At 46.6% G+C, this 288,358-nt stretch overlaps 4 protein-coding genes and 1 long non-coding RNA gene across 7 annotated transcripts; 3 read left to right on the top strand and 2 right to left on the bottom strand.

Moving 5' to 3' along the window:
* Positions 1-54,666: 54,666 nt before the first annotated feature.
* Positions 54,667-68,463, bottom strand: LOC144946269 (uncharacterized). The gene is made up of 3 exons (XR_013639790.1): positions 68,412-68,463; positions 56,485-56,653; positions 54,667-54,852 (listed from the first exon to the last, which is right to left on the bottom strand). It is a non-coding gene; the product is annotated as an uncharacterized LOC144946269 (long non-coding RNA).
* A 20,053-nt stretch (positions 68,464-88,516) lies between these two features.
* Positions 88,517-110,615, bottom strand: TRNT1 (tRNA nucleotidyl transferase 1). Its single transcript, XM_078874872.1, has 9 exons — positions 110,505-110,615; positions 109,737-109,925; positions 106,676-106,873; positions 102,071-102,264; positions 100,630-100,768; positions 95,377-95,503; positions 92,099-92,292; positions 90,128-90,381; positions 88,517-89,270 (listed from the first exon to the last, which is right to left on the bottom strand). The coding sequence occupies exons 3-9, from the start codon at positions 106,809-106,811 to the stop codon at positions 89,004-89,006; spliced, it is 1,311 nt and encodes a 436-aa protein (XP_078730998.1). The 5' UTR covers positions 106,812-106,873; positions 109,737-109,925; positions 110,505-110,615; the 3' UTR covers positions 88,517-89,003.
* Positions 110,616-115,565: 4,950 nt separating this feature from the next.
* Positions 115,566-125,496, top strand: SUSD3 (sushi domain containing 3). Its single transcript, XM_078875162.1, has 4 exons — positions 115,566-115,747; positions 117,389-117,460; positions 122,485-122,665; positions 124,979-125,496. Exons 1-4 carry the CDS (start codon positions 115,741-115,743, stop codon positions 125,079-125,081), a joined length of 363 nt encoding a protein of 120 aa, XP_078731288.1. The 5' UTR covers positions 115,566-115,740; the 3' UTR covers positions 125,082-125,496.
* Positions 125,497-147,893: 22,397 nt separating this feature from the next.
* Positions 147,894-225,068, top strand: LOC144946117 (uncharacterized). Its single transcript, XM_078874871.1, has 31 exons — positions 147,894-148,109; positions 151,612-153,015; positions 163,198-163,370; positions 166,083-166,303; positions 167,511-167,668; positions 171,864-171,952; positions 173,969-174,188; positions 174,925-175,026; positions 175,850-176,009; positions 176,727-180,571; positions 191,038-191,142; positions 192,470-192,505; positions 194,412-194,597; positions 197,848-198,141; positions 199,235-199,498; positions 200,403-200,479; positions 201,259-201,415; positions 202,352-202,468; positions 202,859-203,035; positions 203,265-203,301; positions 204,344-204,505; positions 205,116-206,395; positions 209,175-209,247; positions 209,870-209,982; positions 211,524-212,155; positions 213,537-213,790; positions 215,345-215,578; positions 216,365-216,694; positions 218,027-218,068; positions 220,078-220,316; positions 221,346-225,068. Exons 2-31 carry the CDS (start codon positions 152,179-152,181, stop codon positions 221,763-221,765), a joined length of 11,034 nt encoding a protein of 3,677 aa, XP_078730997.1. The 5' UTR covers positions 147,894-148,109; positions 151,612-152,178; the 3' UTR covers positions 221,766-225,068.
* A 5,711-nt stretch (positions 225,069-230,779) lies between these two features.
* LOC144946116 (fibulin-2-like) lies at positions 230,780-280,513 on the top strand. 3 transcript variants are annotated; one of them, XM_078874869.1, is made up of 18 exons: positions 230,781-231,360; positions 233,949-235,470; positions 245,179-245,293; positions 247,433-247,562; positions 248,212-248,437; positions 253,391-253,492; positions 255,707-255,775; positions 257,205-257,303; positions 258,554-258,694; positions 260,984-261,121; positions 261,944-262,081; positions 263,628-263,771; positions 265,181-265,309; positions 266,258-266,383; positions 269,027-269,152; positions 272,902-273,036; positions 274,849-274,972; positions 277,145-280,513. In XM_078874869.1, exons 1-18 carry the CDS (start codon positions 231,073-231,075, stop codon positions 277,632-277,634), a joined length of 4,242 nt encoding a protein of 1,413 aa, XP_078730995.1. In that variant the 5' UTR covers positions 230,781-231,072; the 3' UTR covers positions 277,635-280,513. The 3 variants fall into 3 exon arrangements, with proteins under 3 accessions (XP_078730996.1, XP_078730995.1, XP_078730994.1); XM_078874868.1 differs by having other exon boundaries at positions 255,704-255,775; XM_078874870.1 differs by lacking the exon at positions 263,628-263,771 and having other exon boundaries at positions 230,780-231,360; positions 255,704-255,775.
* The last annotated feature ends 7,845 nt before the right edge of the window (positions 280,514-288,358 follow it).

Here is a 288,358-nt window from a genome sequence, read left to right as displayed (position 1 = left end):
TCAACAGTGCTGGTTGTTGCTGGCTTTTGACCGTCTGGGCCTGTGGCCCGTCGACGTTGGTGCAAATGTTCATGAGGACAAACCTAATTCCTGAGCAGTAGGAGGGTCTTTTCCTCCTTCGTCGTCTCTCTTGTCCAACCGGTATTTAGCCTTGTCCCAATATTCCGTGCAGGAACATTGGGTCCCAATATTCCGTGCAGGACCACCGCTTCTGGCTTTGGCATTGCCACATGTTCGGGCGTGCGTCGTGGTGGCTGCAGGGCATCGCAAGAGATGAGATCCACTCTTTGCTTCTCCTGACGAGCAACATTGGTGGGTTTGTGTCGAAGCCCCAGTAGGTGAGTAAAACCACTTCAGTAAATCCACCCTTGCTTGCCACCTACCCAGTACCGGATCAATAATAAAGGTACCCTAAATAAAATAAAACACATAAATATCTAAACACACTTTTTTTACTTGCATAGTAAATTAAATGTATTTTTTCATTTGCTATACAGCCAGATAATACGACAAATCGCTAACCTTAAACACCCAGTCGTTCATAAAAGTTTAAGGCAGTCTATTACTATAGAAATAGAGCAAGTGCTGAATCACTGAACCGAAACTGATAGCTTGAAAACGTCTAAAGTGCGGGGCCCCTAGCATTTGCTACTGTGATTATCCGTCACTGCACCCACCCACCCACCTTGCCAGTTCACAAATCCGACGGCGTTATAGCGGGCGGGTAGAGGCTGGATTTAATGGATAAGCGTTCACTTTGCCTCGCCTCTCGAGTTGCCACGGATTTGGTGGTGGGTTGTTGTTTTTTTAGTAACGACAAATGCGTCATGGCGCACGGTGCTCCCGTGTCGGATATTGGGGCCGTGTTGGGTTTTTTTTCATTCTATGATCTAACATGCTGTCGTGTTGGTTTTTCAGCGTGTGTGAGAGCGGTGTGAATGTGTGTGTTCATTTTCCAGCGCCTCACTCCTCCGGGAGAAGAGAAGATGGGTGACTTTGATCATCCGCATGTTTGTATGTACGAGGGTTTTTTTTTACCTATATTTGTGATGTATTGTGTGTGTGTGTTTGCATGTACTGCAGCATACATATTGAATAAAAAATAGATCAACACATTGATGAAGATGTTCACAGCTCTATAAGGTGTGCATCATTATTGTAAAAAGGGTATGTTTTAGGATGTATTTAGTTTTTTTATAGGCATACACCATATCGTAAAGTACAGCATGGTAACTAGGCATGTAGCAAATCACCCACCTCGTGATTCAGTGAACTATTACAATTCAATAGCACAATTAGATTAAAATTTATAGATACATGGAGAATATCGAATCCTCCAATGGCTGCAAAGTACAGCCACGAAAAATATATAAAATAATAATATTAATTTACAGCCCTTTTTTTTCTTCTTGGTTCTTTCGGTAAAGTCACGTAGAAGGGAAAAAATAAAATAATAAAAATAAAACATAATAAAATACAATTCTCACGACGTTTCGGCCACAATGCAAGCGGCCGTCCTCAGGTGAAGAACAGGTCTGTCGGAAAGACAGCCATAAATCGATTGCTAATTGCTCATGGGAAATATTATTGGGCGGACTTTTTCCATCGATATTACTTTTTGTGACTAGACAAGCCCCACCCCTCGTTTAGATATAGTGCTCTTGACAGTAACATATAGGCAGCCAGGCAGAATTTGATCAGCAAATCTGACTGCTGATGAGACTCAGAAGGTTGAAACCTGTAGTGAGTTTGCTTTGATTGCGTCAACAAATGCCGCTTGATAATACTTGTCTGGAAAGTCAGCAGGACGATGGCTTACAACATATATATTTTTTTATGTATCCTGTCCTCTATGCGAACACACGCACATTGAGTTTTGCGAACATTTTCTCATTTGCGTCAATGCACTCCGAAGGAACATTTGAGATGCTGTCCTGTATTTTATTTTTACAAATATTTTATGAAACAACCCAGGAGCCGTGTACTTCAGAGCTGCGCAGTAAGATACTACATTTAAATAATTCACTTGCACCGCGGTGATGTGATTATTTTACTCGTGCACGTGAGCGAGTTTGCTCCTGATTTATGTACCGTACATGAAATGCCACAAGTTTAATTGACTCACCGAACGTGCAAATGAATGCGGAGTTATTAGAAAAGAGAAAATGCTAACTTACGTTGGGAAATCCAGCTCGATTATGAAGTTGAATTCTACGTGATTATGTTTTTTTTTGTATTCTGATGCACCCGTTATGGATAGTTTATTGACATGAAATACATTTGTGGAATGTACAAAATATAAAAATATAACTTTAATGCACTCTTCTGCATAACAAAATCCAGAAAAAATGCAACCTTTGAGTAACCCATAATAATGACACGTGGCAATGGAACTTATTTATTTATTCACCTGCAGACAGGAACAATTCATGAAAACAATGACATGTCACGCGTCTTTTTTTCCCCACTAAACATTTTAACACGTAGGCTTTCACGACCAATATTATTCATGATGAAGGTTTTTTTGGTTAGAGTGTGTAAGTTTCAATGTTTCATAACCCTCCGACGCAGCCTGTAGGGTTTTTCACGTCAACAAAACGTGCCAATTTAGTTACTGCTTCAGCCCACCAATTTGTATTCAACACACAACCGGTGTGCTGAAGTGGTGACTCATGGGCACGTTTTGTTTACGTGAGAAACCTGACTGGCTGTGTCGGGTGGTGGACGGGTTACGACACAACATTTATACTTATCGATTTCAAGCTTTCGTGACTGCAGGGATTCATCTTCTTGGTTCTTTCGGTAAAGTCACGTAGAAGGGAAATAATAAAATGATAAAAATAAAACAATAAAATACAATTCTCACGACGTTTCGGCCACAATGCAAGCGACCGTCCTCAGGCGTTGTGGCCGAAACGTCGTGAGAATTGTATTTTATTTTGTTTCATTTTTATAATTGTATTATTTCCCTTCTACGTCACTTTACCGAAAGAACCAAGAAGATTTATACTTATGTGGAGGAGTAGTGAGTGACGTCGCGGGGAGTGACGTCAGTCAGATCTTGGGGGAGGGTGACGTCATGTCCCAAGGGGGTATTTAGGGGGAAGCCCGTGACGTAAGGGGGTCGCCCTGGTAGCTGGGAACGGGAGAGTTTGACGGTTGGGACCCGGGGTAGTGGATCCTCACACGAGGCTAAGGGTGGCTACTTCACCCGACCGTCCGAAGCTGGTTGAGCCCTCGGCCGGTGCAGGGAGAAGAGCCGAGTTAGCCGGGGTGGTAGGATCCCCAGAACCCTGTACCCTTGTTAGGCATAAGTCTGTAACCTGGTTAGGCGTAAGCCCGTAATAAACTTGGCGTGAGCCCCCTACAACTCACCCGACTCTGCGTCGTAGTTTGTACCACAACATTTACACGAACCAAATTTTAAAATCCTTTATCATAAATGCATATTTTAAATTCAGCCAAAACTTTATTTCTAAACATTAAGAGGGAAGTCGTTGTCGATGCTGTTGATACTGCCACTACATCTTGCCATCGCTCCTTTCCTTCTGCCAAAACCCTCGCAGTCGCAAAATCAACATACACCCTCCAATCTCCTACCACCGGAGCACAGGTAATTTTGTATTCTCAACCATGTTCAACCCACTGCTAGATGATGGCCTCCCCCAAGCCGTCACCACCTCTTGCGGATCCTACGATGCAATAATTCCACCCAAGACCCACGCACAAACGGATTTAATTCTCATGTTCGCGTGAGCAAAAAACACAAAGCCTTCAAATTGGTCAAATTGCTCCGAACAATTCCTTCTTGAAACACCTCAACGTTTACACTAATACACATAATGACAGCAATCTTTCTAACGACCACAATGACCATAATAACGGGAGCATAATTACTAAATTAACCACAAGAGCTAAGTAGTTAACAAAAAACGACAACATAAATAACAGCAATAATTGTCAGGATGCCAAAACTATTCATACATAAGCAATACTCGTGTGGTAAAGTATTTCGTGAAATTGACGTTTGGTCTCACTCGTAACACGCGGTTAGTGTATATCTCCGTCATTGATTTTCAGGGGAGTGGTGGAAATTCCACGTTCCCGTCATGTGAGCAAAGCTACTGGACGACCGCTGTTAACCTTCTTGCACTTAGCGGCGCGCGACAAATTGACACCGGATACGCAAAAATCTCATCTGAGCACAGAAGCTAAGCAGAGATTTATTGAGCCTGGCAAGGGCTTGGATGGGAGACTGCATGGGGGCAGCAGGTGTTACAGGCGTGGGCTGCAAGGTGGCCAAGCGGTGGCAGTTCAACAACGTGTCTTGTTCTGTGTGTTCTCGACAAATAATGAAGGTGGTTTTGTGGAAATCCGTGTTTGTGCACCGATGCCGACGCGATATACTTTTTCTCAAATATGTCCGTGCGGAGCGTTATATAGATTCATCGCCAGGCACTCCGGCGTGACAACGACACGGACATGGAATTTGCAAAACATCTCAATTGTAGGACCTGAAAAGGAGTCTTAAAATGTAGTGAGACTTTTTTTGAATGAACCAACAATTTCAATACATTCGTCAATAGCACTGCCCTAAAAAAAATACATATATATGATATAGGTGTTATTACGTGTATTATTGACAAATGATAGGGGTTTTCTGCTTGTTTCCCACTGCCAATACAATATCGTTGTAAATAAACCAAGAACATTTAGCCTTACTGTGCAGTGCTCGTTTTTATAAACCCCCCAGAGTGGTGATGGGATGTTTATGTCGTTTATTGTGAAAATTCGGTCACAGATCCTATGATCACTGTTACATTGCTTTTATGGCTTTATTTTGGTGATTTCGAATGCGTTTTTTTGATTTGGCCATGTTTGTTTGTTGTAGTACGGAGTTAGACTGATGGCCTTAATCTAAGTTGTCTTGTGGTTGTTGTTGTTTGACTTGCATCCCACTGGGATTTTTGCACAGCGTTGGTGTACAATGCTTTTTCTGCAATATTTTGCTGTCTTTTCGTAGATTTTCTGTTTGCACATAGTCACATAGTCACTTTAAGATGTTTTCTTGTTGATGTTTTTGTTTTTTTGTTTGTTGCGGTTGCACCCGATTCAAGAGCCGAATAGCTCACAGGGCTACACCAAATAAATGAAAAAATTAAACTAAAACTGAGTCAACCCTGGCCGGGCATTGAACTCATGGTTCTTGGCTGGAAGGCTTTCTGTGCTAGCAATTGCTCCGCATGCCCCCAACGTGTACGACCGATGGTCATAATAACCGTACAGTACTTTAAAAGAAACCCACACAAAATGGAGTTATGTTTTGTTGACATGTCCACAGACTGCTTTCTACGTGAAAGCGGCACAGATACACGTCCCAGCAGCTGCTGCTTCTGATTTGCACATCAACTCACTTCGCCCATAAACAAATGCATTGATTGCACTTGGCGGGACATTCGTGACGAACGGAGAATGCGTCCTTATCCTGGCTGAGTAAGCCTATTAATTTGTGCAATTTGCTCGTTATTCAACTGAGTTGTGAATTCAGACCGCGCATGCGAGAAATTAGGTTGAGTCTACGCGGCGAGCAATGATTTTAACACGTGACAAATCTACACGATAATAAGCTTAAGTTTGTCCAACTTCGAGTCAAGCTCGTGAGTCATGGTTACTCTCTTAACTAATGTGTGTCACGTGCGCATGGTCAAGTACAGCATAACCCCTCCTATTGAATCAGAATCAGAAAGGGTTTTATTCGCCATGAAAGTTCGCACAGACAAGGAATTTACTTTGGCCGGAAGGTGCATACATTCAACATTTAGGAATCTTAAATCTTAAATAAGTGGTTTACAAGTATAACTATACTAAAGGTACAAGTCTAACTAATACTAAGGAGCTAAAATATGTAAAAATTTAATAAATTAATATCTAAAATATACAATAGCTATAATATATCAATATTAAATTACAAAAATGCAAATCGACGGCGATTGGATCCACGAAGCCGGTCAAGTGATTTGGTCGTTAAGCGAATTTCGGAAATACACCTTAAAGGCTTAATTCGTTCCGAGAGCATCGAAAATTTAAATTTATCACCCACAAAACGTACTTTAGAATATTTAAACAATGCATGTTGATGAATAAAGATAATAACAACATGATAATTAAAATAACACTCAACATTAAACTAAACATTTTCTTGGTTCTTTCGGTAAAGTCACGTAGATATGAAACAAAAATGTAAATTAAAATAAAAAAAACCCACGACGTTTCGATCGCAACACACGCGGCCTTCTTCAGGTGGAGAGAGAAGATGACCGCTTGTGTTGCGATCGAAACGTCGTGGATTTTTTGCTTTAATTTTGATGTTTGTTTTCTATCTACGTGACTTTACCGAAAAAAACAATAATGTGAATTCCTTGCAGTCACGAAAGTTTTAAGTCTAAATTAAAATTAACGTGGTTAATCAATGAATTAATTAATATTTACTGTACCTACAACGGCCCGTCATTAACAGGGGAATGGTCGGTAAGCGAACACATTGGGCTCTATGGAGGCACTACACTACTATACACTACACTATACACTACACTATACACTACACTACTATACACTACACTATACACTACACTATACACTACACTACTATACACTACACATAGGGCTCTATGGAGGCCTGTCGTTAAGCGATGCGTCGTTAATCGGGGTAGTCGTTAAGAGGGGTTCTAATGTATGGTCCAGCACCAACCCTCCATCACTGACATAGCCACGGCCCCCAGTTGCCAGCAGCACTGGATGCACCATCCCTGGCATCACGTGGGATGGTGACGGAACCGGGGGTGCGGATGATCACCGGGTATGAACGCAGCACCTTCCATGATTGAACGCGTGTGTGCACGTCTATGTTAAACTTATTTCGCACCGTACGTAGCCAACCATACTAATCGGAGGAGGTCCAGGGGAGAGGACAACAAACTAAACGCACGCACAAAATTCCATCGCTACGCACAACACATGGACTGGTACACACCAAGGCCTGACTAAAACAAATTGCATTTAGAAATAATAAATTAAATAAATATTTACAACAACTGAACAGCCACACTATGATTTGACTGGGCGGCTGTCTGGATTCGAACCCAGGATCACAGTGGTGTCAGCTCAGCGCTCTTGACCTCCGAGCCACGCGGACACCTATAGCTTTACAAAAAAAGCTTTCAATTTATAAAACAATTCACCCCATCGATAGGATGAACTGGTACCGGCACCGATATAGATATTTTTTTTCCACACCAGCCCACCATGTGTAATACTGCTCTTAATAGTCGACAGTAATTGTCCCCATTTGGCGTTCTGTGAATGTGTTTGTTTGCACAATTGGCAGGTCAATCTTCCATTCACCATTGTAACTTAACCCGCAAGATTTGGGTCTCGGCTCTGACCCAACACTAGTGAGCCTTCACCATTTCACATTAATTTAAAGTCCACCTAGCTTGGCATAGGTTCTGTGTCGAGATCACTGAATGGGAGTGTTTGTGCATGTGTATGTATGTGCACGTTTCTCTCACGCAGTTCCGTTGAGGGTGTCATTGTGGTGATGTTGATGGCGTCCGGTATTTAAAGCCTGCTGTGCATTTGCTTCCAAAGCAATTTTGCACTTACTGTCGACAAAATAAAACATCTTTTCCGATGCTCGACACATCTTGCTCACACCTCGCTATGCCAAACAAACGGTGATAATTACACACGCCCACACGGCTATTGGTGTGAGACTTGAGAGACTGCTAATTGGCGTGAAAGCAGGTTTTGCCATATTATTTTATATTTTAACAAAAATAACAAAAAATAAGATTTTTTTTTTCATAATCCAGAAAGGCTTCATTAAGTTTGAAGAATCAATTTCATGAGGGTTCTGCTGGGAATTGTTTTACATTTTTTTTTTATCCGACTTTGTACAACGTGTACAAATGTAGTATGAAGGTGCAGCCCTGCAATTCCTTGCTCGCATTACCGCCGGCGAAAGGGCCTCGACATCAGGGGAGGAGGGGTTCTAGAGAGGCCCTCTAGAGGGTATTTTGCATACTTGTCCAAGCTGAACAGAGGTCTGCAAGTACCCACGTTTTACCCCACCATATCCATATGCGACCTGCCTCATCGCGAACTGCGGTGTGTCTATTGATACTGCTGGGGGGACAGAGGCACGATTATTCCACGTGCCAGGCCGGGAGATCAAATGGAACCGGTGACCTCTGGTTTGTAAGTCCAATGTGCGAACTATAACAACTACATTAAGACAACTATCTCGAAATGTGGCTTTTTTACATGCACACTATTTCTCTCTATATATATGTTTTACTTTAAACTATTTAAAGTATGAACAATTTTTTTTATTTTCCTAGGTAAGACCCACTAAGCTATATAGCTATTTCAGAAGCGACCTGGCCACAAATGATAGCTCACCGAAGTTGCTTATCATCATGTAGAAATGTATAGCAATCAATTACTGTAAACGCATGTTTCTAAATGTTGAGGGGGAAAACAATCCACGCGACCGCGGGAAGAACATGCAAACTTCAAATATACAAGCGTCAGGGTCGGGATCAAACTCATGAACTCCTGCATACGAGGCGAGGTAGTTAAAATCTCACCACCGTGGCGCCCGCGAGCGTATATACATTCTCGTACATAGCACCGCTGAGATCCTGTGCTCAAACTCTGCATCGCGTGATGGGATTTCGTAGCAAGGAAAGTCCTCGTGTGTGGCCAGTCTGAGAGGGTTTTCTCTCGACCGATCGTCACTAAACCTCACAACAAACAAAATTGCAAACGTTGCGTTTCAAACTTTAATGCAGTCGTGTCGCGGGGCCTCTGAGAGTGACCTTTCTCCCCGCACGCCACTCAATGTGGCTCGGACAGAAGATGCGACCGCCTAATTGGTATCGAATTGTTAAGGGGGGAGGGGAGGAGGATGGGGGGGGGGGAATCACACGCAGTGTCTTCACCGAGACGAAGCTGCTGGTGGCTGATCCGAGGGCACCTTCACAACACCCGCCCCCAATCCCTCCCTCGCTACATTCCTAACGAGACGCATTGGCTGCCACACAATGCCCCGTTTCGCCCACCCGCGAGAGCAATTCTCCGTCCAATTGTTCCCCTCTCACCTGCTCTTGCCCTCCGCAAAGGACGGAGCAGAGGGGCGCGTCTCTACGATCACCGCTCTCCGCTTAGTTGCGTCCGTCACCTCCTGCAGGCGCGCCGCGAACTCGATCCCTTGTTGGCTTCACAATGGGCGAGAGCGCCTTGCAAATTGAAGCTGGGCCACCCGAAGTTTATCTGTTCAACAGGAAACGCTCGCAGTTGGAATGTTCCAGTAGCGATATTATCAGTTCAGGGGGTGCGTCAATTGGTGAGATGGGGCCCCGACTATTTGATGTGTTTCAAACGGTCGTACCGAGGCTATTAAACGGGGTGCTTCAAAAACATGTTAACACTTCCGGGAATTTGCAACAATACCACGAGAAATGTGGCTCCGGGCTCTGGAGACCACCTGGAGAAGATTCCAGGCACGTGTTGACAAGTGGGGGCTCTTTGACTTGTTGAAGCTATTAACAAACATTTGTCATCATGTTACAGTATCCGTTCATATGAGTCTCATATAAGTGTTAACATTTTTTCGAAGCATCCTGTATCTCGCGGACTCCTCTTGCCTAATCACATTCTTAAGTATTTTAATTTTGAAAAAAGAAAATTACCGCGTTTTTAAATCAGTGTTTGGTCTTTTAACACTGTTGTTAAAAGCAAATATCATAGTGGTTGTCAAGGGGGGCCCCCAACGCGTAGCTTTGGCCACAAGGGGGGGGGGGGGCAAGACACACCTTGTCCCGACGCCAGTTACGCTTCTGACATGTGACCTTTAAGTAACACACCATTCCCAGCCACGGCTAACATCAGGATCGAGTGATATCTGAACCAGTCCTGGTCTTCCCCCCCCTGACCCCACCCCTCCCCAACAGTGGGTCGTCGACAAGAGAATGGACGTCTCTGAAAAAAGAGCTACGCAGCTTATCGGATTCCTCCAATGCAAATGAAGATTCTGACTTTGAAATGCTCACGTACAACGAGTGAGTCGGCTGGTCAGTGCGGTGTGCTGTGAACCCCGTTGTCCCGAGTTCGATTCCCTGCCATGGCAAACGTCGGTGTCAATAAATCCCGATGGCTAAAAGGGCTGAAAGGTCGTGGTGTCCTTCATCCGGCAGCGGATCGACAGAGAGAGCTGCACAATTCGCAAGCGAGTGTCGGGTCAAATCGCGTAAGCAACACGTGTGTCGTACACCCTCCTCCACTCGACACCGCTCACTGAGAAATGTGTTACGTGAGCAAACGTACCAATGTATTACTGCTACAGCACACCACCTGTGTGTGTGTTGGAGAGAAAGCCACAAAGCTCTTGAATTTGCTCTCCAACGCGCCCATAACATTGCTCTTGAAATCCTTCTTGTTAATGAGTCGTCCTTTGTAAATGGTGCAATGCTCCGTAAAGTTCACCTTGCTGTGATCGTTCTCTGCTATCTTAATGTTTTTTGTCTTTTTTTTGTCGCAGCTACTGCCGCTGCTGCTGCTCGCATGCCACGGATCTCCCGCTTAGTCAGTTTCCCGACTAAGCGGGACCATCGTCCGTGTAGCGAATCAAATCAACGCGACACTCAAATGTGTCATCGATCAGCGGGGTGGTCGCCTCCAGGTCACCAGCCACACGGAGAGCAACTCTGCCGCGTCCATTGGCGGCTCGGAGAAAGCCACCGCTGTATCTGCAGTTGTCTGGGCTTGTGTCACCGCCTCGCGTCGACTTTTTGTGTCATCGTCGCTCGCCTGCGCTGTGGGCGGTGAGAAGCGACGGCGCAGCTTAAATTGTACCTGCTGTCAAGACGTAAAAGTACCTCTTGTCTAGACTAACCTTTAACTTTTTATTTTATTTTTCCATGTTAAGGCCCACTAAGCCACATGGCTCTTTTTCAGAAGCGACCTGGTCACAGCTGATAACTCGACTAAGTGGCGTATCGTGCGGAAATGTGTAGCAGCCAAATACTCAAAACGCGTGACGGTGATTCTAAATGTGGAGGATAAACCAGCGGACCCAGAGAAAAATCGTCGTTATAACGGGAAGAGAGACATTCAAACGCCAGGTATGCAGACGTCAAAGTCGGGATGGAACCCACGACCTCCTGCATACCAGGCGACGGAGGTAACATCTCGCCACAAGGCGTGTGGGGAAATCTTGTATGTATGTATGTAGAACTTCTTTCGCACCGTACGTGGCCAACTGTGCTGATCGGAGGTGCGGTGGAGCGACAAAAAACTACAGTGAGGGGAAAAAGTATTTGATCCCCTGCTGATTCTGTACGTTTGCCCCTACATTAAATGCAAATCAATTTATAAAATTTTTGACATGCGTTTTTCTGGATTTTGTTGTTATTCTGTCTCTCACTGTTCAAGTAAACCTACCATTAAAATTATAGACTGATCATTTCTTTGTCAGTGGGCAAACGTACAAAATCAGCAGGGGATCAAATATTTTTTCCCTCACTGTAGGCATGAAAATAAGTTTTAAAGAAATTAATTTTTAATCTAGATTTAAAAGCGCATAGCTTCCAGTGGATCCCTAATATCGGGAGGAAGAGCGTTCCAGACGGCCGCAGAAGCACCGTAGGTTTTCACCGGGCAATGAAATATGTTTATTTCTTGTTTTATATTCATCTTCAAAGCGAAGAGATAATCGTGAGACACGGAAGCCTCGTGAGCAAGGCGAGTGTCGTTCATTACGAACAGCGGAGGAGAATCCGCGGCCCCTTGTCCACTTGTTGGTGGATGGTTGAGTCGGCACAACGTATGCGTGTGTCACGGAGAGTCAAGTCACTAGTGTACCGTGGACCCTCGCGCCCATCAACGCGTGCCCAGAGTTTGGTGCTGCCACTCAATGCACGAATCCGGATCAGCCAACTTCTCCAGTGGTTTATCCGCCAAGCAGAGCGGCAGCCAATTTTAGACGTTCACCTACAATTGTATTTTACTCATAGAGAGGGAGTCAAGCCACAAGCGATGGCGTGAATTGCAAACAATTTTTTTAAGTAATAAAGGTTTTTTTTGTGGAGTTGTACCGCGTGAATATAAATGTGAGTCAAACGCGCCAATTAGTTAAAATTGTAAATGCCGTGGGTTTACTCACCAAAGCACCGGTGTGCTGAAGTAAGTAGTAACTATTTGGCCCGGTTTATTTTTACGTGAAAAATTAGCTGTGTCGGGTGGTGGTGGGTTAAGTGTACATATTTACGCGATCTAACCCAAAAACAACTTTTTACGAAGAATATTCGTCGCGCGAAATCCTACGCGTTAAAATTCAGTTTTTTTTTTATAAACAAAAGTATTTTGCCATTAGTTCAGTCACCGGTGGCTGAGCTTAGTCCGCAAAATAAATACAAGTCTCTCCGATCTCTTTCAAACATAGATTTTGTGCTAGGTATTTATTTATTGTCTATTTTATTTGTGCACCAGCTGAGAAAGATTATGGAACTTGCCCGCACAGGAACTTTAAAATTGGTGTCGGGTTATGGAGCCTCAACTCCGTCTCGTCACTTCTTGGTGGACACGATGGACACGATTGAATAAATACGCAAGTCTTGTGCGGACAGTTGTCCACCAGCAACAGTTGTCCACCAGCACCAGATGCTACTTTGCTTTGCTGGAATTCAAGTTTCAAGTTTCATTTATTCGGTGTAGCCCTGTGAGCCATGCGGCTCTTGAGTCGGTTGCAACCGCAACAAACAAAATATGAACAGAGAACTTCTTAAAGCGACGACGCGCAACAGAAGCATCCTGGATAAACCAGCAAATATTCCAGAAAAAACACCGTATTACAACGCTGTGTGCAAAAATCCCAGTGTGATGTAAGTCAAACAATAACAACCATAAGACAATTTAGATTAAAATTATCACGCCACGACACGCAATTATTAGTATCATATCAACCATAATCAGCACGTGCCCGTATTTGTGGTACCTATTCTCTCTCTCTCCATCATGGCATTTCAATGATTTTTCACACAGGTTGCGATTTGTTCTTAAGCACTAGTTATTGTTTTATACCGCGAGCAGTGGGCTTTACGATCTTGATTTGAAGCTTTCGTGACTGCAGGAATCCATACTCTTTGGTTCTTTCGGTAAAGTCACGTAAGGTAAAAAATAATAGATCACGACGTTTCGATCGCAACACAAGCAATCGTCATCAGGTGGGACAACCACAGCAGCTTCTTTCTTGCTGTGGTTGTCCCACCTGATGAGGATTGCTTGTGTTGCGATCGAAACGTCGTGATCTATTATTTTTCTAGCTACGTGACTTTTCCGAAAGGCTTTACGATGTTTCGTGTAAATAATGTTTGTCTTTACTCGTTTTAGTTTGCATATTCACACCCCTGCGATGTTCGATAGCTTTCCGCCACTGCCAACGATCTGGAGCTGTGGTCATCTTTGTGAAGAGGAGACCTGCCCTGGTGAAGAAGGATCTTTATTTCCAAGGCACCACACATCCACTCGTCATGAAAACCAACCCCGAACCCTCCAACTCTTTTCCCTTTACACCATTGGAACCTCATTTTCCAGTAGCAAAATATGATAATTGGTTTTCTACCCTTTTATCAATGGTGTAAATGCTTACCCCGAGCTCTCATACTCTGATGGTGCATTGTCTTTGAGTTGTGCGCCTTTTGGCGTCATCTGGTCCAACACCATGTGAGACTAGGCTCTAAAGAAAGCTGTCTCGGATGTGGACCAATCAATTCCAAGGACAGTGCATACATTATCAGAGTTATGTTTTTTGTTTGCATTCCGACTGCAGGTATTGTGGTCAATGCAAACATGACTCCTTGTAAAAAAAGGTGTCAGTTTTGTTGCCAGATAAAAGGGTAAAACACCAATTATCCTTTCCCCTTAATAGCCCCTCTCCTTCCTTTTCCGCCAATCCCCTTCTCGGGGTTTTCCGCCCTTTGTTAATCCTTCTCGCACCAATCAGAGTGTCCTCCACTCAATAATCGGATTGCGCGTCGTGCACGGCAGCGCTCCCGTGACCCCTGACCCTTAACCCGTGGTTGTGTGGTGTTTGTGTGTGAGGAAGTCCCGAACATCCTCTACATCTGGAACAGAGCTGCTCATAGCTCAGTGGACCTTACGGGCTGAAATATCGTCTGAGTCTGAAGGGCAATTGGCACAACATTGCAGCTGTTTGTTGTGCCTGGCAATCCACCCGGTGGCATCAGGAGTTGCTTGACGTACAGCGTCCAATACGTCCTGTGTAACGTGCAATAGGGCAGTGGTCGGTCATGTGACCAAACAGATCCAACTTCATTAAAAAACTAATTTCTCTAGAACAGCTTTCTTGTGTTTAGTTTGTTGTCCTTCCCCGGCACCTCCGATTAGCACGGTTGGCTACACATGGTGCGAAAGAAGTTCAACATACATACAGACGTACATTCACATTATAACGACTTATTGGGCCTAAAATAAGTGGCAATCAGTCGTAGCCTAACGAACATAATAATACTTTATACTTCTGTAATGCGGGTGTAAGCGACCTTCCGGAGGTGACGTCACGGGGGGTGGAGTCATGTGACGTGGGGGTAAGGTTCGGGGCTTTAAGCGGGTAAACCGGAAGGGGAAGGTAGTCGGGGTGTGAGCGGAAAAGAGTGAGGCCACGCGGGCAAGTGTGGAGAGGGGGGGCGCCGACGGCGATCGGGAGCCAACCCCGAAGATAAGAGGAAGCTGCGGAGTGGTGTGCAGCTGGGGAGGAGACAGCCAGGAGGGCTGCGTGTTAGAGGCAGCGGTGTGGCTGCCAGGAGGAGCTGCGGAGAGAGAGAGAGAGGGGGCTGCTTGTTAGAGGCAGCGGTGTGGCTGCCAGGAGGAGCTGCGGAGAGAGAGAGAGAGAGAGCAAGAAGCTGTGAGAGCTGCGGAGGGAGAAGAGCAGCAGAGAGTACAGCCAAGGGGGGCTGTGTGAGAGAAACAGCAGCGGAGCTGCTGTTGTGGATCGGGCCGACATTGGAGTCAGCACCGTGGAGAAGCTACAGAGTAAAGACAGCCGTGTGGGTGTACAGCACGAACCGAATAATAAAGGACACTGAGCCAGACATCGTGGTCCAGTCGTTTATTACACTGGTGTCGGAAGTGCAACGGCATGTCGAAACAAGTGAGGAAGAAAGTTAATCCGGCGCCTGCATCGGCTTCTTCGTCCGACGACGACGAACTCCCTCCAACCGCGGATCCTGTTGGGGTGGTGGAGGAGAGCCCGGCTGAGGAGACCACGGGAACGGGAGTGGAGGATGTTGGCGCGGTGGCGGGTCCGTCGACATCATCAGACGCGGATCAACGATGGCAAGCGATGGCGGTACAACTGGAGGCACTTAAGGACGTCCTGGCGCATCTATGCCATCTCGTCGCGCCAGGGACGATGGATGATGCAAGTGGTGCTCCGCGGGCCGCCACGTTGCCTGTCCTGCCGCCGCCATTGCCCACGCGGCAAGAGGCCGCCATTTTGCGCGCTCCGTGGCGCCAAACCGCCATCTTGGCCACGCCGCGGGCCGACGCCATTTTGAATTTGCCATCACAACCACCACCATTGGAAGACGGCGGGAAGAGGAGTCGGAGTCGCCACCTTACAACAGTTAAAGAATTTTCCGTCGGTGGGGACTGGAGCGCGTTCGCCTGCCGCTTCTTGGCGGCGGTACGCACAGCAAGATGGACCGATGCGGAGGCTTTGGAGGTGTTGCCGACTCTCCTGGACGACGAATCTGTCCGATTCTTCCGTTCCATAGCGACCGATAAGAAGGCAACTTTATGTGGTGTTTTTCAAGAAATGGCCGATGCTTATGAGCCACCAGATGATGCGCATCGGCGATTCGCTCAACGACAACGAGCACCAGAGGAGTCGCCCGTGGCGTTCAGGGGTGCGGTGCTGGAGCTGGCCATGGCAGCTTATCCTGAGACGCCACAGGACCTGCTGGAGCCTCTCATATTAGGGAAAATGTTGGAGCTGTCTCGGGATCTAGGGATCCCCATGCCTGTGTGTGGGCATGAGAAGCTAACTTCCCGGATGGCTGCTAAGTGTCTCGATGCACAATTCAACCTCCGTCGCTGGAAACAAGTGACGGCGTGGACGGGGGAGCCCGTCAAAGAAGAGGAGGCGCTGGGGTGGAACCCTGCGCAGGCCGTCTATGTTCCAGATGACCGGGGCCCTCAACAACTGACGGCCGCCTCCGCTCCATGGACGGGACGCGGCGGGCCGAGACCGCGCGCGGTGCTACCAGAACGGGGCCGTCAGGAGGCGAGGCCTGCGCTTCGGCGCAACGAGGCCGAATGTTTCCGCTGCGGGCGTAGGGGCCACTACGCCAGAGACTGCTGGGCCCGCTTCCCGGCTCCGCCGCAGCAGGAGGCCTCGGCACCGGTCAAGTCGGCTAAAGATCCTCCGAAACAGGCATGTCGGCACGCACCAGACACTCGGCAAGGCTTTCCACCTCACCCACCACCTGTGTTGCGCGATCCTATTGTTGTTGTTAAAGAAAGGCCCTCGACGGGGCCTTGTCATTCAGTTACGCAGTGGCGCAAATTGGCACGGAGAGTTGTCGCGGCCGCTACGGGTTCGTCCACTGTACCGGGGTCCATACAAGGTGTGGACGTGCGCATTTTGGTCGACTCGGGCGCGTCTGCGACTATTATATCGGATGTCATTTTCCATCTGTTGGGCATTCCGTCGCGGGCTGTGCGTCCGGTTTATGGGTCGTGCGTCGCTGCGAACGGGGGTAGCATGGGTATCGTGGGTCAGGTGGATGCTAAGATATCTATTGGGGATGTGTCGGCCTCGGGTGTTGTGTTGATATCGAGATCTTTGGCGGTTCCTTGTTTGTTAGGCACCGATTTTTTGGCTAAGATGCCCATTTTGATCAAAATCAATGAGAATTGTATTGAACTGCCGGGGGGCCGTCAAATCTCGTTTCTGCCGTCGCCCTGGGGGCGACCTGCTTCGGCCGTACAAGTGCAGGCGCTGTCCGTCGCATCTGTGGACATCCCACCTGGTACACAGATGCTTATACCCTTGCGGTATCGGAAGCCCCTGCCTGATCGGCTAGGAGCAGTAGGGGTCTTGTTGTCACCGTCCGCCACGATAACAACCGGGTTGGCGTTAGTGGGGGCACAGACCATCGTCCGGCCGGATCAATTACCGTTTTTACAGGTGCTTAATGCGGGGGGAGAAAACGTCCGTGTCCCGGCCGGTACGGTTGTGGCACATGCCACTACGGCGTTTGCGACCCATGATTGTCCACATAGCCGGGGAGTTGTTGCTGGGGTTTCCGAGCCAAGGAGTTCGGATGATCGTTGGGTTGCTCAATTATGTGACGAAAATTCTTCCCTGTCCATGGAGCAACGTGGTGCGCTGCGTAAATTGTTGTTGACATATTCCGACGTGTTCAGCTCCGATGATTTGGATTTGGGCCGCACTTCCTTGCTTTACCATCACATTGAGACGGGCGATGCTGCCCCTATTCGATTAAATTCGCATCGGATGAGTCCTGCGGAGCGAGAACACGTACGGGGGGCAGTGGAAGACATGTTGGCTGCGGACATTATATCGCCATCTAACAGCCCATGGGGCGCTCCAGTCGTCTTGGTTAAGAAGAAGGATGGCAAATTGCGATTTTGTGTTGATTTCCGCAAATTGAATAAGATATCGGTGGCAGATGCGTACCCCCTGCCGCGTATGGATGACTCCCTCGACGCATTGTCGGGGGCTAAGTTCTTTTCCACACTGGACCTCTCTTCGGGATTTTGGCAGCTTCCCCTTGACGAGTCCTCACGGGAGAAAACCGCATTCCGTACGCCGCAGGGGTTATTTCAATTCAACTGTCTCCCGATGGGATTGAATGCGGCCCCTGCTACATTTCAAAGATTGATGGAGCTCGTTTTGACGGGGTTGCAGTGGGAGACATGTCTTATATATTTGGACGATATCATTGTCTTCAGCCGCACATTCGATGAACATTTGACGCGGCTGGAGACAGTGTTCACGAGGATGCGTTCTGCCAAATTGAAATTCAAACCAAAGAAATGTCACCTACTGCAACGGTCCGTCCGCTATTTGGGGCACATCGTGAGCGCTGAGGGAGTGTCCACGGATCCGGAAAAGACGGCGTGCGTCCGGGATTGGCCGACTCCGGCCACCGTGGGGGATGTTCGGCGGTTTTTGGGATTTGCCTCGTATTACCGAAGATTCGTGCCGGGTTTTGCGACGATTGCGAGGCCTTTGCATCTCCTTACGGGTAAAGGACGGAAGTTTGTTTGGGGACAGCCGGAGGAGGCGGCCTTTCGGAGTCTGCGTGATCTATTGGCCACGGCCCCAACATTGGATTATCCCGATTTCGATCACCCATTCATTCTTGATACGGACGCGAGTGACACAGGTATTGGGGCGGTGTTATCACAGTCTAAAGGGGGTGTAGAGCGTGTCGTGGCGTATGGTAGCCGAGTCTTGTCTCCTGCGGAAACCCGCTACTGTGTCACTCGCAGAGAACTATTGGCGGTTGTTTTTTTCCTACGGCAATTTCGACCATACCTCTACGGTCGTTCTTTTATTGTGCGTACGGATCATGCGGCCTTGCAATATGCCCTTAAAATTGACCAGCCATCCGGACAGTTGGCACGTTGGTTGGACACGCTACAGGAATTTTCCTTCCAAATTCAACATCGGAAGGGAGTGCGCCATGCGAACGCTGACGCACTTTCCAGATTACCGCGGCGCGCCCCTTGTAAATGTGAGTCGGGGACGCATAGGTGTTCGCCGATTCCAAACCCCCCTCAGCCGCTCACGTTGGCCGTCGAGAAGTCGGACACTCCGATGGAACCGGGACCGGCTGACGGGGTTTTGAATCTGCCGCGGTCTGTCTGGATCCGGGAACAGATGATGGATGAGTCATTGGTGTCCTTGCGGAAGCGGTCTGCTAAGGACAATGGGAGTCCGAGTACGGCTGTGGGGCCGCAAACCGCTCTCCGAGATGGTCTGCTTATGTGGCGGGAGGGGTTCCAGGAACGTTGGCGCCTGGTGGTACCAACGTCCTTGCGGTTCGAGTTGATTAGAACCCTCCATTGTGACACTCTCTTACATTTAGGGGTGCAGAAGACCTTGTTGACGTTGCAACGTCATTATTTTTGGCACGGCATGGCGACAGATGTCGTAGGGCACGTGCGCGCGTGCCCTGCGTGTGCACAACGTAAGCCGCCGAAACATCCTTACGTGCCGCCTCTCCAGTCGATTCAGGTGTCTCGAGTCAATGAATTGGTGGCGCTGGACATATTGGGACCTTTTCCACCATCGGCGAGGGGTAATAAATATTTGCTGGTAGGGGTTGAGTACCTCTCCCGTTGGCCGATGGCCTGGCCGTTGCCCGATCAGTCGGCCGCGGCCATTACCGACGCCTTTTTGTTTGGGTATATTATGGATAAGGGGGCGCCTGAGAGACTCCTCACGGACCAGGGCAGGAATTTCTCTTCTAAATTATTGGCGGAAGTGTGCGCGGGCCTTGGGACTAAGAAAGTACGGACATCCCCATACCATCCGCAGACGGATGGTATGGTTGAACGGCTGAACAGGACGTTGTCTGCCATGCTTTGCCATACCGTGAGTGAACAACAATCAGATTGGGATCTGCACATCCCCGGGGTGCTTTCGGCGTACAGGATGACGCCTCATGCGGCTACAGGATATTCGCCGTTTTACCTTATGTATGGTCGGGAAAACGTGCCGCCGGTGGATGTGCAATTGGGAACTGGGGTGAAGGGACCTCGTAAACCACTTCCTGAATACATTCAGGACACGGTTCGCCGAGTCACGGAGGCGCGGGAGAATGCCCGCGTGGCTACGGCCAAAGCCCAGGCCCGGAACGAGCGATATGCGCGACGGTCTGAGGGGGAGTGCCCTTGGAAGGTTGGGGACCTAGCCTGGCTTCATTGTCCACAGGTACGTCCGGGGACCTCGCCGAAATTGCACAAACCCTGGCATGGTCCCGTACGCCTCATTGCGGTTCCCAACCCACAGACAGCACGCGTCCAGATTGGGTCTCGTCGCTGGGTTGTGCATACGTCGCGCTTGAAACCATATGTTGCTCCCTTACATGATGCGTCATCCCCCAATGTTGCCTTGCCGGGGTCTGTTGCTGCTGACTCTCCCCTGCCTGCGTCCATTGATCTCGCTGGAGCGCCTGTCGTACCTGTTCCAGACAGGCCGGCCGTGACATTGCGGGGGACGAGGGGCCCTGCTCGGAGGACGCCTGCCAGGTCTGCGGGACCTTCGAGCCCTGCAGCCCTTCCGACCCAGCTGCGGGCACGGTCACAGGACAAGCCCAAGACTAACTCTTTAGGGACACGGGACGTCGGTGGACTTCCAGCTGCGACAGGGGGATTACCCCCTGTCATTCCTCGACTTTCATCGCGTTCCCGTTCTGCGAGTGGGCCGCCGACCGTCCGGGACGGGCCGGCGACCCGCACACGTTCCAAATCGCTTACGTTTCGTTGATTGTTGCTGTCTTGTTATTTTTTTCTTACAGTTGTATTTATTGCATGCTTTTGTACGATCGTTGATGTTCATTGCGTTGTTGTTGTTCTTGTTGTTACATTATATGCTTAGTGTCCTTTAGGGGGGGAAGCTCGGTTCGCCGCATTACGATTTGCTATTGGTCAGCCGAGGTCGGCTGGGATTTTTCTACGGGGGAGGGTGGTGTAATGCGGGCGTAAGCGACCTTCCGGAGGTGACGTCACGGGGGGTGGAGTCATGTGACGTGGGGGTAAGGTTCGGGGCTTTAAGCGGGTAAACCGGAAGGGGAAGGTAGTCGGGGTGTGAGCGGAAAAGAGTGAGGCCACGCGGGCAAGTGTGGAGAGGGGGGGCGCCGACGGCGATCGGGAGCCAACCCCGAAGATAAGAGGAAGCTGCGGAGTGGTGTGCAGCTGGGGAGGAGACAGCCAGGAGGGCTGCGTGTTAGAGGCAGCGGTGTGGCTGCCAGGAGGAGCTGCGGAGAGAGAGAGAGAGGGGGCTGCTTGTTAGAGGCAGCGGTGTGGCTGCCAGGAGGAGCTGCGGAGAGAGAGAGAGAGAGAGCAAGAAGCTGTGAGAGCTGCGGAGGGAGAAGAGCAGCAGAGAGTACAGCCAAGGGGGGCTGTGTGAGAGAAACAGCAGCGGAGCTGCTGTTGTGGATCGGGCCGACATTGGAGTCAGCACCGTGGAGAAGCTACAGAGTAAAGACAGCCGTGTGGGTGTACAGCACGAACCGAATAATAAAGGACACTGAGCCAGACATCGTGGTCCAGTCGTTTATTACACTTCTAAGCGCTTTTCACCCGGAGGTCACAAGGCACTGGACAGAGCCAGACATAAAAACCGTCTTACACCAATCAAATGCGAACCCCAAAACGAATTATTCAAGAAGTAGAAAAAAGCCCCTTGCTGCGTTAGTTCAATGAGCACCTCAGAATTTTGTGAGACGATTGTTAACTTGTCCCTCGTGGCTTTTGTTTCCCACCGCCTTCGTGAAAACTCCCCTCGGAAGTCCCTGACGGGAAAAAAACTAAATCTATAAATAACGTATCAACAACATCGAGGGCTTTTGATTAAATTACCCGTAATTTTAATTCTAAGAAACAACCACTTCAGTCTCTCGGGCGGCATTTCGTATACTGAGCACAAATAGGCAAAGATAATTGTCTCCTGTCATCTTGTTCTTTGGCCATTCGGGTTTGGAGTGCTGCCCCGGGGAACAATAGTCCATTACTGGTCACAGTGTTTGAATGTCATGTCAATGTGTTGCCGTGTCACGAAATGAGTGATTAAGTGCAGGAGGCGGCCATAACAAAGCACAAAATTACGTGTGGACCCAAACAAAAACACCGATGTGGCCAATGGCATTGCGTCATCGAAAAGTGAATGAACGAAGAGCAGTTTGTACAGGGCAATTGTACCGCACAGGGCAATTTTAACCCGCGCGGTTGAGTGATCTTCAACAGCGCACGCCAAAAGCATGCGATGCGAGCACGTGCGAGACACATGCGAACAATTGGGGCTCTTTTGAAATCTCGAGGCGACGTGTATCACCATCGCCATGGTCAACAGGTGTGGCGTCATCATCGTCATCAGCATGAGCAACGTTGAGTCATACAGATGTTCACTTTGTATTAAAAGTTGAACATATTGGTAGTGGGGGTAGTGGTGGGGAGCGGTGGCGTAGCAGTTAACGTTTTGCGCTATGAACGCGGCCATTCGAGTTAGATTCCCGCTCACGGCCAACACCAATGACGATTATCGGTACCGGTCCAGAGCCTCCACTAGATCGATTCAAGTAAGTACCTGGTGCGATCCATAAACATCGCCACTAGGGAGACTGTTACTTTGATAGTGGTGGTGGTGGTGGCTGCTTACTAGTGAAACACCAGGGCATTGGCCGCATATAATTTCACGAAATGTTGTAGTCGCCTTCCAAACCTGTGGATTCGTGCGATTTCAGAAGTAAAAAAAGGAAATGCCCGGCGGTAAATGCGCATTGCGATGAACTTGAAAATGGCTCTGATTCTTTTGGGGGCCTCGTGTTGGCTGAAACCCCAAGGCAACAGCGGGAATAGCGGTGCCCGATCGACTGTGGCCACGGGCAGCCCCGCCATGTCGCCGGGAAAGCGCGTTCGCGAAGGTTCTTGCGAAGGCGGATTTGCGAATGCGCCGCGCGTCCTGGCGTGTGCTCCTGTGCTCTGTGGGCTCCTGGGAGAGCTCTGCATTAACATGTAAGCCACTAACAAGAGCTATCTGCTGCTGCCCAAGGCATGGCCTAACAAGTCTCGCCAGGGGTGGCCCCAGGTGGCACCCTGGGCTTCCCTAATGGGGTTGGCCATGCGATGCACGGTGTGCAACCGCGCGCGTGTGTGTGTGCGCGTGTGTGAGTATATGGGGAGCGGTGGTGCAGCGGTTAGCGCTACGCTGCGCGAACGAACCCGGCGACCCGGGTTTGATTCCCGCTCACGGCCAATACCAGTGACGATTATCTGAACCGGTCCTGGGCCTCCCCTAGGTCGACTCAGCCTCAAATGAGTACCTAGTACGATGTGTAAACATCGCTACTGGGGAGACAAAGGCGGCCGGGCGTGGTGTTGGCCACCCACCCTCTTGTGTGCCATGCTGGCCCTCATAGGTGCTCGCTAAAAGCACTTGCCACAACAGTCTGTTAAGGCTATACGGGAGATCGTTGTCTTTTTGTGCCTGTGTGTGTGTGTAGTGCTGCGTGTGTGTGCAAGCCAGCATCAGGAGTCATGGTAAAAGTGAAAATAAAACCGATAACTTTTTCTATTCATGTTACTTTCTTTTACGTTTTATTTATTATACAGTTTTTTACAGTGTTTCATGCAAATGTACAATATTTCTTCTTATTCATGAGCTTAACAAAGCTTCCCTTTTTTGTTGAACCATAACACATTTCATAACACTGACCATATGGGCATTTTTGTGTTCCGATTTACGAACGAAGCCCAAGAACGAATTGTGTTCGTAAGTCGAGCATTGTCCCTACGTTGAAACTCTTTCGCACAATACCTTGCCAACCGTGTCAATCGGAGGTGTGGTGAAATGGCAACAAACTAAACACAAAAAACAGTTCTCAATAAATTACTTTCCATTCGAGATTCCAAAGTGCATCACTCCAGTGGCTTCCTAATATCGAAAGGAAGAGCGTTCCAGACGGCCTCAGAAGCGCACCTGAAAGTGCACGATGCAGTGCCCGTCATTGTTCGACGGCCAGCCAAAAGCCGCTGTGAGGGTGACCGGAGTTCGCGTGATGGTGGTTCGTTTGTGGCAAGGACTTTGTGTATAAAAAGTGCCACCTTATAACATTTAAAACGGAGGGATGGTGGGTTGCACTGACCACTGACTAGGATTTAACTCTTAAGATTGTCGGATGGTGAAGTGGTGGAATGGTTGAACTTCCAATCCAGAGATCGTCAGTAAGATCTCCCGGCCTGGCCATGGGCAGGTTTCTAAAACCCTCACAGTCCACCCAGCAGTCCAATAGCAGGACACGTGATGGGGTTAAATATTGGTTCTACTACCTCTCACAATCTGTCTGGCCAGCATGGATTATTAGGCCAAAGTGCCCTCCACAGAGAATATCTCGAGAGTTCTCTCTGGTGAAGGTCCCTTCTGGCAACAGCGGCGTGAGCAGGCAATTGCAGGGCTGCACCTTACCGTCACCGCGTCCTTCTCTTCGGCGAACTGAATGCAATGTTCTTCGCGAGCATTTATGATTTTAGATTTGAAGCTTTCGTGACTGCAAGGATTCATATTCTTAGGTTTTTTCATTAAAGTCACGTAGGTTAAATTTTTTAATTCATAATATTAATTTACATGTTTTACCTACGTGACTTTACCGAGTCACGTAGGTAAAAAAATTTCATTAATAATATTAATTTTAATTTTTTACCTACGTGACTTTACCGAAAAAACCTAAGAATATAGCATTTGATGCCTACGTTTGGCACTGGTGTGTGTGTGTGTGATATACGAGCATTACACATGCAAATGAATGAATACATATGGATGGAGAAACCGCATGCATATTTATGAGTTTTCACACTGAGTGACACGTTCCAAGACTTGTCGATCACAATGCCCAGGCTGCGCGGACTTGCCCGCTGTCACATTCGCAGCTGATTCGACTGGCAAACGAGCAATCTGTCCTGCAAATGTGTGACGCTGGGGACATGCAGGCGTAACGAGATTCCAATGTGTTTCACAATAAATAAATAACACTATGTTTGTGTATACTCCATACGTAAACACATATGCATCAACAAAGATAAAGGTTTTTTCTGTGCAGTTTCACAGACTGTTGGGGTAAGTGCTGTTAGTAACTAATGAGGCTGGCCTACAGCGCGCAAAGGGGTCGTGAAGTCACCATCACTCCCAACTCTGCTGATGTCACACACCGCAAGAGGCACTAATTTAAGGTTGAGTTAACCTAGAGGAGCCTGATGGCATATTCTTCTCTCATTTGCCACTGATGTTAACTGTGGCTGGGAGTCAAACTCATGTGGCTGGGTTCATAGTGCAGTGTGCTAACTAACCACTGTGCAACCCCTTGCCACGAACAAACACATACATATACATACACACATACAATCAAAGTCAACAAGGGATATGATAAAACAAGCATAGGATACTAGTAATTGCTTTGACTTTCACCTCTCAACCAGTGGTGGAAATTCCACATTCATGTAACAAAGCCAGGCGGTTCGTAAGACAAGCATTGTTTACCCTGATGGAATGATGAACTGAGTTGATTATAGTCAGGATTTGAATTTGAAACCATTTGATTATGAACTAAGCACTGCCAGAATGATGCCATCTTGCCAGATAACATTGTGCAACTGAAGATATTTGTCATTCTGATTACCGTAAAATTGAAGAACCAAATTGATTCCAGAGATGAGCAATACACCAAAACAAATCTGCAACAAATGTGAAAACAATTTCAAAGGTGTATGGGTTTAATGCTTTTCTTTCAGAGGGCATGACCTGTCCTTGAAAACTGGGAATTTTTTTTCTTCCCATGTTTTCTTGTGATTACTCGACAGAGACATCTCACTTGCAGATGGCTGAATTGCAATGTTTTTTTTTCGAATCGTCGTCCATCACCGTAACAATTACATTGCTTGAAAAATGTGTCACCATCCGCCGTTCCAATTTTAACTCGGGAACCAAAACCATTCCAAGCCCGGGCACCTGCGGTTCACGGCAGCCATCCGTTGTGGATGGCCGCAGTTCAGCGAGGGAGCGCCACAGGTAATACTGTGATACTCGTGGCAAGATCGTTGAGATTCAACCGTGATCAATTGCTTTTGAGATCACGGTTATCCCGTCATCACCCAAACCCACGGTTCGCTAACCGGCGCCTCTGGAACCGCATGGCGGCTCTTTTAAGGACTGCTTCGTGACATTGTTCGTGAAGGACCACTATACCGTATTCACATGCATTGCGGCTCTCGAATGATTGATGTGTTGTTTTTTTACCGAATTCTAAAAACAAGGGCACATCTTGTTATTTTGGTTACCGACCCCTGACACAACCCCCTTTAACTCCAATGATCTCCCTCCAACCTCGCCAAAATCTCCCCTCTCCAATGGCACACGCTAATCTGTTCTGTATGGTTTTGGATAACGCCACACCTCAGCGGCATCATTAATAGTAGAGCGCACAAGCAACACGGCTACCAGTTGTTGCTTTTGTATTTTACGAGGTAAGGCCCACTGAGCTATATAGCTCTTTTTCAAAAGCGACCTGACCACAAATTATAGCTCAACAAAGGGGCTTATCACGTGAGAATGTATAGCAGCCAAATACTCTAAACGCACGTTTCTACATGTGGAGGAAAAAAACTAGAGGACCCGGAGAAAAATCCTTGCGACCACAGAGAGAACATGAAAACTCAAAATATACAGCAGGTGTCAGGTCAGGATGGAACCCACGACCTCCTGCATACCAGGCGAGGTAGTTAACATCTCTCCACCATGGCACACCAGTAATCTTACTTATCGGTGTTACGTTCCGTTATTTTCAAGTTTGTCTGCCACATCGACTACGGATAAAAATGAGCTTTTCTACAATAAGTATCACCACAAATACCTACATCTGCTGTACACCCGTGGATACATAATGAGCGGTGGTGCTGTGGTTAGCATGCTGTTAACTGTCACATTGAAACGGTTTACAATCGTGGAATGATGGCAATAAGAAATTAAACAAGACCTGTCCTTTCCCTAGGTCGACTCAGCCTAAAATGGTTAACTCGTGCAGGATGGTTTTCAACATCAGCACTTGGCGGGGGGGGGGGGTACAAATGTGGCTAAGGGTCTATCGTACTGACTACACTGCCCTCTTCTGACTAATGCTGGCCTGAGTGGTTACTCCGAACCAGTTGACTCTTGAAAATGCAACTCAGCCTGGTCTCTTGAATTCTCAACTGGTTATAAACTTGTCCCGTCTGTGCAGCTACAAGGAGTAACTTTGTGTATCGCTTACACGTGTGCACACGGTCAATAAACAAGTCTTGATTTTCAGGGTTTTTTTAAGGGTGGTTTAAAAAAAAAAATCTGCCGATTTATTTACCCGCTCACTCTATTCTCAAATTGCACATTTGTCTGTGTTTGTAGCGGTTAACGCGCTGCGTTACGGACCCAGCCACCCGAGTTCGATTCCCGTTCACGTGACGATCATCTGAACCGTAACCAGGGCCTCCCCTAGGTCGACGCAACCTCAAATGAGTATCTAGTGCGGTGTGCAAATATCGCGGCCGGGAGTGGATGCTGGCCACTCACCGCCTCGTGTGCCGTTCCGGCCTTCATAGGTGCTCGCTAACAGCACTTGCCCCAAAAGTCGGTTCAGGCTCTACGGGGAATCTGTGTCTTTATGTGTACGCACACACAACATCCATTACTCTTCCACGGCGATTCAATCCCATGCATTAGTAAGTCAATACAGAGTGACGGGCATAACTTGCATTTAGATAGTTTACATTTAGATTGGGATTATACGATGCCAGCACGAGCCGTATCCCGACTTTCGCTTGCTGCGCACAACTTCCAAGAAAAAAAGAATATCGCACATTGGCAGGCATTGGCAACGATATCATTCAGGTTTTTTTTGCCAAACATTTTGAAAGTCGTGGGAGAGAAATCTGCACGCAGGTCACTGACGGAATGCAGAAAAGCCACGATGCTGTGTGTTTTAGCAAACGCGATGTAAGCCACAGCTGCTGAATGAGCTCAGTTCCCAAAGACCCCACAGCACACAGCGGCCGGCAACAAACAGCACTGTCGAGCAAACGCTGAAAGAGCTGGGAGTCGGTGGGAAAGAGACTATCGGAGGGAATCTCATAGGGGGGCAGTGCGAGCGATGCAGCGGAAAGAGAAGCGTTCTGACCTGCAGTGTGGTGAGTGAGTGTGTGAGCGAGTGGCTGGTGAGTGAGTGTGTGAGCGAGTGGCTGGGTGAGTGAGTGTGTGAGCGAGTGGCTGGGTTAGTGGGTGGGTGAGTGAGTGTGTGAGCGAGTGAGTGGGTTAGTGAGTGAGTGAGTGTGTGAGCGAGTGGCTGGGTTAGTGAGTGAGTGTGTGAGCGAGTGGGTGAGTGTGTGAGCGAGTGGCTGGATTAGTGGGTAAGTGAATTGGCGAGTGAGTGGGTGAGTGAGTGAGTGAGTGGGTCAGTGAGTGGGTGAGTGAGTGGGTGAGTGAGTGGGTGAGTGAGTGAGTTGGTGAGTGAGTGGGTGAGTGAGTGAGTTGGTGAGTGAGTGGGTGAGTGAGTGGGTGAGTGAGTGAGCGTGTGAGCGAGTGGCTGGGTTAGTGAGTGAGTGAGTGGGTGAGTTGGCGAGTGAGTGGGTGAGTGAGTGAGTGGGTGAGTGAGTGAGTGCCCAAAACCCAAGATGTGACAATGTTCCAACTTTGTCGGGTATTGACCATGGCGTCGGGTTGCACATGGAAAACTTCTCGTTGACTCATTCAGCATCTGCACGGTTTCCCTTTCCTCCAGCAATGATGGGTCCTCAGGCTAAAGCCTAAAACAAAAGAAACACGGCTCTGCGTCACTGGGTGGCCATGGGTTTAAATGAACATCTCCTGAATTATGAGGTGCGAGCCATTTCGACGAGCACGTTCCTGCTGAGACACAAGGAGGACAGGATGAAATAAAGCCAAAATTGGGGGAGAAAGACGCCGTGTAGTGCCTGCCCGCTGTGCAAAACTCGAGATGGATGTAATTTAGGGTCTGGGGTACGGGGAGACATGACTAACTACGTGAATAAACTCGAATTGGTACTTTGCTGTAAGAATGCATTAGACCTTGTCTGTGAAATATCACCGTTCAAGTCCCACCAAATGTGTGCGTGTTGTTCAGTGGAGACAGGCAGACTGGTCTAACACTGCGAGGAAGTTTGCAGCTGTCGTCACTGGTGGTTGAACATCGCTGTTGACAACGGTTGGAACCACACAAACTAATTTTCGTCAATGATGGAGCTCATGATGATGATGATGATTTAACAACATGTCTTACTTGCCTTAATATGAGAATGGTACCGTTTAGGCCGCGTTACTGATTCACACGTCCAAGCTTTCTATGTGCACCTAACCACATCTACCCCCCAGCCATACTCTGTGCCCGTCAATCAGCTCAACCATCCGGCCACCAGACCTCTCTGCCCCTACCACCCTCCAGCTACCCTCACCCATGCCCATTTCACCACTTCACGCTCGTGCCACATACCCCCACCGCCTCTCATCCACGTTGCATCCATCAGACACCCTCACTCGCCATCACGTTCCACCTTATTCTGCCTTACCTACGCCAGCAACATCAGCTCCATTGCCAGCCCCTGTCCCTCCGTCCATTCCGTCTCCTCCCTCGCTGAACGCCGTCGGCTTGTATTGTAAAGCGCCCTGGAAAGAGGCGCTTTATAAATCTGAAATATAATCGAAAACGTTGTTCTCCAGGCACGATTGTCGTGCTCTTTTTCCGTATTTACAAGTGTCCCTGCCTCCCACTCTTGTCAAAGAGTAAATGTAAACATTGAACAAATAACTTAAAAGCGCAACCAAATGATATGGAGAAATGCGCACGTGGTATTAACCCCTCGCAGGAACAATAACACGTGGATCAAAGCACATCTCCTATTCAGACATCGTATTGACTCATGGGACATTTTTGCCAGTATCAAAGTATGAACAATAAAAGTAGGTTGTACCATTTATTGGTCAATCAATCAATTAGCTGATCGATTAATTAATTAGTTTTAGCATGTATTAATGTATTTCTTTATAAAGGGGTAAAACCTTTCTGGTAATTGCCAGAAGGGGTAAAACCTATTCTCAGATTTTTAATATCATGTTGACTGTTAAGAAACATGAGTGGGTAGGACACGTCTATCTTCTTGGTTCTTTCGGTAAAGTCACGTAGAAGGGAAATAATAAAATAATAAAAATAACAACATAATTTTTATGTTTTATTTTTTTAATGTTTTACTATTTTTTATTATTTTATTACTTCCCTTCTACGTGACTTTACCGAAAGAACCAAGCAGATGAATCCCTGCAGTCACGAAAGCTTTAAATCGAAAGGACAAGGGGGTCGATCTTCTTCTTCGCGTCTCCTGTCCAACCTGGACGGGCCTTTCCCCAATATTCTGCAATAGTTCCACCGTTTCCCGGTGTTGGCATCACCAACACCGGTTACAACCCCGAGTCGAGGTGCACCGATTGTTCTCTTTTAGCCCCGCCCACCCCCCCAACACGTTCCATTCCCTGGCTACCACGTTCAGATAAGCCCCCCCCTCCCCTTTAACTTGTATTTAAGAGCTTGTCTCTTGGAATTTTGCCTCACTTGATACAGTAAATTTAGCTGTGACGGTCACACCTGATGACGGAGACTTGTGTTGCCTCCGAAACGTCGTGATTTATTATTTTATTTCTATTATTATTTCTATTATTTCTATAATTTATTTTTACCTACGTGACTTTACCGAAACAACCTAAGAGCATCACCAACATCTTGAAGAAGTAGCATCGTGGTGCAGCAGGGGCTCAGCTTGGCCTCGTGTGAGTTTGAAGGTTCCGATGATCGAGGGGGACAGACTCGTTATGGAATGTTATAACCAAAGACCAAGAAGTGCCTGGAAGACGCTGCATTTAACATCATCAGCTCGTGTCCGGGAGTGAGATGGATAATTGTGTCTCTTGGATTTTTTTTTATACCAATATTAAAAATAAGAATGTGTGTATTGCCCTTTCTGGCAAAAACACGTATTTGTTTTGCCCACTTCAGCAATTGTTTCTCACTGTGGCTGTCCCACCTGATGACGGACGCTTGTGTTGCGCCCGAAACGTCGTGATTTAATTTATTGTATTTCATACCTACGTGACTTTACGGAAAGAACCAAAGAGTAAATAAAGGGGTGTTATAGATGTTCATACACTGCTCAGCCCGCGTTATAAATCCTCTGCTACTTGCATTGTATGTGTGCTGTTCGCCTTTTGGCGTTCTCTCGTCTAACACCGGTGAGACAAGGCCTTAAAGAAGGCTGACTCTGGTATATTCCAATCCGTTTTAAAGGCAAAGCATATATTATAATCAGAGCACGCTTGCTCGCTTGTTTTGCCACAAGTACGTGTGGTTAATGCAGACGTGATGCCTTGCAAAGGGTTTATATTTGGTGTGTGAACATTTCAACACCTATTTTATTACCAGAAAGGGATAATCCTATTCTTAAATATAATTGTGGCGACGCCAAAACATAAGGGGATGGTGATGGTATGGAAAGAGACCTGCAACGGTGGATAGAGAATGGCTGGCGATGATTAAAAGGCGAGTTTATGCCCCTGGAGTATTTTTGGCATTTGAAAACTTGCGATTTTAATTTGTGTGGAACAACGTGTGCCCAAATGCGAAACGAAACACGTAAATCCAGACGTGTAAAAATTATTAATGGACTGGTCAGAATTTATTTTAATTAAACATGCACGTGAAATAAAACATTTACAACAGACAAGGGAATGTTTTTTTTTTTAAATGTCGAATCCGTTGAATGTCATAATAGCCTTAATTAATTTACAAACTTTAATAAACGTGGAAACTCTACTACAGTTATGGTTAAGAGACAGATAACACCCGTGTAATTATATATTAAAATTCCATCCTGTTCCATGTGATCCAGTACCTTGTCCAGGATGTATAATGACAGTCTCATTGCCATCTGGCAATTGCAAATGTGGCATGAGCCTCTTGAAGCCTCCAGCCAGCATGGGAATTACAACCACAATTTGTGCCCCATACCACTGAACTTGTATTATGTATGTATGTAGAACTTCTTTCGCGCCGTACGTAGGCAGCCGTGCTAATCGAATGTTGTGGGGGAATGAAAACAAACTAAACATAAAAAGCAGTTCTAAATAAATGAGATTTCAAAGTGCATAGCTCCAGTGGCTTCCTAATATCGGAGGGAAGAGCGTTCCAGACGGCCGCAGAAGCGCGTCTGAAAGCGCGCGATGCGGTGGCCGTCTTTGTTCGACGGTTTGCCAAAAGCCTCTACGAGGACGACCGGAGTTTGCGTGATGCTTCTTGACGAGACCAGCAAGGTATTGTGGTTCCTTTTGTGGCAAGCAAAATGTTCCCAGCTGAATTATGTGGCATAGGAATAGATATATTTTTTTTTCTATCAGGAAAGCACACCGATTGAGCAGAAAATGAAAAGCATGAGCCAATAAGTAGCACGAATTGATGCTCCCATAATTCATTCGGAGCAGTTCAACATAACTCTGTGGGTTCGGCCCAAACGTTGTACCTGTCATTGGACAAAAAGCGAGCCCGATCAATTGAACAAAAGCCTTGCATGCGCCTAGTTCTTGATGATAATATCCATTATCTTTCGTGAGGTGGGCACACACTCAGAACTTAAGTAATGCCCCCAAATGATGCACAATATTGGGGCCGAAACTCGTGAGAGTCAAAACACTCGCAAACACACCCTGGCACGCGATGCTACTGGGTGTGCACAACAAAGGTTTTAAAGCATCAACCACAGGGCATTGTGGACCAATCATTTTTTCCTGCTGCGTTTTGTAGCAGGCAAAGTTTGGACCGGTTTCAATTCTCTGTGCCTCATAAGCAGGGGCCAGATGAATCTGCAAGGACTCAGAAATTGTGCAACTCGACGAATTCTGCTAAAGAGACACTGGGAGTTGAACGCATTCCAGGGTTTGCCTGATTAAACAAATTCTGCTGGAAAAGATCACTGCACGGGTCCCATAGGCGGATGGAATATTTTTTTTTTCACGGTGAATCAGACCCTTAACTCTTTAAAAAAAATGTTTTAATAACATTAATACCCACAATACATGACAATAATACTGAACACGTTTGATATGCATCGTTATTTAGCGATTTAAAAAAACCCACATGGACGTCAGTGGAAGGTAATGCAACCCTTCAAGAATATAAAAAATTACGGACTATATTTATAACAGTAATTGTCATACATGAGCTTGTAAGATATTTCAGCTGGAGACTCCCTTGAGACGGAGTGTGTCGCTTGCGAGGTTTTCTCGGTTGCAAATGACACATCGCAAGCACGCGACTACACACGCGCAAACATTTAAAAAGGTAACTTCATACAGTTTCATACCGAGCCAGTAAATGACTTTCAGCTATTAACGACACATAGGTAGTCAATTTGAGTGTTAATAAACCATGATGTGCGTGCACTGCATTGGGAATACATCATTTTAATGCGGAGTTGTTTTTTTTATCCTCTCGTCAAAACACTGTGCATCACATTAATTTGTTGGTGTATTGGTTAGCACACTGCCCTTGCAAATCCAGATGATACGGAGAGAGATCTCCAGGCGCTGCAGTTGAAACAATGATGAAATTTCTTGAATCTCCCTGCCCTGCCCGTGTCCACCCACAGTGATTCTTTGGTTCTTTCGGTAAAGTCACGTATAAAGATAAAATAATAAATTAAATAATAGCATACTACGACGTTTCGATTGCAACACAAGCAATCGTCATCAGGTATAAAAGAAATAGCAACAAAAATCTAAGCAGAAAACTATAGACAGACATATAAGCAGACAGACATCACAAAGACACACAGAGAGAGAACACGTATCGGCACAAAGAGAAAGATCGTCTCTGTGACGAGGCCTTAAATATAGAGAGGGGGCGGGGGCGGAGAGAGGGAGGGGGCAGAGAAAAAATTAGCATGTCAATGAATGACTTTACCGAAAGAACCAAAGAATAATTCCTGCAGTCACGAAAGTTCCAAAATTAAGATTCACCCACAGTGAGTCAATCAGCAGGTCACGTGTGACGAGGTATGTGTTGGCACTCCAAACTCTTCCAAGACGTCCGGCCAGAGTGGAAGAGTAGACCAAAATACCCTGCAAGAGGGTCTCTGGAGCTTCCTCTAGTGGAGGGCTGTCTGCCAGCATTGACATGAGCCAACAATTCCAGCCCTGCACATTCACCTTTTTTCACTTTACCTGGTAGCGCTACAGTAACGAGATGTCAACTACCACGCCGGGTATGCAGGAGGTCGTGGATTCGATCCTGACCGTGACGCCTGCTGCAGTATATTTGTACTCTTAGGTTTTTTCGGTAAAGTCACGTAGGTAAAAAAATTAATAATAATAAAAAATTACCTACGTGACTTTACCGAAAAAACCTAAGAGTATGAATCCTTGCAGTCACGAAAGCTTAAAATCTAGAATGTATATTTGTAGTTTGCGTGTTTTTCTCTCCCCGTGGCCACGTATGATTTTTTTCCGGGCCCTCTGTATTTCCCCTCCACGTTTAGAATCAATGTGCGCTTAGAGTATTTGGCTGCTATAAATGTCCACGTCATAAGCCACTTCGTTGAGCTGTCATTTGGGGCCAGGTCGCTTCTGAAAAAAAGCTATATATCTCAGTGGGCCGCAGCTGGTAAAACAAAAAAATGATAGTGCACAGTTTATTGTTATCCATCCAGGTGGCATTGTGGTTATAGCACGTGACTGGCAATGACAAGGCTGTGTGTTTAATTCTCACTCAGTTAATTGTACCACGGCCTTGAATTGCTTTTGGACCAAATAACAGTGCCCACTTTGTGGGGAGTCAGAAGTGGTTGTTCATTGGAATTATCCACATCGTGCCATGCGAATGTGGAATTTGAATTATTCAACGGGAGATGGAGTACCTACCCGTGCTCATGAAGACGCCGCTTTTGGCTTTCGGGAATTGATGTCGTTCTATACCCCACCACATCAAAACCTTCCCAAGCACGAACTTTGCGCCCAGCAACCAGCAATCACCCGCACCTCTGTTGAGCACGTTTGGCTACGTACGGTGCGAAAGAAGTGTCAACATACTATTTGGTTCTTTCGGTAAAGTCACGTAGGTATAAAATAAAAAATTTATTCTAAAATAAACAATTTATTACATTTTATACCTACGTGACTTTACCGAAAGAACCAAAGAGTATGGATTCCTGCAGTCACGAAAGCTTCAAATCAAGTGTCAACATACACAAGCTCTTGCAAGACCCTTTTGGTGGCTGGGTGGCAGACATGAATGGTTCATCCCACTGGCATTTCGGCAAATCGTCACTATCCCAAAAAAAGGATAAATTTGTTTGCATCATTTTAGAGTTTTTTTTTCTGTCTCATTTGTTACAACATTGTTCGCTGTGTTAGCCTTCCACTCCGACGATGACTACTTTTTTTTAAACGTGCTTACACTCTGTGAACTGCAAGATCTGGCAGAGGACGGACATGCTTTGCGAGTTGCGACGGCATCGACAAGCTTTGGCCGTGGTGACGTCTTCATTTTGAGGGTTAATTATGAGCTGTGCATCGTTGCCTCGGTCACAACAAACCCCCGTTTATGAATCTTAAATTTCAGTGTAAAAATATTCCAAAAAAGGGGGCTCCAAAAGCAAAACTAAAGCCAACGTGATGGCAAGAAGCATCCCAGCTCTTGCCAAGAGCTTCTCTCATTTCACGCGGGGAGTTTTTATTATGTTTGCCATATTATTTCAGCAGGAGATCGTATCACCGCGAGTCACACACAGGTCGCTGTAACTGATGTCACTTTACGGCGAAAGTAAATGTACGCAAGGTGTTCTGTGCTATATATGGCCGCGGTAGAAAAATGAGCCTCACTGAAAGCCCGTGAACACCGCTGGAGTTAAACCAATAAAGAAATACATAAATAAGAATTCGCATCATTTACGGGGTACATTTTTGATGTATCTTTTCATGCTTTATGGAAATGAATAATGCTCTGCACAGCTTCTATAAATGTGGGGTGGGAGGGTTAGGTATTAATCTTTCTTAAGTTCAGGTTATTCTTGACGTTGGATAGGGGATATGTGTGGTGGGGGTGGTGCCGATTCACCCAAAATACACAGATGTTTTTGCGCCCACATAGCCAGCACAATACACATGCGCGCACGAAAGCCAGCGCTGGCCCACCAACACCTACCAACGGCGAAATCGCTAATTAATTATAAAGCAAACGGCACGTTTTGACAGCTTTCAGCGAGTAAATATTAAATATTCAGTAAACAGGAGTGTTGCGTGCGAGTCTATGGTCTTCTGCTCTTCCTTGGGGGCCGGAGGCCAGAAGCGGGGGGCGAGTCGGGGTTGTGGCAGGGAAACCGACACATATGCGGCGCCCCAGTCATTTTAAAATTTAATTGCAAATGTAATTCATTTGACGGCTCGCTTGCCAACGGTTTTATGCGTGTGCAGCACGGCGCTCTCGGGGTTGTGTGTTTATACCTCGGTCCGATGGGGGAGGGATAACGCCAACGCGTGCAGCACCAGCAGCAGGAGGATGGGGAGGGGTGGAGGTTAGGCTGTGCTTTAATAAATAACACGGAAGGCGGGCGGGTTCCGTGGGAAGAGGCTCAAACATGTGGAGGGAGGTGAAGAGATGTGGAGGGGGGTGTGAAGGAGGGTGGCCTCTGGAAAGCTGTACTGCCGACAGAGTCCAAAGCAAAGTGGACAAAACCTACAACCACTTGTTCCATACAGGGTCATGATCAGGGTTAGGGATACACGCAGCAGGCACACCACGGGGCGTTTCAATATTGTATGGCTTGCCACAAATTATTGTGTGGATGTGAGCACATTGCGAGGTCCGGCGTCGTGATATTTTATTCTCGGCCACAGCTCACATCCGTGGCGGGTGATATTTGAGTCAGTCCTGGACCTACCGTCCCTACATCGCCTTCGCCGCGTGCCCAAAACCCATTTGGCAGTTCTAAAGGACCAGCGTGGTGAATTATGGCCAAGACAACAATAACAACCTTATTCTTAGGTTTTTTTCGGTAAAGTCACGTTGGTAAAGCATTAAAATTAATAAAAGTAAAATAAAATAAAAATCACTACGTTTCGGAGGCAACACAAGCTTCCGTCTTCAGGTGGAACCGTCACAGCCACGACAGCTGTATCAAGTAAATGAGAGATTGCAGGAGCTACCACTCCGTATATATAATGATTGGAGAGGGGGGAAGGGCCAAGTACAGCACACTTTTTATTCATATGGTAAGGTGAGGCTTAAGAGGGTGAGCCTTTGTTATGGAGAGGTACGGTTTGTGACTCAACCTGGCCTACCTAACAATAGTGTGAAAAGGAAAAAACAACTAAACATGGTATAACAACCTTGACTAACACAGCATGGGAAGGTCTTTGTCGAACAACAGTGGATTGGCAAAGAGCAGCAGATGTCAATAATGTTTATATCAAACGGCATTTCATCATTGATTTTATATATACAGATCATCGTTGGAATTATGCAGTCTCACGCTTCCCCACTACAATCCCACGACGATTAAACAAAGTCGCAATTTGTTTAAATTATTTTTTGTTTTAACATTGCAATGAATGCTAGCACTTCGAGTGGATGCAGGAGTGATGTGAATCCATACGAATGAATAAACAACGGTCAGTATCCATGCCGTTAAATGTACGTGTTGTGAACTTAAGAATGAATATGGATTGATGAATCAACGCTTCACGAAACTCACACTGATAATTCAGTATTGCAAGATTAAATGCAATATCAGTTAGATTACCCTACATTCTCCGCTGTCATCTTGATTTTTTTTATTTGAACTCCAATTGTTGACGCCTGCTTTTAACACTATCCACGTTTTTTTAATTTTCTCACTGAGCCCATCATCGCATCGGGGTGGTTAAAATTGAGTACCACATATGCGGTCACGTGGCTCAGGTGTCAGAGCACTGACGCCAGCCAGACATTCTAGATTCGTTTTAGCCGCTTGCAAATAAATTGGGTTCTAAAGTGGAGAGAGTTTATGTTCTCAGTTTATGGCCTAAGCAATGGACAACAGTGGCTGGCACACAAACAAACAAAAAACATAGCGTTTTCAGCTTAACTTCGCCAAACTGCAGCTATGAGATGGACACATTCCGTTCGATTGACATTACGGTGAACGTGGCAGAGAAACGTTCTGTCCCCAGAGTAGACACATTCCCATAACTTAAGGAATAGTTCAACGCTGGCATCATCGGTGGAAATTCGTTAGACATTGACGCGGGGTGATGCCCTCCTTTTCTTCAGAGGCCCGAAATGCAAAATTGCCTTAATCTCGCGACTGTTACAGTGACAGCGCAATGCAGAGGTCGCAAACGGGTTTTGATTCCTTACCCGTACCCGGCCGCACCAGGGTCGCAAACGGGTACCCATACCCGGCCGTACCCGTACCCGTACCCTACCCGTACCCAGCCGGGTACGGGTAGGGTACCGGGTACCTGATTGCGACCTCTGGGATGAAGCCATGTTGCAGGCGCGGGTGGGTTGATTCTAGGAACTTGAAGTGTGAGAAGAGACAAGACGTTGGGAAATGAGTAACAAACGGTTACTCACCAGTGACTCACGGTCTACCCGTACCCGTACCCGGCCGCACCAGGGTCGCAAACGGCTACCCGTACCCGGCCGGGTACGGGTAGCCGGGTATTGGGTAGGGTACGGGTATCGGGTACCCGGTTACGACCTCTGGCGCAATGCGAATAAATAAATATATGTCAGATCAGGAAAAAAGAGTTCCACTTTGTGGTAGATGAGAGGGTGCTTTGCAACCAATGAAAAACTGACCCCACCAACACTGCCCCTTGCCAAATCATTCTGGATTGTACCTCCAATGAAAGCGAGCAACATCGACTGACGTTGACTTGAGCTATGGGGACACTTGTGCCCGGTTTTTGCGTTCTCATATCTTTGCGTTCTCAAAGATATGATAATTTACATGTGCACACCAGAGCGTCCCCAACACCCCCCACCAGCCCGGGCAAATTCAATCACAAGTTAAGTCGTAAATTGAGTCTTGGTATTTCCATAAAGTTACGTGCATTTTAATAAGTGACATTTTCATTATTTCCCAACATTCAATGACGGCGTTAATCTATTTTCGACCCGGGGGCTCCGGCCGCCGAAATTACCAAAGGCAAACAATGCCAACCCTGAACGTTGCTGGTTCAGGGTGTGAATTATGCGACGGTCGTTATTCCGCGCAGTGCCGGATCAAGCTCGTGCGGGGCCTGTTAGAACACGTTACAAACGGGCCGCAAATAAATGAATAAACACGTAAATATTAAAACACACATTTATTTTTTTACTTGCATAGTAAAGCAATTTAAAAATTGTATTTGCTACACAGAGAGATAATACGACAAGCAGCTAACCATAAACACCCAGTCATTCATAAAAAGTTGAAGGCGATATAGTACTATAGTAATAGAGCAAGTGCAGAATCACTGAACCAGAATTGATAGCTTGAAAGCATTTAGCGCGGGGCCCTTGAAAGTGCGGTGCCCGTAGCATACGTAGCTATCTTCTTGGTTCTTTCGGTAAAGTCACGTAGAATGGAAATAATAATATAATTAAAGTGTAACATATTTTATTATGTTTTATTTGAATCCCTGCAGTCACGAAAGCTTTAAATCGAAACATTTGTAGCTACTTTTGCTATTGGGATAATCCGGTACTGGTTCCGTGGCCTCACGCTCAAATTCATATGAACCACTTTCAACCGACATTAGTGGCAGACTATATCCTAGCGGGATAGATTTACAGCAACAGCAACAACATCGACACCCGCCCCACGTTTTCCACGCGAATGTGACGCGATGAAAGATTTTCGCCGCAGTTTACGAAACACTTTGGCGATTCCTCGAGACGGAAGGGAATCTGTCAGGCGAGGCGCCCTGGCAGCGAATCGCCGCGGGTAGAATGTGATCACTTAAATTAACAAACTTTATATCGACCTTGACTGCTCTGCCCCACAGCGTTATGAACGAACGGTTGTACACAGTGCATTATAAATCACACCGGATAGCGCTGCGCCTCCAAAGGTGATATATTTTTTTTGAACGCATCTGTGCTCCCAAGGTAGCTGCCGATACGTTTACAAGGCGTTACTTTGTAGCGCATTATTCATCTTGTAATTCTTAGGTGGCAGGGTGGCACTGTGAACACCCACCGTGCCTTACAACAACACGTCCCTGGGTACCATTCCTGACTCGGGTGCTTTTCCACGTCGAGTTTTTGTATGATCTCCCGCCATGCCCTCTGTGTTCTCTGGTTCCCTCCCGAATACATAAAGGCTCTAATGAACATACAATTTAACTGTTATGGGCCAAAAATCCCAATGTTAAAATAAATACCTGCAAATCACTCAATTGGGTTTATTGTAGATAAAAAGAAAAAAATCACCCCCTTACTGCAAAAACTTGACTGGATCCTCCTGAAAAAGAGTATTGAAACTCGGAGAGGACTTTCCTGGTGGCCAAGCGAAATAACAATACTAATGAATGTGCTGCTTAATACAGCACCGATGTAAAACATATATATATATATTCACAATTAAGTCTCCAGCAAGCTACAAATTGTTTTTTAGACAGGTCCTAATTTGGAAGATGCATTTTCTTCTCCCCCCCCCCCACAATTTTTCGAAGTCATTCGTGCTTTGATTGAAGACGTCAAGCTGCTAAGCAACGAGATGCATCACTGTGGGGACACGGTTCAATTAGAGGAGGGAGGTAAAATTGTCTCATTCGGTAAAAAAATGTGCATTTTAGAAATTCTGATGACATTTATAATTGCATGTTGCCACCAGCAGCCTGGCTGAAATGAAAATCTTGACCCGCGATGTACAAACTCCTCTTGCGCTAATGCAGCAAGGGATGCGTAACAGCAGCAATAAACCTGCACAGACAAATCCAGACCTGGGCTCTGCGTGTAGGGTTAGTTGTTTTGACATTCCCAGGCGCAGAGAGTGTAGGGTTTGTGCTAAAGCGCTCCGTGTTGCGTGCGTTTGTGCGTGAGTGCGGAGAGCGGTGGGCGTAGTGGCTAGCACACTGCGCTTCGAAAACCAGCAGCCGATGTTAATTCCTCGCTCACGATCAATACAACTGCGAATACATGAATTGGTCCTGGGTTGCTCTTAGGTTGCCTCGGCCGTAAATGAGTACATGGTACAGTGTGCACACATCAGCACTGGAGAGACAATGGCAGCCGGGAATGGTGCTAGTCACCCACACGCTCGTGTGCCGTGCCATCCTTCATAGCCGCTCGCTAACAGCACTTGCCCCAGGAGTCTGCTAAGGCTATAATGGGGGGATCTTTGTCTTTGCAGTGGCAGGACCACATGAGTGGCAAATATCTGAACCTGTCCTGGGTCTCACCTCCCCCCCCCCCACCGAGTTCGATTGGGCCAGCCTTAAAATGACCGCCCGCTGCAGTGTGCCGACAACACGCCCTCACGTCTCCGTGCCGGCGTTAATGGGCCCTCGCTAACGGCGCTCGCCTCGACAGCCCGTGTCCCAATCCGTGTCGAGGCGGCGCTTGATCCCAATCCGTGCACGTGGCGCTTCCAGCTTTTCGTGAATCCGTGGCCGAGCGCTCGGACGCCGGCGGCGATAGAGCGCCACGCGGGCGGGCTGGTTGGCCCCGGGATCGCGTGCCACGCACCAGGACGAGTAACCCGCCCACGGTTTTTGTGAACATCGGGGGGAGGGGGGGGGGGAGACAACGACGGCGTTCCGGTTGTTTTTTTCTTCTTCTTTCTTTTCTTTTGAACACGGCAACTGTTGGAACGTCTCTAGTCGGAAGGGAATAACGCGCAGCTCATGGAGACGAAACGCGTCGACGAAGTTTGAATTCGCTTTACTGAATTAGAAGAACCAAGTGGGCCAATTACATTCAAGAAGGGTGGCTATTAATAGAGGTTCCTTCCCACCCCCCTCCCAACACACACACACCGTGCCCCCCAGAGGTATTTTAGTCAACGTACAGGCTATAGAACCAAGGGGTTAATGGTAATGGGCCAGCTGTGTTCGTAGCTGTAATGAGAAGCGGTTAGATGCGGTGCTCCTGAGGTTAGGGTGACGTGAGCCCACAGCCTCCCCTCCTCCTGCTCCTCCTACGCGGAATATCTATCGCACCGCTTACAAACATATCCCTGTGGACGTGCGGATACGCGCGCGCCATATGAATGGACATTTTTATTTTTTTCACGCAGGAAGCTGTGAGTTTTAAATTCTCACGGTGTCTTCCCCGTTCCTCTTGCAAAAAGGTGGCTTTTTAGTATCACTGTGGGACCTCGTCCGACTCGCAGATGAAGGTTGAACTTGCTGGGTTAATAATGAGTCGGGTAATAGCTTGTGTGTATTTAGAATCTGCTTCGTCACCCTCCCTCCCTCCCTGCAAAACGTTGTGTTTATTTTACGTGGCAATTATGTCATCGGTTGTTTTAAAACACGATTCCCCTCGATGACTAAATGCCTTTGCTTTCACTTTGCTGTTTGATGAAAAGGCCCTGAAAAGATCGTAACGTGCTCACGTGTATCATCCCATTGCCCGCATTAGTTTCTGAACTCGTATTCGTTTAACGTCTCGCTTGGTGCACGACTGAAGCATCGCCTTTTGTCGTACCGTCTCTTACAGCCGCCTCGCTATCACGGTGGCTGCGTGTCTCTCACGCGCAAATCTCAATGTAATCCACCAACCCCTTGACTTATTGCAACCTGAATGAAGCTGTGACCAAAACACAACGACGAGCTCTTCATTTCCTTCCAGTGGTGCTGTTGTTGTTGATGCTGCTGCTGCTGCTGCTGTGCTTGTGCTATTATAACGGCGTCTTCGTTAGGCAATTCATTTTGTGGTAAAAAAAAAAAGTTATTCCGAAATGGCATCATTCGTCGAGGTCGCTTGCCTAACGCAGTGGATTTCTCCGTGAAAACAAGCGTGCGTGTGTACGGGCCATGAGCCCGCCTGTCGCTGTACCTCGCATGCCGTTCCCCTCCGGCACCTGGGGACGTGCTCCCTAATTGTTCTTCCCATTTATTTGTCGGATAACCCTCCCGCACCGCGACTCACGGCAGCTGCATCGCCTTCCCCAAGCAGTGCGCGTCTGCCTCAGTAGCTCTCCATCAGACCCGATGCCGAACTGGGGCTGGAGCAACAGTATATCAATGTTGATCTAATAACCACCCTGTGGGCTTGTGGTTTCTCTCTGTTGCGTCTCTCTAATGTAATGAATCGGTTAGACCTTCAGCACGTTGAACATACCGAGTACTCAGTACGTAGCAACGGAGTACTCCGTATGATAACGAGTGGTGCAAGGAGACATCTGCCAGGGTGGCGGAGCAATAACATCAGTTTTTTTTTTATGAACTATTGTATGTTGAACTTCTTTCGCACCGTATGTAACCAACTGTGCTAATCGGAGGTGCAGTGGAAGGACGACAGACTAAATACAAAAAGGGCAGCTCTGAATAAATGAGTTTTTCAACGTAGATTTAAAAGTGCATGGCTCCAGTGGCTTCCTAATATCGGAAGGAAGAGCGTTCCAGACGGCCGCGCGAATGTGACGCGATGCAGCGAAAGGTGGATCATTATATCGTAGGATCGTGAGAGTTGTCGGCGAATCGGCAAGTCCTTCATCCAGCAGTAGATTGACCATGTCTGAGTGCGATGATGGTGATGCACAGTATGTTCAGAAGAAACCGCTGATTGCATGTTTTATTTTGTACATCTTGTATTGAAATGTACCCTTCATGGCATGGCTGATTTTGATGGGAAGCAACAACTCTCATTTAACATTGAAGTGGTTGAGCCCAGATGATTGCGTGGGGAGTAGCGAAGTGTTTCGTCATGCAATCATGTTTGCATTGTACAACAACAAACAAACGTTCTAATGCCCCGAACATTAATTAACAATCTGCGTGTTGTTTTGCCCCAGTCTGGTCACAACCGTATCGAGTACAATAACTAATGTCGTGACACTTTGATTCCACAGTCATCAGAAACTTTCTAATCATAGCAGTTCGTGTCGCAAGGTCAGCCACAGTGTTTGGGGGAAAACAGCATCGTCTATTTTTCATCGCCGACAACATGTTTCCTTCATATATCCCTATCCCCACAGAAATAAAATATATTTATTCCATGACCCGTAGGCTGCATGGCCCTCTGGGCGCCCACAATTTCAGCAGCATTTATTTCAAGACAAGCGATGGACCAGCTTCGACATACGGCGTATCATGAGCAGACTCAGCCTTGCTGAAAGTCTGCGATGAGACACCGCGTGTCGAAACCGGTGGGGAGTTTTTCACTTTGTGTTTGCTTCTCTTGAAATGAATGCTGCTGCGATTACGCGCTCCCAGAAGGCCGTGCGGCTGACGGGTTGCGAAAGAATGTTTTTGATAATTTTATTTGAATTTAGCTTTTTTATTTTCTCCACGATGACACCAACGATCACGGGGTAAGGTATCGTGGCAAGTGTAACTCTTTAATTTGGACATGAACCACGAGTGTCGTGGAGGATACGTCATGAACAAACTTTAGCCACGGCCCTGCACGCATGTCCGCCCGTCTCGCTCGACGCTCACCCAAATGCTTAACCGCGTGACCCTCATTTGCCCGCCGAAGATCGATTCCCTGCTACCCTATTACGTGACGCATTGCGACGCGTAATACGAGTTGCTTTCCACAATAGTTCAGTGGACCTGTGCCAAACACATTGGGTGGCAGTGGTTTAGCAGTGCTGTGCTGCGCTGATGTTTCGTAATAATGGGCAAGCCGGACACAGGCTGTGTGACCTGGCCAGGTGTCTCAGCGGGAGAGCGAGCGCCCCACGATTTGAAGGATCTTGGTTGGGATTGACTCAACCCATCCATCGTTCCTCCGGGGTCAGAAAAAAATTGAGCCTCGATCCTTGCCATAGGAACGTAGAATTTCCACCACTGACTCCGGGCTGTCAAGAAGAGATGAGCACCGTCCGATTGCTCAATTGAGCAGGAAATCATTGTGTTTTGGTTCTAGCCATACTAGCAACGCTCTCAAAAGCCCCACCATAACATGGCCTACTTCAGCCTTTTAACAATAAAAATGATGTTTAGTTGTATATGTAGCATCCTTCATGGAAATTGCATCTCACCACACCGAGGAAGCAGCGACAAGCTGGAAGGCAACCAGGCAGTGAACCAGCACCAACAATCTTCCAAGCTCTGCAGTCTTTTATATACTAAAACAAAAATTTCAGCCAATGAACGAGTGGGTTTTTATTTTTTTTCAACTGTGCTCTCATAAGCAACGGGCGTATTTTTTGGATTACGTAACAATTAGGTGAGGTTTTAAAGTGGTCTGAGAACTTCGTCCACAATCGGAAAGTCGTAAGTTTAAATCCGTGCTGAAGGTTGACTCAATCTTTCAAGGTAAACAATTTTTTGAGGATGTCAGCAGTTATTGTCTCGTGGCCAGACTGGCACTCGCAAATCGGAATGCGGAATTCCAAACATTTGTTTGAGTCCGGCAGTGGAGGAGATGATCATAAGCGCATTGCTCATTCAACAGAAAATGAACACATTCCGTCATTACCACCGCCCTAATGTTAACATGAGTTAGAATATGATCATTGTTTTTTTTACCCTTTTATCTGGCAACAAAACTGACACCTTTTTTACGAGGAGTCATGTTTGCATAGACCAGAATTCCTGCAGTCATAATGCAAAAAAAAACACAACTCTGATAATGTATGCACTGTCCTTGAAGTTGATTGGTCCACACCCGAGACAGCTTTCCTTAGAGCCTAGTCTAACATGGTGTTGGACAAGATGACGCTAAAAGGCGCACTATTATGACTACAAGTATTGTGGTCTATGCAAACGTGACTCCTTATAAAAAAAAGGTGTCAGTTTTGTTGCCAGATAAAAGGGTAAAAACCAATAATCATATTTTTTACTGGCAAATGAGGTTCCAATGATGAGTTCCAATAAGCGACGTTTCGGGCAACAGCCCTTCTTCCACAGCACGCACGTCGCATAGATCAGTCGCTCGCGGGGGCATATGGAAGCGTGGCATTTCACGGGCCGTTCTCGTTCCGCTGCTGGATGACAATGCACAGCAACATGAGATGGACATCGATAGGGAATGCGAATAGCAGCCGCCGTGCTCCTCCGCGTGGAGTGAAGGGAGCGCGTGCACGCGTTGTGTCCTTGCGGCTGCGATGCACGATGCGTCATGCGGGGTAATGGTGATGTGTGGCGGCTGTCTCCGTGAAGCTCCGTGCACCCACACATCAGTCAGCCTTCCCTACAAAGGGCCTTCTTTTTTACCCCTGCCACCTTATCTTCATTAAGTTCGTTTTGGCTCTACATACATCTGGGCAGAGTCGATGTGTTGTTGTGCGCGCGTGTCTCTCTCTCTCTCTCTCGCTGAGCCGTAGTGTGTGTGTGTCTCCATCTGAGTCGTGGTGAGTGTGTCTCCATCTGAGTCGTGGTGTGTGTGTCTCCATCTGAGTCGTGGTGTGTATGTCTCCATCTGAGTCGTGGTGTGTGTGTCTCCATCTGAGTCGTGGTGTGTGTGTCTCCATCTGAGTCGTGGTGTGTGTGTCTCCATCTGAGTCGTGGTGTGTGTGTCTCTATCTGAGTCGTGGTGTGTGTGTCTCCATCTGAGTCGTGGTGTGTGTGTCTCTATCTGAGTCGTGGTGTGTGTGTCTCCATCTGAGTCGTGGTGTGTGTGTCTCCATCTGAGTCGTGGTGTGTGTGTCTCCATCTGAGTCGTGGTGTGTGTGTCTCCATCTGAGTCGTGGTGTGTGTGTCTCCATCTGAGTCGTGGTGTGTGTGTCTCTATCTGAGTCGTGGTGTGTGTGTCTCCATCTGAGTCGTGGTGTGTATGTCTCCATCTGAGTCATGGTGTGTGTTTCTCCATCTGAGTCGTGGTGTGTGTGTCTCCATCTGAGTCGTGGTGTGTATGTCTCCATCTGAGTCGTGGTGTGTGTGTCTCTATCTGAGTCGTGGTGTGTGTGTCTCCATCTGAGTCGTGGTGTGTGTGTCTCCATCTTAGTCGTGGTGTGTGTGTCTCCATCTGAGTCGTGGTGTGTGTGTCTCTATCTGAGTCGTGGTGTGTGTGTCTCCATCTGAGTCGTGGTGTGTGTGTCTCCATCTGAGTCGTGGTGTGTGTGTCTCTATCTGAGTCGTGGTGTGTGTGTCTCCATCTGAGTCGTAGTGTGTGTGTCTCCATCTGAGTCGTGGTGGCATCAGCACCTTCCGGGGTCCACCAGTGGCTCCCACTTGACGTTGTTCCTCCCCACAGAGAACTCGGACCGCTGTGGCCAGTCCCGCCTGTGGTAGTGCGCCTTGGGTGTCTAAATCTTTTGTAGTAATTTTAGTATTAATTTAGTATAAATACATGTTAATTTTGATTCATCTTGTTTTTTTTTACTTTATGTGAACGAAAAGACGCAAATTCGCCCGTTTTCTCATTGAAAGTAGGTAAATATCAAAATATCACTGTCCCGGTCACAAAAGCAAAGTTTGTGGGGAATAATAGCCATTTTCTGTACTTTTGAGGCAGAAGGAAATAACACTTACTACCCAGGAACAAAATAAATTGTTACACAGTATATCTGAACGGGTGCTGGGCGTAGATCGACTCAGCCTAAAAAACCGAGTACTTAGTGACGTCCTTGAAAACATCGCCACTGGGGACACAAAGGCGGTCGGGCGTGGTGCTGGCCACCCACCCCCTCGTGTGCCGTGGAAAACCCCTTGGAGAGGCATGGAAATCTGCGTGTTCGGGATTGCACTGAGAAATGGCTAGAAAGATGCGTAGATCAAAGAACACAGTTGACTTAAGACACTTAATGTTGCCTATTGGGTAAAGCACAGAGGCTCTAAGCAGGACGCATGGCCACAAGGGACGATGGACGGCGGGCAAGTACTTTTAGAACGACAGCCAAAGAAGGGAAACGTGCCCGAGGAAGACGTCCCCCGCAGAGATGGAGCGACGTGGAGCGGCTCGCGCGCGGGAGCATAGATTGATCGTCGTAATCACGAGACGGCGGGGAGATGGCAACAGTTCATGGGGGGCCTTCATCCAGCGGCAGATCGATCATAGATCGTGGCTTATGATGGTGTAACGCGTGCAATGGTTTTCAGCATTACACATTCAACAGCGCACCGGTGTTGCTGTGTACTAGTAACGGATTGGCACGTTTCGTTAACGTGGCCATACCTTCACTAATTGGCTGCGTCGGGTGGTGGCGGGTTTCACGACGCATTTATATTTACGCGATCTACCACAAAAAAATTATATTACACTGATCAAGAAAAAAAAAACGTTTTTTTTTTCTGGCCTGGACTTTTGCAGCTGTTCTAGACTAATATCAGGGTGCTGATTCCAAATCTTTATCACATCTCATTTTATTGCTATCGGCATAACCCATTTTCATTGATTTTACCCGAAATTAACTCTGTCACTTATGATTGCAAGTTGTTGCGAGTTAGTGACTGCTTTAGTGTTAAAATATGCTGCTGTATTTTTAGGATAGTGTGTTTATAATATCATTTTATGTAGATACCCACATTTATTTAATATTTTTCTTCTGCAGTTTTTATTGAAAATGCAATATTTGATATCTCAAAAACCTGATGTGATAGACACAAACTGATGCCAGATTTGGAATCAGCACCCCAAAATTACCTTAAAACTGTTGGAATACCTTATGCCAGAAAAAGTGAGTTGACTAGTGTTATCGATCATATTGGCCGCGAAATCCCTGCTACGACTCCGTGTTAAACACGAAGCTGTTGAGCTCAACTATCCCTGCTCGGCGTGCGTTCTGCCTCGAGGACAATCGCTGAAACGGTGAATGGTCACCCTGCTCATGAGAGATCATAAACTATTTGCAAAGGCACCACACATACTTAACTTCGCTTTCACCGTCGCGAGGAGCAAATGATCATATTTCACGGCGGGCGCAAACGAGTGAAGGCTCGCAGCGATGAAGCCGTGAAATCGCTTATTTTGTTGGGGGGGGGGGGGTGGGAGAAGATACAAACAAAATTGCCGCTCCGGTTGATGTGCTGTGCTGCGGCGTGAGTTATGCACGCCGTGCGTGAACACTTGACCTGATTGCTCCCTTAAACTCATCGTCTAAATCTGTAAAGTGACTGCACTACGTCAGGAATGCCAAGCAGATTCGCCCGCCGCTCTCTTTTCACTTCGTTTTTATTGAAATAGATGGGGCGCAGTGAATTTTGAGTCGGGGCACATGGGTGCAATTCAGAAAATTGCGCAGGCTAGGGAACACACAGATATGCAAATGAGCAAAGACAATGGTTCTAGATTTGAAGCTTTCGTGACTACAAGGATTCATACTCTCAGTTTTTTCGGTAAAGTCACGTAGGTAAAAAAATAAAATTAAAATGAATAAAAATTTAAATAATAAAAATCACGACGTTTCGGAGGCAACACAAGTCTCCATCATCAGGTGGGACCGTCACAGCCAGATTTGCTGTATCAAGTGAGGCAGGGATTCCAAGATCCAAGTTCTTAAATACAAGTTAAGGGGGAGGAGAGGGGGGGAGCTTATCAGAATGTGGTAGCCAATGGTTACCTATATCATCAGCTGTGCTGCATCATCAGCTGTGCTGTACGTATGTACGTTGAACTTCGTTCGTACCGTACGTAGCCAATCTCGCCAATCGGAGGTGCGTGTTCGTTCTGTCCTATGCTGGAGGAAGGCCTCCTTGTTCCACCTCGCCCCACCACCGTTGTGCCGGTGGCCGTCTTGGCCGTGTTCTCTCTTGAGCCGCCGTTCCATCACCAGTCGCACCCATCGACAATTGTCACTCAATGCCAGAGGTCAGCAACCGAAATAACAAGAAGAGCTTTTTTTTTTTTTCAAAATTTGGTAAAAAAATATATATCGATATCAATATTGCAAGAGCCACAATGCAATGCGGATACGAGCCAGTGGCCCATCATAAATGACGTCACGAAGCAATCCTTATAGAGCCGGACCATGCTGCAGAGCCACAGGTTGTCAACTCCTGCCCATGCTAAGCTGGACTCCCATGGTGAACTGGACTCCCATGGAGAACTGGACTTCCATGGTAAACTGGACTCCAATGGTAAACTGGACTCCCATGGTAAACTGGACTCCAATGGTAAACTGGACTCCCATGGTAAACTGGACTCCAATGGTAAACTGAACTCCCACGGTAACTGGACTCCCACGGTAAACTGGACTCCCATGGTAAACTGGATTCCCACAGTAAACTGGACGCCGACGGTAAACTGAAGTCAGGGTTTAGCAACCGAAAATAACAATAAGAGTATTTTTTTTTTGCAATTCGACAAAATATATATTTCAAGAGGCATAATGCAGTCCTTAAAGAGCCGCAGGTAGCCCCTGCTCTATGCGATGTTTCCTGCCCAATGAAATCAGTGCAGGCACTCGGTGGATTATTATATTTCTGGCCCATGAGAAATGACCGCAGCTTAAGGAAACCTGCAGTTGATTGACCATAGCTGACGACGATGATGATGATGATGACTTTGTACTTTGTACCATAGACACAAACATCTATAAGGTAAATATGAATGCAGATATTGATCTGACTATGTTTAGAGATTTTTTTTGGTTTAAATGTGCTTAAATTTTAACGTGATTACAAGTTCGAATCCCTATGACCATGCTTCACGACCATAGCAAGTTCGAGTTGGTAAAGGGAGAGTTCAGAACCAGTTAAGATGTGACTCGCAAAATGATGTTAGCTGTTTGCAACGAATTGAACTATAGTCATATTACCCCGGTGGTTCTTAACCTTTGCTGCAGCCTTGCAACCTTTTCGTTATCAATCGTTAAACAAATGTAGAATGTTAATAAAGACACACAGGGGTTTGATGCAACAAAGTAGTTGCACTCACGTGCAAGTGCTCAATTTGTGTTTTCGATTATTTACCTTCTAAACAAATCTGGCCGCGTCTCGTACCCCCAGAAAGGGCATCTCGCTCCCTCGGGGGGGGGGTGCAGCGTGCCCCCCAGGTGAAGAACCACTGTTTGACACAGCGCACCAACCACTCCCCCCCACGTTAACATATTATTCTAATATTATCGTGTAAAATGTTACGTAATAATAAGTATTTTTCATATCATCGCATTAGTAATTTCAAGTAGATTTGAATGCATATCCATATTTACACACACCAACACACACAATAATTCATCATTGTGTGCATGACTTCCAAAACCATCCTATGGTTTAATTTAAACAGCAAATACAAATATACGCGTGCAACATGAATAATTAAACTATCAATTTCATCAATTGCCCTTCTACCACATTGCAAACAGCACCATGCATTGCTGCTGTTTGCACAGCTACGCCTATTTAATTTTGCGTATTATATTTGGTGTGTGTATATATGTGTATATAGTCGGGGTAGTGTAACGGTTAGCGCCCTGCGCTACGGACCGGTCAACCCGAATTCGAGTTCCGCTCACGACCAATAAGTCGCGAATATTTGAACCGGTCCTGGGCCTCGCCTAGGTCGACTCAGCCTCAAATGAGTACCTGGTGTGGTGTGTAGTAAACATCGCCACACGGGAGACAAAGCCAGCATCTCGTGGTGCTGGCCATCCACTCCCTTCGTGTGCAATTCCGGCCTTCAAAGTTGCTACTCGCCAACAGCACTTGCCTCAACAGTGTGTTAAGGCTATACGGGGGGATATTATATATATGCACACCACGCGTGATGTGTATACTGTATTATTTTCTGTTACACCACTGGCCTGGCTAATTGGAAAGATTGCTTCTGTGTGAGCCATAGAAGCCGGGAGCACCAGGGTCACAGAATTAAGAATCCTGGCCGTGACATGAATGTGTCGAGGAGGGTTAGTGGGGGGGGTTCTGCGTTGTACGCTCCGTGAGATGACTGTGGTCCCGATGGATCAACACAACACCCAGGCACGCCCAGCTCAGCCAGGGCTGAACCACTTCAGCCGAGACCGCACCTACAAATTCGAGCCCAATCTAGTCTCGTGTTTTTTTTCTTCATTTGAACGCATTCATGAATGCCAAAATGCTCGTGGATAATAAGCCACGGATAAAGGCGACAATGCCTCGTTGCTCATATCATTTGAAGGGCCCAATCCAGGTGTTGTAAATTCGACATTACTGTGGACAGACCAGAATATCCATTGGACATCAGCTGTTGGAAGTTCATACCACATCAATGAACGTGGCCACTGCTCATCTTATGTACCTCTGAATATAATTGTCGTCAGCCTTGGTTAAATCTACTGTTGGATGGAGACCTTCTCAAGCGTGGCGTCAAAGTAATAACCTGGCTCAGCACTACTTAGCTCTGAGATCTGACAAGATCTGGTGCAACCGACATTAATTAGTCATCAGGCTTTGAGAAAAGTGTTTAAAAAATCTCATTCCGTGTGCCAATATTTTTAATCTGCAATGCTTCAGTCTCCATCCCTTTCTGTGTCGATACAAAGTAAACGAGCTTGTGCAGCCACTCAATATGAATATGTTATTATTATTATTTAATGCTCAGGTACTCCTTACCGTCTTGAGCTTCTTGTCTTTCAATGACGACTGACTAACGAAACAGGAAGACTTTTCCACAAATCTGGCTGTCGCCTGATGAAGCTGGTTTTAATTACGTGGTACTCAGTTTGTAAATGTTGTGGCTTGGCTCTCCAACACACAACGGTGTGCTGTACTAGTGACGATTTGGCCACGTTCTGTTTACGTGACAACCCTTACTAGTTGGCTGTGTCGGGTGATGGCGGGTTTAACGTCACATTTATATATTTACGCGATCTAACCCCAAAAAAATCTCTACTATGCCCGACTGACTGTTCTGCTTGGATGATCATTCAGCGTGTGCAACGACGCATCAACGAATCGATTCGAACAATTTTTTTATACACCCAGGGCAATGCATTAAACGGTGCATGTGAGAACAGATTAGATCCTCACAACAGCGAGCGGAGCGCCGGGCGGCTAAAACACAGCGGGTTGGCACAGTAGGGGGGCAGAGGTGGTGCATCGGCCAGTCGTCTCCGTCAGTCAACCCGTGACACCTGGGACTGTTCCGTGACCTCCGGCCAGCGGGCGCTCGACACTTCACGTGGCACTATAAGTGCACCTAGCCTGGCACAAGCGCCGTGGGGACGTCCAGTGGCGAATGGCGCTTGTTGTTGTTGACCCTCACGCGCTGTAGGTAATCGGTTCACGCAAATCCAACAGCCACTCGAGGTGCATTTCTCCGCTTGCTTGCAACGGTTGTTGCGCGTTACGTCCACGCGGAAAACGCGTCAACTTTGCACAGGTTGATGAGCAACAACGGAGAGTCTTGCAGTCGCAATATGCTGTGATCGAAGGCTGCTGGAGAGACTTGCGTGACGACAGCCGATGGGGAGGGAAACAAGATCAAATCAAGAAACGAATTTTTGTACTAAATATTTTGGTCAATAGAAATACATTGGAAATCCCCAAACAATATATATTAGTATCATGGGACCTCCTTTGCCAGTGTCAAAATATAAGAATACATTTTCCCCTTTTTTCTGGCAACAAAACACTGTTTGAGACTAGGCTCTAAAGAAAGGTGTCTCTGGTGTGGACCAATCAGTTTCAAAGACAATACATATATTATCAGAGCATGGTTTTTTTTCACCAAAATTATCTGTGGTTAATGCAGGCATGATTCCTTGCAAAAGATTTAAGTTTGGTGTTTTAACAACTTAACACCTGTGTTGTTGCCAGAAAAAAGGGGAAAGCCTATTCTAATATGTATTAGTGACAGGGGTGAACTTGTGTTAACGGTATAAAGCATTAACACCATCCATGAAAGCGTGTGCACGTATCCATGCTTTATTGAAGCTGCAATGAAACGCCATGCATTTATATATTTTCCTTTGTGCTACAGGTCAAACTCATTTTGTGGGGTTTTATTAGCAGCGTGCCACTATTGATTTCGACCATGATGGCAACCATCAAATAAATATTTTCGAATCGACTCACGACCATCCCCCCCCCAGCACCTAATCGTGACTATTCGTCGAATCATTAACGGAGGGCAGATCGATGCAAGCCAAACAGTAGTAGTGGTAGTGATGGTGATCCAATTAATTGGATAGCGGGAGGGTCTAATCATACATTGTGTGATTTTTTAAAGGGGGTGCCTTTTCGGTTCGCAAAACTGCGAGCGAGCTGGCAGAGGAGGTTCTCGACAAGACACACCGATGCAGTCACATGAGAGAATTGTGGACACGAAAGCGGTGTAATGAATCTTCTTGGTTCTTTCGGTAAAGTCACGTAGAAGGGAAGTAATAAAATAATAAAAAATAAAACATCATAAAATAATTCTCACGACGTTTCGGCCACAATGCAAGCAGCCGTCCGTTGTGGCCGAAACGTCGTGAGAATTATTTTATTATGTTTTATTTTTATTATTTTATTACTTCCCTTCTACGTGACTTTACCGAAAGAACCAAGAAGATGAATCTCTGCAGTCACGAAAGCTTTAAATCTAAATTTTACGGTGTAATGATGTGAGAGAAGGGAGATGCCACCGGGACAGATTTGTCGTGGGGATGAGAGAGATGTAGACAAGCGGTGGAGATGTACTGTATGTACAGCATGCATGTTGAACTTCTTTTGCACCGTACGTAGCCAACCGTGCTAATCGGAGGTGCGAGATGAACATAGCTCCAGACAATTTGGAGGGAATTCATTACGTAGCTTATGTTCGTTAGCATCTAATTTGCAGCCGATATTTGAGGCATTCCTCGGTAATCATGAACCCGGGACTCCTTGAGCTGCTAGGGGCCTTCGCTCCGTGTGCTTTTCGCCTCCAAACGCCACCGCTGCTGCCTGAGAGTGAACTCCCACCCCTGCAGGTGCAAGTTCAAGTTCATTTATTAGGTATAGCCCTGTGAGCCATTCGGCTCTTGAATCGGGTGCAACCACAACAAACAAAAAAACTAAAACATTAACAAAAAATATCTTAAAGTGAATATGTGACTGAGTGCAAACAGAAAATCCAAGAAAAGACAGCAAAACATTGCAGAAAAAGCACCGTACACCAACGCTGTGTGCAAAAATCCCAGTGGGATGCAAGTCAAACAACAACAACAACAACCACAAGACAACTTAGACTAAGGCCATCAGTCTAACTCTGTACTACAACAAACAAACATGGCCAAACCAAAAAACTTTTCGAAAATCACCAAAATAAAGCCAGGTCGCAGCACTTTGAGCGCGGCAGGGCAATCGCACCGCGCGGAGGAGAGTTCACGCGCGCGTGCCCCGAGAGGTCGCTCAAACTCGCACACGGGCGCATCACGAAGCCACGTTTCTGCGCTGCCTCCGTGGGCCCAGCGGGAGCGCTCTTTTGTCGAGGTTGATCTCACGCTTCAATTCCATCGAAACCCCCCTCCCCCAGACTCCGGTGATCTCTGCGGTGTACGTATTAACCCAACCAAAAGAAAACAAATGATAATCTTGACTTAAAGCTTTCGTGACTGCAGGAATTCATACTCTTTGGGTCTGTCGGTAAAGTCACGTAGATTGAAAAAATAAAAAATAAATCACGACGTTTCGATCAACCTGAAGGCGATTGCTTGTGTTGCGATCGAAACGTCGTGAATTTTTTTTCTCTACGTGACTTTACCGAAAAACCCAAAGAGTATAAATAATAATTGTTAAAAACTACGTGCCGTACCGCTTCACAGCGCACGTTAAAGATCACGTGCGCCTGCGTCGCGGTCCAAATTTGCCAAACATTTGAAAAATCATGGGACCTCTCTTGCCAGTGTAGCGACATCGCGGATGTCGCTGTGTGGTACCCGCTCTAGCAAGGCACGGCGTGCGATGCACTCACATCGCGGACACCCCGTAGGTGGGTGTAGTACCAGCCCTAGTGGGGCTTGGTGAGCGCTGGGATAGCGCTCAGTGGCACCACGCGTGGCGTGCAGTGCTGACCCCTACAGGAGGGAGTGTGAGAGTGTCAGTCATGGGATGAGGTTACCCTCGGCCATTAGGACGCGTTCATTAGGATGCTGTCTTTCCGACAGCCCTGTTCTTCACCTGAGGACGGCTGCTTGCGTTGTGGCCGAAAGGTCGTGAGAATTGTATCTTATTATGTTTTATTTTTATTATTTTATTATTTCCCTTCTACGTGACTTTTCTCGAAAGAATCAAGAAGATAGATCCATGCAGTCACGAAAGCTTTAAATCGAAACAAAAAACATGCTCTGCTAATACGATTCCTTGCAAAAGGTTTCTGCGTGGTGTTTTAACATCTTAACGCCTGTTTCATTTACCGAAAGAACCAAAGAGTATGGATTTCTGCAGTCACGAAAGTTTCAAATCAAGATAGAAAGGGTTCAAACTTATTCTTACATTTGAAAAATGACGCCGCACTTTGCTCAAGTGGAATGTGCGCGCGAGACGTCGCACCCCCGCCTCCAACTGCCAGCAAAGACTTCGCAGGACGACCCTGAACAATAATAATAATAATTTACCTTATCGACAGCCGTCCAGGGGGAGGTACTTGCTGACCGCATCTCCTCTGGCTCCACCCAGCCCGGCCTCTCTCATCTTCTGGGTCCGTGAGAGCCTTCGGAGCCTCGTCCCCGGGACAGGGCCCTGGAACGCTCCTCCTTCCGACGTTAGGCAGCCACTGGAGCTCTGCTATTTTAAATCCAGATTGAAAATGTACTTTTTAATAACCGCTTTTTTATTCTATTCCGCTTGTTGCCCTTCCATCCGCACCTCCGATTGGCACGCTTGGCTACGTACGGCGCGAAAGAAATTCAAACATACATAAACACGTGTGACCCAAGCCATGAACATATTGCTGGAAATGTTGTGGTGGCAAAATAAATGAAACAGCTCTTGGCACCGGGTCAATTGCTGCGGTTCGGTCTCCGACTCAATCGCACGGCCAGAGCAGCAGAGGTCTTGCTAAGAATACAAAGAGCTCAGTTGCAAAAGATTTCCACCCATTGATTACAATGCCAATTTACAACCAATTCAGATTAACTGGTGCCATTTGCCACGGAACCCGGCGCTTAAATCAAGCTGAAGAGCGTGAGCTGCACAGTGAAAAGTTTTTAAGGAGGGAAACGTAATTTTAGCGTGTGCTCATTTATTTACTTGTGAGTGCAGCGAGTCTACGGCATTGAACCCAGATGTACCCGGATTTTGCATTTGCAGGCTTGGACGCAGCACAAGTATAACTCACGAGTTAATAACTTGAGTCATGCTCGCACGCTCGCAGGCATACGATGTTCACACAAACGCAGACCCACGGGGCACCGCCGTTGCAATGCCTGGGTGTGAGTTCTTGTTGACAGCCGGCGTGCACCGATCAGAGGGACGCGACAGTGGAGCGATGTTAACTACCTCGCCTGGAATGCAGGAGATCGTGGGTTCGATCCCTGACGCCTACTGCTGTATATATTGAGTTTGCGTGTCTCTCTCCCCGTGGTTGTGTGGCTTTTTTTCTCCGTATCCTCCGGGTTTTTTTTCCATCCACATTTCGAATCAACGTCACGCGTTTAGAGTATTTGGATGCTATATATTTCCACGCGATAAGCCACTTCGTTGAGCTATCATTTGCGATAGCCGAGTCGCTTCTAAAAAATAGCTACATAGTTCAGTGGAGTTTTACCTGCTAAAATAAATAAGTAACATTTAAAAAAAAAATGTAAACACGCTTTAATGAAATGTACCGTACTCGTAATGGCAAAACTCCACGACTCAAGGAAGTGGCCCCGAAGCTTGTCATAGCGTAAGCGACCGTGGTGATTTACAGCCAAGGCGAAACATAACATATAAAAAAGATGGTTTAAAAATATATATTTTTATTTTTAATGATAGAATATAGTATTGTCACAAGTATGACATACGTATACCAAGTTTGCAGTCGATACAACATTGGGAAGTGGGTTAAAATTAAGTTACAAGATTTGAGGATACGACAGCAGACAGAGTTTATCAAAAGCGTGCTAAAGAATGTTTAAAAATGTGTTTTTGATTTTTTTTTATGATAGAATATAGTCTTGTCATCAATATGACATAAGTATACCACGTTTGCAGTCGATACCACATTGGGAAGTGGGTAAAAATTGAGTTACAATATTTTTTGAGGATACGACAACAGACAGAGTGAGTTAAATAAAAGCGTGTAAATAATTAAAAATAGTTTAGTTTTTGAGCAGCACAGGCAGACAGATCGGCAGCAGCGAGACCTGCACCACCTGGTCGCTTTTGCCCCCCCCCCGCCCCACCAGCACCAGCTACGACTCATCCCGGTAACAATCAACAACAATCAACTCACGTTGTGTATTCATTGATGTGTAATTCACAACACAAGATTCGATGGGCAACCTTCAAAGCATTTGCACATTATAATGATCTCGAGGGGTAGTGTTGGGGGTAATATTGAGATGAATAAATGCATCAATTAAAATTCTATTGTCACGCTCACAACACATGCATCGAAGCACGTGCGTGTGTGTGTGAGAGAGAGAGAGAATTGATTGCAATCTTTTATGCAAATTATATGCAAATTGCACACTTGCGTTTATGTTGAAGGCAATGGAGCGAGGATGAACGGGACGAATGAGATGGAACGATACAACTGAGACGGTAACAATCGGACAAAACTTTAATAAAAGTCATACAATTTTAAATGATATTGTAACACCCCCCCCCCCCCACCTAAATCATGACAATTTATGAAATCGCCAGTGGAGGGGCCAGATACATTTCTACAACCAGACGATCGGCTATATTCTGGTGCAACCGCAGTCAGTGAAAGCCACCAGAATGGGTACCCAATGTCAGACACGCGCAATGGCAAAGATATTCCCCCTGCATAACATTATGGATTGTTGTGGCCACTTCCATTGACGGGCACCTATTAGGGCCTGCTTGGGGGACAGCGGTGTGGCGTGACAGGCCTAACGCCCGCTGCTTTTGTCTCCGACGCTTCTAAAGTTGTACACAGCGCATTCGTTTCACGGCCGAGTTGTTCGAGGGGATGCCCAGATCATGCTTGAGATAACACATTGTCCTGCGGAGGGAGCTGGAAGGAACGTTGGGTTGCTCGGTCAATGGCCAGGGTCAACGGCGGCCTGGTGTATTCCGCAAATATGGCCGACTGTGAGGGCGGGCACAAGCCAGCGTGAGTAGGTTAAACGTTGAGTTTTATAAGGGCACCACGGGGTGACCAGCCCCTCCCCACTCAGCCCCACCCCTCCCACCCCCCACTCAGCCCCACCCCTCCCACCCCCCACCCAGCCCCACCCTCCCCACCCAGCCCCTCCCCACCCTCCCCTCCCCACCCTCCCCTCCCCACCCTCCCCTCTCCACACCACCCCTCCCATTTTTGGATGCACCACGGACAGACGGACACAATAATCCCCTGTAGGCTGGTGTAACCAGGAGGTTCCTACCAGTATCACTCGCCACTGATGTTTAGCCATCGCGGGGAATTGAACCCGGAGGCGTGGGGTCCCGTCGCGCTGCGCCCTCACGACTACACCGCCGCTTGTTCCCGAAATCTCGGTGTTGCTTTTGGAAGTTGTTGGACTTTTCCATCTCTCTTTCTTTGTCACACATCTCCATCCGCGGAACAAATGTGGCGTTGCTCGGTGGCGACCCTCGCTTCTCTCTGTCCGACGCCCAGAATCCGGTTCACGCCTCTGCGTCATCCAGAATTCACGGCTTCAATGTGTTACTTGGTGGTGTCACTATGAGTTGTAATGAACGGATTACACGTTGTGTGCAGAAAGCCACTGCTCAGAGATTAACAAAAAGCTCAACAACGACAACAACAAAAATCAATCTTATGCTCATATAACTCCTGGCATATTCGCGTTGGTTTCGTGTACAAATGTCGGATTGGTTGTAAGATCGTGTTGCTATCAGAATTGCAAAGCTTCATTTATCCACGAGAAATCCGATGAGCTATGAAGCTCTTTGTCACCAACGTCCAGTGACAGTACTAACATACAAGGCCCTTGAATGATCAGGCTCTGTTATACCCAGGAGATCTCCTTTGCTGGCCTCCACTCGCAGGTGACCTTTGGTCTGCAAACTCTGGACTTTATATTCTTAGGTTTTTTCGGTAAAGTCACGTAGGTAAACATTTTTTTTCTAAAAGTAAAATAAAAAATAAAATAAAAATCACGACGTTTCGGAGGCAACACAGGCTTCCGTCTTCAGGTGGAACCGTCACAGCACGATAGCTGTATCAAGTGAGAGAAATTCCAAGAAACAGTATTTGTATATATGTAGGACTCGTACAAGGGTTGTCTTTCTCTCCTCTTTATTTTCCTCTTAGAGCCCACCTTCGCCGCGCCACCACTCCGCGTCTCGGCGCGGCCTCGCTCCGCTCCGCGTCTCTCTGCTACGCCACCGTTCCGCGTCTCTCCGTGCCCACACCCTGCTCCACGTCGCTCCGCGTCGCTCCACGTCTCTCTACCTCACTATCGCTACGCTTGTCGTCTCTTCGGTTTCTCCTACTCTGCATCCTTTCGATGCATGGCTACCCTGGTTGCTCACTGCGTTCTCGCTACCACTGTCTCTCTACGCTTTACTCTACTATCACTTGCTCTGCGACTCCCGTTGCTGCAGCTCCATCCACGACGCCAACTCGTACAGGACTCCCTTCTCTCCGTTGCGCTCTGGCTTATATCCCCACACCAATTAATCTCCCTAATTATCTCTACCCCCCGCTTATCGCTCGCCCCCTGGCCCCCCGTGTCACGTGGCCTTGTTTTTGCCGCCGGAGCGACGCCAGCTAATGCCCAATTACCTTTCCAGCCAATCACTGGCCTGTGTCCTCCCGGCTACCCTGACACCTGTTTCAACCCTTAACAACCCACTTCGCCTAAAGCCACAACAACAACCATTACCTCACATCACCCCACTGTACTGTGCTTGCTTGCATAGCAACAGAGGCGGGGGATGCGTGGCGCGCTATACTCAAGCCCTACATCTATACTGGTTGAGGGTGGGAGGAGCCAAGGTAGGTCCTGAATATTATTTTTGTGAGGTTCGGTGCGGCTGAAGCACGCTGTTAGGAATGAGCCTTTCTTGTGTAAACTAGGTGCGGACTCCAGCCGGTCTCCAGCACGAATCTTTCCTCCGTGGGCCACAACGCATTCTGCTCCTCTGCTCTGAGACTGAGGAATTATTTGCCCACGGCCGTCAGACACTTGGATTGCACGGGTAAAAAAACATTTTAAACGTATCTTTTAAACTCATTTTTATTCACTGGCCCTGTTGAAATGATTGAGTTTGGGGGTTTTGTTGCAGTAGTTATTGTTTTTTTGTTTGTCATTTTATTCTGGTTTTGAACGTACTGTACTTTGGCATATCGAGTATTTCTCTGTGAAATGTGCAATACAAAACTAAATTTTATTGTACAAAAAGGTCCCCCATATAGCCTTGAGCAGACTGTTGGGGCAATTGCAGTTTGCGAGCACCGATTGATAAGGCCAGCACCGCGCACGAAGGAGTGGTGTGGTTAGGACCACGTCCGGCCACCTTTGTCTCCCCAGTTTTGAGTTTTACACGTTTCACCAGTCACTCACTTAAGGCTGCATCGACATAGGCGAGTCCAGGAACTGATTCACATATGCATCACAGATGTTGGCCGTGAGCATGAATCGAACTTGGGTGGCCGGCTTCGGATTGCAGTGCACTCACCGCTACACTAGCAGGTTTGAAACTTTTTTTTAAGAACTTCAGCACACACACCAGCATGCAAGCACATATAGGCACGTACAATTGCACCTCATTTGTAATCATAATTGATAGCCAAGGTGGTCTCCTCAGAGCCACCCTCTGGCATAAGTGAAACACATTAATACCAGTTTAATGGATAAAACTTTGGAAGACAATATTCAATAATGGAGCATTTCATCAGCAAGCTGTGCACAACCTAATTGAGATTTTTCAGTCTAACAATAATTCATGATACAATTATGGTCTCCTTTGAAACTCCGTAGACATATCACATGCTGGCAAGAAAAGATGCTCGGCCAAAACTAAAACAAATACTTCAAGCAGAGCTCCACTGAAAACAAAATATCTGCAGGCTCATTTAAGTTTTCCCAAGCGATCACATTGATTTTTTTAGTTATTTGGGGAACGAAGGACCATTGTCACAAAATGTTACTAATTTTATATTTTCCCCTATTATTGACGAATGTCTGAAATTTATAATAATTCGATCATTATTATTACCATCCCCTTGCAATTATTATTCTGAACATTTTCCTAAAACGGTTAACACGAAAGTGGTCATAATAAATCTTCTTGGTTCTTTCGGTAAAGTCACGTAGAATGGAAATAATAAAATAATAATAATACAAATTTCTATTTTTATATTACATTTCTTTATTATGTTTTATTTTTATTATTTTATTATTTCCATTGTACGTGACTTTACCGAAAGAACCAAGAAGATGAATCCCTGCAGTCACGAAAGCTTTAAATCGAAATATGGTCATAATAAAGTTTATTTTGGGGTTAGAGCGCGTAAATATAAATGTGTGATTAAACCTACCACCACCCGACACAGCCAATTAGTAAGGTTTGTCACGTAAACAGAACGTACCAATTCGTTACTAGTTCAGCACACTGGTGTGTTGGAAAGCAAAGCCACAACATTTACAATCTGAGTACGACGTTTCGCCAGTAATTACAACTAGCTTCATCAGGCGACAGCCAGAGTTGTACGAGAGTTTTGAGTCAAGCGTCCTGAGCTATTTGGATTTATTATATATATTTATACAGTGAGAATATTACAATATTTGCTTCAAAACTCAAACATAATATACCTGTTAATTGTGAGTAAGGTTTGAGGTGCATGACGTTGAATTATATGTTAAACGTGTACAGTTTTGTATTATATTTCATTTTATCTAACACATTCCTGCGGAGGGAGCTGGTAGAAACGTTGGGTTGCACGGTCAATGGCCAGGGTCAACGGCGGCGTGGTCTATTCCGCAAATATGGCCGACTGTGAGGGCGGGCACAAGCCGGCGTGAGTAGGTTAAACGTTGAGTTTTATAAGGGCACCACGGGGTGACCAGCCCCTCCCCACCCAGCCCCACCCCTCCCACCCCCTACCCAGCCCCACCCTCCCCACCCAGCCCCTCCCCACCCTCCCCACCCAGCCCCACCCTCCCTCCCCACCCAGCCCCTCCCCACCCTCCCCTCCCCACCCAGCCCCTCCCTCCCCGCCCAGCCCCTCCCTGCACGACGGACGGACGGACACAATAATTCCCTGTGGGCTGGTGGAACCAGTGGGTTCCTACCGTTTTAACACCCCTTCAAACCTGGTATATTCCACCACTAGTTACGAATGCGTCTTTATCCTCATAGAGTCGGCTTTGGTGCTCACAATGAGACAACGGTGATAGTGGAATGTTCCATTATTTATAGGAAATTAAACCCAAAGTTATCCTATATTAGAACTAGAAAATATATTATAATTTACAGAATCTAAGTGCAATACTTTTTTTCTTGAGCAGCGAATATACTCGTCTTCTTTTTATCATTCCGACTTATTCGCCTCGGGAGTATTTTGCCATAGATTTATATTTTTTTCATATCAGAGAACAATGTTGTTCACGCTGGGATTTCCCCGCAGGGGCTCCGAGAAAATAGCGGCAGAACTTTGCTCAAGCCACTCGCCAAGACAGGATCTATTATCGCAACCCATCCGTTAATTTTCACCCCGAAAGCAACGCTCGCGGTCAAAATGAATATTAATTGCTTCGTTGCTTTCTGATTCCTCCCTCTAGTGAGCAGACTCCCCGCGGCCGATGGGCAATTGGAGGCGGGGTGGGAGTAGCGAAGTGCGTGGCCTGGGCCTCTTTCCCACAGTGAACACAATGTCGTCCCAACGTCTCACTCTAACCGGCTCATCGAGAGCAATTTTGCCCGACGGATTTGACGCAAGTTCCTTTTGACGTTGCGTGGTGAGGCCCTGCCAAGTTAATTTAGCCGCTTGCTCCACGTGATGGCTTTATGTGCTTCGTCTGTTGTCCCCCCCCCACCCCCCGCCGCACTTCCGATTAGCATGGTTGGCTAAGTACGGCGCGAAAGAAGTTCAACGTATTCACGTAGAGCAAGCCGTCTGCATCTGCCAAAGATGTACTCAAAAGTGTGGACGATTGTCCACAATTGAGATGAGCATTTTCGGAGGCCTGCACATGAGACTGCACGTTACCCTGCAGCACGGCAAGGGGATGGGATTGGGGGGGGGGGTAAAGGGATAGCAGGAGAATAGAAATAACACGCAACGGTGTGCTGCACACAAACAGCCGTCGTGCCCTTTGAGTGCAATGCCCTTGTTCGTTCAACGCTCTCAGGCCCTGCGCTGTTACTGGTGCAGCGTTGGACTTGAAGGCATCTCACCACCATGTCCACCCGGTGCTCGCTGAGCTGTATTGGCTTCCAGTTGCCGAACGAATGCATTGCGAGGTCGCTCTCGTGCACACAAAGTGGTTGCCACAAAGGATCCGGAATAACTTATCTCGTGAAGCAGCATAAACCATCACGCGCGCTCCAGTCATTCTCGCAACGGCTTTTGGCTGGCCATTGAACAAAGACGGGCACCGCATCGCTCGCTGGAACGCTTTTCCTTCCGATATTAGGAAGTCACTGGAGCTGTGCACTTTTAAATAATCTAGATTGAAAACTAATTTCTTTAGAAATGCTTTTCTGTGTTTAGTTTGTTGCGCCCCCCCCCTCCCCCCGCAACTTCGGTCGGTGTGGTTGGCTACGTACGGTGCGAAAGAAGTGCAACACGCAACACGTGCATCTGAATGCACCCATGTGTTGTTTCAACGTGCAAATCGGCCTGTTGATGGATTTATGGGAGTCTACTGCAGAGGATGTTTGCTCCATTGGAAATCCAGTGAAAGGCTGTGCATAGCCCACCTAAATGATTGAAATTAGTTAAGAAGATGAATAACGATAATGTAGATTCATATTTTTGCCTTTTTTTCTATTTTTGTTTTCAAATTGCGCTGTGATTTCCCCCACGTTATGCTTTTTCGAGATCTCCATAGCAACACGATCAAACCAACAATTTGAATTCCAGGGCAGCACCGCTGCATTCGTCTGATTCAAGTTCACGTTTGTTGTGTGGGGCCAGGGAGGGGACTCCAGAGACCAGGGTGAGTTTCGGTTTGCAAGCGAAACCTGCGGTCACCAATTTGACAACAGCAAAAACAAACAACAATAACAAACAAAGTACCCCCAGTGAAGCGAACACAAATCACGACTGTCTCAGATATTATGAACATTGGCAAAAACATAAACATTCACGTGAAATCACAGTGAAATGTCATACTCTTAGGTTTATTTCGGGAAAATCACGGAAGGTAAAAATTAAAATAAATAATAGAAATAATAGAAATTAAACATTATGATAATTTTATTTATATTATTATTACGTGACTTTACCGAAAAAACCTAAGAGTATGAATCCTTGCAGTCACGAAAGCTTCAAATCTAGAATAAATATGTCACTCCCCGAAGTGCAATTTGCGCGAGTGTGAAATTCCATAAATAAGCCGTGCGCAGCCATCGCATAGCTTTTCCGATTGTTTTTGGGTGCAGCGACTTTCCCCGACGTGTCTAGGCCCTGCAGGCTCTGTTTTCAGCGTGTGCCCCTCATTCTAGAAGGTCCCAGGACACCCCGAAAGCAGCCACGGCATAAGTCGAACGCGACTGTAATTGCAGCTGTTCTTTTCGCACTTTCAGAACTTTCATTATTATAAAACAAATTCGCGTCTCGTTTTAATTGTCAGGCGGAAAGGTCGCGCGGGATTTAGAGGGTGGATGTTGTTCTGGTGCCTATGCTAATGACTGCTCTTGATCAAATATTACGTTCAGATTTGTTTTATTGTTTCTACACCGACTTGTATTACTCCTATTAAAGAGACACATTCTGCAACACATTGGGTCAAATTTCGATTTAACGCTTTCGTGACTGCAGGGATTCATCTTCTTGGTTCTTTCGGTAAAGTCACGTAGAAGGGATATGATAAAATAATAAAAATAAAACATAATAAAATCATTCTCACGACGTTTCGGCCACAACGCAAGCAGCCGTCCTCAGGTGAAGAACAGGTCTGTAATTCAGACGCTGTCTCCCCGACAGACCTGGTCTTCACCTGAGGCCGGCTGCTTGCGTTGTGGCCGAAACGTCGTGAGAATGATTTTATCATGTTTTATTTTTATTATTTTATTATTTCCCTTCTACGTGACTTTACCGATAGAACCAAGAAGATGGTGATGATGTTGATGGCGGGGGGGGGGGTGTTTTTTCATCTTTGTGTGTTGTCAGGTAGCCGCACATCAGGGGTCACATTAAAGGTCACCAGAGGCCACCAGTGGCCCACCGGGCATGGCATCGAAGACCACCACCTTAGTGGTTCCAATGTCCGCACGTGGCCAACAGTGGTGAATTACGTGGCGCCAAGAATCTTCCACTCTCGTTCGCCGGGCAAAATACAGTGGGCACCACAAACTAAAGTCGCTGCCGACTCGGGCAGCACCGATGTCTGCTCGGGCCCACGGACTGACTGCGACCTGGGCAGGTGGACTGGGGGGGACCACGGGTCTCGCGTGTCCCCCAAGCCCCAGCAGAAGCAGAGTCGGCGCCGTGATATGTTACGAGATGTGCAAATTATAGACGGGCGGAGGAAGCCAGCGGACAGCGTGAAGCAGCTGCCTGCCTCCGTGTCCGCCCTCCCGCAAACCCCGCCACCCCCGTGCTGTCGAAGTCAGAAGCCGCATTCGATCTGAATGCAACGACGGTCATATTACTTCCTGTGCGGGGAAACTAAATGTGCCGAGCGAGGGGTAAAGTCACGACTTGGCACGACCCTGGAAAGCTGTTTGCCTGCGTGGCACTGCGAATGCACCCAACTGACGACAATGAATCACTTCAATTCTAGATTCGAAGCTTTCGTGACTGCAAGGGTTCATATTCTTAGGTTGTTTCGGTAAAGTCACGTAGATAAAAAATTAAAAGTAATAAAAGTAAAATAAAAATAAAATAAAAATCACGACGTTTCGGAGGCAACACAAGCTTCCGTCTTCAGGTGGAACCGTCACAGCTGTATTACTTGATACAGCAATCGTGCTGTGACGGTTCCACCTGAAGACGGAAGCTTGTGTTGCCTCCGAAACGTCGTGATTTTTATTTTATTTTTATTTTACTTTTATTAATTTACATTTTTTATCTACGTGACTTTACCGAAAAAAACCTAAGAATATGAATCACTTCAACTTGCACCGCGGCGACACCACCGCCTCCGCACGGCGTTCGCTCCCTCTCGAGGAAGAGAGAGGGAGCGAGCGAGGGGAACGAAGGGCGAAGGAAGATCGTCCGCCCCTCGACCGCCGGTGGCCGCGTCAAGACGATGTCTTGGTAATCGTCGCCATCGTTGTCGATCGGTGGCAGTCGTGGGGTGAAGGCTGTCGCCACTTCTCGCCGCATCGGTGATGCAAAAATCCATCCACCTGAGCTGATCCTTCCATCTGCATTGGTGGGAGTCCTCTCGCGTTAGGGTTCTCACTGCCTTTCTTCAGGTGGGGCGGTCCTGAAATTTCTAGTTTAAGGCCTTAAATGTATTTTTATCAGGAGAAGGGGGCGGTCTCAATAGGCGGGAATGGGGAGGTAGGGGGTGGGTGATTGCACCAAATCACCCACCCTACCACTCCCCTCTTAAATGTACCTGTGTACGTGCGTTGAACTTCTTTCGCGCCGTACGTAGCCAACTGTGCTAATCGGAGGTGTAGGAGGGAAGGACAACAAACCAAACACAGAAAGCAGTTCGAAAAAGAAATGAGTTTTACATTTTAGATGATTTAAAAGCTTATAGCTCCCAGTGGCCTCCTAATATCAGAAGGAAGAGCGTTCCAGACGGCCGCAAAAGCGCACCCGAAAGCGCCACGCGATGCAGGTGACCGCCGTTTTCGTTCGATGGCCAGCCAAAAGATCCGCCACCGCTTTGTCACTCGGCATATCGACAAATAACGGCGCGCCACAAAAACCGCGTGGCTCATCAGCGCACGGGCGATGAGCGGCAGGGCGCGCACCGGGATTTCATTCACTCCTCGCACAGACGCGTCCCGCGCCTGCGATAACCGTTGTTGCCAAATGGCAGTGACTCTCCGTTCAACGGGGCCGGCGCGCGAGTAGAGAAGCGAACCGGCGCGTTTATTAAACGCGACGATGCGTCGCTGGCGACGGCAGTAAGGGTGCTTTCAATAAAAACTTTTTTTATATTGAAACAAAAAAAGTCGCCGTGCCAAGGCGGCAGCCATTACCACCGCCGGGAAATAATGAACGGCGGAGTAATGTCACGATGCCCGGTCCCTTAATCTCTACGCCACTCGCACCCACCGAAGATCCGACGTTCCGTGGCTGCCCCCGTGCAACATCTGTCAAGCGCGTGGACAACCCTGTCTTCATGTGGCAAGCATCTAATGAGAGAGGAATGACTCTTGCCGTTGTTATGCCTCTGCTCACGACGGGACGTACGCGCGTCACGCATCACATGGGCGAGTGCGAATTCTATAAACAAACAAAACAAGCATTTTTATTTTATTTTACCACGTAAGGACCACTGAGCTTTCGATTTAAAGCTTTCGTGACTGCAGGGATTCATCTTGTTGGTTCTTTCGGTAAAGTCATGTAGAAGGGAAATAATAAAATAATAATAACACATAATAAAATACAATTCTCACGACGTTTCGGCCAAAACGCAAGCAGCCGTTCTCAGGTGAAGAACAGGGCTGTCGGAAAGACAGCGTCCGAATGAACACCTGGATGAACACCAGGACGGCTGCTGGCGTTGTGGCCAAAACGTCGTGAGAATTGTATTTTATTATGTTTTATTTGTATTATTTTATTATTTCCCTTCTCCGTGACTTTACCGGAAGAACCAAGAAGATGGACCACTCAGCTATGTAGCTCTTTTCCAGAAGCGACCTGGCTATCGCGAATGATAGCTCAACAAATTGGCTCATCACCACGTGGGAATTTCTAGTTGCTGGAGCATTCCACGTCAATAGCTGGGAAGTGCAAGCGGTCAATGGGTGTTCGCGTGATAGGGGGGAGCAGAGGTGTAAACCAACGTTGGGGTTTGTTCTCCCTCGCTGCAGAAAACATGAATTATGAAACGCGCCCGATTCGTTCGACCGAATGTTGTCAAATTATGGGTATTCCAAGGCGAGATGAAGGCCTCGATTCTAGATGTGAAGCTTTCGTGACTGCAAATGTACTGTATCAAGTGAACTTGATACATAAAGTGAACTTGATACAGTAAATTTGGTTCTGACGGTCCCACCTGAAGACGAAGACTTGTGTTGCCTCCGAAACGTCGTGGTTTAATTTAGTTATTTTCATTTATTATTAATTTTTTACCTACGTGACTTTTCCAAAAAAACCTCAGAGTATGAAGGCCTCGGTTGGCAGGTGTGGAAGTAGCCACACTATAACCCCACCACGCTATACTCTTCCCGATCGACTAAAGTTGCGGTTAACTCTTGCAAGATCGACAGAGGCTGGCGGGGAAATTTGAGAAACTCGCCCCATAGTTTCAACTACCGCGCCGGGATACGGAATTGAACTGGCGACATCCAGATTTAAAGTCCACCGTGCTAACTGTTAGATCCCAGTGGCAGCTGCAGTCAAACGCAGTGCGATAAAAAAACAATATCATGCATATGTATACAGAGATACAAACAACTTTCTCAATGGCACTTTTGAAATGGCCAGCTCTCCCTGGAGGAAAACATATCGAGGGGGGGAAAAAAAGCTGTCAAAAAACGTTTCAATGTTTAAATGCTCCACTTAAAAACATCGCCGACCATATGGTCGGGCAATGCACCTGCATGCGAATGCAGGCATGCACGCAGACACATGCCGAAATCACCCACGGCACGCTCCGTGTAAACGCTTTATAGGGAAGAGGGTGGTCAGCTGGTGCAGAGGTCACGTGGCGGAGACGTCGCGTGGCGCAGAGGTCAGTCGCGTGGCGCAAAGGTCGCGTGGCGCACAGCGGCGGTTAAATCCCTCGGAGCGCGATGATCGCGTGCGCAATTGATCCGCGGGGGGGGGGGAGCGGCATGCGTCATGGCATTGGCTCGCGAGAGCAGGCGTATCATAACGCGGAATGAAAATTGATTTGCCGTCGATGGCTCCTTGGCAACGAGGCGGAGAGCTTTTGTAGTGCGCGGCGCGCGTGAATGGTAACGGCATTTCGAGGCTCACGTGCGTTTGTGTGTGAGAGAGAGAGAGAGGTTGTCAAAGTTTTTGAGAATGTTTTTTTGTTTGTTTCATCTCCGATGCTAAGCAGATGCCCAATGGATTATAACGCAAAGCATTCGCCAGTTAAGAGCACTGATGATAGCGTGCGGTTACGAATCAACTCGCGTCTTGAATCGAGAAAGGTTACAGGAGCGTGGGGGTATCGAAGGAATCCCAAATCCAGAAACTAAGAGCATGGCACAGCAAGTTTCGCGTTCACCACTTGTGTTACAGACGTTTCCCCTTTGGTCCAGCTACCTGCGAATACTTATTTACCTCATTAATATGCAAATCAATTTATAACATTTTTGACATGCGTTTTTCAGGATTTTTTTGTTGTTATTCTGTCTCTCACTGTTCAAATAAACCTACCATTAAAATTATAGACTGATCATTTCTTTGTCAGTGGGCAAACGTACAAAATCAGCAGGGGATCAAATATGTTTTTCCCTCACTGTATATTTCTCCACAAATAACCTGCGTGGAATGAAGTAGATATGGGATAAAACTGTTTAGTACCTGGAGATAAGGGAAATAACACTTAAAGTTCCGCACAGATGGATTCGATTTATCGCTGTACTGTCATCTGGCCACCTTAATCCGTGTACTAAACAGGCTCAGGCCTGCTTAGCTTCTGAGATTCAGACACGTTGGGGGTGCATTCAGAGTGCTACTGGTAGGAACCACCTGGTTCCACCGGCCCACAGGGGATTATTGTGTCCGTCCGTCCGTCGTGCATCCAAAAATGGGAGGGGTGGGGGCTGGGTGGAGAGGGGAGGGTGGGGAGGGTGGGGAGGGGCTGGGTGGGGAGGGGCTGGGTGGGGAGGGGCTGGGTGGGGAGGGTGGGGCTGGTTGGGGGTGGGAAGGGTGGGGCTGGGTGGGGAGGGGAGGGGCTGGTCACCCCGTGGTGCCCTTATAAAACTCAACGTTTAGCCTACTCACGCCGGCTTGTGCCCGCCCTCACAGTCGGGCATATTTGCGGAATACACCACGCCGCCGTTGACTCCGGCCATTGACCGAGCAACCCAACGATCCTACCAGCTCCCTCCGCAGGAATGTGTTTTTACCGTGGTGGACGTAGTAATCACAGCTGTGCCTCTCCTTATGAAGTATAAAGAGCTCATCGAGACAATGAGTCGGTCTTACAAGAGATGTGGTAAAACTCGAGGAGGAAAAAAAATAGACAAAACAGTTATTTATTGCTACAGAAAAACCAGCGCCCAGACCAATACAAACAAGCAAACACAAATCGCAACCAATTTCAGAAACTTTCTTGTGAATGTTTGAAGGATATTTTGGTTGTTTAACCATGAATTTTCATATTACTTTGTTTGCGTAACGCCCTGAATCAAGATTGACGAATCGCACTTTTTGTTGTTGTTGTTGTTTATTACAGACACAAATCAAGAGCTCGCGAATCTCGTCATGACAGCAACCCATTCACGAGCAGGCCCGCGCCACATGGCACGACACCGACCACCGTAACGCTCCCTTAAACCAACATTTACTGCTGGGACCTCCGTACCAGCAGCGGAGGCACTTGCCCCTGGCTGCCGCCTGATGATGCTGGTTGTATTTAACGGACGAAACGTCGTACTCGAAATGTCCGTCCGTTTGTCCGTTCGTTTGTTTCTCAGACCGCTTTGTCCTGGTGAGGGTCGTGTCGGAAGCGTGTTGAGTGGTTGCGGTCCACAGACTCTGCCTTCTCGACTTCTGCCTTTTCTCTGCCTTCTCGACGGAGAGAAGGCAGAGTCTGACTCTGTCGAGAAGACAGTCAGACTCTGCCTTCACGACAGACCTGTTCTCCACCTGAGGACGGCTGCTTGCGTTGTGGCCGAAACGTCGTGAGAATTATTTGATAATGTTTTAATTTTATTATTTTATTATTTCCATTCTACGTGCCTTTACCGAAAGTACCAAGAAGACCTTTACAATACTTACTTGTTCATTGTGAAGCTTATCCTGACAACTGCTTACACTCACCACCTCTAAATGCCAAACCTTCCTTGTCCTTCACACCCAGGGAGCTTTAGGTAAAGGTGCAGACATGTGATTGTGTTGTCACGCCACTGGCGTAGAAAAGGGCCTTCACTCGGAAGACCTCTCGAGAGAGCCATCTCACTGGGTGGTGTTTTTGTTATCTAGACGACCGAGATTTTTATGGGCAAAATGCACACACATTATCGTCGTGACGTCTGCGATCGGGTTTGTTCAGACTCTTCGTAAAAAAATGTTTCATACGTTTTAAAACAAAGCTCCTCCCCCCCATAAAAAACCTCCCCTGTCGCACCTGCAATTTTTTTTATAATACCCCTAACAACAACAACAAATGCATTCTCGCTTGCAAGATGATATGTCCCATATCGTTGCCCAAGACTACAAGTATTCACACAATGGAACATCTGCAGAAAAGAAGAAAAAACAACATCGAGTGCCGCGTTGATTGCAGTGCTCGGTAGTAATCGTCATCCCGTTGTGTCGACAATTTCCATGGAAATTGCAGAAAAGTGGACACGAAACAGATCATTATTGACAACAACAACAAAAAACCCAATCGGTCTTACACTTTTACTTTAACCATATGAAAAATCTGTATTTTGGAATCAAAATGTATAATTTTAAAAAATGCATCAGTCAAATTTAGAAACAAAAAAAAGCCACCCAGTACTTTTTGAGTGTGCTTGCATATTTGTCTGCAACCTGCAACCCTACTGCATTGTCATCTGGTGCAAAAGTTCACAGTATCTGGTTCATATTCGTGAGGTTCTCGTTGAGGAGTTCGAATCGCTGCTTGGGGTAGGTAAAATTGAGTAACTCGATTTCATGGGTCAACAGTGGCTCTCCGCTTGTCACCATCACGTGAATGTATCAGCGAGGGAGGTGACGGAATGAACGGAGGAACAGGGGCTGATGTTGCTGGCGTAGGTAAGGCAGAATAAGGTGGAACGTGATGGCGAGTGAGCGTGTCTGATGAGTGCAACGTGGATGAGAGGCGGTGGGGGTATGTGGCACGAGCGTGAAGTGGTGAAATGGACATGGGTGAGGGTAGGGCGGTAGGGGCAGAGGTCTGAGTGGCCGAGTGGCTGAGCTGGGATGTTGGCAGGCCGGAGCGAGGCGGCGCGTGACGACGTCAAGGCAATTCTGGGCCCGGACGGACCTGGCTGAAGCTAAGCCCTGTTCACGATCCCACGATGCAGCGATCCACACGGGACCTAACCTCTCACGCCGACCTCTTAGCTCCGTCTCCCACTAGGGGTGGCCGTGCTTTTTGGCTGCGTTTCTCCAACTTCGGTTGCCACTCGGTTGTTCGTCTCGCCCCTGCCCTACCCCCCTTCATTTCTTCTTGCGCATGTCTCGCCCAAGCCCACTTATCCAACAATGTCTCTAACCAGCGTTTGTTATCTGATGTGTTTATTCCTCTCTCTCTCTCTCGAGTACAATCCCAAGCGTGCATGCTTAGTTGCTTCGTTTTTACGTTCTCATCGTGTGTTATCGCGGGTTCTCCGGAAACATGATCTTGCTAAGTATCGTTTTGCGATGAGGCCGTGCGGATGGCATTACAACCTGAAAATAGATGTACGTGTGCATGCGCAAGCGAAACAATTTATCCAACGTACAATATTTACTGCCTTCTGTAGCAGTTGGTTCCAAAGTAATTATGTTAGGCACAGCACGTAATTGTGAACCTTAATCAGCTTTGTTCTTTACACAGTGTGAATTGTGTACGTGTAATCAGTGCGCGTGTATGCATGGGGAGCGGTGGTGCGGCGGTTGGCGCACTACGCTGTGAATTCGGAGAACTCAGTTCAATTCCAGCCTGATCGACCCAACACTTAAAATATTATCTCACGTGGTGCAGCGTACGAACATCGGCACTGGGGAGACAAAGACGGCCTTGCGTGGTGCAGGCCACGCTGCTCGCTCACGCACCCTGGCCGTCATTAACAGGTGCTCGCTAACAGCACTTGCCCAAACAGTCTGCAAAGGCTATAAGGGCGGGGGGGGGGGAGTCTTTATCTGTGTAAGTGCTCAGCGGGGAGTGCTAGTGTGTAAAGGGATAAATGGGGGATCTTTGTCTTTGTGTGCACTCGGAGAGTTATATAAGCTGCCTTTTTTTCATTCGCCCCCATTTCTTCACATCCAGCAACGCGTGCGAGACCACGCCGTTGCGAGCCATTCATTTGCAGTCCGCGACACAACATTACGGAGACTGCCTCTCTCCTGCGTGGCCTCTGCAACCTCCCGTGTCCCATCCCGCCAGCAGCACTCACGACGTCGAACCCTTGTGCCCTTTTCTCTCCAGTGGCAGCAGCAGCGGCAGCAGCAATTTTAAATAAAAACAAAAACATTTGCTTTCACATGGCATTTGCTTAAAAGCCTTTGGGGAAGCTCAAAAAAGCGCCTTACGTCACATCTCATCTCAAATATTCAGAGGGAATAATCCCTCCTCCCCCCTGCCTCCCCCCTCCCCCCGCTAGTGGCAGCTGTCCCAGTGCGGCTCGGTGTGACCGGCCTACGAGCCGAGTGATTCCCGTGCGATATTTTACTTTTTTTAAATCACTGGCGATGGCGCCTAACACACGGACAACCCAAACTCTTTTTGAATGACATCGTGGGATCGTTCAAAGTCCACTGCAGCCTACGCATATTCTACGGTCAATACGCCCGCAGCATTAACCAGGGCGGCCAGCGGGAATCGAGCCGCGAACTACCGCAACAAGCAGTGAACGCGTTACCGCTGGGCAATGTCATTGCTCCAACATTTTTTTTGTGCAAATTACTTTGTCGCGTTGGGCCGCTGAGGGGCCTGACCGTCTTCACTTACCCCTGGATATCTCCGTGCAGCACTCCGTATGTACGTTGAACTTCTTTCGCACCGTACGTAGCCAAACCGTGCTGATCTTGTCCGCTTCTCTCCGTCCGCCGCTGTATTTTTCTTCAAATGAGTCGTGTTCCATCCCGCCCGTTGTTCGAGGTCACATTCGAGTCAGATGTTGGTCTTTCCCGTAGCCCCTTCGAGTTTTCCCTCCAGCGATAGAACACGTGCAATGGTTGCTGCCACTATGTTGAACGACGGACAGCTGAACGGCCAATACCGTTGCAGTCTCGTGGCTGCGACCACAACCATTGTACACGTGTAATGTGAGGATATATCCGGGTCGTTGACGGATCACAACTCTTCACGATGATTGGCTCTGCCGGTCCTGGTCCATAGCCAATGGGGGGAAGCTTAGGGGCGTGGCCCTGACGTAATGGAAAGGTGACAGCTGTAAGTAGGGGATTGGTTCTGCTGGCTTTAGCCACAGCCAATGGGGAGACGAGTCAGGGGCGTGGTCCCGGGAGCCTACGGTGAAGTCTGGAAGATTCCATAGAGGCTAACCAGGATTGGTGGAAACGTACCACGTGACCTAGGTATTAAATAGGGGTGGAGACGAACAACACGTGGTCAGAACTGGAACGAACGAAGGGAAGGGGCCACGCGAGAGCGGGGGTCCAGGCTGCCACGTGGTCCAGGCTGCCACGTGGCTGCGCACGTCTCTCTCTCTCTGTCCCTCTCACGCTGTCTCTCTCACGCTGTCTCTCTCACGCTGTCTCTCTCACGCTGTCTGTCAGCAGCGTGGAGGAGTGTTGTGATGAAAGACGAATAAAGACCGGATTCCAGGAGTCGCTTCAACGACCTTTATTACACACGTGTACATATGTATAGGATGTTGCTGTGGTGTCAATGTTTAGCATCCAGAGGTCAATCTCCGACCGTGACAGTTGAATCAATGGGAACATTGTATGTTTCACCCCCTCCCCGATTGTATTTATCTCGAAATATAAATGTGTACATCCCAGTTAGTCGATCGGCAGGTCGTGTGTGGCAAAGCATGGGTACATCCAACTCCAAGATGTCTGGCCGGTGAGGAAGAGTAGACCAAAAATATCTCCCCGAGAGCTCCCTTCAGTCGAAGGCCCTCACGACAGCAGTGGGGTGAGCGAGCAGTTGCGAAGGTGCATCTCCACGTGCATGTCGATATTGGGGCAACCTCGATTAAAAGTCGTCTTCGTAGTTCAAAACCCCACCGAGAAAATGTCAAATGAGAGCTACGGCATCTGATTTGGCGTCTGAGCAGAAACATTTCAATGTCGCCTCTTTGTCAAAAGCAAAGAAAATACTCAAACTCCTCAGGGTAATTGCCCGCCGTGATTCCAATGCTACATCTGCCAAGAACGAATTGCCCATTTTGCAAGCCACTCATGCCAAAATTAATGTTCTGTTTTCAATTGTAAAAAATATATATTCTGTTTCGACTCGACCAACTTTGGCCCTGTGGCAACAACAGGTCTCTGGGTACATCTTCTTGGTTCTTTCGGTTAAAGTCACGTAGAAGGGAAATAAAAAAATAATAAGAATAAAACATAACAGAATGAAATTCTCACAGGTGTTCATTCGGACGCTGTCTTTCCGACAGCCCTGTTCTTTACCTTATAATAATTATTTTATTTTTATTAATTTTTATTTCATTTTTTTACCTACGTGACTTTACCGAAAAACTAAGATCACGTAGATATATAGGTTCAAAGAAAATAACAAAATTAACAAAAAACTACGACATTTCGATTCGTGACCTCACCGAAAGACCCAAAGAATATGAATTCCTGCAGTCACGAAAGCTTGAAGTCAAGACTCCCTTTGAAGTCGAGGCTCTCTCAACCGGCAGTGGTGTTGAGCAAGAAATTGCAGGGCTCTGCGCCTTTCATCTCTAACCTGTTTGAAGTGAATTTAACGCGTAGGCTTTCGCGACCAATATCATCCATTGGCTCTCCAACACACCGGTGTGCTGTACTTGTGACGAATTGGCATGTCATGTTTACGTGACAAACCTTACTAATTGACTTTGTCGGGTGGTGGTGGGTTTTAACGACACATATATTTACGCGATCTAACTAAAAAAAACCCCTCTATTATGGATTTAAGTGGATTGTTTATAGATCGTTGTTTTTTCGTAATCTTATGCCAATGTGAAGTTTTGGCAAGAGCACACCCTTCTCATTGAACGGATCCATCGCACCGAGGGTAACAGCATGTGCAATGCTAAATGTACCTGGCCGTCGTCCGACAATCAAGCGAATTTGCTCATGCAATGGCTCTGTGATGACGTTGTTTGCTGTAAAGAATGTTCCAGTGGTCAGCTGTCAGCTGTCAAGGCAGTGACTTTAGCAATGCAATTAAAATCATTTTAATCAGCAAAATGAGTTCGTAATAACACCGCTCGGCCGTTACGTCTGTCGCTTGAAAGACATTTTAAAATTAATAAATTAGCATTGGCCGAAACTGACACGGATAATCCCGGGAAGGCTGATTTTGCTAATTGAGTGGAATGTAATTGATTTACTGAGAACCTCAAATCTTTACCAAACCGTGCACTCTCCACCGAGAGATGCTGTTTTCGATTAACCTGTTTATTATATATTTTTATTGTAAAAAAGTGTGCGTAGCTAATACGCACGTATTATTGTTAGCATTAAGACAATTTAATCTTCATTGAATCCCGGCCCATGGGAATGTTAACATTGCATGGTTGGGGGAGGCTAAAGAGGGTTGTGGGAAAAAAAAATCTCTTTCTGCCCCTCCAGCGACTCCCAACTAAACGGTACCTATTTGATCAACCCTGGAAAAAATGGTGGTGATAAGTGGACCCTCTCCCTCCCCTCTCCTCCCCACTAAATAGAATTTTAACTGTGCAACCTTCACACTGGGAGTGGGATGTTACATCCGCAGCTCCATCCGGCCCGGTTAACGATTTTGAGCAAATTCATATGGCAAGCGGCGAGTAAACACTATGTGATCCGGCCAAGAGAAAGCGATTCCCAGGTAGGAAGGAGGCAGGGAACGGAAGTAATCACAGCCCCGGCTACGGACATCCCTGCAGTGTGCAGCCAGCGTGCTTTGAGCCAGTGCTAATGAAAGTGCTTATCTGTCACTGCAGGGACAGACATTTCCATAACCGCACAATTGTTCTCACTGCTCGTTCATTTGCGGTGCGCTGGCTGCGCCCCGTAGTTAGTTTTCAAGGTGCATTACAGTCGCATATATATTTATTTTACTTGCTTGTCTAACCACCCTCCGCTTTAGGAAGTAGCAGATTCTGTTATTACAACGATACCAATCAAATTTCGCTCGTGTGTTTTTTAAATTACATTTTCCTTTGAAGCTTGCCGAGCTGAATGTTTTGCCTGGTTTTTTTGTAACGAATGGTCGTTATTGCTAATACGAAAAAAAAACATGTTGACGATTTCAAATTTGAAACAACGCAATGGGGAACGCAGTGCCGAGTTAAGCTCGTGCGGGCCTGTAGCATATGTTATAAAGTGCAGTCCCTAAATAAAATAACAAAAACACAATAAATATTAAAACACACATTTTTAACTTGCATAGTAAAGTAATTTTTTTTTATTTGCTATACAGCCAGATAATACGACAAGTAGCTAACCTTAAACACCCAGTCATTCATAAAAGTTGAAGGCGGTATAGTACTATAGTAATAGAGCAAGTGCAGAATCACTGAACAGGAATTGATGGCTTGAAAGCATTTATCGCGGGGCCCTTGAAATTGCGGAGTCGTAGCATATGTAGCTACTTTTGCTACGAGGATAATCCGGCTACTGGGGGAACGTATTGTAAAGTGCCTTGTTGTGTACGCGTAGCCTACAGCTTGCCTTACACCACTGCATCAGGAGTGCCATTCGCCATCAGGGTGACATCATAAGGTGACCAAAGGCCTCCCAAGTGCACTTATTCGAAATGTTCACGAAACCTTTTTTTGCCTTGGAGGTGCTTCATTATATTTCTCAAGGGCAAGTAGCCTTTGGATTGCGTTCAAACGTGGGATGTGCTCCCGCTTTTGGGGTTAAAGCCGCAATATATAGTGCGAAAATTGGGCCTACGTACGACAGTTCGGATTGACCCGAAGTTTGATCGGAAAGTTTGGCCGTCACGTGAACGGCGTCACGTATTGCATCGCTTCAGTGTCCTTTCCTGCGATAAGTGGCATCAAACGTCCAATGAAAATACAAAATATAAATATCCTTAAATGGTTCTTAAAAATCAGAAAATTCTAAAATACGATATGTTTAGATGTGACACTCACCCCCAACACGGGCATTCAGACAATTGTGGCAAATGCTGTTAACAGTTGCATCTTGTAAGGGACATTGGGTTGGTGCCCCATCTAGTGCACATAAAAGCAAAAATTCTACAAAACGATAAAGACATGTAAAAAGTTAAAATAAAATGTATTTAAATTAGATTAGGAAACAATTGGATTCAAACAAAATGGAAATACGGGCAGCTAGGTCTCACTGCCCCAGTGATAGGGATATTTCGGCATCTCATTGGCTGATTGAAACGACTCCTCCGGATCGCCAGCACGTACTGCACGCTGAACTTCTTTCGCACTGTACGTAGCCAGCCGTCCTAATCGGAGGCAATAAGGCTCAAACAATTCACCCGTTTGCATAGGGGCCAACGACGAGGGATGGCGAAGGCTTGGGAAGGCCTCATCCAGCAGTGGATAGATCCTGGCTGACGATGACTACAATCTCCTTGCTGCAGTCGCAACAGTGCACGTGTTTATTATAAGGCTGGGTGACAAGCCCCAAATTAAGCACACACACACAAAACGACAAGCTATTTTTGTTTTAGCCGGTAAGACCCTACTGTGTATAACTCTTTTGCAGAAGCGACCTGGCCACAAATGATAGCTCAACGAAGTGGCTTATCACGTGGGAAATTATAGTAGCCAAATACTCGATGCGCATATGTAGAAATAAAATAAAATTTAAATAAATAAAATAAAATTTAAATAAATAAAATAGAATTAAAACCAATGAGTATAATTTCTGCAGTCACGAAAGCTTCAATTCTAGATTACTCTATGCGCATGTTTTCGTGTTTTAAATGTGGAGGGGAAAACGGAGGACCGGAGAAAAATCCGCGCGACCACAGGGATTGAGCCACGGTATCCCTGTATACCAGGCGAGGTAGTTAACATCTCACCACCGTAGCGCCCCCAAATTCACCTGTACACATTCCCAGCAACCCTATAAAGGTAGTCAATGGTCCACAAACCACCAGCAGTATTCGACAGGCATCAAATCAGCTACCACATTGCAATGGAGGGGAAAACGGAGGACCGGAGAAAAATCCGCGCGACCACAGGGATTGAGCCACGGCATCCCTGTATACCTGGCGAGGTAGTTAACATCTCACCACCGTAGCGCCCCCAAATTCACCTGTACACATTCCCAGCAACCCTATAAAGGTAGTCAATGGTCCACAAACCACCAGCAGTATTCGACAGGCACCAAATCAGCTACCACATTGCAATGTCACCTTCGAGGGGGGGCAAATAAGCCTCCAAAATAGCCAGGTTTGGTTGAACAGTGATGCCGGTCACACACACACACATCTAAAGCCCTGTTGCATTCACTGACGGTTACTCACACCGACGCTAATTTCAGAGGACCACCTAACACACCCGTACAACATATATTTCACTTTTCGGTAATCAAGATGTTCATTCTTGCTTTGTATGCATGTATCGATTGGCGCGTGAAGGATATATGGTCCGAGCGGTTAGGTGAATATTGAACGGGACAGATTTTTGAAAAAAGACTTTTGCTTTGCATTTTTTTTTGTCAAGTGCGCCGTTTCTACTTGTCAGCGTGACAAAGCCTCGCGAGTAATTTATTGTTCATCAAATACGAGCGGGCTTGGTGAATTGAGAGGGTGAGGGGGGGGTTTGGAGGACAGGGTGGGGAGTATGGGGGTGGAAGGGGAGCTAGAGGGGACTAGAAATAAATAATTTTATTCCCACTAATTACATTGCACTGACAATTACTCACGCTGACAGTTACCACCACATCTGCCAAATTTCACGTGGTGGAGGGAGGGCTCTAGCCCGCAACTTAGCGAACCAAATACACGTCCACAGCCCCATCTGCTGACTCGACTGCACTGGCAACTCCTGGGCAAACACTTAAAATCCAACACTCTCTGCAAAAAAATAAACCACGAGAACACCCCGATCACGACAAAAAGAATGCGTGCAGGTAGGAAACTTTCCGATTGAATAACGCACAAAGTTGCGCTGCTCACAAATAGCAGGGAAGGGGGGGGCACACCCCCAAACACGCCTTGCATTCGTGTCACGTGACCACCGCATTCCTTACGCAATGCTGTCGGCCTTGTTTAGACCACCAACTCAAAAGGAGCTGAACGTGTGGCCATCGACTAGGACAACCGCATTTTTAAAACGCTTAATTGCATTGGTTGCCTACGCAACAACAAAAAAATATGCCCACACGTGCAGGTCTTTTGAGATGGTGGTCTAGACAAGGCTGATCGTGCTGTGCATGCCATCTCTCAATTGTCGTGACCTCTAGAGACTGGGAGGGTCACAGGAACACATCACTGTGCATGCAACCAACACATACGAATCGAACAAATCGATTCTTATGCACATATGCGTGCATTTGCAACTTCAGAATCAATGTTAATTGATGCATCGATGCCCATCCTCCTCATATCCCCCACCCCCACCCCGAGATACGACCAGGCAAACTCCAACCCATACTCTTAGGTTTTTTCGGTAAAGTCACGTAGGTAAAAAAATTAAATTAATAAAAGTAAAATAAACAAATTAAAAAAGTCAAGACGTTTCGGAAACAACACAAGCCTCCGTCTTCAGGTGGAACCGACACAGCCACGACAGCTGTATCAAGTAAATGGCGTAAAACGCTTCGGAATTACTTGATACAGCTGTCGTGGCTGTGACGGTTCCACCTGAAGACGGAGGCTTGTGTTGCTTCCGAAACGTCGTGAATTTTTTAATTTGTTTTATTTTACTTTTATTAATTTAAATTTTTTACCTACGTGACTTTACCGAAAAAACCTAAGAGTATACATCAATTAAATCACGAAGTTTCGGAGGCAACACAAGCTTCCTTCATCAGGTGTAAAAAGGCACAGCAAAATAACTTCAAATCTAGAAACTCCAACCCCTCCTTCGACCTCTCCTGGCCGTTCTCCTGTCACCAGAACTACACCACCGCTTTCAATATCTCAACCACGGACAATTTTATAATTGGCGTAAAACGCTTCGGAATTAGGCGATACATAAATCGTGCACGAGATGGAGGAAACGTCGAAGGGCGTCGCGCTCTTAACACGCTTTTATTTAACTCACTCATCTTGTGGTCGTATCCTTAAAAAATATTGTAACTCAATTTTTAACACACTTCAAATCAAGATCGTTTGAATTCTATTGGCCAGCCAAACACGTGCTGTGGGTCGGACTGACGAGCTGATTGGCTGACCGCTGAGCATACGCCCTTCTGATTGGCTGGGCGCACGAAATTGCGTTTCAACCACATTTGGTCGAGAGAATTTAAAGGGCGAGAGCGCCCTTTAAATTCAAAGACGAAAGCGTGGCGAGTTGAAGACTACCCCCCCCCCCTTTTAGGATTCACGGGGGCGTGCGATTGGTTGAAGAATACGTCAGGCCCAGTGACGAAAAGCCTGAGAAGGACTCGGGGTGGGGGGGCATCATCGTGTCTGCTGCCTTCGAACGCGCGTGTTCTGTGTGCACAAACCATCACGTCCCACGATCGTAAAACACCACGCGAACTCCCCCGGTCATCCTCGCAGCAGCAGCAGCAGCGGTGGCTTTTGTCTGGCGAACGAACAAAGAATGGAGCAATGCACTTTTATATTAAGATTGAAAACTAATTTCTTTAGAACTGCCGTTTGTGTTTTGTGTGTTGTCTTTCCCCTGGTACCTTCGATGGGCACGGTTGGCTACGTAGGGTGCGAAAGAAGTTCAACATACATACATGTGGTATGTATGCATGCCGAATACACATTTAAAGTGAATAAACCGCTTGCAAGTGTGATGAAAAAAATAACTCTTATCCACTATGGGAACCTCATTTGCCAGTAAAAATATGATAATTGGTTCTTTACCCTTCTATCTGGCAACAAAACTGACACCTTTTTTACAAGGAGTCATGTTTGCATAGACCGCAATACCTGCAGTCATAATACAAACAAAAGAACATAACTCTGATAATGTGCACTGTCCTTAAAATTGATTGATCCACACCCGAGACAGCTTTCCTTAGAGCCTAGTCTCATATGGGTTGGACCAGATGACGCCAAAAGGCGCACAACTCAAAGACAACGCACCATCAGAGTATGAGAGCTCGGGGCAAGCATCTACACTATGGGAACCTCATTTGCCAGTAAAAATATGATAATTGGTTCTTTACCCTTCTATCTGGCAACAAAACTGACACCTTTTTACAAGGAGTCATGTTTGCATAGACTGCAATACCTGCAGTCATAATACAAACAAAAGAACATAACTCTGATAATGTGCACTGTCCACTCGCTTCTGAAACTATTGAGGATTGGAGACAAATCTAGCATCATCCAGCAGTGGATTGAGAATGACTAACTAATCCAAGTGGACTGTCACACATGCGGATTTAGCTGGGCTCACCAACACCGTTCAGCTTGGTCTGTGGCCAGAATGATGGCTTTGTGCGGCTCTGCTTAGCAGACTTTGCGCTTGCGAGGGCTTGCCAGAGCGTATAAGCTGTTTTAGGAGGCGGGGGATGAAAATGGGCATCAAGGAACAATATATTTATTTTAAAACGTGAATATACGCGCAAAGTATTAGGTTTGTGCAGACATCGGTGTATGTATAACAGTGCGCGGGGCCATGGTGCAATGCAGACATCGTTAATCATTTTTAGCACCGGGCATGGAAGGGCTGCGGCCAGGGAGTTGGGGGAAAAGTGACTGCCGAGGTTGCTGGTTCAAATCCCGCAGCGGACTTATTTTTTTAAGATTTAAAATGCACTTAAGGCTGCAGCATAAATGCCGTGGGCTCATGCAGCCAAAGCGAGTTGCCCGTGCACGAGAAAACAGGGTGGCTCAGAGCGGTCCACTCTCGCCAACACTTCCCTCCATACGGTGCGAGATGTCATGCAGCGGGTGGAGTGATGTTAACTCCCTCGCCTGGTCTGCAGGAGGCCGTGGGTTCAATCCCGACCCGACGCTTTTAACATTTGGAGTTTGCATGGCTCTCTCCCCGTGGTCGCGTGGATTTTTCTCCGGGTCCTCCGGCTTTCCCTTCCTCCACATTTAGAAACATGCGTTGAGAGTAATTGGCTGCTGTAAATGTCCGCGTTTAACAATACTTTCTTTTTTATTTTGATTATCAGCTAACACCGGCCACAACCCCGAGTCGATGCGCACCACGCACCAATTGCTTTCTTTTAGCCCCCCCCCACCATTCCTGGCAACCACATTCAGATAAGCCCCTCCCCTTTAACTTGTATTTAAGAGCTTGTCTCTTGGATTTTTTCCTCACTTGATACAGTACATTTATCTGTGACGGTCCCGCCTGATGACGGAGACTTGTGTTGCCTCCGAAACGTCGTGATTTATCATTTAATTTCCATTATTATTTCAATTATTTATTTTTTACCTACGTGACTTTACCGAAAAAACCTAAGCGTATGAATCCTTGCAGTCACGAAAGCTTAAAATCTAGAATGTCCACATAAGCCACTTTGTCGAGCTATCACTTGTGGCCAGGTTACTTCTGAAAAAAAGCTGTATAACTCAGTGGGCCTGACCTGGTAAAATAAAACAAAACGTTCATCGTTTCGTAGTTTATATGTGTAATGTTTGTATTCCCCTGTAAGATTATCTGAACTTACTACTGGCATAGCAATTAGCAACGAACTGGACTTGCAAGCCAGAGATCACCAGTTCGATTCGATCCCATCCCGTGTGGCTATCGAAACGATGACGCAGTTAAGAGGAGCCAACGGCTCCGTCCACACAGCGGTAAAAATGGTGGGAACACCGCAACTAGTCGATCGCAAGCTCCAAAGTGGTGTGGTAAATTGTGGGTACTTAACACCGCTTCGAGCAAGTCTGCCAGCGTGGAAATAGTAGGCCAAATACCATGCGAGAAGAAGTGGCTCTGACATACCCTGCAACAAGGCAGCAGACATCGCAACTATCGCGATTTTCACCTGAAGACGAACGCTTGTGTTGCGTTCGAAACGTCGTGATTTATTTTATTTTATTTCTACCTACGCGACTTTACCGAAAGAACCAAAGAGTAAGAAGGGGCTTTGGCAAATACCCTGCAAGATCTGCCAGCAGTGGCATGAGCAAGAAATTGCATGACTCAATCTTTTATGATTATTGAAGTTCAATATGAAAATATTAAGCCAATCTCTTACTCAGGTGATTGCGTTAATGACTCGATTACACAGGACTGTTAAAGAGTACATGTCTTTGACCAAATGACCCGGATTGCACCGACTTTGATGGGATTTCCGAACACAAGCAGAGTTGAGCCTGGATAGCTCCCGGATGGGTGACTGCCACACAGCATGGTGAATTATGGTCACATAATTCCCATGACCAGCAATATCTTACGGGACAGGCAGAAAATCCTCGTCTATAAACATCGAGCAGTTCACCAGCACTGGTTCAAGTAAACCCGACTGCTGATGAGAGAGTCAAAACTGGTCAAGAATTATCTTTTTCTGAAGCAATACTGCTACGATGCACCCCCAAAAGACTGTGTATGGTTTGTGTAAAACAATACTTTAAATTATTCATATGATCCTTATGGAGGAATAATACAAACTGGCCGAGGCAATTCAATATTTTATTTCTTGGACACTATTTTTTCCCAGGGGTGGACTTAACTCCACGACTGGGGTACCAATCAATCCGAAATCAGTGCCACACTCCGCGATGTCGAAACGCAGCGAGGACGATTGCGCCGAAACCCTGAACGCTCGTACGCACCGTAGTGGTGCATCGTGTACAGCTCGTCGAGATGAGTCGATTGCCGCATCACGGACATTATGCGAGAGCCGGAATGCCATGGTACCCCAGGGTACCACCATAAGGTTCATATAGAGAGACAAATATGGTAAGGGGGTAGTATTTATTTATTGTTAACATTATCCACAACGATGCTTAATGGTTACATTTAATTTGGGGAGGTGCATTTGTACGCTTGGCGAGAGAATCCAAATTATATGGAATGCTGCCAAATGTTGACAGAGTTTAATGCCTGAAGGCTCGTGTAAAATAAAACATGGTTTGGTAAACAGTGCACACCATTGGAACCTCATTTGGCAGTAAAAAATATGATAATTGGTTTTTAACCTTTTATCTGGCAACAAAACTGAAAAGAGGAATTTTGGCGTCATCTGGTCCAACACCATGTGAGACTAGGCTCTAAGGAAAGCTGTCTCGGGTGTGGACCAATCAACTTCAAGGACAGTGCATACATTATCAGAGTTATGTTTTTGTTTGCATTATGACTGCAGGAATTCTGGTCTATGCAAACATGACTCCTCGTAAAAAAGGTGTCAGTTTTGTTGCCAGATAAAAGGGTAAAAAAACAATTATCAGAGTGCACACTGTTATACAGATTCCACACCAGTCAATGCATGTTCAAATTGGTTTCTTTCAACTTAGTCGTAACACACTCGGAACTCCGAATCCTTTACTTGCTTAGCTGCCACAGGCTCCTGTTTATAGTGTCATAAAGAATACATCACGAAAATGAATAAAATGTTAAGCACTGGCGATAGATACACTTAACCCACACTGGCACCGATCTCGCAAGAAGCCGCGAATGTGATTGGGCAATGTTTGATGAGGTTTTTTATTTTATTTTTTATTTCAAACATCTCAAGTACAGCCCCGGATGAATTACGCATCAGAATAGTCTCAGGATGAATACAAAAAAAAAGACACGTGAAACACTCCTGACAATTACCCAACAATCGTATATTCACACCGTCACCATGCACGGTGCAACGCTCTCTGTGACCGACACGGCGCGGAGTGGACTTCATCCGGCAGTGGATTGACAAAGGGGCTTTCTGTACATTAGTTTCACACGTAAAATACAACAAAAACCCACAAAGATGTACCGCACAACAGAACCCACATCATAATTACAGTAGCCACTATAATCTATCCCAAGTATGGCAAACTATATACACACAATCTTCAACACGTGTTGTTATGCAGACGTAAACTCTAAGTACCGGCGACTGAACGCCACACGCCTTACTGGACCGTGGATGGTTTCCGATGCAATCCTATCGTGTTTGGTTCACTCTCGGTGTGCAGACAGCAGCCCTAATATTTACATGAGCTTACTGATGGGTAAATATTGGTCAAGGCACATTGGCTCAGGAGGGATGACTGACCTGTGTGAGAGACTTAAGCATTCGCTCGACCCACACACCCCAGCAATGCCCCCCCCTCTCTCATCCACCTCCCAGAAGCTCGGCACAGTACCGTGACGGTACACATCTCCCCCCACGACAGGTTAAGAGGAAGCAAACACGCATCATAATGATGATGTGTGCAGCCCCGTCGTCAGCTTACTGCTGGATGAAGGCCTCCCTCCCCACGTCATATCTGCTTTGTCTTTAGTTTGTTGTCCTTCCCCCCCCCACGCCTCCGATTAGCACGGTCGGCTACTTACGGTGGTGCGAAATACGTCCAACACGCATCCCAACATATATGTATCGCTATCTTCTTCTTTCTCTGGTACACGAATGAGACGTCATCGGGCACGGTGGCTATCCAACCGTACTTCTCCACACTCGTCAGTGTGGCTCGGTGGAGCGGAGGGACCCAGCAGGACTGGTTCGTATGTTACTCGCAGCGAGGCGACAGAATATACAAGAGATAGAGACGACAGACAATAGAGATACAGATGAGACAGCTGTGATGGAACGAGCTGTAGATCAGACAAAGAATATGTCAAATGAAAGATGAGACAAATTAACTTTTGATGTTCATTGAAATATATTTTTCTGACTTTGCTTTGTCCCTATAGTTTTCATAAACCCAGGGCCCACTGCACTACTTGGGGCCATCAACTTTTGCTGAATTTGCCCGCGTCTAGCGCCAACGCCGATTATTCCACAACGGGAATCGAACTCGAGTTGCCCTGTGCGTGGGGACATGCATTACTGCTCACCGGTTTCCCAGGGCGCCAAATGCCCGCCAGTAATTGTCAACGCTGTATTTTACTCGCTGCTTTTACACTTCTCTTATATCCCACCCCACCCTGCCCCTCAGCAAAATTTGCGTCACAAAGTAAATTAACGCATTTGTGAGACAGGCAGCCACCGTTTACAAGAAGATAAATGGTTTGTTAAAGCCGATAACTGACCCGCAAGGAGTTGTGTGTGTGTCCTGGTTTGCGTCCTTTTAAAATGTTAACTTGAACAAAAAACACCCGAAAACTTACTTCTTAACAGCAGCACATCGATTTTGCCCCGTAAAACACGCCGCGATTTAAAGCGCCACCCACAGCAACCCCGCCGATAAGTTTGTTTTGCCGCTAATAATTTAGATCAATCCACTACGGGGTCCAATCCACTCCTCGGTGAATGTGGTTTGCCAAAAAAATGATCATTTCCGCAAAAACAGCATTTCTGACCGTTCCGAGGGGAAACTGAGCACCGACACCAAACGACCAATGACCGAGAGATGACAAACGAGCGGACGAACTAACCGACAAACACAACGAGCGCAGTCGAAAAGCTTCCGACCCGAAGCGACCGTCACGACTTCGACTTCTGGCCCTGCCGGACGGTGGCCAGCAGAGCGTCCTTGTCAGCACGGTAGCCCGAGCGCTGCCAGACAGCGCGCAGGCGCTGCAGCTCCGTGCCGATCTCCTTGCCGGACGTGAGGCCCAGCCGGCGGAGGTCGTGGCCGCTCACGGGGAAGGCCGGCGGCCTCCAACCGTCCAGCTCGCCGGCGGGCCCCGCCTCGCCCAGGTAGCGCAGCAGCTCGCTCGCGCGAGCCTTCGCCTCACCGTGCGGACGTGCCTGCGCGCGACAACGATCGGGCACATGGGTCGGTGAGCGCCTGCTAAGGGTGCAGGCGGTACACTGGGACGAGGGTGTCGTGACCGGCAAATCTGTGCTGCCTTGTCTACCTGTTGCCGATGTTTATACTTTGCACTCATTATGCGCGTAAGTGCTTGCCGCAAATGAGCCACGATGTCGCGCTGATCTCGTTAAGGAGCGTAAACGGTCACGCAAACTTGGGTCATCCTCGCAGTGGCGGCTTTTGGCGAGCCCATCGAACAAAGACGGTCACCGTATCGCGCGCTTTCAGATGCGCTTCTGCGGCCGTCTGGAACGCTCTTTCTTCCTTTATTAGGAAGCCACTGGAGCTATGCACGTTTAAATCTAGATCGAAAAATTAATTTATTTTAAAAATGCTTCTTGTGTTTAGTTTGGTTGCCCTTCCTCCCCATACCTCCGATTAGCACGGTTGGCTATGTACGGTATGGAAGGTCTACATAATACTTTATCATTCCATTCAAGCGTCGTAGCCGCATTAATCGAGTGCTGTAGCGTTTCCACTTTTCGCGAGCTCAGTCACTTCTGTCACCGCGAGCACCTTTTTATATTCCTGGTCGACACGTACGTTACAGTTGGATAACGCCAAGGTGCAACATACACCCACGCTACGGAAATGTTACGAAAGCAAATATATTCGATGACTACATCGTTATTGTAACCACTGTGACACCACGAGGTTCGGCGCTCACGTCGGTGACGAAGGCCTTGATGGAGCCAAGCGACATAGCGCCACGCTTCGGAACTGTCACGAATGCAAAATGCCTTTGATTGCACCGTTGTCACTACTGTAAACGCGGTGACGGCACGGCTCTTACGTCGGTGACGAAGGCCTTGATGGAGCCGAGCGGGTCGTCTCCGTCCGCGTCGGGCCGCAGCTCCCCGCGGTGCTTGACGACGAACGCCGCCAGGTTGCGCTCGTCCTTGGAGAGGCGGAGACGCGCGTCCAGCTGCCCCACGTCGTCGGCGCAGCGCAGGAGCGCCGACAGGAGCGTGATGGGGCGCGGGGGGGAGGCGCGCGAGCGCTCCCACACGCGCTGCAGCTCGCCCACGTTCCCGTCGCATGGCAGCCCTGCGCGCGTGGGGGTGGGCGCGGCGTGCGGGTTATGAGAGCCGCGTGATGACGCAGCCAAATTGAACAGGTTGAATCGGTGGGCGATGTTGCGGCTGCCACGTTGACAGTGGTGCACGAATGCACGATTGACAACAAAAATCAACACATTCGTCAATAACATTGCGTGGTGTTGGTATAAAAAGACCAAAGTAGGAGACGTTTCTTCTTAATAGCATGTGAAGAAGTGCCAAATTCATGTCGTGAAGACTCTCCCACCACCCCATTCGGCCAAACAAATGAACGTGTCATCTGTGCAAGCATCGAACGAGCCGCCGCTTATGATTGGGCCTCTACGAGAGAGCTCCAGAGAGTCCCTCTCACGAGATATTTGGGGTACTCTTCCCACGCTGGTCGTACATATTCTCACAGAAATGAGTACCCACCCCAACCGCACACAACCCTGCCATCTGACTGCGGTGCACCCATTCACACAGTGTGACAACGTTGGCAGAGACAACGACTAAAATTCAGCTCTCCCTCTTTCGTATGGATTGATAGCAGTAGATTAAAGATGTAATTTTAGATGTTGTTATCCACGCAATTGTCTGTTCAGACGCAGAGTGGATTTCGTCCATTCCTCCTTTAAAGCAGTGAAAGCAGCACCAGTGTTTGGGATGCGGCCGATGGTTTGGGATTCGTGGCCGGACACTCGCAGGGCTGCCCTGAATTTTTTGACGCGCCATTTGTGCGTCAGGTGGCCGCATCGGCCACGCGGCTCAGTCCTGATTCGGTTGATGGTCGGCCATTGGCAGCATGGAAGGTTGAAACCGGAAAATTCGACGGGAGGGTCCTGTATGAGATGTTTACATTTGACATCGGCCGCAGTCCAGACTCTCGCTTCCATCCCTCGCCTTCGTTTATATTTGTTGAGTGAAGTGAGGCCGCTGGGATCCAGACGGGGTGGCGTGATTTTATGCTAACAGGCGCCACCAGGTTTATGTCCCGATGTAAAATTCAGGTGCAGCCCTTCAATCGCTTGTTTACAATGCTGCTCGCAGAACGGCCTGCCCACTCGTTCTCGAGAGCCCCTCTATGGAGAGTACATTGGCCATCTCTCCTAGCCATCGACACGACCTGCTGATTGACTGTGGTGTACCCACTTATATGGCTGGGCGAACAGCGGCAGTGGGAGGGGATGGGGATGTAATAAGCTCACCCGTTGCTTCAACTGGAGATTGAATTGAACCGGCGTCTTCCGGATTGCAAGTCGAGTGTGCCTAACCATTACACCGCCGCGGCAGCATCTCGGCTATCATTATAACCATATGTACACTGAACTTCTTTCGCACCGTACGGAGCCAACCGTGCTCATGAGAGGTGCGGGGGAAGGACAACAAACTATGTACAAAAAGCAGTTCTAAACAAATGAGCTTTCAATCTAGATTTCAAAGTGCATAGCTCCAGTGGCTTCCTAAGATTGGAAGAGCGTTCCAGATGGCCCCAGAAGCGCATCTGAAAGTGCGTGATGCGGTGACCGTCTTTGGTCGATGGTTAGGCAAAAGCCGCCACGGCTAGGATCACGTGGTGAGGGTTTATGCTCCTTGAGGAGACCAGCAAGCTATTCTGGTTCATTTGTGGCAAGCACTTTGTCTGCACTGAGTGCGACCTTACAATGCATTCCAGGAAGCCAATGCTTCTGGTCAAATACCGGATTTATTATATTAACACGCCGTGCCTATGTGTGGTGCCACGCCGAGCTTGTAGAGGAGAGCGAAGAGGTGGCTCGCATGGTTTCCCATGAGCGTCTTCTTCAGCTCCACCCAGATGCGCTCGCCCGCGATGCCGGCCAGCCCGCCCGCGTTGCGCTCGATCGCCACCAGCGTCTGCGGCTCGTGCGCGTCCGCGTGCTCGGCCACGGATCCATAAAACCTGGAAGCGCCACGTACACGGATTGAGATCAAGCGTCTACTCGACACGGGCTGTCGAGGCAAGCGCCGTTAGCAAGGGCACATTCACGCCGGCACGGGGACGTGAGGTCGGGGGGGGGGAATCGCCAGCACTGGGCCCGGCCGACTTTGTCTCCCGAGCGCCGAGCGAGTTGTCGGCACACTGGAGTGGGCGGTCACTTTAAAGCTGGCCAAATCGAACTCGGGGGGGAGGGGGCGCCCAGGACAGGTTCAGCTAATTGCCACTCATGTGCGCTAAGGTTTGGAATCAAAACTCAGGTGGCTAGATTTGTTCCGCAATGCACTAACCACTGTCCTGCCACTGCAAAGACAAATATCCCCCGTATAGCCTTAACATACCATTGGGCAAGTGATGCTAGCGAGTAGCACCAACGAAGGCCGGAATGGAACATGAGGGGGTGGGTGGCCAGCACCACGAGACGCCACCTTTGTCTCCCTACTGTCGATGTTTACACACCGCACCAGGTACACAAGTGAGGCCGAGTCGTCCTAAGGGGAGGCCCAGAACTCGTTCAGATAATCATCACTGGTGTTGGCCGTGAGCGGGAATCAAACCCGGTTGGCCGTGATCATAGCACAGTGCGCTGACCGCTACACTATCGCTCCCCCTGCCACGCACACACAAGCCACCCTCCAAGAAGCAATGGCTCAGCACTGCAGCTCAAAAGTCAACAGGTCAAAGTGTCTCCCGACTCAATGAGCATCAATGGGGGGGCAGCCGCTCATCTCCACTGGTGGCTCCCAAACAGTCGTAGCAATTCCACAGGCCAGTCTCTCCAATACGCAACCACTGTTGACGTCCCACCAAGCGGCAGAGGTCGCAATCGGGTACCCGATACCCGGCTACCCGTACCCGGCCAGGTACGGGTAGCCGTTTGCGACCCTGGTGCGGCCGGGTACGGGTAGGCCGTGAGTCACTGGTGAGTAACCGTTTGTCACTCATTTCGGGTAGGGTACGGGTACGAGTAGGGAACGGGTACCCGTACCCGGCTGGGTACGGGTACCCATTTGTAACCCTGGTGCGGCCGGGTACGGGTAAGGAATCAAAACCCGTTTGCGACCTCTGCCAAGCGGTAGATATTTAACCGCCCTGGAGAAAACGATGGGCCGAGCGAATCTCTTGACCGCGGTACGAACTTGCAACTTTCCAAACGCGAGACCAAGCATGCCATGCACACAGCCACCCGGCCAGAAAGCATTAACGTCTACGCGCTCAGCACTTCATCAAATAGATGTTCAGGTCTTGGGTATTTTATCACCAATTGTCACCCGAAATGCGCGAGGAAAAAAAGAGGTCCTTTTGGAATGGTCATTTCACAAGGGCATCGCCTTCCACATCAGGGAATAAAGGTGAAAAATGACACCATAGTGCTTGTTCTGTAGCCACTTTGGAATATTTGGCTGTTGCTACACTTGTAAATCTGGCTTAAAGCAGGCGTGGCTGCCCGAGCATCAATGCAGCCAGCAGCGATGCCTCAGTGGTCAAACATGATGCGAGTCATCTGGCCACCTAACGAGCATTGTATTCAGGTTGTGACTTTAATTTGATCCTTTCTCATTCATCACAATCTTTTTTTTATTGCACCGAAAAACTATTTATATGGTTTTCAAGTCACCGACACACACACAAACAAAAAAACCGAAAAACAGACATCCCGTCCGTCTATTTTACGAGACGCAGAATAGGTGGCGTTGAAGAAATATATATCCTCCACGAGACTGCACCTCCCGCAAAAATCAATGAATGTAAAGACTACTTATACGCAAGTGCACAGCGGCTTGATTGCTCTCGCAGACACCCATTGTGTTATTTCTCTAGACTGATTCATAATATTGATTTTCAAAAGAAAAGTAAAGCCAGACTTGTACGTCCAAGTTCAGCAGACGGGGGGATTATTTTTTTTCTCTCTACATAAATGATTTATTACAAATTGTTTCACAATATTAGCAAGAGTCTGGTTCTTATAATAAAGCACCATTTCGTTAAATCAATCGCGTAAAGTGCTGAGCCATTAATCCTGATGTAGGAGTGGTAAATGGTTTAAAAGTGAGCCAAAATAATTTTGGGAAACTTATTCGAGTCCCAAGGCTCGGTTACACGTACGGTATTTGAAGGTATGTACAAGTGCCAAGTTTTGAAAATGAGTTTAACACGTAGGCTTTCGTGACCAACATTATTCATAATAAGGTGTTTGGGTTAGAACGCGTAAATATTAATGTGTCGTTAACCCACCACCACTCGATACAGCCAATTAGTGAGGTTTGTCACGTGAACAAATCGTGCCAATTAGTTACTACTTGAGCACACCGGCGTGTTGGGAGAGTAAACCCACAACATTCACAATTGTGAAAAATGTGGGTTAACGACACATTAATATTTACGCGATCTCACCCAAAAAAACCTTTATTTTGAAAACTACTTGTAAATTACTTAATTGTGGAACACCGTGCAATCCTCCTGTCGTATGGGGGAAAAGACCTTCACGCACTGCTCTCTCGATCTGAGCAATACACACAGGCAACCACAAATCAGCGTCGTCAACTGGCTCCGGACATCAACCCTGTGGTACGTTCGCTAAGAAGTTACGCTAATAGCAATCCAGCAATCGTCACCCCTACCCTCTTCTTCTTTCGTATGGTGTGGGAGGGGGGGAGAGAGTAAGTGTGTATCGATGTCATAGTTGAATGTTAAGATCCTTCAACTGATCCAAGGCGGCAGTAGACGCTGTATGGATTGCAGCGATCCTGCCAGGCTGTGTGTGGATGGTGCACTCGACAGTGATGCGTTTGATGTTTTGGGTTTTACCACAGTCGCAGTTTGGCGATTCTTTGAATTACCTATACTCTGAAAACACATTACAAGACCCTCCTGGAGAAAGGGGGGGGGGGGGGGGAGGCGTGGAGGGCGTGCAGGACAGGACAGATTCAGATATCACACATCAATTATGTTAGCCAGGGTCAGAACTGAAACTCAGGTTTGCAGGTTCATAGGTGCAGTCTGCGAACCACTGCGCCACTGTTCCGGACAGATGAAAGGAGTATGCACCTGAAATATCGCAGGATGCGGAGATAATCTTCCTGGATCCTTTTCTCTGGGTCTCCTACGAAGCGCACCTTCTTATTTTTCAGGTCCTCCATCCCGTTGAAGTAGTCGTAAAGTGTCCCATCGAGACCTGGCGACGCACGACAAAGGGCGTCACTGCACGATGCCTCGTAGCCGTAGGCATCGATCGTACAGTCGCGCCTGCTATGTGTAGTGCATGCTATGATAGTGTATGGAACTTAATAATGCCATATTTGGAATGTGTTAATTTACAAATGAAATGCAATTGTAATTCATGGCGTGCATGAATGCCATTTGAGATGCCATTTTCGAGTTCCTCTCACTAATGTCATGCACGTCACTTTGGATTGCTAGCTAGATTAGTCATGTTTATTAACTCTTCCTGCTTTTGTACTTCACAACCCTTGTGCGTGCTAATGAATCGGCCGTTTTGGCCGGGTATCCGTTGGAAAAGAGCTTATTAGCTCAATGAGCCTCACGCGAAATAAACCGACCGACCGCTTCATCGTATAATTACACATTGTGCATAACGGAGACATGACAATGACACTTTAGGCTTCGTGTAGCAAGATGCGATATTTGTAACACCGCGTTCTGCAGATTATAGGATGCTGTTTCCCCGCTGTAGTTTAAAGCAAAAGTTGGGAGTGTATCAAATAATCTGGTTGTGGTATGTGTGTAACTATATTTTTACAAAATGATTGACACAGGGCACAAAAATTTTGGGTTTGTCTTATTTTCCCGAGTGTCTTATAATCAGGGGAATGCGGTAGATGTAGGCTTTCAAGTTATTGATTCAGTAGAAATATTCATTAAATAAATGGGTTAATTTAATTACTAACTAAAAGTTTAATGTTACCAGGTAAGGCCCACTGAGCTATACAGATTTTTTTCAGAGGTGACCCAGCCACAAAGGATAGCTCAATGAAGTGGCTTATCACGTGGACATTTAGAGCGGCCAAAAACTCTAAACGCGTGATGTTGATTCTAAATATGGAGTGAAAAACCAGAGGACCCGGAGAAAAATCCACACGACAGCGGGGAGAACATGCAAACTGCAAATATGCAGGCGCCATGGTCGTGATCGAACCCACGACCTCCTCCTGTACACGAGGCGACGGAGTTAACATCTCGACACCGTGATCACCGAGACGAAGGAGGATTTAACGAACATCAGTCGGCCAAAACATTGGAATTTTCCTTTGCTCTTACAGTAAAAACACAGCCTGTAGTTGTATTTAATTGACCTGTTATGTGTGTATATTATACCATTTGGCACGTATTGTGGCTGAAAGTACTGAAAATTACAATCATCATCATGGCAGAAAAAAATGAATATTAACAACTTCAGCATCCTTATTATCAACACAAGGAGTCATCATCCCACACCATTATCACAAAAAACATGTATTGCATATTTTTTTTATGTGATGCAGTTTGTTCTAAAACTTAAATTTTAGTGAGTATAAAATACATTAAATCTTGACGTAAAGCTTTCGTGACTGCAATAATTCATATTCTTGGGTCTTTCGGTAAAGTCACGTAGATAGGTTCAAGGAATATTTTTTGTTTATTTTCTTTGAACCTATCTACGCGACTTTACCGAAAGACCCAGGAATATAAATACATTGCCAATTAATAGAAAAAAACGCTGGAAATAAGCAACATTTATGTTAAGGGGAAAGTTTCTTAAATCCCCAAGTTTCCACGAAGCAGCATACAAGGGTCCACAAGTCAGTAGAATGGCAGGTTGAGTGTTGGGGTAAAGTGTGGGAAACTCGCGCCCTCTTTCAAGACGGTGTGGCCAGTGAGGAAGAGCAGGCCAAAAACACCACCTAGAGTGGATCTCCAAAGCTCCCACTAATGGAACGGTGTGGCATGAACCACAAATTTCAGGGCTACACATTTGCCTAAAGTTACGCGAAATAGCTCTCACCAATAAATAAGGGCATGGTTATGCCCAATGCGTTAAAATCACAACACAATTTGTATTCACAAGATGTCCACATTTCAAATATGCAAAGGCTTTTCATGACGAAGAAAATGAAGATCCAGGAGTTGATTAAATATGTAAATCAGACATCCACGTCTGCATTCTCCGCTCTAAAAGTGCAACGTGTCGGCTTATATTAAATGTCACTACTACGAGGCACACACCCACAAGTCAACATCTGACTTTAGTACGGAGGCCTTCCGTGTCTCAGCACAAATTAGGCTCAGCGTATACACACGGGCTGCGTTGATTCACTTAGAATGATGCATCGACTGCATTGGAAGGCGTAATTTGTATTTATGCATTTCGGAATTTATGTTTTAATAATGTGCACAAAGAGTGTTGACAGCCATTATTCTACTGCACAAGAAGCAGTGTTAACATAAATGGCCAAATAAGACATCTCAAATAACTTGACACCCTTTAACATATTTAACAATGACACTTAAATTACTAGGTGTGACGTATTTATTACTGTAATGTAGCATGTATAATTTATAAGTGTGGAAATGTTCCCCTTTAAAGCATTGTCTGTTTAAATAACAAATGCCCCTAGAAAGAAAAATAAATAACCGCCTTAATTTAAAATTGCCCAAGTTGCTGATAAAATAGCTGAACACAGTCCCAGAATAAACGGTTCATGATGATAATGTTTGGACCGGGCTCAGAGATTAAACTTCATTTAGATAAGGTGGACTGAAACAGTTCTTTTTTAAGAATTCACATTTTCCAGCAAATTGGTAAATCATGCAATGGGCCATCGAGTTTGGAGAAGGCTGTTGCAGAGTAAACAAAGAAAATGTTTGGACACAGGTATTAAGCGTTTAAACAAAAGTCACAGCAATGTCCTCTCCCTTTTATTACCCCCCTGTGTTGTGGCTCTAACAATCAGATAGACCACAAATGACCAAAATAAATATCGGGCCCCAAGCTATTTGGTCTGAAAAAGGGAGATAGAGACGCAGGAATAAATAGAAAAATCTCTCCCCCCACAAAAGCCGGTCCCAGACCATCCATCTATCTTCTTTAGAGTGGACAGTTTTGCACGCCGCTGAAAGAAATTCAGTACAACTCGGAGTCTCTCCCACAGATTCGTGTCGCCTCGGCCAAGCGGACCGTGACTGCAGATCCTACCCTCTGTACACTGGAAGTTTCTTTTTTTTCTTTCCCCAAAGTAAACTACTGCAGTGCGGGCTCGTAAATGAGTGTGTCATGTGAGGACACTTTTTTTCTGGGTTTTATTGGCTGCCCAATCGTTTGCAATGTCCAGCACTGCAAGCGATCTGTATCACTGGAGGAAGGTCCCACAGGACTAAGGGGCCTGGTCAATGAGGAATAGAGTTGTAACTCCGTAGAGTCCCGACGGATGTAATAATGCGTGCTCCTGTGAGGCTGCGCTCGTATTAGAGTTTTACTACAGCACCATTATGGGTGTAATATTATTATTGCCGCCGATGTATCACCAATCCACGCCTATAACCAAATCACTCAACATGTAACCCGATCTCAAAAGACCGCAGAAGCTAAGCATAACTAAGCCTGGCGAGTACTTGGATAGTTGCCCACCATGCATGGATGCTATGGGGTTATGTTTCGGGCGGCAGACAGCAGTGCGGAGAAAATCTATTATTTTATTCCCAGATTTATGCTCCCTTCCATCACATAGCCACTGCTTGTCTCCGAAACTGGGTGCAGATGGCTTAAAGCAGGGTTATTGCTTTCCTTCAGTAATATTTCCAGAATGGACTCACAGTATCAGCCACTGATAAGCCAAATATTAAAAACATTAAAATCTGAGATTGGCAGAGTGGTTAGCGCACTGTGCCAACCACTGCCGCACTCACTCGTGTGGTGCGGTATAGCCAAACGACTTCCATGCCCAGGATGACATGGGAAGGCTTTCATCCAGCGGAAGATTTACATGTGCATCACTAATCAAGATATGCAGCAGCCCCGACTGACAGCAGGATTCAATCTTGAGCCAGTCGAAGGAATTAAATTCCTGTGGCAGGAACTATTTCCCGCACTGGAATCCCACTTCCGACCTCATGTTGAGTGACACTAACCAGGTGGTGCTTATTTTGGAGACCCTGGAGGGACAACGAGCTGAGTTGATCTAGTCCAGCATTTTAACCTTCAATTGAGAGCTCCATGCCATCCAAACACTTCTATATCCCAGCTCTAAAACTGTGGCGTCACATGCACATATCTTGGCAATTGCGTGCTTCGTTCTCCAAGCTAATACCACGCGTTCATTATAAAGATGCAATGTGGAATCAGCAAATCACTCCTTAGAAAACCAACTTGTGCGGCACACATTCACCAAAATGTAGCCAATTTTAAAGTGGCAATGGGTAAAAGGCGGCCCGAAAGTTGTGAAACAACCTACATCTGTAACGTGCCGAAAATATAACAAACGTCTCAGAGCAATGAAATACTTGGAGGGAATGGGAGGGGCACTAGCAGGCAATGAGAGAAGGCGCTCATTAAGTGGGTGTGAAGGCATGGACTGATGATGATTGCTTGTGTTGCAATCGAAACGTCGTGAGAATTTTATTGTTTTATATTTTTATTATTTTATTGTTTCCCTTCTACATGACTTTACCGAAAGAACCAAGAACATAGTCGTCAAAGTGTTGAGGTAGTAGTGATGTAGTCTGCACTGCACAGGGCTGCAGACACGAGTCTCGGCATGCTCGGCCCACTGTTCGTTCCAGCAGTGGATAGGGCATGCACAACACAGAGTGGGCTTTTTCACCTAGTTTTGTGAGCACAGGCCCAAAGGCCCACAATGTCAAATGGCAACCAACAAAACATCACCATCGAAAATGTAATGGATGAAAGTTAACATTTTTCTTGAATGGAGCAAGGTAATTGGAAGGGCTTGCGGGGGGGGGGAGAAACACGAAGAGGGAATTCCCTCGCTGAGCAGTGCGAGGAATGAATCAGAATGAGATGTATCGTGACCTGCAGTGGTGATTCTCGAACGCAATGGGGATTGAATGACACAATCAATCGAGGTAGACCGAGTCCTCAACATGGGTGGAGGAATCAATGAGTGACAAGTTCACCGAACCAATAACCATGGCGGCAGCAACGATAGAATATTGGTAACGAGCTGGTAGACCGTCAGTGAGCGAGTGACTGGAGTGATAACGCGAGAGCTGGATCGTCAAAACGGAGCGTGCGTGATCACGGTGCAAAATCCCCTTCGGGGGGGGGGGGGGGGGGTGGGCACCTGCCTAGGAACATGGAGTTGATGGTGAGGTCACGCCGCTCAGAGTCCGTCTGCCAGTCGGTGGTGAACTCCACCTCGGCGTGGCGGCCGTCCGTCGTCACGTCCACTCGCAGCGTCGTGATCTCAAAGTTCTGCTCGTGCACCTGCAGACAAGGGGGCATGCCGAGGGAAGCGAGCGGGTTCGAGCGCGCAAGAGAACGCGCCCGGTTGGTAAGCCGAGGCTTCGGCCCGCCGAACGAGCTTGCCGATGGAACGCACCCGCGGCTCGAGCGGTAGACTAATGCGAGAGATAATAGAAGGGGACGTTGTTTGGTTTTATATACCGGAGCGAACAGGCGACGTAGCACTGCCCGCTCCCCTCCCTAGGGGATTCCGGCCGAATGCATTTGCAGTGGGCGTCAATTACAGGACGAAATGCATCGTCTTGCAGCAGCAGCTTTGGCCCAAAAGGATGCTCTGCTTGCCTTAGCTTGGAGGCTTTCTGCTCTAACAAGCATTCATGGAGCAACAAATGGGTAATTTAACAATCGTGGGCAACCTTCCAGGTTTAGGCCATGACCCTAGCTCATCATGGTCTACTCTTGTCAATAATGCCATGGATGCATTTCACAGCCACATAAATCAGCATATGGCACGCAGTTTGATACCATTCCCCGCGGTGCTTTATTGGCGGACCTACGTTGGATACGAGCCGACCAACCCTGGGAAAAACCATAAGCGGGTCACGAGTGGCATGCTAGCTGCTGAGCAAACCAGGTTTTTGATCCTTGGGCCAAAGTAAAGCGGTGTAAAATATTATGAATATATGTATAGTCTTGGTTCTTTCGGTAAAGTCACGTAAAAGGGAAATAATAAAATAATATAAATATTATACAATAAAAAATTCTCACCTTATTATTTCCCTTCTACGTAACTTTACCGAAAGAACCAAGAATATGAATCCCTGCAGTCACGAAAGCTTTAAATCAAAATATATGTATAGCTGAGCGCTGGCGGTGCACGACTGTAAAATTGCGAGGGATGTGAGAACCATACAAATTCGTGAAGCTTCCTACCGGGCAAGTTTCGCCATCTTCTGGCTCACCGGAGGAATGGCAGTACAGCAAAAGTATCTCCAACTGGTCAGGAATGGGAGCGTTACCTCCCCCCGCCGACACATACATGAGCTTTCTCCGGCCACTCTGATTTCCTCTGGTTTCCTCCCGCATGCATACAGATTCATCAATGCATTTCATCAAACATCCAAATGTAGGACCACAGAGCTTGGGCAACCGGTTCTGGCTGACTTCTCTCTCGCCTGCGGTGTCCCTGAATCAGTCTCTCGTTCTCCGCTCTCCGACAGCGAGAGGGAAAAAACTGTGCGATGGACAGTTACAACATCGTTAATGGTTTGCACGACGGAGATTATCGTGGTGGTGGTGGTGGTGGGACGACGAAGGGCGCACCCTTGCGGTGATGGTCCCATGCTTCTCGCCGAGCGTGTTGATGGTGCGGACACCGGCCGCTGAGAACATCTCCTTCATCTGTGCCGGGGTGGCGGACGTGGCGAAGTCGATGTCCTGAGGTTGTTTGCCGCTCAGCAAGTCCCGCACGGCGCCACCCGCAATCCGCAGCTCGTGCCCGTGCTCCGCAAACAGCGCTGTTGCGAACGCGATTGGCGGGAGGAATAATAATAAGAAGAAAACAACATAATTCTGCAACTTGGCTACAATGCCAGTATTTGTATATGGTGTAAGCTGTCAATTTCTATAGACCTTCAGGGCCATCCACAGCAAGGGCCTGGGGCAAATCCCACCGTGTGGGCTCCCCTGTCAAGTGAGGATTTGATGAAGCTGGAAGATCAATAAGCTGAGGAAGAGGCCGATGAAACGATACCTCCACCATCACCACCACCGCCACCACCACGAATGTTCACTTCAAAAGGATTGTCAGAGGTTGTTATTCATTGGGAAGCAGCAATAGACATTTTCAGAGAGGATAATCCAAAAATAAAAATCAGCTCTAGAGCTAAAAGGACATGAACCGATGGCATTCACTGCTCTGAGGAGCTGTACCAGGTCCGAGGAAGAGCCCGGAAGAGACGCAGCTTCCTCTGGTGAACAATCCTGTGGCTCCAGCTTTCATCGTCAAGATCAAGAGGCAGGTCATCCTGCCCCTTCGTCTGCATCACTCCACCACTGCTCACTCCAAGAGGCGTCCGTCAGTAGACTCTTCAACCATCTCTGATAAGGTTTATATAATTATCTGTTTTCATCGTTTGTTGAAATGTACGTCCAATTATAATCACATTTTTGTACACACATTTTTTTTCCAGAAATGTCGACTCGGAACTCGACCCCTGATTTTAACATTATGTCTACGGGAAATTAGAGTTCGCTTTAAGTAATTTCAACTTATGTAACATTTCCCAAGAATGCATTCCTTATGCATAGCGGGGGATTCCTGTATTTAGTTAATCATGTATTTTTTATTGTGTCATTGTTGATCATATTTCTTCCCTAAAATAATCTCTTTCCATAACCAATTTCTTTTTGTTAAATTTTATGCAATCATTGTGCCAGTGTCTTGCTTAGTAAGTGCCAATTTGTTTGAAAATAATAATTTATCACAGCCTTTTAAAGATTTAATTCACACTTATTGGGATAAAATTCTGAAGCCCATTCATGAAGCGTAAATGAAGTCATGCTTTTCTCACCCCAATTCATCAACATTGATATAATATCTTAAGAAAATGTGATAAGCTATTCAAGTAAAAATGGACAAAGAAAATGTCCCCACGTGACGTCAAACAAATTAACACGTTGGCTTTCGCGAAAATCTGTCTGTCCGCCTGATGATGCTAGTTGTAATTACTGGCAAAACGTCGTACTCAGATTGTAAATGTTGGGGATTTGCTCTCCAACACACCAGTGTACTGTACTTCTAACAAATTGACATTTTCTGTTTATGTGACAAACCTTACTAATTGGCTGTGTCGGGTGATGGTGGATTTAACAACACATATTTTCGCAATCCAACCCACAAAACCTATATTATGGATTCATACTCTTAGTTCTTTTGGTAAAGTCACGTAGGTAAAAAATAAAATTAATAAAAAATCAAATAATAAAATCACGACATTTCGGAGGCAACACAAGTCTCCGTCATCAGGTGGGACTGTCACAGCCAGATTTGCTGCATCAAGTGATGGATGTTAAACAATCTAAGGTGCTCCGAACCGTGGATGGCAGTTCATGCGACTTTGTCCTTGTGAACTATCAGTGTAATGCATCTAGTTATTAAATTAATTACAAGCAATGATCAATGACAAATCGATCACAACCTGAAAGTAATTATAGAGGAGTTCATTTGAGCCAAAGACATTCGACGTGGCAGCAATGTGACAGGTAAAATTAAACATATAACCAGAAACAAACAAATATATCCCGTACATATGTACCAGGACCGAATGCCCTAGGATGCCCAATGCAAGCTTGAAGCTGAGTTAATAACACGAGCAACTTACATATCAAATGCACATACAGGCAGTCCCCGGGTTACGGAAATACGACTTTACGGAAATGCTCCCATAAATCATGTTAAAAAATTATGCTGTATGCGTAAATGTTTGCATTAGTTAACCAAGCGCAAATAGTGCAGCGCGGTGAGCTTGCAGATTAATCCAGCGGAGCGAGGCGTAAAGTGGGGCCGCATATTCCCCAAGGCGGCGGTGTAATGTGTCGCACTCCGAGTCACGCTGTTACATTGTTACCGTGAGCATACTGTACCCGCCACATCGTGTCGTAACTTTCAGTGCAGTACTACCCTTAATTGCATTGGAATAATGCCTGGAAAGCGACCAAGTGCTTGCAAGAGTGCAGGACCTGCTCGCAAGCGTAAAGTGGTTGATTTAGAGCATAAAAGCCACGTTCACCACCAAAACGCCGCCTTCACCGGGCCCCGCTAGGACTAAGGTAAATGGATTTTATTTGTAGCGTTGGGTAATTATTTTCCTTTTGCAGCATTACGTCATTGTTTTGTTTGCCTATGCTTCGGGGTATTCATTAACAATTGGACACAGTACAGTATATGTTGCGTTAGTTTAAGTATGGGTAGTGTTAGGGATGATATTTGATCAAATGAAAGGGTCCTAGGAAGTGCATAGCGTATGTAGAAAGATGCAATACGGTTAGCGATAACAAATCGGACGACAACGCGATACGGTACTGAGAGAAAACGGTAGAGGAGGCACAACTATTTCCGGCTAAGGGATTTTATCTTGAATTTGGGGGAAAATTGTTCAGTTTCCGACATGGAAAATTCGGGTTACGGATATTTCTCGGGAACCTAACCATTCAGTAACACGGGGACTGCATGTATACGTTATGAGTACAGAATTACAGACAACATTGCCCCCTACTGAGAAAACGTGGCAGGAACCTGCTGAAAGTCTTGGAATTCAGTGCGGCTTTCCTGGACAACCAAGTGTAATAATGAATCTAAAATAAACGAATGAGACAATGGGAGGAATCCATCAAGGGAAGGAGTGAAAAGATGCAATTAATGATTGCGAAGGCACAGGGCTGAAGAGAAAGGTGTTGTGGAGAGACGTTGAAAGCAGAGAGAGACATAGGATCAGGCTCACTCCCATACTCTCTTAATGAGTCACTGCAGTCTCGTCACTGGGGCGGCATGGTGGTGGCTCTAACGAAAATCTATATTGTTTTATTACACGCTTTTATTTAACTCACTCTGTCTGTTGTTATATCCTCAAATTTTAACCCACTTCCCAATGTGGTATCGACTGCAAACTTGGTATACTAATGTCATACTGATGACAACACTATATTCTATCATAACAAATGTATTTTATATAAACATTCTTTTTTATATGTTATATTTCGGCTTGGGTCTAATTGTCCACGCTCAACTGATGTTGGCTGTAATTGGCCACGGTCCCCTTACGTTATGGCAAGCTTCGGGCCACTTCCTGGAGTCGTGGAGTTCTTCCATTACTAGTACGGTACATTTTATTAAAGCGTGTTTTAAAAAAAGTTTTTTTAAATATTACTTATTATATTGTTCACATTGACCATTGTGCAGGACGGCTCAGGATGCAGTGGCAGTCCCTATCTACAAAGTTTCAATCAGTTGACGGAGAGTTTAACTTTCAACCCCAGGGAAACATAGCGTTCCAACCTACGTTTAATATACGTCTGTTTAAACTTACAATACTATTTAGTGTCAAATATTTAGGCAGGTCAACTAAGCTGCACATCACCGATAGTTAAAAGCATTATGAGCGTGACAGGAACGCACAAGAAATCCCTGCTTGGTCTGCTGCAGGGATTTGACGTAAGTTTTCTAAAGGCTGCCCATATGGCTTAAACAAAGACAAAGATCCTCCAAATAGCCTCGTCAGGCTGCTGGGACAAGACACTATGAAGGGCAGCACAGGACACAAAGCGGTGGTGTGGCCAGCACCATGCATTGCGGCCGCATTTGTCTCCCCAGTTCCTCTGTTTACATGCAACACCAGGTACTACTCTTATGAGGCCAAGTCAATCTAAAGTTCAGATATTCACCATTGATGTTGGTCGTGAACGGGAATAGAACTCGAGTCGCCGGGTTCGTAGGGCGCTCTGCTACCGCTCCACCTTCTCTACGCTACAGCTATGGCTTGCGAACACACAAAGGCAAAGACAAATATCCCCCGTATAGCCTGAGCGGACTGTTGGGGCAAGTGCTGTTAGCGAGTACCTCTGAAGGCCGGCAATGGCACACGAGGGGGTGGGTGGCCAGCACCACGCCCGGCCAACATTTGTCTCCCCAGTGGCGATGTTTACACATCGCACAAGGTACTCATTTGAGTCCGATTCGACCTAGGATAGGCCCAGGCCCGGTTCAGATAATAGTCACTGGTGTTGGCCGTGAGCGGGAATCAAACTCGGGGCGCCGGTTTCACAGCCCAGCGCACTAACCGCTACACTACTGCTCCCCATATAAAGGCACACACACATACAGCCCCATGAAGGGGGTGAGGGGGGGGCAGTGGTGAAGCTAGGCAGTACCGGCAATGGCTTTGAGGCCATCAGTGAAGAGGCACTGGAACTCGCTGGTGCCCAGCCTCATGGTGCGTCCCTCCACCCGGGAATGCAGCGTCCTGAAGGCAGGCAGCACGAGTCGGCTCCACAACATCCGCTGCATGCGGTGGCGGCCGGGTCCAGTGAACTTACTCCACCCCAGGGTCACTAGCGCCGCTATGCAACCTTAAGGGAAAAAAACAAGAGCAATAATAATCGAGAATTATATGGCACATTTGGTATTCGTGATATTAGGGTGCAAAGATATCACCAAGGCGCTGTTACACAGAGCAGTAGATTCTGCTAGTAAGGCGATGCAGCTGTGTCAATATCCACAATTAGGGGTGCCACGGTGGTGAGATGTTAACTACCTCGCCTGGTATACAGGTCGTGGGTTTGATCCCAAACCTGACGTCTGTATATTTGGAGGTTGTATGTTCTCCCCGTGGTCGCGTGGATTTTTCTCCGGGTCCTCTGGTTTTTTCCTCCACATTTATGAAACGTGCGCTCAGAGTGTTTGGCTGCAAAACATTTCCACGTGATAAGCCACTTCATTGAGCTATCACTTGCGGCCAGGTCGCTTCTGAAAGAGAACTATATAGCGCAGTGGACCTTACTAGGTACAATAAAAAGTTTTAAAAATACGGAATTCACGGGACATCCTTTTTACGTGGTAAACTTGGACCATGATGCCAGGATACGGGGGCCACTATTTTCTGAACGCTGTCACAGGAACTTTAATGTTCCACATGAAGCAGATGCTGTGTATTTATGGGCTATATACAGGAGAATTAGCCGAGGCGGCCGATGGGCTTGAATTCTGACAATCTTAACAAGCGGAAAACGTACCATCTCTTGGTCACGTCACAGCCAAGCGTGTCGCGTTGTTAGTGTTATAAATAGATGTATAAACTATCCTGTGTTCGTATGTTATGCGTGACAGTGTGAATGTTAAACCTGAGAAGCAAATAAAAAGTGATAAGGCGCCTCGGCTAAGTACCAGAGTTGGAGTTATATGTTCAGTGGGAAAAACTATTACTTGTTGCTTGTTCACGAGATGGTTTGAGTTAAGGGTAGACCTAAGCGTTACTGTCTGGTTGGTTGGTTATACGTTGCGGTAGGGCCAGCATTGTGTTGGCTAATGTGCTCCACCGGGAAGACAAAGGTGGCCAGGCATGGTGCTGGCAACATTACCCCCTCGCTCGCTTCTTGCCGGCCTAAAATAGGTGCTCACTAAGAGCTCACTCGCCCAGTCTACACAGCTTGCACGGAGTGTAATATGTAAATACTGCCCTTGAGCTGTGTGTGGACACTGGCCTATCTTCTCTGGAACAACAAGGGTCAAAAGATTCCCTCCAACAGTCGAGGGGAATTTCCACCACTTAACACCACAACTTTGCTTCAAATGAATTTTCATTAAATTTAGTTCAAATCCACGGGTGAGTCGGCCAATCATCCCTTCCAGGGGCAAGCCAACCTCCAGAGACACCCACAACACGTTCGTCAACCACACCGTCCAAAGGTTATATAAATATAATAAGCGACGTTCCAGGCAATATACTTTTCTTCATCTCCTCTGCAATAAGGCGATAAAAGCCACTGCTCTTCTTAATTGCATTGGCCGAACGTCCGTAATTACATCGTGTCCCTTATAGAACAGGGTATTGCCTCTAATGTGTTGTGGAGTTTGTGTCATTAGTGCTCGTGTGCCACTGCCAACGTAGAATGACCATACCTGGCATGCCCTTATCAGTGCCCTACCTTATTACAAACCAATTCAGACCGTATTGGTCACCCCGTGCCCTTATAAATCTCAACGCTCATACTACAAAGTCCCATCACAAGGAGAAAAACACAAAGACAGATTTGTGTTGCTGCCCGTATTGAAACGGCTGTACGCCGTATGGACCCGAAAACTCAATGTCCCTGTACAAGAATATGGGGTAACTTATGTGGGTTGACAGGACTGAATTAAATATGATGTGATCATGAACTGCAAAACTGTACGGGGCAGTTCAGCGAGATAATACTGGTAGGAACCTCCTAGTTACACCAGTCCACAGGGGATTATTGTGTCTGTCCGTCCTGCATCCAAAAATGGGAGGGGTGGGGCTGGGTGGAGAGGGGAGGGTGGGGAGGGGCTGGGTAGGGAGGGTGGGGCTGGGTGGGGAGGGGCTGGGTGGGGAGGGGCTGGGTGGAGGGTGGGAGGGGTGGGGCTGGGTAGGGAGGGGAGGGGCTGGGAGGGGCTGGGTGGGGAGGGTGGGGCTGGGTGGGGCTGGGTGGGGAGGGGCTGGTCACCCCGTGGTGCCCTTATAAAACTCAACGTTTCACCTACTCACGCCGGCTTGTGCCCGCCCTCACAGTCGGGCATATTTGCGGAATACACCACGCCGCCGTTGACCCTGGCCATTGACCAAGCAACCCAACGTTCCTACCAGCTCCCTCCGCAGGAATGTGTTCACTGATACAACTGTGCCCCCTAGCGGATTAATAACCACACACAACATGTAATGAGCGAGCTTGCGACGGACACAGCACAAATATAAAAAGAAAACATTCCTGCATTTCACCCTCCACGTTATCAGCCGTATAATAAACTACACGATTGTCGGTCGGGGTGCTGTTGGTAACCAAAGTTTAACAACAACAAGTCGGGAAGTCTGCTGAACGGTTCACAATGTCAACATTCGGTCTGTTGTAACGATTAAAATCGGTAAAGAGTTTGACAGATTTGATTACCGGCTCCGATATACGCGCCGATCGGTGAGGATAGATTACCCCCCGGGGTTTGTTTCAACAGGCCGAGAGCTGGGATCGAACCGTCGAACCCCGAGTTCGACCACCATCGCCACGACGATGGCAGCGACACGTTCCAATGCTGCATTCCCAGACATTTCTACATACGCGCGGCAAAAGCAGTAACCGGTTTTATCCACCGGTTTTCATTCGGTTACCGTTCGCGTGAATCAAAAACTCTCGAAACTGCGATGGGGTTTTTTGTTTTGGTGGGGGGTGGGGGGTCCTTTGCGCTAAGGAGGCCGTCACTCGCCTTTAAAACTCCCGACAGCTGGCGACGAAAGGCCCTTCGAAGGCGTCTTAGCGTACGGGCCGACGTCCTAAAGGTTTCTTGTCAGAAGCATTCCGCCTGGAAGCGCGAACGCCGATGAAGTCGTCGTCGTCGTGGGTCGCCGGCCCCGGGAGTCGCCACGCTGGAGCCGCTCGCAGGGCCGGAGCAAAACTACGGCGAGCCGCGTGTGCAACGCACGCGCACACAAAAAAAAAACGCGAAAAAACGCGATTTGTTTTTTTGTGTGTTCTCATTTCGGACAGACAAATGTAATCCCCATCACTATTCTTTGGTTCTTACGATAAAGTCACGTAGATAGAAACTATTTTTTTAAATACAAATGTTATTTAAAAATGTAAAATAAAATTTTGTTTACATTTTTTTTTCTATATACGTGACTTAACCGAAGGTACCAAAAGAATATGAATTCCTGCAGTCACGAAAGTGTTAAGTCAAAATCCCCATCCCACTCCCCCCCCAACTCACGTATAACCCAACCGGCGATGGATATACCCAATGTCATTTATATGCATTCATTAATCTACCCCCCAAACCCCGCCACCACCACCACCACCACCAAAGCTTCAAATCAAGATTCACCACCACCACCAACTTCGCACGTGAAGGGCTCACGGGTGATGCCATCGGCATCTCCCCCTCGATTTAAGGAACGCGAACAGGAGGTTGTTCTCCACAAATCTGTGCTGTCGCCTCATGAGGCGAGTTGTAATTACTGGCGAAACGTCGTACCCGGTTTAAACACGTAGGCTTTCGCGACCAATAGTATTGATAGTAATGGTTTTAAAGGTGAGATCGCTTAAGTATAAAACAGTTCGCCTTTAGTGGCTTCCTCCCTTTTAATTTTTATTACACGCTTTTTATTTAAAGTTCCGCATTTTCATGTGACGTCACATTTCTCAAACCCCCACCCCCCTCGTCACACATCGTCACAAATGTCTGACACCCCCCCCCCTAGGTGCGTGACGTCATTTATGGACGGCCCCTTACTTTATTACTTTTTTGAACCTACTACGTGACTTTACCGAAAGACCCAAACAATACAAATGTGTCGTTGATTTCGCTGTGGAAATCCTGTGGAAATCGCTGTGGATTTCACACCTGATGATGATTGTTTGTGTTGCAGTCGAAACGTCGTGAGAATTTGTATTGTTTTATATTCATATTATTTTATTATTTCCCTTCTACGTGACTTTACCGAAAGAACCAAGAATATGAATCCCTGCAGTCACGAAAGCTTTAAATCAAAATTTATATGAATGTATGTCAAACTTCATTCGCACCGTACGTATCCAACCGTGCTAATCGGAGGTTGCGGAGGATGGACAATAAACTTAACAGTAAATAGGACCAATAATTTAGTTTGAACAACTGTTCCCACTTCCTTGATGGTGACATACAGTTTTACCATCTGGTCGAGGCTTCGCTTTTTCATACTGAGAAGGGCAGCGTTTACTTCCTCAAGTGTGACGTTGAGCTCACTCACTCTGCTTCATCTGAAATGTGGTTTGATTCCTGACCTTTATTTTCTATTTTTCCATTTGAAAATATTGTATAATTAACCCGGTAACTTTTAGCCCAAAAAAGACGTTTTACTCCCACTGTACTCCAATTATCAAACTATTTAATGTTTCCGTGCTCCCATTGCTTGCCGTGACATCGTCTATTATTTAGGGTTGAATACTGTTTTCATAATCACGGTTTGTACAACAAATTTGCAAAACAATTGCAGATATTTGTTAAAGCCCACAACTGAAAAACATCTCAGAGCATGCATATCCAGGGCAGTTCTTGATGGTGGACCAAGATGGAATTAATCTAGTGGTGGACAAGAGCAGGTGCATATTATCAAGAGCATTTGGCTACTATAAATGTCCACATGATAAGCCACTTCGTTGAGCTATGCTTTGTGGTCAGGTCGCTTCTGAAAAACAGCTATGTAGCTTAGTGGGCCTTACCTGGTAAAATAAAAATAATGTAGGTGATTAGTTTGGAACAATATCTCAAAATCATCTTGGTTCTTTCGGTAAAGGCACGTAGAATGGAAATAATAAAATAATAAAAATAAAACATAATAAAATCATTCTCACGACGTTTCGGCCACAACGCAAGCAGCCGTCCTCAGGTGGAGAACAGGTCTGTCGAGAAGACAGAGTCTGAATGACACACCCCAGGCTTGGAGCGTCTATTTAAGCTGGGATGGAGGGGGGAAGAGCGCCTTGACAAAATAATTTGCATATCAAGAGGAATTTAGCATATTTATGGGAAATGCAGATATGCGATTAGTACTACTTGTGAAATGCGTAGGAGTAACCAAGAAGATGAATCCCTGCAGTCACGAAAGCTTTAAATGGAAATATCTCAAAAGTCTTCAAAGAGGTATGGAGAGTTTGCATGCGTGAAATTACACTGAGTTAAATTCATATAAAAGTGAGTGCTTTTTGGTAGGAGACATCACGAGGAGAACGATGAAATGATGGTCTTTTGAGATTAACAATGGAGTAAGCAAATCAGTTGGTGTGCAGGAACTAAGTGGATTGGCGCGTCGCTAAGACCGTTAGATATCCCAGTTGCTTGTAAGAGGCCTTCATCCAGCAGTTGATAGATCATGGCTGGCGCTTTATGCTGAAGAGTCAAGCTCTTGGCACTATAGCTGCACACCAAAATAACTTGAGCCGTTGCTTATATATGACACATGTCCGGGATTATTAGGGAGCCTTTGACCTACTGAAGTTTAACCCATAATAATTATTTTAATCCACGCAGACCGCCAGACTCATGTGCAGAGCAAGATAATCGCAGGGAATTAAATAAACTACCAGACGCCGAGCCAGCGGCATTGGTTATCTGCAATGTGGTGTGAACTTTTCAACCAAAACATGTTTCTGCACATTCGAGAAAGCAGACGTTGATACCGCCACGACATTTTTGGTAACTTTGATTCAAATACTTATTCAAATACTGATTTTAATCAATGTTTTTTTTTTACCTGTGTCTACATTGAGGTTATTAAATGAACAGTAAGATGTTTCATTTTCGTTATTTATGTGAGTCCAAAAAAGGTGAAAGTCCACATTTAATTGTTGTATTACGTCATAGCGACTCCATGCCCAGACAAACAATAGGGCAGCACTCAACGTTGCCCATGGTCTTGAGAAAGTGTTGGAAATTCCACGTTCCTGTGGCAAGAACCACTAATATTACCGAGGTCGAGATGTTTGTTTGCTGCGCTGAGTGCTGTTCAACACGATGTCCGACGTTTCGCTCCACGTGCTGGGTGCTTTTCCAGGAAATTAATTAAGTTCCTTTTTTTTCTTCCAACAAAACAAGAGCTCTTGGAGAAGGCACAGACCGCACGCAACAAGGGGGTGGGGGCGGTGGTTACAAAAACTCGGCAGACTGAAGCCCGGCCTCAATCATTCTGGGTCCAGAGATGGGGCAGGAGATTTGGGTCACTACCCAGCACACGCACACACGTGGCGACTGCGGGCGACTGCGGCCGGGAGCGTCGGTTATTATAAATTCAGTTCCTTTTTAATTTCTCGCAGGACATGGAGCGAAAAGTCGTCCTGCCAAAACAACGCCGCCTCTTAAACGTGAAAGCAGACTTTTGTTGCTCAACACGCTCGCAAGCACTTGTAGGAAACCCACAGCATCACGTCACACAACGCGCAATACAACGATATCAGGAAGCCACTGGGCTATGGCACTTTTAAATCCAGATTGAAAATCATTTCTTTAGAGGTGCTTTTTGTGCTTAGGGGCCGTCCATAAATGGCGTCACGCGATTTTGGACTATTTTTGACCCCCCCCCCCTCGTCACACGACGTCACAAAAGGTCAGACCCCCCTCTCAAATATGACGTCACAAAGCTCTGCCCCCCCCCCAAAAAAAAAACACATGCTTCAAATCGCTTTAAACTATTGTCATTGTAGTGCGTATTTAATGTGGCGCTGCACTCTGATGTTGTAGGAGAAAACATTTATTAAAAAGTCAATTTTATTAAGTAGAACGTGTTGTCTTTCTTTACTTAAAGTTGCGCATTTTAATGTGACGTCACATTTCTCACCCCCCCCCCTCTCTCGTCACACATCGTCACAAATGTCTGACTCCCCCCCCTAGGTGCGTGACGTCATTTATGGACGGCCCCTTTCCCCGCACATCCGATTAGCACGGTTGGCTACGTACGGTGTGAATGAAGTCCAACACACATCATACACATGCATACATACAACGTAAAGACACATTGGACGGCTAGACAGTATATACGCGAAAAACATGAAGTACAGTCATCGAACTTATTAACGTAATGTTTGACATACTGATAAAATCATCTTATTACAGTTCTAGACCATGAAAGCAACCCTAATTTCGGCCTTGTTAAGCATCCACTTTACAAACCTTTTAGGCCAGTGGTTCTTCTTAACCTGGCAATGTTTGACTAAACCAGTGGTTCTTCTTAACAAGACAATGTCTGACTAAACCAGTGGTTCTTCTTCACCTGGGGTGCACGTACTACCTGGGGGTACGAGATGCCCTCTCTGCGGGTGCGAGGCATGGCCACGTGTTTGTTCGAAGATAAATAATCGAAACGCAAATTACACATGGGGCACGTAAGTCACAACTTACTTTGTTTAATCAAACCCTGTGTATTTATTTATTTATCACCGTTACATCCATGAAACAAACATTACGACCGAGAACCCAAAAGGGGTGCAAAACCGCAGTAAAGTTTCAGCCAATTCCCCCGACGTATTTGTGCAAAAGTTGCCAAATCTGCGTCTGTGCGACCGATGAGTTTAAAATTTAACCCGTGAAAACAAAGTTTTTAACTATAAATCCTTTATATGCGTGGCATCGGTTTTATTTTATTATTCATTTCTGTTTTTCTTGAGTAAGAGTTTCATTTTTATCACATTGGTATTTTAAATTAAATATGAAATTTTTTTTCTTCATAAAAAGTGGGAAATTTTGGAAAAAAATTTTCACGAAAATAAATTGTCACGCACAACGAGTCTGTGTGCAAAATGTCAGCTCGATTGGATCACGGGAAGTGGGTTAAAAAACGACCGAAAGATTTGCACGGTCGTAAGCGCGCAAGCAAGCGCGCAAGTGAACTTAATATAAAGGATTTAAAAAGCCACCGCTGCCACCGCCTTGACGCGCGTGGGTTTCCAGCCGAACGTCATTGGTGGTGGTGGGGAGGAACTGTGGAGAAATAGCCAAGAGTGGTGCAACCGGTGCGTGGGCCCCGCCAGCATTGTGGCATCCGACTTCCTTATCAGCGGCGTTTTGCAAACAGGCGCTCAAGACGCGCGCCAGCGATACGACTGCTGCCCACGACTCCGTCGAACGCAATCGGCTGGGAGCACGCGGCATCAGACATCGACCGCATGAGGCTCTCCCCCCTCTCCATCCACCACCGTCAGCCCACCACCACCACCACTCCCCTCCGTGGTTGTCTGCGTTCCCCCACCCCCCCTTCGCTTGTGCGCACGGGCGTGGCAACGTCAAATGCGCTGGGACACATTTGACGGCGTCGTCTATAACGGAGGTCGCGTTCGCAACGGCGGAAAGTTGCCGGTGGGCAAGGACCCTTCGACTTGCTTCCACGTGCGACGCTGCTGTTGCATCGTCGACAAGGCGGCGGTTTGGTGGTGGTTGGTAGTGGTGGGTGGTGGTAGTGGTGGTGTTTGGTGGTTGGTAGTGGTGGTCGGTGGTGGTGGTTGTTGGTGGTGGTGGGTGGTGGTGGTGTTTGGTGGTTGGTAGTGGTGGTTGGTTGGTGGTGGTTGGTAGTGGTGGTTGGGTGGTGGTTGGTAGTGGTGGTTGGTTGGTGGTGTTTGGTGGTTGGTGGTTGGTGATTCCACCAAAGTCTTTGGGAAGGATTCGAATTGGTTCCTTCTCGTGGGACTTTTCGACACGCGTCGCGTTCACTTGTGGCCGTCTCGTCGTCGTCATCATCGCTCTCATGGCAGGTGAGTTGATCGAGCTGGACACAGCGCTGCTTACATTGTCATTCGAGATTTTCATCGCGTTATTACGAGCTTGTGCTTGGTTTTAGAAGTTACTTGAGCCGTAGTGGGTTTGCATCAAGCCGAGAGATTATTGTACACTCAGTGCTCGTTTCTGTGCCTTGTCGAAACGTATTTACACGAGCCGATGTGGGCCCTCCCCCCATCACGGTGGCGAGATGTTAACTCCGTCGCCTGGTGTACAGGAGGAGGTCGTGGGTTCGATCACGACCATGGTGCCTGCATATTTGCAGCTTGCATGTTCTCCCCGCTGTCGTGTGGATTTTTCTCCGGTTTTTCACTCCATAGTTAGAATCAGCATCACGCGTTTAGAGTATCTGGCTGCTCTAAATGTCCACATGATAGGTCACTTCTGAAAAAGAGCTGTATATCTCAGTGGGCCTTACCTGGTAACATAAAAACAAAGTTTATAGGTCTTTTTTAGTTTTCGAGGTGGGTCTGAGGTTAAACACACGCGTTTATAGTACAGTATTTGGCTGCAATACATTTCCACGTTATAAGCCACTAAGTTGAGCTATAATTTGTGGCCAGGTCGTTTCTAAAAAAAGAGCTATAAAGCTTAGTGGGCCTTACCTGCTAAAATAAATATTGTTTAGTTTTTAAATAGTTTTAGGTTCCCAGAGGAATACTTGGTAACAGTGTGCATGCATAACTGTACTGATGAGTCTTAATGATGATGAAACCGCTGCTCGTTGGGTGATGATGAAACCGCTGCTAGTTGGGTGGTTACATTTGTTCATAGTATTGCTGGCGACTTCAGATGATCACAATGCACTTCTTGAGGAAATGGTGGTTTTGCATACTTCTTAAGGCTGATAACTTTTTATACAGTGTATGTTGAAACTTATACGGTTTGTGGCTATATAGATTTGTTTTTTTTACACAAGACCTGTTACAAGTATTTATTTTAGAATATTACACAATAGTGCCCTTTTTTGGTAGTACGGTATTTTATAAAAAAATATATATATATATTTGAACGATATGTAAACTCCACGGTGGCTGGGCGGCTCAGAGGTTCAGAGGGGTGAGCTGGCACTGGTGACACACTGGGTTTGAATCCAGGCGGTCGCTTGTGATTAAACCGGGTTCTTAGTTGGTGGCCTCAGCCTGGTTGGTCATCAATCACGTCACAAAAAAAAGATGTCATTCAATTTGGCCTTGCATGAAATTTGGTTACATTTCAACATGGAAATAATGGCTATGAATAGTTATTATTCAGCGACAAATAATACTTTCAAATGTTTGCGAAATATGGTTTAAAAAAATAGAAAGTGCTGCCCTCTACTTGTGTGGACCAGACTTTACATTAACGCAAGTGGTTCTGTGATATCAACTTCTGTGGGCCATTCTCTGATGTGAAGTGGAACGCCTCTCAGCCAGACACCCGAGCGGATACTTCGTCACATTACATGACGCTGAGAGCGCGATTGAGATAAAATTGGATAACAATAAAAATATAGAGAAACAAAACATACGTACACACATAAGTACTGGAATTTAGTTCGTCACGTTTTGAAATACAATTGCTTTGCACTTTAATGATGCTTGCTATTCGTTTCTGTCTCCCTTCTCTGTGGAAAGTCAACACCACAGAAGCACTTGGGATTGCCATCACGAAGCTCGGACACGTATTTTCTCAGCCGCCTCCTCGCGGTGAGTTGAGACCTTATATTTCAGACACTGACATTTAAAAGTCTTTAATATTTGAGGATGATATACTTGATCCTCCATCTTGTGCATTTGTCAGTGTTAACAATTGAGATGTATTGACAAGGCTAGTATGGTGCTGCAGTGCATTGTAATCTTTCATATTGGTTTCAAATCTGTTCGTTACCCTGTGTGCCAGTGATGGAAATTAAACTTTTTTCCATTTTGGGCATCTGATAATTAATTTGACCTCCACCACTACAGGTTACATAGTGCAAATATATATACTACAACTAAACTAAATTTTTTATTTTATCAGGTAAGACCCACTGACCTTGCCACAAATGATAGCTCAGCAAAGTGGCTTATCACGTGAAAATTGATCGCAACCAAATACTCTAAACACATTCTTGATTTGAAGCTTTCGTGACCGCAGGAATCCATACTCTTTGGTTCTTTCGGTAAAGTCACGTAGGTAGAAAAATAATGAATAATAATGAATAATAAATGATTGCTCTAAACACATGTTTCTAAATGTGGAGGGAAAACCAAAGGACCCGCAGATAAAATCCACGTGACCACGGGGAGAGAGAAGGATTCATAGTCTTAGGTTTTTTCGGTAAAGTCACGTAGGGAAAAATAAAGAAATAAATAAATATTACTTTATACATTATTATTGAAATAATAATAGAAAGAAAATAATAAATCACGACGTTTCGGAGGCAACACAAGCTTCCTTCATCAGGTGTAAAAAGGCACAGCAAAATAACTGTAGTGGATGTTATTTGTGATGGGGCATTAATATATAGGGTAAGAGGAGGGGGGAGAAGCCAAGGAGGATGGGTGCAGGGTGGGGGGTGGTTTTGAGAGAGAGACATGCAAACTCCAAATATACAGCAGGTGCCAGGGTCGGGATCGAACTCAGGTGCTCCTGCATACCAGGCGAGGTCTGCAGTTAACTTCTCGCCGCCATGGCTGACGTTTAGGGGTTCGAAGGGGTGTGTCCTAGACTGCCAGATGTTCCTTTGGCCCAACCCAAGTTCATTCCCCCTAGCGGTGAATCACTGTTGTGGTGGCCCCCCACAAACCTCCCCCCCATCCGGGAAGTTTGACGCACGCCGTTTATCAACCCGTGCCATCCATCCTGCTGGAGTGTGGCAAAACAAACTTCCCGAGCAGCATGGTCGTGGAGGGATCTTCATTTACCATTTCGATGACGAAACAGCTTTGAATAGTTGTTTTTATTAATATATTTATTTTCATATGTCGGGAAAATAAAGTTCACTTCGCGAGAAATGTGAACAAGTTGCTGAATGTCGTTGCGTAACTGCTTCTCGCTTGGACAAGCACCCTGCTGCCATAGAGGGGTTTTGTTTGTAATATTGCCATGGATTTCGATTTAAAGCTTTCGTGACTGCAGGGATTCATCTTCTTGGTTCTTTCGGTAAAGTCACGTAGAAGGGAAATAATAAAATAATAAAAATAAAACATAATAAAATAATTCTCACGACGTTTCGGCCACAACGCAAGCAGCCGTCATCAGGTGAAGAACAGGTCTGTCGGAAAGACAGCGTCTGAATGAACACCACCAAGCTTGGCAGCGTATATTTAAGCTGGGTTAGGGGAGGAAGGGCGCCTTGACAAAGGAATTGCATATCAACAGGAATTTAGCATATTTATGAAAAATGCAGATATGGGATTAGTCACTACTTGTGGAATGCGTATGAGGTGGGGGGGGTCTCAAAGGCATATTATAGTGAGAATTGTATTTTATTATGTTTTATTTTTATAATTTTATTATTTCCCTTCTACGTGACTTTACCGAAAGAACCAAGAAGATTAATATTGCCATAATCAAGTAAACAAAAATTCTACCGCATGCCATGTTTGGTCATACAGTTGTTGTTGTTTTTTGCCGTCAATATATATTCCCATAAGCAATTGTTTTCGTGACATTTGACGCAATCATTTTGTTGGGTCTTGCTTAACGACCTTCATGTCTGTCACCACGTGGAAACACCTTATTCACCCATGGGGTAGATTGGCAAAAGTCTGGATACTTTGTTTATCAGAGGTTTCGGAAATGACATAAAAATATACAATCGCTCATTTGCATTATTTCCTATCGTATTTGGCCTTCATTGTACAATGTGTCGACAATGTCCTGCTACCCCATCTGATAAGTAGCCTAATCTGATACACGCCCTCTATTTGGTTTTATACTGCACACTGGAGATCATCATTATTTACACCATTGGAACCTCATTTGCCAGTAAAAAATATGATAATTGGTTTTTAACCCTTCTATCTGGCAACAAAACTGACACCTTACCCCGAGCTCTCATACTCTGATGGTGCATTGTCTTTGAGTTGTGCGCCTTTTGGCGTCATCTGGTCCAACCCATGTGAGACTATGCTCTAAGGAAAGCTGTCTCGGGTGTGGACCAATCAACTTCAAGGACAGTGCATACATTATCAGAGATATGTTTTTTGTTTGCATTATGACTGCAAGTATTGTGGTCTATGCAAACATGACTCCTTGTAAAAAAGGTGTCAGTTTTGTTGCTAGATAGAAGGGTAAAAAACCAATTATCATATTTTTTACTGGCAAACGAGGTTCCAATGGCATCCCATAGTTGCTGATGACATGGTCATGATATCAACCAACAGAAATGAACAACAGGAAACGATTAGAGAAGCGAGTAAAGCTGCAATGCGAAACGCAATATAAATGCGTATGAGCGACGCAACAATCGATTATAGAAAGTTTTCTAAACAATAACAGATACTTAATAATAATAATAGCATGGCTAATTCACGTAGGAAAGCCACACTGAGCCAATAACTAATTGGGTTTTTATTTTGAGATTATTTTTCAGCCAATTTATAATGAGTGTTTATACATGTGGGGGGGGGGGCTGGAGCACGTGGAGAAAATCCTCACGTGCGAGGGAGGAACACTCTCTCCTCGTACAGATGCAAATGGACAGAAGTCAACTTGCTGTACCGCCTTCTCCTGGTGAGCCAGGGTATAAGGCTCCTCAACGCCCCACGGGAAGGGAGTTTCTCATCCTAGATTTGAAGTTTTCGTGACTGCAAGGATCCATGCTCTTTGGTTTTTTTCGGTAAAGTCACGTAGGTGAAAACGAAATAAAAATAAAACAACTAAATTAAATTACGACGTTTCGGAAGCAACACAAGCATCCGTCATCAGGTGTGAGCGCTCCAGCAAAATTACTGTAGCGTATGAAGAGCGCTACATAGAGACACGTGTTTACATAGGGTATGAGTTTCACATCGTTTGTGCAATCCACCAACCTTCGTTGCCTTTCCATTGCTGGATAACAGGCCACGCCAATCGTAGCCACGACGACTTGTCCGGCGATGTCTGTGGAAGGATCCTGCATAATGCACGCGCATAATATGACTTTGAAACCCCCCGCCCACCTCCTACGCATTTCACAAGTAGTACTAATCCCATATCTGCATTTCCCATAAATATGCTAAATGCCTCTTGATATGTAAATTATTTTGTCAAGGCGCTCTTCCCCCTCCAACCCAGCTTAAATATACGCTCCAAGCCTGGGGTGTTTCATTCAGACGCTGTCTTCCCGACAAACCTGTTCTTCACCTGAGGACGGCTGCTTGCATTGTGGCCGAAACGTCGTGAGAATTATTTTATTATGTTTTATTTTTGTTATTTTATTATTTCCCTTCTACGTGACTTTACCGAAAGAACCAAGAAGAAGACAACGGTGTGTTGTGTGCCTCAAGACAATGAATGATGGGTGGACCACGATGAACACTCTTAGGTTTTTTCGGTAAAGTCACGTAGGTAAAAAATAAATAAGAAAAATAATAATACAAAATAATAGAAATAAAATAAATTATTTTGTTTCTATAATTTTTTTCTATTCTTTTTAAGAGTATGAATCCAAGCAGTCACGAAAGCTTCAAATCTAGAATTAGGACCAGGAAGAAAACGAATGGATACATAATGGAATAGGGGGGACTAGAGAAAGTTGGTGATGTCTGTGGAAGGATCACATCTGGAACAGACAACGGTGTGTTGTGTATATGCCTCAAGACAATTAATGATGGGTGTACCACGATGAATACTCTTAGTTTTTTTCGGTGAAGTCACGTAGGTAAAAAATAAATAAGAAAAATAAATAATACAAAATAATAGAAATAAGTATGAATCCTTGCAGTCACGAAAGCTTCAAATCTAGAATTCATGTACAATCAATTTGCTAAACACGATAAAAAAAATATTTACTGGAGGAACACAGTTTGGAAAATAGGATACTCGAAATGCGTTTGCGTTTTTTTACATTTTTAGCGAGACAATGCAGACCTGTCATCTGACGAGTGTTTGTCAATGTTTTTTTTGTTGGATGCGATAAGCCGAGCTTTCGAATGTGTACGAGTGATGGTCCACAGTTGTTCGTGTAGACGCATCTCTCAAATCCGTGTTCACTTGGGGTTATCCAAGGTGAACATAGGCACACTCTACATGCGCGCTCCTCAACCGTGTCATGCCATGCAATGATTCATGATAACACGTGCAACAATGCATCACGTGCGTGTCACGTTGGTCTAGGTTTCTTGCTAATTTTCCGACTGTCCCGTCTTCATTCAACCCTGCCGGGCGGCAGTGGCACACGTGGCCTCTAATCCAGCACTCCCAATTCACACGGTTGGCTGCATATGGTGCAAAATAAGTTCTACATACATACATATGTGGTTGCAGCGGTGGTTGGTGGATGGCACACAGATGTTGTAAAACCCCTTCCCTGTGGATGTTGAGGAGGTGCCATATCCTGGCTCGCCAGCAGAAGGCGGTCCAGCAAGTGGACTAAATTCCATCGGTTTCCATCTGTATGGGGATAGAGCGTTTCACCCTCATGCGTGGCAAATTTCTCTGGGCACCCCGGTTTCATCCCACACGGATAAACACTCACTTTATTGGCTGCATTGGCATTTGCGTGCCTTGTCTGACTGCGTGCTGCACCTTTGCATCTGAACAGAGGGAAACGAAGACATTTTCAAAAACAAAGGGCACGAAATCGCCGTGATCGTCGCCATCATCAGCGGCGCCGTCATCCTCCTTCTCGGCCTGTGTTTCATCGTCTGCTGCCTGAGCAGGTGCTTGAGCAATTCGTCAGCGCAGCGGAGAGACGCGCACTCAAGAGGCGTTGACCGGACAAGGTAACGCTCACGGGCAAACACAAATTCACCGGTTGGCTACGTACAGCGTTAAAGAAGTTCAGCGTACATACGTACAAACACACACACACACGTACACAAGCGCTCGAGAACGTTTTAAGGCCTTGCACAGCCAGCCCATTCACACTTGGCTAATGGCCCACGTGTCAGAATCAGAATCCGTATTTATCCTGGAGGAATTCGATGAGCTATGCAGGCTAGATGAGTGAGCACATCAGCCATCAGCCAACTGAATTTGTTGTGTATTTAAAAAAAAGTATATGACGATGATGAAGGTGCATCACTGCAATTCCTTGCTCATGCCATTGCTATGCACTTTAAAATCTAGATTGAAAACACATTTCTTCAGAACTGCTTTTTGTGTTTAGTTTGTCATTCCTCCGCACCCCCCGATAAGCATGGTTGGCTACGTACGGTGCGGAAGAAGAGGTTCAACATACATGTACTGTCTTCTAATTCAGACCACTGTCAGCCCTCCAAAACATGTGCAGGATCACTGTGCACTAATGGCACTTTTTCCAATGAAAACGACTCCAAATCTTAGCATCAGGAACACAGCCTTGCAGACACCCACCGGTCCGCTCGACCACAGTCCCCTTTCGATTTAAAGCTTTCGTGACTGCAGGTAGAAGGGAAGTAATAAAATAATAAAAATAAAACATAATAAAATAATTCTCACGACGTTTCGGCCACAATCCCTTCTACGTGACTTTACCGAAAGAACCAAGAAGACACAGTCCCCTTGTAACGCCTTGCCATGGTGCGGTGTCAATGAAACGGCTGTTGGCATTTTTATAATGATAATAAATCTCGACGTGGGTGAAGTGTTGAGTTTAAGTTTGACTTGTTGCACGGATGATGGTCCCGTTGAGTCAGCTGCCCGGCTAATTCACACGGGAGGTCCGTGGTGCGTGATCACAGCAACAGTAACAACAAAACAAAGAAAAAAATATCTATATTGGAGAAAGTGAGTACAGGGTCCTTAAGTGATGTTGCACAACAAACGAGGGATTTAACGGTCACAAACACAGATAAAAAAAACCAGTCCTGATATAATGAGAGAAGAGAATGGGTGGTTAAAATGTAATGCTCATATGCCTATGACAGAGCATTGAGCCAAAGTCCACTGAGGGCCCTGAGTTTGATGTGGGCAGCCACCTCCCACCTGAAGTTAAAGAAGGTTATCCTCGATTTAAAGCTTTCGTGACTGCAGGGATTCATCTTCTTGGTTCTTTCGGTAAAGTCACGTAGAATGGAAATAATAAAATAATAAAAATAAAACATAATAAAATAATTATCAGGTGAAGAACAGGTCTGTCGATAAGACAGAGTCTGTCTTATCGACAGACCTGTTCTTCACCTGAGGACGGCTGCTTGCGTTGTGGCCGAAACGTCGTGAGAATTATTTTTATTATGTTTTACTTTTATTATTTTATTATTTCCATTTTACGTGACTTTACCGAAAGAACCAAGAAGAAGGTTCTCCTCCTCAAGTGCGGTGTATTGATGTTCACAGCGTTGTGGAATTACTGTGTCGAGTTTTCTACTCCCTGGCCCCTATTACAGAAGGTTATGAATCTGAATTGGCGTTCACCCGGTGAGATGCGCGGGCATTGATCCTGTCTGAGGTCCAGTGAGCAGGTTAATGGAATTACAGTAACCTATTACATCCGTATTAGTTCGGCAACAAGGGCGTTGTCGAAGAAGCTCCGAGCATTGTGAAATGAATCGTCGGACATCGTGGCCCAACCCCCGAACACACATCGGAGAGTCGCGCAGAATCAACGCAAAAATCCACAGAGTTTATTATCATCCAGAGGGAGATGATACAATCAAAGCAAAAGTATGAAAAGTATATTGTCAAGTGTTGCAGTGATGCGAGCATGGCTTATGTTTTAAATAAACACGTGGGTTATCAATATTTGTTCTTCTTAGGGAACCCACAGTTATCACAAGGAGTATAAGGGCCTGTCATTTCATCAATTAATACAACATATGCTACATATCACGAGCATCAGAATTAATGTTTTCCAAATCATACATGTCGTATGTAATGCCCGAAAAAAACGAAGAGTATCGTATGCAATGGTTTCACCTGACCTCTGCAAACTACAAATGTTAAACAAGGAATTGCTATTTTAATTTAATTGATCCCCAGAAATGTGATAACTTTTCGAACCGTCCTTGTTCGCGGCAGGGGGCGGTGTGTTTTTGATGATCAGCGTATACATATCCACTAAGCTCTTGGCAAGTTTAAAATGCATTATTTAATCCTCTCCTATTTGTTCCCCACAGCCATGTTGTGAACGTGTTCGATGAGGAAATATCCTTCACAAGCACCTCTGGAAGTCAATGGAAGAACAATGCCACTGTGGACAGAAGCCCAATGTATTTCTGAACTACAGAAGCCCCGTTTTCAAGTTCAAGTTAATTTATTAGGTATAGCCCTGTGAGCCATTCGGCTCTTGAATCGGGTGCAACCGCAACAAACAAAAAACAAAAACATGAACAAGAAAACATCTTAAAGTGACTAAGTGCAAACAGAAAATCCAAGAAAAGACAGCAAAATATTGCAGAAAAAGCACCGTACACCAAGGCTGTGTGCAAAAATCTCAGTGGGATGCAAGTCAAACAACAACAACCACAAGACAACTTAGATTAAGGCCATCAGTCTAACTCTGTACTACAACAAACAAACATGGCCAAACCAAAAAACTTTTCGAAAATCACCAAAATAAAGCCATAAAAGCAATGTAACAGTTTTGGGGCAACTACTACTCCTACTACGGTGTGTGAAGCGTAAGTTGAAGTCATGTCATCAGATGCAACGCGTGGCGTTTAGATTTTATATTTTCCATATTGTCCAACGCTGTCTCAGATGAGGGGGGGCGGGGGAGACACACTGTGTCTGCTGTGAGTTTCCGCCGAGCAGTCTTTCTCTTTACGATCAGCAGAGGGCACTATAGCCGAGGTCGTGACGACTGAAAGTGCGTGGCTGCAACGTTGCATCGACCACATTGACCCGGCCGTCCAATTTGAGCAGTATTACTGTGGTGGTGGTGGTGTTAACATTGAGGATGGAAGTGTTTACTATTTATAAAAGCATAAAAAAAAAGAAATCATAAACTCAGTCGAATATTTTACTTGATAACCCAACACATTAATGCACTTGTCATATTGCTGATATTTACAGAACAATACATTCACGCAGTGAACATTTTTCTCAGGTAAGATTTTTTATATTGACAAAATCGGACTAATTAATATCAATGCACTTGTAGAATTGTTAATTAATGATACAGGGTTGGGGAAAAGCTTGAGCTAAGTTTGAGTGCCAGCCCCAGCTGATGTTAGTGGCGAGCGATATCTGAAGTAGACCTGGACCCACTTCCCTTTAGCAACCTGAACTGACCAGCGTGGTGAAGTATAGTCAACTTCTTGGTTATTCTTTGGTTCTTTTCGGTTAAGTCACGTCTAAAAATAAAATAATAAATTAAAATAACATATTACGACGTTTCGATTGCAACACAAGCAATCATCATCAGGTATAAAAGAAATAGCAACAAAAATCTAACTAGAAAACTATAGACAGACATACAAGCAGACAGACATCACAACGGCACACAGAGAGAGGACACAAATCGGCACAAAGAGAGGGGTCGATTCTGTGACGGTCCCTTAAATATAGAGAGGGGGGGGGCGGGGACGGAGAGAGGGAGGGGGCAGAGAGAATTAGCATATCAATGAGTATACGGCAACGTACTGCTGTTGCAAGTAAGATGACAATGTGGAACGGGCACGCAAGCTTGAAAATTAGGAGACAGGCACACGAAAATTAATGTTATTTTAATTTATTATTTTATTTTTAGACGTGACTTAACCGAAAAGAACCAAAGAATAATTCCTGCAGTCACGAAAGCTCCTAAATTAACTTCTTGGTTCTTTCGGTAAAGTCACGTAGAAGGGAAGTAATAAAATAATACAAATGAAACATAATAAAATTAAATTCTCACGACGTTTCGGCCACAACGCAAGCAGCCGTCCTCAGGTGAAGAACATGTTTCCCCGACAGACCTGGTCTTCACCTGAGGACGGCTGCTTGCGTTGTGGCCGAAACGTCGTGACAATTATTTTATTATGTTTTATTTTTTATTATTTTATTACTTCCCTTCTACGTGACTTTACCGAAAGAACCAAGAAGATGAATCCCTGCAGTCACGAAAGCTTTAAATCGAAATTTATGTATAGTCAAATGAACCGCACCATCTCCCTTGACTGGCAAAATGTCGAGAACTAAGATCTCCATTTTCATCGTGTTTTATTATCTCCATTATGCCGAGGGCTTCAAAATAAATATGCTTCATTTGAGTACAGTACAGCATATTGCTGTACGGAATACAGTACCATAATTTGGGGACCTTATGAAGAAAAAAACTAGGCTAGCAGAAGGCTCTGACGCAAACAATACAAGATGGGATATTTATTTGGTTTGGACATGTAAATGGAATGGAGGCCAAAAATAACCCTGACCCTAACCACGTCACCATTGGCCTCGCCCGAACATGTGAAAGGAGCGGCGAGTAGTGACAACTCTCACAAAAGGTGGATTGACGGAGGATTTAAAAGAGACGCGTGCTGAGAGGAAGCGATCGCCGTGACCAGGGAAAGGAAACAGTGAAAGACAGCATCGTCATCAGCCGCCAATGCCGGGCAGAAGAGAAAAAATAAGATCTTGCCGTCCATGGCTTTTGTTGACATGTTATATATAAAGAAGGCTAAACGTTAAGGCCATGTGTTGTGAAATAGAGACAGAAAATGGCTCCTATTTTTGTTGAACAGAATGCTAACACCGTTTGCAGACGTGTTTGTAATTCGCAGCGTTAACGTGGATGCTTTTGAAAATGTGACCATACTCGACCATTCATCATGGTTAATGTATTGTGCTTGAGAACAAAAAAAACTGAATCCCGTCTTGCAGCGCGAGACGCTTTGAAAGAGACCACTTCAAAGTTAATAGGCAGGAGGGGAAAAATGCCGCATTCCTGGGCGAATTTAAATGTGGCTTAGCGTTGTGATGTCAGAGCAGTTCCATTTCACAACTACATTTCAGAATAATAATTCAAAATATAATTGCAAAAAAGATGTGTAATTTTCAAAGCTTCAATTGCACGTCATAAATAACATAGCAACCGCGCAATGGAGGGTTTTCTAAACTCCAGCCCTCACGACCTCCCACCACTCTCCGTCTTTCACCGTTCACCAATTTACTCCTCCCCGTTCAAACTACTAATTAAATCTAAATACGTGACTCGCTAAAGCAATCAACGCCCTCTGCGTCAAGCGCGCACACGCGCACAGAGATCTCAGTCTTATTTTGAATTGGCCATGAAACGCAGACTTTATTTACCGCTTAGAGCGTCACGTGGTATGTGTTTAACAACCATCGGGTGCGTGCAGCGTGTAACGAGTTCATTTGTATTTGACGCCGACAGACGTGGCGAGGTGGTTGGTGGGTAGCAAAGATTTGAGTTTGGACAACCCTGGCCAAATGGGGCACATCCACATATGTGTCATGAACATTTTCGCCCAAAGTGCGTCGAATTGCACGCCGATGCCTCTTGGTCGCCAGCAATGCGGCAAGCTGGCACGGAGATATATTTCTGCCGGCATGTAGATCTGACCCATATCAGTCATCCCGATGATATTGTACGTGTAATGTATGTGTCGGTGCGTTTACGTTCATAGCTGTTACGCTTTCACCACACCATACGATACGATGTACATGTGTGGTCCAGATGTTTCGTGATCCACATTTAACTTTATTAAAACGTAAAAAAAAATTCAATATATATACCAATGGGTGTAAAATCAGAAATGAACGATCAAGGGGAAACAAATGTTCGGGGTCCAATAATTGGGGATCAAAAGACATTTGGACCACCCTCTGTACACTGCCAAGGCCTGTGACCAGAACATTCGAGATGCGCCAGGTCTCATCTTGGTTTCCAAGGAGCGATTGAGCCCGGATCGTTGCTCAGATGGTTGAGCCAGCATGTGGACTGCTGCAGGTTTTACATTTTCTCAAAGGGCTCCGCCGTGGTGGACAGCAGAGGGCAGTGCAGGAAACTGCACTCATCCGGTCTGAACAAGGAGACGGCCAATTGACCGATGACCCACATTAGTATTGGGAGGGCCCCACATCCAGTAGTGGATGACAAAAGACCCGTTCGTGTACATTACTACCGTAGAGCACAATAACACTGTTAATATTTCGATTGAAAGCTTTCGTGACTGCACGGATTCATCTTCTTGGTTCTTTCGGTAAAGTCACGTAGAAGGGAAATAATAAAATAATAAAAATAAAACAATAAAATAATTCTCACGACGTTTCGGCCACAACGCAAGCAGCCGTCTTTCCGACAGACCTGTTCTTCACCTGAGGACGGCTGCTTGCATTGTGGCCGAAACGTCGTGAGAATTATTTTATTATGTTTTACTTTTATTATTTTATTATTTCCCTTCTACGTGACTTTACCGAAAGAACCAAGAAGACTTAATATTACATATACAGCATATGTAGACAATTTTCTATGGAAATTACTCAAATCGGTTGTGTTATTATTGCGTGGTTCAGCTTTGTGCTTTTGATAACATTCTACAGTTGAGTGATTTTTCGTTTAAACATTTGTGCGGAGTGGCGATTTGCATGTTTCAGCCTTGTTTATTGCTTGTTCAGTAACGAATAGGCGTTGTCATTGTCAAGAAAAAAAAACACTTGGCAGTACAGAGTGGGCATAATTGTATGCATCTGTTCCTGTTGTAACACCCACCATTCATTACACTGAAGAGTTTTTTTTTTTATTATTTAACCGTGCGTTGGGAGACATTTTTTTTTGATTTCACAGCAGTACCATCTCGAGTCAGGACTGCGCCCATCGTGTACCTGTGAATGTTGGCAAGAGCGAGCCGTTTGTTTTAGCTCGGAAGTTCACTGTTCCTGCTGTGGACCTATAATGTTGATGAATAAGAGAGCAATACTTTTTTTTATTCAATAAATGAAAAAAAATTCGAGGAGAAATTGCATTCACAATTGTATACTTATTTATACATTCATACCACCAATGATATTGTCCACATACGAGTCCAGTATTTTCCAACAGACACACGTTCATGCCACATTTGTGATATGCCAGCATTCAGCGAGACAATTCACAGTAAGCACACATTTACATCGTGAAACTTTACGCTGAAATGCATTAGTGCCGTCATAACCTGTCAAATGTTTTGTGAAAGATGATCATTTGCAAACATTTGCAAAATGTGTACAGTGTAATGTACAATAAATTCATACACATGCTGTATGTGAACATGTGCCTGCAAACTATGACAGGATTTAAATACTCTTGACATTTACAATGTGAAAATGATTTAAAAGCACCTATTTTTATTTCATGTCTTGTTTTATATCTATATGCACAGTCGTGATCATTATCAGACGTGCTCTATCCACTGCTGGATGAAAGGCATTCCCCCAGGCGAAGCCGCACCGCATTCCTGCACGGTCTCGCGATGATGCGACGATCCATCTGGATTCAGCCCCCAATGCGCTGCATCTCATCGCTGCATCCGATCGCTGCATCTCTGCATCCCATCGCTGCACCTCCACAGCAGCCATCCTCTGCCCCGGCGTTTTTCCTTCTCCGGATGCCATTCCATCGTTCCACCGCGTCACTTCCATTCATGGGCCATCATACCTCCCTTCAAGCGATGCGTCCCCTGCCCAAGATCATGTTTTTAAAGAATATAGGTCGTTATACATTATGTACATGGCACGCTCCTACTTGTATATTCTGCTAAATTGACTTGCGTCCCCCGGCGGCAGCACGACACTGTTTTTTGTGCCACTGATTTGAACCGCCGTGGTCGTAGCCATCGAGGGTTACCCACGGAGCAGACGAGCCCAACACACGCTCTCTGTCATCGCGCGGCGTGCGACAAACGCAACGTGTTTTTTTTACATCCCGGTCCCAGTTTTAAATCCATGGCGCGCTGTCATATTACACCGCTTGCAGCCTTTACGGTCACCGTTCCATTGCCATGTCAAGGCTTTGTGCCGTGATGCATTGTTCAATGGCCCCCTTTGCGTTATCGATCTCCGAGTCCCATCAATCCACCGACAGAGCACGAGTCATCTGTATGCACGGCGCTGGGGCTAGCTATGCAAGCCTCATCTCCATGATCCTGTCGTCGCTGTTACGTCCTCGCTCATTCTCTATTGACCAGCCGCAGTGACTTGAGAACGCGTGGCGTGAAACGTGCGCGTTGCGTGTCGTGCGTAATGAGCGTGAGACGGGGGTTTTGTTGTTCCATTGGAACCTCATTTGGCAGTAAAAAATATGATAATTGGTTTTTTACCCTTCTATCTGGCAACAAAACTGACACCTTTTTTACAAGGAGTCATGTTTGCATAGACCACAATACCTGCAGCCATAATGCAAACAAAAAACATAACTTTGATAATATATGCACTGTCCTTGAAGTTGATTGGTCCACACCCGAGACAGCTTTCCTTAGAGCCTAGTCTCACATGGGTTGGACCAGATGACCCCTTTTGTTTGCATTATGGCTGCAGGTATTGTGGTCTATGCAAACATGACTCCTTGTAAAAAAGGTGTCAGTTTTGTTGCCAGATAGAAGGGTAAAAAAACAATTATCGGTTTTGTTGTTGTTGTTGTTGTTGTTTATTCCCGTGACCTGCCCCCACTCCCATGATACTCGCCGCAGCGCGGGACCCAATGGCTGTGAGCCGTTGAAGCCTCCTCGTTGCCAGGAGCGCAACGAGCGTGGCGGCAGACAGGGAGTGCCTTGACCCCCCCCCCCCCCCCCCCGTGGCCAAAGCTACGATTTGGGGCCTCCCTTGACAACAACCATGAGATTTGTTTTCAAAAGAACAAATCACTTATTTAAAACGCGGTTTAAATCGATTTTTTTTTCTTCATGAAAACGCTTTCATTTACATACCACGATTTATTTCAATTTCATTAGAGCAGTGACGTTTTGGTTTCCGCAAATTGCTTGTCTTCAATGTCGTTGTCGTCACGGTGTAACCAGGTAAACAAGCAGAGCTGTAGCGGCTGCATTTTGCGAAGACGGAGCAGTCCCTACAGCGTGAAGCGTTCGAGACGGTGAGCGTGAAGGTGATGCGATTGGGGCTAAAGGAGACCGCGAGATATAAATAGCTTCGAGGTGCGACCGTGCGAAACAGACCGGGAGATAGCATCTCAGACGACTTAAGCGCATCTGGAATCTTGGCTTAAAGCTTTCGTGACTGCAGGGATTCATATTATTTGGGTTCTTCGGTAAACACGTAGATGGAAAAATAATTAAAAAATAATAACAATATCACGACGTTTCGATCGCAACACAAGCAATCGTCATCAGGTGAAAAAATATAGCGGGAGAGCTGCTGAGGCAGGATGTTATGAAGGTTTGAGATGAGTGTAGCCCAAGGGTAAATGGGCGGGGCTCGAGATGAAATTTGCATGTAAATGTAAGATCGGAAAGCTGAGCCATACCCACGACGATGAGGCTGTCGGGGTGGCTATTGCTTATCCAAGCGAGAAGCAGTTACGCAAAGACATTTAGCAACTTGTTTACATTTCTCGTGAAAGTCACGTAGAAGGGAAATAATAAAATTAAAATAAAGCATAATACAATAATTCTCACGACGTTTCGGCCACAACGCAAGCAGCCGTCCTCAGGTGAAGAACAGGTCTGTCGTCGGAAAGACAGCGTCTGAATGAGACGTTTCGGCCACAACGCAAGCAGCCGTCCTCAGGTGAAGAACAGGTCCGTCGGAAAGACAGCGTCTGAATGAGACGTTTCGGCCACAACGCAAGCAGCCGTCCTCAGGTGAAGAACAGGTCTGTCGGAAAGACAGCGCCTGAATGAGACGCTGTCTTGCCGAGCTCTCTCCGATTTTACATTTGCATGCAAATTGATCACATTGACATGCTAATCTCACACAATACAATGGCCACCCCCACAGCGTCGTCGTCGTGGGTATGGCTCAGCTCTCTGGTCTTACATTGACATGCAAATTTCATCTCGAGCCCCGCCCATTTACCCTTGGGCTACACTCATCTCAAACCTTTATAACATCCTGCCTCAGCAGCTCTCCCGCTATATTTTTTCACCTGACGACGATTGCTTGTGTTGCGATCGAAACGTCGTGATGTTGTTTTAATTTTTATTATTTTTTCTATCTACGTGGTTTTACCGAAAGACCCAAAGAATACACATCTGGAATGTATTTGATTTCCCGGTGCGGCGGCGGTTGAAACAATGGGGCAAGTGTCGTGAATGTCCACCCCTGCCCCCTCACCTCATTCTGTCCACTCAGCAGGATAGGTAAGGACACCTAAGTCGAACGGCAGAGAGGTTCCATGTGGTGGGTACGGCGTGTCAGTTATCGTCCACTGGACATCTGTGTAAAAGAACTTCAAACTTCAAACAGCTCATCGGATAAATAAATCATTCTGATGCCCACGTGTTTGGCCATTGTGAAAGAGTCGTCCAAAATACCAAGCGGTGGGGCTCTCTAGAGCTCCCTCTCGTGGATGATCTTCCAACAGCAGTGGCGTGAGCAGGCAATTGCAGGGTTGCACCTTTACCGATACAAGTCGGTGGGCCTATGAACCCAAATCACCGGGGAACGCACGTGACCTCGCCAGACGCTAACGAGGTTAGACTCCAGAGGCTGTGGACAGATCTTGCATGGGCGACCACGACGCATGCAACAGGCGTATGCTGCTGCTGTCAGCAGAGAGCGGTGAAGCAAAATCAATTGTACTGTACTATGATCAAACGCCTGTGCCTCCCCCGCCTTCATAAACCCGCACTGAGCAGTGATCAAGTATGGCCACATAACCCTCACGATCCTTGTCGCGTGAAAGAGCCCCCCCCCCCCTCATCCAGCAGTGTATTGATGGAAGAACCTTCGGTGTACATTTGTTCAAGCAGGAAAATTCTGGACCGGTTTTTTTTAATTGACAATCTAAATCTCATCAGCAGAGGCATTTGAACAAAAATAGAGCTACTGCTGGGTTATTACACATTATTGGTGAGTGCACGTGCCCTCGAAACCACGGTTGCCCTGTCGTTGCAAATTTGTTTTTCGTATACAAAATGATTATTCGGAGTAGTGGAGCGTTAGTAATGCAATTAATTTAGTAATGCAATTAATTGAACCTCGTGTTAGTATCTCTCCACATCAGAGAATGGACGTCGATTTGTTTACGTGATTATATGGAATATTCCAGTACAGCTCATAATGAGTTTTGTTCATACCATATACAGTACACAGAGATGATTTGCTTTGACATGGTCTCATCATTTATAGGGAATGCTTTGATCATGAACATCTGATCAACCAGCAGCACCATTTTTAAGCAAGTCTGATTCTAATGAGACCCAGAAGGTCTGAACTGGTCCATAATTGTCTTCATGATATATTCCCTTAATTAACACAATCCCTGGAAGGCCATTTGGCGATCCTGTATTTTTTTTTACGTGAAGATAAGGATGTGAGAGCTCCTCATGATGCCCGGTGTAATCTCCAGCGAAACGTCATGCAACAATGATGACGTTTTGCTTGCGCTTTAACATTCCGATTCGCTTAAAAAACTATAAATTAGCATATTTGCCCACGTACCAACTTGAATTGATTGGCTCTGTCTGGTGGTGGAGAATTATTAAAAACATTAAATCGCACTATATCTGTACGATCTGACCCAAAATAAAACAAGTGTAGTGGCGTAACGCGCGCAGGGTTCGCAAACAGCAGTTGCATGCACGTACGGAGTTGCAAACAGTGAGGCCAGCTCAGGACGAGCAGGTGCAGGCGGGTGGCCTGGGTGGCAGCAGACAGAGAGACGCCAGCAATTGGTGAAAGAGGCAGTGATTGGCTGGCTGCAAATGCAAACGCGGGGTAGGCGCCACGGAGGCGAGAGATAGTGGCGATAAGGGGCAGAACACGTGCGAGAGACGCCGGAAGGACGCCGGCTTGATGAGGGCCATCTGAGGGAACTTAAGGAGGAGGGGGATGAAAGGGGAACGCGTGAGGCAGTTGGGGTTGAGTTGGTTGGAGATGAAGCAGTGAAAGAGATTCAAGTGAAGTCCGGGACCTCCCCCTCCACACCTCGTCCTAACCCAGCGGTGTTGGCTGAACCCCCGCTGGGGGTAGCGGGCGAGGTTGGAGGTGCGGGTGTGGACAGGCTAGCAGTGGAGAGGCTAGCGGAATCTTTAGTCTGAGCGTGATAGGCTAGCGGGGTGAGAAGCTAGCAGAGTATACAGAGAGAGAGAGAGAGAGTCCGTGACAGGCTAGGAGAGCGGGGAGTAACAGGCTAGCGGAGGAAGAGAGGAAGAGTTCGCGACGGGAGAGCGTGGTGATGAACAAGAGGAGCGTCCGTGTGGGATGCTGTGAATAAAGTGACACAGGAGAGAAAGACGAAGTTTTTCCGCGTGAATAAACACCACACTACACAAGTATGAGTCATGATATTGGTTGTGAAAAGCGTGTAAAATGAAGAATGACTATGGATATTTATTTAACTCTAAACGACCTATAAGATACGATGCCTATTCACAGCAGGCTGGCGCAATATTTTGAGCCAAAGTAAACATAAACGCCACAGCTGAGCCACTTCCACGACGTGACGTGTATTATTTCTTTAAAATTGAACTCTACGGAATCTTAGCACACAACATTGACGTCGTCCTGTTTTTACAATTGGACATTTTCCACAACAGAAAAGGCCATCTGTCTTTTCAGACTTACCAGCACTTAACTCTGGGACGGCCGTACTTGGGAAAATTCTACATTTAGCGCAGCGTTCGAGCAAGGTCATTGGACGGCCCGATCAGTCATGTGGGATATTTTGCGTGTTATCCAAAGCCATCCGCTGTTAAGAATTGCACTTAAAGAGACGCTGCATGCAGAGGCTCAGCCTGGTTGTAGATCGACGTGAAATGAGGTGGAAAGAAATAAATTATTTTCAAAGATGCACTACTGCTATCATCCTCGCTGTACAATGCCTGAAGGTGTTCATTGATTTGTATTTTTTAGACATTGTGCCAGGGGCTTTAGATTCCCCGCAGGAAGGAGGCAAAACAAAACTAGCACGTCAACATTCCACGTATGTATTCAATCTTCAACCCTATTGCTACAGACAAGCCGGAAAGATGCCCTGCATCCTCATGGACGTCGATACAGTAACTCTGTCAAGGACCCGTGCTCATGGCACACTGGGTGAGACTCATCCGGCTGTGAATGTTTTCTGTGACCAAGGCATTGCCTGTGCACTTACAAGGTCACATTAATGCTTCTGTGCTGCAGCGTGGAATCTTCTTCGCGTTCGTGAGACGGCTAAAGCCAGAGGGGCTACCCTCGTGTAATATGCCGCAGATGCCGTGGTCATCGAATGCTGTTTGCAGGAATGGCCCTTGATGTTGGGTTTATGATATTTTGTTATCATCGTTATGAAGGTTGTATACTCTAGGAGGTCTCAATGAGTCTCCAGACTCTCTTTCAGGAGGGTCCTGGATGAGTAATCCAAATTTAGTAATTTTCAAGTAATTATCTTGGCATTGGGATGTTTGGCCAATACCAGATACAATTTATGCTTTTTTTACTATGTGGGGAAACCGGAGAAAATTGCGCAAAGCTTGCAGAACAGGGGGAGAACATACAATCTCCACACAGACTCGAGTCTGGAATCGAACCTAGGTCGTTGTTGTTGTGAGGTGCAAGCGTTACCACTGCACCACCCTGACGATTAGCCAAATAGTGCATGCGTGTGCGTGGCACTGCAAGCAAGTTGAGAGCTGGCACACCAAGGGTCGCCAGCTGCCCAGGTTTGACCTGGAGGGTCCAGAAATTGACCTCTGTGTTCGGGCAGCAAGAATTTATTTGTACCTCGATCTGGTACTGGGAATGTGCTGAAATTTCTTCCAGAGCTGTGCCGCAGTGGATAGTGCACTGCAGTGGAAAATGCAACGCCGTGACCCCAGCAATTTAGGTTGAATTCACCAGGTAAGGCCCACTGAGCTATATAGCTCTTGTTTCAGATGCGACCTGGCTATCACAAATGATAGCGCAACGATTGGAATCGTACATAAATGACATTTATAACACAGATCAGTGGAAAAATCTCAATATTTATTTTATTTTATTATTCTTTTTTTCTACTTTTCGTAACAGCTGTTTTCATTGGAGTATGACAGGTGAGGCTCTGCTTCCCCTGACCGCACGTCCCTGACCCCTCCCCCCCTCATTAATAATCATGAGCAGGTGACGTCACTCCACATGGAGCACCCTCCCCCCTCATTAATAATCATGAGCAGGTGACGTCACTCCACATGGAGCACCCTCCCCCCTCATTAATAATCATATAGCAGGTGACGTCACTCCACATCGAACAGCCCCCCTCATTAATAATCATTACAAGGTGACGTCCTCTAAATGGACCCCCCCCCATTCATAAAATTAGAAGGTGACGTCACTCCACATGGGGGGGCGAGGCGCCTCCTCCCCCCTCCTCGGCGTCAACTCACAACCCTCACTACAACGGCAGAACCCTCACGTCACGCGATCTCCGTAACGCTATTGAGACATTGAAGTAAAAAAGACGTCATGATGAACAAAGGATTATAAATTCTAGATTTGAAGCTTTCGTGACTGCAAGGATTCATACTCTTAGTTTGTTTTGGTAAAGTCACGTAGGTAAAAAATGAAATTAAAATTAATAAAAAATAAAATAATAAAAATCACGACGTTTCGGAGACTTGTGTTGCCTCCGAAACGTCGTGATTTTTATTATTTTATTTTTATTAATTTTTATTTCATTTTTTACCTACGTGACTTTACCGAAAAAACTAAGGGATTATAACCTTTAAATGAACTAAGTCTGTGTCACCGCGCCCTTACAAATTGCACACGCATTGATGCAATGAATATCGCACTCTGCTTTTCGCTTGCAAGTTTCACATTTACTGCAATGCGCCCGTCCTTGGACGGGCAAAAGGCTAGTTAATATATAATTGGCTTATATTAATACTGTATATGCTCATTATATAGTTATACGCAGTAGTTTGAACTAGGACAGCACTTTATGAAAGCCGAATCCGAACTTAATGATTAATCTTTCAAAGATGCGTCACAACAAGCCCCACAGTGACTGGGGTGTGATTACCCTCCTTGCCACGCAGTTGAGAATTTTAGAAAAACGCTCACAAGCAAAAACTACAGAACGTATTACATGTAAATACGTTGCTTGATCAAACCGTGGCATATTTAGTGACTATGGTACTCTTTTTTTATTACAGTGGATTCATGTTTACCAAGGACATGCACTCGAGTAGTCTGCTGTCGTGTGACAGACATTTTAATTAAAAGCTCATATTGTACGGTTCAAGGAAGCAAAAGAAACGTCACTCCGATTAACGCAAGTGCTTGAATCCAGTGCGTGACTTAATCCGCAACCACAAACTTAGACTGTGCAGCTCGGCATATTCACGGTGTATTTCCTTCGGAATGTATTGAGACGACTGGTTTTTTCTTTGTCACCGTGTGACTTCTCGTGAGGGTTGTGCTAGGGCACCGCATTCTCGCGATGATAAGAAGCTCCAGAAAGCAGAACGCAACCCAAATCTTGTGCCCGGTGTCAAACACATTCCTGCGGAGGGAGCTGGTAGGAACGTTGGGTTGCTCGGTCAATGGCCAGGGTCAACGGCGGCGTGGTGTATTCCGAAAATATGCCCGACTGTGAGGGCGGGCACAAGCCAGCGTGAGTAGGTTAAACGTTGAGTTTTATAAGGGCACCACGGGGTGACCAGCCCCTCCCCACCCAGCCCCACCCCTCCCACCCCGCACACAGCCCCACCCTCCCCCTCCCCACCCTCCCCACCCAGCCCCTCCCCTCCCCACCCAGCCCCTCCCCACCCTCTCCACCCAGCCCCTCCCCTCCAAAATATTGCTATAAAATACATTTCTGTTTATATGATTGTGGTTATGGTTGTACTTTCTTAATCCCTAACCTCTGCCATTACATACAATGAAACAAGAAAAGGTATAAAAGAAAAAACAGAGCAATGTAATACAATACACTTTTAAGCATTGTTGTAAAAAATGAATAAAAAGTCCATCCTAATTGTTAGTGATTTTTTTTTATTTTAGGCAGGAAATGGCAGGAAATTCGTTTTCAAATTTAGATGTTTTTTTTCTGGGGGGACCCTTAGACCCCCTGGAAGATTTGCTCTCCCCCAATGTTGACTCCATGGTTACGGCCTTGCTTGTAAGTACAGTGAAACTGATAGTTTTTCAAAAACCAAGACTACAACAATTTACTGTACTCAACATTGAATGTATATTGAATATGTACTGAATTGATTCATTACGTCCCCCCGCCACCTTTCGCACGTGAAGGGCTCACAAGTGACATCATCACATCTATCCCCTGATGATGCTAGTTGTAATTGCTGGCGAAACGTCGTACATGTTGTGTATTTTCTCTCCAACACACCGATGTGCTGTACTAGTGACGAATTGGCATGTTCTGTTTACGTGACACACCTTACTAATTTGCTGTCGGGTAGTGGCGGGTTTAACGACGCAATTATGTTTACGCCATCAAACACAAAAACAAACCTGGATTATGAATATTGGTCGCGAAAGCCTATGTGTTAAACTACTGTACTGAAACGATTTCTTACAGTGTATCGTACCTATGGTTTCCATCAATTACATTAACCTCAGATGAAGATTGCAAAATTTGAAAGCCCAAGTTGATTTCAAAGAAATTTATTTTTCGGTTTGTGCAACATTTGGTTGTGTGTTGCCCTTTAATCGTGTTGTCTCGCTGACAATCACATGGTAAAACTGAAAGCAATGAATTCAAATTAAGAAATGAAATCCTAGCAGTGACAGTGATAAACCAGTAATGGTGAGGACACGTTGATGAATTAACATTAAAGAACAGACCCAGACTTTTATTTCATATTTACAATACTGTAGTAACCACTGACATTAAGGCACTTGCTTCTAATATGTGATTTTCAGTACTTGGTTATTTGACGAGCAGTATTGTTAGGTTGGAGAGATATCTTGTCCTTTGGACAGGAGCACTATATAACATTTAATAATCTTCCAAATGATATAGCCGAGACTAAAAACGAACACGATTTTTTTTTCATCTCATCAGCTTTCAGACGGACTCAGTTGCACACAGTGAAACCCACTTTACGAGAGTTTGAAAGGTTCGCATGGCCACGTTAGTTCGAAACATCAAGCTCGCTGCCAGAGCCATTGTTGAAAATAAAATAATTCTTCTTGGTTCTTTCGGTAAAGTCACATGGAAAGGAAATAATAAAATAATAAAAATAAAACATAATAAAATACAATTCTTACGACGTTTCGGCCACAACGCAAGCAGCCGTCCTCAGGTGAAGAACAGGTCTGTCGGAAAGACAGCGTCTGAATGAACTTTCATTGAACTTTGAACTTTCAATGAACTTTCATTCAGACGCTGTCTTTCCGACAGACCTGTTCTTCACCTGAGGACGGCTGCTTGCGTTGTGGCCGAAACGTCGTGAGAATTGTATTTTATTGTTTTATTTTTATTCTTTTATTATTTCCCTTCTACGTGACTTTACCGAAAGAACCAAGAAGATGAATCCCTGCAGTCACGAAAGCTTTAAATCGAAAAATAAAATAATTATTTTGACATTTTAAAACATGTTTGTCTCGGGGGACAATTCAATGGCATTGTGGGACGAGATGCAAAACCACCAACTGGCACATAGCCAGGTCAAACTGCTTGGCAAATGTGAGAACAAACAAATCAATTTAGTCCGTGGTCTGGAACCAACGCATGAACTTTGGAATACTTATTCTTACCCTTTTTTACGACAACCTTATTCCGATTGTACAATGAACATCATGTCACGTGTTGAGCAATAATTTCGTAAAAATTTCAGGACACTGCATCATCCCGTGTTTGAGAATGGTCCGCAGAAGGAGACATTACAGAACAGCTGAGATCCCTTCAATTGGGCCTTTGTCTACACCAGGGATCAGCACTTTCCCACCCACTATGCTGTGAAGAGGAATTCTCGTCGCCTGGCAGTCAAACCAATATTTAGAAATTTCAGAGTTGAAAATTTGCTGCGTTAAATGCAAAAACTATATTTCACATAATGCGTTTTTGTATTGTTATTGGTGACTGGGATGAGACCATCACCTCACTAAACTTCATAGGCCTTTGTGTCTCGAGAGAAATTTATTTTGCGCCTTACGAGGTCAGCTCTAGGTTTTGCAGCGCCTAGAATGACTTAGCAGGCCAATCCTTGAGTGGCAATCCTTGCCACAACAATTGCAAGTGAATGCGGTGGCAGCTCTAGAGGTGTTTGTTGCTTGTTCTTTACGTCGCTCCCTTTTTGTCTGCCAAGCGGTGCGTCTTTTGTCCTCGCCTCTCCTGAGGCCTGTTTTCACAGCCTGCTGCCAGCTGAGTCGGTCACCGGCAGTTTTCTCCCAGTCATTTGGGTTGATGTCGCAGCTCTTCATGTCCCGTTTACAGACATCTTACTACACTCATAATCTCACTGATGCCAGCTAAGCTCTCCGGCCTTTGAGCCACTTGATCACCATGAGTTGTGGAAATGTTCATGAATCACATCGTCACAGATATTTCGGTTTGGAATTGGTGCATCCACAGTTGTTGACTGTCCAACCGAGGGAAAGCAGGCCGTTAAAAAAACACACTCAATGAAAAGCTAGGTAATGTGTTACGTCAATTTGAACATTAAGCCATTGTAGACTCGTGCAATGAAAACATTGATAATCAATGTTATTGAGTGCGCATTGTATACAGGGGTGCAATGATGTATGATTTCATCACTTTATATTGATTATCGAGATCTATGCATTTAGTTATACATGTAATAATGAACGTATGTTTTTTCTTGTATATAAATGTGGTATGTAATTGGTTCACATGACACTTCCGGCCACAGCAGGCTGTTGCCTTCCCACTGTGTTAAGCAAGGCACCAATTATTAATTATTTAATAAAATCACCACGCTGATTTGTGACACTTCATTGAATCGCGATGGTAGCAAATCATTACAACCCTGATTATAAACTAATTTGAACCCTCAGGTCTTTAAGAAACGAATGTGTGTCGCAGTGGGCGTTCACGTGATTAAAAGTTTATTGGAGTCGCAAAATGCTGAAACTTCGCTGTGCAAGATCGCAACCCCTCCTGACCTACACTGTCACATGCACTCGCTGAAAGAATGCCCAATTGTGGCCTAAAAATAACCATTGCAAACACAAAGTGTGTGGAAGTGCTCCTGGGATTTCATGAAATGCAGGTTGCTCAGGACCTATTAATTAAAACAATACATACGTGGACTTCAAAAATAGGTTTGAATGCCCATAGTGTTGCCCCTGGCTCTTGTGGGGTTTCTCCAGGCGGTCCGGTTTCTTCCCACAAGGTATAAACACATTCCTGCGGAGGGAGCTGGTAGGAACGTTGGGTTGCTCGGTCAATGGCCAGGGTCAACGGCGGCGTGGTGTATTCCGCAAATATGCCCGACTGTGAGGGCGGGCACAAGCCGGCGTGAGTAGGGTAAACGTTGAGTTTTATAAGGGCACCACGGGGTGACCAGCCCCACCCCTCCCCACCCCTCCCACCCCCCACCCAGCCCCACCCTCCCCACCCAGCCCCTCCCCACCCTCCCCTCTCCACCCAGCCCCACCCTCCCCACCCAGCCCCTCCCCTCCCCTCCCACCCCCCACCCAGCCCCACCCTCCCCATCCAGCCCCTTCCCATTCTCCCCTCCCCACCCAGCCCCTCCCTCCCCACCCAGCCCTTCCCTGCACGACGGACGGACACAATAATCCCCTGTTGGGCTGGTGTAACCAGGAGGTTCCTACCAGTATTAACACTCATTAATTGGCTGAAAAACATCTTAATATTTGCGCACGTCCGTATGTCGGGATATTGTGCAGTTGTGAGATGCAGTTTGCAATGAATGATGCTTTGCGAAACACCGACGATTATTATTATTAATGTCTGCACTTACAAACAATTGCGTGAACGCTTATCGCGCGTAGAGTTGCAATAGGCGCGATATGCAAAGCCACGAAGACTGTGTTTCAGAGCTTAATACATGAGGGGGAGAGAAGTGGCCGCCGTTTGTAGCGCGCTGCGTTTTGAACCTGGCTCCATCAGTTTGATTCTCGGGCCACAGCTGACATCGACTGGGAAGTGATAAGTAAACATACCTGTGAACCCCTTAATGTCAGTGCCTACATTATTACAGACCAATTCAGACCTTATTGGTCACCCCGTGCCCTTATACATCTCAACGTTCATCCTGCAAAGTCCCATCACAAGGGAGAAACACAAATAGACCAAAACATGTTTTTGCCCGCATTGAGACGGTTGCACGCCAAATAGACTTACAAACTCAGTTTCCCTGTAGTACAAGAATTCGGGTAAACCGTATGGGTAGACAGGTATGAGTCAACCAGTCCTGGGTACCCTCCCTTTACTGACACGCATTGACCACTGCAATGAAATATGGTCCAACAAACCACGTAAATGAGAGATCATGGGGAGATATTCATCTGGTAGTGGATTGTCTAAGGGCTGTGGCAATGATTAATGATAATAATAATACAGCAGTATCAGACTGCATTCATAAAGAAGTTAATGGATGTATTTCGGTTGGGTAGTAACACGTATATATGTAAATACCAATGTAATAATAATAGTTCACGTACATTTTCTAATTCACCACTACAGTAACATACCGTGTTGTCATGGGGATTTGTTAAGTGTATAAATATAAATATTCCAACGTGATTCCGATAGTTGTATTAATCCCATTGGGGCATTTAATATAGATTCCAGATGTCTTAAGGTTTTTATTTATTTTTCGGCCCAAATTTGTATAAAACTAAATTTGGTCTTAATTCACATAAGTTGTCAGTTTTTTTCTGATTGTTGCAACCAGGTCACAGCAACTTAGAGCAAACCTTCAACACTATTTTAGAGGACATGTTAGGAGTAAATAACAGGCCAAAGGAATAGAATGTGTCTCATTATATTTGATAAATGACAGTGCTTTAACAGTAATTTTCTATTTATATTAATAGCAAAACAATGTGTACTACATCAATGTGAATAACAGCTGAGTCACGATGTCGAATTGCATCAACTGAATATAACATCTAAACCAATGGTCCGATTAACATTGCAATATTGAATTTCACAGTGAACTGATCGTTGAGAAAACAGACTCAATTCACATGGGAGTTTTCAGAATTGTAAGCAACCATTAAATGCACACAATGTAGGCAACGTTTTAGCATTGTAAAACTGCAATTGTACTTAATTGTTGTGCTTTTCCATTTTAAGTGGCTATTATTGGACTATTAAGCACAGAAAATGGTTAAATACTCTGACATCTTAATTTGCTAGCGAATGTCATCATCACATCACAAGATGAAAATAAATTGCACGAAATCAGTTCCATGATAAATACAAGGAACATTTAAAAGCACGACTATTGTAGGGAAACTGTCAGAAGTACTATTTATAATTGCAGGTGCAAAGAACAAAGAACAACCACAACGCCATTATTATTTGATAGCGAATGTGAATTTATATTTACGCGATCTAACCCAGAAAAAAACCCTCTATTATGGTTCTAATTACTGTAGATTTGAAAATAGCGGTCTGATATATGCAAGATGAACTTTTGCAGAAAAAAAAAGGAGTGTTTTAGAAAAACCTTTGGAAGACCACATCACAGAGCCAGTGCAGTAATTGATGTAGCCTTTTCAAGTGCTCTGCTATAATGTCAATAAACCCTCGGAGTTGGAATAAGTCAAATGAAGTGAAATACCAAATGCAAAATACAATAATATTTTATTCATTTTTTAGCAGTCAATGATGACCGGGTGGAGATTATCAACTTGCTATACTTGATAACATCATTTAAGCAAGAGTGGCTGAAATTCCCCATCAAACCCAGGTTCTCGGCTATGCTGGCCCTGCGTTCAGACACATTCATGGAGAATTGACAGATTCGGGCGCGTCGTGTCTTGACAAGAAGACAAAACCTGCGTGTCAGATTAAAAGCCGGCCACCAACATATCATGAGGACATTCAAGAGACATGTATAAGCTTCGTATGACATGAAGCTGTAAGTAATGACAACTGATGGACACAACTAATCATAGGATGACAGTTAATAGAAGACACGCATCAGTCAAATATTATATTGATTCATAACCAGGTGGTGTGCCTATAACAGCACGTCAGTCTTGCAAAGGGAGACTAATGGACACACTCAGATTTGCAGCAACCTGTAAACATGCGACGGGTCAACGTTGGCATGCAACTCGATCCATTGGAGAATCGTTGGTCCAACGTTCCATATTTGCCGTGAAGGGTTCATGTAGGATGCACCTCCGATAAGCACGGTTGGCTTTGCACGGTGCAAATGTTCAAAATACGTACGTACAAATGTTCAAGGGATGACATTAAATCAGTGGAAGCCAGTGACAGTATTTACTCAGGAAAACCACATTGCGTGTCAAGTATTTATTTTCAGGAGGGTCCTGCTACAGTATTGGAATGTTGGCAAGTTGAGGTTTTGAAGGAGTTATTTGGCAAACTAAACTCCAAATTGAATAATTTAAACGCACTGACTTAACGACGATGTGCTGATTCGGGTTATTTTATTGCGTAATTTTCCATTGCTAAAAACAAGGTATAGTCGTTGGTACTGGTCAAACATCCAATTGCATTAAACAATTGCAAATACCCAGCAGCAATATCGTTCCCTGGTAGTAAAACTCTCCCCACGGCCCACCTCCTGAATACGAGTCTTCAGACTCAGTGAGCCTTTTCTGAGTAAATAAGAGCAATACTAATGATGATGATGAAGAAAAGCATCTAAAATTATACTTATCTATGTTATCCACCCCATATATTTGTATGTTTATCAAAGTGGTAATATAAAATGTTATCGAATTATATATTAAAAGTACTTGTTACTTATAGGGTAACTCGCTTTTTGTCCGTCCAAGGACGGGTGCATTGCAGTAAATCTGAAACTTGCAAGCGAAAAGCAGGCCGTGATATTCATTGCATCAATGCGTGTGCAATTTGTAAGGGCGCGTGACACAGACTTAGTTCATGTAAAGGTTATAATCCCTTGTTCATCATGACGTCCTTTTTACTTTGATGTCTCAACAGCGTTATGGAGATCACGTGACGTGAGGGTTGTGAGTGGACGCCGAGGAGGGGGGAGGAGGCGCCTCGCCACCCCCCCCCCATGTGGAGTGACGTCACCCGCTAATTATTATGAATGGTAGGGGTGTCAGTTTGGAGGACGTCACCTTGTAATGATTATTAATGAAGGGGGTTGTTCGATGTGGAGTGACGTCACCTGCTCATGATTATTAATGAGGAGGGGGGGGGGTGACCATTTGGAGGACGTCACCTGCTCATGATTATTAATGAGGGGGGCTGTTCGATGTTGAGTGACGTCACCCGCTCATGATTATTAATGAGGGGGGCTGGTCAATGTGGAGTGACGTCACGAGCGTTAAGGACATTCCTGGGTGATTATAATAGGTATATGCATTGCAAAATGTGTTCTTTTTAATGTCAACGATTTCATTGATAAACAGTAACGTATCAACGTTAGTGAAATTTAAAAAGTCCACATTTATGACTGCAGTAGATGCAATGCTGCGTGTTAATACTATTCTGGTACGAGGTACAGCATATTGTCATTAATGTACGATTGCAATGTATGAATGGACATACTTGGATTCGCTGTACAGGTTTTATTTTGGAAACAATTGCGCAATATTGTTGCATTGTATTCAAGACAATTGTGGATGGCTTAGGCACCGGGAAAGGGAATTCTTCACCTAGCAGTGGATCGAGAATGACGCACGTGCTACGGCTGCTGACGTCATCACGTAAATTATAACTCGTGATGTAATGCGCAACCATTAGCGGATATGACGTCATTTACAAATTTACAAAAGTCATTTTACAAATTGGCATAGCATTTCATTTATTGCAGAATGTATACGAACAGCTACAGTTATTTATTAGTGAACTCGTAGCAAATATAAACATATAAATCAAATACTGTATACAATAAATGTTCTTTTAGCCACGCCTTTTCCGTTATAGTTGATGGGGGGGGGCAGAGGTGGAAAAAACTGATTCGTGAAGCGACTTCTCAACTGAATTGATTCATTAATCGATTCCTCTGGTTTTTTTATTGCTCTGCCCATCGAATCGATAGTGTATGCATGGCGATTTAATAACCTCCACGGACACGTCCGATCTATGTGAGCACATCGCATGTAACGTTATAGAATCGTAAAAATAAGCGGTTTATGGCGGTCGAAATCGATGCAAGAATGAATCGCGGGCCAAGGAGTGAAATCGGAGAATCCTTAGATGGCTCGAGTTACGTGTGACCCCCTCCCCTCCATCCCTCAACACACCCCCCACCTACCCCCTCCCCTCCATCCCTCACACACCCCCCACCAGGCAATCCCCCCATCATCCCCCTCCCGTCAATATCCCCCTCCCCTCAACCATCCCCCAAGCCCCCTCCCTTCAATTCCCCCCCTCATACCCCTCCCTTCAATTCCCCCTTCCCCTCAATTCCCCCTTCCCCTCAATTCCCCCCTCCCCTCAATTCCCCCCTCCCCTTAACCCCCCATCATCCCCCTCCCCTCAATATGCCCCTCATTCCCTTCCCCACAATTCCCCCCTCCCCTCAATATACCCCTCATTCCCCTCCCGTCAATCACCCCTCTTAGCACCATCCCCACCCACTATCACTCACGTTCCACCGGCGGCGTTAATCTGACCAATCATGTTCGAGCGGCCACGCTCTCGACCAATGAATGGGCTCCTATATACAGTAGCCCCGCCCTATTTTAGACATCTGCTAGAAGGGGGGATGGGGTGCCAAACCGGTGAGCACCCCCCCACCAGATTCTATCGCCCGTTCAACCAATGAGCGGGCTCGTACACGCGTAGTCCCGCCTTTTTTTACTGCCCCTCCCCCATTATCGGGGTGGCCCCGCCTACCCGCGCGCGCGCGCCCTCAGTAGTGGGTGGCCGGCGTAGCTCGCGCGCGCTCTCTGGCAGCTGCGGCGTTGGCTTGGCGCAGCCCGTAACAGCAACAATATAACACGACTCCAATAGAAGCAATTCGTTACAGATAACGTTCACAACGGTAAATAAGCAACGTAATCGTAGAGAAAACGATTAATGTCGTTTGTTGATATAAGCGGCATTCGACGCGGATGTAAAACGTGAGTATATTGTTTGCTATGAAAAGTATATTTATTTATTTTACCTCATTGTGTGATGGGAGTAGTACAAAGCATTTTAGACTCGTAATACTGCTTAACAGTGATACTTCCTATTAGAGTATAATTAATCTAATGATCATAATCGAACGATTGCTGTGTTACGGTCGGAGGAGATGGAGTATAGTTTTAGTGGTTTCTAGAAATCTATAAAGCTTAAGTGATGTTTGACATGCTCTCGAAACCCTTGTCCCATTCACTTGATTGATCCGAATGTTTTTAACGTTTTAATTTGTAATTGTAAATACGTTGCACAGATGCACGTGTGTGTTCACATGTGCATCCTTCATTGATGCAAGTTAAATGTTCCTTTTTAAATTGTAGATATATATTTCATAAGGAGTACTGACGACGTACTGTAGTGTATTTACATTAACAACTGTAGCTAGTGTGTGTAATAATATAACTTGCGTTTAATGATCATGTTTAGCAGCTATTCTGATAGTCCATTGTTTGACCATACTTCACATTGGTTAGACACGGGACCAAAGAAAGTATAGTGCGTACAGTATAACAGTTCATTTTCTGCATTTCTGTCACAATGCCTTGGTTATAAATAATCCTTATCAGCAAATGAAATCCGCGTGGGTTACGCGTGTTCATGACACACCTATCTAATTGGTTATTTAATTGAACCCGCGAGAAACCAAAACGGATCTTCTCCCATAGCTACACAGCAGCTACTTGTCCACGACTTTCATACCTGTCAAACCCCTTATCATTGCGCTTTATTAAAGGACAATTCAGACCGTATTGGTCACCACGTGCAGCTTATGAATATCAACGTTCATCCTACAGAGTCCCATCGCAATGGAGAAACACAAAAAATAGACAACATTGTTTTGCCCGTGTTGAAACGGCTGTACGTCGCCGTATGGACCTGAAAACTCAATTTCCCTGTACAAGAATAAGGGGTATAAACCGTGTGGGTTGTTTGTTTGTTCATTAAACTTGAGCAAGTGTGCCACAAGGTTGATGACATGTGATGTTTTAAACAGGAGGCTATGCTGCGCACGTGCATATTGTATGAGTAACACTTCTATGCAACTACGGGTTCGGGGAGTTTTAGTTAATGTAAACTTAAATAATATATATCGATAAGGATGTATAAAAAATACTGTATGCATACAGTGCTTTAAAAAGCGATTGGAATCAACACCAGGATATGCTTACAGGTTTTTTTTCTTCTTCTGGGAATAAGTGAACAGGATTTGGTGAATAAGTGCAAACATACGGTGTGTTTTATTTGTAGAATTCAAGTGATTTGGCCTGTTTATAAGTAAAGAAACGAAGCCAATTGGTAAATGCTCATTATGTAGACAAATCCAGCCTCAATCTTCTTCTGGGAATTAGTGAACAGGATTTGGTGAATAAGTGTAAACTTACGGTGTGTTTTATTTGTAGAATTTAAATGATTTGGCCTGTTTATAAGTAAAGCAAAAAGCCAATTAATAAATGCTCAATATGTAGACAAAGCCAGCCTCAATCTATGAGCTTTTGCTACGACCAAATCACCCTGATTGCCCTCCCAATTTCTGATCTCAAGATATTTCAAATACATACCTGTCAACCCATACGGTTTATATCTCGTATTGTACAGGGAAATTGGGTTTTCAGGTCCATACGGTGGCGTACAGCCGTTTCAAAACGGTAACATTGTTCGTGTCTTTGTTTGTGTTTCTCTCTTGTGATGGGACTTTGTAGTATGAGCGTTGAGATGTATAAGGTGCACGGGGTGACCAATACGGTCTGAATTGGTCTGTAATAAGGTAGGGCACTGATAAGGGGTTGACAGGTATGCAAAGATGTGTGTGTGTAATGTAAAACATGTGCATTGTCTTTCGGCAATTCTGGTTCTTCCCACATTCCAAACATTCATGGACTTAGCCAAATGAGCACAATGCGGCCAGAGACCCTATTGGATAAAAGAGTCTTGGAACTCAATGAGGATTTCCTGAATGAATTGTTCTAAAACGGCTTTATTATTTATTAAATGCAGCTTACCAACAACACTCACCTCGTTAGAGTCTGCGGTACTGTACTGTGCACACACACACACACCTCGAGTGTAGCATGGCGCAACCAGCTGTCTTTAATGAGCTGTTACTGCTCCTAGACACGACCCCCTTTTGCCGCGGCTCATTCATTCACTCACCCATTAAAGTCCAACGTGTGTGTGTGTGTTACCGTCCTCCGCACACGTGTGTAACACGGCACTGTACAGCGTGGTGTGGTCGACCATCCATATCATTTCTAATCTACAACTTGGGAGGGTGGTTATTGGAGCGTACGCACAAATTGGCTGTCGTTTGTGTGCGTCTGCTGCCTTTTTAGATTCGTTTGTCAACTATTGATTAAATTGCGTCTCTGTTTCGATTCTCGCGTGCAGCGCGATGATTACGATGCCCACCGTCGTTTACACAACAGGGCAATCATTTACCGAGTCACAATTACGGTACCTGCCTTTCAGAAGGTGGGGAGTTCTCTCTTCACCGGTGGGATGTCAGACAACGTTGCATTGCAGTGCGCACGCGATTGAGTGCACGCTTAGTGTGGAAGGGAAACCCACCGGGCAATTTATGTGACTGGATGTTTTGTCGTTGTTGTTGTTGTTGCAAGAATGTAATCCTGCTGCCGTGCTCACATCTATCTCCTCGCCACCGTGGAAACACCGTGTGGTGTTTGCTGTTGTTGTTGTCTGTTCAGTCATTGCAGTCACTGCGGTATATAGTGAATGCACTTAGCTGTGTTGCCTGGCACGTTATCTCGCGGTAGAGTGGTGTTTGCTTGTTTATTACGGCTCAAGGGGGGTTAAAATCAGTTCCTCTGTACGCTTCGACTCAAAACGCGCATTTCATTTTTGTCCTGTCGTCACATCAGTGGACTGTATGTACATCAGCGCAATTGACGGAGCCGCATTGGACTAAATGTAATATTTAAAAAATTATTGCAAAAAAAACCCACTGGCCTTTGATTGCAAATTATATGCACACATGTACACTAAACACAATTTACATGTATATTCTTCATGAGAGCATGACATTGTTTGAAGCGCATATCAGATCGTCGCTTTGGCCCATTGCCAACGCGAGTCCACGATACATGTGTAAGCGTCTGTTTATGGCCAATGCTAAAGGTTCACGTGACGTTTTTTTAAAAGCAAAATTGTATTTTCACCGAGATGTTATACGTTTATGATGACCTGCAGTAAAACATAATTTGGTCAATGCAGGTTACCGCTGGCATCTGTTTGTGTTTCTGTTGCATTTCACGTTTGTTTCTCGAGACTTACATGCGATGTACAGTATTTTTGTTGGTAAAAATATCATTAAACCATAGCCATTGTCTATTGCCATCCGAGGGTTGCAATACCCTCACTGAGATACTATTGCCGTGAGAGTTCTATAGGTATATTTGTTTTATTCTGTTTTATTTTCTTTGACAGATTCTGAGAATTCATCATGGGGCTCGGCTAAGGTAAACAAGGAAGGCTAGGTGGAACACCGTTCTATATCTACTGTCTAGTTGTATTATTTTCTTTAATTGTAAACGGGTGATGTCGCAGATAGAACAAGAACGACCATCTCGATCTCGGGAAAAGGCATCTCCTTCTGTAGCCCCGGCTACCACATCATCATCATTAGCATTGACATCACCACCAAATTTGGCATCATCACTGTCACCCCCAACATCGTCAGCATCATCACCATCGTCATTAGTGACGGCAATAGCAGCAGCAGCATCGTCAGCTGCAGCTGAGCCATCTCCTTACACAGCGTCATCATCATCATTGGCATCACCACGAATTTTAGCAATATTGCCATCACCACCAACATCAGCAGCAGCAGCATCATCATCATTGGAGACAGCAGGGGCATTAGCATTCACAGCCTCAGCGGCTGAGCGCAGACATGAAGAGGCGAGTGTAGCGGAGCCTCTGAGGAGGTCTCGCCGCACCGCCCGTGCCGGCATGCCGAAGCGTTGTGCCTCTCTCTCCTCGTCGTCTGAGACGATGGCGACGGCGGTGCCACAGGGCGTCCCCGTCCCTGAGAGACGCGCGTGCGGAACGCGGCGCTCGCTCGACTCGACGTTGCGCAGGCCAGCCGCCTGGCCCTCCGCAGACCGACCCTTCGCCAGACGCGAGGACGCTGTGTCGTCGCTGTCACCGCCGGCGTTGCTGCCTCGGACGTGCCCGAAAGTGGGTCACGCGGCCCGGGGAGGGGCAAAGCCAGCGAGTCACGACGCACGCTGCCGGGCTACGGGCCATGATTCTGTCGGCGACGGAGGAGCGGAATCGGCCGCCGACGGTAATAGAGGGCGAACGAACGTTGATGACAATCGAGAGGTCGCGGACACTGGGGAGCAGGGATGTGCAGAAATTACGGGCGGGGACTGCAGCGATGTCAGAAACAACAACAGCGGGGGCAGCAATGGTAAGGCGAACAAGACCTGTGAACGACAAGCAGATGAGGTGCAGGAGGAGGAGGAGGAGAGCGGGGCCGTTTGTGCGGTGCTGCACGGGGATGCGTGCGAGTCTGATCGCGAGCCCGGGGTGCCCAGCCCGGTGTTCGTCCGCCGGCAGCAGCTGCAGGAGCAGCAGCAGCAGCAGCAATCGCAGTCGTCGGCTCGAAGGCGTTCCTCTAGCGTCGAGGCGGCCCTGGCGGATGCTGCGGCGGCCACGGCGAAGCGCGAGAAGGAGGAAGAGGAGGCGGAGATGAAGGCCATCGACACGTCGACTGACGGCCGCTTCCTCAAGTTTGACATCGAGCTGGGTCGTGGCTCCTTTAAGACGGTGTACAAGGGGCTGGACACGGAGACCTGGGTCGAGGTGGCCTGGTGTGAACTGCAGGTGAGGGCGTGCGACGGTGGTGGCGTGGGGAGAGATGGTTCGAGTCTGTTGATGTTTTCTGATGGTAATTCGAATTTAGTATATTTGGCATTTGTGCCATTAAGGCAGTATAAGGCTTTCACGAATTGACTAATTCACAAATGATTATAGTTTGGCTGTAGAAGGGAGATAGAGTTACGTGAATTTACCCACATAGCAACGAGATCGAGAGTGGTTGTTGGCCTTGTGAATTTGGTAATATAGGCCACGTAAAATGCACTAAATATATAGTGAGTAACAATCATTGACTTATTTGTGTAGGTGACCAGTTGGCTTGTAAGTTTAAGGTGGGATGGTGTTAGGCCTCCACCACCTCACATGGTTGTAATGTTTACGAAGATAATGTTATATATGCCAATGTAATCATCACATTCTCACCACTGAAGGTCACCCGGTGGCTAAATACTCAATCACTTAATTCGGCATCAATATATGACGTTTCGCTCAAGCTGCTTTGCGCTTCATCAGCTAAACCACCAATGTTGAGCCTTATTGACCATAATTAAATCAATTCATTGGCACATGTAAATATTATCTTTGTAAACATGACATTCTTGTTGGATGCTGGAGGGTTAATGACGATAATTTTGGTATAAGACTACCCTTTGTCTAGCCCTGAAAACAAACGTGGATCAGGTATTTTGATGTTAGTTCCTGAAGCGTATGGATTTTTCCCTGGGCGCTGCAGTTTCTTCCTGTATGGAAATTACTAATGAACCAACTGGACCAACATTTCAACCGTACTACGAAAGGTCTTGAGGTTCACTGTGGTTTTCCTGGAGCCATTCATTGCGGTTTGCTGCACCGCGCTGTTAAATTGGTGTGCTGCTGTTAGCAGCTGCAAAGTCCATTATCTAATGTGCGCACGCAGCGTGCATGTTTTATATTTACAGCATACAGTACACTGAATCTCTGAGAAAGTGCTGCTGCTTACTGCTTGTAAAAAAGAATTGCTGTCATTTGAAGTTGAATCGGGACAATTTATTCTGAAGTATTTGCTCTGCAAGTTTAGCTCAGCAAGGCACTCAGTGTTTTTCTATGTATGCGTGTATGGATAAAGTGGCACAGTGAAGGCTATACACACACTGTGTTTGGTGTGTGTCCGCTGAGTTCAAACTTTGTGAGAGTGTTGTGGTTATTTTAAAAGCAGGTTACAATTAAACTCCGGTGATTGATGGGCCCTTCAAAATAAGCATCACTTGCAGGAGTGTTACAGGAACGGATCGTTTTGCTGCTTTTGTGCCACCCTCTCCGCTGTCCAGACGTTGCGGCAATAAGCTGTCAGTCAGACTTGGAAAAACCATGCATACTTAATGATGAAAACACTAAACGCTCTACCTGACCACTGGGGTATTATGCAAGAATCAGCAGTACCTTTCCCATTTCTGAATATGTCGTAGGAATGTTTTGAGCAAAAACGTTCCATCGTCACATTAAAAAATATTAAATAATATATATTTTACCACTTAAATGTCCCAGCTCCCGTAAGGATGACATGAAGTATATGCCAACAAATTACGTATTGTTTGCAGGAATTCGGTGTCGCACTGCCCTGCAACAAAACAAAATCAAGTGCATTGGCTGTACTGCGGATTATGACTTTAGTGTGACGACTGTAATATGTGAAGTGTGAGATCATGCTTTAAATCTTCTTTACACAGAGCAGGATGCGATTGATTGGGGTTCTTGGTCTAGTGCGTAGTAAATTATGTCGGCGTGTATTGACATTTACAAACAGATATGACATCAGCTGGCATCGGTCTCCAATTATAATTAGTCACAGGGGGATCCTCTCTTTGTGATGTGGTTCCTTGAGAGGGGACATGATAACTTGAGCGATTATTTAAATATACCTTAAATGGTAGTATGCATTTTGATTGAAAGCTTCCGTGACTGCAGGGATTCATATTCTTGGTTCTTTTGGTAAAGTCACGTAGAAGGGAAACAATAAAATAATATGAATATAAAACAATACAAATTCTCACGACGTTTCGACTGCAACACAAGCAATCATCATCAGATTTCACACCTGATGATGATTGCTTGTGTTGCAGTCGAAACGTCGTGAGGATTTTTATTGTTTTATATTTTTCTTATTTTCTTATTTCCCTTCTACGTGACTTTACCGAAAGAACCAAGAATAGTAGTAGTATGCATGTTTAGAATTTCTGCAATTCCCCAGTCCTATTAATATATGAACAGCTGAAGGATGCCGAGTTTAAAGTATTTGTTTTAACTTAATATATGAGGAGCATTGTCAGTGGTGCGCTCATTGAGCTCCCTGATAATTAATCATTGTTACGCTCATTTTGCCCGCATATTGTCTGTATTGTGGTTCGATATTTCTTTGTAATATAATGTATGCCTATGGAGTGTTCATTGTAAGTGCTCTTTCTGAAAGCTTGTTTTTTTAATGAAAAGAGCTTCATGTTTTTTTAAAAAGGGTTTTCTTTTTATAACGCGACCAGCTGCTGTTTGCAGTGACACCTACCAATGTTGGAACAAGCAAAACAAATGTGATCTTTACCACCATCTCCAGCCACATACCCGCCGCATCGATCAAAGAGACGTTATTTAAAAGTCCAACAGATGACAATTGTTGGTCAGCAATTTGCTCGTTTGCTCTTGTCACACAGACAGTCAGCGACTCGGGTTAAAATCACGGGCAGAAATACACAACAATGTATTGACTCCACCCATTTTTTTTCCTATTGTTGTTCGTAAAGCATATTTTTTGTTAGGCATTAGAAAGCGTTACTTATTTTAGAATATTACGCCGTGTGCGTCTATACTTATCTCGGGGTCAATGGGAACAAGAAAAAAAATCTGCATATTTCTTTTTTTAGCAGGATTTCGGATTGAAACCAAACCGGGTGGAGGCATTCAGAGATTCCACAAAAGGCAGACAAAGCATACTTGAATGATTTATCGTGTGCTGACAATGCTATTGCCAGGTGCGTCTCCCTTGACAGCGTTTCAGGACCAGAGCCAGCAACAACAAAAAAAATCCTTTTCCTTCCCCCCCCCGCCCCCTTTGCATGCGCCTCCAAAAACAGACTGTTGAGGCATATAGTGAGCACCTATGAAGGGCAGCATGGCACACGAGGGGGCGGGTGGCCAGCATCACACCCGACTGACTGCCTTTGTCTCCCTAATGGCGATGTTTACACACCGCACTAGGTACTCATTTGAGGCAGAGTCGACCTAGGGGTGGCCCAGGACCGGTTCAGATAATCGTCACTGGCGTTGGCCGTGAGCGGGAAGCAAACTCCGGTCGCCGGGTTCGTAGCGCAGCGCGCTAACCGCTACACCACCGCTCCCCCCACACACGCACACACACGCTCCACCGTAACAAAAAAAAGTTCGCAGCTGTAGTTTTCATTCAGAGGGCTTAATTTAGTGATGCTAATGCAATTCTCCTTCGAGGCTTTCAATTACAAGTTCAACCGGGTTCAGGGCTGGCTGCGGTTCAGACGCTTAATTATACGTTTTGATTGATTAGTGCGATTGCAATTATGCTAGAGCACTGTAGATCTCTTTTCCAGTTTTGCTGTAGCTCAATGTCACGTTCTTTATTCAGTTCAGCTTCAACACACGCTATTGGTTGAATGACTTATAAAAGGTCTGCTGGCAACAGAGCCTTGTCTCTGTGATCCTTCATCTGGTTAAATAATGGAAACTACTACTACTGTTACTGCTGTAGGTGGGCCATTTTTGTAGCACATTTTTTTACTTTGTATGCCAGCCATGGCATGCAAAAGGACGTGGATTAGAATTACATTGTGGTTGGTGCACCTGGATTTAATCTCAAAAGGGTATTATGCAGATGTACGTGGACTGGAATTGTTTTGCTTTCTAATTTATATTGTTGCCAAAAATTCATTATTTGTTGTATAACAAATGAACCTCATGGCGGGACACTGGGGTCCCATAAGCCCCCGGCTCTCGCATAAACTGCATTGCGACAACATTTCATGTCTGTTGAACGCCAACGATATGGCAATCTATTCCTCTCGACGAGTTCTACACAATGCGCTAATGAAAGTTTCAAAGTTTTGTTTCTTCTGCGCATTTGTCCTCGCTACTTCGCTTGGACGACATGACCACAGAATGATTAGCGCCAGGTGGGTCGCGGCGTATATGCGCGCGGTGGGACGGAGTCGCCAATAATAAATGACTTAATTACCATTTTGAGTTCCGTTTATTCGGGACCCCGGGATCCCCGCCATAAGGTTCAAATGGCAATACAATTTTTTTATACTTTCATTTGAAGTGCTGAAGTTATGTTATTTTGTCCATTGGAGCCAAAAGATATGAATACCCAACCGAACAAACGTTGTAATACGAATTACTAAATTGGGTGAATTTGTTATGTATCTGTAATTGTCATGATTGATAAGCAATGAAAACAGATCGTTTTGTCAAATTAGTACATTCGTCCAATCGTGCATTGGAGCAAATGGGCGGAAAATATTCTATTGTTGCGCTAAACTTCTGTGCTCTGTCACTCTATGTTCCCTGCCTTTACGAACATACACTGACAGTCACAGTGAAGTATAGTCCAACCCACACGGTGTGGGGAGGCTTTCATTCAGCAGTGGATTGACAAAGGGCTGTACAAAGGGCTATCATGCAATTAGACAAGTTTCATCTTACTTTCCTGGAGAAATCTGGTTAGTCATCCCATTGGCAGAAACATATCCCATGTTACATATCTGGATATCAGTTGTGCTATGGCTGCCGATGGACCAGTTAGAGATTCCCTATCGTCATTTGAGGAACCTCAGCGGTGTATGGTATAAAAGCAAACCTGCCGGAGTGTGTAGGGTGACTGGTGAACTGTTGAGGCTTTGTTCTGTGTACTCGGAAGTCCCAGTGGAGGCTGCTTGAAGCCAAAATGTTGATCTTATATTTTATTGACTCAAATATTTGACCTAGTTTTAATCCCTTGCCAAAATGGAACGTCTCGGTTGGAAAGGGTGCCTAGGGTAGCTGAAGACGGTGTTTCAATCTACGCATAGTGATAAGCTCTGGGAGGACCTACGAATTCGTTGATCCCTGCTAAGATTGTTGGTTTGAGGCCTGCTCACGCTGCAGAATCAAATGCACTGTTAAAGGTGGTTATGCCACTGGCTTCAAAGTAAATTGCGAGGTATGGGCGTGCTCACCACTGTGCCTCTTGAGTTCTCGATCAAACATTGCGTCTGATTATTTAAATGTGCGTGTTATCAGTTATGTTTAATTATTTTTATGAATTGTCTGCTTTAATAGTGGATCATGGTCTTTGTCGTTATATGTTGGCAAAGTCTGAATTGCGAATGTTGACTGCTGATGATATCACGTTTGTTGACATTGATCTTTACTTGTTTGTCTGTCAGTCTTCTGGAGTTGAAGCCACTGGGATTATTTGGGTCTTAGGATAGAATACAATTAAAGTCCTGTACATGTTTTCAGTTAATCTTTGGATAGTGTATGTGGCAAGAAAGTAATGGCCTAGGCTAGATTTAATCACCTTCTGAGTGTTGTGTAGATGAATGGACGTTCGGAATTGCCCAGGTAATTGGGACTTACCTTTGATCAGATGGATATGGCTCAACCGAGTGTTTCATGTTGCTGCTATTTGAGCAGGAGAACAAGGGTGCAGACATCTATTTTTTAAAGTGTATTGTGCTACCTGTCATTTTCCCCAACAGTCTGCATGTTTGTCTCTGACTCTCTGTGTATCCATATATGTTTCTGACTCCGTGTCTCATTGAGTTTATTTGTGTCTGTCTCGTGATCAAGTTCAGTGCTGCCGGTGAAATTGCTTTGGTCATATCACATTTTTTCAAATGAAAAAAAGCCGATATTCGGAGTAATTTTCCGCACGACCCTTTATCTGCGGTAAACTCCAATATTTGGAAGCCCCTTCACTCGGCACAACGGGCAAAATCGTGAATAATTGTAGATCATAGGAAGAAATAGTACCGTGGATAATAGGAGTTTCCTTGGAAACTCCTATCACCTCCGACGAACATGGTTGGCTCCGTATGTTGCGAAAGAAGTTCAACATGCGTACAGCTGCTGCGGACAATATAGTGCGGCGCGGATAAGAGGAGTTTTTTTCTCTACTGCAAGATATTTTGCCGCAAAGGTTTTCACTCGTGCCAGAATCCCCCTTTCCCGTGTACTGTATGTGCTTCACTGCATTGTACAAAAGCAAAAATTTACCCCCATTCAAAGTTCATCACAAGTAGGAGTCCACCGGGTTCAGCTCAGCTGTGCAATGATTAGCATTCCATTGTTGCTTTACACAGACAGACAGTCGTTCGTCGCTTCTGGTGAACGGTGCTTGAAGCAATAACAACCCCAGTTGACTGGCCACGGTCGCGTAGTCGGCCGTGTCTGTAATTTTCCAAAGCATGCAAAGCGCAAGGAAATCACCATTTGAGCATGAATTTAATGTGCACTGGTTGGCCAAATCATTGTCTATATCCCCAAGCGCTGTGTTGCATTTTGAAAATTTGTTCCAGAGAGATGTGATCGTCTCAGTACAGGCCAACTTAATCCAGTTAGGCGTTCAGGAAAAGAACATGTAATAGATTCAGATAATATCCCAATTTTGGCTTTGGAAGATGAGCACAATGGTGGGCTCTTGTGGGTAGTAATTATGGATTATCATCAACTTTGGTCAAATCACTGCTCGATCAAGGCTTCACCAAGCCACCGCCGCCTTCCCACAATCTCATGGATGATAATTATATGCCTACAAAAAGTATAACTTCTGATTTGACATTGTGGCTGGAGCACATATAAATTGACAGAGGTTTGATTAACTTTAGTAATGGTTGACCTACAGGAAAATGTTCCTCTGGGCAGCTCCTCATTGCACTGTAATAATAAAACTAATAGTACAGTTAATAAGGAAAGATTAGTGCCTCTAACCCGAAATCAGCTTATGGCTTGCTTCTATTACTCTGATTGTTGATTTGCATGTTTTCAAGGGTTTGACCCAGAAATACCTATGGTGGGGTTTTTATTTTATTTTGGTGCATGCTCCGAGGCAAATGCAAAGCGGGTGGTGAGCATTTGTCCAGTGCCCATTGGGGAATTTTCCAGTGTGAGATGGCCTTGGCATATCCCAGACTATACTGGATGACCTTCAAGGTTGCCTGTAAAGTCTGTGTACCTTATATTCTTGGTTCTTTCGGTAAAGTCACGTAGAAGGGAAACAATAAAAAAAACAATACAATTCTCACGACGTTTCGACTGCAACACAAGCAGTCATCATCATCTGATGATAATTTTATAGTTTTATATTTTTATTATTTATTATTTTATTTTTCGATTTAAAGCTTTCGTGACTGCAGGGATTCATCTTCTTGGTTCTTTTGGTAAAGTCACGTAGAAGGGAAATAATAAAAAATAATAAAATACAATTGTCACATAATAAAATACAATTGTGAGAATTGTATTTTATTATGTTTTATTTTTATTATTTTATTATTTCCCTTCTACATGACTTTACCGAAAGAACCAAGAATATGAATCCCTGCAGTCACGAAAGCTTTATATCTGTGTAAGTTGTTGGTGAGAAGAGACAGCAGGCACGTTTTACGTCTTGTCAACATTATTTTGCAGTACACGTAGCCACAGGAGGTAGAAGCAATGGATTCCCGGCCCATGTTGGTTTGGTTTTAAGTCCCTGTGAACGATGCCTAATTAGTTGTACAACATTTGCGCGATCCACCAACGTAGATGTGTAAATACATTTACAAATGGTTGTAAGTGTATTTTTTAAATCAATGCCTATTTTATCTTTAATAAGAGTACTGAATGGATACTGTAGTGAATGTGTACTTTTTGGAAGGTTCTGTTCATCTGTTATTCTATTATATTCGGAATGTGTATTGATCGAAGTGGTATAATTGGATGCATTTCGTTTCTGGTGAAAACAAATTGAAACTCTTGTCAAAACCTAAGAGTGACTTTGATCGTCATAATTAACATAGTATAATGGTTTTTTTTTCCAATCCGTAGCTTCGTGGATTTCATTAAACATAGAGTTGCTATAATGTGATTATGAAACCCTGCCCAAATGGCATTTATTAAAATGGGTGTCCATATGGCGTACAATCCTCTAATGCAATAACAGACTGGGCGAGCTGGATTTGTGTGGTTAACACGCTTGCCACTGGGGTTGATATTCCACCTAGTTCAAATGCAACATTCATCATTGTTTATTGTTTTTATTTATTTAAGCCACGTGCTCCCTTGAGAAGAGACCACTGGTCTCAATGGGCTCTTAATACCTAAAAAACGATCAGCCCTTTGTCAGTTCAGTGCTGAATAAAAGCCTCCATTGAGGGCTGTATGACATACTTCACCACACTGGTCATAGCTTGGATTTGGATTCAGGTCACCAGATTCATAACGCAGTAAACTGGGTTCAGAACCACGTTTGCCCACCACTCCACCAAATGTTGGGTGAGCACGTACTGCAGAATATAAATACCTTTCATATTTACTCTCTAATATCTATAATGTAATAATTTGTTTGTGGAACATCGTTAAATTCTCGCACTGTGTAGTAATTTCTGTGGCCTCGAGAAAATTTCACGTTGTATTTGTTGTAATGGTTATAAAACCATCGTTTGTATTTTCAAAGCCTTTGCATTTACCGCATTCTCACTTTGACTGCACTTGCTTTGCACCAGTAGAATATACCGAGCACAAAGTGTCAGGAGGGCAATGCTTGTCTTACAAATGATAGTTCAATGCACTGCAGTATTTGAGCAGTATCAAGTAGATGCCCTGTGAATGAGACACTAATGTTTACGAATTGGTGACTCCTTCTACTAAGGCATACTTGCTTACTGTAATATTTATCTGTGTTCAACTCGGGAGGATAATATAAAGGTATTTTACTAGTAGGAACCTCCTGGTCACACCAGCCCACGGGATTATTGTGTCCGTCCGTCGTGCATCCAAAAATGGGAGGGGCCGGGTGGGGAGGGGGAGGGTTGGGAGGGGCTGGGTGGGGAAGGTGGGGCTGGGTGGCGGGTGGGAGGCATGGGGCTGGGTGGGGAGGGGCTGGTCACCCCCGTGGTGCCCTTATAAAACTCAACGTTTAACCTACTCACGCCGGCTTGTGCCCGCCCTCAGTCGGGCATATTTGCGGAATGCACCACGCCGCCGTTGACCCTGGCCATTGACCGAGCAACCCAACGTTCCTACCAGCTCCCTCCGCAGGAATGTGTTACATAGCCCTCGGTTACTAATTCATTGCTGCAAGGACATGGATGTAGGTTAATTATCTGGTGCGCTTGCACAGTTTGCCAGTGTGGCATTGACCCAGGAAATGCCAAACAGGCGCATAATTGGGTAACTTTTATGGTTAAATATTCAGTAGCCATCGTGTGAGCTGTGGATTTTCACAGGCAATGTATTAAGTCAACCGCAGATTAGCAAAGGGATGGCTGTACTTTGTATGCTGCATCTTCCTTTACTTGAAAATGAAATCATCTCACCATGCACAGGCAGACTCACAATTTACGTTTATCATCTGGTGACTGATGGGAGGGAAAAAAAGATCATAGGAACTGGGCTGCCAGGCTTTTTAAGGACATTGGCTCATAATATTAATTCCATTTATCATTCAAACGTTATTTTGAATGTGGGTCTGGGAAAATATTTTGCGTGTGTGGTGCTTTGTGTCCTTAGGACTCTCGCATGGCTGGATTTTCTAATTCCTATAACCAAACCACGGGTTTTGTTTCATTCTGTAATTTAAGAAAGTGCGTGAGTAGCACACAATACAATTTAATAAATGGAGGTCTTACCCAGCAGTGGATTGATCATGGCTGATGACAATGAATATTGTTTTGTAACTGCATTGTTGCTTCTTTGCATGAAATGTGTATTCCAGCAGCAATTGGTATTGCTGAAGTGGGTAATAATGTCTGCTCACTCTGTGGCTTCGCACAGACAAATCGTGCCACTTGTGGCATTCAGTTCCGGTGAATGCGGCCCAATTTACCGTGAATGAAAATGAAGGCGGCTCTGGCTTATTAACGTTATTTACCAATTTTCCGCCGGAGCTGCTGTGTGTAACGTGCTGTGTTGTCGACCGGGGGGCGAACGACGGTGGCGGGCGTCGTGCAGGACAGGAAACTGAGCAAGCCTGAGAAACAGCGCTTCAGAGAAGAGGCAGACATGCTGAAGGGCCTCCAACACCCGAGCATCGTGCGCTTCTACGACTCATGGGAAAGCACCCTGAAGGGCAAGCACAGCATCGTGCTCGTCACGGAGCTCATGACGTCCGGCACACTGAAAACGTGAGCATTCGCGAGCACCCCGTGGGCCCTCTCGCGCAGTTTGTCACGTTCATTTGGAACATCACGGTGTCCGCAACCTGTCTCGTTGAAACTTGCGTTTTATGCCATGCGGGTATCTAGATTTGAATTGCGTACACATTTTTTGTATTTTTAAAGCGTCTCGTCTATGTTGTCTATCTCGTCTGTGTGGCCTTTGTGTTATTGATGCTTTGATTTTCCTGCGTTTTTTTGGTTTAATTCCAGGACATCCTTTGCAGCTAAGACCATGTTTTGTATTGTATGATCAGGTTGTTTTCAACCCCCCCCTGGTAAATAAAAGCTCACCAAGCATTCTAGATTTGAAGTTTTCATGACTGCAAGAATCCATACTCTTTGGTTCTTTCGGTAAAGTCACGTAGGTGAAAAAATAAAAAATAAAATAAAATGTCTGTACTCCCTGTTGCCTCTTCACAGTCTGGAATTGTTTTCTGTCTGATTTTGTGCTGTTTCTCTCGTCTGTATTGTCTCATTTGTACTATTTGCCTGGTTTGTAATGTGGTGCTGTCCAACTCCTCTTTACTGTGTTTCGTCTTTTCTCTTTGGATACTTTGTATTGTCTGTCCATCGCGTTTTTATTTTTTTCCATTTGTATCGTGACTCTTTTTTAATCCTTTATATTAAGTTCGCTTGCTCGCTTGCTTACTTGCTTGCGTGCTTGCTTGCTTGCGTGCTTGCTTGCTTGCTTACGACCGTGCAAATCTTTCGGTCGTTTTTTAACCCACTTCCCGTGATCCAATCGAGCTGACATTTTCCACACAGACTCGTTGTGCGAGACAATTAATGTTCGTGAAAAAAAAATTCCCAAAATTTTACACTGTTTAGGGAAAACAAATTAAATATTTAATTACCAATTGCTTAATACTGGCAGACAATCATCTGACCCATAGGTGGCAGCCATCTCAAGCCAGAGGACGAGAAGACTCTAGCCGCCACGCATATAAAGGATTTATAGTGAAAAACTTTGTTTTTACGGGTTTACTTGTTACTGTCTACTTTGTTTTGGCCATCTGGAAAAATAATAACATTTGCATGGTTGGAAAAAAATGTTACACGGACGATTTGATTCATGGACTGATTTTAATCGGTGCACAAACTGTAATTCTATAATTTCCCTTTAGAGCCGTGGTTAGCACATCCAGCTTGCAGTGATAAGGTTCCTAGCTTAAATCACAATTGGTGGTTTGTAAAATCACGACGACTTTGCTCTAAGTTAGCAATTGTTTCTTTATGGTGGAACTGACGTCCGTCATAGGAATGTGGAATTTCCACCCCTGGGTCATGGCCATCGATGAAGAAGAACACTACCAGCCTATTCTTTATCTGAGGAGGGGGAGACACTTTAACCGAGGTTGATATTCTGTTTAACTATAGGCAGTAGCTTACATTTGGGCTGTCAAATGTGAATACTGTAAAAGCTGCCCTCGTGTAAAAACATTGAATACCTTTTAATCCTGAATAATGTTGAGTCTTTTCCCATTGAGTCACTTGGGAAACAAGATACCGCTGACTGTTGCAATTGACACACGAGTAGCAGTGTTTTCACAACATAAACAGCCTCCGTTGGCAAGCGCCGCAACCTACTGTGTACTAAAACATTTCCGATCAATTGACACGGATATAAAGTACACTCAGATATGCCACGGCAGTCCAAACCATTAGGGTAATCAGATTAATGTTTGATTAGTTATACAACAATGGCCATTTCATATACTAAATCCAATAACTTGCACCAGTAAAGTCTATTTTAAAGAAGGAATATTAATTGCCTCTTGCATACCACCACTCTTATATTAAGATTTAAACAAACACTTGCTATGTTTAAACACTGAATTCCCGGTGTCACTTTGTGTTTTGTCAAATTCAGTGGAAGGGGCTTTAGATGTGTACCAGACGCCTCACAATTGTAGACTTTCTACGAAGGGAGCAACGCGCTGAAGGAAAATATCACTGCAGTGATCGCTCCCTTCCAGGCAACACTTTTATGGGACGACAAACGATTCTTGAGAATCCATCTTTTTGGTTTTTTCGGTAAAATCACCTAGAAGGGAAGTAATAAAATAATAAAAATAAAACATAATAAAATGACTCAATGTTATGTGGAAACCCTCCCCGTAGAGGCGGTTAAATTTCGATTTAAAGCTTTCGTGACTGCAGGGATTCATCTTCTTGGTTTTTTCGGTAAAGTCACGTAGAAGGGAAGTAATAAAATAATAAAAATAAAACATAATAAAATGACTCAATGTTATTATGTTTTATTTTTATTATTGTATTACTTCCCTTCTACGTGACTTTACCGAAAAAACCAAGAAGATGAATCCCTGCAGTCACGAAAGCTTTAAATCGAGATTCTTGAGAATGTTTAAACGCGACCGATGTCTCATATGCGGAGGTCGTAGCAGCGCATGATGATCATCGGCTAACTGTTGACATTGTAGATTTGAAGCTTTCGTGACTGCAAGGATTCATACTCTCAGGTTTTTTCGGTAAAGTCACGTAGGTAAAAAATAAAATTAAAAGTTAATGAAAGTAATAATGGAAATAAAATAAAATAATAAATCACGACGTTTCGGAGGCAACACAAGTCTCCGTCATCAGGTGGGACCGTCACAGCTAAAATTATAATGATGCAGTAATTGACATTGGTCTAACGAGTTTTGCTCTCCCCCTTTTCAGGTACCTGAAGCGTTTCAAGGTAATGAAGACGAAAGTTCTGCAGAGTTGGTGTCGTCAGATCCTAAAGGGCTTACACTTCCTGCACACGAGGACACCGCCCATTATTCACAGGGACCTCAAGTGTGACAACATCTTTATCACGGGTCCCACGGGCTCGGTAAAGATTGGAGACCTGGGGCTGGCCACACTAAAACGAGCATCGTTTGCCAAAAGCGTGATAGGTAAAAGCATTTATTTTACTGTTTCTTCTAGAAAAGTCTATGTATTTTTGTCATCTTTCCACCAATTTTTGTGTTTGTGCCTCATCGGTGGCATGTCATGTGACAAAGAATCCCTTAAGAAATCTCAAGGAAAATTGACCCTGTGCCTCAGTACATTTGCCCATTATATTTTAACTCAAACTTCAAAAACAAAAACCCCTCCAAGGGGGGTGCATTTTCCCACACTCTGCTATGAAATGGGTGTCTTTGTTACTTGACAGTCGGAGGTTTCTTTTAATTTTCCGAGTTGAAATAAGACAAACTACGTTCCAAAACCAAATGTGACTTTTTTTTTCCAGTAATTTATAACTAGGCTGGGACCATCAACTCGCTATGCTTGAGGAGACAGTTTCCAATTGCGTTGTGGATGGAATGTCTTGAGATGAAGGATTGATTAAAAACTTTAAAAGAGCAGTGCATTGCCCAGGGTGTAACAGAACGACCCTTGCAAAGGGATGTCGCCGGACCTCTGATGAGCCTTCTTCTACGTGACATTTATTTGTATTCATGCACTAGGGGGGCGGCATTTTCTCACATGCCGTTTTGCAGAGCTGGAATCGCACCTAATTATTTGGTTGTTCAAATTGAATGTGATGACGTGGTTATACACCACATTGGGTGTGCAGTCAGCAGTTCTTTCAATTTTTTGCTAAGTTGACTAAATATAATTTTGTGTTTGTGGAAAACTAAAATGTAGATATTACAAATGCACTATTTAGTCAACCGTGCCATTCAGGCATCGACTGAATTCTACACAACATACTATTTTGCAATATCTCTGAAACCTTGGGAAAACACAATTTGAATTTATTGCGATAATATATTTGAGTTTGAAATGTATTGGCCGGATTTGACTAAATTGAATGCACGAAAGAGTGTATCTGAAAACATTTTTAATTACCTTTAAAAACATTGTAAAGCGTATGCGCGAAATGTCATGCTTTTTACATCCACAAATGTGAACTAAACGGTGGCAGCATTTCTTTCCCTAAGTGGCAGTGTCGAGCGTGTCGCACGCAGTTAAACAAGTTGATTGTTTTGCTTTTCCATTTTTGAGCAAATCTCTTAAGATGTGGCGAAACCTCACGGTCGTGATTATTGGTGGTTGATTCCATTGCATTGCTAAATTTAAATCGAGCCCTGGGGTGTTTGATCATGTATTCCGCAGGAACACCCGAGTTCATGGCTCCAGAAATGTACGAGGAACATTATGACGAGGCCGTGGACGTGTACGCCTTTGGAATGTGCATGCTGGAAATGGCTACGTCAGAATACCCTTACTCTGAGTGCCAAAACCCGGCGCAGATTTACCGTAAGGTCACTACGGTGAGTACTTGGGTTTAGGTCAAAAGATGTTTGTCGTTGCTCCAATTGCGGAAGACATCTGCGTTAACAAGGAATCGCCGCGGACACCTTGACACCTAATGGCAGCAGGATGTCACTTGTAAGCTACATATCATGCCAGTTGGGAATTCTTTAAATTGTTCATTATGATTAAAAAAGTGTATGGTTGAGGATAACTAAAATGTAATGATACATTTTAGAACTTCTCACTACGATGGCAAGATGTTATCTCCCTTGCCTGGTATGGAGGAGGTTGTGGGTTCGATCCCGACCCTGACACCTGTACATTTTGAATTTGCATGTTCTCCCCGTTGTGGCATGGATTTTTCTCCGGGTTTTTCGGTTTTTCAGTCCACATTTAGAAACTTGTGTTTAGAGTATTTCGTTGCGATACATTTATACATGATAAGCCACGTCGTTGAGCTATCAGTTGTTGCCAGGTCGTTTCTTAAAAAGAGCTCGATAGCTCAGTGGGCTTTACCTGGTAAAATAAAAATGTTTATATGCTTTGGGTCTTTCCGTAAAGCCACGTAGATAGAAAAATAATAAAAAAACCACAATGTTTCGATCGCAACACGAGCAATCGTCTTCAGGTGAAAAAATACAGCAGGCGGACTGCTGAGGCAGGAATAAATATGGCGAGAGAGCTACTGCAGCCATAGGTTATAAAGTTTGAGATGGGTACAACCCAAGGGTAAGTTGGCAGGGCTAGAGATCGAATTTGCAAGTAAATGTAAGATCGCAGAGCTAGGAACACCTCGGCCATTGTATTGCTCGAGATTAGAGACTAGCATGTCAATGTGAGACGGCTCCCGCAGCAGCGGCTGTGTTAATGAGAGACATTCAGCCTATTAAACAATGAGCGCCACCGCCGCATCGAGGAAAAGAGGAGCAGCAGCTATGTTAATGAGACATTTAGCCTGTTAATGTAAAGACATTTGAAACAAGGTAATGTAACTCAGAGAGTCGTAAATAACTGCTAACATAGGCAGGTAGGATGGAAGCATCACAGCCAGTTATGACTTTACCTGGTTAATAACATCCTTCCAATGATTGCTCAGTTTGTACCCATCGTCTCGGTCGAAATTGTGTCTGGGGTTATATATATCTGGATGGCTTCTTGAACAAATCTCTGATGATAGCCAGTGGGTTTGCATAGTACCTTCGTCTTGGAGAAATCAATTTCATGTGTGCCCACGGCGTTAAAACAATGATCAGCCACGGCAGAGGTGTTGGTCCTACCGTGTTTCAGATCCGCCTTGTGTTTGCGAACACGGTCTGAGACAAGTCGCTTAGTTTCCCCAATGTAACTACTGCCGCAGGCACAGCTTAGTTTCGTTTAAACATGACTGTTGACTCGTTTATTAGAAGCCACAGGTTTTTATTCCAGACAAATTTATCACGTGGCTTTGAATTTACTTTCAATGTAATTATAACTCACTGAATCTTGTCTGAGCAGAGTTAAGCGTAATTTTATGCAAAACATACACAAACGTACACTTGACACGGTTGTTTAAATGCTTGAAAAAAACAACATGGTAACTCGCTTTCAACTTAAAGTGGCGGTGAGGAAATTGAAAATGTGTTTGTCTTGTCAATACTGTCACAACAAATAGATTTTGTTCCATTTATCCGTGAACTGAGCAAGATACAAAAAACAAACTGCCTTGTTTGGAAAAACGAAATCTTGTCTTGCAAGTTTATTAAAATTGCAGCAGCAAAAAAACCACACATACAATGCAATATGGAAAGAATTCTGCTTCATCTGTAATTAACAATTTTTTGATCCATGTAACCATCAGCGGTTTTTAAGTTCCAAGGTGGCATTGTTCAAATTTTTTAACTTTCATTTACAAAAAAGCACAAAAATCCGGTGTAAGTCCTTGATGGACAGTGAATCCAGTGTTTGAATTTGTGGAACATAACGGTGAGTTGCCATGAATAATGAGTTTTGGCTGACTTGCCCACCAGGATTTAGCCTGGCTATTTTTTGAGAACATAAGCAGTAGTCAGCAGTTCTTGTAGTATACAAGAGGAATGCAATGTTTATTGTGTTAAGACTGCTGTATTTACATTTCTAAATGTGTCAGTCCTTTAAATGTCAGATGAAACAGCCACTGTTTATTTTGCTTTTCATCATTAAAAGCCTACATTATGTGAGCAACGTGCAATTTTTACTCTCTGTAAAATATCCAAATAGTGTAACCCAGAACAGTGCATCAAAGATGGATCAAAAACTTTAAATTTAAAAATGCGCAAAAAGAAACTGAAGCGCAGCACACGTTTTGGCAGTGGCCTGTCTCAGCAGACACATTGCGTTGTTTTAACATTGATCCGCAAAGCGCATTGTTTCATGGGAACGGTGGGATTTTGCTGAATGTGGGGTTTTGTTGACGTACAAGAGCACGACTGGATTAATGTCTGCGCATTGTACAGTGGGGAGTGAGCTTGGCGTGTGTAGGCCTTCCAAAACATGCTTTATCGAGACACATTTTGCTAAATTTGGGGTCTTTTTCATATATCTTAATATGTGTCAGCTCACTAATGACGGAACCCAGGACTTATGTGGCTGCATTAGTTTTTAATTAAACGAGTGTTCTGTCTGCTAAATTTTCCTTGACAATGTAATGAAGGCTGTGCCGAGTGGGGCACTGCCTTAATCTTGTTTTATGTCCGGCATTAAGACCGCATGAGCACATTCGACATTACGTTATTGACTTCTTTCAAATATAATATTACGCGGGGAAGCCCCGTGGACATTTTCAATCGAGAAAACTACATTGTGAAGCACTTCACATTGTATTACCACTGTGGTCAAGGCCTTATGCTGGTAGTTAAAATTCAGCTGGTTTAAGTTATTATTTCATTACGTTTGAATATCGATTTTGTAGCCGTATTTCATTGCGCAAGCCAAAATTTAAGCGCTTTATTTGGTTATTAAGCAATTTTATTGACTTAAAAAGCAACATTAAAACCATAATGGCAAAAATATTTATTTGTTTAATGTTCAAGCTTTGTTTTTTTTTATTTGATTTACTTCCATACAAATTATTTGGCCCAAACCATATGTTCTTACAGTTTGTGCACAGGACTGCTTGCAATAAAAGTATGATCTGTTGTGAGGATTCATTGCTATTAATTGTTTAAGAAAGCCCATATGTGAGGCTGTGTATAAAACACTTCTACGTTGACCGTGATTTATATTTTTCCGAGCCAGTTCCCGTGAGCAATTCGTAAGCATGTCCCTGCTTATTTGTGTTATACTTGGAATAATTCGTACGTTGTGATGATATCACTTGGATAAAATAAATGTATGTGAATGATAGGTAAACAGACTGTTTTTAAAGAGATGAGTTCATTGCATGTTATCGACTTTTTAAAACTACCATAATTAGACATACCTATAAACCCCTTATCAGTGCTTACCTTATTACAGACCAATTTAGACCTTATTGGTTACCCCGTACCCTTATACATCTCAACGTTCATCCTACAAAGTCCCATCACAAGGGAGAATCACAAACAAATAGACAACATTGAAACGGCTCGTACGTCGTATGGACCTGAAAACTCAATTTTCCTGTACAAGAATACGGTTAAACCATATGGGTTGACAGGTATGATTTGATCACCTATTCATGTATTGTTGGATTTTTCTTGAGAATCATAAAAATAACAATCCTTACCAGCTGTTTGTCATGAGAGTAAATTTGACCATGCTGAGCAGTGCAGGTTGGAGATGTTATCTGTGGCTAGGAATCTAACTCTGGTTGCGAGATTCACGGGTTAATGGTTTAGTGCAATAAGCATTGAAAAACTACCCCTTCCCAAATAAGATCAAGTAAAAAAATGTGTTTTAAACACAGTATTTTCATTGCATGCAATTCGTGTTTTTGCTCTGGGAAATATGGGCTGTTTTATGCACCGTTGAATTGCATCTAAGATATTTAATTACACTGAAATACATTTGAATGTGCTTCATAGTAACGTGAATATAGTTAATGTACATTCAATATAATAACTTTTTAAGTAGGCATATAAATGTATATATGTTTTACTTTCCACATTTGCTTGCACCTTCAATTTTGGAAAATTAAGCCCTGATATAAATAAACCGGTGAAACATACAGTGATCATTGAGTGTTGCACTTTAATTGCGTCTTTGTCTTGTATGCAGGGCGTGAAACCAGCAAGCTTCAACAAAGTTGCGATGCCAGAATTAAAGGAGATAATTGAAGGTTGCATCAGGACAAACAAAGATGAAAGGTATTTAGGCGGGGCAGAAAGCAGGTCAGGCACTTATAACGACATGGCCCAATAAAATCAAAACATCCAGTGATTGCGGACATAAGGAGTGCTTCCTATTGATATAACACAAATGTTCTGAAGTCTCCCAATGTCAGAACTTAAATGTGGTATGCAGGTGAGGTTGAGCACTTTGGAGGAAGTTGCCTTCCTAATCGGAATTGTAAATTATTTATTTTCACGTCAAATTTATCCCCCAGATGCTTGTGCCACAGGGCTTTTGTTCATAACATGCAATAGAGTGTTTTGTATTGGTATCTTTAAGCAGGCGGTGTAGGGCGCTTGTGTAAATATATTTTTCTATTATACGCAGCTTCAAACACTGCTGCCTAAAGTGAGTGGTTTATCGTTGCGCTCAGTAAATCTTTCACAGCTGTCTTCGCCTTCGCTTTATAACGTGGCAATATACTGGCCCATTGGCGCGCACACGCAGTGTGCTGTTGTGAGCAGCCCGAATCGCTCTCCACCACAACGCTTATCGCGGCTGAAATTGGTCGGCCGAGTTCTTGCGCGTCAAGCCTGCACTTATGAAACTGTGCCGTAAGGCTTTTACACAGTGTGGCCTCTCCAAAAAATAAAGTGTGATTAAAAGTGCAGCTCGGGCAGTACTCGAGTTTAATCTTTGACCCATCGGGTGAGTTGTCCATTGAGACTGGCTTTGCACTGGATGTTGAAGTACATCCGTCAGATTATCCTGTTGATGCCCCCTACACTTTAGCACAACAACAAACGGTGCCCTTCTACGCCTATGATGTTAAACGCTCGAATTTGTCAACAAGTGACCGTAATTACTTTGTAAAGGTATCATCACTTTCAAAGAAATTTAATTAATCGGCACTTTGAGCTGGCTTCATAAAAATGCACGTGCGTATTCACTTTAACGTGTGGGTTTCATGCCTCTAAATTATCACGTGTCTGCCATGGTTCTGTCGGCACACATTACGTTTATATTTAAATGGACAATAAATATTCGCCAACGTCTTTAGTGTAATTTTTGTTCAAATGCTTTTTTAATTTGCTGTTGAAGATCACTGCAGTTTTTGAGTAAATAAAACAAATTGAATAAGGAACACACGTGTAGGATGGACAACAACATGCAAATTAAAATGAAAGGAACCGCAAAAAGAGGAAGACCTAACAGAGAATGGACTGACGGCATAAATAGATTGGTGCCACAAAGATGTGGCACTACTTGAGCATATTGGCACAGGATAGATTAGCACGGTCCGCACATCCGAGTTGCACGGTTGGCTACGTATGTTGCGCAATAAGTTATACATACATGCAGAGGAAAATATAAACACATTTCGAAATGTGCAGTGGATACTTACGGGGCTATGTGCCCATGGATCGTGATGATTATGATGTATAAGGAACTTCTTGCCAACATTTGAAGGACGTAGTTCAAACTGCCTTTGTGAATTCTTAAACAATGGACGATGGCTTTGTGGAAAATTTGTGTAATGATTAATAGTAACTCTTGTCGTCACAGTTTATTATACTTTTGTGTGTTCCCAATTGAAAATAAGATTTATTTTATATAAATGCATTTAGTTTTGCATCTATTTCATGTGGTAACTGTGGTCACATTGTTGTTCCATGCGATTTAAATGTATTCACTTGTTGACTTTAATTGCCAATATTTGGGTTGTTTGAGTCAAGGGTGTGATTAAAATTCTACTACCAAGGTCTGAGTGCTGTATAATGAAGCAAAGGACTTGGCAATGGGTTTTCTGAATCAAAATTGTATGTTTAGCATCATATAACGCTTATAAATGAGTGAATAATAATATTTTTTGGCATAATGCCAATACTGGAATGCTAACCTGAACTCGACCGGAGAAGATCGCCGCACGTGGAAAGGCAGTTGATGACGGGATGGGAGCAACTTGAAGTTCCAGAAGCCCTGCCCTTAGCGAGCAAATCAATGCACCGCTGAAATACATAGCGTGAGGCAGCTATGTGAATGTCTTGCAGGTACTCCATTAAGGACCTGCTCAACCACGGGTTCTTTGCCGAGGACACTGGAGTCCGGGTGGAGCTGGCGGAGGAGGACGACGGTGAGAAGCCCGTCATTGGCCTGCGTCTCAGGGTTGAGGACCCGAAGAAGCTGAAAGGGAAGTACAAAGAAAACGAAGCTATAGAGTTCAGCTTTGAGCTCGACAAAGATGCTGCTGAAGAGATAGCACAGGAAATGGTAAGAGGTCTCGGGGCGATTGTGCTTTCCAATTGAGGATGAACGTTGTTTCTGCTTGAGCTCTGTCTGCCCTTCCGTCTCTCGGTCCGCCCTGTCTGTCTGTAACAGGGGAGCCTGTTGAAAACTGGTCGAAGTGATAAAAGGGTTGGTCAACCCCGATTCGTGCTTTTGCCTAACCTGTTTTTCTTTTAATTTGCCTTTCTTGTACTTCACTATGTGAGTCGGAGATCTGAACTTTAACAAAACGATGTGAAATATAGCTTTTGGCAAGTCCCAAGTGGAGAATGCTGGGAATTTAATGGAAATATGGTGTGTAAGCTACTCGGAGGGTCAGAATAGAACATGACAAGAAAGTTGTAATTTTGGCATATGCTTCGAATGAATAAGACGTAACTTATTGGGAGAGAATGAGGAAGACATTGCATGCAAAACTAAAACATGTGGGAATGCAGACAATCCGAATGATACAGTCCATTCAAGAAATAACTTAAAAAATAGACCGTATAAATGAGAGAGGATACAGGGTAATAGTGATGAGATAGATGGAATAACGAGACAGTGCAAAAGAGATGAAAAGTAATGTATTCTTTAAGTGGATAATGACCCCAAATCGTGACAATTTATCAAGTGGTGCTGAAGACGGTGTATGAATCCGTTACTTGCCTGCTGAAAGAATGACAAAAAAACATTTCGTCTCTTCCAACACACGTTCCCGTTGTCCTGTTTCTGTGTACAGGTGAAGTCTGGCATAGTTCACGAGAGTGACATCAAGGTCGTAGCCAAAGTGATCAGAGATCGCGTGGCGTTGATTAAAAACAAGCGTGAGCAGAACAAACAGGTAATGGATGGTTAATCATGCGGATACATAATGATCTCATTTGCTCCTTTTTTTGCTGCTGTTGATGGACTTGCTCACGGGAATTTTTTGACGTGGTAACGTGATTCCATCCCCTGACCTGCTGTGATGCATGTGTGGACGCTTTGTTGGCAAGGACCGCAACGCTGTCAATAAACGTCAATAAAAGTGCACACAATGACGACGGACTGTGAATGAATTGTTATTGGTTGCTGTGTCATGATAAAAACATGCTGTACGATCAGGTGTTTTACAAGAACAACTGAAATTATGGATTGGCTTTGCCGTGTTGGTTCAGTAACCTGATGACGTTCAGCTCATTAACATCCATGTGCATTATCTAGCTCTGATGATCATTGCAGTTTGTTAGCAGCCAGCGATAACTATAATTGATGACATGCTGATTTGTGTCACAAGATTAATTTCACCCAGGTAAGGTTCCCCGAGTCTTAACAAATATTTTTCAGGACAGTCCTGCTTTGGGATGTTTGACCAATTCCATTAATGAGTGTGTTGGTTGAGTGAGGAGGAAACTGGGGTGCCCTGGGACAACTCACTGCATCTTTGGGGTGATAGGGACGACTTCAATAGCCCATTGCTGTAGTGTCATCTCCTGGTCGCCTCGCAGTCCAAGTCTAACGACATCTAATAGTCCTGGGCAGGCTCCCATCCAAGTAATATGCAACTGGTGATGTTAATGCTGCTGCTGATGATGATGCTGGTGATGCTCATGATGCTGATCATGCCGTTGATGACGATGATGCTCGTGATGTTCTTGATGCTGACCATATGATGGGGGTTGCAGGTCATGGAGGAACAGGACAAAGGCGGTGGGATGGCAGAGGAAGATGCCATGCGGTCTGGCCTCCACACTCAGACCATGGCAGGTCCCACAGCTGGCGAGCTACTGCTGCCCATGTCCCAGCTACCCATGGAGCAGTGCTTGCTTGGCGAAACGACAGAAGGTTGGTTTACGGAGTCCCTACTTAGCGCAAACCACTGGTGCTGTTTCCTATTAAATAACGATGGTCATGTTTTTTTCATTTTTTTTACCAATTGCTTTTGGAGTAATGTGCATTGTCGATCCGGAATGTTTGACCTCTGCTACATAACACATGCATGCAAAACCAAAAAGTTAAACATTGACAAGCAAAATTAAAACTACAGTTGACAAAAATACGAATAATGTTTTTGAGAAAAGCATTTTTTCCAGTTTTTTTAGGAATGTAATGATTCATCAAGAAAAATATATTCTCACATGCACAATACATGCATGTATGTTTGTACGTTGAACTTCTTTCAGCCAACTGTGCTAATTAGAGGTGCATCAAAAAATTTATGCAAATATTAATTATTTCTAATTCGTGCACATATGCAAATGTAACCTTAACACAATTGGAACAAATGAGTCGCTATAAATGTGACGGCATATCAGGCAGACGATACAAATGAGGCAATAATTCTTGAATCTGTGAGCCCAAATTGTGATGACACATTGCAGTGGGTGCTGAATCGTTTCATGCCTGCTAAGTATACTTGGGTACACCAGCAACACCGTAACATATATTGTGGCAAATTTAATATATTTTGAAGTATTGGATCAGATGTTAGTTTATAATATTAAATCCATATTAAACACTGATAAAATGTAAGTGACCTTGTTCGTATGCTTCTCTCGCCAGCGCCAGTCCATGCGGACATTGGGCTGCTACTGGACTCGCAGAGTGCACACCTCAACATGCCCCTGCCTCCGCTACAGGAGCTGTACAGTCAACCTCTGCAAGACCAGCCACTGCCCCCCCATCAGCAACACTGCCCCGCCGGCAACACCACACAGTCGGTACCAATGCAGCAGGTTCAGATGTCTGGCTACGTGTCAGTGCTGGCACCTTGTGCCCCGTTGACCGCATCGGTGCAGCAGGCGGCCCAAGTGCCGTCGGACGGCGTGCAGACGTTGCAGCAGTGCACACCCGGCACTCTGCAGCAGACGTGTCCGGTGGGACTATTGGAACTCGCGCAGTGTTCAGGGGTGCAGGCTCAATTTGCTGTCGTGCAGCAGCAGCAGCAGCCAGTCGACGCTGCCCTGCAGCAGCCTGCGCAGCAGCAGAATGTCATGGCCGATGGCCTGCCTCCGCCGGTGAACCTACAGCATCCGGGTCCAGCTCAGTCGCAGTTGGAAACTGCTCAGCTACCAACGCAACAAGGTGGAGTGCCACCGTGCACTCAGGGGGTGGTGCCGACCGCACTGCACCAGAGCTTGGTGGTACAGACTCAGCCAGACGTGCATGCCACTTCTTACCCGCCACAAGTTCAAGCACAGCAGCATTTTACTGGGGGCATACAGCAGCAGCAGGCGAACGTGATGGCATTTGCACAGCCCCAGGCGCATCAGCCGCTGCAGGAACTTTCCGGGCATTTTTCAGAGCTTGGTTTAGAGATGGCAGCACAAATGCATATCCAGCCACAGGCACAGTCGTACGCAGAGCAGGTTTTGGCACCACCTGTCGAAACGCAAGATTTGGTGAAGCCCCAAATCTCAATAGAGGCCTTTCAAACGGCTGTGGAGCAGGGGTCGGTGGAGGTTGTGCACACACAGATGGCACCGCAGCAGCAACACTACAGCATCGGTGTCGTTCAGCCATCGCCGCTGCTGCTTCAGAGGCCAAGCCTTGCAGAAGCTGCCCTGCAGATGCAACTGGAGACCTTGCAGCAGACTCAGCAGCATCAGCAACAGCAGCATGCGGGAATCATCGAGACTGGGCAGCAGCACCCACCAGCGCAGCAGCAGCAACAACAACAACCGCAGCAGCAACAACCGCAGCAGCAGCAGCTATACCTGCAGCAGCAGCAGCAGCTTCAACAGCCATTGCAGCAGATGTATCAGCCACAGCAACATGAGTTACAACCAACGCACCAGCCTCAGCAGCAGCTAATGCAGCAACAGCAGCCACCGCAGCAGCTTCAGCAACCACAGCAGCAGCTGCAGCAGCAACAGCACCAGGAACTGCAACAAACACACCAGACTCAGCAGCAGCAGCTAATACAGCAACAGCAGCAACAGCAACCACAGCAGCAGCTTCATCAGCCTCAGCAGCAGGAGCTGCAACAAACACACCAGCCTCAGCAGCAGCAACAGCAGCAGCTAATACAGCAACAGCAGCCACAACAGCAGCTTGAGCAACCACAGCACCAGGAGCTGCAAACACACCAGCCTCAGCAGCAGCAGCAGCTAATACAGCAACAGCAGCAGCCACAGCAGCAACAGGAGCTACAACAAGCACAGCAGCAGCAGCTAATACAGCAACAACAGGAGCTACAACAAGCACATCAGCAACAGCTGCAGCAGCAGCAGCTAATACAGCAACAGCAACAGCCACAGCAGCCATATCAGCAGGAGATACAGCAAGCACACCAGCAACAGCTGCAGCAGCAACTAATACAGCAACAGCAGCCACAGCAACAGGAGCTACAACAAGCACAGCAGCCACAACACCAGCTGCAGCAGCAGCAGCTAATACAGCAACAGCAGCAGCAACAGGAGCTACAACAAGCACAGCAGCCTCAACACCAGCTGCAGCAGCAACTAATACAGCAGCAGCAGCAACTTCAACAGCAGCAGCCACAGCAGCAGCAACTTCAGCAGCCACAGTTGCAACAGCTTCAACAAGCACAGCAACAGCAGCTACAACAGCAACATCAGCAGCTTCAACAAGCACAGCAACAGCAGCTACAACAGCAACAACAACAGCCACAGCAACAGCAGCAACTTCAACAGCCACATCCGCAGCAACAACAGCAACTGCAACAACAACAGCCACATCAAGAACCACAGCAGCAGCTGCAGCAGCAGCAACCACAGCAGCAAGTACAACAGCAGCCATCCCAGCCACAGTCGCTACAGCAGCCACAACTACTTCTGCAGCAGCAACAGCCACTCCAACAGCACCCGCAGCAGCCGCCACAGCAGACGCAGCAACAACAGCAAACACCACAGTCACAACAGCTGCAGCAACAGCCAATGCAGCAGGAGCTACAGCACCTGGTACAGCAGCAAGTGCAAGAGCTACAGCAGTATACACAGCAGCCAACGCAGCAACTAAATCAGCAGTTGCAGCAGCAACCACATCAACTTCAGCAACAGCCCTTGCAGCCAACACAGCAGCAGCAACAGCAGTTACAGCCACAGTTGCAACAGCAGCCACCACAACATTCACAACAGCCACAGCAGCAGCAACTGCCTGAGCCACAGCCTCTACAACAGCTGCAGCAGCAACTGCAGCCTGTACAGCAGATGCAGCACTTGCCACAGCATTTAACACAACAGCCGCCTCCGCTGCAACAGCAGGCACACCTTAATATCCAGCCGCCGCCACAACAGCTGCACCAGCAGCCGTTGGAACAGTCACATCCATTACAGCTGCCTCAGCAAGCACAACAACAGCTGCAGCAGCAGCCAATGCAACAGCCACAACAACATCAGCAGCTGCAACAACCACCAATGCAGCAAGCCTCACAGCAACATATTCCTGAACTTCCACAGCAACAGCTTCAGCAGTTGTTACAGCAGCCACAGATGCAACAGGCTCCATTGCAGCAGCAGCTAATACAACAGCCACCACAGCAGCTGCAACAGCAGCCACAGCAGCAGCTGCAACAGCAGCCACAGCAGCAGCTGCAACAGCCCCCACAGCAGCAACTGCAACAGCCCCCACAGCAGCAGCTGCAACAGCCACCACAGCAACTAACACAGCAACTAACCCAGCAGCTACAACAGCAGCCACAGCTGCAAGAACAGCCTCCGCAACAACCACAACAACCTCAACAGCAGCTGCAACAATTGGTAATACAGCAGGCCCAGCAGCTACAGATTCCTGAACATTTACAGCAGCAACAGCAGTTGATACAACAGCCACAACAACCTCAACAGCAGCTGCAACAGCAGCCACAGCAGCAGCTGCAACAGCAGCCACAGCAGCAGCTGCAACAGCAGCTACAACAGCAGCTGCAACAGCAGCTACAACAGCCACCACAACAACTAACACAGCAACTAACACAGCAGCCACCACAGCAACTGCAGCAGCAGCTACAACAGCTGCCACAGCAGCAGCTACAACAGCAGCCACAGCAGCAGCTGCAAGAACAGCCTCCGCAACAACAGCAATTAAGTCAACAGCCACAACAACCTCAACAGCAGCTGCAACAATTGGTAATACAGCAGGCCCAGCAGCTACAGATTCCTGAACATTTACAGCAGCAACAGCAGTTGATACAACAGCCACAACAACAGCAGTTATTGCAACAGAAACAGCAGCCACAGCAGCCACAGCAGCCACAGCTGCAACATCAATCACTACAGCAGCCACAGCTGCTTCAACAGCTTCAACACCCGGCGCAACAGCTGCAGCCTCCGCTACAGCAACAGTCTCCGCACCCGCAGCCCCCGTGCATTCCATCGGAGCAGGCGGGAAGTCTTGATCTTGGAAACCTGCAACAGCACCCAGCACACGCCTTCGTTCATCAGCAAGGGGTGAGTGACCTGCCCCTTAGAGGACAGCGGAGTTTAGAATTTTTAAAATGTGTAAATGTGACTGCATCTCACAGCGCTGAACAATAGGGGGATATTTGCCTGTTGAGGTTATGTGAGCAAGGATATTTTTTGTTTTCTTTGTATGTATGTATGTTGAACGTCTTTCCCACCGTACGTAGTCAGCTGTGCGAATCGGAGGTGCGGGGGAAGGACAAGAAACTTAACACAAAAAGCAGTTATAAAAAAACGAGTTTTCAATTTAGATTTCAAAGTGCATAGCCCCAGTGGCTTTCTAATATCAGAAGGAAGAGCATTCCAGACGGCCACAGAAGCTCATCTGAAAGCACGCGATGCAGTGACCCTCTTTGTTCGATGGTTAGCGTGCTGTTTTATGCTCCTTGACGATATCAGCAAGGTATTGTGGTTCATTTGTGGCAAGCACTTTTAATGGGGAGCACGGTAGGTGGGACGGATTATTCCAGACAGTACCCTGAAGCAGAGGTCGCAACCGGGTACCCGATACCCGTACCCTACCCGATACCCGGCTACCCGTACCCGGCCGGGTACAGGTATGGGTACCCGTTTGCGACCCTGGTGCGGCCGGGTACGGGTAGGTCGTGAGTCACTGGTGAGTCACCGTTTGTCACTCATTTCCCAACGTCTTGTCTCTTCTCACAATTCAAGTTCCTAGAATCAATCCACCCACGCCTGCAACATGGCTTCATCCCAGAGGTCGCAATCAGGTACCCGTACCCTATCCGATACCTGGCCATGTACGGGTAGCCGGGTATCGGGTAGGGTACGGGTACGAGTACCCGTTTGCGACCCTGGTGCGGCCGGGTACGGGTACGGGTAAGGAATCAAAACCCGTTTGCGACCTCTGCCCTGAAGGTGGGAGTACACTATAATACAGAGAAACTGCGCGTGTGTGTGAGCGGAGTTATGGGGAGCGATAGTGTAGCGGTTAGCGCACTGCGCTATAAACCCGGTGACATGAGTTTAATTTCCGTTCACTGCCAACATCGGTGACAAATATCTGAATTTGTTCTTGAGCCTCCCCTTAGGTCAACTCAGTCTTAAATGAGTATGCCACGGCCGGGCGTGGTGTTGGTCAACTCGTGTGCCATGCCGGCCTTCATAGGGGATCTTTGGGTTGCGACTTACTTTCCGGGTCCTCTTATCATCCACAGGATATTGTGGATATGCAGAGGAAGGTATTTCTACATTATTTGACTGCTATAAGTTTCAATGTGATAAACCACTTTGTTGAGCTATCATTTTTCACCAGGTTGCTTCTGGAAGAAAAACACGATAGCTCAGTGGGCTCTACCTGGTAGCATAAGAATAGTTTTAGTTGCGTTACTTTGAGTAATTTTCTTACCTTTCCTATAACTTGCACTACTGTCGTTTTTTTGTATTGTAACTTTCTGAGAAAAGAGCTTCATAGCTCGTGAGACTTATCCAGGATAAATGAAGATTCTTATCCTGAACTACGCGTCCCCTTAACATTTGGATGAATTCTCACAATGTGGCGTCACCATTCGATGAAAGAGTGTTGTATTAACTTGCTTTGAGTGTAAATCAGGTTGGAGCCGACTGAGACGGGTTCTGTAACGGACGTGTTTGGATTGCGACATGATTTGAGCAAGTGCTGCTAAGGGTTATACAGCCTGCACACTAGCCTAATGAGCGTGGCATTAAGCACACTTCGGGCATATCACATGCTATAACTAGGTTTAACCTTAGGTGACCTTATGTAAGGGCTGTGTGTACCCATAATGTCTTTACCTAACACGGCACCGTGTAAGATTACATGACTGGAATGTATAATTGAAGTGTATGAAACTATATTTTTGTGTGCCGAGGTAGGCGTTAAAAGAACTTGGGAGTCATTCTTATTTGGAACGTAGGTCACAAATCGCAGCCCTTTTTTTCTCTGCTATCTATGGCTCCCATGCCCAGTGGTGGAAACTCCTCATTACTATGACAGAGGACATTCGTAGGATAACCAACACGGTTGAACAGAGATAATTAATGTTAAAATAAAATGAATGCAGTAGATATGATTATTGACTTTGTTTGCTCTCACATGAGTCATCGCTGCATAATTTTGCCGTGGTTTGCACTCATCTATATGCACTGACCTTTTTTTCCATAAACTATTTATAAATTATAATTAGGCACGCTTCCCTTACGCTGCAATGTCGGTTTCAAGATGTGCATCAATTCATCGATGAATATTGATTCTCAATCTCAAGATACGTATAGCGAATCACATGTTTAAGAATCTTATGTTTTTAGATGAACATATGTGGTGTGTAAATTGGTTCTCTTCACCCCTGCAGCCACTGCTACTATATGCACAACGAAAAGTATAAAATAGTCATTGGCTCTTGAATCAAATAATAACCCTGAATCGTGACAATCCGTTGAAGTGCTGACAAGGTGAATAACTTCACCCCTGCTCTGAAACGGGTTGAATCATTCGTTTTACTGTCTGGCCTGTTGGGTCAGAAATTTACTTTGTGCTCTGTAATTCGATCCCAATGTTGACCATAAATATTTTGCAATGCTTGAGAGCTTCTGCAGAATGTATTCCATTTAAAAACGGGATTTATGTATATTTTTTACACAGTAAATGTGAAACAACGTGATCGCTGCTTAAATTGTCGAGCCGAGCCGAGGCTTGGCAACGGCTTGCCATGACTGTCCTTTTTTTTAGTCAATGAATGGCTGGCACTGTGATCCGGCTGGCATTTTACGCGAACGCACGCAATGTTATCTGTGCCTCGGCAAGTGATTGAAGGTTATATAGGCGCATTGAGAAGAAAAAAAAAGCCGTTGCCTGGACACGAGAGCAAGTCGAATGTTGCGTTGCCATAGAGAAACGGCCGTACGCGCACAATGGCACGGATGACATCTCCGATGCAGCGCCTTCGATGTGAAGCTCTGGTGCAAGTGTAATTTGCAGTGAAACAACGCAGCCAAGAGTCGTGGCATGTTTTTCATTTGGACCTCGGTTACAAAAGTGCAAGGGAGTTGAGGGGGGGGGGCAACGTCTGGGGATGAGGGTAAGGGGAGACCCTGGGGAGTTCAAGTTATATAGGTCACAGCCGTGCCTTTAAAGACGACACCCACTTTGTGTGCGCTTTTAAGGCCTGCTGATCTAGAACAGATGGGTCTGCTTTGTGTTATTACGTGGCGGCAATCCGCGTCAGCCCCCAACGAGCAGATGCATGGTAATTTGTAAAGCCCTCTGTGGTCCGCTCGCGTCTTTTCCACGTTTTTTTAATGCCAGTTTCCATTCACGCACGGCACTGGGTGCACATTTACGTGCTGTCACCACTCTATTCACGTGATTTCTCCCCCAATTTTGTGGCACGTCACGAGATGGGGTTTCGATTCCTATATCTTGCGAAGTTTTGCGCACCCCTTGTCGGTGAGAGGAACAGCCCCAACGCTATCTCTGAGATGACTTACGTAAGCTTCTGGTCCACACAGGGGGTGGAACTTTTTCCCACTTGTCCTGTCGAACGAGAGTAACGTCTGTTGCATGACAGTCAGACCAAGGCTTGTAATCTTCACACCTGGAGTTTAGCCAAATGAAATGCAGAATTCACATTTGGTGTGCTGATTTTGTTTCTTGCAATTAATTCGTGACCAGACTGATACTTATCGACTCGCTCCACTTGGGAACCCCGTTTCAATCGCAGGCGCACGCCCAGGATTCAAACGCCGACTCTCATCGGTGCAAGATAATTCCTATGACCTCTGAGCAACCTCGACATGGTGTTAAATTCTAAGGAACTTTTCCCACAGTGGCCACGGTTATGTCGGCATGCAAGTGTGCCCACATTGATGTAAAACAAACATTTTGTATTCATCTGTGTGTTAAGTATAATTATTGTTTTGACGATTGTACGTTTCTACAAGCGGCCAAGGCACTCGGTCATCCAGTGCCGGTCTCGTGTCGGTTTGCGATGTGACGGCAAAGGACGTGACTGCACTTCAGAAAGGGCTTTTGGACGCCAAGAATAGTGTCGTCTGTGCACTGCAGTTGTCAAAACTCAGCACATACGTGCGTAACTTAATACTGCAGTGTTGATTTATAATGTGTGCAGTGTGCTGAACTTTCCCACTATGGGAGGTCTTCTTTTTATATAGATTACAATATGTAAAAAAAAAATTTGTGGTTAACATTTTCTTGACTTTTGTCACTGGCAACTTTGGAGAAAACAATTTCATACCATTAGTGTCAAATCTTGACTTAAAGCTTTCATGACTGCAGTAATTCATACCCTTTGGGTCTTTCGGTAAAGTCACGTAGATAAAAAAAATAAGAAAAAATCACGACGTTTCGATCGCAACACAAGCAATCGTCTTCAGGTGAGAGAGCGTTAGTGTTCTCGTTTATTCGTCTGTTTTTACATTTGCCCTCGCTTATTTTCAAATTGTATTTTCCGCATCATCTCATGAGATTATTTTTGCATTTTTAACTCTTGCAAGCTAGCAGTGTCACCAACCGTTTGTCGGGAAAGTCCTCAGAGGTTGATGTCGCAGAACTACTTCTCAAGTTACTTTAATAAACCTCATGCCAAATTAAGCAAAAAGCCAAATGTAATATTCCGATGTGTTTTTTTTGCACTGAGATCATCACCTTGCGACACTCGAACCGCACCTCCCATTAGCATGGTGTGGCTACGTACGGTGCTAAAGAAGTCCAACATAAATGCATACATACGAACCTGGTCTAATCACAGAAGGCTTAACCCAAGATCCAAACCAAGGTGCTGGCTCATTGCTCTGTTGGGATATTAATCCCCTGTGCCCCCCAGAATCTGTCATTTGCGCCGCTTGACTACAAATGTCAAGCGATATTGCTTAGTTGAGTCCTCTGGGTCGTGATTTACATATGTTGTGTCCATAGTTTAAGAATTATTTACATCTAACGCAAGTAGAGTAGGGGAGCGGTGGTCCACTGGTTAGCGTGCACTGCACTATGGACCCCTGAGTTTGATTCTGGCTCAAGGCTATCATCAGTGGCGAGTGTTATCTGAATGGATCCTGCATCCTTAACCAGCCCGCATTGAGCAATATTGTGAAATATGGTGAGAAACAAGTATAACCCGTAAAAACAAAGTTTTTCACTATAAATCCTTTATATGCGTGGCGGCTAGAGTCCTCTCGTCCTCTGGCTTGAGATGGCTGCCACGTATGGGTCAGATGATTGCCTGCCACCATTAAGCAATTGGTAATTAAATCTAATTATTTTTTTCCTAAAAAGTGTAAAATTTTGGAAAAACAATCTTTTCACGAAAATAAATTGTCACGCACAACGAGTCTGTGTGGAAAATGTCAGCTCGATTGGATCACGGGAAGTGGGTTAAAAAACGACCGAAAGATTTGCACGGTCGTAAGCGCGCAAGCAAGCAAGTGAACTTAATATGAAGGATTTAAAAAGCCTCTTTCTAACACGATGTGTGCAGAGCTTCATCTAACAGTGGATTGACAATTCTCAGTCGAGAGACTCGTGTTCGCGTGAATGACAGCATGTCTTATATGTTTTGGCAGAGTAAGGGTTCGAATTTGCGTCACTAATATTGTAACCAGCGTATGGAAGCATGTAGCTGAATATAGCTGCGTTGTAAGGCCCATGCATTGTGGCAGATTTTCAGTGGTAACTCATTTGGAAACCCCGTCTCACGTGACAATCATCTTGAACCTCGCTGTCCTTAAATCTCCATACTTTTTGCGCTCGGAAGCACTGCTGCCCTGTTGGCGCACGCATGTCAATTATCCCACAGCACCGTTCGCCATGCCTTCCAATTAGTCCTTTGCTGCAGCGTGGATCTCACTTGACCTTGGAGCAATGTTAAAGGAGTGCGGCGTTTTCTGCTCAGCTTGCACAATCGGGGACACGAACCTTAACGTTCTGCAACCCCTTTCCTGCGTTCACCACCTCGCCTGCCACCAGCGATTTATCCATTAAAATTAGATTGGCTTTACTCCTGAGCGTTTGACTTGCGCATTCACGAAGGCGATGACGGTGATGCACACGTACGTGCCTGCGCACTTGCTCTTCTTTCCTGGCCTAATTGTCGACTCTGCACTCGCTCATCTGGTCCACGCGTACCGCGGGGTTGTGGAGCAGAGCTGCTTTTGGACAAAGGCTGCGGCAATGCTGACAGCTTCACTAGAGGGGATTACAGTAGCTAGTCATTCTTACTCCAAAATTAGCTTTTGCTCCTTTTATTGGCCGTGTTGGTTTGAAAATTAGCATCGTGCATTTTTAAGCATTAAACAGCCAGCATTGCAGGGGTTTTGGACCTGTTACAATATCCCTGTATGACAAAAAAATGTCCCCTTGCCCGCAAGGGAAAGGCTTTTGGCTATGCACTGTATGCACGCACCATTGTGCTTCTGATTTAAATGAAGGGGTTTTATTCTCCGCATTCTCCCCCTGTTGAATTGTTTAGGAACATTGCATCCGTCTGTCAATGCAGACGCGCAGCGCAGAGCGTGCACGCTTGCATGCATATTGCGCACTAATGCAGAAATTTTGGCTTGGGAATTCACGAAAGACCGGGCGAGCGTTTACGCTAGGAATTTCTATTTCTCTGTGTTGACATTTGGCATCGCTGTTTTATTATAGATGGGGATGAATTCACATAGAAGCCACACACCGCATTGGGGTGTTGGAGGAGGGAGTGGCGGTGGAATGGTCAGCGCACTGCGCTACGAACCACCTCTCCCCCTCTTCACCAACCCACACTGACTAGTGTGGTGAAGTATAACCATCCCCCCCATGACTGACCACGTATATTCACTATAAATTACTCGGCATAATATTTCAATCACATTTTCATGATATTGGTTATTAGTGATTTTAAATATTGTACTTGTATTTTTTAAATCGAATGATTACTTTTAGCTTATAATCAACAGAATATTGTGCCAGTCATGAGTCTTGTTTGACTATACTTCACCATGCTGGCCATTGAGGGTTGGTGAGTGGGGGGGAAGAGTGCCCACAGCCTTTTCGATATCAATCGCCGTTGATGTTCACCTTGGCCATACATGGAACTCAGATTGACGGTGTTATAGTGCAGTCTGCCAATCACTCTGCCACCACTCCCCAAATTCATTATCATGGTAGACTTTCACATCTATACTTGGGACGATGACAAGGTTGAAAAAAAATAGTGCTCAGTAGTGTCTAGCACGTTTTTTTTTGTTCCCTTGGCAAGTGCATGACTGTAGGCTGGTGTTTTGTTGTCGTGCCGATTACAATGCATTATGTGCATGAGGAAAAAGGGAAAGTCATCAGTTTTGCACTCGTGGCAGTCACTAGATTATATGGCCCAGACTATGGGCCATGACTGCAGTCTGGTAACGATTACCGTGCAGAATTTGTAATGGTCAGTCTGACTTGGTGTCTGGGCCCAGGTATTAGTATTCATTGGCAGACCACACTGTACACACTTGTATTGCAATCGCCACTGCTTTTACCGACACGCGGAGAGGTCTCTATTGGGGTGGTATATTCCTTACATTTAAATGTCTGTACAAAATATGCCGTGACGTGTTATTGCACCAATAATATAAACTTAATGGCAATTTATCTGCCCAAGCATATTAAACATTCACGAAGCTTCCTACATTTATAGCTTGTACAGTCGTGTGGCGATTGCTACCTCGTCACTAGGCAGAGGGTTTTTAATTTCACAAATACATTTTTGTGCAGTATAATAAATAAATAAATATTAGTAATGCTATAATTTCGTGAACAAAACAATATCATATATTTATGATTTATTGAGGTGGTTTTTAAACACTGTATGTTTTATATATGCATAAATTGTAATTTTATTTCTTATGCATTTTTATTTTTCATTTTGCTTTGGTTGAGTGAATGTTACCGCACTCGGCCCACCATATTCAGAATGTAGCCTTTGAACACTCCTTTAAATTTTGAATCGATACGCCTCCGTATTATTTATCACAATGTCAGCAGGGCTGTGCAGGCTTCCTTGGCCGGATGTTACGTGCGGTTTAAATTTAACACTTTCTTTTTTGGCGTTGTGTGCATTATATCATTTTCCTTTTCACCTCCCATATTTCGGTCCTCCTGTCCCCCCCAACACTTGTTAGCGGATTGAGTACGCGGCTCGGCTAGCCTCTCTTGAAATACCTCCTCCACGTCGCTCCTCCTCCCAGCTTGGCTTTCTTCCTATAGACCATCACTTGCAGAGACGCGGAAGCACATCAATCCTCGAGGCACCAGCGCAGCATTTTCGCCCCATCCGCTGGGCTGTTAGCCGCGCCCTGTCGCGGGGAGCTAGGCACTGCTACTCGCAGGCTGTCGCGCTGTCGCTGGCTAGCATGCAGCGCCTCGCCGCTCAGCGATCATCCAGCGAGCCACCACCCTGCGCGCACGACCGGCACGGTGCGCGGGGCAGGCAGAATCCCTTGGGCCATCCTCCCGACTACGGCTGTTACGCCTTCGCCGCTCATGGCCAGCCGGACGAGCCCTTCCCTCACCCGACCCCGGTGCGGTGCGGAGCAGCTCCGGGGCATCGTTACCCGCCTCCGTCCATATACGCCCGCCCGCCGTCGGACAGGTTGTCTGGAAGCCCTCCAAGTGCTCCGTTGCGGCAGCAGTTTTCCGGCACCGCCGGCTCGTCCGACGGCGGTGCCACACAGCTTCTGCCGCCGTCGTTGCAGAGCTTTCCGTACCCGCTCGTATACCACGTCCTTCCTCCGGCGCAAAAGCTCGTCATGCAGCCCGTCCCGGGTGTGCACGGCATGGCCTACGGAGTTCCCCCTGCCTCCCCCTTCCTCCTGGTCAGCACGCAGCAAGCCATGCATGTGTGCCGCGTCCCTTACTGCCCGTCTCCACAAACCGGCGCCTGCTATTGCCATCCCACGAGCGCTACCCTCGACTCCCTGAATTTGGCCACCGGACAATGCTCGGTCGCCCCGCCCATCAAGTCGGTCCCCCACTCGGCCCCCGCTGCCCCGTGCTCCGAGCGGCATGGACCCCCCATTGCGGTGCAGCCGGCGGTCGAGGTGAGATACCAACCCTCTCGGGTGGAGCACTGGGAGGCTGCCGGGAGAGCGGCGCGCCAGCCGCCCCAGCCCGACCCGCCGGGCAATGCTGCGTCGTCGGCTGCCCCGGCCAGCGGCGGAGCACTCGACGGCGCCACGACCAAGGACGGTTTGCTAGCGGTAGGTGGCGCGGACGGTTCGGTAGGTGGCGCGCAGCTTTCGACTCCCTTCACATCCCCCCTGTACCTGCTGAGCTGCGACGGCTCTGTGGGCAGCTTCTCGGTGTTCACCTTCCCTAGCCCCACGGACGACTCCGACGATGAGACGGAAGACGTGTACTCGGAGGTGGAGGAGTTTGAGCTGGTCGAGAGGCCACAAGTGGTGGTGACCGATCACGGGCTGACCACATCCCCCCACCTGCCGGGTGGCGGCTCAGACCCCAGAACTTGCGACGTTGGGGACAGGACACAGGAGGGCGACTACAGGAGGTGTCCCATGCCCGAGTACCCCGCAGAGCCCTCCTACGTCCCGATGCATGGTTACCAACTTCAACCGAACCCGCTTGTGCAGTCGTACCCTCCGTACTTCCCCTGCGCCACCTTCAATGACCCCTGGGCTGCTTCCAAAAGTTTGCACCGCTGCTCCACACTGGACAATTTCTCCCAGGCTTACCAGGCTCAGGTCGGCATGCCTGGGCCGTCTTACGTGCAGCAGACAATGCTGCTCGGTCATCCCAGCGGTTTTCCTCACCTCCATCCACCTGTTGCTGCTCCTGACAACTTTTACGGTTTTCCCACTTTTTTCCTTCCGGTGTCCAAGGTAAAGACTTTAAAGTGTTTTTTCTGTTTAATCAGTCTGGAATTAAGTGATACGTGTCATTGACAGTAACACTGCTTTTGTTTGCGTGCTCCATTTTTTCTTCTCTTTAATGTCTCTTTGAATGTCTGAAGATTTGTTTTGTTGCTCTGTTTTGTTGCTCATCTTTGCTCTATATATTTTGGTCTCGATCAGTAAGTGATGCAAGTTGCAGAGTTACATTTAATGTGATGGTGCTAATTTTGGAGAATACGTTAATTCAGAAGCTAACATATCAATGGTTATTGAAATCTTCTTGGTTCTTTCGGTAAAGTCACGTAGAAGGGAAGTAATAAAATAATAAAAATAAAACATACTTCCCTTCTACGTGACTTTACCGAAAGAACCAAGAAGATGAATCCCTGCAGTCACGAAAGCTTTAAATGGTTATTGAAAATCACCGTGCGATATAATATATATTGCACCACTATTACGGTGCCACTCCCAACTGTATTTCCACATGATAGCGTGTGCTTTGATTGTCTTAGCTATTATTTTTATAGATATAAATTAATTCGGTGCAAGGTCGTTGTGATTTATCGGCGCTTATTTTTTGCCAACAGTCTCCAGGTCTTTTGCAGACATGCTGTCTGCCCCAGCCATATGCACAACCTTTCCCATCAGATCAGCCTCCCCTGCAGCAAGCATCTTGTCAGCATGGTCAACAGGTTAGATTTGTTTTTTTCTCGTTGTCCTTTTCCGGACCTCGCACGTTGTACCGGCAGCTCCTGTAATTTTCAGTATTAAAGTGAAAGGGAAACAATGCATTTTTGTAGTAAGGTAAAAATTGTGGGTTGCGATTTAATTGACTTGCAGTATGATTAAAACTGTGCTGCCAGATTAGATACTTATATGTTGCAGCCTCTTAAGGGCGTGCGTGTGTGGGTTTGCTTGTCAGTAGAAATTGGTGCATCGTTGTTGAGTGCACTCCTCTCTGAATCTGGTGGCCTGAGTTAATTTCCCGGCCATGGTTAATGTCTGTAGAAAGTGGCATTAGAACCTGCCCTGCGTCTCCTCTCGGCCAACTCGGTTTTAAATAAGTTCCTGGTGACAGTATGTGAACGTTATCATCGGGGGAGACAATGGCAGGTGGCCACGTTACTGGCCATATCACCCCTGACCAGTCTATGAAATAGGAAGGGGAATCTTCATATCTATGTACAGTAAAACCTTGGATTGCGAGCATAATTCGTTCCGGAAACGTGTTTGTAATCCAAAGCACTCGTATATCAGTTGTGATCACAAGATGCTCGGCAGACAAAGCGTATACACGTACTACTCGTATTGCAAGACCTCGCTCGTTTATCAAATTCATATTTATTAAAAAAAAATACTCGTCTTGCAAAACACTTACAGACCAAGTTACTCGCAATCCAAGGTTTTACTGTATTTCACAATTTAAAATTAATAAATTAACATCTTCCCAAATACCGTACGAAATACGTGCAATTGTTATTTGCGTTGGATGATTAGAATACAACCTTTCCTTTCCGCAATGTTTGACAATATGCCATCTCTGGGACATTAACGTAATTGAGATGTCCGATCTCGGGTTGTGCATGCTGGCAAATAATCCCTTTAATAGATTAAATTCAGTTTCTGGAGTCGAAGGGGACACCATCACTTTGTCCTTCCAAGTAACCATAAGTGTTTCATGGCCAAAGTTGAGTACAGTTTTTTGGCATTCATCACTTATCGCTCTGGTGTGGCCTTGTCGCAGAACCGCGATACAAATTGCATGGCACGCTGCACAGAGAGGCCTGCAGCAATCAAAAGGGAGGTGGCTATCCGGCCTCTTAGGTTGCTGGAACATTGTGAACAATCCGATGCATCCATGTCTGTGTAACCCTGCCCTCTCCATGACCACATATGCGATGCTCTGTATTATCCACTTCGATTTTTGTCGTTTAAACGATGGCTTTAATGCGGTGCATCGTATGTCTATGTACATTTGTTCCCTCGCTGAATGATTATCTTGGATTTGTTTCCTTTTAGTATGGAAATTGTTACTACATGGCTCACCCTCAACAGGTAGATATTAATTCCACATTACGTTACACAGGATAATGTAATAATATATATGATTTTTATTTAAAGCTTTCGTGACTGCAGGGATTCATATTCTTGGTTCTTTCGGTAAAGTCACCACGTAGAAGGGAAATAATAAAATAATAAAATATAAATTTAAATACGTGACTTTACTGAAAGAACCAAGAATATAATATATATGATGGTAATAAGTGACCTTTGATTAAAAAGACCAAAGCTCCTTTTTCCTCTGGTTTTGGGTGGATGTAACAAAATTCAACTGAAGATTGGTCTCAAGAAAGCTGTACAATTTGATGATGCTAATATTGTGATTTTTTTAAATGCTTACTTTTTATGCAAATTCAAGGACATGTCTTTCCTATAATGGCTGTATAAAGCAGAATATATTGTAACTAGTCTATAGCCCCTCCAAGGACGGGTGTATTGCAGTAAATCTGAAATATTCAAGCGAAAAGCAGACCATTAGTGTGCAATTTGTAAGGCCGTGGTGACAGATTGATTTCATTTAAAGGTTTTCATCCCTTGTTCATCATCATGACGTCCTTTTTACTTCTGTCTCAATAGCGTTACGGAAATCGCGTGACGTGAGGGTTCTGTGTTTGTAGTGAGGGTTGTGAGTTGACGCTGAGTAGGGGGGAGGAGGCGCCTCACCCCCCCATGTGGAGTGACGTCACCCGCACATGATTATTAATGAGGGGGGGGGGGGCGTTTGGAGGACGTCACCTGCGCATGACTATTACTGAGGGGGGCTGTTAGACGTGATGGGCCATCACCTGCACATGATTATTAATGGGGGGGGGGGGGGTATTCTCCATGTGGAGTGACGTCACCTGAAAATATTATTAATGACAGTGGGGGGGGGGGGTCCATGTGGAGGACCCCACCTGTTCATAATTATTAATGAGGGGGGCTGGTCGACGTGGTGTGACGTCACGCGCGTTTCACACAAACATTCTTTGCTCATTAGAGCGTTCTGAATTTGTTTTATTTGATGTCACAGCGACTAGCAGCAGTGAGTCAAGTCTATTTAAAGAAATCCCACTGTTTTTAGTGCTGAGGTCCAATTTTACATATTTCAGGTTTTGAACATATGAATTGGCCTTCATATGACTATCAATAAAAGGCATCTCGTCTATGAAATTACTTGAATATACTTCAGGAACCGAAACATTGCCAATTGCTTTAAAATATATATTATAAATGCGTTGCTACGTTGCAGATGTATACATATTGTCTATAAATCCATATTCCATGTCTACGTTCATTAACACAACGACTTGGGTCTGCTTCCCAGCTACAGTAGTGGCAAGTGATATCTGAAACAGTACTGGAAGCCCCCTTCACCAACCCACACTGACTAGTGTGGGTTGAAATGTGGGGTAGATGACCTGCACGGCATGGGGAGAGCTGAACCATTATTAGTAACATTTGGAAACTTGCCATCCGTAGAAGCTGCACTTAAGCATTACTCTATTACCCCGGTTTATATGACAACAATGCATTATTCTGTACTCAGCGCTCACAAGCAGGGAGCATTATTGCCAAAAATGTGTCCGTGTTTCATGTCGTCGCCCATCTGCGTTGTGCGTTGAGCACGTTTGCATTCCGGACCAAAGCTTAATAGCGTCTCGTAATAAAAAAAACTTCAGAAGAAGAATATTGACACGGGAGAAATCCGTTGAGCTTCGAAGCTCTTTTTCGCAGATGTCCAGTCGGGGCGGAACATAAAGTTACGACGACAAACAATACGAAAACACGATAGGGGTGCAAAGTGTAGGAATATCTATCGATGTTTATTTTACCAGGTAAAGCCCACTGAGCTCTTAACTTGACATTGCCTCCAGGCCGCTAATAATGTTCTCGTGCTCACGGAATTGACCTTTTGCAGCAGGTGCCAGTGCAGTCTCTCCAGCAGCAGCAGCAGCAACAGCCACCGCCGCCTTGTCAGCAGGGAGCATTTAATGGACTTCAGCAAGCGGCGCAGTCGGCGGTGCAGGCAGCGGCCTACATGCAGCAGCAAGATGTGCAGCCTGATCATACGTCACAGATCTACGTGTGCACTCAGCCACAAGAGGTATGCATGCTTGCTTGGTCTCCTGCACCTTATAACGTGAGATTGAAGCACACCTCACCCCCCCGCTCCTCCACCCAGAAATGAATTGGCAAAAGTTGTGGGATTTGACAGAAGAGGTAATGAAACGGTGGCAAGGTGTGAGCCATCAGTGGCATTTGGCCATGATGATATTTTCAAACCTACTGCGAATATGCATTGCAATGTGTAAAGGAAGACAAAACCCAAGTCAACAAATAAGCCTTATGTAAAGGTTTGCACCAAGGTTGTATGTTCCAACAGTCTGACATTAATTTGAAGATTAATGAAGGATAATAAAAAAAATCAAAAGTGACAGCTTGAATGCTTCAGTGCATCTTTCTCTGAAGTACCCCCTCTGCACTTTAATTAACATTATTTTGTAAACCAATGATTTCTAAATATCATGAATACGTGATATTAGGTGTTGACTTGGACTTAAATGTACCGAATGAAACGACTGTCAAAGCGAGTTCCATCCAACCGAAAACTGTCGTGTGCAAATATTCTGGTTTCTTTCGGTAAAGTCACGTAGATAGAAAAGAAAAATAATACAATTTACATTTAAAATAAGAAATTGAAAATAATAAAAGCAACAAACCCACGACGTTTCGATCGCAACACAAGCGGTCTTCACCAGGCGGAGAGAAAAGAGGGGGCAAGCCTCCAAATGCAACTGCTTCTAATGATTTCCAAAGTGAGAGAGTGGGCAGGGGACGAGAGCTGGGAGGAGGAGGAGAGGCTGCGCGGCACAAACAGTGACAATGTCGGAGCAGACACTAGGGGAGCAGCTGGGAGGGGGAGAGATGAGTCAGCCGGTGGTAATGTAGTGTCGTGTGCAACTTGAAACAATCGATTTACAAACCGCGTGATATTAGTCTTTCCCTCTGTTTTTGCGAGTGTACAAACGCACTCCTCGAACGGTGAGTGTGACTTGTGAACGCGGTGTGGCCTTAGGTGTGCTCTCGGTTGGTTTCCCCCCCCCTTCAAAGCAAAACGCAGAAGCCATGGCCAAAAGCTAGAATGTGGGTCTTGTGTCTTTGGATGTCTCTGCTGTTCTCACCCCACCACTGCCCACGTACTCTGGGGTCATGCAGGTGGAATTGGATTGTTTATCCTGTGACTCGCTTAAAGAGCTTTTTAATGCAAGCCAACACGAGTGATTGCCTGTCAAACATTTTTTTGGAGCCTGACTTTTGAATGCTTGTTATTTTATTTTGTTGGTTACGTTATAGAATGAAAAACTAGAAATGTAATGGTGATGTGGACAGATTTAAGTGTTCAAACATTCACATAGCCATTCATTTATTATGGCGTGCATGAAAGGGCCTGCAGATGTTAATGTAGTCAACGTATGAAATGTCAAATGCATTGCATCATGGATTTTTTTGGGTAATTATGTTCTAACTGAGCTCTCATGGAACTGCCATTAAAAAAACATTGTTTATTTTACGATTTTTTGGTTCATTGGAGATTACAAAGAACAAATCTATTGAATAATTTAATTGGACAATATCTCTGGTAAGAACTGAACTGCACATGACTGTCTGTAACGGTCTGAACGGTGTGTTCCCCAGTCCCACTTTGTCTGCGTGACCTGAGTGTAAGGACAGCCTGTAGAACTTCTCCATGCGTAACCGTTATAGTGGTGACATTGTTAGTTGTACTTTCGTACATCTTAACACGAGGATATTTTCATTTTTTATTGCAGGCAATATGTTACCTATTAATATAATTACGGTGATCATTATGAGTTATAACGTATCTAGTTTTGGGTTATGGACTTTGCCCAATTTCCATTACCTGTGACATGATACAAGCATGGGGGATAAATTACTTGGTTCACTCGGTTTAACTGATAGGCTTTTGTGACCAATATTATTTATAATAAAGGTTTTTGTATTAGATCGTGTAAGTATAAATGTGTCGTAACCCTCCACCACCCAACACAGCCAGTAAGGTTGTGGATGCTGGATGTAGTTACCAGCGGAACGTCGAACTACTCAAATTGTAAATGGTTTGGATTTACTCTCCAGAACACCGGTCAGCTGAAGTAGCAACTAATTGGCACGCTGTTTACGTGACAAACCTAACTGGCTGTGTCGGGTGGTGGAGTATTACAACACATACTTACGCAATCTAACCTAAAAACCTTTATTATGAATACATAGTTTGCTGTTGATGGGAGATCGTATTTTTGTGAAGTGTTCAGCAGGAGACTTAAACCAGTTTAGAGTTGTGGCTTAAGCCTATCAATCTCTGAACTCTAATTCATTGCGGAGTCCAAAGTCGAATGTTTTGCGGTGGGGGGGGGTTATGAGCATCGACTTTACTCTTTTTGTGTTACATCTGTGCCGATATTTATCATTCTATTCCATTCATAGAAAGTCTTATCAGATAATACCGCACTCATTCACGAATGTTTTACATTTATTATAATATATTATCATTTTTGTGTAACAAATGGCCACGTGACATTGTGTTTAGAGCTTGAAACAAGTATTTGGAAGGTTACAATTTCGAATCCCAGTCAGTGATTCAGTAATTCATCCCTCCAAGATTGATAAAATGAGTACCACTTTGTGGGCAGTTGACATTCGTTGTATTTTTTACGCTTAGACTGGTCCCTGTCCATGAAAATGTGCAATTTCTGCCACTGGCTCAGGACTGTACTAGATGAGCATCGCTCCACGAACATTTGAGAGTGGATAACACTCAAACTTGGTTGTGATAAACACAATTAGACATTTCAAAATCGGCAGTACTTTGATATAGCGATGGCACTACTCTCGTGTATTGTTTAGTAAATACCCAAGTAATTGGGTATGGCGTCACTGTGGCGAGATGGGAGGTCGTGGGTTTGATCCCGACCCTGATGCCTGTATATTTGGAGTTTGCGCGATCTCCCCGTGGTCACGTAGTTTTTCCTCCGGGTGTGCCAGTTTTTCCCTCCACATTTAGAAACATGCGTTCAGAGTATTTGCCTGCGATACATTTCCGCTGGATAAGCCACTTCATTGGGCTATCAATTGTGGCCAGGTCGCTTCTGAAAAATATCTATATAGCTTGGTGAGCCTTATCTGGTAAAATTAAAATAGCAGTCATTGTCGTATTTAATCATTGTTACGGATGAAATGTGCATTACAAATGTAAATTACCGTCATGACATTTCATGGCACTGGAGCCATTGTGTTCGCTCGCTGAATCTCTAACACTCGGCCTGCCTTGCCCCCAGGCGAGCGCTGCCCAGCTGAGCGCCAGCGATGCCCCCATGACCCCCGCTCGACTCGCGCCGTCGAGCGGCGTCACCACCGCCGCGGGGCAGGACACTCCGGTGCAGTGCGCCATTGGACTCGCCGACCCGGCTCTTCGGCCGCACTGCCCCTCATCGCACCCTCCTCCGCTGCCGCCGCCGCCGGCCACCGACGCCGGCCAACTTCATTGGATGCCGTCGGTTCCTCGAACTGCGCAGACTATGCAAGCGCCACTCGCAGATCAACTGATGGTCTCCATTGACACGCAGACGCAGGTGAACAATTTGTTTGCAGTGCACTGTTGGATGAAGGCCTCCCCATGCCGTGTTGTTCATTGGAATTGTTTGACTGTACTTCACTACCGTGCTCAGTTGGAGTAGGTGAAGGGTTGTCTGCAGAACTGGTTCAGGTGTCCTCTCATTACTTATGTTCGCCATGACCTCCTAGAATCAGCGTGTGAATCACTGTGCCACTGCTTCACCCCCAGAGGTGTTTAATGACGAATGTTGTCAGTGTTTTTTTCATGTGTTTTGTTACAGTTATAATAAGCAAATGTTATAAAATATGCACCATTTTATAGAATGTCTGCAATGGTTGTGCTGCGAGTAAATTGGTCACTCTAATAGAAAAGTAGAATTTTGATATGATAATTGTTTTTTACCCTTTTATCTGGCAACAAAACTGACACCTTTTTTACAAGGAGTCATGTTTGTATTGACCACAATACCTGCGGTCGGAATGCAAACAAAAAACACAACTCTCATAATGTATACAATGTCCTTGAAATTGATTGGTCCACACCCGAGACAGCTTTTCTTAGAGCCTAGTCTCACATGGTGTTGGACCAGATGACGCCAAAAGGCGAGGTAGTTAACATCTCCTAGCCACCAGTTTTGTTGCCAGATAAAAGGGTAAAAAAACAATTATCATATTTTGCTACTGGCAAAGGAGGTTCTAATGGTAGAATTTTGATAATTCGCGCAGGTCTGCTGATGACGTTAAGAAGTGCCCAATGCTGGTTTCAATGTGGGTAGAGACTTGACTTTTGACTTTACTTACCCATGTGCAAGATGTGGGTTGGTGATGGCAGACAGCATCGATATGGCTAGAATCAGAAGTCCAGGACAACACTGCCTCACAGCCTATGATATTGTTATGCATGATGGTTACCCATCCAAGCATTATCCAGACACATAAACCCTGTTTAGATTCCAAGATGTGACGGGATTTATTTTTTTATAGGCCTCGTGTGTATATATGAATATGTGTCAAGAGCACATGCATTTGTGTGTGTCGATTCATCGGACAAAATTACTGACCGTTTGTTTCACCACAAAAATGTCGTTGCTGCTTGTGATCTGCCCACAGACCGTGATTTCACCTTCGCTGCCAACGGCTCACGAAGTCGGCCCTGAGATTCAGTCAAAAGTGACTGCTGGCATCGATCCTGCATCCGCCGTTGGCACGGGAGGTGTGGCACCTCCTGAGACGATGCAGTTTCGTGACACAACTCTGGACGTCCCCGTGCAGAGCGCGACGGACGTGGTGCCCTCATACCCCATGCCGAGCGGTCAGGAGCACGACCCCACACGGAGCCTTCCCGCCCAGCCTCAACGACAGGTACAAGAAGAGGTACGTTTGCACAGAGGTTGAATCGACTCGCATTTGTTCTTAGGGGCGTGCCACTGGTGGCGAGATGTTAACTACCTCGTCGGGTATGAAGGAGGTCGTGGGTTCGATCCCGACCCTGCCGCCTGTTGTATATTTTGAGTTGCATGTATCTCTCTCGCCGTGGTCGCGTGGATTTTTCTCCGGGTCGTCCGGTTTTTCCCTCATTTATAAACATGCGTTTTATAGGTTAGATGGCTGATATAAATTTCCACGTGATGAGCCACTTCGTTCAGCTATCATTAGTGGCCAGATTGCTTCTGAATAAGAGCTGTATAGCTCAGTGGGACTTACCTGGTAAAATAAAAAATTGTTGAGTTTAATAGTTTAGTTTATGATGCTAACCGTGTCATTGTAAGAAATGTCTCCTTGATCTTTTTGGGCAACGTTCGCTTTTAATGATATTCATGCGTCATGATGTATGCCAGCCTTTACCGAACTTTACAGAAGAGCATATTCAATTTGGATGTGCCGTGACTTTTTTGCCGGTGTCGGAAAGCTTGTTCATTCAATCAAACTGATGTGATGCATCTGTCATGTTCTTGACCGTATTGCCACGTTTTGTTCAATGACATTTCGCTGAAAGTCTGGCCTCTGTGTGAAGTTCTGCTTGTTAATTACGTGAGTCATCGGCCGTTCATTTCTTTTGGATATTAACATCACTATGTTATTGCTTTGGGGTAATATACGTGACATTAACTCACTGAGCTTGATCAATTAATAAAATCCCATCAAACCTTTGGATGTTATTTGGAAAGAGAGCCAGGGATTACAGGATTTTATTCGTATGCTTTTATTGGTTTATACGAAATGAATATACCTACGAAATAACATCCACAAAATAACTGGTGGCAATGCATTTTCATAGGTGTCCAACTCTGGTGTCGATAACCCAAGTGAAATGAATGAAGCACAGATCGCCCAAGGATTAACCATGAACGAGAGGTAAGCATGTGATTTGTAATTATTTTTCCCAAAAGTGGATCCACATTTGTTTGTGGCTGCCATTGTCTGCACACGTTCAGCTTAATCCCTGAGACTGCTTTAACATGATTATACATTTTTTTTGTGTTGCGGAAATTCCACGCGTAATTAGAATTTTCACACAAGTCACAGGTTTAAATTATACATGGTCACATTGAGCAGCATGCACGCATTGCAAATGAAAAAATGTTTGCATGCAATATGTTTCTTATTTTTTTTTTGCATATCGTTTATCTTACCACATGAGAAATGTATGAATTGGAGTGCATCACATAAAATGTTTTAATATTTCACCAATGTTTATTAACAACACAGATAGCATTTGTTACGGATGTAAGAATTCGATCCCTGCGATCAGGGTTTCACTCTTGAATCATGCCTAACATCAGTGGTGAGCGATATCTGAACCGTGTCTTGAGGGAGGGGGGGGGGGACCCCCTTTCAGAACCAGAATCAGAATATTTACTCATACTGGAGGAATCCAATGAGCTATTATACAGCTCTTTTTCACAGATGTCCAGTAAGACCCTCACTGACCAGCTTGGTGCATTTATGGTCAAACAAACCCCACGACCAACAAAGGGTGGCTCGGCCTTAATTGCATCCAGTCGTGGATTAAGAAAAGGCTGTCGGTATTAACCATCAATGTAATCTCAAACGGATAAACACACCACTGCACGTGAATAGTATCGCGCTCTCAAAGCCTTTCCGGCCCTCTCTTGTTGTGTGTTCTCCTCCAGCATGACCTCCGACGCCACGTCCGCCAAAGAGCTGAGCGAGAACGAGGCGACGGGCGGAAGCAGCAGAGTGGACGGCAGACACTCGAGGAGAATTCGCAGGTCCAATCGCAAGTCCCGGCAGGAAAAGTCTGTCAAGCCACGTGTCACCATTCTCAATGTGAGATGACGGATGGGTTCTATTGAAAGTTCCGTACCCGTATGTGACCGACTGCTGTTGTGTGTTTTAAGTTGTACACCTCGTTACCCGTTGCTATGAAGTTATATTCCATTGATTACGTTTCCTTCCTCTCTTAAACTGATCTTCCTCTCCTATTGTGTAGGATTTTGAGATTAGATTGAATGCAGAGGCTTTCTATGTTGCTATGTTTGCATGTATTATATGCACACACGTTTAAATTGTCATTAATTCTTTAAGATGATCCATGGTTATGATGATGGCAGTCCCAAATGTTGAGCTCTATATTAAATGTATTTGTGTTCATTAGATATAATTTGTATGCTCTTGTTTATACGGTGATTTATTTGTCATGGGAATTGGTTCCATATTGAAAATGACTGAAGCGTTGAAGCAGATGTTTACACTTAAAGCTCTGAGATGCAGTGCTTTGTACAGCTCACGTACCTTAGGTGTAGCCACAGGTGAAATGTGTCACACCGTGGGTGTGTTTGCAGTTAACAATGTATCATTCTGCATCAGAGAATGGCTTCGGAAGACGTCACAGAATTACTTTTGAAATCACTTCAAATTAGGCCTCCTTATCAACTCTAAATATCCAACTTCAAGGCTCATAGCTGGAATTATCCAAATAAAGTGAAGGAAAACAACTACTTAACGTGATGTTTTTGTTCAGTCATCTTGGGCTGACACCATAAACTCACGACACTCGAGAACTTTGTTGAATCATCGGTGTGTGATCGGATTCGAGCCCAGGATTTCAATGCTGCCAGCTCATTGCTGTAGCCCTTAATACCAGCAGCTGGCCGTCTTACACGATGGCTTGTTTTTAAAATGGTTTGTCCTTTCCGCCCCCGCTTGCTTGGAGTGTGGTTGTAAGCTGCTTTCTCACGCGCATTCTGCATTGTTTCGCTGAAGGTTTCAGAAGAGGGAGATAAGGTCGTTGAATGCCAAATGGAAACGCACAACCACAAGACGGTCACCTTTCAATTTGAGCCAGATTATGACGACCCAGAGGAGATTGCGGATTACATGGTATGCCATCTTAAATGCGGACACAATTTACCGTTAATGTGCAGCATTCGCACGCGGCAATTTGTCGCCCTCATCGCCTCACAGCGCGGTAATGTTTTCTAAATTTAATTATGGGATGCGTCAGCATTACATTTCCTTCGGGCTTGTAAAATGTACATGATGAACATTAAATATGAGCGTTAGGTTCTGTTTTCAACCTGTAGTTGTCAGTTGGTAAATGTTGTTTTTGTGTCTCACGAAATAATATTTCTTGTATATGGTTAAATGCAGGGTTTGCTGCTGCTGGGTTCATTTACTAGGCCCACAGGAAAACCTTTGTTCGTGAAAAAACTATTCCATATTCATATGTCACGTTACAAATAGGTAATTCTATTTCATACGATGTTGTAGGTGGTGAACAACTTCATACTGGATTCGGAAAAGGAGATTTTCACGGAGCAAATTAAAGATATTGTGGAGAAGGTTGACGAGATGAACATCTGGGCGGTGAACGACGGAGACTGCACGGAGAGTCTCGATGGCACCAATGCCGATGGGGAAAAAGAGCCCACCAAACATCAATGCAAGGTAAATGCGCGCGCGGAACATGCGACCTCGCTGGAGCACACTGGCATCTTTCAATCGACACAAAACAGAATCGCGCTAGCAAGGCGAATTGCCGGTTTTGCTCTTGGCAAAATGTGTAATAGATTTTTTTAAAATTATTATTCAAGAGTTGACTCAGCAAATTGCACTGAACCTCTAAGAGCTGTCCTTGCAGTAAAAAAATTGGCATCTGTATGACAATTTTTTGCAGCATTCGTCAATGAAGACTCCGGGTTCACTTACCTGTGGTAAGCACAACTTTGCTCTGGATAACCAGAATCAACGCAGCTGTTTACACGCTCATACAGAAGGAATCCCATGCACATCAACATTTCCCGACTCGTTAAATAGAAAACAACTACAGAATCACTTGTATTGCAAACATTCTTGTACCATCACAAAGTTAAAACCTAATCTCATTAAAAAGCTGAAGTTGTCCAAGTGTGGATCCATTCTTCTCCAGTTTGTTCCATTCCATGCCAAAGGTGAATCTATTGTCGGCTTTATTTTTGCAATTTGCTTTTCTGAATTCATTTCCATGCCTTAAAATAAGCTGTTGTTTTGCATTTCCTATCATTTATATATACATATTAAATTTGAGTTTTTTTTATTTTATCCAAAATATATCTCGTAAACAGTTCATGTTTTTTTACAAAGATACATCTTAGAGTAGGACACATAGGTTAACTATGTATGATGAGCCCATGAATGTATATAGGTGTTTAATTTTCATTTCGTTATCTAATTATGAATAATCATATCGGTTATGAAAGCCTGCAATTAAAATAATAATTATTTCCATCTTTTTTATAATGTCTTTATTGAACCCGAAACCGCGATCATGACGGACGGAATAAAGCAAACATGCCGGATTTATTATTTGCATGATAATGTCAGCCAAATAGATGGTAACTTTATAGTCATGCCTAAATGGTCACATCTCACAGCTTAATCTAATCCAAAACGAAAAGACAACCATGTTATTGGTGAATATCCAGTTTAACAAACGACAACACGTTAGTAAATGAAGTACATTAATCTGACACTTGGGGGCTAAGAGGCATTCACTAATTCAGAAGGCTTTCCAAAACCTGCGCATGCCGCATGACCCCCATGAGGTGGTTTTTAATGACGCATATGGCTACAAGCATCATTGTCTGCAAGGCATTCCGTGTAAATGCTTTATTTAACATTGGGAATATCAAATTAGCGCCGCAGCGAGCCTAAGCTCATGCTCTTTGTGAGTATGCAATGAGTGTGTTTCTCATTTATTTTTGTTGTTGCTTCAAGGAGAAGCCACAAGACGCTCCACAGTGGTTCGCACGGGAGGCCGCAAGTTCATCGTGAGCCCAGTGCTTGAGAGTCAGCTGGAAGATATCGGCATTGAGGCCGACTCGACAACAGATGTATTTCCCACAGAGCCCTGGGTACCTGAAGCTACAAATGAAAACAGTGAGTCATCGCTGACTCATTCACTCGTCAGTATACCAGGGGGTGGTGAGTGAATCATGCTCCTATAATAATGTTGCTGGCCTACTGTTTTATGAAATATTGTCTCCAATTATAAAATTGTCTATCTATCAGTCCGCAATGCTTCACTGTGTTTCTCCAAGGCCGTACATTTGGACTCCGCTTTGAATGTTTTATTGGGAACAGTTATTGTTCATGTATTAAATTAATTTTGATGAAATTTGTATTTGTGTTTTAGCGTGCTCGTGAGAGGCCATACACTCTTCTTCTGCTTTGAATATCAAAATAATGGAATCAATTACTGTTGACATAGCTTCATGTTCAAGTTTCATCACTCTTTTTGCATAATTTGATAGGCTTAACAATTTTTTTTAGAACTGATTTTTGTGTTTAGTTTGTTGTCCTTCCCCCTCACCTCCGATTATCATAGTTGGCTACGTACGGTGCTGAATACATTTTACATAAATATACATTCAGCAACGTACAATTTAAATGTTGGTACGTGTGAAAAAAAAAACCAGGATTTGAAATTGAATTCAAGCAAATGACGAACAGCGACACTGCGTTTATCCTTGTTTTGTCACGCGTGCAGGAAGCGATGTCAGAGCGGGGCTGTCCAACTCGGACTCGGTCGTCAGCTTGAAACGGATGTTCGACGAGATGAGGAAGGGCTGCCAGCTGTCCGAGAGCCCCAACACGGCACCGCCGACTTTCCAAGCCGGCCCCCCGCCCTTCCTTCTCCTCTCCAGCCCCTCCGTAGAAAATGACGCAGCACCGCACGAGCTTTTCATAAGCGTTCCCAGCGCCGTCTGCCGAGAGTCGATCGCGGACGGCGTGGCAGAAATGCCGTCGCCCGAAGTATGTGTCGCTCTGGCAGAGGGGGGCGGCGGCGGCGGCGGCGGCGGCGGCGGCGGCGGCGCGTCGGTTGCGTGCGGCGCTCCGGACGCGTCCCTCCCTGTAGCTCCTCCGCCGGCAGAGCAGCAGCACGCACGGCAGCACTCGAGCGCCCACGTGCAGGTTCCCATGTCCCTGGCCATTACTGTTTTGGAAGCCCCTGTCGCTGCACTGAATGCGACGCCCCTCTTAGCCGTGAGCTCCTCTGGCTTCGAGCCATCCCCGTCGCTTGAGCACCAGCCGTGCGCGTTGATGTTGGCCGTAACCCCGGGCAGCGCCACGTTGCCGTGCGCACCCGTTCAGCCGCCCCAGTCCGGGCTGCCGGTAGCGGCCGACTCTCCCATGGTCTCCCCAGGGAGCATCTCGTACTCGGCTGTCGCGGGCGACGCGCAGACGCACGTCGCTCAAGCGAACTCCCAGACCGTGGAGTCGCAGCAAATCAATAGCGAAGTGTCCACATCCACATCTGAGCCGGACACCCCCAAGGTGCCCACCCAGGCTGGTAATATTAAGGACTTGGATGAGAAGCTGAGGACCCTGTTTCAGGACTCGTGCAGTTCTAGCTCGTCCGTGTCGTCTGCGACGTACGGCGATGGCCAGAAAGATCTCGCGGCCAGCGTCTCGGAAACTTGCGGTGCTGATCAAGGCGGCGCAGAATCGCCGAGCAAAACCACGGGCCTCCCCCTCCCCGCCGCCGCCACTTCTGCCGCCGCCGCTAATGCCGCCGCCGTTACGCCAGCCGGCACGCCATCCTGCCAGCAGAACGCGACCCCGTTCCCGCATGCCGCACTCGGAAGTGTTGCCTTCCCTCCCGCCCTAGCGTCGGCAGAGGAGTCTCTTCTGCCTGCGCTTCCCGACCAAGCTTGCAACCGGCCCCCAACCCCACCGGCCTCGTTCCTTCCCAGTGGTGACCCTGCTGGATTGCCTTTCCTTCCTGCCTGCCGTCCCCGAGCTCATTCCCTTTCTCCGTACGCACCTGTAAGTTGGAGTTGAGCCTAATTAGTCGATTCCCTTTTCTTGATTATGCAGCTGGGTGGGTGGCTTACTTTTACTACGTGCTAATCTTTGTGAGGGGGAGGCCCTTGTCCAATAGGATGCGGTAGCTTTGGAAGTAATGGAGACTTGAGTTTTAAGCATTTTTTTTAATACAGCAAATTCGATAAACAAAACATGTTATTGAATAGTGCTTCCCATTTGTAAACATGTTTTGTTACCAAATTATTTTGTTGGGTAGTACACATTAATTTTATTCGTGCAATTGATGCCCTCTGTTGAAATTTACTTAAAATTTCAAAGTGAGATTAACTCAATCGGTGATAGCAAAAGATCAATGTTAAATTTTGTGCTTTATACATCGTAATTAGGTCTGTCTAAACTTATCTCTGTGGAGCTTTCTGTGTTTCAAGTACTAAAATAATTAACCTAATACTGAAATAATGAAAATATAATTCGATTTATTATATTGGGCAAACAATGTATAGCTTATTAACACGTAGGCTTTCGCGACCAATATTATTCATAATAGACGTTTTTGGGTTAGATCGCGTTATTTATAAATGTGTCCTAACCCTCCACCACTCGACACGGCCAATCAGTAAAAAAGTGTCACGTTGACAAAAGACAAATAGTTCACTACTTTAGCCCACCGGTGTGTTGAAGAGTGAATCCACAACATTTAAAAAATTGAGTACGACGTTTCGCTGGTAATTACATCCAGCATCATCGGGCAGTTTGCCAGAATTCTGGCTAAAGTAGTGGAGCATTGCCCGATAATGTTGGATGTAATTACCATCTAAACGTCGTACTCAAAGATTATAAATGTTGTGGATTCACTCTTCAACACACCGGTGGGCTAAAGTAGTGAACTATTTGTCTTTTGTGAACGTGACACTTTTTTACTGATTGGCCGTGTCGTGTGGTGCAGGGTTACGACACATTTATAAATAACGCGATCTAACCCAATAACGTTTATTAATGTATAGCTTGCACACACCTGCCATTTTAGTTCATTAAAATAATGCAAATATGCAATGAATGTTTATTTTTATGAAGCAGAAAAGAAATTCCACCAATATCAGAATCCGCTACGCTCTCTGTGCCTATTTTTGAGACGCGCAAAATGTAAAAAGCAACACAAATTATGACCATGCCAGTCTTGCGAGACTGAAGTGCAATTTTCTAAAAACATGGCACGTCCTTGCATCCCAAGGACGTTCTGTTGATGCTGTAAATAAATCGGGCAGCTGATGACGTTCACGCAGATGCTGCCTGCATTGCCCCAACAACACCAACACAATTATTGCAGCAGAGTGACACATTCTTGTATTTCGGCAGAAACCAGCTGAATAGAGCATTATGTGGGAATTTTTACTATGCATGTACATTTTTTAATTTATCTCTCTCTTCCCTGGTTGGCCGAGTCTTCTTTGTGGATGCTGCTGCTTGTTCTTTTTATAGCGTCCAGCCGATATGGCAGCGAAAGTGCTCTCTGTGACTGCACAATCGCACTGACAGGTTGGGCAGATTCAGAGGAGCTTGGCACAGCTGTGACGATGCCAAAGCATTATGCCAACCACACCAGTGCCTTATCTTGCGTGTGATTATTGTTGACAAGTCATGTGATCTCAGCTTGTTATTTGTTACGCTTTTTTTCCCCAGGACGAACTGCTAGCTTGAACCCCTTTGACTGTTATTTATTTTCGCAGTTCGGTAATAGGTGATTTATGTTATAAATGACAACATTGCAGCTAATACTTGACTGCTAAGATTTTCATAGCAGTGGGCAGGTTAACATTTATTTTTAAAATCATAAGCTATAAGACAAAGTTGGCTTTACAGTCAAGATATGTATCTGGTTTCATACTGTGTGTGTATGTATGTTAAACTTCTCTCGCACAATGCGTAATCAACCGTGTTAATCAGAGGTGCATGTGTATTAATATATTTAGTGATTTAAAACCTTATTTAGTTTTATCCACTGTTTAGCATAACAGCTTTGGGGCATATACTGTTAGCAAGCACCTATTAAGAACAGCGTGGCACCCAAGGGGCTATTGTGACCAGATCTACGCATTCCCATTGTTTGGGTTTTTCGGTAAAGCCACGTAGATAGAATAAATAATAAAAATATTAACTATCAATCGTCTTGCTTGTGTTGCGATGTAAACGTGACTTTACTAAAAGACCCAAAGAATATGAATTCCTGCAGTCACGAAAGCTTTAAGTCAAGATTTAAGCATTTCCCAGTTGCCTTTTATCTCTGTTGTTGATGCTGACACTGTACTCATTTTAGGCTCAGTTGACCCAGGCACGACACAAACTAGGTTGATATTCCACAAGATATGAGTGTTAGGCACAGCGCGGATTGAAAGTGCAACGCTTAAATCGTAGCACAATGCATTAACAACTCCGCCCTTGCTCACTTTACTTTAATATATGTGATGCACTATCTTCATGGATGTGGGCATATTAAGAGCCAGTGTTTCAGTGGTATGAAAAAATGCACTAAGCGCTGACACAGACTAATGGTGTTTTTTCCATTTCAGTATTAGATTTCACACACTGATTGATACTGAATTGTGCACCAATACGTTTACGTGTTAAGCTTGGTCTCGTGCACAGAGTTGAAAATATTTAAATGTGCTTGAAACAAATGGAAAGACATAATCAGTCATGTCTACTGTTTAAAAAAATATGCTTCATGCAATTTTTGTCTTGTTGATATCTGCCTTGAACGGTGCCTATTATTTATTTCCAGGCTGTCGGTGGTGAATCTGGAGGTATTGGTCTTGATGAATTTTCACAACGATTCAGTATTTCAGATAATGAAAGTAAGTGCATCTTTTCTTCCGTGTATATCAGGCTTTATTTTTATATGGATGTTTATGGGCGGTGGGAGTGTATGTTATTCGTAAGTTGGCTATACAAGGCAATGATTTTTCTTGCCAGAGAGAAACATTTGGTTTTCATATGTAATTGGAGTATAATACAGGGCTGGAATGTATGTGTTTAATATTGTTCCATGACCATTAAGAGATTACAGCTTATTGTGTGTTTATGATACATTATACAAAGTGGACTGCCGTATTGGAAGCTGCAGTTTGGGATTTTAGCACTTGCCCAGCGTGTGTAATATATTCCTTGCCGATGCCAGGTGTGCCTTAATATAGAACGGGCAAACATTTACTGCCAAGTGCAATTTGATTAACTCCAATGACCACACATCAGTTGGATACAAATTTGCCCAAGTGCACGCTAAGGAACTTTGCATGCCTGCACAGAGCTCCACACCGAGACGCACGGCAATGCCGCGAGTGTAATCTTGAGCGTGTGTTGGCATCGGCACACGGCCTCGTACGTCGCATGATGATTATTCCTTCGAACGCCCAGTCCGTGCGAGGCCCTTGGAAATCTGTGTTAAACGAACTGATTGTCTCGGGTTTTGTTGCACAGTGGCGGCGATACGCGGGCAAGATTCCCAAGCGAGTGCCGGCGTGCAGTTGCGCCCGTCTGAAGCTCGCTTCGACGAGCGTCTCCAACCCGTCGTCAAACTTGGGCGGTTTCAGGTATTTTGTTTCCTCCTCTGCGTCAATGGCCCTTGGCTGTGTGGTGATGTCTCGCCCTTGATCTTTTCCCCCGGGGACACTCGCCGAGAAGCGACGTTCGTCCGCGTTCAGAGCATTCGGCTGCTATAAATGTCCACGTGATGGTAAGCCGCCACTTGGTTTAGCTATCGTTTGTGGCCAGGCCACTTCTGGAAAAGAGCTGTATAGCTCGGTGAATCTTCCCAGGTAAAGTAAAAAAAGTTGAGTGTAGTTTAGCATTGCTGTTAAGATACACGCAGTTCATTGACGCAAATGCTAGTTGGTCAGCATTTTGACCCCAGGATTTCCATTGGATATGTGTTTTTTTTTTCAAGACACAGGCAAAGCACAAACACTTCTTACCTTCTAGATGTGGACCTTGGCTGTGTCACCCGAGCTGCCTGACATGAGTTGAAATGCTTCGTTCATGAGATGAAAAATGTAAATGTTATGCCTGGACCAAAAGCGAGTTTTCACACTTTAACCTGGTCTGCCCTCGGAAACAGTCTTCAAGTCACTCAGGTTAATACATGAATCACATTGAACGTCGATTGTATCTCTCACTGAAGTCTATTCAATTTTGGATTTATATAGTGCCCTTTCCAGCGAAATCAACGGTCTTCAATGGTATAAACTTAAGACTAATAATTGGTTATTTGCTTGGGATAGCAGAATCTAACCCAAACATAAGCAACGTGTGCTTTTGAATCACCGTGTATTCTTACACCATGTCCCCCTTTTCATAGGTAAAGTGAAAATTAAGCCTAGAGTTCGCAATTTTCGGCAGTTGTCTCCTTGTGTGTCATCATCGTCATCATTAACGGTTGAATTGACATCATTGGACAGACTGCACATATAATTGTAATAGCTATGCCAGAACTAAACTCGCAACCTCTTTAGTACCAGAAGAAATGGCCTGACATTAAGCTCGTCTTAATTTGATTGTCATCGTTATGCACCCATTAGTTGATCGATTAAATTATTAGATTTTTTCACCCATGAATCGTTTTATATATTGCTTACAATCTGGCGAGATAGCTCTTGATTATTCCGTACGGTTTTGTTGAACCACACCGAGTGTTACCCTGGGACCCACAATTTCCCTGTGCGGACATTATCCATAACACCAGACATCGGAGCTGCATTTATTGAGTAGTAGCCGCACCCAACTGATGAGACTCAAGGCCAGTGGAAATAGGTTAAACTTTGCCCGGTATAACACGTTGCTGTCAAATATTCTTGCTGAAGAAGACCAGCGGTTAATGGACTCAAACATCGTATTTGGGCAATGAAAGCAATATGTTACGTGTTGAAATGTGTGTTTGATAAGTGTAGAAATCAACGACAGACAAAATTAACGTTCGCTTTTACATGGCCATTAAAACACATTTTGACCTCAGCGCTAATATGTTGGTTACATTTTGGCTTATTCACTTGCAGTAGGGCGTTTAGTTTAAATAGTACACGACATAGTTTCTTAGAGATTAACCAATTCACCTTCATTATAATTGGTACCACTGCAGGTGATTCCAGTGGCAGTGGAAACACCGCAGGAAGTGCAAACCGGCACCAAGGCGACTGCGGACCCCGGATCGGCGACAGTCGCTCCTTCCGTTGAAGAGATGGAAACGGGGCAAGTGCTGCGTAGACGCAGCGTGGACGAGCACACCGCCGCCGCTGACGGGAGCGGAAAGCTCGCTGCCGTTGGCGCGCAGATGGACGCGACCGCTGCCAAGGCCCCCGATTCCCACTCGGCAAACTCGGACCAACGAGCAAATCGTCGCGCAGGCTTCGAGAATTCGGCGCCTTCTCCCGTGCCCACGAACTCGACGGCGTGCCACGCCGAGGAGCAGGATGACGGCATCGCCGCGGTGCTAGCGGCGACGACGGCCAGCCAGACGCCCTCGAAGAAGGGGGTGGTTTCATTCCAGCCGATGGTCTCCGTCATTCCGGAGCAGAGTGCACCCGGAGACCAGGATGACAATGATGAGATGTACGCAAGCCTCGAGCCTCGCTCTGCAAGGATGGTGGAGCACCCTTACCATGAAGCCAGGGACTCGTCCGACGAACAGCGGTCGCCCTATTTAAGCAGCGACTTGGACTCGGATCCCGATGAGGGAGACCTAAAGAAGGAGCTGCAGAAACTCCGGGAGAGGTGAGACTGCGTCGATGGTCGACTTGTCTTTTGGCGTGGTTGTTGTCCCGCCAAGACCCCGAGCACAGACTGCGTGGTATCTTGCTCACCTGAAAAGCGGTGCTCACAAATGTGGTGGATGATTAATTTAAAAGTAAATACCCTCCAAACGTGAATGGTTTCATATTGCAGTGAAGTTTCCTGTTCATAACTGATGTCAATTGCGATGCTATTGTTTGTTGTTGTGCATTGGTTACATGAAGCACACCTTCAATAAAATAAAATTGGTACACACCTGCAATAATATTTGAAGCAATCACATTCCTGCGGAGGGAGCTGGTAGGAACGTTGGGTTGCTCGGTCAATGGCCAGGGTCAACGGCGGCGTGGTGTATTCCGCAAATATGGCCGACTGTGAGGGCAGGCACAAGCCGGCGTGAGTAGGTTAAACGTCGAGTTTTATAAGGGCACCACGTGGTGACCAGCCCCTTCCCACCTAGCCCCTCCCCACCCAGCCCCACCCCACCCTGTCCCACCCCACCCAGCCCCCACCCAGCCCCACCCTCCCCACCCAGCCCCTCCACCACCCTCCCCTCCCCACCCAGCCCCTCCCTGCACGACGGACACAATCCCCTGTGGGCTGGTGTAACCAGGAGGTTCCTACCAGTATTATATTGTAGTGCAGAGTTCAAACTGTTGGGCCTGCGCAAGATCAGTAATCAATGCCTTGATGAACAATCAAACTATTATACTCTTTGGGTCTTTCGGTAAAATCACGTCTATTATTTTTCTATCTCCATGACTTTACCGAAAGACCCATAGAGTATGAATTCCTGCAGTCACGAAAGCTTTAAGTCAAAATCAAACTATTGCTCTGCTCAAACAATGGGGTTGTGCTCATCTTTATTGACTGCTGTTGACCAGTGGTGGAATTTGCACACGTCTATGGCAGGGGAAAGTTTGTGCGGAATAACCTTTATTTTGCATGAACTTTTTCTCATCTTTTTGATCCAAACCGTCATTGGTAACCGGATCGAAGGAACTGAGTTAACGTTCGTGCTCGCGCTTCCTTGTGGGCCCGCTGAACTCTCGGCAGCACACTCCCCGCAACAGACGGCCGGACAAAACAACTCCGTCGCTTTGTAACCGAGCTCCGTCGTTTACGAAGAGCTTCCATCGGCCGAGTCATCGAGGGAGACACCCTTTGGGGGGGTGGTGTCCGCGCTCTGGAGTTGCCATTGCTCTGGCAATGGTTCCTCTGGCCGAAATCCCCAAATCCTGGCATTGTCCGTCGGCGCCGCAAAGTCCCCCGCGTTCGCGTGTTGCCAAACGTCCGCGCCGGCGTCAAGCCCCCCCCCCCCATCCCCCCCACCCCCCCTGCTTCTTTTCCATTCAACCCCCAGGCACCTGAAGGAGCTGTCGGAGCTCCAGACGCAGCAGAGGAGGGAAATGGAGGAGCTTTACGAGCACCTCGGGCGACTCCCGCCCACCCCCGCGGGACTGCCGCAGCTGGTGCCACCTTCCGGCCGGCGGTGGCGCAACGGCAAGGGCGCGCGGACGGCCAGGGCCGGAAAATTGCCACCAGGAGGAGGCGGCGGAGGAGGAGGAGTAGGCAGAGGCGAGCAGGCGCAAGCCACCGCGCCGTCGCCTGCCAGTGGCGAGTGACACCCCCCCCCCCAGCCATTCCCATGCGCCTCTTCTTTCTGTTCCCCCTCCGTGTTAGTAGCCGTGAATAATTAACAATGTCCGGCTGAGTGTGGAAGTGCTTTGTCCATTGTAAGCGATAAATTGGAAAGATTTAGCTTCGCACGTAATTAAATATAGACGTTAATGCATTCTGAGTAATTAGGAAAGGCATCCATTACCGAGCCAGAATGATTTATAAGTCGGAGAGTGGGAGGATAATTTTTTTTGTTAAATATACGTGCAAGGTTTTTATAAAGTGACCCTCTCGTTATTTGTTCCTTAAAAAAAAATTGGGATAGTGCCGAAATGGAAAAAAAGGCAACAATCCAGAACACAAGCAACAGATGTTGATGTCTAGCAATTCATAGGAGTGGGTAGATTGACGGCGTTTAATGAGCTTTCAAAATGATGTCCCATTGATGTTAGCAGTAGGCGTCCAGAAAAACAAACTGTCGCTTTGCATGGGAAATTGTGGAAACGGTGTGTTTATTTGAGCCTTTCTTACACGGCTTCCCTTGGGAAAGAAACCGAGTTTTCCCGTGCAGAAGCCAAGCTTCCTTTACAAAAACAAACATATTTTCTCTCATTAGTTGTGACGTGCTCTAATCAGCTGTTTCTGTAATTTTAACTTTCACTCGTTTGTTTTGTACTCACTGTACGAATCAACGTGGATACATGCTTAAAAGGGTGGTCACGTTTTGTGCGTGTTTTTGAGAATCAATGCCGAGTGGTTCAATGGGACGTTATGTTCATTGCAGTGCTTGCAACCATAGAATACGGGAATATAATGATTTGGTAATTTAAATATAGTAGGCCCCGTGTCTTCTCCTCAAATTGTGTCGATCACAGGAGGACTTAGCCTGGCAGATGGGTGAGGCGAGCATCCTACATTGGTGTGTGTGTGTAATAGAAATATCTAATAATAAGTGTTTGCGTTTGGAAGGAATCGCTTTACTTCACCACGCTGGTCAGTCTGGGTCCGGGAAGGGTGAGCAGCATAGACATGGCAACAAATGTCTTGCACAATATTGGGGCTTCGCTGCACCATCTGCTGCTCACAGTTTATACCCACAGCCTATGACGGCCGTTATGCATGCCATCTTAGCACTATCCAAGCTCGAAAAAACCTGCTTAGCTTCCGAGGTGTGACGAGAACCGGACGCATTCCGGGTGATTTTGACCGTAGGCAGTCTACGCACAACAGTGCTTGGGGAGGAAAGTAAAAAAACCCTCCAGTGTGCGACTGCGGTCATCCAGAATAGACAGTACAACGTGTAAACGACGCATTGCCCCGATCCGCAAATGCGAAGGAGACATCGAAGCGATGACACACTCCGCACCTCCTGACCCAGTCATCTGACTCAACCACCTGAATGTGAAATTGTAGTTGTAGCTCTGCATCTGCATCGGCCGTACGACAGGAAGAAGAAGAAGCACGCGGTGGTGTCTGGCGGATTGGGGGGGTGATGGGGTCTGTCGCTTCGATCGACGACGGACGACGACTGACAATCGTTTGCGACCGCAGGCGCGACCGGGCCCTCCTCGGCGTGCGGCACGGCGGGCACTTGGCTGGTGGACGCCGTCACCAGCCCGCTGGCGGTGGCACGGCCGGAGCTGAGCACGTGCCCCGCGGGGGTGCAGACCAAGCAGCCCAAGGCGCTGAGGCCCGCAGCGGCCGCTGCTGCCCCCGAGCAGGAGTGCGTGCAGAACGCCGTGCTCGGTGACGCATCGTTTTCGGGTCACGGTGGCAGCAGCCAAGGTAGGGAACCGCTGATCCTAAGGCACCAAGTAGCCTTCTTTTATTTGCTCGCGATGTTTTATGCGTTTTTGTATTGCTTTTGTGTTTTTTAAACGGCCGGTGGGGGTGGGGGGGCAGTGGTTTTGGCCAAAAGGAGAAGGTGACATGTTTTTAATTAAATCTGCTACGTTTGGGTTAAGTCCATCTTGTTTTGGACATGGCGTTGGACTTTTTCCATTGTTTCTGTGGGGACGATTGTTACGACTGTGTGTTTAACTTGAAAAGTTGCTTGATTTGCTGAACAAGTGCGCTTCGATGTTAAATCGCAATTTCTTCAAAGCACTTTATGTAGAACGGTTGTTTTATGTGAAAATAATGCTGACAACTTTGCGTTTACGGTATGGTGGTCTCATAATTGAGTAAAGAAAAAGTAAAAATGTTCTACTTTTGTAGTATTTGAACACCAGGGTTCGTTGTATCGCCTTTTTATTACTAATGTTATGAATCAATGTTGCGACACTTGTACCAAACACTGAATACTGCCTCGTTTTTGCACTGTAATAACCGTTCGAGTAATAAAAGATACATAAAATAGCTCTCAAGCCTGTGAAAGTATAGTTTACAAAAAAAGGAACAAAGTGTCTCGGATGGTCGGGACATGCACTCGCTCGCCACGCCGGGGGAGTCGCATGAGTCACGCCGTTCTTTCCGACGTCCGCACCTTTTGTGCACAGTTCCGCTGATTGAATATTTATCATTTGTTCTTAAGAGTCACATTACCTCTCTCTTGGCTGCACCCGACACCAGGGCGCTACGCGAGCAACGTCGGCCTGGCTCATGAGTGCCGCTGTCGCGACGTCCAGTGGTACTCTGACGCAGTGAGGCATTGGCGTTCCTTCCCCGGTGACGAAACCGCGTTCGCTGTCGCTTCGGCGTGCTGTCGTTTGGAGCGTGTACCGTTTGTCATTAACAACTTGACCTGTGAGAGTGTCTTCCTTCGTTTCCTTCCCCCCTCTTTTGTCTTACCTTCACCTGTAGGTTGGACACTTTTCCGCAAACCCTCCGAGAAAGTCGCCAATAAATCTAGTAGCAAACCTCGTACCAGATTCATCAGTGGATCCATGTCCTGGTCTATCTGTAATTGTTCTTCGTCTTAAACTCTAAACGTGCAGCTGTTGGCAGCTCTCCCCGATTGTACACAGGGTGGCGCTGCTGTGCCCGTCTGCACTTGAAGCCCTATAATAGTATTGGGCTCACATTCCATTGTTTCCACATCAACAGCCAAAACTTTTGGCTTCGGTTTAAAATAGTTGGACCACCCTTCACCGCAATGTTTCAGTCTTCACTCTGGTGATTCAATTTCCAGTAGTGAACAGGAATTGGCCGCTTTTAATTGTAACGTGGTTGGTCTAAACCGAAACGCATGCGCACGGAATTGATGTATCTTGACAGTTCAGCGTACAGTCATGGAGGCATGCGTAAACGAGGTATTTTGTGTAATGTCTACAGGCCGATTGATTCCTCACTTGACGGGTTCCCCTTGTGCGCGCACATGCATTCTTTGCACGTGAACTCGAATCCATTAGCGCTCCACCCACAAATCGCGTAAACAATCACCTTGACTGTTGCCAGTCCCAAGTCGAGATGACCTCCCCAAGTCCCCCACCCTTGTCGTTACCAGATGAGATGATCACGTGTGACCTCACTCGACGGAAATGTTTTCGTTGCACCGGGAACATTCACGCTTGGGTTCTTGGCAGCTGCGCGGACAATCCTCCGATTGCAGGCCCCCATTGACTAACTCTTATACTAGCGTAGTGCATTATGCCTCCATGCTGTGCTGAATTGCATTCACTCTTTGAGAAAGTTTGCAGATCTGGGAGGGCTGTCGGATTTGCTTGGCTCGCATTAATTTTCGTTTTTATTTCCCCCCCCCCCCACTCGCAATTCCCTCAAAAGAAGTGTTTATTTAAAATGTCTGTGAAAGAAATGTACATTTTAATTTCGTAAAGTGAATTTGTGTATGTTGTTAATGCCTAATTGTATTGAGGAGGGGGGAAATAAGTAATTCGTCCATTTGGTTTATTGTCTATTAAGATATAACATTTTTTTTTATCCGAAAGCCGCATGCAAAAGTATTCTTATTTGCATTCGCGTTCACTGCTTAAACAAATAAATAAACGTTTATTAAATATCGTGTTCCCGTTTGGTATTTATAAGTACAATAGTCGGCGCAGTATTACGTTATTGTACGGCATCGCTGTTAACCACACAGCACATAGACCTGTTTCCGGGGTCGGTCTGCTTTACGTACAGTGTCCGTGCAATTGCAACTTTTATCGCAATTGAAACTTTTATCCCAATTGGGGTTTTTTTTATTTTAAAATCACCGAGTGGTCATGCGTGCAGGGCAAGATCTACCCAGCGGTTTTTGCCTAACACTTGTGGTTTCTTTCCTTTGCTTTGCAGGGAACTCCCTAAGACGGTTTTGTCTAGGAAAAGATCGCAGTAGTAACTATCGGTCTTTTTCTCGTTCCTCCTCTATAGCTGCATGTGCCATTGTGCCTGTGTTTGTGTACGTGTGAGCTCCCTTTGTTATATTTTTTTTCACAGGGATCACACTGGGCTCCAAAAATGTGAAGGGAAATAAGAAAATGAAGCATTTTGTGATGGGAAGGGGTGGATCAAGTTATTTTATCCGAATTATATATAGAGAGATAAATAATTGCACCACATTTAAATGGTCCTATCGAAAGACCCAAAGAATATGGTCTCACCTCTCGAAGCAGGACTAATTGGGCGGAGAGCATTTCCCAATAATGGGGACGCTTTGTATCCTACAAATAATTAAGGTTATTTTCTGCACCTCCGATGAGCACGGTTGGCTACGTACGGTGCGAAAGAGGTTCTACATACATACAAGATTTTTAAAATACCATATTGTAATCAAATGTATATGTAATGAACACCTGAGATGTTTAGCAAATAACAAAGCTTGAGGCTTTAATTCACAATAAAGCTAATATTGTGTCATTTAATCAGTCACCATGAAGCACAGGTGGAAGGCCGCGAGGCTCTTTGGATGTGCAAGGCCGAATACATTTTTGTTTGCATTTTGACCACAAGTAATTGTGGTTAATGCACACATGATTCCTTGTAAAAAGGTTTCAGTTTTGTTGCCAGAAAAGAGGGGAAAACCCCTATTATTATATCTTGGTACTGGCAAAGGAGGTCTAAAGATGAAACTTGAAGATGTGATTTTGAGCACTTGGCTTTTAATGGGTTTTGCATGATTCCATTAAACAGATATATACGATACGCTTACAGCTTTATAATTGCTAGTGAACATATGCACACTTTCTTTTGATACCCACAGCTTAATTAGCGTGTGAAGATTGTTCCTGTGGAGAAGCTTTATTTTTTTCTGTTTAGTTTGGGTAACCTGGCTCACCCCAAATTCTGGCTAAATTGAGTCCGGCTTTGAGAGGTTTTATTAAGAACATTATTTGTTTTTCAGCTGTGCATCCTGTTGGATGTGTTAACAAATTCCATTGTCGTGCAATGGTTTTGTTCCAATCGCAGGAATCATTTTTGATCATCAAATAATTTATTCACGATGTACAATTTATTGCTGCCAAAAATACAGCAACGCCTTATTGTCATCCCTGATCATTGTTTAATGTGTTTTCGTTGGTGGGTATCTTAGCATGTCGATGTTTCTCTGTTTGAGTCCGTCTGTTATGGTTCCTTGGACATTTATTTTGTCACCGTTTGTGCAGGTTTTATTGCTTTCGGTGGAAGCGCGTGGCTCTGTTCTTGATTTTTTTGCTTGGCATCATTTGACGGACATCAGAATGCAACCCTTGTGCTCATGTTATGGTGGCAAGTATTGATCATCTGAAAGTTTTCTTCCCGTATATATGTGGCGTGATACTACACCGAATACAGTGAGGCCTGTAGTCGACTTTAATTTTTAGTGTATTAATATTTTGTACACTGCAGCAGACCTTGAATAATAAATAAGCTTATAATGAAACCAACGATTGTAAATTTGCTGTATAAAATGTGCATGGATGTGTAGTAATGGTTTTCTTTTAGTTTTTTTATCCTAGGTATTTGACATGAATACTAAAATTGCATAACGCCAGTCGACTTGAACAGAAACTGGGATCTAGCAGATGGAAGGAAGTGATGGCGATGTGTGGTAGAGTAGCCCTATCGGCCGAGGTCACCTCTTCAATTTGACTTGGAACACCCTAAAACTTATCTGAGCTCACTAAGATATTCAATGACACATTGAACTTTAATTGGAAAACATGTGGAGTAACATTTGCATAAAAATCCCTGTACAAGTGGATGTTGAGAGACAAATTACTTTAACATTCAGTCAAAGGCCTCATTGTATTTCGTTGTGCACAGTCCATCTCCATGCAATACAATAAAATATAACCTACTCAAATTAGTTTTTCCCTCTCCTCTTTTTCTGCATCTCTTTGCTGCGGACTTTAATCATCGCAAAGGGTCAAGGAGTTTCAGCGCCAACCAGCACGGCGGGCAAGCACAGGCTGCAGCGGCGGCGGCAGCGGCAGCAGCAGCAGCCCCGGGAAACAAGAAGGGCACCTTCACCGATGACCTGCACAAGCTCGTTGACGACTGGGCTAAGGACGCCACCAGCAGCACCAACAGCAGCATCAAGACAAAGCACGCGCAGAGTCGGCAGGATACGGCGGGCGGGCGGCCAAAGCCTTGCCAGTCAGAGGTAAAGCTCCGTCAAAAGAGAGGGGTTTATATATACAGGGTGCTTCGCAACAATGTTAACGCTTCTGAGAATATGCAACAATAAGGAATGTGCCCTCTGGGCTCTGGTGACCACCTGCAGAATATTCCAGGCATGTGTTGACAATGATGGCGAATAAGTGGAGACTCTGACTTTTTGAAGCTATTAACATTACATTTGTTATCATGTTACAGTGTATTTATTATCCATTCTTTTTCCATTCAAAACGATAGTCCCATATAAGTGTTAGAAAAAAAAAGCACCCTATATTTAGTTGCATCCGTTCCACAGCTCTATTGGGATTGTGTTATTGCCGTGGCGTCACACAGTGGGAAATCTCGCAGAGCGGCGTGTCGCCTCTGGTTAGCGCGCGGCTGGCTACGTACGGTGCGAACGAAGTGCAACATACACAATAGTACACTGCAGTCAATGAATTATTATACACGATTGCACAATGATGATGATGACGGACGCTTGTGTTGTGCCCGAAACGTCGTGATTTATTTTATTTTCTACCTACGTGACTTTACCGAAAGAACCAAAGAGTATGGATTCCTGCAGTCACGAAAGCTTCAAATCAAGATTGATTGCACAAGTTGTATTTCCTTGAATGGCATGCAAATCCATGGGACCAAGCGAGTCACTTGTTACCTGTCGCTGTGCAGTTTCCCCATCCTGCTATGGTGCAATGGTTATGAGCACCTTGGACATGCAATCCAGAGGTCGCCGGTTCGAAGCCGGTTAAGAGAATAGGGCAAGTTTCTGAAAACCCCCCTTGCCTCTGTCGACCCGGACATATCAATTGGTCTCCACGGTCAGGTGAGTAAACCCATAAAATGCGGGTAACCCCATTTTTTTCCACGATATCTGGCCAGTGTGGAAGCGAAGGCCGAATACCCTGTAGAGGAGCTCTGTAGAGCTCCGTCAGACAGGTTCTTCTACCAGTCGCGACGTCGGCCATGAAATTGCAATGCTACACTTTCACTTAAAAATGTATTATTCCTGTTGCAGACTTCTCCCGTCGTGGTGATGCCTCCGGTCATGCGCAAACTCTCAGCGCCGGCACAGCTGGGCCTGCAGGTTGGGGTGGTGGCGTCCGCTTCTCCGCACTCCCCTCCCTTGGCCACCACGGCTTGTGGCCTCGGCGGCCGCGGCGGCAGCTGCCCCGGGTCGCGGCCGCCCGCGACCCCCTACTCGTCGGCTGCGCCCATGGCCCCACTTCTCTGCGTGCAGTACGGTGCGCCGCCCGGCACCTACGGCGGAGCGGTCGGCATGGGCTGGGCCTCGTGTGCACTGCCGGGCGGCCAGCAAGCGTCGGCTGCGCCCTCGCAGGGGGTGGCGCAGTACCAGCCGATGGGGAACGGAGGGGTTCAGTCGTTCCCCGTGTACGTGGCTGCCCCCAATTCAAGCCCAAACATGCGGACCACATGAGCGAGCAAGAAAGAGGAGAGCTATTACCCCGCGGCTATTCCCCCGGGTTGAAGTCTATTTATTACGTGAAGTTTTTTTATGATTATGTTATCACGAGTAGCGGGACCGGTGTATTTATTTACGCCGCAATTTGTGCGTTCCTAATGCGAGCTTGTGGCAGCGTTGTTGTGTGTTGTGCGAGCGCGCCTTAGTTGCCCTGTGCAAGAAAATGGCTGAACAAAAAAAAAGAGCAATATGTTAGACGAACTAACGGTGGAGAGTTGCGCCCGATCGATAGTTGGTGTTTTTTGTTTTGTTCTAACCGCACGTGTGCAAATCAAAACACTTTCACATTGTTAGAGGATGCATGAGACAGCATTGTAAACATCTATATTTTTTTCTTTGAAGGGCCCCTTGTAACTGTTTATTTTACGTAATTATCCTTTTAATTTCTCAAAACAAAAGCAACATGTTTTCAGCGTTGCAAGCATCCAGATGCACAATTGCGATGAAATGTAAATTACGTGTAAACAAAGGACAAACGTTGAAATGCTTCCTAGGTCAACCCAAAACCCCGTAATTTTGGAAGAGAGTGCCTTGTGTTTTGCTTTGAAGCCATTGGGAACGATAGGTGGCAGGTGTAAATGGTGTAGGTAAGAAGCCAAGACCTCAGACTGTGAAAATGCTCAATGTTACCGTTTGCTCGGAAAAAAAAATACGAAAGAACAAAGAGGTAAAAACAAAGCCTATTGTGTGGCCAATCACTTTGGAACAATCCTACAACCTTGATTTTGGGCATTATTTTGGCACTATGAAGATTGCGCTCAGACTAAATATAAAAACAAGTCCTTGCAATGTGGTGCCTTGCGGATGCATGACTGAAAGCTGTACATGGCATTTGTGTAAGAAGAAGAACAAAAAAGCGTGTACGTGCGGAAACATTGTTCGTCGTCTCCCCATTGGGAAAAAATGCGCACGCGTTTTGGTGGTGGCATTGTTGTTCGCTGTAAGACAAACAGCTTTGAGTGTAGGGGCAAGGCATTATTTTTTTACTGCAACCTCACTGAAAGACGAGCGATAAATAATTGAAAAAATTATCACACATGATTCCCATTTTGATGGCAGCAACTTGAATTTTAAGAATTTTTCAGCCCCGCGTACGAATTGGCGAACGTTATCCGATGTTGAAATTGTAGGTGAGTTTTAGTGGGTCGGGGGGGGGGGTTTCCCTCCTCCCACCCCGTCGCGGTTGACTAAAATGCCTACTCGTGTGTGTTGTGATTTGTCTTTTAGCCACAGTGTCATATGGGCTTAAAGTAAAGTTGCACTGTGTTAAGGTGAAATGTGTAAAAAAAATACCACCGAAAACTAAAATAAGATACTTGAAGAAAAAAACACATTTGTTTACCCCGCTCACAAAAATGTAACTGATGTAGCTACCTTTTAAAAAAGTACGAGGCTTTGCTGTACTGTACGTCACAACTTTATATCAGTGTTACGAAGAAACTGTGAATAGTGGTTCTCTTCCCTTGAAACATTTGCACATTTTCTTTTCCCTTGCAGGAAATGGTAGAACCATTGACCTACAATCCTGCAAATGGATTGTTTTACTCTTTAACGTTTCTTTAGGCCTCCTATTTATATATATATGCTTACATTGCAACCTTATTTTTTCCCACTAGTTGAAATGTCATCTTTAACGTAGAGCAGAGCTGACACTGATATGACCACTTCTTAATGCTGAGACCACTTAATGCACAAACTTTAGTGTCGTCACTGTTCTCTTGGTCCTATGGAACTCATCTCTGAAACTTTGCACTGCCTAAAAATTTTTGCATTCTTAAAACCCCTTAGAATTACTGTCCAAAAATGTGTATCTCCAGAATAACAATACGTTTTCAAAGTTATTATTCTATCATGTTGTGTCTGTAAACACATCATATGCAATTCCTCCACAAAAGCCTAAGATTAATATTGATGGAAGCTGTGTTTTGCAAATAATTATCATAATTCAGTCCGTGAACGCCACTGTATGCAATATTTAACTTTAAATATTTACTAAAAGGGGGGGGGTGCTGTGGCTGTGGTTAATGCACTGCACTACAAGCCTCGGTCACCAGAGTTTGATTCCTGGGCATGGCTAGCATCAGTGGCGAATGGTAAAATAGCCAGTTCTTGGACCAGGTTCCCTAACCTGCAATGAGCAGCATGGTGAAGAATTGTCCAAACAACTCCCATGACCAACACAGCATGGGCATGATCTTCAGCCGTGTATTTGAGATGAGGTTGTAAATGATTAATCTCTGCTGAAAACACTCTTTTACAACAACACAAAATTACCTATTCAACTCAAGTGTTTAAAAATGGCCATGAAATATTGGCTTGTGCATCATAGTCGAGTTATTAGGACGACAAGAACACCGGTAGGGTCACGCAAGAATGCATTTGCTTTCACCGTGGTGGATGTGAAATGATAGGTTAACGGAGATGTGTTTTAGCTGTGCGTTGCCCCTGTAGAGATGTGAACCACTTGTTTGTATGTATGTTGAATTGCTTTGGCATCGTACGTAGCCAATTGTGCTCATAGGAGGTGCGGGGGAAGGATGACAAGCTAAACTGCGTCGAACGTTGAGTAGAAGACGTGGGACTTGTATGCCTGTATGTATATGTTTAACAACATGCCGATAATAATAGCTTCTTGTGTAGTCTTGGCAAGAACAAGCAAATCAAGTCGGTCTTCTAGATTTGGAGTAGTTAATTTATGTACGTATGAAAGACGAAAAATCCTGGCTTTTGTGCCATTGTAAAGGGACCGGCAATTTAACTTAAAGGCATAAGCTTGCACTAGCAATGTGTGAAATTGTCAAGTTTACGTCCTTTGGCTTCTGCATGCCTGTATAAGCTGTGGCCATTTTATTAGACAATTTTCTACACCATCCAAGCTGTATTTACCAGCAATACCTGTATGTCACACCCTGTATGCAAGTGGTGTTTTCCCCCAATTTTTGTGTAAAACGGAATTCTGTCTTAGAGCACCTAAATGCACGTTTTGCAAATCAAAGTTTTTGTGTTCCATTTAAGGCATATATTCTAATATGCTTGTGTAGCTAAATTTTGACTTAAAACTTTCGTGACTGCAAGGAATTCATCTTATTTGGTTCTTTGGGTAAAGTCACGTAGATACGTAGATACGTGACTTTACCGAAAGAACCAAATAATACTTGCGTAGCTACTAAAGTACTTTTATTGTTTACATGTTTCTCTGTTACCAACATTGCTGATACCTTTAATACAACGTATGTTGCTTTCTCTCACCACCTTCGGTTGACCAATGACAAAGTTTGAAATTCTGTACTTTAGCTTTGTCCCGATGTGGAATACCCCCCCACCCCCCATTTGAACCTTTGTGGTTTTCAGAAATTGTCATTCGATAACAATTGTCGAAATAAATGACCGAATTGCACCTGTGATCGTATTTTTTTTACTGTGCAATTTTCTGTAACTGTTTATCTCACTCGCACGGGAGACTGAAACGATGCATCAGTCCATTAATTCCCATACACGAGTGTGTGGACTGTCATCGCATAAATCTTTGAAAATAGTTTTTTTTTCTCAGCTGCATTTAGAAAAGTAATTGGAAACAACCAATGGAACCTCATTTGCAAGTAACAAAATATGATAATAGTTTTTTTTACCCTTTTATCTGCCAACAAAACTGACACCTTTTTTTCAGTCAGTTTTGTTGCCAGATAAAAAGGTAAAAAAACAATTATCATAATTGGAAACAACTTCAATTGATGATTCGTGTGTGCAGGCATTGGTATAAGCCACTCAATGCTCTGATCTCTGAACCTGCCAAACCACCACTTCTATTCCTGCATTATAAATTTCCACCACCACCTAGGTTTCTTCCTTAAACAATCGACTTTAATATATCGATGCCCATATTAAGAGGCCAGGGCTTCAAACATTGTTGAGACATTACTTTTTCATTCTGTTGCGTCAATTGCATGGTGACCTCTGACCCAACGAACGAAGCCAAAAAAACTTGGTGAGCACATGTTTGTGCAAATTGGCAAGAAGCACAAGTGATGCTTGGCCGAGTCCCGTGAAGGCGAGTGCAGCTTTAAATAATTTACTTGCACGGTGCAGCGGCGATGTACCAAGTTCCGTGACACTGAAGGTGTTTCTTTAGCCTTCACGATAAGCGCTTGAAGAACGTCTTGACTTGAGGAGGTCAGAATCTCCATGGAGATCATTTGCTCATGGAAAAGAAGCGAGGCACGTTCCCAGACGGGCACGCGCGTAAATTGGTCGAAGCTGCGAGGCCCTTCCTGAATGGAGCAGTGTTGTTGGTGGTGGGGTTTTTTTTATGAGTCCCACAACACTTCATGACTATCGGTGGCCAAAGATGCAGTGAATCAAAGTCAAAGGAAACTTGTGTTTCAAGCGAGTTCAACCACTGGAACTGCTTGACAAAGTAAACCTAATAAGTTAACATTTAGAGTACACGCTGTCCTGTGTGTCGGCAAGTACATGTGTAGTGCGGTGACTTCGAAGACGATATTTGTAGTGGCACCTTTTATTAACACAAGTGATCTTACGTGCACACCACACTACTCGCTAGCCTATGACACAACACTAGCCGTCTAGCATGGGCAGCGCTAAATGAGACACTTAGGCTATCTAGCAGCTCAATGTCGAGCGAAGATGGCAGCGACGATGGCGAGACGGCAGCAACGACGAGACGATCCAATCCCAACACGCCAGCCTCGAGCTCCTGATCTCGACCCCTGTATTCCCACCAGCGTTGCCTGGCTCCGTCCCTGGTCGCGCCTCCCTTCTCGAACCCACTAACAGGTTTCAGGAGCTCCCAAATGGGGCCCTCCATGACCCTTGCCCCAGTTCCTCCGCCCTGCCGACACACCCGTGTATATGCTCACCGGCGTGTGTACTGTTTGTACACCGCAGTTGCTGCTGCTGGTCACCAGCGGGTGCTGTTACACTACACTTGTACAGGTTTGTTCCAATACAACTTGTGTGTGTGAATTTTTTACAGACAACCACACGATTTTTTTTATTTAAGCTTTGGTGAGGCAGTGTCTAACCAGGGCCGGTACATCAGCATTCAGTCCTTGTTGGACCAAATCTTCATTGATTGCAACGGTGTCAGGCACAGGAACTTTGGTAAACAAAGATACTACATTTAAACTGAGAAGCAAATCACCTGGAGATAGTGAGAAGTCCTTAATTAGCGATACCAAGTGAGCTGAGTTAAGTACAGCTGAGAAGGTCTTACCAGTGAATGGTTGTAAGGTCTCAGAAATCGGGCCAGTTTGTAGGTGGGTGAGTCAATGGTGGAGACGATTGGACAGAGTGGTGTACCTTCTTCCTGGATTTTTGGTAAGCCATAAAATCTGGGCGGTCGAGCAGCAGAGGGTTTTAAGGAAAACTGCTTGGTTTGTTCGATTAAAGATGTCGAATCAGAGATGATGTTGGTTTTCGTAACCAGGCGGTTGGTAGGATCTCTTGATTTGGTATAGCTGCCATCATTAAGTAGGCCCAGCACTTTGTTATTGTATGTGGTTTTGTCCATGATGACAGTGGCATTGCCCTTGTCGGCTGAGAGGATGACTTTGTCATCTCTATTTTTTATTAGAGAAAGCTCAAAGCGCTCATCCTTGCTGATGTTACTAATAGGTGTCTTAGCGCTTTTGACGATTTCAGCGATTTCCGATCTTGCCACGTCTGCAGGAATGTGTCCCAAACCCTTAAGGGCTGCGTCAACCTGGGCAATTATATCAAATAAGATGTGTTTAGGGGTGACTGCGAAATTCAACTCTTTAGCTAGACCCGATTTTAAGCTGTCGGAAATTGGGATGTTACTCGGATTGATAACAATCTTGTCACCGTCTAACTTTTTAATGTGTGGACCTGGCTTCTTCTTGGAAAGGAGGTTGAACTTGGACATCAGGTTATCGTTGCATTTAGCCGACAGCTGAGGAGGCTGTCATGTTATCTACATGTTCCCAATCAGATGTAGACATTTTTTTCTGTCAATGTTAAGTGTGATTGCAAGATAATTTTCTAAATTGTCTAGTTCAAATCGGGGCAATCTCATTCTCTCTGAGATCAGGGGCAAGGCCGGCCCTATATTTTTACACATGATGACGATTGCTTGTGTTGCGATCGAAACGTCGTGATATTTTTTTAAATATTTTATTTATCTACGTGGCTTAACCAAAAAACCCAAAGAACATTTACAGCTTGTAATAATATTTAAATTCCGCTTTAAGTATATTATAGCGATATAAAATGAAATCTACATTAAAGTGTTTTAAAAAAGACACCACCATCCAGATTTGGCTTCACAATTGGAGGTGATCGCGCCATTGCAATTGCGACACCCTAAACTCTGGACCTCCTTTCCCTTCGAGGCCAGGACTTCCAAGACACAAATCTTTAAATCTCGACTAAAAACATACCTGTTTAAAATAACTTTTTTTCTTATTTAGTTATTTTCAAACGTCTTTCTCACTTCTGTATTTGGTTGATGTTAAGCTATTTAACATCATCTAAGAAGATGATGTTAAGCTATTTCTGGATTTGTACGCATTGCGCCCTGAGAACGATTGCTTAAGGGCGCCTCATAAATGTAATGATTATTACGGTACTAAACATATTTATCTGTGGCAGTGGTCTTCATTGCAAGGCACGTGGGCTACTGGCGGCCCCTGGTGGCCTTTAGTGCGGCCCCCGACAATACACAAATGTGAAAGCACCCCATCCATCTCCATCATCGTGCTGCTGTCAAACACCCAATGAGTTTAACATGTTGTGGGGGCCCTCACGCTGATGATGTTTTATCGGCGAAAGTAGCCCCCCTCTGAACATTAGTGGAGAACGCTGACCTATGAGATATTTTTTGTTTGGCAGCTTGGAGACACGGCTAATGATCAGTCTGCTCGGCTTTACAACGCTGTTACATTTTTGAGCTTCAGAGTACGATATACAAAAAAAATGTTACGTGTTTTTTTTAATACGTTGACAAGACATAATCCGTAACAAGGGGGCGGTGTGGGGGGGGTACAGAAATTTCGTGGTCCGAAGCCGGAACTCAGTGCTGCTGGGTTCTGGGAAGAGGGAAGGTTGGGCTATCCGCTCCACTTATGCAGGGACTGTGAGCGAATGTCCTTTTTATTTTTAACGGGCACCGAAACACCACCCTGTTATATTCTTAGGTTTTTTCGGTAAAGTCACGTAGATAAAAAAAAATTAATAAAGTAAAAAAAAATCACGACGTTTCGGAGGCAACACAAGCTTCCGTCTTCAGGTGGAACCGTCACAGCACGATAGATGTATCAAGGTGATACAGCTGTATCAAGGTGATACAGCTTTCGTGCTGTGACGGTTCCACCTGAAGACGGAAGCTTGTGTTGCCTCCGAAACGTCGTGATTTTTATTTTATTTTTTATTTTACTTTTATTAATTTTATTTTTTTATCTACGTGACTTTTCCGAAAAAACCTAAGAATATGAATCCTTGCAGTCACGCAAGCTTCAAATCTACCACCCTGTTATATGCAGGCCACGGGTATTTGTGCCCACACTATCTCTGTCGTGGGAAAACTACAATGTGATGCCGTTTCCCATCTCTGCCCCCATCACAGCATGCCTTTGGGCTTCCGTGCCAAACTGCAGTGTGACCATCGAGGCGCACGTCCCAGCTCGCGAAAATTCCGAGGCGTGCAACTTTCGTTTGTCGCTGGCTCAATGCCTCCTTTTCAAGCTGCAGTCTTCGCACTGCAACGCGGTATTTTTTTTATTATCGCAAATTAAGTTTTCCCGTGAGATTATTATTATTATTATTGCAGTCAGGAATGTGAGCTTTTACGGGGCAAAACTAAAAAATCCTGGTCAGTTATTTTCTTGCAATTTCAATATTTGTGTTTTCTTGGTCGTATTTGTTGAAATGGGCGTCATTGGGTTTGGTTAGAAAGTACAGTATAGCAAATATTAGTTTATGAAAATATCTATGGAAGGTTTTGTTGGTTCCACACATCGTAATTTTCTACTTCTTCTGTGTGTCTGGTGGCCAAGGCACACACGTGTGTGTGTGTGTCAATGCATGGCATTTCATACTTTCAAGGGAATATTGGAATCAAGTATCCCAATTTGATAAAAAAAAAATCACCGCAGTTGAAAGTAACATAAAAAAACCTTTCCATCTTGAGACATTGATAATATTCCACCTACTCCATCCGCATGCAATACATCTCACTCGGACGCTATCCAAGTGTGGGCCTAAAAGGTCCAAGCGTCTGAAACATTGCGATGCTTGTAAGAAACGACCGACACGCAAGATGCCAACTTTTTCAGTGTTCCGTTTCGAGTAATTTTTTCCAGGACCATCAACAAAAACGCCAAACTTCCGAATCATCATTACTGCGATGTTGTCAGCATTTCTCTCCCCCACCCAATTTCCATATTGCCTTGCCAAACATTGGCTCTTTTGTTACAGATTCAGAGCTGAACATTTGCTGATCGGTCTTCACTGGGTCGCCAGTTTGGCAGAGATCCTGTAAATTAAAACGCACTTCCCTCCACGTTAAATAAAAAGCCCATTCCTTAAGTCTGGCACCTTTGGGGAGAGGTGCAGGCGTGCGGGCAATGACTTTTTAACTGGTAAGCAAGCAAATTCATTTCATTTCCCCACATTCACCCGACTAATCGTTGAAATCACGCTCCTGCGCTGCGCTCAGCCACGTGAGCAGTGGCTTTATTTATTTTGGGGATCATTTGCTGTCAACTGCTGCACTTGCCAGGAGCAAGTGGGTGGCGATGCGTGATCTCATGTGCAGATGGGGGGCGCGGTTGTGCGCGAGGGAAGACAAACGCGCGCGTGCGCGTGCATGGCCCGCGCTCTCTCCACGTGGCGAGCGTCGCGTTCGCCGGTCGACAAACGTGCCCATCATGCGTCCGTTGCGTTTGTCTCCGTTGTTCTCCGCGGCCGACGCCTTTCGCGGTGCGCGGGCGGTTTCGCCGCGAGCAATATCGCATGTGAGCAATGCCGTAGGGGACAGACGTCGTTCCAAAGCACGCGCAGTCCTTTTGGAACGTTCTCTCCCACCACCACCACCACCCCCTCCTTCCCTTGTAATGTTTGTCTTGGGAGAGCCACGGAGCGCGTGGGATAATGGAATACGACGCACCGAGCGGGCAATCTCCGGGGTCCGGACTTGACGTGAGACGTTCACCGAGTCCGGGGAACTCTTCGCCGTTCGCCGTGAGCTCTGCGCCCTCGTCTCTCTTTTTAGTTCGCGCAGGAAATGGATCGCGCAGCAGCGGCGCCATCGCCGGCGGTGGCGGCCCCCCCGGCACAACCGTCGGGCGCTCTGCGTTTGGTGCTCGCCGCGTTGGCCGTGCTGACGCTGGGAGCGAAGGAGAGTCGTGCGTATCCTCCGGACTGCGCCGGGGTGGTCTGCCCCCCAAACGACCGCTGCATCGCAGAGAGCTCGGAGCCCCCCACTTGCTGCCCGACGTGCCTTCAGCTGGGCTGCACCTGCCAGGGATATCAGTACTATGACTGCGTCGCTGCCGGATACACAAATGGAAAGGTATTTTGTTCTGTTCATCGCCTTTTGACCGCAGTTTCCCGAGTGTTTCTTCGTTTCGACAGCTTTGTGCACGGCCTTGGCTAAACCTGCTCAGGGCTGTGGGAGCTCCTGTTGTCAAGAGGCACCTGTAGCTAATGTGCCTAAAAGTGTGTGCACGAATATAAAATTAGAATATTTTACAACCCCAAAGAATTTCATAGAAAATTAAACTTTCCCGTGGCAAGGGCAAAAAATGTGAGTGCATAATAATGATGATAGCCCTTCGTCAATCCACTGCTGGATGAAGGCTTCCCCCGGCCATGTCGGTTAGAGACAAAGTTTGACCATTTTTCATCACGCCGGTCAATTCGTTGCCGGTTATAGAAATGGGGGGGGGGGGGGGGCGGTGGGACGTGGCACTCGCCACTGGGAGCGACACTCAAGCGGCGGGGTTCGTAGCCTTAGTGCGCGAACCACTGCACCACCACTCCTCCCACGAATTCGTAGGAGGCGTGTGAATGTGTTCATTCGTTTTTCCATTTCACCGGATCAAATGCCTTGCGTGGTCTATCTTTACCATGCCGTTTGAGCGTCGCTGAGGACGCACTGTTGACAGCTTTTAGTGCGTTCCACTCCGATGTTTAAATTACCGTGGTATTAAAAGCCCGGTCTCATGATTGTCAACAATCGACTATTGTGTCGTGCATGCACTGGTGCCCGTGGGATGTTCGAACCCGAGTCGCCGTAGGAAAAGCCATGCGCAGAATCCGCCGCGCAGATAGGCGGGCAACCTACTTGCTGTACTGTCTCGTTTAGATACATCATTCATTCTCTCTGCAGGTGGGTGGCTCGAGCACGTTTACATTAAAGTCGGGAATTGTTCGTGGTTTATCGTGGCCAGTATCACCAGTATCTCCTACCAAGCTTGTATGTAATGCTGTGTTGCCGTCAAAGTAATACCATGTAATAGCGGTTCTTTGCACAGTAGAGTTTAAATGAGGATCAAGCCTTGTTTTCATGAGAGTCCTGCATTGAGATGTTAGACCAATTTAATTTGTGAGTGCTTGGCACGTGCGAGGAAGTTGGAGAAAATGCACGCGTACAAGGAGCTAACGCTAAAGATTATTCAAAGATTCAAGAATCCATTGCTGCAGAGGGTGGCTGGAGAAATCCGGCACGTGGTGTAATGTTTAGCACGCTGGACATCACTGGCTCCGTACAATCTGCCGCCAGGGCAGTTGAAGCAATGGACACGTTTCTTAAATCCCCGTGCCTCTGTCCGCTCAGCAGAATGGATGGGTTCACCGCAGTTGATTGGCGGGTTGTGTGTGGTGGACCAACAGTGTGAATATTGCTGACCACATTCAAGACGTGTGGCCAGCATGGAAGAACGGATCAATGCCCAGAAGAGATACTCCCTTGAGCCTTCTCGAGTAGAGGTCCTTAAAGCAGCAGCAGCAGTGCCATGGGCAAACAAATTGCAGGGCTGCATCTACAAAGAGATGACTATGTATGTATGTAGAGCTTCGTTCGCAGGGTACGTAGCCAACCGTGCCCATCGGAGGTGCGGGAGAAGAACAACACATTTCATTGAGACTACAGTTCTCAGTGAAATGGCTCACTCAAACGGATCGAATCACGGCGATTATAACCGGCGTTTCGTGCGTGCGCGCAACTTTGTACGTAAGTTTGTGTAAGGATGTTCGACATCCTTGGATAGCGTCTTTGAATGACATGTGGGGTGACTTTCCTTTGGCCAGGAAAGTCACAAAATTTGCACAAAAACGACGCATTCCTGCAAGCACCCGATGTTCCGTTTAGATGTTTTATCTAATATTATTATATTCATCATCACAAAAAGATAGATCAAGTTGTGCGCTTACCAACGCAATGGAACGTCTGTCCCTGCGACTTGTTGATTGCGATAGCGTATGCGGGGAGAATGGGAAATTGTTGTCGTCGTTATTGCAAAACAAATGGCAAAGTCGTGTCGGTGGGGGACACGTCGATTCTGGGAATCGACACCGAATCGCCTCATTCTGCAGATCGATTCCAACGTAGTCGAACGTTTGTCCGTGCGCCTCCGTCGTTCAAACCTACGCGCCCCCTGCATGAAAACAACGGGAAGTGCAGCGTTCATCACAGATAAAGTAGGGCGTTTATATAAATAGTATAGAAAAGAAGATATCATAACCACCACGAGGGGGAACTACTGTATAAGGTTAGCCGTGACGTGTCCTGCTAGATGGTGATTGGTTGGACGGTTTAAAAGAGAGCGATAAAGGCGGGGGGTCAGTTAAGTCGGTTAGAAGGGGAGCAGAGAGATTGGTTAGAAGGAAGGGATGGGCGGAGATGAGATACGGGGAGGGGGAAAAGGAAAAAATGGAAGGGTGAGGGGGAAGTGGTGGGCCCTTGGGAGAGGGAAAGCAAGGGACTTGCGTTGGCTGGTGGTAGGCCACTGGACGTTGTTGTCGAGGACAATCAACTTAATCCAAGCAGTGCCGCATTTTTGGAGTCCTTCATTACGCACGTAGAAATGCTGAGCTTCTTTCGCACCGTACAAAGCCAACCCGGTGCTGACTCAGCCTCCGTGCTTGGTGCGCGAGCAGGTGCCGGAGGGGCACGTCTACTACGTCGACGACGGCACCACGGCGTGCTCGTGCCCCGCGCGAGGCGGCTCCATCAGCTGCAGCTTCATGCCCTGCCCAGACCTCCCGTCCAACTGCATCGAGGAGGTCCACCGGCCGCTCGACCACTGCCCCGTGTGCCTCCGCGCCGGCTGCGTCTCAGACAATGGCCACAATCACGACGCCGGGTTCACCTTCCGCCTGCCAGGCTGCCGCGTCTGCCACTGCCCCCTTGGGCAGTCGCAGCTCCTGTGCTACACCGTCCCGGGCTGCGACTCGGCTGTCGATTTTGCTGCCGCCGCCGTCCCTCCGGTGGACGATGGGGAGGGCGCTCGAGGGGATGACCGTGGCGAAGACGGCTACGGTGGTCGTAATGAGAATGCCGCTTCCGCTGTTGCTGGACGTGGTGGTGATTATAATGGCGGTGGCGACGGCGGTGGCGACGGCGGTGGCTTTGCTGATGGCATTGGATCAGAGCCCTCGCTGGTGGACAACAGGGGAGGCAGGCGAGGGGATGACTACGGTATAGACGGCGACGACAGTCATTATGATAATGCTGGTGGCGATGGTTTTGCTTACGGATTTGACCCGGGACTCGCAGAGCATCCTGATTATCCATGGCATGCGAATGCCCTGCCCTCGTATCCGTTGTACGGGGACGTGGGTGCGAGTTATCTAAGTCCCGGTGTGCTGGACTCATCCTTGCCAAAACATCAGCCCCACCCAGTGGACCTGTCGGGCATGCGAGAAGTGCAGCCGGATCTGCGTGTGCCACTCGAAGTGGCAAACGGCCTTCACGACCCGTCAGTGAATGAACTGCCCCCCGTTAGATTTCATTTCAGCGAAACGGCCTCTGCAAAGGTACCTGAGTACGTTGACGCTGCGCCAAACTTGGAGAGAAGTGCACAACTTGCAGACAATTATGTGACTCGGTCAGAAGAGGAAAACCATGATGACAGGAGTGACGAGGAAGAAGGTAACAATCTTGATGGACCGAGGGCATGGCACGGTGGAATTGTTCTTACTCGGGAGGTAGAAAACACACTCAGGTTTCCCGTATCACCGGCCACAGCGACAACGCCGACGGACGGCGGAGAAAGCGGTGGCATCTCGGAGCACGGAGAGATCGTAAACGACAAGGCGCATGGCACAGCAGCCGCCCCGCACAGAGAGAAGCACGGACAACTCTCTCCTGAAGGTAATGGGCGCTTCGGCACGTCGGGCACCATCGGTCACGCGTTCGACTCGGACGCTGCCGGATGGATAACGGTCAAGGACGCCTCATCTGTGACCGGGACGACGGCCGCCAAAGAAGTGTCCGAGGTGCAAGCGACGATCGGATGGCACCGTGGCCAGAATAGAGGAGTGACCACTGAGTGGGTGCGGGACTCCAGCGCTCATGGCTCCACCACCACCACTGCCGCCACCACCGCCGCAGTCGCTCCTGCACCGCCTGATGCTGATATCACAGGACCGCCGGCGCCAGCGGCCATCTTTGCTCTAGGTGAGTCAGTCAAGAGCTGCCCTGTCTGTGAGAAGTGATAATAATCATCCAGCCCAGTGTCAAAGGCACTGTTGTTGTGATGCCCATGGGAGGTGGGGGCTATTGTATAATTCACCGCACCGGATAGTGCAGGTTGGTTACGGTGGAGAGCATTGACCAGGGGCATAGGATAATACATTGTATTTAGCTGGGCTGTCTTATGCAGCTTTCAGTGTAGCCCCACAGTCTGTAATGTGTTGTATGCATGTGTAGTGAGTCATTTCAGAGACACTAATTGACATTTTTATACACTTATGCAACACCGTTACACACGGGACTAATGCACCTATCTCTCACTCTTGTTACACACGGGACTACAATATACCTATCTCTCTCGCATACGGGATAACTATAATCGGGTCAGAGCAGCCAACGTGCGGTCTGACCGGCTTATATCCGCTCCGGCCATGCCGGAGCGGATACAAGCCGGGGCGGAGAAGCCGACAGGGTCGCCGTCGTTGGAGGGCTGTCAAAGAGAGATGGGACCCGCTCGACAAATCTTGGATCCTCGGTCTTCGGGCATGAGAGAAGTCGTCCAGAGCCGGGCAACGTGTGAGCTGGCCCGGCAGTTTATATAGTGTTCCCGTGAGTGTTATGTAGCTATTCAGGGTGGTCACCACCCTTAGCCGTTATCCCGTCGAGTTGTGCCTTGCCTGTTGTGTGAGTGAATAAAACATGTTGCCTCTATACTCAAGAGTGTGTCTCAAAAGAACCCATTACTACACATCTGTAGTGGCATAGCGCTGGCTGCTGGTGAAAAGGGGTAACTGCAGTGTACAGTAGTACTGACTTCAGCAGACCCTGATAGACACGAGAGGGAGACATCTGGGGGAAAGGTCACAGAGGAGGGCCCATCGGGAAGTCTCTGGATCCCGCTAGTAGGTTGCAGAGAGGGGGCGTGGTCAGGGTTGGAGAGGGGCGTGGTCAGGGTGGAGAGGGGCGTGGTCAGGGCGGAGAGGGGCGTGGTCAGGGCGGAGAGGGGCGTGGTCAGGGTGGAGAGGGGCGTGGTCAGGGTGGAGAGGGGCGTGGTCAGGGCGGAGAGGGGCGTGGTCAGGGCGGAGTGAGGCCACGCTGGGAGTAAAAGAAGGGCCCCTGTGAGGGACCTCGGGGCTGTTGCTGGAAGTGGGATCTCCGTCTTGCTGTTCAACAAAGTCGTCGTTACCATCTCGTCGTCGCCATTGTCTCGTCGCCATCGTCGCTGTCCGCTTCACTCGACATTGCGCTGCTAGATAGTTGTTGGCTGTCTCCGTTCAGCGCCGTCAGTGTTAGACGGTTAGCGTTGTGTTTAGGCGAGCAACAGTGATAGTGTGTACCCACGTAGGGTGTGTATTGTCTCAATAGTGCTCGTTACATAAAAGAAGTGCCTCCAAGTCTTTCCGTCTCCGAGTTAGTCACTACACATCTGTAAAGAAGCTCCTTGGAGACGTCCATCATAAAAAAGGCGACGTCTTTATTTTCTGAAAAATTATGTACATACAGCTCCGCAAGCAGTCAGCTCTGATGTCGTCCACCTCGTCGCTTCACGATCAGTCAGTCCCAATGTCTTCCACCTTGTGTGTTGCTTCACGATCATTCAGCCCTTGACGCCTTCTACCTCGTTGCTTCACGATCAGTCAGCCCCGACGTCTTACAGCTTGTAGATCCTGGTCCAGGGCAATCGTCCAGACTCCGGGCCTCGCTCTGGCTTATATACCATCGCGGCCCCGCTCTTAATTGGACAGTTGCCCTCCATCCTGCGGCCCGTGACTTTAATGATCTCAACGTGAATATGTCCCTGTCCTCTCTCACAGCTCCCCACGGCCACCTGTTCATAATCATCTCGACATGTCTGTACTTTAATAATAATCTATACAGTATTCTAAGGCCACCTGTTCTTCATTATCTCCTCCTTGTACACTTTTACAATTTCTCCTACACACGCATCGTACTCTGAGATCTTCACCAATCTATATTGTTATTACTCAAACCCCACAAACTGTGGTTTAGCGGAAGCCATTACCGAACTCATCGTCGTCATGATTATCATCTCTATCAGTGTCATCATTACTCCAAGATAAATCAAACCGGTGTCATGCTTAAACAGTATCGCAGTGCTCGTACACTGCGACACTCTTTAGTGATGGAAATTCCACATTTGTATGGCAGGGGCAAGTGTGTCTACAGGACAGTGTCCATTGACTTCCAACATAGTGGTAATCAACATCACAATCATCATCAGCAGCAGCAGGAGTTGCCTCTAACCTACTGCTAACAAAAACACTACTACAGAAGCTCCTCATATCTGCGACCCTATTACCCTCAACTCTTATTATCCAGTGGAGTTGTAGGGTCAGCGAATACTATTATCCGTGGCCCTATTTCTATATCCACGTCCTCCCCCCCATCAGCTTCCCATTATCCGCAAAGTGCAACAGCTTCCCATTATCCGCAACATTCGTTAGCACGAGAGTTCATTGGCGAAATTCATCCTATTACTGGCAATTTTATCCACATTAAGACAATATATACACTTTGTGGATAACCCTGGCGGAAAAGCTAATCTTTTGATGGTTGCTCGCCCTCAGCACAGGCGGATACGAGGAGTTCTATATTTGTTAAAGTTAGAAGCTGTAGACTGTTTTTTTTACATCACTGGCGCTTAGAGCCGTCTGGTTCAAACCCTCGCATGCAGCTATTTCACCCACAAACGCAATATTTGATCGTCTGAAAGAGGCCACTGTTTTACGGAATAACTTGGCGTGAAGGAGTCCTTAATAAAGCAATAGTTGCACAAATCGCTTTGCGCGAACAGAACGTATAACATTTTTATTTATTTGTTTTTTTAATATGGCTGTTACATTTTTAAGAAGGAAAAAAACCCAAAGTTAAATATTTCGATAAATAACTACATTTATTTATTTGCACTTCCCACCATAGCATTTGGAATTAGTTGTTTAAGTGTGACGCCTGAAGTTGTTCATATTATACCGATAGCTATCATTCATTCAAATAATAACAAATATTATTACATAACCAGGATTTTCTCACTAAGCCTCAAGATTTGTGTTCAGCAGATTCCTGCTCTGAGATTTTTTTGACTGCATTCTTTACGAGTGTATTTCTGCACGTCCAGTATATGTCTGGAGGATGTCGAGAGAAACGCATATAAATGAATGGAAATCAAATACAATAGACCGAGGTGGGGACAGCGAAACTGACCGTGGATTGTTTCTTGTGCTAGTATGGGGGATGTGAAGGAAAGAACACAAGGAAGGGGATAGAAGGGACGGGGATGGGTGGGGGTTGGGGTGGCAAGCTCAGCCAGTGTCCTCACTCCTTTTCAGAGGGGGGGGGAGGGTACTTTCACCGATGAGACATCACCGGCGCGAGAGCTGCCACACAATTCTGAATCCACTGAGACATCTCCTTTACCAGTGGCAAAATATAGTAGTAGGTTTTTGACCCTTTAAACTGGTACAAAACTGGCACCTTTATACAAGGCATAATGTTTGCAATAACCACAACACAAATACTGTAGTCAAAATGCAAACAAAAAGAAACAACTCTGATAATGATAATACTATGCACTGTCCTTGAAGTTGATTGGTCCACACCCAAGACAGCTTTCCTTAGAGCCTAGTCTCCATTGGTGTTGGACCAGATGACACCAACTCTGATAATGATATTATTATCATTATCAGAGTTGTTTCTTTTTGTTTGCATTTTGACTACTTGTGTTGTGGTTATTGCAAACATGATGCCTTGTATAAAGGTGTCAATTCTGAAACCACTGGGGGGGGGGGGGTTACAGCAGCACGAGGACTACGACGACGATGGTATCGCACTTGCTGTGTGCGTTGTCGGCGGGAGACCGAACCGTCAAGGGCCACACTCAGGGCCACCACCCGGTGGGCCACGGTGGCGGGGGGAGGGGGTTGGGGGGTTGGGGGGTTGGGGTCATTTGCCCCGCGGGGCCTCGCAAGGAAGAGCAGCCGAGCTTGACAGGAGGCGTCTCACGCCGCTCTCGAGTGGCGTCTTCCCCCGACACGCGCGGCTCCGCTAAGATCTCCCTCGCTTCCACGGAGTTTGGCGCTCTGGTCAGAGCCAGGGTGTGGCTGGAGTTCCGCCATGCGCGGCTGACCCACGCCGTGCCGGCCTTCAAGGAGCAGTGGGCGATGGAGGAGGCCGTGTGCTCGGTGGCAGATGACGGGGAGCTCAGCATGCTGATATGAGCTACCCGTCGGAGGCCGTCGGACTGCGCGAAGGGGCTGCGTGCAGAACGAGAGAGTGAGCGAGAGAGTGACCGAGAGAGTGACCGGGAGAGTGAGCGAGAGGTGGGGGTTTACATAAAGCAAAGTAAAATAAAAATACGAAATGATGAATGAAGCAAAGTGCCGACTACACCGAGCATCTTCTTGTTTCCACTGATCGTAAAAAAAAGAGAAGGAGATGGGGGGCGTTATGTTGTGTTGGGGGGGGGGGTGTTGGGGGGTGGCGGCATAAAAAAACCGCACATGGCCGGTCGCGAGAGGCGCGCGCACCAAACAGAAGGACGCCCCCCCCCCCAGCCAGCCCCCCAAGCGGTTGCGCAAGGCCCCACCGGGCCAGGCGGTCGACTGCAGTGCTCGGAGGGGGGGGGGGGGGGGTGAAAAGCGGCCTTGAAGTGGAGCTGGTGCCACCGTGAATGACCCCCTCCATCCATACTCATTCTCCCTCCCCACTCCTTCCGCCCCCCCCCGCCCCGGAGTGGCGAGGTAGAAAGGCGGACGCTTGTTCGGAGTAACGGGACCTCTACCCAGTACCGGGGCGCGTGCGTGCGCACGCGTGTTCTTGTTTGTGCTAAACGATGTTGACCTGCCCCGGGGGTTTGGAACGTTCTCGTGGCACGAGCTGCGCCACGAGCGGCACGCGCTTTCGGACGTTTTCCCGACGCAGAGCTGAGAGGGATGAATTATTGAGTAGGAACAGGCAAGATTAACAACAGCAACAGCAGCAGCAACAGGACAAGACGTCGCGCATAGCTGCGGCTCGCGTGGATCGCGCGCGGTGCTGTTCTCTGACATCGCTAATTGTGTTCAGTTTGTTGTCCACACACACCACGCCTCTCTCTCGCCTGCACCATCTGATGAGCACGGTTGGATAGGTACGGTGCGAAAGATAGTTCTACACACATACACACATACAGAGCTGACAGGCCAACACCGATGGTGATTGCATCAGGACAAGTCCTGGCATCTCACGACAAGCCACGCAGGCGAACTTTAACCTATCGCTGCTCTTGAGTGGCCACGTAACGAATGCACTCCGCATTCTGTGGGCATCATCACGCAGACTGATATATTAATATCTTAATTTAAGGGTGTGTTGAATTATATATTAGACTTTGTATGCCGAAGTTCTGAAATAAGTGCTGGAAAAAAGTTTATTCTTTTTAATGTTGCGACAAATACTTGCCGTTTCCTCTCAATGAGCTCTTTGAATTTGATTGCCGCGTTGTAGATTTGGCATGATTTGCGTCCTTCCAACCCGGCACTCAAGAGCGAGGTTATCCTTTCATAGTCGTGAGCTTTCTCCAGGGACCCTGGGTTCTCTAAACACAAACTTAGCACCGATGAATGGCATCCGCCTCATGTCCAAATGCAGGATCCACCTGACAAAAAAAACAATCTTAAGACTCAGTGAGGCTTTTCAGAATGAAAATGTATAAAACAGATATGTATTACGTTCTGGTTCTTTCGGTAAAGTCACGTAGAAAGAAAATAAATTAAATAATAGAATACGACGTTTCGATTGCAACACAAGCAATCGTCATCTTCATTGCGGCGAAACCATTCACGCTGCTGGGTGAACGGAGGCGGTGGGAAGTTTGGCGTGGGGTTTAAGGAACGTGAATAATCTTGATTTGAAGCTTTCGTGACTGCAGGAATCCATACTATTTGGTTCTTTCGGTGAAGTCACGTAGGTAGAAAAATAAAATAAATCACGACGCTTGTGTTGCGCCCGAAACGTCGTGATTTATTTTGTTTTATTCCTACGTGACTTTACCCAAAGAACCAAAAAGTAACGTGAATAATGTCGCAACTGCCGCAACGGGAGAACTGGCAACCTCTGAATTGGGAGCTCAACGTGTTGACCATTATACCAACGACATTGCGCGCATAACCAGTCGCGTTAGCATGTACACGCATTTGTGTTGTTATTGTTGTTCTTGTAGAAACGTTCCGACCGATTGTAACCCCTTGCACGCTTTCCCTCTACTCCCCTGAGCCCTTCTCTCTTACTTTCCTTTCTGCAAACGGCGCGCGTGTATACAAAGGGGGCCTCAGGGTTGCTTCTCCATCGCGCACGAGGTCATGCCACTGGGAGCGACTGTCAGCCGATGGAACTGTTTTGATTTTTGTTTAACTTTTTAAAAATGTTATGTTAACAGGTGAAAGGCCCCGACTGAGCTGTTTTTCAGAAGCGACCTGGCCACAAATGATAGCTCAGACGAAGTGGCTTATCGTCACGGGGAGATATGTATGAGCGGCCAAATGCTCTAAACGCGTGATGTCGATTCTAAATGCGAAGGGGGAAGCAAAAACCGGAGGACCCGGAGAAAAATCCACGTTTGCCACGGGGAGAGCACGCTGACTCTTACATACACAGCAGGCGTCAGGGTCGGGGTCGAACTCACGACCTCATGTATACCAGGCGAGGTAGTTAACATCTCCTATGTACCGTGGCGCCCCTGGTTTACACGGGGAGGGGGCATGCGGTTGATGGCCACAGTAAATCATCGTCGTAGTCCGTGGTACAGCTGATGAGGAGGAGGCGTCACGCTCGATCAGTCGTAAAAACACAGCACAAAGATCACGCCATGAGCACAGCGCACGCAATGCAAGGCGGGATAGTCAGTACCATTGCCAATGTATTCATAAGGGGGGTTGGGTCAGATCGCTGTAAGTATAAATGTGTCGTCACCCTCCACCACCCGACACAGGCATTAAGGGATTAATCACGCAAACAACGCGCCAATGATTTACTACTTGAGCCCACCGGTGTGTTGGAGAGTAAAACCACAACATTTACAATTTGAGTAGTTCGACGTTTCGCTGGTAATTACATCCAGCATCCACAACCTTGCTGGCTGTATCGGGTGGCGGAGGGTTACGACACATTTATACTTACAGCGATCTAACCCAAAAACCTTTATTATTAATAATATTGGTCGACAAAGCCTACTACGTGTTAAATTGCCAATGTATGTGGAACTTCTTTTACGCCATACGTGACCACCCGTACTAATCGGCGGTGCGGGATTAATAATAATACAAATGTGATTACGAATTTTTTAAAGTATTTTGCACTGGAATTAAGGATGTTCATGACTAACTGCATAGTTAATCGTGCAATGAAACGACTTTAACGTTAATACGTGAACTAAAATAATCACAATAGAGCCGTTTTTTTAATGTAAAATATATATGATTAACAGCAAGCCTGTTGGTGAATTAACTACATTCACAGGATTGTGAATGTAATAAATTCACCGACAAGAGGTCAATACAATCATTTAATAAATTCAAATAATAAATATAACACGATTGTTAACATTGCTCTGGGACGCTGCTGCTGCCATGCAGTGGCCGCGTGACGGACCTGCCACCCAGAAGGGGGTCACAGACTCGATCCAATCTCCAGGCGCGGCAGCTGTTAAACGACCGTGCGAGTTTCTTCAACGCGCCTCCCTCCACCTCTCTCCCTACAACTGTCCATCCAACAGCATGAGTCCACCACCACCACCACTACCACCCACACCGCCACGAGTCGTCAATGGGTGAGGTCCAGCCACGTGCGTCGATTGCCTCACCTCACGGGGGGGGGGGGGGGGAAATGGTCCGGTGTGTGGGGGGGGGCTCCCAAACGTGAACGCGAGAAGAAGACGCGGGTCCTGGCGTCACGGCCTCTCCCGTGCACACTGAGGCCCCTCTGTGTGTCTGTGCCCAGCAAGCACCACACGCCCGCCCGGAGTAACGCGTCGATTGTGAAAGTGTGGTGTGGTGTGTGGGGGTGGGTGGGTGTAGAAAAAAACACATCTCAAAGTGCCCCGTGATTGCACGGGTGGCGAGGTCGTGAGTCAACTCCGTGGCCAGGCGGGCAGCGAACAAGCACGAGCGCTAATCTGCGTAGCGTGGTGGTGGTGGTGGTAGTGGTGGTGGTGGTTGGTGGTTGGTGGTGCCGGGAATAGCGACGCTTTGCCATGGGGAGCCGCTGGCGACGAGCTCTGATCGTGCCGTGCGTCGCCCTCTGGCTCTTCCTACAAGCAGGTACATTCCACGTTCCCGTGCCAGGAGGGCGGCGGCGGTTCGAGGATTGCTGCGTTACCACTCCGGTAACGCAGCAACGCTCAATCCCGACCCTGACGCCTGTTGTATGTTTAAGAGTCAGCGCTAGCGTGTGAGCGCCAGCGCTCGGAAGATGAGCGTATCGCTCAGATGAAGATCTCACCATGCCACGTGATCGTGGGGGTTGTTTGACCATACTTCACCACGTTGGTATTTGCAGGTTGGCGCAGGGCGGTGCACAGAACCGGTTTAGATATTGACGTTAACCGAGGCCGCGGATCCAACTCAGGTTGCCAGCTGCGTAGGGCAGTTCGCCGTGCCATCGCTGCACCCCAATGCACTACGTACATCACGTTGTATTGTTTTCAGCGAGAAAACAACCTTGCCCGATTTATACTCATTCAATAATTTATCGCATGAAAAAAACGTTTCGTTTTCCGCTCCCGAAGTTTGTCAAGCTACATGGCTCCAATTAAAAAAAGCCACACAAAATCGGCGGTCACTCATCGCAGTCGCTCCACCCGCTTGAGAAGGGAGGCTTCATTACGAGGATCGCGGTGGCTAGGAGATGTTAACTACCTCGCCAGGTATACAGGGGTCGTGGGTTCGATCTCGACCCTGACGCCTGCTGTATATTTGGAGTTTGCGTGTCTCTCTCGCTCCCCGTGGTCGCGTTGATTTTTCTCCGGGTCCTCCGGTTTTCCCCTCCACATTTAGAAACATGCGTTTTAGAGTATTTGGCTGACGTACATTTCCACGTGATAAGTCGCTTCGTTCGGCTATCATTTGTCACAGCCAGGTCGCTTCCGAGAACAAGCTATACAGCTCAGTAAACCTGGTAAAATAAATAAAAACCTGGTAAAATAAAATGTTTTAAATAGTTTTCATATGGATATCAGTGATATACCGACACTTGTCTGATTCAGATATTCAATGTGCAGTTCTTCACTTCAACATTTGCCAACGACACAGCAAGGTTAAGTTTAAAACGCTGGAGGGGCTGATCAAATCGGTGGTGTGTGGTGATGAAAAGAGGAAGAATTTGTGGTCAGGTCGCTTCTGAATTTTTTTTAGCTATGCAGCTCAATGGGCCTGACCTGCTACAACATTTATATTTTTAGTTTGACGCGTAGGCATTCGCGACCAATATTATTCATAATAAGAGTTTTTTTCGTGTTAAGTATAAATGTGTCGACACATTTATAACTACGCGATCCCCCCCTCCCCCCCCCAAAAAAGCTTATCGCGAATAATTTTTGTTTAGGTTTATTCACGACAAGGAACGCAACGCCTCTTGTGTTTCCCTCCTCTTTGATTCGTGACAACCCCCCCCGTCCCCCTCTGGCCTGCACCCCTGCCACAGCTTCTCTGGAGGAGCTGATCGGGAGCTGCTGTGACGAGGGACGATCGTGGGCTTTGGCCACGGGTCGCTGCGAGGACGTGGCCCCGAAAACTCGCGGAGCCACGGAAGAGTGCAGGTTCAGCGCCACCGCCACCACCACCACCACCCCTCCGCACGCACCGATTTGCCCGCTCCACACCGCTGCCGTTGTCACCACTCGTCGTCGTGGGCAGTGCAAGCGTTGTTGGAACACCGTTGTCGTTCGCAGAGGCCGCGATCGTCAGCCAGTGGCAGCAGCAGCAGCATCAGCAGCATAATTATCATCATCATCATCAGCAGCAGCACCATCGTAACTACCAGTCTTTACCATCATCATAATCATGAGTAGCACAATCAGATATACCAGTCTTCATCATCAGCAGCAGCACCGTCATAATCATCAACAGCAACATCATAACTACCAATGTTCACCATCATAATCATCAACAGCAACATCATCACTACCAATGTTCATCATATTTTATGTTTGAAGCATGCTGCGAACTGCACGCTGGCTCACAACCCATTGCCTCTTGCACTCAAGGGATCGATATATAAATCGATAGTTAGGGGGCAGGGCCGTCTCGGGGGGGGGGGGGGGGTTGCAGGGCCCCGGGGCAAACCCCACGGTGTTGTGCCCTCCGACGCCTCCAAACCAAACCGAAAGTATCACATCTCACATCTCCCCCCTCCTCCACCGCCTCCCCCCCAAAGCGCGGGGCCCTGGGCGGTCGCCCCGATTCGTCGTGCCCTCCCTAGGGACGACGTTGGGCTGGGGTTCGGTTAAAATCGCCGGTGGCGAAACGCGTCTTGATGACGAGCAGTTTGCGCGGGGTTTGCTCTGCTGGCGTGTCGGTTTCCTACTACGCACAACAACAGGAACAACTCAAATAAGACATTGGACAAACTCTCACAGCAGTGGGGTCCTCTTTGACAAAGAATGCTCCGTAATGTACTCGGCTGGGTTCATTGTTAGGCTACAGGGTTTCAGGCCAACGTTTAAATAAGCAGCCAGACAAAATGTCCGCGTAATTTTGCTTTTAATTCTGGCAGCAGAGGAACACAACGCTAAATCCCATCCCACCAAAACTACTTGTCAACCCTGCAGTCACCACAACGTGTTTCCCATTGATTTGAGGTCTGTTTTTTGGCGTGACAACCAGTGCCGGATTATCCTCGTAGCAAAAAGTAGCATTTGCTACAGGCCCCGCGCTAGCTGAATCCGGCACTGGTGACAACCCAGTTGCGATGGTATCAACGTTGAAATGTCGGCTCGCAGGGCTTACGGCACGGAGGATGTGCAAGCAGGCGGTGTCATTTGATTGCAGGGGAAAAGGCCGTAATATCTCCCCCAATATATTGCTATGAAAAAAATTGTTATGCTATGTAAATACAAAAACAACAATTTGCTAAACCTTGGCCACAATATCTGGACTTGTCTTCATGTAAATAAATGCATAGATTTCTGTTAATGTGATTGTGGTTGTTCTTTATTAATCCCTAATCTCTGCCATTACATACAATTAAACAATAAATGGTAAAAAAAAAAGTAAAAACAGAGCAATTTAATACAATACACTATTAGACATTATTGTAAAAAAAAACAAGTCCATCCTGTGTGTTAGTGAATTTTTAAATATTTTAGGCAGGAAATTAGTTTTCAAATTTAGATATTTTTTTATGGGTTGGGACACCCTGGAAGATTTGGTCCCCCCCCCCTCCAATGTTGACTCCATGGCTACGTCCTTCGCTCGTGGCCAGCTCCAGATGCTGCCGCCCGTCGCTTCGTAAGGCGGGTAACCGCGCGGTGTCTACACTTCGTAGGGCTCGGCACAGTGACGTGCTGCGATTGTAATTCCAAGGACGCAGTGATTGATGACGCCAGCAGAGGTGATAAAAATTGGACGGCTGTTGCTGCTGTGATGATGATGATATACGTGTTATTAATGATGGTGATGCAGACGATGCTGATGATGTGGACAGTGCTGCTGCTGCTACTTATCACGGTGCCGATGTGCTATTGATGCTGCAACCAATGATGATGAACGTGCAGAGAGTGCTATTGGTGATGGTGATACTGATGCAAGCCACCCTATTGATGGTGACGACGCAGCTACTGCTGTTTCTATTGCTGCATATAACGTTGCTGATGCTGTTGTTGATGATACTGCTGTTACTGCTGCTGCTGATGATACTGCTGTTGCTGCTGCTGCTGATGATGATGATATGGTTGCAGGATCACGCAGGAGCAGTGCTGCCTTGCTGCTGTGCAGGAGTCGCAGTGCGGAGCGGGGATCTCTGTGGCCAAGAGGAGCGGCTTCTGCACCGCTGAACCTTTGGATCAGTGTGGGGCCGTGCATTATAAGGTGTTACAGCCTTAATCATTATCATCATCAGTAGCGTGTCTGCATCATCATCGTCACCACCACTACATCATCATCATCATCACCATTATGACCTCCACAACTTCTTCAAAAACTCAACGCATGTTTCCAGGTAGTGGCCTTCCTTCATAGGCTATGGTTATGAAGAAGGACCATTGCCCGAAACGTCAGCTCTTTCACGTACTTCCTCTTTGGGACAGCGCCGTTCACGTGATGTGTTGAGTTCGTATCGTTCGGGGGGGCTTGTGCACCACCCTGAATGCAGCATGCAAGACACAAATGCGCTCAGTGCACGTGCTGGGTCAACGTGCCTCCGTGTCGCTGCTGCTGCGCACAGGAGGAGCGCTGCGCCTCTGTTGTGAGGGCAGCGATCATGTCGGCAGTGGCGAGAGATGAATTCACGCGTGTGTCTCTGCTGCCGCTGCTACTTCTGCCACTGTCACCACTGCCTCTGCCGCTGCTTTTGATGTCCCTGCCACTGCCCACGCTGCTACTGCCGCTGCTGCCACCACCACTGCCTCTGCTGCCCCTGCCGCTGCTGCTACTTCTGCTACTGCCTCTGCTGCCCCTGCCCCCGCTGCCCCCGCTACTTCTGCCCCCTTTTGCCGCTGCTGCTGCCGCTATCGAGCAGCAGTGCTGCGAGTGCTGCTCGCTGGGCCTGCGGGCCAGGCGACGGGGCCGCGGCTGCGAGGCGTCGCTGGGCTCCCTGGGCTCCCTGGGCTCCCTGGGTTCGCTGTGCGCGCTCGTTATGCGCAGCTGCTGCCAGGAGCCCGAGACGGCGGCGGCGGTGGTGACGACGGCCCGGGCGGCGGCTCTCGGGACCCAGATGTCCGTCGGTCCGGCGCTCAGCACCGCCGGTGAACTATTGACCTTTTTGTTGTTGTTGTTTGCTTCGTTTTATTTACGAGTTTGCCAGGTGTTAAGGGCCCCGCTGAGCTGCGTGGCACTTTTTTTGTGGGAAGCCACCTGGCCATCGCAAATGATGGCTCAAAACGAAGTGGGTTTATCGTCACGCGGCAACACAAACACTCTGAACGCGTGAGTTTCGATTCTAAATGTGGAGGGGAAAAAACCGGAGGACCCGGAAAAAAATCCACGCAAACTCCAAATGGGGAGGCGTAAGGGTCTGGATCGAACCCCCGACCTCCTGAATACCCCCTGATTAGCACGCGCGCTGGCTACGTACGGTGCGAAAGAAGTTACACATTCATCCATCTGGCCATCGCGAGCCACAACGCGTGGCCGCACGGTTACACGCAAGGAGCGTGAATCACGAGCGGCGGGGAATGCCTCGCAGGAACGTGGCCAAGGGGACATTGTGTTGCAGCGATCGCACCCGGTATTACTTTTAGTTAACCACTTATCTCTGATACTGACTAATACTTGCTAGAATAAAGACACTTCCTAATAATGATGTTCATCTCGTGTGCCGTGTTCCCCAGCCAATGTCCCACCTGGCCATCGCAACATTGGCTGGGGAACGGATGGAACGCCGTGATCGTTACCGTCCGTCCTTACCCATAATTAATGCCCTCCGTGCATTGGCACGATCGGAATTTGTTTCCAGATCCAATTTTTTTTCTGCCGCAACTATGAATTACCGCGCGGTTGTCGTAGGGTATGAATTTAACAACAACAAGAACAGCAGAACGGACACATTGCAGGCACCCGTGCAGAGGCACAAACGCGCATTTGGTGGCTGAGATGAACGCAGCTCGTAGTAGGGTCCCTTCGACGGGTGAGTCGTTTCGATTTAAAGCTTTCGTGACTGCAGGGATTCATCTTCTTGGTTCTTTCGGTAAAGTCACGTAGAAGGAAAATAAAAAAATAATAAAAATAAAACATAATAAAATAATTCTCACGACGTTTCGGCCACAACGCAAGCAGCCGTCTTCAGACTCTGCCTTCTCGACAGACCTGTTCTCCACCTGAAGACGGCTGCTTGCGTTGGGGCCGAAACGTCGTGAGAATTATTTTATTATGTTTTATTTTTATTATTTTATTATTTTCCTTCTACGTGACTTTACCGAAAGAACCAAGAAGGGTGAGTCGTTGCTTGCTCTGGCTGGTAGGTCCTGAGCGTTCGGGTCCAGTTACATCCAAGGGACGCTGCTGTTGCTGCTGCTCCTGCCACGGTGATTAAACAGTTAGCACACTTGCCCTTGATGGGCAATTTAGAGGTCGCAGGTTCAATTCCATCTCCAGGCATGGATGGTTGAACCAATTGAGCAAGCTTCTTAAATCCCTCCAACTTTGTCCATCCAGCAGAATAAATAAACTAAACTATATATGTTGTATTTGATCAGGTAAGGCCCACTGAGCTATATAGTTAAGCGACGTGGTCACAAATGATAGCTCAACGAAGTGGCTTATCAGGTGCAAATTAATAGCAGCCAGATACTCTTAACTCATGTTTCTAAATGTGGAGGAAAAAAACAAAAATCCACGTGACCACGGGGAGAGAGAGACACGCAAACTCCAAATATGCAGGCGCCAGGGTCGGAGTCGAACCCACGTGACCGCCTGCATACCCGGCGAGGTAGTTAACATCTCGTCAACGTGGTCACAAGTCTTCTCCCTACTCAAAAGAGCATTGGGCGGTGCTCATCTCCGCTGGTGGAAATTCCGCATTCGCATGGCAAGGGGAAGAACTGGTGGTACTCATTGAATGATTGGTATTCTACTCCCCAACTGTAATTGCTCTACGAGTATGAAATCGTCAAACTCTCTCTTCCTCCCATCTCTCGAGACGCACGTGTTGTTCTTTCCACGTGCGCGGCGTCGTGTGGGCGCAGTCGCGTCGGGAGCTGCGTTGCACGTACAAATTGCAGATTCATTTTCAACGTAACCAACACGTGGTGGGCTGCAAGGATTGGGCCGAGTCCATCCACCCCCACCCCCCCCCCCGGCATGAGACCTCGAAAACTTGACAACCAACTCGACTTTGCCGGAGCAGCAAACGCACCGCGTTGCGCGCATCCCGAAACCGACGGCCTTGACGGATAATTCTCTTCGCTGCCCGCGTTGCGAATCTTCAACCGCTCTTTCATTCCCTGCGGTGTGGGGTGGTGAGGTAGGACGGGCGGGGAGGGGGGGGGTTGGTGGGGGCATTAAACGGACCCCTCCGTCTCGCTCGCCCCCCTCCCCTCGATCTGCACCCACCGTACGTATGCGTACATCGAACTTCTTCCGCGCCGTACGTAGCCAACCGTTGCTTTATCGGGGGTGCGGGGTGAAGGACTCAAAATGAAATGCAAAAAAGGAGTTCTAAAGAAATAGATTTTCAATCTTACATTTTTAAAGTGGCTCCGTACGGTGCAAAAAAGAAGTTCAACATTCGTACTCAAATCGCGTGATGATGCTGGATGTAATTACCAGCGAAACGTCGTACTACTCAGATTGTTAGTCTTGTGGATTTACTCTCCAACACACCGGTGTGCTGAAGTAGTAAACTAATTGGCGTTTTGTTTACGTGACAAATCCCTTACTGATTGGCTGTGTAGGGTGGTGGAGGGTTACGACACATTAATACTTACGCGATCTCACCTTTAAAACCTTTATTATGAGTAATATTTGGTCGCGAAAGCCTGCTACGCGTTACGCATTCGTACGAGCATGAATGGCGCCATCGGCTTCCTGTGAGTCGTCCGACGCACCTCCGTGCCGCGCACATCAACCGCGAGGCACCACGGGCGGTGCAACGATCAGGCTGGGCTAGCCCAGCGTGCCACACTCGCGTGCACCACCTTCCAATGCAGCAGCAGCGTCAGCGGCATCAGCGGCATCAGCGGCATCAGCAGCATCAGTAGCATTAGCAGCATCAGCAGCGTCAGTAGCATCAGCGGCATCAGCGGCATCAGCAGCATCAGTAGCATCAGCAGCGTCAGCAGCATCAGTAGCATCAGCGGCATCAGCGGCATCAGTAGCATTAGCAGCATCAGCAGCGTCAGTAGCATCAGCGGCATCAGCGGCATCAGCAGCATCAGTAGCATCAGCGGCATCAGCAGCATCAGTAGCATCAGCAGCGTCAGCAGCATCAGTAGCATCAGCGGCATCAGCAGCATCAGTAGCATTAGCAGCATCAGCAGCGTCAGTAGCATCAGCGGCATCAGCGGCATCAGCAGCATCAGTAGCATCAGCAGCGTCAGCAGCATCACCAGCATCAGCGGCATCAGCAGCATCAGTAGCATTAGCAGCATCAGCAGCGTCAGTAGCATCAGCGGCATCAGCGGCATCAGCGGCATCAGCAGCATCAGTAGCATTAGCAGCATCAGCAGCGTCAGTAGCATTAGCAGCACAAGCAGCGTCAGTAGCATCAGCGGCATCAGCGGCATCAGCAGCATCAGTAGCATCAGCAGCGTCAGCAGCATCAGTAGCATCAGCGGCATCAGCGGCACCAGCATCGTCAGTAGCATCAGCAGCATCAGCAGCATCAGCAAGGGTCAGCAGCGTCAGCAGCCACTCACATCCAGTCGTGTTATTTAATTTTAGTTTTTCGACTTTTGGCGTCCCACGCCTCTTGCGGCACCCACTGGTAGTCGGAGTTGTAGTACCATGGGTGGAAAAACCCCGACTTTTCCAGCGGCAGGCATCGGGTTTTTTCTTTAATACAATTAAACCCGATTTCGGGGAATTAAAACCTGGTTTAATGAATACGAAACTCGGATCCAAGGCTTAGGCTGCTTCCTCGTCGGTGCTGCGATCATCGTACTCGGGGGGCCGTCGGGCACGGGGTAGTCGTAGAATGCGGCGGGCAGGTTGGTCTTGATGAACACGAGCTTCTCCACAATCGTGGGCGCCAGTGAGTTCCTTGGCTTGGAATGGATGAAGCCCATCGTTGAGAAGTGCGGTTCTGCAATTAGAACCAATTCAACCGGATTTCTCCCAATCTCAGATGATCGGGTTTAAAATAAAAAGACAATTAAACCCGATTGTAAAAAACCCGACTGTGCCACCCTTGAGGCGTACACCGTGGTTGTTGTAAGGACACCTCCAACAAGCATTGCTCTTTTTAGTACCCTACAGGAATTTGGTTTAGTCAACGGAGATAGAAATCTATATTTGAATGCAGAGCAAAGGAATTTACAAAAAAACATTATATTCGTATTTATTTAGGGGGGACATGATTGCCAATTGGTGTACACGTAAGACGGTCGTGAGTGATGAGTATTGTATGTAAATTATAACGATATTCTATGCAAGGTCTAGAATGCTCACGTTTGGCTTGAATATAGGCGATTATAAACTTATATTTAAAACAAGGAAAAAACATCGCATTTAAGCCTCCCAGAGATTAGAACGCACAGTTCAGTATTGGACGTACACGCAGGGCAGGGTCGACCCTAAGTTCGATGTCCGCTGTGAGTCTCGAGCCCAATGAAAATATAAAGGTAAAGGTGCATCCCTGCGCATCCTTGCTCATGGCCCTGCTGGCAAGGAGGGAGGGCCTCTACATGGAGTTTTCGTGTGACTCTCTCTCTCCCCGTGGTCGCGTGGATTTGTCTCCGGGTCCACCGGGTTTCCCCCCCTCCACATTTAAACTCAACACCACACGTTTGGAGTATTTTGGCTGCTATAAATGTCCACGTTGATCATAAGCCACTTCGTTGAGCCTTCATTGGTGATAGCCAAGGTGGCATCTGAAAAAAGAGCCGTACGATAGCTCAGTGGGCCTTACCTGGTTAAATAAAATAAAATGTTGAGCAGAGAATTTGACCCTCCCTGTGACTGACATCCAGTGCTGTAGCCCTCTTTTGTCCACGCCTCCTTGTCCACGTCTCCCGTGTCCACGTCTTCTTGTCGTCTGACAGCCCCCAGGGTCACGCTGGAGCCAATGGACGGCAGCGCTGAAACGTTGGATGGGAGCGCGGAGGCAATGGAGCCCGGGGCCACGGTTCCCAGCCACAGCATCGGTGAGGTCAAGAGGTTTTGTGGCCTCGAGCCGTCGATGAACAACAAAAGGAGTCGTATACCCCTCCCTCATTTAGATATTTTTTTTGTTGGGGCAGGTGCCGTAGCAAACACCTATTAACCGACCACGTGGCTTCTTAGTCAGCAGTAGAGCGAGCAATCGGAAAGCTGCGAATTCAAATCCTGGTGCTGGGATCGACTGAACCCATCATCCCACCGGGGTCGGTAAAGTGGGTACCACTTTGAGGGGAAGTCCAAAAGTGATTGTCCTATGGATAGACTCACCCTCGTCACGGGAATATGCAATTTCCACCACCAAGCTCAGGAATGAGCACCATCTCAATGCTCATTGGCGCAAGACATCACTGTTAAACATTTTTTATGACACTGGCCTGGTACAGGCGGAGCTTTATCCGCCCATACTGGTCATCCATGAAAAATAGCCCCGTGGCTCATCCGACTCATCCAGTCTAAATAAAGATGATGATTCTGTTATGAGCAGCAACCAGGCCCGGCTGCCTTTACCTTCGCAGCGCTGATGTTCATGCACCGCAGTGAATGCCAAATCTGAGGCTTCGTCAACCTAGAGGGGAAGCCGTTTTATCGGAGCAACCCGAAGAGCGACCCTCCCTTTGGCGGCAGAGGTCGCAAACGGGGTTTGATTCCTTACCCGTACCCGTACCCGGCCACAGCAGGGTCGAAAACGGGTACCTGTACCCTACCCGATACCTGGCTACCCGTACCCGGCCGGGTATAGGGTAGGGTACGGGTACGAGTACCCGATTGCGACCTCTGGGATGAAGCCATGTTGCAGGCACGGGTGGGTTGATTCTAGGATCTTGAATTATGAGAAGAGACAAGACGTTGGGAAATGAGTGACAAACGGTTACTCACCGGTGACTCACGGCCTACCCGTACCCGTACCCGGCCGCACCAGGGTCGCAAACGGCTACCCGTACCCGGCCGGGTACGGGTATCGTGTAGGGTACGGGTATCGGGTACCCGGTTGCGACCTCTGTTTGGCGGGCACCCGATGCAGGAGCTGGCTCCTGGGTTCAAGGTCGCCACCTGCTGGCTCTGCAGGGTACGGCAAGTCCTGTCGCGAACAGGGCCGTTTCGTGTCCACCGGTGCTGCAATCTGTGTTCTCCTGTTTCTTGCCACCAATGTGACTGTGAACGGAGCGGGGCAAAACATCCCAACATAGGACCGCAGAACTTGGGCAATTGACGGGTTTGGCTCTGGCCGTGTTCCCCACTCTAGTCCGATGTCCCGCTCCTCTGCGAAAACTGCGCGCGAGAAAGTGGACAGCGTTGTGAGATGCAGTGGGCACGAGCGATGCGATCTAGAATAAAACGCGATTATATTTAAGGGACGCAATGATTTTAATGTATTCGATTGCAGTTGTATGTGTTTTGTGAAAAACGATGTTGCTCAATGTGACGACATTTTGATTTGAATGAGCCGAGTCATTTCATACTTTGGGTTTCTATCCATACGTGGTTGTAACTGATGCAAAACTCCAAATGTATTTACTATATACATTACTAATTCATAGTGATAATGTACATTTTTTATCGGTAAACCAGCCGAAGGTACAAATGGATTCTTACGCAGCAAAAAAAACCTATTGCTTGCCACATTATACTTCTCACTTAAGGACATCATTGAACGCTTTTGGGGCAACGTTGCAAAATAGTTTTTTGTTAAACATTTGGACTGAACAATATTATTGAACTCCGCGCACGCTTGTCCACGCATTGACGACGGGAAGCTGCGTCGCGTTGTTTCCTTGTTTGTTGGCTCGCTCCGCGTGCCGCCGCCAACTTCGCCCTCCGCTCCATCCCGCGTCGAATGTTTGTCTCATCGGCAGAGGTGTGGACTCGAGTCATGTGACTTGGACTCGAGTCAGACTCGAGTCATGAATTTGATGACTTGCGACTCGACTTGGACTTGCATAACAATGACTTTGTCCCACCTCTGAGATGTGGACTCGAGTCATGTGACTTGGACTCGAGTCAGACTCGAGTCATGAATTTGATGACTTGCGACTCGACTTGGACTTGCATAACAATGACTTTGTCCCACCTATGAGATGTGGACTCGAGTCATGTGACTTGGACTCGAGTCAGACTCGAGTCATGAATTTGATGACTTGCGACTCGACTTGGACTTGCATAACAATGACTTTGTCCCACCTCTGCTCATCGGGCAGCAGCAGCAGCAGCAGCGGACGTGGAGGCGTTCAGTGGCGAAGAGGACGCGGCCGCAACGGAACTCTGCCAAGGTCACGCGCTGCTCGAGCCCTCGTCACCCACGGCGCGTTTCGCGGCGCGCCGTCGTGTTTTCCCGTCAGCATTTCGGGGGCGCTTTAAAAACGCGAAGATGAAAAGGCAGGAAGGTTCAGTGCAATTCGTGTGGTTGCGCACGTACGTACATTGAACTTATTTTGCACCGTACGTAGCCGACCGCGCTAATTGGAGTTTGCGGGGGAAGGACAGCAAACTAAACACAAAAAGCAGTTGTAGATCAATGAAGAATTTAAAGCGCATAGCTCCAGTGGTGTACAAATAGCTGACGGAAGAGCGTTCCAGACGGCCGCAGAAGCGCGTCTGAAAGCGTGCGATGCGGTGACCGTCTTTGATCGATGAAGAAGGGTTCATTGCCCAAACGTCGCAAATTATAGAAATGTTTTTGAAGTTCACGGTGTTATTGACGAGTAAGGGCTCAGTAATAAGACAGTACGAGTGATGATGATCGTCATTGTTATGATGACCGTGATATTTTACATCATGGTTTTCTCGAGCATAAGCGGCCAGCAACAGACAGCACTTGTGTAAGAGATAAGAGTCGATAATTGTATTCAATTAAGCGAGGTTTTACGAACTTGGTCAAGGAGACGATGGGAGGGAATTACATTTTTCTTCTCTTTTTAGCACAGGCCAATCAGCCCAACATGCTCAGCGACCAGCAGCTGACAGCGCTCTTGTCATAAAAAAGCAATAATTTACTTATCACGTTTCTTGCATTCTGGGTAAGGTTATGATGACTTGGCGACGGAGATGATAGTGAGAGGGAATTCTATAGTGGAGCAGTGCCTTGGTTAAGGCGCCATGTAAATTAAAATAAGATAAGAGGGAAGAAGTCGTGATCGAACACCTTTGGCGTCACATAGAGAGCGCGAATGAACTGGACAAAGCCGACGTGAATTTCGACTGCACGATGCACTCGGCACTCGACATTTAGAATCAACGTGCGCTCAGAGCTTTTGGCTGCGACGCATTTCCGCACGACGATGAACCACCTCGTTGACCTGTCATTTGTGACATCCAGGTCGCTTCTGAACAAGAACTGGATAGCTCAGTGAGCCTTGCACATGGTCAAATAAAATAAGATACAAACTTTAGTGCGTAATTCGCCATGTGCTCGGTACATCGCATAAACCGGAACAAAGGAAGGTGGCATAGAAACTAGCAGTAAGTTGTAAATATTGACTTAACGCTTTCGTGACTGCAGGAATTCATATTCGTGGGTCTTTCTGATGACGACCGCTTGCTTTGCGATCGAAACGTCATAGTCTTTTGCGATTTTTTTGCGATTTTCTTTGAACCTATCGACGTGACCTTACCGAAACACCCAAGCATATAAATAGTTAATAGTTTTAAAATAAGTTTAACCCATCCCACCACCCCCCCCTCCACTTGCGTGCATACCAGGAGGTGCTTGCGCCCAGCTGTGCCACGCGACGGAGCAAGGCACCGTCTGCACTTGCAACGCAGGCTTCCGCGAGCGAGGCCCAGGGGATGCTTGTGCCGGTGGGCACCGCAGCGGCGCGCCGTTTACTCGGCTAGGGACACGGACGCGCGCACGTGCGGTCAACACGGGGCCTGACGCTTCGCTATAGACGTCTTGGTTCACGGTGGCGAGGTGTTAGCTATCTCGCCTGGTGCACAGGAGGTCGTGGGTTCTATCCCGACCTTGACGCCTGTATGCTTGGGGTTTGCGTGGTGTCTCTCTCCCCGTGGTCGTGTGGATTTTGCTTGGGGTTCTTCGGTTTCTCCCCCCGCCCCCCCCCCCCCCCCGCATGGGTTTAGATGATTTGGCTGTGATTCGTTTCCACGTGATATGCCACTTCGTTGAGCTATCATTTGTGGCCAGGTCGCTTCTGAAAAAGAGCTACATAGCTCAGTGGGCCTTACTTGGTAAAATAAAGAGTAGTGTAAGTTTAAATCGTTTAGTTTGATTTCGTATTTGAACATCTTTTACACCTCCTGTATTCTCGGCAGAATGGGTAACTCTGATTTGTTTTCCATCATGTCAATTCTAATCTACGTATAGTCTTAACAAATATTAGCAAAGCTCCGTTTCTGTGTCTCCACGCATAGACACAAACGTGTTTTAGTCTATCACTCTCATGGCTTTCTACAGCATGATCTTAGCAGATTATCTCAGCGAATGGTGGCACGGTAATCATCATTTAAAAAAAATAATGTCATAGTTCAGCGCTCGTTTATGTATGTGTGTGTGTTGAACTTCTTTTGCACCGTACGTAGCCAACCGTGCTAATTGGAGGTTCGGGGAAAGGACAGCAAACTAAACACAAAAATAAGTTCTTAACAAATTAGTTTTCAATTTAAATTTGTGCCCAGCTGTGCATGGCTCCAGTGGCTTCCTAGATAGGTATTTATTTAAAGACGGTCACTGCATCGAGTGCTTTCAGATTGGCTTCTGCAGCCGTCTGGAACGCTCTTCTTTCCGATATAAGGAAGCTCCCTTTAAATCTAGATTGACAACTCATTTCTTGAAAATAGTATTTTTTGGTGTTCAGTTCGTCGTCCTTTCCTCCCGCACCTCCGAGTAGCACGTTTGGCTACGTACGGTGCAAAAGAAGTCCAACATGCATATATACACGGTGCACTTTAGCGCAGGTGCAACCATCGATGTAGGGCAATCGCTAAGACGGGCATGGCACGAGGCTTGCGATGCGACCGAGCGATAACGCTGACAGAGCACCGCACGCTCGGACCTCTCTCCCCCCATCTCTCTCCCCTCTCTTTGTTCCCAGACATTGATGAATGCGAGAGCGGCGCTCACAACTGCTCCGAGGGCCAGGAATGCAGAAACACTTGGGGCTCCTTCGTTTGCTCCGAGGCCGACGAGAGCTGTCGCAGAGGCTTCGTCCGAAACCCGCGCGGACGCTGCGTCGGTACGACTCACGACGGACGGACAAACGGACTGGGTGGACAGACGGACGGACGGATGGATGGACAGACGGACAGCCAGGCTGTGACCGTTCGAAGAAGGCCCCTTGTAGCACGGCAGTGCAGCCAACTGCGATTAGCGCGAACCAACTAACTCAACGCACTCGTCCAGTGACACCTAAAGATAAGTATAAAGTATCAAGTATTAGCGCTTCTTCACAGCACATGGAGAGGCAGAGGAAGAAGACCATTGCCCGAAATGTCAGCTGTTATATGTGGGGGTTCCCCCCCCCCACCCCCCCATCATGAAGTGTTATTGACGAATGTGTTGAGGCTTTTGTTGTTGTTGTTGTGCTTGTGCACTACTGCCAACACAGCGGCAGAAATTACCAATGGCGATGCACAAAGCCTGTAAAGTAGAGTTTCAAAACACATAGGGTGTAACTGGCATTGGCCAAGCATTACAATGATACAAAAAGTTAGCTGCTTGGCAGAAACCGTCCAGGAAGCGAGTAAATAGCAGTAATGTAGAAACTTAGTTTGCTTAACAAAATACAAAACTATGGAGAGACTTGTGGAAAATGTAACAATACAATGTCAGTCAGACAAAATGTTCACTATGAGTGTCCTATGGAGAGACTCGCGCCCACCATGGGAACGTGGAATTCCCACCACTGGCTCAGGGCAATTAGCATGCGACGACCACTCGTAGCGTAGACGTTTACAAACATAGTGGACGAGTGGCACGTGGTCACCACTCAACGTACCATTGGCATCATCTTCCAGAGCCACTACTTACCACTCGGCAAGGATGCCCTGCCCGCTCGCGAAGTTTCTGAAAACATCCCGTGAATGTAATGGCAAGACCGCAAAAAATACCGCAAAATAAATTGTGCGAAGACTGTAATCGGTGATTATGTATATACACATCTGTATAATAATAATAAGAGCACTTATGACCACCGCAATGAACAAATATGCGACATACATCAGCCGGGGGGGGGGGGGGGGGGGGACATTTACGTGCGTGGCGATAATGTTCAGGCAGCGTGGACATTCAAATGCCAAACAATTTTACGATGGCAATCAATCTCGCGTTCTTGTCGAGTCGCCCCTCGCGAAGTGCGGCTCATGTGGCCCACGAACAATCGCTTGGACGACACGGATACTCTCGACATCGCTCGTGATTTCGCGATTATTGTGATATCGCGATATCACGATACTCGGGATATTGCGATACTCGGGATATCGCGATACTCGGGATATCGCGATACTTGGGATATCGCGATACTCGGGATATCGCGATACTTGGGATATCGCGATATCACGATACTCGGGATATCACCATACTCGGGATATCGCGATACTTGGGATATCGCGATATCACGATACTCGGGATATCACCATACTCGGGATATCGCGATACTCGGGATATCGCGATACTTGGGATATCGCGATATCACCATACTCGGGATATCGCGATACTCGGGATGATCGCGATTTCACGATACTCGGGATATCGCGATGCTTGGGATATCGCGATACTTGGGATATCGCGATATCACGATACTCGCGATATCGTGATACTAGGGATGTCGCGATACTCGGGATGATCGCCAGTGCGGCGGTTACAACGAGCCGCGCAAAAGGGATGGAATGTTGAGCAAAGGTGCAGAGTCCTTAGGGTGGCTCTCTCTCGCCACCGCAGGCAGAACGGGCCTCCACCGCAGAGGGAGTTCAAGAGAGAGTGAGCCCTTCCTGCCCCAGCTCTGGAGCAGGGGGGTCGGCAGCCTGAGGTTCTTTAAGGACCGCTGTTTTGTGGCTCGCGACGCTATCATTGCAAAGTAACAACAACAACAAACACCCTCCGAATTCATTATCGATGAACGGCGGACGTCCAAAAAGCCCAACGGTGATTCGTAATTCGGCAATTGCGAATAATTGCGCGTGCGACCTTCTGAAAACATCGATCGCAAGACAACACGGTTTGACGTTAATAGCTAAGTACCCGTCTTGTATTTTTCGATTTAAAGCTTTCGTGACTGCAGGGATTCATCTTCTTGGTTCTTTCGGTAAAGTCGCGTGGAAGGGAGGTAATAAAATAATAAAAATAAAACATAATAAAATAATTCCCTTCTTGTATTCGCACGCATTATCGCGGCTCTTGAAAATAATTATTTACCAAATTTGAAGAAAACGGCTCCGCTTGTCATCTTGGTTTGCCGACCCCCCCTTGGCACTGGAGGGTTAAGCGTCGTCCTCGTCTCCGTATCTCTCCACCACCCCCTCGGCAGACGTGAACGAGTGCCTGGCGGTGAGCCGCGCCTGCGGGCCGGCTCAGCGCTGCGTCAACTCCCCCGGCTCCTTCTCTTGCGAGCGCGGCGGCGGCTGCGACAACGGCTACCAGCTAGACGAGGACAACGATTGCATCGGTGACTTCTTCATCTTGTCCACCCTTCGTCTATCCACTTCGTTTACCTCCCCCCCCACCTCTTGTAGCCACTTCTTCCATGCTTTAGGGATATGGACCAACAAGATCCCTCAGATCCTCTGGTGCCGGTCTTTTAGTCGTCGCAAAGGTTAGGACTAAACCCCAGGGAGAAGCGGCGTTGAGTGTGTACGGTCCTCGCCTGTGAAACAGCCTGCCAGGGGATCTGAGGGCTTCAGAGTCATTAAGCACTTTTAAAATAAGTCTAAAAACTAACTTTTTAAAAACTTGCTTTTAAATTTCGAGCTTTCGTGACTGCAGGGATTCATCTTGGTTCTTTCAGGTAAAGTCACGTAGAAGGGAAATAATAAAATAATAAAAATAAAACATAATAAAGGTGTATTTTATTATGTTTTATTTTTTATTATTTTATTATTTCCCTTCGACGTGACTTTACCGAAAGAACCAAGAAAGAACCAAGAAGGTATATTTTATTATGTTTTATTTTTATTATTTTATTATTTCCCTTCTACGTGACTTAACCAAAAGATTTCGATTTAAAGCTTTCGTGACTGCAGGGATTCATCTTCTTGGTTCTTTCGGTAAAGTCACGTAGAAGGGAAATAATAAAATAATAAAAATAACACATAATAAAATAAAGAACCAAGAAGACGAGACCTCTTGAACCTCACTCGTCCGCAAGTAGGGGAGTCCCTGCGCTGGTTTTCTCCACCACCGCACGCGATCAATACCACTGTTGTCCGTGCTCGATCGCGAACGCGTGAGCGTGCGTCCCCACCGCCTCTGCGCCCCCTCCCCTCCGCAGACATCGACGAGTGCGCGAGCGGCGGCCACGACTGCACCGACGGCACGGAGTGCAGCAACACCAAGGGCTCGTTCCTGTGCCAGGCGCGGGCGCAGTGCGGCGCCGGCTATCGCCTCGACGACAACGGGGGCTGCGCCGGTGCGTGGGCACGATGGGCGTCTCCCGCGTCCGACGTCCCCCCTCAACTCGCCCGTCACTCGGGACGGGGGCGCGCACGGACCCACGCGGAGAGCTGCCATGGTGGCGGGTGGAGGGGGGTCCCCATTTGGCTGTGCTGCAGAAGGGCAACGGAATGGTTTAGAGTTTTTGAGTTGCTCAGGCATTTCAGTGGCCTAATATGTTCATCTTTAAACTTAAATTATTGCTATCGTCAAAGGTGGGCGGGGGGGGGGGGCATTATTTTCTATCGCGGGCAGACCGGACAGGTGGCTGTGCGGTAGGGCGAGTAGCTTGCAACAATCGGAAGTTCGGGGGTTCATACCCTGGCGTTGGGGTTCACTCATCCCGTCATCCCTCTAGGCGGGGGGGTGGGGGGGGGTCGATACAACGAGTTCCAGAATTGTGGGGGAAGTCAACGGTGGTTGTCCTATGGATAGACTCGGCACTGTCATCGGAGTGTGAAATCTCCACGGCTTGCCCGAGGCTGCACGCAGCGTGTGAGCACTGTGGACCCAGCAATGCTCACGTCACGCTGACAGCCACCCCGCCCAGCGGCTTGTGTGGCGGCGTGGGGGTCGAACAGGAACAAACGAATCTCGCGACAGAACGAGTGATGAATGAGGAGTAATTTGGAGTTGCCTGAAGAACGGTCGCTGAATTTGCGCGCGCGTTCAGAGGCGCTTTTGCGGCCGTCTGGAACGCTCTTCCTTCCGATATTAGGAAGGCACTGGGCGCTGTGCACTTTTCACATCCAGAAGGTCGACGTGCATACATACACAGTGCACTTTGGAGCAGATGTAACCGACGACGCAGGCATCTGCAGCTACGAATTTTTAAATCAAAATCGAAAACTCACTTCCTTGAAAACCGATTTTTTCTTGTTTAGTTTCTTGTTCCCCCCCCCTGCACCTCCGATTAGCACCGTTGGCTACGTGCAGTGCAGAAGAAGTTCAACGTGCGTACAACAAACAACAAAGATCCCCCGTATAGCCTTAACAGACTGTTGAGACAAGTGCTGTTAGCGAGCACCTATAAAGGCCGGCACGGCACACGAGGGGGTGGGTGGCCAGCACCACGTCCAGCCGCCTTTGTCGCCATAGTGGCGATGTTTTACACACCACACCAGGTACTCATTTGAGGCTGAGTCGACCTAGGAGAGGCCCAGGACCGATTAAAATAATCGTCACTGGTGTCGGCCGTGAGCGGGAATCGAACTCGTGTCGCCGGGTTCATAGCGCAGCGCTAACCGTTGCACCACCGCTCCCCACACGTGCGCACACACACGCGCACACAGCAACAATCGCCATTCGCCACTAAGTGGCGGCGACGTCACCACGACGCTTGTGCCAGGCCATGTGCACCTTGAGGCCACACACACACGCACACATGCACACACACGCACATACACACACACACGCACACGCACGTCATCGCTCGATCACCGCTCGCTCGCGCGGCGCGCGCAACGCGTCGACGATGTCGGAGCTCGACGAGCGCTCGGTGACAGCGCTCGCTCTCTCTGCAGATGTGGACGAGTGCTCCGCTGAGCAGTCGCCCTGCGCCGGCGAGCTGCCGTGCGTCAACACGGCGGGCTCGTTCCAGTGCGGCGCCCAGCCCATGCCGTGCGCCCGCGGGTTCATTGCCAGCCCCAGCACGGGCGCATGCACAGGTCCTACCGTCGATCCGTCTGGCCGCACGCACGCGACACCTCCTGCCAGTTCGCTGGCGAGCTGTCGACCCACTTACGTGTCTTCGTGCGTGCGCTGTTTTGAATCGGGCACAACAGGGAGGGTCACAGTTGGTGCATCTGTCGGTCGTCTCAGTCATCCCCATGGCGCCTGCGTCGGTCACGTGACCTCCTGCCTTCGGCACTTCACGCGATGGCCACAAAGTGCACCTAGCCTGGCACGAGCGCTGCGGTGGTGACGTTGCCCACTGCTTAGCGGTGAACGACTGCGGCTGCTGCTTGCGGGTCGTTATTGTTACGGGGAGCAGTGGTTAAGGTCCCATAGATAAAATAATAATAATAACATCTTTATAAGGCACGTTTGGGAAGGGGGTGGGGAGCGGTGGTGTAGTGGTTAGCGCACTGCACCACGAACCCGGCGACCCAAGTTCGATTCCCGCTCACGGCCAACACCGGTGACGCTTATTTAAACAGGTTCTGGGCCTCCCCTGAGGTTGCTCAGCCTCAAATAAGTACCCGGTGTGGTGTGTAAACATCGTTACTGGGGAGACAAAGGTGGCCGGGCGTGGTGCTGGTCACCCACCCCCTCGTGTGCCGTGCCGGCCTTCATAGGTGCTCGTTAACAGTCTGTTCAGGCTATACGGGGGGGGGGATCTTTGTCTTTGGGGTTGGATATTCGTCTTCGTTGTCGCTGTTGTTGTTGTTGTTATCAAGTTCATTTATTTAAGTTCAAGTTCATTTATTAGGTATAGCCTTGTGAGCCATTCGGCTCTTGAATCGGGTGCAACCGCAACAAACAAAAACATGAACAAGAAAACATCTTAAAGTGACTACGTGCAAACAGAAAATCCAAGAAAAGACAGCTAAATATTGCAGAAAAAGCACCGTACACCAACGCTGTGTGCAAAATCCCAGTGGGATGCAAGTCAAAAAACAACAACAACCACAAGACAACTTAGATTAAGGCCATCAGTCTAACTCTGTACTACAACAAACAAACATGGCCAAACCGAAAAAACTTTTTGAAAATCACAAAAATAAAAATAAAATCACCAAAATATGATGCGGCGCGTGTGACGACGCTCGCGTGTGACGATGATTGTGTCGACGATTGTGACGACGTTCACACGTGACGAATGATTGTGACGATGATTGTGACGACGATTGTGACGACAACGCTCCCACGTGACGATGATTGTGTCGACGATTGTGACGACGTTCACACGTGACGATGATTGTGACGATGATTGTGACGATGATTGTGACGTCAACGCTCGCACGTGACCATGATTGTGACGACGATTGTGACGATGATTGTGACGTCAACGCTCGCACGTGACCATGATTGTGACGACGATTGTGACGCCAACGCTCGCCGCGTGCCACGGCAGATGTGGACGAGTGCACCACGGGCGTCCACGGCTGCGGCGAGGGCCAGCTATGCCGCAACTCCCTGGGCAGCTACCGCTGCGAGTGCCGGCCCGGCTACCGTCACGACCCGCGCAGCCGCTCGTGCCTCGGTGGGTGGGTGGGAGCGGCGGGCGTTTGGGGCCGTTCATAAATGACGTCACGCACCTGGTGGGGGGGGGGGGGATAGAGTCAGACATTTGTGACGATGTGTGACGATGGGGGGGGGGGGGGGTTGAGAAATGTGACGTCACATCAAAATGCGCAACTTTAAATAGATATAAATAACACGTTCTAATTAATTAAATATACTTTTTGATGTTTTCTCCTACAACATCAGAGTACAGCGCCACATTAAATATGCACTACAATGACAATAGTTTATAGAGATTTGAAGCATGTTTCATTTTTTGGGGGAGGACGGAGGCAGAGCTTTGTGACGTCATATTTGAGGGGGGGTCTGACTTTTTGTGACGCCGTGTGACGAAAGGGGAGGGGGGGTAAAAATCGTCCAAAATGGCGTGACGTCATTTATGGACGGCCCCATAGCAGCATCACTCTCCAGTGTGAAACGTTGGCAGGACCCTCCCGTAAGATAGTCTTGAGACTCGGCAATTGCTCCGCTGGGTCAACCATTTTAGCAACAGTAACGAACACATTGTCCTGCGGAGGGAGCTGGTAGCAACGTTGGGTTGCTCGGTCAATGGCCTGCAGGGTCAACGGCGGCGTGGTGTATTCCGCAAATATGGCCCACTATGAGGGCGGGCACAAGCCGGCGTGAGTAGGTTAAACGTTGAGTTTTATAAGGGCACCACGGGGTGACCAGCCCCTCCCCTCCCCACCCAGCCCCACCCCTCCCACCGCCCACCCAGCCCCACCCTCCCCACCCAGCCCCTCCCCACCCAGCCCCTCCCTGCATGACGGACACAATAATCCCCTGTGGGCTGGTGTAAGCAGGAGGTTCCTACCAGTATAACAATGTTGAATCTGAGTGATGCTGGATCTGGCTAACGCTGCTGCTGCTGCCGCTGTTGTTATTGTTGTTGTTCACACACACACAGATGTGAACGAGTGCGCGCAAGGCTCGGGGAAGCCGTGCGAGCAGCTCTGTGAGAACACGCAGGGCTCCTTCCGATGCCTCTGTGCACGGGGGCTGGCTCTCAGCTATGACGGCAGGACATGTGAAGGTGGGTGCGTTGGACTTTTTTCGCACCGTACGTGGCCAACCGTGCTAATCGAAAGGTGCGGGTGGAAGGGCAACACTAAACACACAATAAACTCCTTAAAATTTGTTTTTTTTTAAACAACGATTTTATTAACAACTTCGTTTAACTCACTGTCGAGAAGTTCGTCATTGGCGCTTGAGACACGCGGCGCCTGCGTTTTGTGCGAGACAATTCCACAGTTTAGGGACCGCGACGTGTTTGACCTCCGCAAATATATATATAAATAATAAGGCGTCCATACAAAATGTAAATTGCTTTAAAGTAGCGAATTAATTGATGAATTGATACCGATTTTGATACAGGCATGCATTGTCACCGGATCTGAGTACGCGTGCAAAATGTGGACCTGATTGGACAATGGGAAGTGAACTAAATTTTTACTACAAGAATTGACCACGACAAACAGAGGAATCAAGTTGAGTAAAACCGTTGAAAAATGGTGAGGTACGTGACGTAAGGGGCGGCAGGAGTGCCCTCTCGTGCAATGTCTGTGCACAGGGTTGGTTGTCGGGGCTTGGTTGACCGTACTTTGCTTCCGCCGGTCAGTGCAACTTGGTGGGGAAAGTGCCCGTGGGATTACGAGTCGATATCACCACAACTTCTACTGTTTTTTTTTTATTCTCGCAGGTGAAGCCCACTGAGCTGTATAGTTCTTTCACAGAAGCCACCTGGCTATCACAAATGATAGCTGAACGAAGTGGGCTTATCGCCTGCTAATGTTTAGCTGACAAACACTCTAAACGCGTGACGTTGATTTTAAATGCGGAGGGAAAAACGGGGGACTCCGAGAAAAAACCACACGACCATGGGGAGAAAGACACGCAAACTCCAAATATACAGCAGCAGGCATCAGGGTCGGGATCGAACCCACGACCCTCCTGCATACCAGGCGAGGTAGTTAACATCTCGCCACATTACACCCAATTCGGACAGAGCGTAAAAGCATCATACTTATATCTATATCATGGCTATCTCGTCTCTCTTACAGTTGAACCGAAGCGTATTTTAGTTTGTATATCCAGACACGGGAACAAACAGCGTCTAACCCGACCTGGACAAATTATCGGTATTAGAAATAATCTAATACATCGGGACGCAAACCCGGTGGCGCCTGTTCGCCTAAAATCACGCCACCCCGTCTGGATCACAGCGGCCTCGCTCCACGCCACAAATATAAACGACGGCGAGGGATGAAAGCTAGAGTCTGGACTGCGACCCTCCCGTCGAACCTGCCGGTTTCAATCTTCCACGCCGTCGACGGTCGACCGTCAACCGAAACAGATCCGGGCCACGCGGCCGCAGCGGTCACGTGATGCACAAATGGCACATCACATCGACCGGCATCGTGAACACTCCGCTGCTGCTGATGCAGTCTTTGCTCCTTTAGAGGAAGAACGGACGAGATCCACTCTGCTGCTATTAATCCATACGAAAGAGGAAGAATCTGGGACCTAGCCCAGTGCTTGCAATGGTTGCGGTGGTCGCGATGTTTGCGGTGGTTGCGGTGGTTGCAGTGATTGCGGTGGTTGCAGTGGTTGTGGTGGTTGCAGTAGTTGCAGTAGTTGCGGTGGTTGTGGTGGTTGCGGTGGTTGCGGTGGTTGCGGTGGTTGTGGTGGTCGCGGTGGTTGCGGTGATTGCTGTGGTTGCAGTAGTTGCAATGGTTGCGGTGGTTGCAGTGGTTGCGGTGGTGTCGAGAGACTCTGAGCCCATGCCCCCCCCTCCCCCTTTCATCGTGAGATTGACGCCTCGAGACACAGAGGTGAGACAATTAAACATTCCTCGCTCGAGGGGGGTTCCCATGAGCAGCGGAGTTCAGCGACGAGCTTCAGAGAGACAATGCGAAGCCTTCCCCCGTCGTTCACAAGGGACACGTTCTGGAGATGCTCGTGAAAGAGCAAATTTCGTGGATAAATGACGTTGGCTTATATAACTACGACGTGAATAAGCTATTAGGTACGCGACAATCGTAACAAATATCTCTCGTCACTTTATCGCATCACCTTCAATTGGCGCAGTTGGCTGCGTACGGCGCGAAAGAAGTTCAACGTCCATACCATCTTCACCTCTCTCGCTCTCTCGGTGCGGTGGTGTAGAGTTGAACATGTGAGTCGCAGATAGCCCCAAAGTTGCGGACAGCTAAGTTCGTGAATGGCGAACACTGCACGTGTGCATGTTGAACGTCTTTCGCACCGTACGTAGCCCACCAAATGGATTCCTGCAGTCACGAAAGCTTTATATCAAGATCGAACACAACATAATTGAACTTCTTGGTTCTTTCGGTAAAGTCATGTAGAATGGAAATAATAAAATAATAAAAATAAAACATAATTAAATAATTCTCACGACATTTCGGCCACAACGCAAGCAGCCGTCCTCAGGTGAAGAACAGGTCTGTCGAGAAGACAGAGTCTACGTGCCTTTACCGAAAGAACCAAGAAGATGAATCCCTGCAGTCACGAAAGCTTTAAATCGAAATTTAACATAATTGAAGACTGGCCGGGTGCGCGCCGATCATGGTGTGGGGAGATTTTGTGTCCGGCCCCTCGGAGTTCACGGGCGTTCGTGCTCCTCTCCCTTGACCCTTGACCCCCCCCTGCGCTGCAGATGTGGACGAGTGCCTGCGCCCGTCCGTGTGCCAGCAGCGGTGCAGCAACACCTACGGCTCGTACCGGTGCCACTGCGAACAGGGATATCGGCGCGGCCCCGGGAACAACAGCGCCACGTGCGAAGGTGCAGTGGGGAGGAGGGAGTCGGTGTGGGGGGGGTGATGGGTTGAGAGGGAGGGGAGGTGGGTAGGGTGGGGTGTGGAGTGCGTTGCTTTTCACCGAGTCTCTCGCCCGTTTGTTCACTCGCACGCTGGCACATCTGCCCAAGGGCCGACTGACCGACTGGCCGATGACTGATTGATAGACTCATTAGGTGACGCACTCACTCACCTCGATTGCTTGCCCATTCATTCACTTCACCCGCCCGCTCACTCGTGCCCATCACTTACTCGCTCCTCACTCACTCGGTCACTTACTGACTCACTCACCTCCTTTGCGCGTTCATTCATTCACTGACCCGCTTTGCTCAGCGACTCGCCCAATGAATCGCTCAACAACTCACGCTCTCGCTCACCTACCCACTCACCCAACTCACTCCTTTTCTAAAGTCGACAATGTACCTGTCTGTTGCCTTGCAATGCACGCAAACCTTTCATCCGCGGGCATTCATCAGTTTTACAAGCGGTGGTCAAACATTAATATTTTTGGGGGGACCGTCACGTTAAATGTACAGCGACTCAAACATAGGCCAACTTCCACAATGTTAATGTGCAACACCAGCTCATTCGGGTATCGATTCTCGCACTGCACGGCGTCTTACCGCTGCCACGACGTGCGGAATTTTGCGCCACGATGATTTGTCCTCAAATCCTCCTCTCCGCCCGGAAATATTTCATTCGATTGGTCGTTCCGTTTGGACGAACATCCATCGACTCGATTTAAAGCTTTCGTGACTGCAGGGATTCATCTTTTTGGTTCTTTCGATAAAGTCACGTCGAAGGGAAATAAAATAAAATAATAAAACATAATAAAATAAAATTCTAACAACGTTTCGGCCACAACGCAAGCAGCCGTCCTCGGGTGAAGAACAGGTCTGTCGGAAAGACAGCGTCTGAATGAACAAATTTCGATTTAAAGCTTTCGTGACTGCAGGGATTCATCTTCTTGGTTCTTTCGGTAAAGTCACGTAGAAGGGAAATAATGTATTTTATTATGTTTTATTTTTATTCTTTATTATTTCCCTTCTACGTGACTTTACCGAAATAACCAAAACGATGAATCCACCGACTCTTCACTCCATGCGCTCGTTTTTGGTTATTTGTTTGTTCGCTAACCAGAGGTGTGGACTCGAGTCATGTGACTTGGACTCGAGTCAGACTCGAGTCATGAATTTGATGACTTGCGACTCGACTTGAACTTGCATAACAATGACTTTGTCCCACCTCTGAGATGTGGACTCGAGTCATGTGACTTGGACTCGAGTCAGACTCGAGTCATGAATTTGATGACTTGCGACTCGACTTGGACTTGCATAACAATGACTTTGTCCCACCTCTGTCGCTAACTGTAAGTTTGTGTTGTCGTTGTGTCCGCATTGAAACGTCGGGTTGTGCGTGACCGCCCTTGCCCCGTCTCACGATCGCACTCCGTTCACGCTGGGGCTCCATGATTCATCGGCACTCAAAATGCTCTTCGGCACGTACCGATATCCCAGCACAATTCCACGGCGGCATAACGGAATGGTATTTAAAGAATGGATGTCCTGCAGACTTCGTGGTTATCCTCATCACGACCCATGGGCAGATAGCACCGTAGGTTCACACTAAACATTTCGCCGTTCGTTTCAACTCTCCTCCGTCTTGTGCCAATGTGCTCAAGTGGTGGCCGCGTCTTTGTGGCACCCGTCTCTTACGTCGTCGTCAAGCTAAGCTCTGTTAGGTCTTCCTCCCTTTCCGGTTCATTCCATTATTCCAAACAACAACAACGCACTTTTAATTTCTCGTCGTTTTCCATCATGCACACGTGTCCGAACAGTGACAGTTTCCTTCTCATCGGTGACCGCATTGTCAGATCTTCTTCCATGACGATGATAAGATGTTAATTTAAAGACCTTTCTCAATCCACTGCTGGGTTGAGAAATCCTTCCCAAGAAGTCACCACCTCTCGTCATCCGACGATTACAACGATCCACCCCGGCATCGGCACAGAATTTGATTCCATCGCTCCATCTCCTTTGGGGTGACGTGCTCCCAGTATTATTGATTCTATACGGGCAGGCATCTGCTCTTGCTTTGGATGCAGCGAGTATCTTTCTAATTTACAACCCTCATTAAATCGGCATTGCGTTAGCGACCTGAAGCCTCCGTTGGCTCCATCCTCCGCTACCTCCGGTCACGGTTCGATCTTCTCTGCAGCCTCCAAAACCAACTGTCAACTCTGAATAAATAAAAGAAAAACATGAAGTGAGAAGAGAGTTCAAAAACAAATTCAACTCCACTCAGTCGACAAATTGAAGTCGCACGTGTTTTTTTGACCTCGGTCAGAAGCCGCGTGTCGTCAAGACCTCGTCGTCATGGTCACAGGTTCGCCGATTCCTCTTCGGCGAGAGCGATCAAGCGCTGTGACCGACCGACTCACACGCAGATGGCTCCATCTTCTGGGTCATTGGGCTCACGACCTTTTTGCCTTCACCCTAGATACCATCCACGCAGCGCTGCCTTTCCACTTCTCTCGTTTGTCCGCCGCTGTATTCTACCATCGTGTCCAGTGTGGATGGTTGACGCCCGCTCACATTGTGTGGTCTTCCGAGCGCCTTCCATGTCTCCCTGCGGTCACGAATCACCCCGGTTCACGTGCCCGAAACATTGCGGCCTCCCCTAATTGCCCTGACTCGGTTGCCTCGATTCTTTTCGTCGGTGTCTCTTCTTACCCCGGGACTTCTTCCTTGTTCGTGTGTTTGCTCGTTCTCAGGATCTTTGTGTAAATATACCGGAGAAATCCGATGAGCTATGAAGCTCTTCTTTCACCGATGTCCCGGAGGGGCGGGTCAGAACGTTACAACAACAAACAATACGAAAAAAAACACGATAGGAGTGCAAAGTATAGGAAAGGTAAAAACAAAATTACTTAAAAAAATGTACTCATAAAACTAAACAGTTATTTTTTTTTATCTTACCAGGTAAAGCCCGTTGAGCTATTGGCTTCTTCTTCAGAAGCGACTTGGCCACAAATGACATCTCAACGAAGTGGCTTTTCGAGTGGACATTCACGGCAACAACATCATCTGAAAGAAGCGTTGAGAATTCTCCGCAAGGCTCTCATTTCAGGAGCGGCTCTCCTCCTCCCCATTCATTTATTTCACCGACTACAACAGATGGGCCAACGAGGTTCCTTATCATGTGCGCGAGCGTGTTGACACCGTAAAGTTCTCAAGGCGGTGTTCCAACAGACTTTAGCCTCACGCCCGGCACGGAGAGTCCTGCTCGGGGCACTAAGGTTGCGCTACCAGTACCCATCACAAAGCGCACACGGGAACGTACCCTTCAGAGCACCCTCCCACCCCCCCCCAACAGCCTCCGGGAGGTTTCGCTCACTCCGATGAAGCTCCCGCAAAGCATCGTCAAGCGGGGCAAGCGGCGTTGGCGACAGCGTTTGATGAGGGTCACTTACAGCGCTCCGGGGGTGGTGGTGGTGGTGGGGGGGGGGAGTCATCACGTGAAGATATCCGTAAGACCACCCAGTCACCGAAGACGACTGCTGCTGCTGCTACAAGAGGTCCCTGGGGGGGGGCATTTTTTCTCCCTCTCTCTCTCTCCCTCCTCACTGAATTCTAAAAATGTTGCCCCACGTCGCACGAGGCCGACTGTTACCGCTCGCTCGCCCGCACCATCCCCCCCCCCCCCCGCACCTTGTTGTGTTTTCTCTCTTCGCCAGACATTGATGAATGCTTCGGCGGTGTCAGCGGAGGTGAGGTCTGCACGTACCGCTGCGTGAACACCCCGGGCAGCTACGCGTGCAGGTGTCCCGTGCCGGGCTACACGCTCTCGCCCAATGGCCACGCGTGTCGAGGTGGGGGTAACAGAGCCCGCGCACCAAACACAGAGCAAAAGACCACGCGCACGGACATTCATTCCCCCGCCTGCAACAGACCGTCGAGGGGACAGGTGCTGTTAGTGACGAGTTGCAGCGCCGCCTATGAATGCCGGCCACAGCACACGGAAGGGGGTGGGTGACCAAAAAACGCAACCACGCCCGGCCGCCTTTGTCTCCCCGGTGGCGATGTTTACAACAACGCACCCGGTTACTCATTTTAGGCTGAGTCGACCTAGGCGCGAGGCACAGGATCGGTTCGAACGTTCGTTGCTGGTGTTGGGCTGTGAGCGGAAGCCGAACTCGGGTCGTCTGGTTCGGAGAGCAGCGCGCTAACCCGTTGCACTACCGCTCCCCACACAGACGCACACATAAAGTTAAAGACAAAGACAAAGATCCCCCAGGTAGACTGCGCTGGGTGTTGAGGCGAGTGCTGTTGTTAGCAAGCTCCACCTAAATCTGGCACGACGCACGAGCGAATCGTGTGGTCAACACCACGCCCGGCCGCCTTTATCTCCCCAGTGCTGACGATTAAGGGCTGCACCAGGTGGTCATTTAAGGCTGAGTCAACCTAAAGAAGGTCAGGTGCGGTACAGATTTTCTCCACTGATGTTGGCTGTGAGCGGGAATCGAACTCGGGTCGCCGGATCCGTAGCTCAGTGTGCCCACTGCTATGCCATCGCTCCGCACGCACCTGCAACCCATTAACATTGAATTGCCTTGATACAGTTTGGTGTGTCCAGGGATCGGAGCACCGATGCCTGGGTTTGACTCCAGATCTTAATTTAGTTGTGTTTGGAACACACGTGCATGTATTTGTGTGCTTTCTGAGATTACATTTTTTACACCGTTGCTGAGCTAATTTCCCAAAGGCACAAAATATCAAGCGGCTAGCAACAAGCAGCACCATAAAACGTTTCAACTGAATGTTTTTTTTTATTGAGCGAGGTTAACATATATTTTGGGGCGTGAGACGATGATGGAGAGGGAATTTAAAAGTGGAGCAGTGTGAGGGAAGACGCAGAAAGAGAAGTGATTTGACTTGCAGTGTGATGCGTGAGTGAGTGGGTGAGTGGGTGGGTGAGTGAGTGGGTGAGTGGGTGAGTGACTGGGTGAGTGAGTGGGTTACTGGGTGACTGGGTGAGTGAGTGGACGAGGGAGAGACTGGGTGAGTGAGTGGGTGAGTGGGTGAGTGACTGGGTGAGTGAGTGGGTGAGTGACTGGGTGAGTGAGTGGGTGAGTGAGTGGGTGGGTGAGTGAGTGGTTGGGTAGGTGAGTGACTGGGTGACTGGGTGACTGGGTGAGTGAGTGAGTAGGTGAGTGAGTGAGTAAATGAGTGAGTGGGTGAGTGGGTGGGTGAGTGAGTGGGTGGGCGAGTGGGTAAGTGAGTGAATGGGTGAGTGAGTGGGCGAGTGAGTGACTGGGCGAGCGAGCGAGTGAATGCGTGAGCGAGTGGGTGAGTGCTTTGTTGTGACCTGCAGTATGGTGGCTGAACACGGTGTGAAGGAGATGACACACAGCCAGTGGGCTCGCCCGAGTCCTCAACACGGGTGGAGGAATCAACGGGTGAAGTTCATGGTAACAGTGACCACGGCGTTAGCGATAGGAAGACCGATAAGGAGAGTAACCGACCGCCGATGAGTGAGCGATCGACCGCCGTGAATTAGCGAGCGCTGGGTCATCAATCAACGTGACTGCCCTACAATGGACACAATGAATTCTTACGAGATTGTTTCATCCTCGGCGGGCGCGCGTGGGGGGGGGCGGTGTGTGTTTCCGCCTTCCCTAAAGACATCGACGAGTGCTCCTCCGGAACTCACAACTGCACCTCCGCCGAGGTCTGCTACAACGTGGCCGGTGGATTCCGCTGCCTGGCCTACAGCTGCCCGCCCAACTACAAGAAGACTTCGGCCACGTGAGTTGCGTTCAGCCGCCGCCGACGCACGCGGCACGGCGTCGCCAGTCCGAGTCAACACGTGGGGGAGACCGAGGACCACGTTCGTGCACTCGCCACTGATGTTGCCGTGAGAGCCGGGGGGGGGGGGGGGGGGTTGACGTCGCCGCTTGCACGAAGGGGGTGCACTGACCGCTACGAAGCCGCTCCCCAGCAGGCAAGGAGGCAAAGAGGAAGATGCCCCCCCTCGTAGACTCTGACAGGCTCTGGGGGCAAGTGCCATTAGCGAGCAGCACCTGTGAAGGGACGGCACGGCACACGAAGGGGGTGGGCGGCCTGCACCACGCCCGGCCGCCTTTGTCTCTCTCGTCGCAATGTTTATACTTTGCACCAGGTGCTCGCTTGAGGCTGAGTCGACCTGGGGGAGGCCCAGGACCATTTCAGATAATCGTCACTGGCGTTTGCCCGCGAGCGGGAATTTAACTCTGGTTGGCAAGTTTGCCGCTACACCTCCCGCTCCCGAGGTGTTGACGCACAAAGACGTGCACGCACGCGCACAGATACTACGCATGGCCAGGAGTCAAACACACATCGCTGGAATCCGCATTGCAGATGGGCGAATCACTGCAAGACCGCTGCTGAGACAAAGACGCACACCCATGCTTGGCAGCCACCGTTCTTCGGGAAGTGGTGATGATGTGACCATGGAATGGGCACGCACACTGCACTATTTTAGTGTTCAGCGCGCTTTTTCATGATCCAAAATTTCAGTTGTTCAGCTGTGAGCTGTGGGCATAATTTAGGGGCCGTCCGTAAATGACGTCAACGCACCTGGGGGGGGGGGTCAGACATTTGTGACGATGTGTGACGAGGGGGGGGGGTTTGAGAAATGTGGCGTCACATCAAAATGCGCAACTTTAAATAAATATAGGCAACACGTTCTACTTAATTAAATAGACTTTTTAATAAATGTTTTCTACAACATCAGAGTGCAGCGCCACATTAAATACGCACTACAATGACAATAGTTTAAAGCGATTTGAAGCATGTTTTATTTGGGGGGGGGGGGCAGAGCTTTGTGACGTCATATTTGAGGGGGGGGGGGTCTGACTTTGTGTGACGGCGTGTGACGAAGGGGGGGGGGGGGTCAAAAATCGTCCAAAATCGCGTGACGTAATTTATGGACGGCCCCTTAAGGTTGACACGTGAACTTGTCCTGTGGCTTACGTAGAGATTTCACTCATCTGAGCGTGTGTGTGTGCAGTCCTGGCGATGAGTTTCAAATAAAAACAAACAATAGGACTGAGGATCTTTGGATTTTTTTAAGGGCAATTTTGGATCTCCCTTTGCATTTACGGATGATTTACATTCGCGTACGAATGCGTCGTGTCTTCGCGTTCGCAAAGGTGAGGTCACGACCGATGGTGCACAAAGCGGTACCGAAGTGACAGAACGTGACGTTTAATCGCTTTGTGTGTTTAGCGTTTGTTGTCCTTCCCACTGCACCTCCGATTGGCACGGTTGTCTACGTATGGTGCGGAAGAAGTTCAGCATGCAGTACATGGATACGTACGGTCACCGCATCGCGCGCTTTCAGATGCGCATCTGCGACCGTCTGGAACGCTCCTCTTTCCGATATTAGGGTGCCACTGGAGTTATGCATTTTTAACTCATCTAGATTGAAAACTCACGAACCGCGTGTTGTTGTGTTTAGCGTTTGTTGTCCTTCCCCCTGCCCCTCCGATTGGCACGGTTGGCTACGTATGGTGCGAAAGAAGTTGAACGTAAATTTCGATTTAAAGCTTTCGTGACTGCAGGGATTCATCTTTTCGGTTCTTTCGGTAAAGTCGGCCGAAACGTCGTGAGAATTATTTTATTATGTTTGATTTTTATTATTTTATTATGTTTGATTTTTATAATTTTATTATTTCAATTCTACGCGACTTTACCGAAAGAATCAAGAAGAAGTTGAACGTACATACACACTCCAAAGTTTCAAATAAATCCACCAGAAATGTCACATTTAGGGCCATTTTTTTTTTATTCATCCAGAGAATGACAATCCTAACCTACAAATGACAACCGTAAGAAACTAACTCACTAAAAGGCCCCACTTGTGAGTTTTCTGGTGAATGTCCTTGACACTTTGCACCCTACGCATGTTACCAAACGTTTTCGCAAATGTCGCCGCAGGCGATGTGAGCGAATATCGTGCGAGGACGACAACGATCACGACCGCCTCCTTCATGAGCTGAAGCAGAAGGAGCTGATTGAGCACCACCCTCACCACCACCACCACCACCAGGACTGCGCCACCAGCCCTGCGATCATCACCTACCACCGCGTGTCCTTCCCGGCGAGCGTGCGTCCTCCGGCTGCGGTTCTGCACGTGGGCCCGTCGCGCACGGTGCCCGGCGACAGCGTGCTCCTCTCGGTGTCGCCGCACAGCGATCCGGGAGCCCACTTCGGGGTGCGGACCCTCGCGGGCCATCGGGGGGCGCTGTTCCTCCGGCGGCGTCTAAGCGGCGTCGCCGATTTTCTCCTCGACGTGCAGATCCGGCTGCTGCGGCGCGATCGGCGCGCGCTGAGCCTCCTGGCGAGGGTTTTCGTCGTCGTCACCGACGATCCGTTCCGTCGTCCGCCCGTCGTGGACGGCGGCGGGGAGGGGTGGAAAACCGTGTAGGGGAGGCGACGATGGCCGGGTCGATTCGTACGCGCGCGTGTGTGCGTGTCGTGTGTGTGTGTTGTGCGTGTCGTGCGTGTGTGTGTGTCGTGCGTCTGTGTGTATTGTGAGTGTGTGTCGTGCGTGTGTGTGTCGCGCGTGCGTGTCGTGTCGTGTGTGTGTTGTGCGTGTCGTGCGTGTGTGTGTTGTGCGCGCGTGTGTGTTGAACTTCTTTTGCACCGGACGTAGCCGGCCCTGCTCATCGGAGGTGCGGGGGAAGGACAACAACAAACTAAACACAACAGAGCAGTTCTGAAGGAATTCGTTTTAAAATCGAGAATCGTTAAAAGTGCACAGCTCTCCGGCGGCTTCCTATTATCGGAAGCAAGAGCGTTCCAGACGGCCGCGGAAGCGCATCTGAAAGCGCGTGAGATGCGGTGACCGTCTTCGATGGGCAAAGCATTTAATTGCGCCCCCCCCATCTGTAGCCCCCTACCACAGACCTGGGGGGGGGGGGGGGTGGCAGTCCACGTTAAACAAGCGTTAAACCACAACGTTAAACATCACGATGACGTCATGTGACGGACAATGTGCCATCACGTGCCGGTTAAATTGATGATCCTCGGGAGCTTTGATTGTGTCCGTAGTTAAATGAAGCGCCCGAATTGAATGTCATGGGTTCACTTCCGCGCGCGGTAACTTGTCGGCTTGGCTGAGACCATCAATCCGCTTGCGCTTGAGGTGCCGGTTTAAGCACCTGGGTGGCTGTGCCGGGATTCTTTAAACCCACGATCTCAGCAGTCACGGCTCAGCGCTCTTGACCTCTGACCCATCTGGCCACCTCAAACCACCACCACTACCACCACCAATCATTAAATTATCACCGCCACCGCCGCCGCCGCCGCTATCATCATCTTTAGAGCAATGTAAAATTGCACCAACGGTACTCATTTTGTGTTTGAAGCTGCCACAGTCGACGTTTTGATATGTGCTGTGCGTCTCGTGACCTCTCAGTCGCTGAATAATGTAAGTGGCCAGCTTAAAGGAATGTCCGATTGTGCAGGTCAATGTTCTTTAACCAGGTGAGTGGCCGCTGAGGTTCAAACGTTGCCAAGACGCCCTGGGTAGAATAGTTGCATGGGGGAAGGCTATTTTATTTTACTTTTTGTTACTTTCCAACTGAACGTTGATGCGATTAGCTCTGCCCGTCTGTCTTTCTGTTTGTCCCTCTGTCTTCCTCTGTTTGTCCATCTGACTCGTCTGCCTGTCTCTATTAAAGGGTCAAGATAGGGCGCGTAAAACGTGACCTGATATTATTATGAACGTCCTGTTGATGCGCTATATTGTGCTGTTTCGTGGACGCGCATTGCAACTATTCTTGTGCATTTCATTTCTTACACTGCTGAGACAAAGACGCACACGCATGCATGACAGCCATCGTTCTTCAGGAAGTGGCGATGATGTGATCATAGTCATTGCGCACTAAGGACCTCTTCCTCCATTCCATCCGCCTATCCGTTTACTTACTGAACGTTTTCATTACATTGCAAGATTTTTTTAATCGGAGAAATTAACCAGATATTTTGACCGCAAGCCCATCTTAAGTACACTGCACACATATTTATATTTCAGGCGTAACTTTCATATAATTTGCTTTGTAGACTATTCTTGTGTTTGCGTATATATTGGATGCTGTAAAGCATTTCAAGAAAGCCATACGATTTCTGTTTAAGTGAGAATATTAATTTGCAGTGTACAATGTCGGTCAATTCTGCGAATTTACAAGCCACGTTTATCGAGTTAAAAGTCAGTTGATCATCAGGACGTGTGTAGTGTGGAAAAGTGTGGGTACCCCCACCTCGACGGAGACGTCTGCCCAGCATGGAAGAGTAGGCCAAGCGCTCTCTAGAAGGGCCCTCTATGGCTCCCTCTTGTGGAGGGCCTTCTGCCAACACATACATACATGCATTCACACATAACGTCAATGGTTCAACATCAATGCATCAACACATACATTCGCACATTCATACATCAGTGCATAAATGCATCAAGATCAATGCTTTAACGCACACATCAGCACGTGAATGCATTCAGATATACATGCATCGATGTATCAACATCATTGCATCAATGCATCCACACACACCTTACAATGTGGGCCTGGATTGACCTGTTGGCAAATTCACGTTTTGATAAAAAAAAAATAGCCAAAATGTGCACTGATGTGTCCCATTACGAACAATGTGGCATTCGCCCATGTAATGGACCAAAAACGAATTGCTAGCAAGTCAAGGTATCAAAACGTTAGTCATGCTGAGTGATTGAACGGCGAATAAGAGACATTGCTTTGACAGCTCACTCGTTTCAGGTGGTTATCACCTAATTCACTGTTAGTGGCCACACAGACATTGGAACGGCTAAAGTTATGCCACCTCAGATGGCATCGGCTAAAGTGAAACATCTGGTCTGGGCAAGTGGAGAATAAATCCCTTCTGAGTTGCAGCCGATTCGTGAATATTAAGTCTGAGCCTACGCGCGCACATTTATGTTCGTTGTGCACGCGTGTCTCGATTCACAGCCACCAAAGTCGCGGTCCGATCCAATATATTATTCTCATTTGAATTTTAATGCCTCCGGTGGCTGCACTGATCACGTGAACCGCCGTCCACTCTTAGACGCGCGTGCTCAGATTCGAACGCACGTTTTGCAACTTTGCAAAAACGATACGAATGGGTACTTTGTTACACCCAGAGTATGCATATAGACCCGTAGCTTATTTATATAGACGCGTGTGTCTGTGCTGTCTTCAAGTGTGCACGCCTTGTATTTATACGGATCAACAACCTCGCATTTATTTCCATTTATTCCCACATAAATAAAGGGCTTTTTTTTCAAACCTGCACCGCGTCTCTGTCTGTCTGTCTCTCTCTCTCTCCCTCTCTATCGCTACGCTGAGTGGAATGTGCATTACACTCACACAGCTGTCTCCCCATCGCAAGCCACCTGCATGCGCTCTGTTTTTTTCTGCATCCTTGGTATTTAGAGGCAATAATATTTTCGCGAAGAATTAAATGCCGCAGATTAGGACTCGCATTCCGGGAATGCTCGACGGCCACGTTTTTAAGCTTTCGAGTGAGTGATACGTGTGAGCAAGGGCTGTTTATCGCGCGACGTTTTGGCATCTGCCGACTGAGACATGCCCTAAAGAGGGCTCTGATACCTGCCCGTGCAGGAAGTTCGCAGGGATTTTGAGGAGCTCGATGTGTTTTGGTAGCTTTATGCCTCCCCGCAGAGAGAGAGAGACGACGAATTAAAAAATATCGGCGGCTTTGCGGCCGTTTTACAAAGGCAAACAAACACGAGCGCATTGATGTGGCTTGTGATATGGGAGGGAGGGTTATTCTACTCTTGTGGATGTATTGCCGTGAGTAGGAAGTGCCACTGCTGCCCTTCCCAGCTGACATCCTTCGATGGTCTATTCTGCCACCACCGCTCGGGTACAGACTATTTGCGGGAGGTTTTTTTTTTTTTGGTCCGCTCAATACTACGCCTTCATTTCTCAGAAAGGTTCAGAATTCAACGTAAAGGCACATTGTGGAGCCTTCTTTTTTAGTGACACACAAGAAAAAAAAAATAAGTTTGCCTGACAAGAGTTAATGCTCTGTGTCCGGTGCACAAAGCCTGGAATCGTCCATGCCCGAGTTACTCCGATGAATTCGAGCGCTTCGACATTGGAATGGGAAAAAAAAACCCAAACTGGGTGCAGAAGAAGAAGAAGAGGGAATACAAACAAGCGAACCCTACGACTTTAAAACTCCGCTAAGGGGCATCTTTGGGGTGAGCTTTAGGCCCACCGATAGATACAATTTCAAAATTATTTGTGTACGAGGTTAAGCTCACATGCTGCCAACATGTTTTTTTGGGTTTTTGCAGGCGAGCCCCTTTTGTTGTTATAATTACAGAGCAGAGCGTGCAGAAACCCGTCCGTCGACGAAGTCACACTGTGACGGCACCCGCTCTCGTCGGATTTCAAAAGCTAAGCAGTGTTGAGCCTCATTAGACCTCCTTTGCCAGTACCAAAATATAATAATAGGGTTTTCCCCCTTTTTTCTGGCAACAAAACTGAAACCGTTTTACAAGGATTCATGTCTGCATTAACCACAATACTTGCAGTCAAAATGCAAACAAAAAACACACTCTGATAACATATGCATTGTCCTTGAAACTGATTGGTCCACACCAGAGACAGCTTTCTTTTGAGCCTCGTCTCAATTGGTGCTAGACCAGAGGACGCCAAGAGGCGTACAGCTCAATGACAATACTGCACTATCAAAGTACTGAGGGCTCGGGGTGAGCATCTACATCATTAGACCTCCTTTGCCAACACCAAAATATAAAAATAAAAAAGGTTTTAGTTTTGTTGCCAGAAAAAAGGGGAAAACCCCTATTATAGTGTTGAGCCTGGTCCGTACTTGGATTGGTGGTGACTACCGCGGGAGGAGCCGGGGGGAGGGGGGGCTTTGCCAAGTGTGGGACTGCGAGGTTTTGGCCAGCGGATGGCGGTGCTGAGTGATGCCGAGATTGTCTGGGTTCTCTCTCCGGTTTACTTGCAGGCGAAGCCAAAAATAATGGTGGTGGATCTTCAGGCGCTTTGTGCTTATAGTACCTCCGATTAGCACGGTTGGCTACGTACGATGCGAAAGGAGTTCAACTTACACTATACTATATACTACACTACACACTACGATCCACTGCATGACTATACACTGCACCACGATATTAAATTAAAAATGCATTTCTTTAGAACCGACTTTTGTGTTTGGTTTGTTGTCCTTCCCCCGCGCCTCCGATTAGCACGGTTGGCTACGTACGGTGCGAAAGAAGTTCAACATACAAACACGTTACAGAAGTGGGACTCAGGGTGAAAGCCCCCAGTGCTTTTAACGACGGGCAGGTGAGAGGCGGAGAATGGGAGGGGAAGAGGAGGAGGGAGAGAGAGAGAGAGGGAGTGAATGGATTATGTTCACCTGTGATCACAGGGCTATAACTTTGAAGTGGTGGGTTGCATTACCCATCGCGCAAACAATGAGCGCGGAGCCTTGCGGTGCAGTTGAAAGTTGAACGAAACATTTTGGTTATTTTTGAGATTTTTTTTTTAAGCTGAAATCCAGGTGAGGGGTCGGATTCTGCCCACAAATCCATCACGGGGTTCAATTGAATGTGTGCCACATTTTGGGAAGCCAACAGTGGTCGTGTTATGAAGACATTGGGGCCCTACCACCTCACACTCGACTGTGATCACCATCGCCGGATCTTCTAAATCATAAAACGCTCCCTGTGGTCTCCGTCGATGTGCACCATGCTTTCTCGGGTTCCCACGTGCTACGGAGTTGACAATAACGCACGCGATTCATCGCAAGGCCTACGCCGGCCACGTGTAGCAGACCGCAATAATCGACAGCACTTTCGCATTCCTCTGCTGACCGAAGGCATCCCCACAATTGCGTCACTCGTGGAGGACGCGTCGCCATACTTCACCGTGCTGGTCCGGTGTGGGCTGATGATTCAATTGGCGAAGGGTGGTGAGTGGGGTGGGCAGGCCCTGTTGACACGTAGCTAGTCACCGATGCTCGCTCTGGCCAGGAGTCGAACTTGGGCACGTGGCGTGAACCACCGTGCCGCTCTTCCATCCCTATAGCAGCACTGCAATCATCGTCGAGTAAGGCGAGGCGGAAACTCCGATCGCGAAGACTGTAATGAAAGCATACCTGTACACTCCCAAAAGCCACCTTAAACGCTTTGAAAGGTCAAGTGTGAGAGTCTTATTTGAAACACAAACAGGCAGCATACCACGCAGAGAAATGTTCCAACATTCTGCAGTGGTTGGATTTTTTTTTCTTGAAAGCAAAAATCAGCCGGTGGCCCTTACGATAACCTGATTCACGTCACCGATATATGCACGATTTGCTTCACATGCCCATTTGGCACGTCAATTCGATGCACCGTCTATACGCGTGCACGCGTGTCTACGTCTAAATTAAGGTCTGCATAAATGTAAGCCAACCTTGCCAATGAAACGTCATCAAAAACAGAAGATAGCCTCTGCTTTCAACATCTGTGTCATACAAACTGATATGAGACTCGCACTCCAACTTGCTCGAGACATCATCGCGCTCTGCCCACGCCGAGGGGGCATTGTCGCGGTTTATTCGCCTCTGCCGCTTGTGGCACCAACGATGGAGATTTCAATACTTTTTTATTTTTACTCATATTTGAATTAATTTTTTTTACCTGGAAAGGCCCACTGAGCTATATAGCTCTTTAATATATTAAAAAAGAACGACCTGGCTATCACAAATAATTGCTCGAACGACGTTTCCCATCGTGCGGACATTTATTGCAGCCAAATTATCTTAAAATGTGGAGTGAAAAACCGGAGGACCCGGAGAAAAATCCACGTGGCCACGGGGATAGAGAGACACGCAAACTCCAAATGTCCAGGTCGGGATCGAACATACCACCTCCTGTATACCAGGCGAGGTATAACAATGCCAATGAAAGGAAGATGTTCTTCACTGGTAGCAAATATACCGAAGAGGCCGTACACAGCGCCTACCGATGTACCTCCTCGGTGGATAGTGCCAGTCGTACTGGCACGTCGTATTCTCTCCAGTATAAACACAGATTCTGATTCCCCGATATCCAGAGGAGTGACGCACCACCTTTCTTAATCTTATTCTTAGGTTTTTTTCTGGTAAAGTCACGTAGGTAATTTTTTTAAAATTAATACAAATCTAGAATTTCTTAATCTTCTTCTTCATGGAAGCACCTCTGCACACGTGGCCTGCGGAGACGCAAACCCTCCGTGTGGGTGGAGGGTCGGGGAAGGGGGGGGGGGTTTGCTCGTCATACATCTCGACATGAAACACCACAGCACAAGCAGCAGCATACCAGGCACCGCTTACATGTAATGGGAGAAGGCGCGGGACGAGTCTCTTTCACATCAACCGATACCACGGATCAAAGCGCCCCAAGGATCGTTCACTTACACGTGCCGGGCACTCTCCCACGCTGGCTGACCTAGGGAGACGACGCTTCTCTCCATTGCCCGACGTGCCCACCACTTTGACGCCGTGCGCCCAAAGAGCTTAGTCGCTCATCGGATTTTCTCCAGCATGTAAAGGGATTCATCTTCTTGGTTCTTTCGGTAAAGTCACGTAGAATGGAAAAATAAAAATAATAAAATAAAACATAATAAAATAAGTCTCACGACGTTTCGGCCACAACGCAAGCAGCCGTCATAGGGTGATGACGGCTGCTTGCGTTGTGGCCGAAACATCGAGAGAATTATTTTATTATTATTATGTTTTCCCATTCTACGTGACTATACGGAAAGAACCAAGAAGATGAATCCCTGTAGTCACGAAAGCTTTAAATCGACATGTAAAGGGATGTTCCGATTGCGAGGTGGCTGGATGCTGCGGTGAGTCGAAGGCTGTCGTTGCGACGGCTGGCGACTCGCAATCCGCCCGGCTGGAGCTGAACGATTCGATAAGTTGAGTAACATTCTCTTCAGCAGGGTTTGTGGGTGGGTGACGTTTTAGCTTTGGTCGGGTTTAGGGCGAGTTACGTTAAGTTGAGGAGAGTTTTGTTTTCCCTTCCGCCGGTCATCGCTGCTCCATGCGAACAGCCTGGTGCAGCCTTTCAGAAAACACATGGAGCGATCATTATCATCGGTCGATAATCATGATCGAGCGATAATCATGATCGAGCGATAATTATCATTGGGCAATAATGATCATCTATTATTATCATCGGGCAACAATTATCATTGATAATATTCATCGGGCGATGATGATCATCTGGCGATAATAATAATCGAAAATTATCCATCGGGCGCTAATTATTATCGGGCAAGAATTCTCATCTGGAGATAATAATAATCGAAAATTATCCATCGGGCGATAATTTTCATCGATGATGATCATATGGCCCACGCCTGCACCTGCTGTTCCCCGTGGCAGCAGCAGCAGCGGCGGGCTTGGCGCTGTTCCCGCGGCCCTGAGGCGCTGGGAGTGACGGAGCGAGCTGCGGAGACGCCTCTCCGCGGGTTCCTTTGCAACGCCTCCATGGGAAGGACGGCGCGGTGGGAGAGCTGGAAGTGCCACGTGGTGGTTGGTGGAGATGTGCAGCAGCACCACCACCTCTTTGCTCCGTTGGGCCAAAAGCCTCGGCCACGAATGTCCACGGGGGTGGTGCGGGTGGTGGGGGGTCGCCCTTGAAATACACAGATTTGGACTCCGTAAAAAAACAAATATCCCCCATCCTCCGTATATCATTTAACAGACTATTGGGGCAAGTGCTGTTACCGACCACCTATGAAGGCCGGTATGGCACACGGGGGGGGGGGGGGGGGGGGGTTGCCAGCGATGTTTACACAACCCACAAAGTATTCATTTGAGGCTGAGTCGACCTAGGAGAGGTCCACGACCGGTTCAAATATTCGCCAATGGCGTTGGCCCTGAGCTGGAATCGAACGCGGTCTGTCGAGTTCGTAGCACAGCGCTCTAACTACTACACTACCGCTCCCCACATATAGACACGCACACGAATCAACAAAAACAATGACACACACACTATGTATAGAGATAAAGACAAAGATCCCCCGTATAGCCTTCACAGACTGTAGGGGCAAGTGCTGTTAGAGAGCACCTATTAAGGCCGGAACGGTACGCGAGGGGGTTAGGTGGCCAGCACCGCGCCCGACCGCCTTTGTCTCCCCAGTGGCGATGTTTAACACACACCACACCAGGTACTCATTTGAGGCTGAGTCGACCTAGGGAGGGGGGTTGGGGGGCAGGACCGGTTCAAATAATCATCACGGTGTTTTGGCCATGAGCAGGAATCAAACTCGGGTCGCTGGGTGCATAGCGCATCGTGCAAACCACTACCGCTCTCACCAAAAAAAAAGCCAAAGTTCCCCTGTATAGCCTTCACAGACTGTAGGGGCAAGAGCTGTTAGCGAGCACCTATGAAGGCCAGCACGGCACACGAGGGGTGTGGGTGACCAGCACCACGCCCGGCCGCCTTTGTCCCACAAAGACAAAGATCCCCCGTATAGCCTTCACAGACTGTAGGGGCAAGCGGCCCAATTCAATGCTTTTGAAAGGAGGCGTGGGGCGTATACTGGACGTGGTGTGCCGGTTGCAACATTTTTTTCTGGGCCACTGGCTGACTGCTCCTGTGCTCAGCCGAGCAGAACGCGCGAGCGCGTGCGTGATTCTTTCTTGCGTAGACTAAATACATTTTTTTGGAAAGAAAAGTTGTTTGACAGTGGCGGTCCGTCATCCTGACAGGATGTCACAGCGAGGTGCGGAGGATTGTGACCGTCATGTAAAACTACAGTACACGCACCCATTCGCTGGGGGGTGGGGGGGGGGATTTTTTTTTCTTTCTCTCTAAAAGTTTCATGAATTTGTTTTTTCTTTCTTATGGCAGCGGTGAGTTCGTTTTTATTCTTCTTCTATATATATGGAAAAGTGCGTAGCTATATTTGAGCCCTACCGACCGTCATAAGCAAACTGAGATAAATCCTAAGGGCACCCAAGCAACTTACATTTGCTTCGGATACAGTCTGTTCACCTATAACGCCACGTGTTAACATAACGCGAATTGGATATAACGCGACGGATGTATTAGAGAACACATTTATTTTTTCAAAACCGCGGATTGGAAATAATGAGATTGGGTGAACAGAACTACGTCGGGCGAGTAGGAATAAGCGGTTGTACGGCTGCCCTGGACGTAGCATCATCACACGAGGCGGGATACTGCTGGATGCTTCTAGATGCTACCCACGCGCCTCGGTGTTTGTTTCAGCCTGCGTGCGCATCGCACGTGTTATCGCGGACTGTGCTTTACCCCTATGTCAGATGTTGTTTACTATTATAACGCGAGTTTTACATTACGCGTTGTTCGTCGGGAATGCCGCGTTATAGGACAACAGGATGTACACGAAGAAGAAAAGAAATATGGATTTAGCCCTAAATCCATAAATATTTTTCTTTATTTTACGAGCCAATATCGCCCCCAATAAAGTGGGCATCAGTGCACATTGCTGCAGAACGGGAACGGTTGAGGGGGCATAGTGCAACATGGAATGAATAAAGAAACGACCCATCGCAACGAGTTGCATAAGTAATTAGTACATGAAGTAAAGAAAATAATGAACGAGCAAATAAACCTTTTTTTCCCTTCTTAGATTCAAGATTTTACTTCTGATAATAATAAAAAACAAAGAGCATTTAATATAAATTAATATCCACAAATGCTAACTCGATCTCTCTCAGCAGCTACTGGACATCGGTAACAAAAAGAGCATTACGGCTCATCGGATTCCTCCAGTCTAAACAAATATGCTGATTCTGAGCTATCTGGCCTGCAGTTCTCTCGTTTCATTTCATTTCACTTCCACGTCCTTCGCAAACCTCCCCACCTCTCTTTGTTTCAGCTCGCGTCCTCCGGTTTGTCCCTGCACATTGAGAAATGCGCGTTGAAAACACATTCCTGCGGAGGGAGCTGGTAGGAACGTTGGGTTGCTCGGTCAATGGCCAGGGTCAACGGCGGCGTGGTGTATTCCGCAAATATGCCCAACTGTGAGGGCGGGCACAAGCCGGCGTGAGTAGGTTAAACGTTGAGTTTTATAAGGGCACCACGGGGTGACCAGCCTCTCCCCACCCAGCCCC

Source organism: Lampetra fluviatilis, chromosome 40 (assembly GCF_964198595.1).
Source record: "Lampetra fluviatilis chromosome 40, kcLamFluv1.1, whole genome shotgun sequence".
NCBI lineage: Eukaryota > Metazoa > Chordata > Hyperoartia > Petromyzontiformes > Petromyzontidae > Lampetra > Lampetra fluviatilis.
This window is presented reverse-complemented; position numbering and strand designations above follow the sequence as displayed.

Coding starts and splice junctions, on each gene's coding strand:
- TRNT1 (XM_078874872.1), bottom strand. CDS start 106,811: ATGCAGCGGATGTTGTGGAGCCGACTCGTGCTGCCTGCCTTCAGGACG. Junction 95,504..100,629: donor CATCAACTCCATGTTCCTAG/GCAGGTGCCCAC, acceptor GTGCGTCGCCAG/GTCTCGATGGGACACTTTAC. Junction 89,271..90,127: donor TCAAGGCCTTCGTCACCGAC/GTAAGAGCCGTG, acceptor TGTCGCGCGCAG/GCACGTCCGCACGGTGAGGC.
- SUSD3 (XM_078875162.1), top strand. Junction 117,461..122,484: donor TTCTCAGCCGCCTCCTCGCG/GTGAGTTGAGAC, acceptor GCATCTGAACAG/AGGGAAACGAAGACATTTTC. Junction 122,666..124,978: donor AGAGGCGTTGACCGGACAAG/GTAACGCTCACG, acceptor TGTTCCCCACAG/CCATGTTGTGAACGTGTTCG.
- LOC144946117 (XM_078874871.1), top strand. CDS start 152,179: ATGGCGACGGCGGTGCCACAGGGCGTCCCCGTCCCTGAGAGACGCGCG. Junction 202,469..202,858: donor AGGAGATTGCGGATTACATG/GTATGCCATCTT, acceptor ACGATGTTGTAG/GTGGTGAACAACTTCATACT. Junction 218,069..220,077: donor TCTAGGAAAAGATCGCAGTA/GTAACTATCGGT, acceptor ATCATCGCAAAG/GGTCAAGGAGTTTCAGCGCC.
- LOC144946116 (XM_078874868.1), top strand. CDS start 231,073: ATGGATCGCGCAGCAGCGGCGCCATCGCCGGCGGTGGCGGCCCCCCCG. Junction 235,471..245,178: donor AGCGGCCATCTTTGCTCTAG/GTGAGTCAGTCA, acceptor CCCCTGCCACAG/CTTCTCTGGAGGAGCTGATC. Junction 253,493..255,703: donor GGTTCCCAGCCACAGCATCG/GTGAGGTCAAGA, acceptor CTCATCGGGCAG/CAGCAGCAGCAGCAGCGGAC.